The sequence below is a fragment of the Diadema setosum genome, chromosome 13, assembly GCF_964275005.1.
Source record: "Diadema setosum chromosome 13, eeDiaSeto1, whole genome shotgun sequence".
Taxonomy (NCBI): Eukaryota; Metazoa; Echinodermata; class Echinoidea; order Diadematoida; family Diadematidae; genus Diadema; species Diadema setosum.
The window spans coordinates 23,104,211-23,392,568 of NC_092697.1; the positions used below are offsets into that span (position 1 = coordinate 23,104,211).

The window sequence follows — 288,358 nt, forward strand, 5'->3', positions numbered from 1 at the left end:
TTATTGATTATTGTTTATAATGATGTTGTTTAACGAAATGTTACGTTTTGATTAATGCACTTATTGCAGGCCTTAAATTGCTTTTTAGTGGATCACTCTTTTTTAATCCTTTTGTGTCAGCCTTACAAAGTAGGCCTATACATTCATGCTCTTAGTTATTCTTTTCACTAAGTATTGTATATTACATCTTATCGCATACTTTTTAATGTGTATTCACAATGTGTTATGTATTTCTTTTCAAAGTGACCAAGCAATGTGATGGTGTAGAATGCATACTTTCTATTTTGTTGTACTCTTTGTGGGATGTTGGATGCAAAATAAATGAAACTGAACTGAACTGAACTGAAAAAAAAAAAAACGGAAAAAAGACTCCCCAATCAAAGAGACACGACAAGGCATCTCTCTATATAAACGCATTATAAAACAATGCATTGCCACGCACCTCTTCAACAAACATATTTCACTTCTTGAGTAAAGGAAGTGATAGGCATATTTCCAGCGCTTTACTGTGAAGTGGTTCATCCGGTTTCATGCCTTTTGCAGAAGAACAAATATCTAGATTAGCAGATGTCTCCTTGATAACCCGCATACAAAAATTCTTCGACTTCCTTTGAAATGATTCTCTAGATGAGAAGACGGGAAAGGGAGAGCCCCACCCTAAAACCTGAAAGACCTCTGTAAATGGGTGCACGTCACGAGTATACGACACTAGGGAGTCATACAGCCCAGGAGCTTGACACTGAAAATAAAGCCATGAGTCTATTAACTAATACTGGGCAAACAATTAGCCCAATGAGTCCGACACTATATGCAAATAGGCAAAAAAGGGCCCATGAGTCCGACACAATAGGAAAACAAGGCCTAGCCTGGCATCCAGACAATCTGCTCATACTACTTTGCATCCCAGAATATCAGGGTCAAAAGAAGTACGACAAAACAGAAGTAGTGCAGGTTAAGATAAATGGTTGTTCCCACTACTTCGTCGCCGCAGAGGACGCATTTCGTGGAAGGAACTACACAGTTGGAAAAAGTCTCATTCACGGTATCATAGGCCTTTTTGCCTATAGTATGGGACTCGTACTGCGTGGACCTTTCTTTGCCTTCTGTCAGACTCGTGGCCTTATTTGAATATGAGTATATCGAGCTCAATGGAATGTATGACTCTTTGGCTGTTCAATGTGTCACTAATTTCATTTCATTTCATTTCAATTTATTTTCATATTTCTCACATATATCACAATATAAAGTAAATTGATACGAAATTTATACAGAACATGATTCAAAATAGAACTTCACCGGAATGTTCAAAAGTTTGTCTTGGTAAACACAAGGTCTGTATGCATGCGAGTTAAACTGAGATCATAATGGGAAAAATGGGATGGGGCCTGCGTAAAAGCAAGCTTGTATAGAGCCGCAGGTCCCGTGATAAAATCAGACAATCTCGAGCTCGCGGACCGTACACTGTAAAAACATCGGTGTTAGATTTAACACCACGGGTGTTAAATCTAACACCGATCAAACTTCAATAAAGGACCACACCCACAGGTGTTAAAAATGCACTGTGATGGTGTTGAAAAGTGTTCACCTGACACTTCGTGGTGTTAATTTGACACTGTACCTGGTGTTATTTTGACACTGTACTGGTGTTAATTCAAAAATGACACCACATGGTGTTGATTTGATATTTGCTGGTGTTAATATCAATGGTTTAACACCCGTCCAGCTTCAATAAGGGACCACACCAGCTGGTGTTACTTTGGTGTAAATTTATTTTCACATTTTTTCAAAAATCTAGTATTTTAATGTAAAATTCTTGATCGTCTTGTTTAAATTAAAAATCAACAAGAAGTGCAGTTACTAAGAAACTCTTCAAAAAAACAGTTTAAAATTTGGAAATGACACCCGTAGGTGTTAATTTAACACCATAAATGAGCACCGAAAATTTAACACCAGCTCGGTGTTCACTATTTAACACCGGACTTTTTGCAGTGTATGATTCGTGGGATGACCCATATAAAAAGTGCATGTTCTTATGGTGGTATATGACTTCGCGAAAGTGAATTGCTCTTTAGTTACTCTGGTAGTCTCAATATAAATGTGTATAATGGTATATTGACCCCCCGTTTGGCTACTATATGCAATTACCATTGCCATGCCATCGCCATCACTGTTGTTATTATTGGCAGTTTGACTCTAAAATATGATATAAAAAGAGTAACAATAATATTTCAACATACATTATGCTAATTCCTTTATACATCAAGACAGCACGCAGGAATCCCACCCACTCTTGGGAAGAAGGAAGTGCCTGTATTTAGTATAATGAGCCTCATGAAATATTTCCTTTATATTCGGCTCTATAGTTTTCAAAGAATTCCTACAGTGGGCACTGCTGATCTTTCAGTCACTATTGTAAATCTACATAATAATCGAGACACGCAACATTTCAGGTGCGATGCAATTTAAGACATAACTTGTATCTATGGAATAAAACATACAAAAAAACCAAACCAAAACAAAACAAAACAAAACAAAACAAAGCAAAACAAAGCACAACCGTGCATTGTTTTATCGCGCGCTTGTGAATTTGAAGTGTGTTCAATGACTCTTTTTTTTTTATGTGTGTACTATGTTCATTATTTATGTTTGGTAACCCAAATCACCCCTTTGCGGATTATCAACAAATCATATAATGTTGCCGTGGTAAACTTGAGTTTATTTTATTTCAATATCCCAATTTAAAATTGCATTTGTATATCCAATATCATCCATGCAGACTTCATGTTACCGACGCTTTTGCAAATCTTTTTTAAATGATAATATTTAACAACAGCATGTATAGAAAGTGGTAGAGTCGCAATTAGGCCTATGCCATTTTCTCTGATTGCAGTACACGTTTAATGACCTACTGTTCGTCGAAGGGGAAGAAGGCACCAAGAAAGAAAGAAAAGAGAAAGAAAGAAAGAAAGAAGACAAACAACAGAAGTTGAAGGAAATTAGAAAATGTTTAAAACCTAACTTGCATGGCACATGGTTCTTTCGATGTCTGGTCATCGAAACGAATAATGATGACATGTTAACCCGACAATGGGATTCTCACAGATAACTGATAAGCCTCGTACAAGGAAGTATTTACCTTCCATGATTACCCTAAAACATGATGTCTTTTGATCTTGGATCAAATTTCACATACACGACCTCTGTAAACGGGGGACGGTCGTAGACTCCTACTTTTCAATCTCTGCGTTCTCTTTTGGCAAGAAGTATAGTAGTTTTAGGACTTTTTTGGAGCTTTTTGTCACACGAATGTGCTTTTGTCTCACTCGGACCTATTTACCTGGTCACAAAGATGGATCTGACAAGAGAGTGGCGGTGTGTGTGGACTCTCGTCCTTCTTGTCACACTTTTTACCTGTGTCCTGTCACGTAAGTTGGTTGTATATTATTTTATCATACTACAATGTAAAGATTGTATAGTTTTATCGTATACAACAGTAGAAATCAGTTTAACCTTATCTAAATTTCTCAAGCAATAGGACTATAAAGGTTGTGAGTGAACATCACTTCGCATTTTCAGATTTTGCAGATACAGTAAATGCAATTATATCACATTTTGATAAATAAAAAAAAAACACGATTTCGATGTCACTTGCATATGTTTTGATGGCAATCAATGTAGAAGACTATTCTTGTATTCACGTCAATTGTGTATTTCATGTTTCATATAATTAAAAACCAATGTTGATTCAAATGATGTGAATCGTAACAAAAAGAAAGTCTACGGAAAGTTATGACACAATAATGTTCACACATTTTGAAAATATCTTGAGTAGTATCCCCTTTAGTGTCTCTTTGAAAGTATCTCTTCTAATCTCAAGACTGAAAAAAAAGCACAACATGAATTCAATTCAATTCAATTCAATTCAATTCAATTCAATTCAATTCATTTATTTTCATGCTTCTCATTTATGAATATTACAACAGAAATGATAATACAAGTTCTTTTACCTTGCAAAAAATGTGCAGAAAACATGGTAATAACACAGCAGTTGTAATGATAACTGGTAAAAATCGAAATGGGGTTGAACAAAGAGAAGTATGACGGGATGTACATGAAAGCTAGCTTGTTTGGCTGTAAGACCCGAGTAGTCAGTGTTTGTGAAAAAAAGAAAGAATGGAAAGAAGATAAGACCAGGCCATTTAATGGTACCAAAAAGAAAAACGGGGTATGCCTATGTGATAAAAAAGGACAAAAAAATATATACTAAATGTGAACCATTACTGTGACCGAGCTATCATTCGTTTCTGGAGTAGAACATGATTTGCATGTAAAACATACTTTGGTATACACTATAAACTGTTGTTGCATTAAAAATATCACAAGGTTATGTTCAGTAAGACACAAAAAAATAACATGTAAAGCTATTAAGTCATTTGGTGCCTGCCGTTAAACTCTTGGTAGAAAGTGAGAGAGAGGTAGACTTTGGTAGAGGGAAGGAGGAAGAGAGGGAAACGAAAGTAGAGTGTATAATTGCTAATGATGAATTCTGAGAACCTAACGGCAAAGCCCAAAATGCAATCTGCAGCGTGTTGACAAGAATGTTTGATCGGACAATAACATACCACAATATTACATGATATATTACAAATTATTCATTGTCTGCAAGAGATGCACTCAATAAGGACTCTTTTAATTTGAGTTTGAAGGAATATAAAGAGAAGCCGCTTGTTATTTCGAGGGAGAGGTCATCCCAGTATCTGGGGCCTTTACATTATCGTTTTTTAGCGAAAATTGTACGTGGAAGTACGTGGAAGGTGAATGCGTTACTTTGGCGGGGATACAGTGGCGTATCTAGGGAAAACGGCACCCGGGGCAAGCGCGAAAATTGCGCCCCTAATTTCTGCAAAAGTGTTCAACTCCAACCCCATCCCGGTAGGGACTTTAAACAAAGTCCACATGATATGCTTTTTCAAGCACTTAAAAGTGGTCTTTTTGAGGCTGATTTAAATGTAATGAATTTTGATAAATTTTGGCGAGCGAGCGCAGCGAGCGAGCCGAAAATTTTTGTATTTCAGCTTACAAAACATAGAATTCTTGTCATGTTTTTGCTTATCAAATCTTACAATTCTAATCAAGATATAGTGACGGCCTTATAGATAACGATTTATACCAACAAACTGAGGACTTTAAAAAAATACTCTAAATTAGTGCGCGCGAGTGAGCCGAAATTTGTATATCTCCGCGGCATCGTCACGTTTTCTTCTTATGTCTTTTCAGCTTACAAAACATGGAATTCTTGTCATTTTTTTGCTTGTTAAATCTTACAATTCTAATCAAGATACAGTGACGACCTTATAGATAACCATTTATACCAACAAACTGAGTACTGGAAAAAAGTACTATAAATTAGTACGAGCGAGTGAGCCGAAATTTGTCATCATTACGTTTTGTTCTTATCTTTTTTGATTTTTTTGAACCCCCCCCCCCCCCGTATGTTCGAAACCGTTGGCGTCCTCTTTTGATCCAATCGGCGATCGCTCCAGAACGAATGAAATTGCAGTCGCTGCTCCGTGTAACATTTTTCCTGCTAAATATAAAATGACATGTGTGAACACAATAGACTTTGTCATTTTGTCCGCGTCATCATCACGTTTTGTTTTTACTTTCTTTTATCTATAAATTTTGGCGAGCGAGCGCAGCAAGCGAGCCGAAAATGTTTGTATTTCAGCTTACAGAACATGGAATTCTTGTGTGAACACAATAAACATTGTCATTTTGTCCGCGTCATCATCATGTTTTGTTTTTATGTTGTTTGATTTGGTTTTCTGCCCCCCCCCCCACCATTCTCCCCCCCCCCCCTCCTCCCCCCCCCCCTCCTTCCGGGCGATTTTTTTTTTCTTCTTCTTCTTTTCATTGTTCTTTTCTTCTTCTTCTTCTTCATTTTTTTTCTTCTTCTTCCTCTTTTTTTTTTTCGTTTTTTTGCGCCCCCAAGGAGTGGCGCCCGGGGCACGTGCCCCCCTTGCCCCCCCCCCCCAGATACGCCACTGCGGGGATAGGATAATTATGAATCAAATAGTTTTTCCTGAACATGAGAGTAGAAACATGCGAGCTAATCCACTCCATGTCTACTTGTTTTAAAAGAGTAACGTCAAATAAACTGTGGTAAAAGTTTCTTTAACGTTTTACAATCAGAAAGACTGCTAGGGAATCTTTAATATTTAATTCTATGTTTGAACAAATAGTGACATCAATAAAGATTTAAGGCCCAAGTGCATAAAGCCTTGCAATGATAGATGATTGCGACTTACAGTCGGCGGTGAAATTTTCGTCACCATTGTCTGACATGCTCTATTCGGTTGTGCGTTGTCCGGCTGCCACCATGGTAAATACAATTTCAGTAAATTGCAATTACTTTGAAGTGCTTTTGACAACAGATTTAAGGAAGAGATTAAAAATGTTTCTGCCTCACAGCCCCCTATTGATATACATAAAATGTTCACATATTTAGACCTATATGTAGTGATGAGTTGAACAGGATAAAATAGTATTCTTCGGGTCAAATGTTTGTTTTAAAGCTCTCATACATTGCAATTATGACTTTCTAAAATGCAATGATCGATAAAAACTCCCAAAACAATCTTCTATAGCTTGAAAAAAAGTGAGGAAGTCTTCTTTACGCAAATTGCCAGTGATATTCGCCGTAATAAAACACTCAAGATGAGTTGCCACGTCATATTCAAAATGGTATTGACTAATCATTCAAACAGAGTATTATCGTTTGAGAAATATCACATATAAACGTTGTGGAATTGTGAATTTTCATCTCTTTTCACCTCAACTGTGACGTTGGTCGAAGATGCTAGTCAAATATTGCGAATTACTTGCGATAAAGCTACTGATGTCAAACTCTGCCATTGGTTTGTTCAAAGGAGTATTGCAAAATTATTGTCCTTAGTCGATAGTTTAAAGTATTCAAAATTCTCCCTCAATATGGTCGAGTCAGTTGAAAACAAGGAACAGGCCATGGCTTAATGATATAATATCATAAGAATACTAATCATACCAATCCACCACATTATTACTCACATAATGTTATACTTATAGACGGGGCATACTTGATATTCAATTCATTTCAGTTCAATTCAATCTGATTCAATTCAATTCAATTCAATTCAATTCAATACAAATTTATTAATCTATTTCATTCTCATTTTTCTTCCAACAAAACATAACACAAAGTAAATATTGTTACCTAATGCGTTCCAAAATCATGGTCTGTCTGTATAAACTTATTTTGTGCTAACATAGACCTCAACGTAGGTAAATGATGTTCTCGAGATATCTCTGCTGGGGTGTTCATGAATGCACAAGAACTTATGAAACATTTAAATGTAATATAAGGCAAATAAAGTCCCGTTTTCTTTCTTTGAAATTAAACATAAACTGATCTGTTAGAAAATGATAAAAATCGTTTGCTCTTAAAAATTTATTCTCGAAAATATAACCGATCTGCGTGAGATTGTACAGAAGAATTAAATATAACACGGACTGTTTTACTTTTCCAGAAGATGTAATCTGCCTGGCAGACTTTGATTGTCGTTCCCCTAAACCCAGAATTTGTAGAATGAATTTAGGGGGGAATAAAGCATAAGTAACGGCGTAATTGGGAGGTGAAACTTAACTGTATTGATAACATCATTACCTGAGATATAATTTTCCAGATTTTGTTAGCAACAGGACATTACCAGGAGAGTTTGTCATTAAAAATCATTCCTATATTGATATGTTGAACATTTTCCACAGGAAACTCAAAGAAAACATTATTTTTTCTTATTTTTTTATTTTATTCAACTTCCATATTCCACATTCCATATTCAGGTTTCATATTCCATTTGATTTCGGAGTAAAATATATATAACATAACATTCAATTTTAGACATAATTTCACAAATGTATAAGGACATGTAATAAAATGATGTGTAAATATGAGGAACCTATTAAACAGCAATGCTTGTAGGATGTAGGTTCCAAAGAAATAATATAAGCGTTTAGTACTAATTTAGTGCTAATTACGAAAGATGACGAAACACAAGCGAAAATCGATATGTCGAGATTATAATAAACTCTACGGAATGTACAAAATAGTTTATGATGTTCAAGGTAAAACTCAGGGATTCAATGCTCCATGAAATTGCACTATTAGTCAAAGAAATGTGGTCAAATGAAGTCACCCGAGCGAGGCATCATTGCGAATAAGAACAGATATATCAAAATGGTCACAGCAAGTAACTATACATAAGATTTAAAAAAAATTTGGCATTTAGATTTTGCTTAAAGCAACTTAGAGAACTTGATTGCAGCCGAACAGAATCTAACTCATTCCAGAAAGAAGGACCGGTAGAAGCAATTGTCTTAAGGGCTAAAACTGTACGAACGGGGGAAAAGTGATATGATCCACTTTGTCTTGTAGGGTAATTATGAATTTTACTGTTTTTAACAAACATTGAGGAAAATAAACTAGGAAGATCGCCAATGCTCAACTTATACATAAAAATTCCAACGTGGTACAAATACAAATCAGAAACTTTTAGTAATTTACTGGAAACAAACAGTTTCATTTGTATGATCCAAAAAATGTGCACGATTTATAATCCGCAAGGCCTTTTTCTGAATCAAAAATAACGAATCGATTTTAGTCTTAGAGCAATTCCCCCAGGCCAATATTCCGTAATTTAAGTAAGGTAATAATAGAGTTGAATAGAGGGAATGCAATATTGGCTTGGTGAAGAGGTACTTCAATTTGTGAATAACTCCAACGTTTTTACACAACTTACATAAATAGTCAACATGAACCTTCCAAGAAAGATTACTATCAATATAAATACCTAAACATTTTGTTGAATCTATTTGATTTAACTGCAAACCATTCACTAATACTGGACCTGGAAGAAACTTTATTGTATTACTAAAGACCATATAATTAGTCTTGTTTATATTGAGCGATAATTTATTCGCCTGTATCCATTCAAATACCAGTTGCAGTTCGTTATTCACAGAATCAAGCCACACATAAGGATCTGAGTGAGAATAAAAAAGACTTGTGTAATCTGCAAACAGAAGAAAAGACAGCAGAGAGGATGAGTTGCGAAAGTCATTAATATAAAGAATAAATAAAAGAGGACCTAAGAGGCAGCCCTGTGGGACGCCACAGCAAATCGAACTTATTTCTGAGTCATGGTTATTCACAGTAACAAACTGAGTTCTTTGCTTCTGAACCACTCCAAGGCCTTTCCACGAATGCCGTATTGATTTGATTTGTACAAAAGTATTTCGTGGTCTATTGTGTCATAGGCCTTGGAGTAGTCCAGAAATAGGCCGACTGTATGCGACTTTGAATCTATAGCTTTCGCAACTTTCTCTACAAGTAATAATACTGCATGAGTGGTTGCATGTTTTTTCTGGAATCCGAATTGATTATCAGCTAAAATATCACATTCATATAAGAATTTAAGTAAACGGTTATAAACCACCTTCTCGAGTATTTTAGAAAAAGAAGACAGTAATGATATTGGTCGATAATTTCCCAACTCATCCTCTCTACCCTTCTTATAGATTTGTAGAACTTTGGCAATTTTCATTTGACTGGGCACAGTGCCAGTAAGTAAAGACAAATTCAAAATGTGGACTAATGGTGAGAGAATTTAATTTTTAATACATTTTATGAGATGATTAGAAACTCAACCGTGACCTGCACTCTTCTTGGGGGAAAGGGAATTAACAGTATCTAAGACCCCTGCTTCAAGTACAGGGAGAAAAAAAAATAAAGGCTGAGGATTGGAATTTAGTAGATATGAGTGGAAAGGTCTGTGTGCAGATGAAATGTTGCGTGACAAGTTTGGACCAATATACACAAAAAAAAAGAAAGAAAAAGAAAGAAGAATTAAATATGCTTCCGCAATTTCTCCATCATCTGTTATATTCTTGCCTTCACAGACAATCTTATCAATTACACTTTTATTTTCATGTTTATGAATTACATTATTAATTATACACCAACTAGATTTTACATCTGACTTATGCTGTTCAAACGAGGAACAAAAATAATCCTTTTTCGCTTTACGTAACAGGGATGTAAGGGTATTCCGATACTTGATGTACTTTGATTTATTCAAAGCTGTATTATGTGATTTGTATCTGTAACAAAATTATTTTTCTTGTTTATGGATCTGAGTAAGGCTTTAGTTATCCAAGGTGAACGTGGAACTGTTTCATAATTTTCTCTTTGATTTCTCAGTGGAAAATGTGAGTGAAATAAGGGTAACAAAGTGTTCATAAATCTCTTATACGCATCGTTCGGGTCAATGGAATCAAAGACTTCATTCCATTCCATTGTGGATAAACTGTGTTTAAACAGCTGAATATTATAATCAATAGAGGTGTAACATATTTAATGGTAAAAATGGTATGGTATTAGTCCCACTAAACAAATTATATGAATTTTCTGAAAATCAAGTGATAATTTGTTAGCTCTTATGTATTGCAATCCACCAATTCCATATTTGTGACCATGCACCTCAAAAGATACAAAAAGTCGCCAGACATGAGTTTTTAGTTAAGACCATATTCTGAAAGAGCAGACCTTATGCTTTAAAATGATGTATAACTCAAATCAAATGGACTCTCCTAACCTATCTAAATATTGGAAATAAAGCACAAACTCAGGAAAAGTGTGAACTGAGAAAAGAGGCTCTGAAGTACAGTGTCTATTCAAGCGCTCAATCTTTACCAAACCGTGCTGGCTGTGCGATGAAAAAAAAAAAAAAAAAAACAGGAAGTAAATCACCAGAGTAGCAACAATGAAGGGGTTATTAGATTAAACTGAAATCAAGCATGCCTTATTAACACATTCTGTCCATAATTGATGCTAGTGCAGTAGCACTATCCTTTCAAAAGTTATTAGAGTTGAAAGTGAAGAGTGTGGACAAGGTTTTTTTTTTATCAACGAAAAAGGGATTCCAAAGACACACCTGATCACACTATTCTACCAAAAATGTTCGAGATAAACTGCTAAAAAAACACACTTTCCTGCCCGTTTTATGATACCAAATTTTAGCTTAATGTAAAAGAAAACCCGCTCTTTCAGAAAATATGAAAAAGTCAAGTTCAGCTAGGTTGACCCATTTCACTTATTTTCAGTCCTCACGCAAAATCAGTATGTGCGACTTTATGTTCGTTTTGAGGTGCACGGTCACATTTATTCTTTCGCAAGCCTGGGATGCTTAAATTGTGTGAACAAATTCTAGTATAATCATCAAAATGTATGAAGGACATCATGTCGTAAGATATGATGTATGATTCTGAACATTTAAGCATTTAAGCATTTAAGCATTCTGAACATTTAAGCATGGGTTATTGCATATTTCTCTATCTCTTTCTTTTCATGAGCATATAATGAAGTATTTGATAATTGATATGTCCACCACCCGCAATGACCAGCCGCCATCTCCTCCTCATACTGTTAACTAAAGTTTGTACTTGGCGCTGCTCAATGTTGGCCCATGCTCTCTGCAAGATGCGCTGAAATTCTTGCAGTGAAGTGTCATCTTTCAACTTCTTGCTCGCTTTCCACTTAATGATATCCCAAAGATTCTCTACTGGATTACAGTCAGGGGATCTTGCAGGCCACTCCATACGTTCGATGTCATTTCCCTCAGCAAACTGATCTACAACTTTAGGGCATGATGCAAAATGCCCACAGGCACATTAATGTGATCAACCTAAATTGGAATTACAAATCACATGGCTTCTGCCAATATTTTCATATTGAGAAGGCCTATTGTTCAAAAAGTATGCATAACATCTGTTTAACAGGGAAACACATTGTACCTGAAGAAATTCCTGAGAATTACACAATTTAAAAAGATCATTTGATAACTTACATAGGAAATGTATACAATATGCTTCCTATGGCCTAAAGTGCAACTTTTTTCCCCATGCATTTAAACATAAAATGCAATTTTTTTACACCAATAATGATATCTGGTGGCAATGATATGCCATTCATGTTATGAGTAATGAAATTCCCTATCCATTCCCGTTAGAATTATGAAAATCGGTTGAATACTTTTTGAGATATATCCAAAAATGTTAGGGGGGAACTTACTTTTTTTGCTGAGTGTATATATATATATATATATATATATATATATATATATATATATGAATATACAACGTATTGTTTACGATTGGACCTTCTAGGCCCTGAACAACTCCAATGCCTTTCCATATATTCCATAATGATACAGTTTGTGATGTCCAGGAAGATGCCTACCGTGTGCAAGGTGTATACAGATCTATCGAGAGCAAGTACACTTTTTGAGGGGTTTTAATGAGGGGAATATAAAAGACAACAGAGCATCGTTACTACTATGTTGTTCTCTAATAATAAGTTGGAAATCTGAAATTATTTTTTTTTTTCGTGAAAGAGGTTGTCCTAATGATCTCCTTAAAAATGATTTTTGTTAAAAGTTCCGAGGTTGAAGAAAATAAGGAAATTGGTTGGTAATTCCTGACGTTTGTATCTGTTACCTTTCCTAAACAGAGAAATAATCTTTGTAATTTTCATCGCATCAAGGACATCGCCTTTTCACAAAGATTATCTAAAATTATGAACTAACGGATCAGCTATGTTCTTAGTAACGTCTTTTAAGAATGCCATGATCAATGCATTTTATCCACAACATTTCTTATTTGGGATATCAAACATATCACATAAAATATGATTTCTCTAGAAAATCAGGTGATAGTTTCGCCGAATATTAAGTTTTTATAATCACTGATGTCCACATCAATGCTAAAAATGACCCTGAACTGAGTACTGATTATTGTTGAAGACAATAGACTGACACTTTTTTTTTTCTGTTGGCTTGAATTACTGTTCGGTCCTGACAGTCTATATAGTGGAGGTGTAACATGACCTGTATGGTCAGGCACATCGCAAAGCTTGGGAGGAGCTTTGATTGAAATGTTTCTTCTACGCCAGTATTGGTTGTGTTATATACAGTGTATGCAGTAATCTACGTTTGTGCACAATTGGCCTGCCGTAGTTGTCTCGGCCACGGCAATAAACCAGATCCAAACCTCATCCGAATCGTCTACGGTTCCCCCTTTTATTTACTGGCGTGGTGGCAGCTGGATGCGAATTTAACGCCACTAATTTGCTCTACCCTAGTCCAAGAGAAAGGAGAATCTCGCCTGATATACGCAGGAGTAGGCGTTCTGTTGTAATTTACAGTGATAATTCGGGTGACGTATTGTAGTATTTGGGCGATTTATAGTGTGTAGTCCCATGTGGTGATATGCACGTTGCATCAACAAAGCGATGCGCCGCCGTGGCCGGGTCCACCGGCTCCCCGTCGATGCAGCGACGCGCAGCCCCGGCCGCTGAGGCACCCAAGCGGGGGTGTCCCGCGGGCCAGCAGGTTGGCCTTGGCCAGCAATCCGCGTTGTCAGACGCGACAAAACGTGAACCTCCACACTTCCCTGCTACAGGGCAAGGGAATGATAATCAGGTCATACAGGTTGAAGTTCGAAGTGGCTCTGTCTGTAGTCTGATCAGTGAAACTGCAGCTGATATGCTTGGTTTAGAAATCCTTGTCGATGGGTCTGGATATGAGGATTACATTGATGTACCCCTTGGTCACTCAGGTGATCTTCCAGAGCTTGATATTGTTGGTATTGTTTCGTGTACATTATACCACTATGAGTGTGACTTGATGTTTAACGGTTTCGTTGTGGATGATCATGTGATGAATGACGGTGTCGATGTGCTCGCAGGTGCAGATTTCATGGAGCAAAATGATATTGCTGTTCGTCCCTCGAAAGGTCAGATTATGTTTGGAGATGATACTATGTACACTTACAGTATCAGCGATCGATCCGCTGGCTATGATTCACATAACACTCATCACACACAAGCCGTTCATGTCAGTGTAATGGAGAAAGAGATACATGCGCATGATCACAATGAGTTTGAGTGTGAGATGGAAAATATAGAGGATGCTGAAGCAGAGTGTAATTCACACAACATGCAGCCAGAAGGTGTTGGTGTGGGATTAATGGTGAAAGAGGCAAAAGTGCAAGATCCAGGGTTTGAATGTGAGATGGGGAATACGGAAGATGAAGTAATAGAGTGTGTGTTACTGAATTATGATGATGGACAGAGTGAGATCATTGCTGTGGACAAAGGTAATTGGTTTGAGTGTGAACAGAAATATGGGACAAATTTTGACAGTGATTCATGGACTTTTGTTCCTGCAGGTGTGGTTGGCATTGAAGTCTGTGGTGTTGAGAGTCCCAATATGGCTATTCCTTCCACTGAGCCAAGCTCTGTTACTCCCTCCACTGAGCCCAGCTCTGTTCCTCCCGCCACTGAGCCTAGCTCTGTTCCTCCCTCCACTGAGCCCAGCTCTGGTCCTCCCTCCACTGAGCCCAGCTCTGTTCCTCCCTCCACTGAGCCCAGCTCTGGTCCTCCCTCCACTGAGCCCAGCTCTGATCCTCCCTCCGCTGAGCCCAGCTCTGTTTTTCCCTTCACTGAGCCTAGCTCTGTTACTCTCTTCACTGAGTATAGCACAAACATTTTCATGGGCAATACAAACCCTCACGCTGACATTGACAATACATTCACAGACACTTCACAGCAACCACGAGTGCATTCACACATACACTCACAGTCTAACAACCACGGTCAATACACTCCCATTGACAATTGGTATTGTCAGGATGAAACATGTATTTCCTTAGGTTTCCAAGCATGTATCGACAGATCACGATAGTTGTTGTTTTTTTATTACAGAGAACAGTGTAAGCTTAGATCAATGGAAGTATGATAGCCAAGATATGGTGGGTTTGAAAATTTGCGTAGTTGTTTGTTTATCGTATGCAAATCAGTAGACCATATGTAAACAGCTGACACGCGACCACATTCCGTGCGCCGTGGTCTGTATAGGACGTACTGTAGTGTCGTACATTCGGTATGGGAGGTTATGCATTGTATAGTGGAGAGATTGGTAAGGTAGACGTGCGGGGAATTAGATAGAGCCGAGGGGAGAGGAGAAGCAGATAGGCAAGTCAGCTCTCATCATGGACAATGACTGTGACGCTCGTTGTGCTAACGGTTTACCAGTGGAGGTCGGTGAGCTCTCATCGAAGACAATGATCGTGACGCTCGTCGTGCTGTGCTGAGGGTTTAGCAGTGGAGGTCGACGATCTGGATCCGGCTGGGGAAGGACGGACGATGTCGAGACGTTTTGTGGGGACATCCTGCGAACACAGACAGTGCTGTATTGGACGTGTGGTGTATTAGAGGCTGCGTGTATTGGTATAGCCAATGCAGACGTCGACTACAGTATCTAAGTTGAGTGCTCACACTAACGATAATTTTTATGTGATTGCATAGACTTAATGCCAAGCTCCTTCACAAGGCATTACCCTGTTGTAGAATTTACACATGAGTAAATAAACAAAGTGGTGTCAAACGGTCAGTCAAACATTGATTTGTGTGCACGTGAATTCATAATCGTGTTTACATCATGGGCCTATTAAAGTTTTAGTGTGGCTGTGTAGCTATAACGGTAGTTATTATTGCCATTAGTAGATGAACTAGCAGGTATAAAAAAAAAATATAACTACAGAGTGACAAGGTGCAAGGTCACTATGTGACAATTTTGGAGGTCCCACCGAGACCTGCTAACGTTAGATCTATGTTAGGTGGTGTAAGACACAGCCATAGGCTGGTAAAGAAAATTAAAGGCTTCCGTATCATGTGGTTGATTTAAGGTGCTATGTAGTTGAGCATGGTATTGTATGCAGTGTATGCATGTATTAAGGTGTGTACTGGTTAAGAGTAGACCTGGTTGAGGTTGTGTCGAATTCGCAGTTAAAAGTCTGAGCGGAGTATTCAGTGAATTGTTGTGAATTGGGAGTGGATTTTTCTCCTGGTTGATGTTCTTTTGGTTGGCTGTTGTTGGATGATACGATGGCAACTCCAGAACAAATTAGAGACTTTGCCACCCTTGGTAGGGAACTTGGTTACTCCGGTGGAGAGTTGAATAGTTTCGTGAATGCTCGTTGTGATGAGGCTGCAGAGAAAATGCGGGCTGAGGAAAGAGCCAAGGTCCGGGAACATGAAATGAAAATGGCTGAAATGAGATCGACAAATTCCAGTAGTAGTACGCATGTGGATTTGAGTGGTTTGCACTTGAAAATAGGCAAGTTTGACGAGAATCGGGATAGGTTCGATGCCTATATCAACAAGTTTGAGTTGTTTGCTGACAGTCAGAAGATCCCTACTGAATTCAAGGCCTTATATCTGATTTCAAATCTGAGTGGCAAAGCCCTTGAAGTGGTGAACAGAATGGAGCCTGCTGATAGAGATGATTATGCAAGAGTCAAACAGGAGTTGATGGTGCATTTTCAGTTGACTGAAGAAGGGTATCGCAGGAAGTTTAGGACTGCACGGCCAGAGAAAGGAGAAAGGCCACATCATTTTGCGACGAGGCTCAGAGGGTATCTGGTGCAGTGGATTGAGTTGTCAGGGATCGATGAAGAGTATGATAAGTTGTTTGATCTAGTCCTACGGGAACAATTTTTGAATAATTGTTCAAAGGAAGTGGTGGCATTTTTGAAAGAAAGGGATTGTGATTCAATGGAGGTGGTCAGTAAGAATGCTGATGTGTATGTAAATGCACATGGTGTGCACACATTTGGACAGCAATCAAAGACATCTGATCAGAATCAGAAATGGGGAGGTTCAAAGCCCTCACAAGGTGGTGTGAAAAACACACCAGGCAGTCCGAAACCCCCACAGCGCCCATTTGAAGTGAGGGGAAGGAATCAGCCATCACAGGGTAAGAAAACCCAGTACGGGGCTGGGCGCGGAGATGGCCCGAGGGGTTGTTATCAGTGTGGGAGTCCTACACATTTGAAGAGGGATTGTCCCATGGTGCGTGTGAAATCAGCTCAAGCAATGGTTGGTACAGAGGTGCTAACTGAAGGATCAGAAATGACACGGTCAAACATGGATGCTAGCACGCCGTCAGCTGGCAGTCCAGGAAACTCAATAGGTAGTTTGAGGTCAAATGACGGGGGTGGCAAACAGCCACAGGCAACAGGGCAATCAGCTGCGTGCATGCCTGTTGGAAATCATGTGCCCATGGACGGGTATCAGAAAGTTGAAAAGCTGGGAATGGCTTACGGACAAGTAAGTGCGATGATGAATCGTATGCCAGTTGTTTCAGGCAGGTTATATCCTGGTGAAGTTCCAATTTCAGTACTCCGTGACACAGGATGCAGTACATGTGTTGTTAAGTCCAGACTGGTTGAGAGACATCAGCTGACTGGGAAGTGTCAAACAGTGAGGTTGATTGATGGAATAGTCAAGCAATTTCCAGTCGCCAAGGTAGAGTTAGACTCTCCATATTTTTCAGGTGAGATTGAAGCATTGTGTATGCCGGATTGCTTGTGTGAAGTGATTGTTGGGAATGTCACTGGTGCACGTGAGCCCAATGATCCAGATTTGAAGTGGGTGCCCAGAGGGGGCAAAGCATTGAGTGACGATGCTGATCAGGAGGATGATGGTGGTAGATACGTCATTGGAGATGGTGAGCAAACTGTAGATACCAGGGTTGATGGCGTTAATAAGGAAGAGGTTGACAATCTTTCTGAGGTGAAAGAAGATGATCCACAGGTGATGGCAGTCGAAACCCAATCTCAGAAGGAAGACCAGGTGTTGGGCGAGACAGAGTGTTCAGTCAGGAATGATGACAGTGGAGTGCCAGCTGTCATGGCTGTGGAGACACGGGCCCAAAAAGCACGCAGTACAAAACCCAAGAAGGGGTTAGTTGTGGTCGATTCGGTCAAAGTCGCAGATCCGCCAGAGTTTCGTCAGAAACAGAAAGATGACCCCACTCTTCGAGCATCGTGGGATAAGGTTGGTGTGACTGATAATTCCAGGTATCTGTTCCGGGTAGATCAAGGTTGCCTATTGAGGCAGGAAAGAGATCCGCAAAACCCGACAGAGGGGATTGGCCCAAAACTTGTTGTGGTGCCAAAGGAATATCGTGCTGATATCATGCATTTGGCACATGAGTCATTGTTTGGTGGTCACTTAGGGATCAACAACACATTGTCAAAGGTAAAGACACAGTTCTTTTGGCCGGGCATGTATGAAGACATTGCCAATTTCTGCCGATCATGTGATGTATGTCAGAAGACCATCAGCAAAGGCAAAGTACCCAAGGTGGAGTTAGGTAGACTACCAACAATCGAGGTACCATTTCAGCGTATCGCCATCGATTTGATGGGGCCGTTCACTCCCTCTGAACGTGGTCACACCTACATATTGACAATTGTAGATTATGCCACGAGGTATACGGAAGCGATTCCGTTGAAGTCAATAACGACAGTCGATGTCGCAGAAGCACTGGTGACAGTGTACAGTCGAGTGGGTATACCGCAAGAGGTTATGTCTGACCTAGGACCCCAATTTGTCTCTGACTTGATGAAAGAAGTCTGCCGGTTATTGTCAATCAAGCAGTTGACGAGTTCCCGATACCATCCCATGTGCAACGGGCTAGTGGAACGGTATAATGCTGTGGTGAAATCGTCTTTGAAGCGGTTGTGCACAGAGGAGCCACGCCAATGGGATAGGTATCTTCCTGCCCTTTTGTTTGCTTTGCGAGAGGCACCAAGCTCAAGCCTGGGTTTTTCTCCATTTGAATTACTATACGGTCGGCATGTGAGAGGACCCATGGAGGTTTTGAGAGAGCTGTTGACAAACGATGCTGTCGAGCCAGAAAGAAAGAGTGAGTATGAGTATGTCATCGAGTTGAGAAAGAGACTTGTTGAGTCATGGCAGATGGCACAGGAAAATTTGAAGCAGTCGGCAAAGCGGTACAAGACCTACTATGATCGAGGTGCGAAGAAACGGAAGTTGAAGATCGGAGACAAAGTCTTGGTGTTACTGCCGACGGAGCAAAACAAGCTCTTGGTTAAATGGAAAGGGCCATATGAGGTGGTCGGTGCCAAGTATGACTATGACTACGTAGTGGATGTAGATGGCGTGAAAAAGACATTCCACATAAACATGCTCAAGCGATACTTCAGCAGGGTAGCAGAGGAAGAAACTGCTGGAAGTTGTTTCGAGGTGTGCCATGATGGTGGTGTAGATGAGTTGTGGAGTGACGAAGGCATGGAAAACAACGATGATGTGTTCACTGAGATACCAGAAATGCCTTGTCCGATTCAGAGAGAGTTCGTTGAGGATGTACAGCTGGATGTTTCCCTAGACGAGGTGAAACAAGAGCAGATCAGACGATTACTGTGCGAGTATCAGGATGTGTTCACAGATGTACCAAAGAAGTCAAGTATTGCAGAGTGCAAGATACACTTGACCACAGACGAACCGGTGCGGTCACCACCATACCGCGTACCCCAAGCGTTGCAAGGTGAAATCCAGAAGGAGGTTGAGATGATGGTGAAATTGGGTGTTATTGAACCATCTGACTCTCCCTATGGTCATCCGATTGTGATGGTAAAGAAACCGGATGGAACCAACCGTTTCTGTATCGATTTTCGGCGCCTTAATAAGGTTACGGTTTTCGATCCTGAGCCGATGCCGGTGCAGCAAGACTTGTTTGCGTCACTTGCAAAGAGCAAGTATTTCAGTAAATTGGACTTATCAAAGGGATACTGGCAGCTCCCTTTGAGAGACTCAGACAAGGCCAAGACAGCATTTCTGACACCGATAGGACAATTCCAATTCAGATACATGCCATTTGGACTTGTCACAGCAGGGGCCCAATTCACGAAGATGATGAGAAAGCTGCTATTGGGTGTTCCCAATGTGGTGACCTATATTGACGATGTGTTGGTGCACACAAACTCGTGGGAGGAACATGTGACCACACTCTCAGCCGTGTTGAGTAGACTGCGGGAGGCCAACTTGGCAGCTCGACCAACCAAGTGTGCGCTGGGATTTCAGTCCATAGAGTTCCTTGGCCATGAGGTGAGTGAGGGGATCCTACAGACGAGCGAACGTCTCACAAAGAAGATTGCCGAGGCCCCAAGACCGGTGACCAAGAAGCAGGTCAGATCCTTCCTAGGCCTTACCGGCTATTACCGGGATTTTATACCCAACTATGCCGATGTGGCATTGCCCCTCACAAATCTCACGAAGAAGGGAAGTCCCGAGAAGGTGAAGTGGGGAGAAGGCGAAGAACAAGCATTCCTCGGAATGAAGAAGAGCTTGATCAAGCCACCCATTCTGCACCTACCCGATGAGACCAAGGTATTCAAGCTGAAGGTCGATGCCTCAGACACTGGCCTAGGTGCTGTTCTAATGCAAGAACGGAATGGCGAAGACTTCCCAGTGGCTTACGCAAGTCGGAAACTCCTTCCGAGGGAATGTCGTTATGCCACTATCGAGAAGGAGTGTCTTGCGATTGTTTGGGCCATTCGCAAGTTCGAGTTCTATCTGTGTGGCCGGTCTTTCGAAGTACACACAGATCACAAGCCGTTAACGTACATACAGGCGAAGAAAATGCACAACAAAAGAATCATGCGATGGTGCATGAGCCTACAGGAGCACAGGTTCAGGCTCGTCTCTGTAAAGGGCAAAGACAATGTGGCTGCAGATGCCATGAGCCGCCTAGTGTGAACCTACAACACAGAGTAGACGGTCAAATTCAAATGGAACATAGTAAAGCCAAGATAACCAATTCTGACAAAACATTTTTTTTTTTTTATATACAGTGTTTATTGCATATATCTTACGTCAGTACAGTATTATAAGATTTTTCTTCATGTTACAAAGATGCATTATCATGGAAGTCTACTTTAAATGTACAGGCAACATGGTTGGCTGTAGACAGGTGTTAATATGGACATATACATGAAAAAAAAATCAATAAGTTCAGTAACTCCTTTGTACATGTTTTGTTTGCTAAGAACAAAATGCGCAAAGCAAAGAATATGATACTTGTTTTTATTTCTGTTATTTCTTTCAGCGTTGCGACAAGACTACACCCGCACTACATCAACGTCGCTATTGATTAGGTGTAGGGCAATCGCGTTGTAGTGTATAATTATGTACATGTACAGATTGTAGTTTGAGTTGTTATCGCATATGTAATGTTTAATTACATAGCTTGAGTTATTATCTAACTATTACTGGATACTATTATACAGGATCGTACAGGTGATAATTCAGAGTTGAGGAGTGAGATAGGTTTAATGTCTCTCCTTAGACACCAGATTTTCAGACAGTCAAGAGGTTGCAAGGTTAGCATTGATACTCTGTAATTCTATGAGGCATCATTGACACACATACATGTATTATCCAAATCTGAAACTTATGTATGCATAGTCACGCAAAGCATGATGTGCAGTGTGAGAAAAAAGATCATGCTGTTCGTAGAATTGTTCTATGATTATTATGTAAGTTTAATAAGTCCGTTTGAACTTGGAATGTGTCACTTTTTTATTACAAAAAAAAAAGGGAAATTGGTTTTGTTTGTTTTGGAAAGTTTTATTGTAGTTTTAATAATTTTGGCATTAATTAAAGATAAGTTGTGATATTTGAGAGTTTCTGGTGGTTTATTAAACATTTACACAAGTGCATATAATGTGACTGATTCGAAACGATAGGCACAGTGATGATCAGTGTATGTTGCAAGTGTTTATCAATTACATTAGTTTTAGGTGAAACCGATTAGAATTATGTGCTACACATGCGAAGTACATAGCACATTTTATGCAAGCTTATTGTTTGCTTAGTAGTAGTGAAATGATTGTTTGTCATTTGGTAATGTTTCAGAAAGGAATTAGAACTGGTATGTACAAGGTGTAATTGCTTGATGCACCGGGTTGTATATAATTGTAGGATATATGATTGTTTTTTTTTTATAGTTTAACAAAGGTGATTTTCAGTTGCTAGGTTTTTCTTTGTATAGAACATAACTGTTATACTGTATATGCCAGTGTTTTACAAGGAAAATACATTTTTTTGTTGTTGTTGATATAATTAAGATTTCCCCTTGAATTATATCTTAAGGTGGGGGATATTGTCAGGATGAAACATGTATTTCCTTAGGTTTCCAAGCATGTATCGACAGATCACGATAGTTGTTGTTTTTTTATTACAGAGAACAGTGTAAGCTTAGATCAATGGAAGTATGATAGCCAAGATATGGTGGGTTTGAAAATTTGCGTAGTTGTTTGTTTATCGTATGCAAATCAGTAGACCATATGTAAACAGCTGACACGCGACCACATTCCGTGCGCCGTGGTCTGTATAGGACGTACTGTAGTGTCGTACATTCGGTATGGGAGGTTATGCATTGTATAGTGGAGAGATTGGTAAGGTAGACGTGCGGGGAATTAGATAGAGCCGAGGGGAGAGGAGAAGCAGATAGGCAAGTCAGCTCTCATCATGGACAATGACTGTGACGCTCGTTGTGCTAACGGTTTACCAGTGGAGGTCGGTGAGCTCTCATCGAAGACAATGATCGTGACGCTCGTCGTGCTGTGCTGAGGGTTTAGCAGTGGAGGTCGACGATCTGGATCCGGCTGGGGAAGGACGGACGATGTCGAGACGTTTTGTGGGGACATCCTGCGAACACAGACAGTGCTGTATTGGACGTGTGGTGTATTAGAGGCTGCGTGTATTGGTATAGCCAATGCAGTAGACCATATGTAAACAGCTGACACGCGACCACAAAAGATGGGAAACTCCTACATGACAGCAAGGATAAAGCCCAGATTCTTGTGAAGCAGTTTGAGTCAGTCTTCAAGAAAGCAAGTAGGGACCTACCCACTACCAAGAGCTGCAAACACCAAATCGAACCCCTAACTGTTACTGTGGAAGGAGTTGAAAAGCTTTTAGCTGATATCAACATCTCTAAAGCAGTCGGCCCAGATAACATCCCAAACATCATCCTAAAAGAATGCTCCAAAGACCTAGCTCCGGGATTGACCGAGATATTCCAACTGTCTGTATTAAAAGGCACCTTACCCCCTGACTGGGTAAAGGCAAATATCACACCTGTCTACAAAAATGGAGACATACACTTGGCAGAAAACTACAGACCAGTCTCACTCACGTCAGTAATCTGCAAACTCCTCGAGCACATCATTTGCAAGCATATGATGGACCATTTGGAGACACACAATATCTTAACATCTCTAAATCATGGGTTCAGATCAGGTCACTCTACCGAAACTCAACTGTTAACTACTGTCCATGATTTTATGACAGCCTACAACAAAAGGAAGCAAGTAGATGTTGCCATACTTGATTTTTCGAAGGCCTTCGATACAGTCCCACACAACAAGCTACTACACAAACTTACTGAATATGGGATCAAAGGCCCCCTACATACTTGGCTGCAAACATTCCTCACTACCAGGGAAATGTCTGTAGTAGTGGATGGACACCAGTCCGCGGCAGTGCCTGTTACATCTGGCGTCCCACAAGGCACAGTCCTCGGCCCATTGCTTTTTCTCTGTCACGTAAATGACCTTCCATCCTGCGTCAAATCACAAGTACGCTTATTTGCTGATGACTGCCTACTATATAGGAAGATCGGATCGCAAAGAGATCACCAGATACTCCAAAACGACCTCATCAACCTGGGGAAGTGGGCTTAAACATGGGGCATGACATTCAACACCAGTAAATGTAAGATACTGAGCATCAACTCAAAGTCCACCCACTTTTACAGGCTACAGGATCAGATCCTAAAGCAGGTATCTGAACACCCTTACCTCGGAGTTACTCTAAATGAGAAGCTGAGTTGGAGCCCACATGTTGCCAAGACAGCTCGCAAAGCAAATGCAGTACTTGCACTTCTGAGGCGTAACCTGGGGTTCTGTCCAAAGAACTGCAAGAGAACAGCTTACACAGCACTCGTCAGATCCATCATGGAATACGGCGCCATAGTATGGGATCCATACTTAATGAAGGATATAGACTCCCTCGAAAAAATCCAACGAAGAGGAGCCCGTTTCATCACTGGAGACTACCAGTCGAGAGACCCGGGAAGTATGACGCAGATGCTGACCAATCTTGACCTTCACACATTAGCATCGAGGCGGAGATGTGCAAGGCTATCTTCCTACTTCAAAGTGGTCGGGGGGTTGGTACCAGCCCTCCCTGTAAATGATTTTCTCAGACCTATTCGACCAAAAAGACAAATCAAAGCAAAGAAATTTACTGGGTTTGAGGCAGACAATCTAGTAGAAAGGCAAGTCACAAATCATAGTAAGTGTTTTGTTGTTGAAAGTTCAAATACAGATCAGTATAAGAACTCTTTTTTTGTTAAGACAACGGTGGACTGGAATCATCTCCCAGACACCATAGCAACTTCCCAAACAGTAGCAATCTTCAAGGCTGCAGTCGGGGACCAGTTTCTTCAGTACCAGTAATCTTCATCAGCCCTCTCTCTCTCCGGTGCACTATACCACAACGGTCCTGCACTGTACACATCCAGACGTCGACTACAGTATCTAAGTTGAGTGCTCACACTAACGATAATTTTTATGTGATTGCATAGACTTAATGCCAAGCTCCTTCACAAGGCATTACCCTGTTGTAGAATTTACACATGAGTAAATAAACAAAGTGGTGTCAAACGGTCAGTCAAACATTGATTTGTGTGCACGTGAATTCATAATCGTGTTTACATCATGGGCCTATTAAAGTTTTAGTGTGGCTGTGTAGCTATAACGGTAGTTATTATTGCCATTAGTAGATGAACTAGCAGGTATAAAAAAAAAAATATAACCACAGAGTGACAAGGTGCAAGGTCACTATGTGACAGGTATAATACCTACAATGATCCTCAAAGTCTCAATGAACAGTACCAGTTTGTGGAAGCTACCTTACCTCAAGGTTTCTCCAAGCTTCTTCCCTGTCAGACAGGTGAGGACGCTCTTCCTGTCACGGATCATGTCCCTCTACCCAAGGTGTCAACCCACATGGACATGCGTGTATTTGGCATTGATCGACATCGTGCTAGTCATGGTTCTGCCTGTGTGGAGAAGACCACCGCGACATTCACCCATCAGCCAGTCGATGTCCTCAGTACTCGTTTGCAGGGTGAAGTACCATCTTCTACAGGTTCTCCGCCTGGCTACTACCGCACTCCTGATGATGCCTCTCCCTCCTACACGCCGCCAGACAGTGAACACCAGTTCATGGTGGTCTTCAGCGTGGTCACCGAAATCCAACCAGAGGGTTTTCCTGCCTACAACAATGCTGTTCGCCTCCGCCTCCCTATGGATGACGTTGGCCTCGCCGATCGTGACACACACCCAACCTGGAAGGCTCCACCATGGCACAACGGCCTGTGCCTGTCCTGTTTGTGGTCCGAAGAAGATCCCTCCCCCTCTCCCGATGATGGAGTCTCGCGTGCATTCTACTAGATGATCCTCACTGAACACTCATCTGATGATCCCCGAGCTCCTACCCATGGCTTCGCTGATGTGGGTATCATGGATGTCCTACTCCCCTGCGTGCTCCGGATCCCCCATCCCTCAGCACCCCCTGACTCCTCCCGCCCATCAGCGATAACCCGTGGTCCTCCCATGCCCCTATCTCCTCCAGGTTAATTGGTCATTTCAGTTGTATTCTGTACCCATGTTTGTAGTGTGTATAAAGGTGCACAGTGTTAGGTGTGTGTTTTTGTAATTCACATATTTCCACATGCATCAACTGTATGTATCGTACGTTTTTATACCCACCTTTTTGTCATTGCGATAGGTAAACTTACATTTGTAAAATTCTTTGGGTATCATTTGATGTTTTGATCATTTTGTGAACCCCTTTTTTTTTTCGTACAGTTTTCTGTTTTGATTTTTCGAGATCTTCATCTTTTTCAAGTAAAGGTTTTTTGCCCTTTGGACTAAGGATGCAATGTGTGTTTTTGTAATTATTACCACTTTGGCTATCAGGCAGGAATATGGTGCCCTTTTGTTTTTAGTGTTCCTAGTATGGCAGCTATGTACTACACTGTATTTCATTTTATACCAGCATTTAACCAGACATGTAGATAGACTGGACATGTACGATTTTTGTCAGGGTTGATGTCAACATATCGTTGACTGTGTCTGGCAATGCACAAGCCGTCTAGTTATTTTAATGTTCATTATTTCACCAGTTTCATTTTGACTCACAATAAGTTTGTTTTTGCAGCCTGTGCAAGTACATACATACAAATATCTCATGTTGATGTCGTTAGCTAGCCTAAGATTATATTATTTGTCATTTGTTTTTATTGATGGTCATAGATTGTTTACTGACCTAATGTATAGGACACATGAGTGGAATCTACTGGTATGTATGATTTTTTAAAGACAGTACACTTTTGTATTTGTCTGTTTGCTTTTTCGGATACATATGCGGTATACTCATTTATTATTACAGGTATTGTATGTTGTTTTGTAAACATGGAGGATCAAAATTATGATAATCTTTTTAATACTAATGTTGATAAATGGTGGCAAACTTCCCTGCTGCCTGATTACTGTCCATGGTAAATTAGACTTGTATGACCGTATACATTGTATGTTTCCAGTCCAGTGCTACACATTTGCAGTGTTATCATGCCCATGACCCTTATTAACACGGTTTTGTTAATTTTTCCCATAAGATTGGCACATATATGTACAGCTTAAACATACTTACCGGTATGTATTTTTACATAGTGTGGTTGTCTGGATTGTTTATTCACTATTATTGAGCAGGATTGATTCATGAAAACAAAACAGTGTTTTCCAGGTCTGCCCTGGTTATGTTATACTCCACATCCAGTTATGTTTTTATAAGTACCATGTACATTACACGTGCTCAACTTAGTGAGGAATTTCATGTTTTATTCAGATGACCATGTATACTTAATGTATCTGATTATGATTATATATACATGTATAGGGCTTTTTCAATTTTGTTATGCTTCACTAGTGTCATGTTAGCGTAGTTAGTTAATTAATGGGGGAAGAGAAGATATTGGGATACAGTACACAATAGTGAGTTTGTTGTGAAATGTGATTTGTGTTCAGTTGTTGTCAGAAATCTAGGAACAATATGATGTTGGTAATTGAGTGGAATTTGGTGCAAATACAGTGTACCGGTAGTTTACATGAATATGATGATTTTTTGTTTTTTGTGAAAATCGTAAAGCAAGTCAAGTTACATTTGTGTGTCGATATGCTTGTATGCAGAGGTTAAATGGGCAAGAGTTTTGTTAGACATTGATAGTCTGTATGATCAATAAGTTTATGCATAAGGTTATCAATTGTTTGTTGACAGCGATAGAGTTTTGTTATTAACTACAGTATAGTGATTGTTATCACAGTGATGGGTGATATGCTAACTGTTCAGTTGTGGTTTTACTTAGTGATTAGTTTCAGTTTTTTCAGAGTGTTTGTAACAGAGGCAAGTTTTGAGGTTGTATAAACGTATGATTGATTGCTAATGGAAAGTAATGATTAAGCTGTCAGAGAACAGAGGAAGAAAGAAGAAGTCACGCCAGTATTGGTTGTGTTATATACAGTGTATGCAGTAATCTACGTTTGTGCACAATTGGCCTGCCGTAGTTGTCTCGGCCACGGCAATAAACCAGATCCAAACCTCATCCGAATCGTCTACGGTTCCCCCTTTTATTTACTGGCGCTATATTTATTTATTTTTTAAGCGAGTACATAAACAAAGTATCAGATAACTTGTTCAAAACGAATATCAATACCTAAACACTCTCGTTAAACACTAAACTCTATTCATATTCAAGCTAATGACATTTCCGTAATGGCGGTAAGGAGGTAACTCGTCATATTTTGCAGACGTGAATATGATTCGACCTATATCATAAAGGTGGGAACTCATGAAGAGACATGTAAAAGCTCTATTACAATTTGTTATTCTCGGCGAGTGATTCAGTGACTCCTCCAATATTCAACCTACCGTGAGAATGCATACCGAATGAGCATGACAAAGCCCCATGCCAAAACAGACATGAAACCATACGTCAGCTACACCACTGGAAAAAGTCATTTTGTTCTTGCTCGTTTGTGTATGAGGTATATGTGCCCACAGGCGAGATACCTTTGTTGATAACGAGCGATAAAGTACTCGTAGCTATAACCATCTCGTGGTTAATTGTACAAACGCATGGTTGTTTCGCATTTGCCCTACTTCATACCAGTTACAAACTTCTTCTCGTTTAGTTTTGACACTTAAGAGGCATTTTCTTTTTCCCCGATAAACCCCATATACTGATATATATATATATATATTATATATATATATATATATATGTATATATATATTATATATATACATATATATATACACTCAACCAATGGCATGTCCTGTCATGTCATAATGATAAGTTGGAAATCTGAAATGATATTTTTTTTTCCTGAAAGAGGTTGTCCTAATGATCTCTTTAATAAATAATTTTTTGTTAAAAGTTCAGAGGTTGAAGAAAATAAGGAAATTGGTTGGTAATACCTGACGTCTGTATCTGTTACCTTTCCTAAACAGAGAAATAATCTTTGCAATTTTCATTGCATCAAGGACATCGCCTTTTAACAAAGATTATCTAAAATTATGAACTAACGGATCAGCTATGTTCTTAGTAACATCTTTTAAGAATGCCATGGTCAATGCATTTTATCCACATCATTTCTTATTTGGGATATCAAACATATCACATGAAATATGATTTCTCTAGAAAATCAGGTGATAGTTTCGCCGAATATTAAGTTTTTATAATCACTGATGTCCACATCGATGCTAAAAATGAACCTGAACTGAGTACTGATTATTGTTGAAGACAATAGACTGACACTTTTTTTTTCTGTTGGCTTGAATTACTGTTCGGTACTGACAGTCTATATAGTGGAGGTGTAACATGACCTGTATGGTCAGGCACATTGCAAAGCTTGGGAGGAGCTTTGATTGTAATGCTTCTTTTTTGTTTATTTATTTTTAAGCGAGTACATTTACAAAGTATCAGATAACTTGTTCAAAACGAATATCAATACCTAAACACTCTCGTTAAACACTAAACTCTATTCATATTCAAGCTAATGACATTTCCGTAACGGCGGTAAGGAGGTAACTCGTCATATTTTGCAGACGTGAATATGATTCGACCTATATCATAAAGGTGGGAACTCATGAAGAGACATGTAAAAGCTCTATCACAATTTGTTATTCTCGGCGAGTGATTCAGTGACTCCTCCAATATTCAACCTACCGTGAGAATGCATACCGAATGAGCATGACAAAGCCCCATGCCAAAACAGACACGAAACCATACGTCAGCTACACCACTGGAAAAAGTCATTTTGTTCTTGCTCTTTTGTGTATGAGGTATATGTGGCCACAGGCAAGATACCTTTGTTGATAACGAGCGATAAAGTACTCGTAGCTATAACCATCTCGTGGTTAATTGTACAAACGCATGGTTGTTTCGCATTTGCCCTACTTCATACCAGTTACAAACTTCTTCTCGTTTAGTTTTGACACTTAAGAGGCATTTTCTTTTTCCCCGATAAACCCCACATACTGATATATATATATATATATATATATATATATATATATTATATATATACATAGTGATATATACACTCAACCAATGGCATGTCCTGTCATGTCATAATGATAAGTTGGAAATCTGAAATGATTTTTTTTTTTCCTGAAAGAGGTTGTCCTAATGATCTCTTTTATATGCTCTTGATGCTACAAAGTCTCATGGTTATGATAATTTGTCAATAAGATTGATCAAGGACGCAGCACCATATATTGTTTCCCCATTGACTTATATCTTTAATTTGTCATTGGAAATGGGCCAATTCCCAGATGCACTTAAGATTGCAAAAGTGACGCCTTTGTTCAAGAAAGGTTCGAAGGATGACCCAGGTAATTACAGACCTATTTCGGTTCTGCCAGTAATTGCAAAAATTTTTGAGAAATTAGTGAATGGTCGTCTAATGGACTTTTTAGAGTCCACTAAAATTTTGTACAGACACCAGTATGGATTTCGTAAGAAATACAGTACAAAATTATCATTAATCAAGTTGGTTAATACATTAATACATTCAAATGATAAAGGTGAAATAACCCTTGGTATATATATAGATTTTGTTACGACCAAAAATCACTCTGAGAATGATCGCACAAAAGAAACAACTAATGTTCAGGCGGTTTATTAACAGTGATATTGTGGGTACAGACTCGTAATCGGTTTTCACATCAGTACAATAATGATCAATAGAAACTGTAAATCGGTAATGGAATCACTTACACGTATTAAGTAATCCTTTGAAAATGTCCAGATATGATGTTCGACGCACAGATGAATGATTCTTGACGCACCAATGAATGATTCCTCCGACGTAATTCCAGAGGCACAGGTTGCATTAATCCACAGTATAAATCCGGGGTAAAATCCGCGATGTAGGTCCACGGTATAATGTTCACAGCGAAACGTGTAAAATCCAAACGTTATGACGACCCAACGGCGTAGCCAGGATTTCATCTTAGGGGGGGCGGTTAGTCTGCGAGGGAGCGAAGCGACCGAGCCCGAGCGAGCGGAGCGAGCGAGGGGGGGAGGGTGTGGGAGGGGGGTGTCCCCCCTCCCACGGTAAGAACTTTTTTGCATTTAGATGTTGTAAATGGTGCAATTTGATGCATGTTTTTGCGCGTTTTATCTACGTGAAGCAGTCCCACTTGTTTATGGTAGCAGTTTATTTTGATGTAGATTATTATTGAACAATTTGCTTATAAAAGGGTATAATTTAGATACACTTCTTGTATTAATTCTTTTCACTGAATATCATGAACGCGACTGGACCCGGGCTAGCGGAGCGAGCGAGGGGATAGGGGAGGGTGTGGGAGGGGGGTGTCCCCCTCCCACAGTAAGAACTTTTTGCATTTTGATGTTGCAAATGGTGCAATTTGATGCATGTTTTTGCGCGTTTTATCGACGTGAAACAGTCCCACTTGTTTAAGGTAGCAGTACATTTTAGTGTAGATTATTATTGAACAATTTGCCTATAACATGGTATAATTTAAATACACCTCTTGTATTAATTCTGTTCACTGAATATCATGAACGCGACTGAACCCGAGCGAGCGGAGCGAGCGAGGGGGGAGGGGAGTGTTTGGGAGGGGGTGTCCCCCCTCCCACGGTAAGAACTTTTTGCATTTTGATGTTGCAAATGGTGCAATTTGATGCATGTTTTTGCGCTTTTTATCGACGTGAAACAGTCCCACTTGTTTATTGTAGCAGTATATTTTAGTGTAGATTATTGTTGAACAATTTGCCTATAAAATGGTATAATTTAGATACACTTCTTGTATTAATTTTTTTCACTGAATATCATGAACGTGACTGAACCTGAGCGAGCGGAGCGAGCGAGGGGGGAGGGGAGGGTGTGGGAGGGGGGTTTCCCCCCTCCCACGGTGAGAACTTTTTACATTTTGATTTTGCAAATGGTGCAGTTTTGATGCATGTTTTTGCGTGTTTAACGACGTGAAACAGTCCCACTTGTTTAAGATTGCAGTATATTTTAGTGTAGATTATTATTGAACAATTTGCCTATAAAATGGTATAATTCCAATACACTTATTGTATTGATTCTTTTCACTGAATAACATGAACGCGACTGAACCCGAGCGAGCGGAGCGAGCGAGGGGGGAGGGGAGGGTGTGGGAGGGGGGGGGGGGTGTCCCCCCTCCCACGATAAGAACTTTTTGCATTTTGATGTTGCAAAATGGTGCAATTTGATGCATGTTTTTGCGCGTTTTATCGACGTGAAACAGTCCCACTTGTTTAAGGTAGCAGTATATGTATATATAAATTTAGTGTAGATTATTATTGCTACCACTTGTTTAAGGTAGCAGTATATATAAATTTAGTGTAGATTATTATTGAACAATTTGCCTATAAAATGGTATAATTCAAATACACTTCTTGTATTAATTCTCTTCACTGAATATCATGAACGCGACTGAACCCGAGCGAGCGGAGCGAGCGGAGCGAGCGAGGGGGTAGGGGAGGGTGAGGGGGAAACCCCCTCCCACCGTGATAACTTTTTACATTTTGATTTTGCAAATGGTGCAATTTGATGCATGTATTTGCGTGTTTTAACGACGTGAAACAGTCCCACTTGTTTAAGATTGCAGTATATTTTAGTGTAGATTATTATTGAACAATCTGCCTATAAAATGGTATAATTCCAGTACACTTCTTGTATTAATTCTTTTCACTGAATATCATGAACGCGAGTGAACCCGAGCGAGCGGAGCGAGCGAGGGGGTAGCGGAGGGTGTGGGAGGGGGGTGTCCCCCCCCCCCTCCTACGGTGAGAACTGTTTGCATTTTGATGTTGCAAATGGTGCAATTTGATGCATGTTTTTGCGTGTTTTAACGAGTTGAAACAGTCCCACTTGTTTAAGGTTGCCGTATATTTTAGTGTAGATTATTATTGAACAATTTGCCTATAAAACAGTATAATTCAAACACGCTAATCTTCTTGTATTAATTCTTACACTGAATATCATGAACGCTGTCTGTTCAGCAATCAAACAGAAAAAGCATGCACACAAGGGTGTAGATAGGGGCATATCCCCTCCCACACGAAGGTGATTTTGCGTTTTCAGACCTGAAATTCAGCGATCTGGTGCAAATTTTTGGTGCAACACTTTTTCATCGAAGTGTTAAAATTACGGAATTTAGCTCTTATTCCGAATGTGCACCATCTGTGCGTATGTATAAAGTCTAGTGAGGTAGAACTTAGGGGAAGGGGGATTCCCCCTCCCGCTCGCGGAGCTTTTGCGTTTTTAGAATTGAAATAAAGCGATCTTGGTATAGCCACAGTCTACTTCTTTGCATGGCGGGGGGGGGGGGGGGGGCGAGCAGGAAGAAGGCGTTGGCGAGTGTTATCTCCACTCTTCCCTTCCGATGGAGCTTTTATCTTTTTAAGGTTGAAATTGAGATATCTCGTATACGCATAAATACGCATAATACGCATATTTGATGGAATCAACATTTGGGTAATCAAAAAAAAAACAAAAAAAAAACAAAAAAACTGATGGGGGGGGGCTGAGGGAGGAAAGGGTCGATTAAAGGGGGAAATTCCCCTTATACATGAGGGAACCTTCAGTTTTCGGAATATTAGTGAAAAGTCTTGTGCACTCAGAATTATTCAGAATTTTTTGTAAATCTAAAAAGTGTACTTAGCTAGGGAAAGAGGTATAGAGGGGGAGGGTTTGGGAGGGGGATACCCCCTCCCAAGCACGAGAGATTTTGCATATTTTGAATTGAAATTCAACGATCTGGTGCACACTTTGAGTGAAATATTAAAAAAGAAATATCTTATTTGATGAAAGGTTGCAAAGGAGACCCGCTTCATGTGCATGCATACAGTATACACGCATTTTTTTTTTCCGCCTCCCAACTCCTCGGTCCAAATCTTAGGGGGGGCGACCGCCCCCATCGCCCCCCCCTGGCTACGCCAGTGTGACGACCACGTCCAGTTGATGCGTTGAATGATGATTCACTTTATAATGTCCAGCAAGGAATCCAGCCCATCACAGCTTTGCCGTAATAATGTCCGTTGACACTAAAATATGGAGTCTATCTCCAACGTAGGCAAATTAATTCTCTGCAGGCAAAATGTCTCCCAGGCCTTATCTCCACAAACACAGTTTGTATAGCAGGTCAGCAGGTAACACAGGACTGACTATAACAAGTCGCTTCAGAGCCAGAAGTGACGTAACTCTCAGAGCAGAGGTGTTGGGTACTCTGCCTACCTCAGAATTTCTCCGGCTTATATACTATCCATTCACCCCTTTCTAGTACATTCTGTAATTTTCTCCAACCTGGGGCCACATACCTGAACATACTAGCAAGTCCAAATGCCAGGAATCCTGGATGACTCACTGTCTAACTATGTGCATAACATCAATGCCAAAATTAACTACCAATCACATTGGGCTACAAGGGCAGTGCCTCACTCAGCCAGCACTTCCTAGAATATTCTGGAATGGGCAAAATCATTCTAGATTGAGTGAGCTATAATGTATTTCCTGTCACATGCATACATGTACTGTAGCTACATTATATACCACATAGAAATTCTCCACTGATCTGGTCAGCCTGTATGTACTATATCTATATCATATAGAATGTTCTCCATTATTCTGGTCCACCTGTGTACATACACATTAAAACAACCATGCATACAGCCTTGATACATGTACATAACTACTTGTGTGTACATTTGTGACACCATCCCCCATGGGAAAAAGAAAGCCTTGCCGTAGCAAGGGTTTCTTTCACCTTCACAACTTCTCATTGTTATTTACAACGAATGTGAGGTATAATCCAAGTCAAGCAACAATAATCACATACAGCTGTACTATCACATGCCTTTTGAATAGCTGCATTAATTCCATGTTCTCTTTTCATGGATACCATTTACAATGATATTGCTTGGATTCTCGAAGCTTAAACAATCATGTCAAACTGTTTTGCATACATTAATAGATATGCTATGTAAAACACATACACTGTAAGTGATATGCGGTGAAAACTTTTCACCTTTGATACTCTCTTCATGTTACACTCTTGACAAAGCGTCAGCAATTACATTATTTTTGCCTGCCACATGTTTGATTTTGAGTGCATATGGCTGCGTCATCATGCTCCATCTGAACAATCTGTTGTTCTTCATTTTGAACCGGTCTAAAAAGACAAAGGGGTTGTGGTCAGTATTGACCGTGATCTCCCCTTTGCTATTTGTCAAGTACACTTCATATTGCTGGAGGGCAAGGATGAGACTGAGAGCCTCCTTCTCGCTTGTGGAGTATTTTTTCTGGTATGCGTTCAGTTTTCTGGAAAAGAAGCTAACCGGTCGTTCAGTGCCTTCTTCATCTTCTTGGAGCAAAACCGCTCCCACTCCTACATCGCTAGCATCTATTGCCACCTTGAATGGCTTTTGGAAGTCAGGAGCTGCCAGAACAGGCTCATTAGCAAGGACTGCTTTTAGTTTCTCGAAGGCTCTTTGACACTCATCAGTCCAGGTGTACTTTGCCTTGCCCTTCAGCAGGTTTGTTAGGGGGTGACTACAGTGCTGAAATTCGGTACAAATTTCCTGTAGAAACCAGCCATGCCCAGAAATCTGAGCAACTCCTTCTTGGATTGGGGAATGGGAAAGCCTAGTATAGCTTCTACCTTGGCTTCTCTTGGCAATACCTGTCCCTGACCGACTACATGCCCGAGATACACTACTTTGGCCTTTGCAAATTCACTCTTTGCCAGATTAATCACCAATCCACCCTCCTTGAGTCGATCAAAAAGTTGCCGCAAGTGTGTAATGTGCTCTTCCCACGTGTCACTATACACTAGGATGTCATCAATGTATACTACACAGTTGTCAAGTCCGGCAATGATTTGGTTTGTCAGCCGTTGGAAGGTGGCCGGAGCATTTTTCATGCCAAATGACATTACTTTGCGTTGGAACAAGCCATCTGGTGTAGCAAAGGCAGAAATCTCCCTGGCTTTATCGGTCAAGGGCACTTGCCAGTATCCCTTTAGAAGGTCTATCTTACTGACATATGCAGAATTTCCGACCCTGTCAATGCAGTCTTCTAGTCTGGGAATGGGGAAAGAATCTGTTTTCGTCACGGCGTTTACCTTTCGGTAATCTATACAGAATCTTTGAGACCCATCCGGTTTGGGCACCATGACGATTGGGGAGCTCCAACTGCTTTTACTTGGTTCTATTATGTCATTGTTTAGCATGTACTGAACCTCTTCCCGTACTTTTTGCAGTTTGCTCGGGTTCAGTCTGTAAGGGTTTTGCTTGATAGGGTCAGCATCTCCTACATCAACATCATGTACAGCCAGAGGGGTACAGCCTGGTTTGTCTTTACACAATTCTTTGTACTCATGTAACAGACTAGTCACATCTTTCCTCTGATTTTCAGGTATGTAGTTCAGTGCCTCATCTACTTTCCCTAACATCTCTGAGTTAGACAACCTGGCACTAGAGGGCTCACTTCCATTCTCATCTTGAGCTTCTCCCTCTTCATCTACTTCCTCTTCTACCACCTGAGCTATGCCTACAGGGTGACTAGCCTTTCTCTCATAGTACTCTTTCAGCATGTTTACATGACACACCCTCTGATCTTTTCGTCTGTCTGGCGTACTGATCACATAGTTCACATCATTGAGTTTCTTTTTGACACAGTATGGGCCACTGAACTTGGCTTTCAGTGGTTCACCTTGTATGGGCAGCAGTACAAGAACTTTGTCACCTGGTTTGAAGGTTCGGACTTTGGCATTTTTGTCTCCCTTTCTCTTCATAGAGTCTTGTGACACTTTCAAGTGTTCCCTAGCTACCTCACAAGCCTTTGAAAGCCTTTCACGAAACTTTGAAACATAGTCAAGTAGGTGGACCTCATCATCCTCAGTCATGAATTTCTCTTTGATGAGCTTCAGTGGGCCCCTAACTTCATGACCGTACACCAACGCAAATGGGCTGAAACCTGTCGACTCATTTGGGGAGTCCCTCGTTGCGAACAGCAGGGAAGGGATGCCCCTATCCCAATCCTCGGGATACTCCTCACAAAATGCCCTAATCATCGTCTTTAGGGTCTGGTGGTAGCGCTCCAACGCACCTTGGGATTGGGGATGATAAGCTGACGACTTCAGCTGCTTCACACCCAAACGATACATCACCTCTTGAAATATGCCTGACATGAAATTTGACCCTTGGTCAGACTGCACTTCCTTGGGCAACCCATACCTAGTGAAAAACTGCACTAGAGCATCTACCACAGTCTTAGCAGTGATATTTCGCAATGGGATAGCCTCTGGAAACCGTGTAGACATATCCATGATTGTCAAGAGGTACTTATGACCCGACCTAGTCCTAGGCAAAGGTCCAACACAGTCAACTAGAACCCGACTGAATGGTTCTTCAAACGCAGGGATCGGAATCAATGGCGCCGGCTTCACTGAATGCTGTGGTTTACCAGCCACCTGACATGTGTGACAAGTCTTGCAAAACTCAGCCACATCCACATTCAACCCTGGCCAATAGAAATGCCTCATGATCCGATCCTTTGTCTTTCTGACGCCTAAATGGCCGCCAACTGGTAACTCGTGAGCAATCCTCAAGATCTCACCGCGGTAACAGGGAGGGACAACAACTTGACGGACCACCGTCCAATCCTCATCAGCTGGCCTATGGGGAGGTCTCCACTTCCTCATCAAAATGCCATCTTTGACATAATAGCACTCAGGGACCTTTTCAGCCTCAGCCTCAGAACACGCCGTCTGAGACAAGCCTTTCAACTCAGAGTCTGCCTGCTGTGCTTCAACCAAGGAAGACTTGCTAAACAGCCCATCACTGTTAGCCTCGAAGCCTAATACAGCAACCCCATCATTCAAATCCTTGAAAAAGGTTTCTGCCAACCAAACACCGGAATTCTCCTCCACATCAACAGAATCCGCATCATCTTGAACAGCTCTACGAGCCTGAGACCTAGTCACAACACAATCTGGGAAAATCCCAGGAAACTCCTCCTGCAACTGCTCAGTTTCAGCAACCACCACTGGTTTATCCGAAACAACTGGAGACACAACCACCTTGTCCCCAGCCAAGTCATTCCCCAACAGGAAGTCAATGCCTGCCATGGGCAACTCAGGAACAACTCCAACAGTGACAGGACCAGAAACTAGGTCACACTTCAAATCCACTCTATACAGTGGTACTGACATATAACTGCCATCAACAGTTTGAATCAAGACTTTTGCATTCACTGCACTATCTGGAGGAAAAGTCATACCACCATCCACCATCAACGACTGAGAGGCCCCCGTATCCCGCAGGATGACTACTGGTTTACCTGCCTCACCAGAAGTACATGGGGTCACCTCACCATCAAACAAAAAGCTACGATAGCTCTCATCCACCTGCTTAGTTCTATCTCTGAATTTGGGAGATCGACTTTCAATGGCCTGTGTTTCACTGAAAGGGACACTATTTTCGGGTAGGACACTTTTTGACATGACAAATCCCATGTCCTTCTTTGTTTTGTTTTGCAACTTCCAACACTGTGACTTTACATGCCCTGTCTTGTTACAGTGAAAACATTTGACGACATTTGCACTTGTACTGGACCCTTTGTCAGATTGAGGCTTTGGTGCCGATGAAGTTTCAGAACTCGTGCCTTTTTCAGAACCAGCATTCTTTGGATTGCTCGACTGATTTTTGTCTCTCTTATTTCCAGAGAAATTCCTGAAAGGTGGTCTGTTGTCATTTCTGTGGGTCAGCTCATACTCATCAGCCATCAAGGCTGCTTGTCACTTTGTGATCATCCAAATGCGACCTCACACTGAAAGCAACACTCTTTTTGAATTCTTCCAAGAGAACAACCTCACGTAGGTTATCAAAATCCTGATCCACTTTCAGGGACCTGTACCACCTATCAAACATCATTTCTTTTTCACGAGCAAACTCAACATGTGTCTGGCCTGGTTTGCGGTACGAATTTCTGAACTTGTGTCTGTATGCCTCTGGCACCAACTCATAAGCATTCAACACTGCCTTCTTGACTGTAGCATAGTCACGTGATTGCTCTTCAGAGAGAGATGAGTACACATCGGCTGCTTTGCCGACAAACACACTTTGAAGGAGCATGGGCCAAAATTCCTGTGGCCAGTTCAAACTGTTAGCCACTTTTCAAATGACACAAAATATGCATCAACTCTGTTTTCTTCAAACTTTGGCACCAATCGAATGTTCTTGGCCAAATCAAATTCAGAGGGAGCCCTTTCACGATTTCCGACAGTTTGTGCATGAGTCAATTCGATCTCACGCAATTTCAGTTGTTGCTCCACTTCAAGTTTCTTCATTTCAATTTCTCTTTCAATTTCTAATCTCATCTTCTCTTTCTCCATTTCCATTTCTTTCTCCTTCATTTGCAATTTAGCAAGCTCAAGCCGTGTTTGATCCGAAATTTGAGCTTGATCTGAAGTGTCAATTTCATATAGAATGTTCTCCATTATTCTGGTCCACCTGTGTACATACACATTAAAACAAACCATGCATACAGCCTTGATACATGTACATAACTACTTGTGTGTACATTTGTGACAATTTCAAAAAGGCGTTTGACACAATCAATCATCGCATTCTTTCAGCGAAATTAGAATATTATGGCATGAGAGGCATTGTGTTGCAGTGGTTCCAAAATTACTTCTCAAACCGATCGCAGGTATTGTGCTACAAGAATGAAGTATCCAGTAGTAGAACGATCACATGTGGAGTACCACAAGGATCAGTGCTAGGACCCACACTGTTTCTATTATACATCAATGACTTACCTAGCTCATGTAACTATTTTCAGTTCAGACTATTCGCTGACGATTCAAATATTTTTCATACATTTCCTAAAGGTACAAAAGAAATTGATATGAATGATGTAAATGGAAAATTGAATGAGGTACAGAAATGGTGTATTGTGAATAAATTAACTATTAACTTGAAGAAAACAAATTATATGATTATTAAAGGACCAAGACAACCAATTGCAGTTAAAGGTGTGTTAACAGTCTCTGAAACGGTTATAGAAAGAGTAAATGTAGCATCTTTTGTAGGTATCCAAATTGATGAGACCTTGATGTGGAAGGATCAGATTAAATGTATCAACAAATGCATTAGGCGCAAAATTGGCTTAATCTTCAAGTTAAGATACTTTGTTCCAAGGCATGTTCTCATGCTTTTATATAAATTCTTTATACAATCACATATACTTTATGGAATTGAAGTATGGGGAAGTACCTATAGAAGCCACTTAAATTGCATATTTTTAGCGCAAAAAATGGCCGTGAGAGCAATTACATTTTCCCCCTTAAGAACAGGTTCTAGGCCATTATTCACCAGTCTAGGATTGTTAGATGTTTTTGACCTGCAGAAGCTTGCATTGTCAACCTTTGTATATGATCTACACAAGGGACATTTACCACATTCTGTAACGCAATATTATGAGCCAATGAATCATGCATACAGGACTAGAGGCAAAGATCATTCCATGCTTAGACTCCCGAAATGTAAAACGACACATGGTACATTTTCTATATCTTTTGTCGGATCAAAGTTTTGGAATAGTTTGCCTAAAAATGTTCAAGAGGAAAGAACAAGATCTTCATTTAGAAGAAACCTAAAAAATCACCTGTTAAAAGAAGTTTAGTGATGAAAAGAAATTTCAGTGTTCAGTTTAATGTACTTCTATAGTACAGTTACTTAAAAAGAGTAGACCTTGCAATAAGCAGCTTAAATATACATGTAGCTATGATGGGAGAACCATTCTCGACTAGCACTTGTGCTAACTTTTGGTTCCCCCTTTAACAACATTATCTTCTGTTTTTCTTTTTTTTTCGATTATTTTTTTCAGAACCTCTGTCTATGCATATAATGTCTACATTACATACTTATTCATTCTCTTTGCCTTTTCAGTGATAAATGTATCACAACGAAACTAAATGTATTATAACACATGTATTCTTATGTAAGGTAGATATAAGTATGTAAAATATATGCTTGTAAAGCTGTAAGAACCTTGTACAAAATCACTGTATTCTCATAAAAATTTCATGTTATTGTATCTTACACTGTGGAATTTCATGTTATCATGTTATCATATTCATATGTATGTTGTTAATAAACTCAACTCAACTCAAAATAAATAATTTTTTGTTAAAAATTCCGAGGTTGAAGAAAATAAGGAAATTGGTTGGTAATACCTGACGTCTGTATCTGTTACCTTTCCTAAACAGAGAAATAATCTTTGCAATTTTCATTGCATCAAGGACATCGCCTTTTAACAAAGATTATCTAAAATTATGAACTAACGGATCAGCTATGTTCTTAGTAACATCTTTTAAGAATGCCATGATCAATGCATTTTATCCACAACATTTCTTATTTGGGATATCAAACATATCACATGAAATATGATTTCTCTAGAAAATCAGGTGATAGTTTCGCCGAATATTAAGTTTTTATAATCACGATGCTAAAAATGAACCTGAACTGAGTACTGATTATTGTTGAAGACAATAGACTGACACTTTTTTTTTCTGTTGGCTTGAAGGCGGGAAGGCCTTGGAGTGGTTCAAGACTTATTTAGCTGACAGAAAACAGTTTGTTTCAATCAAAGATAATAATTCAGTTACAAGAGATGTGAAGTGTGGCGTTCCACAGGGAAGTCTTTTAGGGCCGCTGTTATTCATAATTTATATCAATGATTTCTCCTCTGTTTCAGAGCTACTTTCTTTTATACATTTTGCTGATGATACCAGTGTTTTTCTTGCCCATAACGATATCGATGTTCTTGTTCAACAAGTAAATACGGAATTGAAAAAAGTAACCAACTGGGTCAGAGCTAACAAGTTATCTTTGAATGTTCAAAAAACAAAATATATGCTTTTCAGCAATACTGTTGATTCTTTGAATTCAGAAATAGTTCTGAATGATTGTAATTTAGAAAGTGTGTCATGTTTTAAATTTCTTGGTATTTTTGTAGATAATAAACTTTCTTGGAAAATACATATTGATCATATCTGCAAAATTATTTCTCGCAATATAGGTGTTATGAATAGACTGAAATTCTATATTCCTGAAAAGACCCTATTAGTGTTATACTCCTCTTTGATACTCCCTTACCTTAATTACGGAATTTTAGCTTGGGGCAATACTCATCAGACACTGCTGAATAGAGTGTTATTATTGCAAAAGAAAGCCCTCCGTATTATTTCTAATTCTCCTACACGTTCACATACAAATGCATTGTTTGACTGTTATAAGCTATTAAAAATCAACGAATTATTCTTATTTAACTTAGGTCAATTCATGTATATGTATGATAACAATTTACTCCAACCTATCTTTGGTTCTATGTTTCAAAAAAATCAATCATTCCATAATTACCCCACCCGGCGTTCTAACGAGTTTCATTTACCACTTCTTCGAACGATTTTAGCAAAGAATACACTTATTTACACTGGACCAAATTATTGGAATTCCCTGAATCATGACTTAAAATCTGCTCCATCTATATACTCCTTTAAAAGGAGATTAAAGTCTTTTCTTTTACAATCTTATAATGACGACTCGCAGAATCAGATTAGTTAATAGGCTTACTTTGTTACTCATCCGCAATATCGGCATTACCGTTCTCTTTATTATTCTAGCTATTGCTCAAGCCTTGATTATAAGATTTTCTTTAACCTATACTTCGCAGTTGAAGGGTTTGTTCTATATTCTTTTTTCTTCTTCTCTTTCTTCCTCAAACCTCCGAGGATCGTTGTCTGTGTTGCATATTCCTTTCTATTCTGTTACCTCTTTATCACGCTATAGTCTTGTTTCCTCTTGTGTCGTCAAGTCTGTTTGTTTCTTGTTTTTCCTCCTACAAGTAGTCTTGTTGCTGTCCCAGTCCTGTTGCATGTTCATAACTCTGTTTGTTGTTGTTTTATGTATAACTGTTTGTTCGTCTGTCTCTTAGTGGGCTCCCAAACTTTTTTGTGACGAACTTCTTGTACGGATATTTTGCTGTTTTCAATTCAATTTTTACATCGGGCTCCTAATACAAGAGGGGCCCACACTCTACAAGCCTCCGTTTTTTTCACACAATGCATATATTGAAAACCATTTCACTTTCGTTATCTTAGCACCTATTGCAATGTATCGCTACTGTTAGTTTTTTTTTTCCTATTATTGTTGCCTTCTCTGTACAAATGTATGCATTGTTTTTGTCACTTAAGAAAGTGAGATTTATGTTTGTATATTGTGGAAAAAACGAATAAATATGAACTTGAACTTGAACTTGAATTACTGTTCGGTACTGACAGTCTATATAGTGGAGGTGTAACATGACCTGTATGGTCAGGCACATTGCAAAGCTTGGGAGGAGCTTTGATTGTAATGTTTCTTTTTTGTTTATTTATTCTTTAAGCGAGTACATTCACAAAGTATCAGCTAACTTGTTCAAAACGAATATCAATACCTAAACACTCTCGTTAAACACTAAACTCTATTCATATTAAAGCTAATGACATTTCCGTAACGGCGGTAAGGAGGTAACTCGTCATATTTTGCAGACGTGAATATGATTCGACCTATATCATAAAGGTGGGAACTCATGAAGAGACATGTAAAAGCTCTATTACAATTTGTTATTCTCGGCGAGTGATTCAGTGACTCCTCCAATATTCAACCTACCGTGAGAATGCATACCGAATGAGCATGACAAAGCCCCATGCCAAAACAGACACGAAACCATACGTCAGCTACACCACTGGAAAAAGTCATTTTGTTCTTGCTCTTTTGTGTATGAGGTATATGTGGCCACAGGCGAGATACCTTTGTTGATAACGAGCGATAAAGTATATATATATATATATATAGTATAAATATATATATATATATTATATAAAGTATAAATAAATAAATATATATATATATATATATATATATATATATATATATATATATATAATATATATATATACATACACTCAACCAATGGCATGTCATGTCATGTCGTAATAATAAGTTGGAAATCTGAAATGATATTTTTTTTTTCCTGAAAGAGGTTGTCCTAATGATCTCTTTAATAAATAATTTTTGTTAAAAGTTCCGAGGTTGAAGAAAATAAGGAAATTGGTTGGTAATACCTGACGTTTGTATCTGTTACCTTTCCTAAACAGAGAAATAATCTTTGTAATTTTTATTGCATCAAGGACATCACCTTTTAACAAAGATTATCTAAAATTATGAACTAACGGATCAGTTATGTTCTTAGTAACATCTTTTAAGAATGCCATGATCAATGCATTTTATCCACAACATTTTTTATTTGGGGTATCAAACATATCAAATGAAATATGATTTCTCTAGAAAATCAGGTGATAGTTTCGCCGAATATTAAGTTTTTATAATCACTGATGTCCACATCGATGCTAAAAATGAACCTGAACTAAGTACTGATTATTGTTGAAGACAATAGACTGACATTTCTTTTTCCTGTTGGCTTGAATTACTGTTCGGTACTGACAGTCTATATAGTGGAGGTGTAACATGACCTGTATGGTCAGGCACATTGCAAACTTGGGAGGAGCTTTGATTGTAATGTTTCTTTTTTGTTTATTTATTTTTTAAGCGAGTACATTCACAAAATGGCAGATAACTTGCTCAAAACGAATATCAATACCTAAACACTCTCGTTAAACATTAAACTCTATTCATATTCAAGCTAATGACATTTCCGTAATGGCGGTAAGGAGGTAACTCGTCATATTTTGCAGACGTGAATATGATTCGACCTATATCATAAAGGTGGGAACTCATGAAGAGACATGTAAAAGCTCTATCACAATTTGTTATTCTCGGCGAGTGATTCAGTGACTCCTCCAATATTCAACCTACCGTGAGAATGCATACCGAATGAGCATGACAAAGCCCCATGCCAAAACAGACATGAAACCATACGTCAGCTACACCACTGGAAAAAGTCATTTTGTTCTTGCTCTTTTGTGTATGAGGTATATATGTGGCCATACGCGAGATGCCTTTGTTGATAACGAGCGACAAAGTACTAGTAGCTATAACCATCTCGTGATTAATTGTACAAACGCATGGCTGTCTCGCATTTGCCCTACTTCATACCAGTTACAAACCTCTTTTAGTTTAGTTTTAAGAGGCATAATCTCCCTCCCCCCATAAACCCCAAAATGCTGATATATATACGGAAAGAAAGAGTACTTTGAGACAACAGTTTAAGAGGCAGGTAATCTATTATCAATGATGCTACTCACTAAGAGACGTATATGTCATGAATAAGTGTGGACACATGAAGTAGATTTTTGGTGGAGAATCCATGCCCTCCTAAAAATTGTGAAAGCCTGGCCAACTTCTTCTAGGAACTGTCGAACTAAATAAATATCTTTTCTCATTAAACTCGTGTGAAACGTCACAAAACAATACTGCAGTGAGATCAAGGAAGTGGTTGCAGAAGTTTTTATCAAATGAAACATTTCCAGAAACGTCTTACGTTATACTGTCGTAATATTTTCTAAAATTATGAGATAGTTGTACTTGGAGGGCTGTTGTTTACTATAAAGTCTCACCGAAAAGGCTGACTGAAAAACAAACGGGCACACATTAGATTGCTTGACTTATCCTATTCATCATTTTTTGATGGCAAACAGTTGCCAGAAGGTTTTAATCAGTTGAAATTATTACAAGATCAATGTCAATTACAATGAAATCATCACATTTAAAGATAAGGCTTATAAATACATCCTGTATAGTTTGATATGACGAACATGACGAACACAACCATAGTCAACACATTGAAATCAAGTTATATCTGAATGTATCCTGATACCAGTTCATCGCTCTTAATTGTGCATTTTTATAGGAGACTCTGCAAACCATACTCGCAAGCGACGACAAACATCATGGTGCAACGTACTACGAAGTAAGTGTTAACAATGGGTGTTTCCCATTTCTCTCCTCTCCCTTCCCTTAGTTGCATAAGAAAAGAAGCATCCCTTGTCAATAAAGCAATCAGCTTTTCGGGGGAGGGGGGATCAAAAAAAAAAAATGAATGAAGATGTTCCATTTCTTCTGCAGTGACATTGAAGTCAAATCTCTTTAAACAGTATGAAAAACCATGTTCACCAACATAGGGTTCTAATATGTTCACCCTTCCAAGTTTTATGATACAGAAAAAAAATATACTACAAATAGATAGTACAGATGCCATGGCAACTTGAAATGTCAGATAAAATAAAACAAGATAAACGTTTTCCATGTCAATTTCATATTAGAAGTATTCATCTTCGTCAAATTTGCTCAGACATGGAAATACCGAAATTCGTTTTTTTTTTTTTTTTTTGTGGGGGGGGGGGTGGTCTTCTTCCTTCAAATTGACTCTGCAACCGAATTCTCATTTGCGGATTTTAAATCGTTGAATGCGCATATATTTTCGGCAATGTTTATTCAAACTTAGTCTCCACCAGTTCTTTCCATCTATTCAAATGCGCCTATGGCCAAACAAGTTCAGAAAAGGAGCATTTATACTGAACCAGTTCGTTGTCCATTAAAAAGTACCTACATAAATTGTGCTGCGTTGTGAATTGAAGGTTAGTAACGTCTACATGTAGGTCACACATGATGATGTAAATAAGAATGTAAATTCTAATAAAGATCACGAATCACTATGATGATCATAATCAAAACAGTGATTACAAATGAAGGTTATAAATATAATGTGATGATCTTGATAAAAAAAAAGAAATATATTTATTAGATATTAAGAAAATCGTGTGATGAGATGACGAAACTAAGATTTTATAGTGAAGTTTCCATAGCATGTTTAGCAAAAAAAAAAAAATGAATGTTCAAACAGTAACAAATACTGATCATGATGAAATTTAAGATATGAGATGAAAATTTAGTTTCACATTTAAAGGCATAATGTACCATTTGCACACGAAACGAAACCTCCAGCATTAGTACTTTCAGATGATTCTGAAACGTGACTTACGGATATAAACAACCACTGTATATAATTTATGTCAATCCATATAATTGATGTTAATTATTGTCAAATACACACATTTAAACAAAAGTTATAATACAAATGCTTTAATACAGTCTACAGTTATAGTTTATTGAGAAAAGTACTAATATCTTCTAATATCTTAGGCTTTATTGCGAAAATTTTGTGGGGTAGGATGTTTTGTGATAGAACGGACTTACACATATGTATCACATGTGATATCGTGATCATCATTTAAATCACTGCTCTCAAAGATAAACAGGACCTTCAACATTGCTCAATGATTGAATGGACATAATCACTAAATTTGAATGCACACTGTGACTTGGAATTCCATGCCCAAACACGAAGTTGAAGGCTTACATCCTAATCTGAAGTTGTGACCACTTCTTTAGGTGCCTAAAAACGATCTTGAAAACCTATGATGGGACTGAAAAAACCCAAAACAAAACATATTCTCAGGCTGAAAGTTTCCTGAATTCAGCGAGATCCTAGAGAATGTTTAGAGACGTTACAGTTTGCCCAGAAAAACTCCGCGGGTAATTTCGCACCTTTGTAATTTATTTAATATCACCTTACCTTTGGAGTATGGAAATGTATTCATCTTTTTCTCTTAGCCTACAAAATTGTCATGAATATGTATTTATGCAAATGAGTGTAGCATGCTAAGCCCACGTGGGGTAAAAGAATTTTCGGGGAGAGACATGGCGCTCGAGGGTGAGAAATAAGTTTGTAAGTTGCTGGTTCTTAACTTCTGGTGGTGATGCAGTTTTCAGTTTGGTGCCACTGATGATAATGCTCGTATTGTACCTGCATGTCGATTACCACCATTTCTTCTCAAGCCCATGAAAATATTACAGGAACCGTGTGTAATTTGTCTTAATTGAACTTTACTGTTTTCTGTCCAAGATGTACATTTCAAAATTTAGTGATTGTTTGATATCTCGCCAAAAATCAATGAAAATGGGGAAAAAATATGCTGAATTCGAAAGACCTTTATGAACATCGATGACAATATGTGATAACTGAATAGAAATGAACATGAAAAAGTACATTTTCTTTAATGGTATCATTTCTACTAAACATAGAATTACTGTACTGCAGTAAAAAGAAAATAGTGTTATGCTTGCTATTACTAAACATATAGGAAGACATTGGACAGTATCATTGAGATACCTGATATTGAAAATTTTACAGGGAACGCAGAATTTGTCTTTTTTCATACCAGTTATATATATATAGAAGTATTCGAACAAGTTCACTCGGTTGACAGCAGGTTCATCCGCATTTTATTGCTACTCGGAGTGTCATGCCACCTTCATTTAGGGGCAATCATCAGGGAATGATTATACATCCCAGAAATGCATTTGGATTGAATTAACGCATTTTGAGCGCGTGATACCAAAACAAAAACAAAACAAAACAAACTATACGCGCCTGGACCATAGTGACCAGTTCGCACTTAATCATATCCATTATTACGTATATCAGGCAATATATATATATATATATATATATATATATATATATATATATATACATATTTGTAACTTTTTTTATCTTTCTATTCAGTTAATAATCCACCAGCACCTCTGTCGTCAGAAGCAGCAACAGTCTCCTGGACGGTTAGCAGTAATCCGTCACGGTGGTGTCGCCCCAATTACAATACTTTGAGAGTGTCTTATAGAATAGATTTGGCAGATCTTTGTCCACGTGAACGTCATTCCGCATCTGGATGGACTGAGCTCACTCCATACTATCAAAGGAGCATAAACTTGAGAGACTTGAAGCCGTTAACCACATACGAAGTCAAGGTGACGCTGTCATTCTACCGTGGTTATTGGACAGAATCAAGAAACATCTCGTTTTCTACAAAGGCAAAAACATATGGTAAGCTAAACAGCAATTAAACCATCCTGTAGCACTGTTGAAGTGCAGCAGGGATTGTCGACAAAGCACAGGTAATTGTCTGCGGAGACAATATACAAAGGAGGTGCAAAACTCGATCCGCATCACAAAGAATCTGCAAGTATGTCTCATAATTTTTGTAGAGTTATATACCATTTATTCCATTGTATCATTTGTGTGTGCACTGAAGTGAGACAAAGTATAATTCCCAAGCATAATAGACAGCGGAGAATAAAATTATCCGTTTAAAGCATATTGATGTTCTACAACTCTACCAGACTCCTAGAAACGCGCAAATAAGTATTTCTGTGAACTTTAGTCTAGTCTGTAGACGACGTGTAATTTGATATTTCGCACTTGAGGAATAGTTTGTCAATTATCATTAATTTTGGTATATACATGTATATATAAAGGGGCGCACAAAAGAAATAAATCCTGATTGTTATGACCCCACATAATTATGTCTTCTAATAATGCATTCCTTACTTGTAAACAACTTCAGAATATCACGTCATAAAGATTGAGCAAGAACATGGAGGACACCTAGTTTGTTAATATGCATTAATTGTTTTGATATTGTGCTCTGGAATGCCTTGCCGTCACGCAGCATATAACGTTGAGCAGAGCACTGGATTACAGCGTGCATCTTGGGTGCGGAATTGCACGAAAGATCCTCCAGTTGACAAACTGATGTCTATGTAGGCCTATGTGCTACGAAGATGCTCAAGAACGCTGGAGCATCTGCTTGTCGTTGCGGCCTTGGCAGTTCGTTAAGTAGCTGCTGACCGGATGATCCTACATGCCCAGTTTGTTTCTCTTTTATTCACTATGGAGGGTTTGTGTGATTTAATTGTGATTTGAGTGTGATAACAATAACTCGAATAGGTTAATATCTCAACTAGAACCTAACGTGAAGTTCCTTCTTGGTATGAAAGTGGTTGTTCTGGGACTGCAAAAAAGAAAAAGAAAATCTTGATTTTTACCCTCACTCCAACCTGTTTGCTTGTCCCGATTTTTTCTTCCGTGTAAAAACCTGTGAAATTCAGTGTGTGTTTGTGCATGGTAATCCTGTGCCTGCTATTCTTTTTTTTCTTCTTTTCGTTGGAATGATAAAAGCGCCCGGTCCTATAGCTCTCAACTCCATCACAAACATGGAAGGGAAACAAGTCCGGTGGGATCCCGTGTCGAATGCTAACCATTTTGAGGCATATGAAGTTCAGCTTGTGCGGGACAATCTTCCTGAGACGTGCATCAACATCACCAATGCTAGCAACACCACCGTCACCTTTCACGACGCTACACCGTGTATCCGCTATGTGTTCAGAGTTCGTGTTCGACAAAGATGGCAGAACGTTGGGCCTTGGCAAAAAAAGGAGTTTACATTTTATGACTTGGAAGGTAATCAAAAGTCTCCTATTAGGAAATTCAATGCAGGAATTAAACATTTAGGCCCGAATTCACGAAGGTGGTACAAAATGAAACCATGGTTTAAACCATGGACAAAAACCATGGAGCGCCAAGTGTCGCATGAAATATTTCGTTACGAAATCAGTCATTTCGTCGATGAAATGATTATTTTGTAACGAAATGACAACATTTTGTAACTAAATGAACATTTCGTCCACGAAATGATAATTTTGTTAACGAAACGGTCATTTTGTCGACGAAATGACCAATTTCGTAACGAAATATTCCGTGAGACACTCGGCGCTCCATGGTTTTTGTCCATGGTTTAAACCATGGTTTCATTTGTACCACCTTCGTGAATTCGGGCCTAAGGGTTTAATCTCTTTCAAATAGAAAGTGACGAGCTTCTGTTAAGATTATAATACACTTCCCTATAATATGAATGTATAGTATTAATAAAAGTATCAATTCCAGCAGAAATAAGGATATTTTCATGAAGTACTTGGTGTTAGGAATCCACGTTGATTTACCTAATTGCAAGGTAGTATAGGGCAGCATCTTTCGAATTAAAAAAAAAAAGTGTTTTATAACCTGATGAGAGTGCAACATAGAAATCAAATTTTGCCTTTGGATACGTTTAAACAGCTATATTTTGTTATTTTGTTTTCTTTCTGTTTAGTGAATACTCGACCTGTACATCGGCCGGCGTTTGAAACATCAACCGCAGTCTCCTGGACAGTTCATGGGCGGTGTCACCTCACCTCTGGTGCTTTTCGTGTGTATTACAAAGTAGCTGCGACAGACCTTTGCCCTCGTGAACGTCTTTCCGCATCTGGATGGACGGAGCTCTCTCCAAGCTATTACCAAGGGAGTGTGTACTTAACGCCTTTGCAGCCACTCACTAAATACAAAGTCAAGGCGATGCTCTTTTACCAAGGAAAAGAATCAAGTATAACCTCGTTTACCACAGAGGCAAAATCATATGGTAAGCTGAACAGTGATATAACCATTCTATAGTACTGTTTAGTGCAAAAGAGGTTGTCGCCAAAGTATTGTCTGCTCACCATTGGCAAAACTCTGTCTGTTGTAGGTCGATTAAGCATGATATATAGTGATTATATATATATATAACTTATTACCCACGTCTTGCAAAAAAGCCAATTCGATTTACTTCAGTGGTCAAAGAGAAACGATGATTTTTGTAGAGCATGTTCGGAATCCCTTCCCTCCAAGTTCTGTCCATAGTGTTCATACATTAATATGCAGTTCCAAGAGAATCCACGTGCTAAACTTGCAAGAATCACATCCACGACATGCTTCACAACGATTCACATTTTTCTGTCACCACTTAACCAAAGTGAATGGGGTTTGCTGCAAAATATATGTAAGATGTTATTCAAGTCGTGTATTTTTAGACCCTGAAATAGTATTCAGATAGTTCAGTCATATTAAATGCAAATTTACTCAATTTATCAATGCAAAAATCCAATTGAATTCTTTTTTGGACATAATGTTTCTGTATATTAGACAATACAGGTAACAGAGAAGATGAAGGGGAAAAATAAAATTATTAATCATTATTATTGATTAAGACAATTATTCCACCAGACTATGAGAAAGTAATTTGCAGCTTGATTTGAAGCAAAGTTATGAATGTACAAGGAATTTCCTGTGGATTTTCAGTTGGTGTTTATAACACGAAGCAAAAATTTTTTTAACGTATAATACCTGAGAGTATTATCTTGTTAATTTGGGGCACGAATATCAAAAGCATATCCATTATGCAAGACTTCAATTAATGTATAACTACAAAGGAAATTGACCAAGGAGTTATTTTCTTTGTATGTTTTCCATGTGAGAGAAGATAGCTGGATAAACCATAGGTCATATTCAGCAGCAATAGTTGATGGTTTTCCATGCTTGGATCTAGTTGGATGTTATGCGGGACCATGCACTTCACCGTGTTAAACACCCTGCTCTTTGCGAAATATAAAGGAAGCGGGATCTTTTACGTGCATGAGTTCCGTTGTGATTCTCTTACACACGGGACCTCCATTTTATGTCCTATCCGAGGGACAGAGTGTTTTGCCTCTAGTATGACTGGAGGGGACGATATGATTACGGAAATCGAACCCGGGTCCTTTTTATCGTGAGGTAGACGCGCTACCGACTGAGCTGATTCACCACTCGTATACCCTAGAATGTAGTGCCCGGTGGACGTCTGTTCTGTTAATCGTTTAGATGTATATAGTGCGTCGAGCATTTAATCACGACTAGATAGATGAAAATTCACATTGTTTTGTCTTTTTTTTTTAAAGCAAAGTTAGTCTTTTCATGAGACATGTCCCGTAGTAGAACTGTTTGTTTTTCTGTGTCAGTGGTTTGTAAAGATTGAGGACAAGGCCCTTGCATGACAAATAATCATGTTAATATCAAACCGAGTTTGTTTGTTTGTTTTTTATTTAAACACGGGTAAAAATACTTGCACTCAGCCGTTAGGCTGTTTTTCAGCAAGTCCGTATGATATACACTGTACAAAAAACATAATGTGGTACAATCAACGTATAGAATAATACATAGACAATAATCGGTATAACCAAACAAAAAGATGGAAAAAAAAATACATATATACACAGCATTCTTAACAAAACAGTCAGACAGTAGAATGCAGTAAGAAGAACAAAAAAAAAAAATCTCGGAAAGGAAGTGATTAAAAAAAAATATTACTCAGAAATAGAAAAACTCATAAATCAAGGAAGAAAACAGAATCGATATCCTTCAGAAATTGTGCTAACCTTGTACATGTTCTCGTGGCTTCCGGTAATTGATTGAATAATTGAGCTGCTATGTAAATAGTACTACTTTTGCAGAAATTGGTCTTTGGTTTTGGTAACAATACTTTAAACGCCGAGTTCCTCAGATTGTAATTAGATACTTTTACGTTCACTTGATAAGTCAGAAAATCAGGCAAGAGGTTATTTAAAACTTTGTAAATAAAAACAACAAGATCTTTTTTCACTTTGGCACTGAGGCAGTCAACAGGCAGCCTCCCATACAAAATTCGTCTATTGTGACGATGATCCACTTTCAGAACAGTTCGCAAGGCTCTGTTCTGAAGTATTTGCAGTCTTTTTATATTACCAGAATTTGGTTTCATCCAGATGGTGTTACAGTACTCAAAGTGAGTACGAATCATTGTATTATACAGGGTTAATGCGGTGTCTTGGTCAATGTATGATCTTGCCCTTCTTAAAGGGGAAGGCTAGTAACTGATCAGTGGGAATCAGTGGAAATGCTGGAAGATGATTGTTCCAATCCTTATGGGATTCATTCAAGAGTTCATTGTATATCTATTGTTGTGTGAAAATGATTTGCTTCAGAATGGTCTCATATTCAAGTAATGTGCAGTTTAATGCTTCCAGGTTAGCGTCCCTGGTCAGTGACGGTGCATTAATCTGCACATTATTTGAATATGAGACCGTTCTGAAGCAAATCATTTTCACACAGCAATAGATATACAATGAACTCTTGAATGAATCCCATAAGGATTGGAACAATCATCTCCCAGCATTTCCATTGATTCCCACTGATCAGTTACTAGCTTTCCCCTTTAAAGCGTACAAATTACGTAACACTTTACTTTTTACGCTGTCAACCTGTGGTTTCCACAGTGCATGGGGAGAATGAATAGCAGGCATATATAGTTGATAATTACGTGAGCCTCAACATCTCTGAAGATGGTTGTACCACTTATCAAGTTGCATGTCTTATTCAAGCGTCTTCAAGAATGCCAGGATTACTAGCCTTTCTCACCAAAAAAAAAAAAAAAAAAAAAAAAATGGCCGTGAAGGTTAGATTGCTTTTTCACTGATTGAAGGATTCATTTTCCAGTGAACCAGAGCCCTTTTTCTTAACATGACGCATGTCATATATACATAATTACATATCATTTCGTCAGAGAGAACATACATCACAATATTAACTTTTTATTCTACAAATAAATGGGCAGCTAGGGTCTATACAATGATCATTTGAATTGCTCAACATTATTGAACGGAGTATTGAAGCACTTAATTATAAAAGTAGATACAGGAATTATACTATATCTTCTTTTGCATATTCAATAATGTAGTACAAATCTAACGCTGTTAAATTGATTCGTCGATTGATGTTTCTCTATGTTTCTCTTGATCTCAAAACCAAAATCCATAGCAGACAAATAAAATGCTCCTGATAAAGCCAACAATAATTTCCGCGCAAGAACCGAAAATTAGAGTTGGAACGCTCATCCATATTTTCATTCAAATAATGGTCAAATCAAAGCAGTTTAGGTGGATCAAGATTACAACTTGAGCGTAGGCTTAATATGATGTGGAAATAAAAACCCTCAAATGTCAGAAAATTTGTTGCGGTTTTAAACAGGTAAATCGGAAATGCGAAGATTTAGACAATATGCATTACACACATACACACACAGGCACGCACGCACACACACACACACACACAATGTAGGGATAGACGTATTGCACATAACGAGTGTTCTAAACAGGAAAAGACTACTAGTAGTCCTTTTTGCACATACTAGGAAAGGCAACGCTGTTGAAATATCAACTTTATAATGAAAACGTGGAGTACATTACACATTGATTTAATAAAGAAGTGAGAAATTTGAGTAATACACATAAAAAAGAGACAAAAGATGCGTGGTCACCAAACTAGGTATGGGCTGTGACTCGTGGGATGTATGACTCATGGACTTTTTTTCAATGTCAAGCTCGTGAACTGTATAACTCATGGGTGTCGGTCTCGTGGGATGACCCCTCCAACAGGATCACGATGACACTTTGGGCCTACTGGCACCCATGTTTTTAGCAACAGTGAGAGTTTCAACACTCTGTTTTCATTTAAAAAAAAAAATGTTTTTCATGCTTATCCTAGTCAGAATAGAAGCGAAAAAAAAGTGCGATCAAAGTATGCAAAATGAACACAGCTGGCTTGGCACGCACGGAGTTTGTGGGTGACGCATCGCGGAATAGTTTGTATTTTACATGCCTTATTGAAATGAAAGAATTTAAAAAAAGTCAAGAGAAGGCTCACGTTCCCGTGTAGGGCCTACTTGTTAGACCGTTTCTGTAATGCATTACAGCTTTTGGACGTTTCTTTCCTTACAGCCTAGTATTTCATTCACCTGCTCCCTCCCAGTACAGTGGCGGATCCAGAGGGGGCGCAGCCGGAGCACGCCCTCTTATTTTTCGTTAAAAACAAGAGAAATACACAACAGAAAAATAATGAAATGAAACCTGAAGTGACACCAGAAATATTAGTTTCGCCCCCACCCCTTATTCCAGGATCCGCCCCTGCAGTAAGTTGCACAGGCTGGAATTCACCTATAATTCTTGCTAGGCAGGGCGAGTCTTCGACAAGCTTTGTGGTTATAAAGGGCAACTTTTTTTTCAGCAAAGCATAATGTCTGAAAACATTACAGAACCGGTCTATTGGCAACACATTCACCGTCAGTAAAGATATGAATGATACCTCATAACAATAAACGAGATTTGATCTACTCGTCACTGAGACGTGTAATATAAGGTGATAAGCAGGAGGTGATCAGAAATCTTGATCGGCACCTTTTAAAGGGGGACAGCTAGAAATCAAAGCAGTAGGCCTACAAGATACAAGACGAAGGGAAGTCGCTTACTACCTTTAGTATTACGTACGTATGGGTGAGGGAGTAAGTCGTAAGTCGGTAATTGTGTAAGGGGTCTTCGACACGACGCATGACACTTAAGTGTTTTAGGGCTAATCCTGACCTTGGAATAGGTCTTTTCAAATTTGAACTTTGACCCAACTTTGCACAATCAAGATGGCTGTATTATATCATCATGCTGTTTATTGTATGATCACTTGGGCAACCTCTTTATGACGAGCCTGCAAAATGCCTCAGCAATGCAACATGCAATACAAAACGAAGGGAAATTACATGTGTGCGGGTAAGTGAATAGGCCTACACTTGACAACATGACTTCAATGTGAACAAAACCAGAGTTTAGCTCAATTAAAACAAAAAAAAAAAAGCACACGAAACAAGCAAACTACAACAAAAATAGATCAGAAATTTGTCAAAAGTGAAAAACAAGGTGATCCTAAATCTGTAATTGAGGCCATTAGCCATGCAATTTTTGAGATGTTCATCAAAGAACAGGAATTTGAACATGGTATCTTGCGTACGATAAGCTGCAGATTATGTCCGTGTAAAAGATACGCATTACCAATAATCTTCAGATATTCAATGAACAAATGAAAGATACATTTCGATAGCCCAAAATGTCAGCAGGAACATATCTAAATCTTAGATAAATTTAGGCATTGTTTACCATTGGGAGCAGTGATTTAATGAATGTTAGAGCTATCACATTTTCTGCATAATAGTGTATGTCAGTTGTATCACAAAACATCTTACCATGATAATCACAACATTTCGCTATAGAGCCTAAAGTGTAAGAAGATACGATGTATCACTAATTTTTCCAATAAGCCATAACTGTAGACTGATTTTCTAGAAGCAATTTCATAACAGCTATTGTTCATATTTTGTATACTAGCAATACTTTATTGATTGTATTCATTATTTGTTTTTTACATTAGTTGTTTCTATCCCTAAGTGGCATTTTAGAACTACTTAGAAACACTGAAGGTGGGTTTTTGTTTCATCTGCAAATGGTAAATGATACCTTTCAAGATAGTGACGTATTTCTACCTGGACACATTTAATGTTTATAACATTTGCATTTCAGAGAATAAAGAAACGGCGTTAGAGATATAACACGCAAAATCGTCAAATTTTATAAACTTCACTTTATTCGATATTTTCGCAGAAAAGACATCATCAAATTGAGAAACTGAGTTACAGTCCCAAAAGGGAAGATACTGATCTCTGCGTAAAAATTGATCGAGGATAATTTTGAGATTTCATTTGTATACTTTTTGTTTATATAAGAATATCTTAGTTTTAATAAGAACAAAATATGTAACAGAATGGGGGGCGGGGGCGGTATTGCCAATCCTGACGAGCTTCAATGAATTTAAGATGAACATTTTTTTTTTTTTTGGGGGGGGGGCATACGCAAGTGAAGAGCGCAAAGTTTCGAAATGCCCAAAATGGTCTGAAACGTTGCAAAATTTCTTTTAGCGTTAATTGTAGCATTTTGACATTTTTACTAATGTAATTATACTGTCAACTGACTGTGTTTGTGGAGGTAATCTATTCTGATGTAACTTTAATCCCCCCTTGTTTCATTGGCATGATAAAAGCACCCGGTCCTATAGCTCTCAACTCCATCACAAACACGGAAGGGAAACAAGTCCGTTGGGGTCGCGTGTCGAATGCTAACCGTTTTGAGGCATATGAAGTTCAGCTTGTGCGGAACAATCTTCCTGAGACGTGCATCAACATCACCAATGCTAGTAACACCACCGTCACCTTTCACGACGCTATACCGTGTGTCCGCTATGTGTTCAGAGTTCGTGTTCGACAAAGAAGGCAGAACGTTGGGCCTTGGCAAAAACTAAATATTACATTCCACGGCTTGAAAGGTAATGAAAAGACTTGTAACATGAAATTCAACATTTTTATAAAATGAAATATCATCATATGTTCTATATCTAAGAAAGCAACACCAACGAATATAGTTACTATACACACTTTGCAATAATAATCATTGTTGCGCAATGCATTACGCATCTGAATTCTTTCTCTCCATAATGAAATGTTTGGTCTATCATGTATAATAGGAGTGATTACGTACTCTTATAAAAACATGTTAAAAACTATATAATTTGTAATCAAATACTCGATTTTTTTTATTAGAAATTATGATTTATTGCCCTCTTACATAGGAAACTATCGCCTAATCTGATATTTAATAATATTTCAACCAAGCTAAAGCCTACTAGACTTTTCTGACAAACAATATGAAAAGCAGGAATTGCTATGCCATAGCATATGACTTTTGTCTTCACGCCTTTCTTTCATTTATATCATCGTGTATTGGTATCTTTTCTAATCAATCACCAAATTACACTGGCATTGAACATAATCGTATGTGGCTGAAGTTAGGCTGGAGTATAGTATTTTCCAATCCTAAATCCAGAAATCTTTATCTTCATTATTGGATATTTCTTTAACTTACAAATAAAGTCATTTCAACACGGGACACTACTTGGTAAAACTTACTTTTGAAGCTTGCATCACCCTTTTGGAGTAGGCTATACAGAGCTCTATAGTAATGGATGCTTTGAATGAACTCGTCAGAAGACCGTAAATGACATTGACAGATGACAAATACATTGTGACAGAGTTACTAAGTTCCTCGGCCAGGGCACATAATTATTATTATCTTTTCCTCAAGGGACAATGAGAAAACCAATTTGTGTTTATGTGGACAAATTACATGCAATATGAAGAAATTTGAGCACCCAGACTGAGTAATAAAGGGCATATATCCCCTACTATTATTACTATTATTGCACAGGAAATGTGAATGTTTTCTTTTCATCACTGTGTAATATTCCAATATCTTTTGAGGTGTGATGGTGTCACTTTGATATTCCGTGCCTGTCAGCTACAATCCATTCTGGTTCCCTGACATTTTAGGATTTATAACATGTATAATATACACATACCCAGAATGATTTTGAATTTGAACTCCGCCTGGTCCAATTAATGGGAACTGTTATAGGATTCAAAATCTGCTGCTTGAGATATTTTCAGTAAGTGTCATGCCTTGCTCAAGTTTTTAAGAAATCTTTGTAAGTGTGTGCGTGTGTGTGTGTGTGTGTGTAAGTGTGTAGTGTTTCTATACTCTAAAGCCCTAATTAGTAACTTCACTTTAAGCAATGGATGTACGAGCTGCAAAATGCTAAAGATTCACGATGTTTGTGGTGCTTATTTGTTGATCATATATATCATATATATCACACATCACTGAGTGGTGCTTTACGCTTAAAGATTTAAATTCAAGATTCAAAATTATTTCCATCAAATAAGCAGAGAAATTATGTACAATGCATGCATACGCAGAGGATATTTGTAATAATTGCAAAATGTGATTGAACAAAGTATACATGTGAAATGAGTAACATAAGGATGGGAATGGAAATGGAGGGTTCCACTAAGAACCAAAGCTTGCACGATAATATGGGACCTTTTACGCTGTTATGGCTGTGTATTATCATTTTTTACGTGATATAACGTTACAGTTCGTCATTAGTATTATAATTATATTATTTCTCTTAGTGTGGGCGAACACGACATCTTCGACAACAGCGGAAGTTTCATGGTCACTCTTTGATCAGTGCAGCGATACCACAGGATTATTTCTGCGCGTTCACCGTAGGGTTGTGCGGAGAGACACATGCTCTGAGGAACGCTTAACCGAAACTCGATGGGTACAGATCAAAGAAATAGCGCTTTATCATGGAGAAACGTCAAACTCTACGATATTACGAGACTTTGAGCCTTCCACAACATACGATATTAAAGTCCAGCTTTTGCAGCGAGATGAAAGCGGCGTGGGGTTCAACATAGCCGTTTCCAATGCCGTTACAGTCACAACATTTGCTTCAGATATCGGTACGTCTTTCACAGGAAAATGTATTAGTATAGAAGAAATCTACCGCCTTACTTTATAACCATAAACAGCCCTGCCCCTATACCCATACATCCATAGACACTGGATGGCTTGAATTGGTTTGAGACTTCAAATTGCACTTCGCTGTGATTCTTTTAGATTTTTAGGACAATCAGTGAAAATAATCGCTAAATTGCAAATCCTGTTTTGTGCAGTTGTACGCATAATTATTTTTATTGTTCTCTGAGTACGTACAGAACATTGTATTCATAAATTGTTGATCTTTCCATTGCGTACCATAGGTGAAAGAAATATGTGATTGTAAAACTCATATTTATACGATCTTTAAGGAACTATCTAATGCAACCTCATCATGACATTCAAGGTATATACATAGGATTAATACTAGCTGGTGCAACCATCACTTTCTTAAGTTGTTTTTCCCCATAAGAGAATCATCTTTACTGCAACCGTATGCACCGTATGAGCTGCTCTCGAGCCATTACACAGATGCATATTGAGCCAGGAATGATAATGACGTTTTCTGCACACACACAAGCACACACTCACGTATCTGGGTCAACTCCGAACGTGCATGATCTGTCATTAGATTTTTACGAACTTTTCTATTTTAGACATGCTGAGATAAAAAAAAAGTACTAGTGTTTTTCCCACAAAATTGTTGATGCCTCTTCATAACAGAGTAATTACTCAAAGAAAGCCATAACTGCGCAATATCCTAACACAACTATTGTGATACATTATGGGGAATGGATTAGGCTGGGGGAAGTTGGAAAGAATGGCATAATGTGGATCAGTATAGCAAAGGCGCATCCCTGATTTTGTTGTCTAATCTCAAGTTTTGTTGTAATTGCATCTATTGTTGCAAAATTTTCTTGTCATAAGAGTGTATGGAAATAAGCATTGACTTGAGAGCTGCAAAGACAGTCATAAACTTTACTATGTTTTCATGATAACCTCTGACAGCACCGCATCCAAAAGTGTTTCTGCGATCTGAGTATGATCATGTATTTATTTAATAGTAACTGTAAAACACAATCTATCGTCACTAACGAGATTTCTATCACAATGTCACGCATGTTTCCATTTGGATCTGTAGGTACACTTTAAGTGGGAATTAAGAATCTGTGCTAAATACAGCCTTAGCCTGTTGTTTTCTTCATTTTCATTCTTTGTCATGCCCTTGTTTTTCACTATTAGCGCCATAGGTGATGGAGAAAAAAAAATAGACATAGAAAAAACGATGATCAAGGTATAATCATATAACTTTCGCTTCCTGTATAACTAATGCATACGTTATGTTTGCACTTTTGATTATATCTTTTCGTATTATATTCCTTTTTTTTTGCGAATATAGGATCATTATCAGCGGAGTGGGTACAAGGGACGACAATACGTTTGTCATGGGTTTACCAAGTCACTGAGGGATGCATGTACTCCTGGCAAGACTTGCAATGGCGTGGCTATTACAAAGTTATCGACAGAGACTTATGCGAGACATTATTGCCAAATGAGTCATTTAACACAATTTTTCCTAATCGAAGCATGGAATTCACAGGACTCTCTCCCCTGAACTCCTATAATGTATCTCTCGAGCTTGTGCGAAGGGATTATGGAGAGACCGAGATCACCTTGTTACGGTCAGCAAACGTCACAATCGACAGCCTTGAATCAGATCGTGGTAGGACTTTCCCAGCTTGATGCAACTTGATACAAGCCCATCAATAATTTTCCCCTTCACACACATTTGGGATATTTACAAATTAATCAGCAACTAGATTATTGGAACTGAGTTATATCATATTTAACTTTCCATGACTATACAGAAAGAACATAATAGACTTTGAATAAGATTCTGAAAATGGCTGCGAGGTAGGTCTGTTCCATATTTTCGTCCGTACAGTTTGTTTGTCATGCGCATAGACAAAGAGTAAAGTATAGAATACCCAAAATAAAATGAGATCTGTTATGATTTTTCTAGATTCAATTCGTGACTGTTGCGATCATTGGTGTTGACAAAATCAAATAGTCCTAATTTCGAATGTCAAAAGTAATATGGAGAAAGTAAGGGCCGTTTGAAACTGAGCGTATCCAACAACGTTTGGCATATTAGTGAGGAAGGGTTGGTCATGATTATTAGGACACTTGAATAGCTGGACAGAAAATGTCACAAGATCTTATTGCTCACATTTTCAATTTCATCGTTGATATACGAGTCAGGGGGCTCACACATAGGCCTACCAACGTACGTTTAACATGTATCTATACATGCGTGTGTATGTGTGAACACATTTCATATCATGACGAGCATATTATAGAGCGCGTATATGGGTGGTTGTGGAAGCAGGGACATTCATTGTAGGATTATAGTCGGTAGCCGAACAGTAATATAATAACCATAATCGCCAGTTAAATACAATTATAGCATATTGTAAGAATTGATTTGTACCAAATGGTACCTCCTTCCCTACAGTGACCGTCGAACCATCTGCAGATAAGAAGAACAGTTTACTTGTCCAGTGGTCGCTAGCACCCACGTGCTTGGGTACCTACCGAGTGATTTATCAACCCCTCCAATACCTGGCTTGTCCCTATCATCCAGTCAGTGAGACACGACAGATCGCCACTGAGGGACTTCAAGACCAATCTTTTCGATCTTATAGAAATATTCTGATTATTCGAAATCTCACTAACTTTGCGACGTTTCACGTAACCGTAGAAAAGATAGCTGGAAGTGGAAAAGTGATAGCATCCGTGTCGGGGCAAAATACCACCGGAAGGGACAGTAAGTTTAACTTTCTCTTTGAACGTACATTGTGTTGAATAACAAGTACAGTAAAATATCTGACAAGTGACGACTCTAACATAATCAAAGACCTCACTGATCTCGAACAGAGAGACATATTTAGAATGAGAGCTGACACGCTATCAAATCGTGCTTCAATATCTCATATGTGTTTTATTGAATGGGAATTCGGAAGGGAACTGGGGTTTCGATCGTGGCAGAATCTTCGTCAGAGGTTAAGTCTTAAATAGATTGTATCATCTAAAATCTGAAGTACTCTCGAGATCACAAAGTGCTCCAAGTGGGTTACAATGTATGAGATCATTTAAATCACATTCCTTCTAATATTTTGATCCCATAGTATATTTCTGCAATGATGACAATCATCCTATCTCTGTACCTTGTTAATTCCATCTAATCCTGATTGAATCCCATTTTCTTTGCTCATTTTCCACTAATAAATCATATTCACTTCTGGTCAATTTTCTTCTTTCTGCATTTATTAGTCTATTAAGTTTTACATCTTCTTCCTGTATACTGTCCATACACCCCTTAATAGGGGCCAACCGGACATCATTACGAGCTAATAAATTGTGAGAGAATATGATCGTCAGTTCCCAGAACGTGAAACGTCATATTGCTGTTTGCTCTCAAACAATTTCAGCCAAAGTCTTGTAAAAATTACTTTAATGACGTGGTAAAAACAACAAAATACTGTCACTAAAGACAATATTCCCCCAGCAAAGATACCCACAATATCAATTCTTAGAAAGAAAGAAAGAAAGAAAGAAAGAAAGAAAGAAAGAAAGAAAGAAACAAACAATATCTCTTTTACCCACAGTCTCGAAGTGCATTTTCCTATTAATTTCTCTTTGAAATTAGCACCTTCTGCGATCGTCAGCAGGTTCAACGTTACCGGAACGACTGTATCCTGGTATCCGATCACATGTGAGAACGTAAGAGCGATATTCAAATATTACGAAGTTGTATTGCGACGCCAACATCTGGAAAATAGCACGCAACGTTATGAAGTCCATGAGCGAGAAAACACGACAGTGTTTCTTCACGCGGCATTACCTTTTACAGACTACAAGCTTGGAGTCAGAGTTTGGAATACTGTTGGACCAAGTGCTTGGACAGAGGCTGATTTCCGATGGGGCACTGAGTTAGGTGAGATATGAAAAAGATCTGTTACACGTTATTTTACCTGTATTTTCAGAAACACGTGTGTTTGAACTTTATACATGTAAATATATATATGTATACATGGGCAGTAATGTAGTATAGAGTACTGTGAGAACATTTTCCTCTTTATTTCTAAGGGGCTAAAGAGGGAGGGGTGTCAAAAGATATGCTCCACCCCTAATTCTCCATTCGGCAACTCATGGAAAAATGCTTTTTTGTATTGTGTTGGTAAAGTCTTATTTCTTTGAGATTAAGAAATGTATCTTCCTTCGTGTTTTTTTTTTTAAGGCAAATGTACATTCTTTTTTGGTGGGGGAGGGGATGGGGGATAGCCAACATAACAGTAGCTTGCTTGCGCTTCATGTTATCTATCAACCCACCTTTTTTTAGCACACACAGATTTATGTACTTACACATACGTAATACTTATGAAATCGTGTTGAATACGTCGTTGTTAAGAATTTGACACAACTGTCAGTTACAGTGCTTGATACACTGTAGGCCTATATAGTTACGTATAGCATTGTATATCTGTGTTTGTGTTTAAATGTGTGTTAATAAGGAGAAGACAGTCAAAGATTTTAAAGTTTTTCATCACATCTTTCGTCATTCATTCAGCAGTGATTTGGAATTTTGTAATGTTTATAAAACACACACACACACATACATATATATATATAAATATGGATAGGGCCTTTATACAAAAATATATACATATACATATACATATATATATATATATACATATAATTATATATGTACACAGGGCATATATATATATATATATATATATTTACATAATATATGCATTATGCGTCTACACAAGTACTCATACATAGTATTCAAAGTACATCGCGATCATTGTAGTTGGAAAGAACATAACCTGTGTACTTTTCCAATTCTGTATCATTTTCGCAAGAGTAGTGAACTCTATGTCAAATTCAAACGGAACCACCATGGGATGCTTAATCGCCTTTGCGCTGATTCTCGGAGTAGCGTGTTTCATGTAAGTGCCAGAATACATCAAGTAAAATTTGTGTCGTTTTGTAATTGTGACATCAGATCACAACGTACGTAGAGCAGCAGTTATCTGTTGCCACATTCTCAGAAATAGTAAACGACAAAGAAGCAGAACAGAATAGAACAGAACAGAACAGAATAAGCATCTTGAGAGATATAATCCGGGAGTCAACCGCTAGGTCTTAAACTAGATAATGAAAGCACACCACTGTAAATTATCAAAAGGAAATTGTTAAACAATTTGTATGGTGTATCCCTTAAATAAAAACGGTTTTGATTTTCGTTTGAAGGAGAATATAGAGAATAAGTAATTTATAGGGGCAAGGTTATTTCAGTATCTCTGTTCAGTAAAATTATTGTTTACTTCACCAAGATGGTAGGAGTACGTGGAAGGTGATAAATGCGTTACTACGAGTTGGGTAACAATCTCGTAGCTGTCAATAGAGCTGACCGTGCAACATAATGGTAATCCCCGTGCGTTACCATGAGATAGCATGTCCAGCATTCGGAAGAAACTACGACAGAATACGGAAGTAAAGTGCACCCTAGACAATGCAAAAAAAAAAAAGAGAAGAAGATAATGATAATTTCGACATACACTCGGTCGATCTCGTGAGTAATTACTTTTTCCTCTCGTCACAATACTTATTTCATACCTATTATGATTCCACAGTATCTACTGGAAGAGACGGAAGCGAAAGTTGTCTACTAGTGTTGCCGCTACGGTAGCCACTTCAGCTAGAATCGGTGGGTCTCAAGAATATGGAGTAAATTACAGGTAAGCAGCTATCGTGCCTTTGGCAAGTGCGCTTTGCGTCTTCAAAGAAGCGTCATGTGTTTCCTTGTTTGTTTGTTCCATTGCTCATGAATATTCCTTTTCTTACTTTATTCTTCAGATGATACTGATTTTGTTTTTTATTTTCAGTCACAGGAACCTGGCTGGAGGCGAAGAAATCACAATGCGTTGTGTTCAGCCCAGCGAACGTAAGTAGAGTTCTCCTGTGCAAATGATGATTACGTTTTGTAGGTTGCAACGTTATATTTTGCAACTCCAGCATCAAATTCATTCCATCAGTCTGTTCCATTTCTGGGCTTGAATGTCTGTGCAGTATACATACGGGCATGATATCACTTTATTTTACATATTCTGTAAGCAAGGGCTCAGTTATACTTTTCTTCTTACCGTGAATACCAAAAATGGTACAAAACAACAAACACACAAGATTAAACCTTTACCATTAAAGCCACGTTTGCCAACGTGTGTTGCCAGTTCATACATCTATTCATTCAGAGAAACTTGACAGATATAGAATACGAAGAATCGTATTCACTCCTCGATATGTGCACTTACTAATTGAGAATCTAGCCCATTATGGGAGGACCGTGTCTAGTGAAGTCTCTATAAATTGTTGCTAAAAATTATCCTTTCATGTTTTTCTTGGTTTGTCGACAATGACAAGATGGCGAACTTTAATGCTAGCATCTACAACCAATTGAATAGAAAATCCAAAAGAAAAAAAAACCACATAACTGTAAGCTTACTTTTACACTCTCAAAACATCCGAGTCAGACTGACCCGGAACTGGGTCCGTTGGGGTCATACACCGTTCCGGGTCAATAATGACTTGGAATTTGGTCATGAAGACCCCGAATGGGGTCACTCTGACCCAATTCATGACTCTGAATTGATCATATCTGACCCCATTCCTTGTCATTTCTGACCCGGAACGGTGTGTGACCCCAACGGTCCCAGTTCCGGGTCAGTTCTGACTCGGATGTTTTAAGAGTGTAGAGGTTAAATTCGTATTCACCCCAGTGAATGACTACGGAGATGACGACGATGGTGATGTCGACAATCGATTCAACTGTGACAAAAACAAGCAGGAAGCATCGATCTACGAGAATGTCCAGCCGGATGACCTGCGACAGCCAGCTATTGCCATAGACCGGCTGGCCGATTACATGGCTGAGATTAACTCACGGGGATTCATGGGCTTCATTGAGGAATTTGAGGTAGACGGGTTCATCCACTCTTGCGATTACAGTAATTTACTAAATAGTCATCCTTACAGTGATTGACAATGTAGTATAGTTGCCTACGTAAAATCCATATGAGTTATACAAATGTCTGTAATGTTTTCTTTTCCATTCTAGTGTTTGGTATGTCACGTGTAATTTACGTTTTACCATTGCTTATAGCCTTGCCCATTATTTCTCGTCGGTATATGCGCCAAACTGCTTACCGACAAACTGCTTACCGTTTTGGTTGGTCTTTATTTACTGATGACAATGATACTTTAAAAAGTTGACTTACATAGATTGTATTTTATCGATTGAGCCGTGAAAAGAATGTTTTATGTAATGGACATTTCATTATGATTTTTTAGTACTTCTTTATAAGACTTCATTTCTAACAACGATTGCTCTCTCCTTTAACATACACCAATCAGATGCTTCAATTAGATCAGACTTATCTGAGCGACGAAGCCAAGAAGAAGGAACACCAGAAAAAGAACCGCTTCCTCAACATCTTACCATGTATGTTAGACACAATTCTATGTTCCTCCTCTTTATTTTATCTTCGGTAAATATCATCTGTTCAATTTTAAAACGTATTTCAAAACGAAATATAAGCATCTGAAATTTGTCACGTATTGAGCAATTCACTTGCAAACATTTTCCTATTAATGTTGCTTTCTGTTTCATATTTTTTGTCAATTATTGAATTTAAACCTGATCCACCACCTATAATTCAGCGATTTAATTTCATTTCAGATGACCATTCTCGGGTGAAGCTGAACTTACGTGGGAGAGACCCATATTCTGACTACATCAATGCATCGTTCATAAACGTTAGTATGACCAATAAACCCCATTACATGTACATGAATGTAAATTTGAAAGTCTGGAGAAGGTATTTCAAGAGCATCCATACTTGTTTGTTATGTTAAATACTGCATTACATGTAAAAATGAATGTATGTATGCATGAACGATTATCTGATAATGTGCACAATAGCGATCAGATAATCGTTCCCTCTTTTTTCTTTCTTTCTTTTTTTTTTTTGCACAAGCCAATGCTGCCATGTTATCTATATTATGGAGATTTACTTTTCTATCTATCCAGGGTTATGATGCACCGAGCAAGTACATAGCTGCACAGGGTATGTTGCATTCATTCTTTGATAATTGTGAGCAAAAACATATTCATTTAGAGGAATAATGTTCCATTATAGCACACTTGATTGTTAAACATTTTCCTGCTCCTTTTTATTTAAGAAAATTATGTTGGTAAACAGAAGTTTAAAAATAATCGAAACCACAATGCGGAATCCTATATAGACACTCATCGAAGTGCAGTCTTGAATTTGGATGAAAATAAAAAAAAAAGAGTACATAGGAATGAACCTTTGTCATATGCTTTCTTCTGTAGGGACGTTCATTATCACTGAGCTAAATCAATGTTGACAATTAAAAAATATTAAATTAATATTGATTTTCTTCGGATATTTATTCAAATGTCTCCCATATCTTTATACTTTGTATTTTTTTTTTTACATGCAGGTCCGACGACTGCGTCTATGCACCACTTCTGATATTGATTTTCCTCGGATATTTATTCAAGTGTCTCGTATGACTTTATACTGTGTTACTTTTTATATGCAGGCCCGACGACTGCGTCTATAAATGACTTCTAATATTGATTTTCCTCTGATATGTATTCAAATATCTCCTATAACTTTATACTGTTTTTTTGTTTTGTTTGTTTGTTTGTTTTTTTACATGCAGGCCCGACGACTGCGTCTATAAATGATTTCTGGCGCATGATCTGGCAGTATGACTGCAAAAAGGTCATCATGCTCACTAACATCGTGGAAGGCAAGAAGGTTTGGCAGAAAAAAAAAAAAAAACATAAACACACAGTTTTACAACTATGGCAGTCAGTATAGAACCAGACGTGGCTTTTTGCACTATTCTAAGCATATGCATACATCATGTTTTGTGGTTGTCTGGTATTTCACATCATGAATATAAGAAGTGGTAATATACACATGTATTGTGATCTTTCTAATTTTTATGTCTTCGCACGTGTTTCGAGTTAAATCAAAGTGTGTACTTCCACTCTCCGAACTGTAAGCATCATCTGCCAACATCATATCAATAACAGTTTAGTTGTAAATTAACAGTTTGTAGTTTACTCTGAATAACGAACTCAATCGGAAAATAAGTTGTAGGACTAATAGATATTGTGGCAGAGCAACGACGACTTTGTTTTGGCTGAGCAATGTTTCCTTCTAATTGATCCTACCCTCAGAAAAAATGTGAACAGTACTGGCCAGGCATGACACCCTGCTCCTTTGGAGAATTTCGCATCGTTCTGCAAGACAATCAAGTGACCAAGAATTACACCATTCGGCGATTCGATGTTGAGGTAATAAACGTGCAGTATTACATAAAATACTGATATAATTGTGTCACATAAGCAACTTTTTTTAAAAAATACAAAACAAAGTATAAATAAACACGTAACTTTTGGCTATACTGCTCTGGGTTCCGGGTTCGAGTTCCCCCTCCCCCTTTGGTAGTTGGTACTGCCCCAGCGTCGTGCCCGGTAGACCGCAGGTCGTCAGCGCGTGTGGCTCAGTATAGGTGTTGCTCAGCAGGTGTGGCTCAGCAGGTGTGGCTCAGGTAGCGACGCTCGTCCCTCGTACCGGTAGTCGCCCCAGCATGACAGTCCTGCTCGCCGACGCTGATTCAAGCCCCGTACCAATGTGTCTTATGTGTTAACCAAAGTGTTTCTTTGCCTGATATTTCCTAACGTCCGTACTTATACACAAACTGCTAAAATCAATTAACATATGGCTCAGACAGAAGTAAGCATTAAAAATCCTCTTCACAAAGCAAATTATCTCTACTTACTAAATTAAGACTTCCCTAGCACCTAATCATATTCCTGAATATCATTAACCCAACTTCATAGCCGGATGAGCTCGCCTGAACCTAACACAATGATGTAATACGGCATAACTGAATCCAATTAACTAATTTTCTTATATATATATATATATATATATATATATATATATATATATATATATATTGTCTGGGGTGTCCTAACCAACAGAGACGTCATTGACCTAACAAAATTTTGTACATAATCAATGGATATATACGTATAAACACTCGAGGCAAATAATCCTTTCCTGACAAAGTGGTCATTTACATCACCACTAGAGATAATCAGTTTTTTTTTTTTTTTTGTAGTCCGAGTTGAAAAAACAAATAAGTTGCAAAATATTAATATCTCCCGTAGGTATAGCTATCATAACAATTCCGAAGTATTTATATCATTGCAATATATTTTATATTCTATGTATATACTGTATAATAGCTTACTAATTGTATACATACACGTGCGCTTTAATTTACATATAAAATTAATCATTCATTCCTAAGGGATAATGGGGTTGATGAAAGACTTTCCGTACAATTCAATAACCATTTCCAGAGTAGGTGCAACCATTGTCTTTGAAGAGCTGCGCTGCATATTAAAGTGTAAAACATTGTACTATTTCAATTTAAACTTAACAGTCGCTTGTCTCTTGGTAGTAGAAGTAATGCTTTTCGATTTAAAAGGCTCTTCCCTCATCCTTCAGACTTCTGTCGGCTGGCAAGCATTAATCTTTTCTTAGATACCAGAATGACAGTCCTGAAAATGACACTGCCTTGTCTACATCACACAGATGGCTGGTGTACACCGAGAGGTGGTGCAGTATCATTACACAACGTGGCCGGACATGGGGGTACCGGAACAACCTTCTCAACTTATGAACTTCATCGAGGTCACAAGAGAAATGGAGGAAGGAGCAAGCAAGTCGCCTATTGTCGTACATTGCAGGTACTTTTAAAATTCAAGCAGCTATTGTAAAGTCCATTGTACACAAGAGTGTTTTTGTCTTTGTATTAATTCCTAAATAGATCACTGAAGATATTGTCATTGAGACCGCTCTCTGTATGATCTCTATTAGTAATGTACATTTTTTTTTGTGTGTACTTGGCATAAATTTTGCCAGACATTGCGGTAGATAACTAACAGGAGATTTATTTCATGGACTATAGTTTCCACTGTTTTTCCCCCTCCGTAACAGTCTCCATGCGATGGGGTAATATCAGATATTCCGTTTTTGTCATGACAAAAAACAAACAAAAACAAAGAAACAAACAAACAAACAAACAACAAAGACATCATGGCCTCCGTAATTTATGAATATTACATTTGAGAATTGAGATGCATTTCTACCTAAATTTTACCTTTATTTTCCTTTAAAACCTTCGTGAAAGTCAAAAGCCCTGCAATATGATCTTAGATATCGAGGGTATCCAAGAGAAACATATCATGCTATACACCCAAAGGCATCAAGCACGCTTTAAAGCTTATAGGATCAATTACAGGATCAAAGTTGTAGAATCTCAGGCATGCATTGCATTGAAGCTCTCCTACCTACAAGGTTACATCTAATTAATACTATAAATCTAACTGCTTTTAGTAGAACCATACCTGTCAGAATAGATTCGTAATGTTAGGTGTGTCGTATTATTACAGAAACTTTACGCTCTCTTGCCGACAAGAATAATGAAGCTGGTACATTAAAATTTCCCAAATCTAGAAATGTATTCTTGCCATCTTATTATCATATCATACTACTGTTATTATTACTATTATCATTATTATTTTTTATCATTACAATTACCATATACCCCACCCCCTAATATACTCTTCGCGCTCCGTGCTTTGTTCTGATGCCACGCTCTATTAAATCGTAACTTTTCATTGCTATACACTTATCCCCCAGTGACAGATTTATCACCCAAGTCATTCATTTCACCAACCTAACCACAAGTAACCCAATGCAAATAAACCAGAGATTAATTGGAGGAAATGTTGAGCCAAGCAAAGTAGAAAGTGTTTCAGTATAAAAATTAATTGCGTGCTCATATCAATGGATGTCACATTGTTATGATATTGTGTGATTCCATTCTGCAGCGCCGGCGTCGGGAGGACTGGCACGTTCATCACACTGGACGCTATGCTAGACCAGATGAACGCTGAGGGAGCTGTTGGTATCTTCAACTTCATCGCGAGTATGAGAAAGCACAGGGCAAAGATGGTGCAAGTTGTGGTACGGATAACACCGAACCAAAACATTACGGAAGTCTCAGGTTTAACAAAGATGATATCATTTTTCTTTCGTAATGATTCAAAATTTAGTCAAGACTGTTTGAAGTCACCATGAATGAAGCCAACACACACACGATAGTTAATTTCCTCTTAATATTAACAACTAATATTATTTTTACTTTTTATGAGTCTAACAAAATCTAGGCATATCAAGTCTTGCCTAATCTGCTCGCTTAGTGGAAGAAGTTACTTTTATTTTGGCTACACAAGCATTTGTATTTGTATTTTTGTTTGCTAGTTTATAGATTCTAATGAAATGTATAGAACATTAAACTAGATTTTAAGATTTTATTGAGATGTTCATCGGTCAAAGAAAATGTCTTTGTGTAACGTGTCTCCATTTCTTGTATAATCTCATCATTGTCCACTTCACTCAGGAGCAATACCAGTTCATCTATGCCACTCTCCTAGAAGCCCTTACCTGTGGTGAAACGACAATTCCAAAGACTGACTTCGTAACTCGTTACCGAGCCATGAAATCACCGAGCCCCGATACAGGAATGACGGCTCTTCAGGAGGAGTTCGAAGTGAGGAAAGGAGAAGCGAGAGACAGCCACACTAGAAAGATAAAGATACCCCTAAATGGATAAGATAAATAGATAGATAAATAGATAGATAGGTAGATAGATAGGTAGGTAGATAGATAGATAGATAGAAAGTGAGCTTGAGAAGAAAAACCAACAAACAAGCATACAAACCGACAAACGTGCTGAAGCTGCGTTATGAAGCTCTGCATCACTTCAATATTATTTTCTTGTCAATATTTAAAACTTTGAAAAATTCATTGTTTCCGAGCAAGCGGTTTCGCCCTTAATTCGATCGAAAAACACACACAAAACAAATTAGTCTGAAAATTCGTTTTAGACATGTGAAACCATACATTACAAGGCATTTTTACACGCTTTTTCCAATTTTCATCAAAGTTTCACAAAGTGTCTCCCTTTAATATCTTTTAAATTTACTGTTTTGTAATTAGATTTTCCTTGTACAATGCAAATAACCTATTTCCAAACCTCTCCCACTGGGCTGTATAATAATTTTCCTTTCGAATCCCTCGTACATGAATGTGTAATCACAGCAGTGTACCCTGCCAAGCTATAGTAGGCCTACATAGCAGTGGTAGAACCCTCAAGAAGAGCGTGCAATCCCCGACGGAGCCATACTGCATAATAGGTAAGGTAATATGATAGGTATTATGATTGTTCCTATTTTCAAAAAGAATGTAATGTGATTACGTTAATTATGACGTATGTTCATTGTAGTTTTTTTTTTTTGTTATATCTTGAACCTTCCATTCTATCTCTTTTCAATAAACTAGTTGCTAAGAGCGTATACTGTTATACCAGGAAAAAATGAAGTCACCGCTGCTACACGTGAGGAGAATTTGGAGAAGAACCGCTATCCAGACGTAGTTCCACGTGAGTTCATTGTTTGTTCATTAATTTTGTGTTCTTTTTTCGATCTCTATGACCGAGTCCTCTTCAAATATAATATGTATAAACGTAAAGATAATGGTAAAGAAATGCATCCACAAACATAGATACAGATTAGCAGCGTGGGATGACAAACTCATAATTGTACTCATAAATTGTAGATCTAGTATGATATAAAGATATCCTTTTCCTCCATAATGTAAAATCAATACTTAGTAACTTGTTACTCTTGTTATTCCTTAGAACGACGACGCTAGTCTCGGTTGATGGCCTTCATAATTATCTACAATACGCCACTTATAATGCGGCACTTCATCCGAAATGGATCACCCCCTCCCCCGCCCCCAACACACACACATGCACACACATTAACAAGACTGAAGAAGGAAATGCAATATCAAGTAGGTCCCATACACAATTTCAGATCTGCGGACCTGCCCAAATACCCACTGGACACGAACAAACAGACAAGCATACAGTGATGCAACTCTCGCACACACACACACACACACACACACACATATATATATATATATATATTATCATATCATATCATATCATATCATATCATATCATCATATCTATCTATCTATCTATCTATCTATCTTTATAGCTATCTGTCTATGCATGTATAGATGTACTCGAGGATATTATTCTGTATTAATGTTCGTTAAAAACATGCCATTCATTCCAATTATCATTCTTAATTTTCATGATTATCATAATACCTTCAATCATTCGTTTCCTATCTCAATTGTCATCATCATTGTCATCATAATGTGTTGGTAACACTTACAAAGATAGTATTACTGCAACATGTCAAACGCTTATGTATGATTTTTTATTCGTTCATTTTGTCACCATTTTTTCTATTCCCATTTCCATTCTTTTCATTCTGTCATTGCAATTTCGTCTCTACCCCAACCAGCCGACAGGGTGCGCCCTTACCTCATGACTGAAGTCGAAGGCAGCACAAATTACATCAACGCAACTTACTTCCCGGTTTGTTTCTGAGTGATATAATGAAAATTAGCTCCAATTGCTAAAAAGGATATATCATTCATAATCACAAGGTTGATCACAAATTTCCCAGATATAAAGAGAAAACATAATGATCAAGTATACAATGATCACATTTTGGTTCACGTGCGATCTTAGGAAAATTTTATTTGCAATAGCAGCAACTACAAAACGAAAATAATCGTTTTTTCTGGGTGTGCCAGGATCCGTTAAAATTCAGACGAGTCCAAGAATTAGTCTGTTATATTTTTGACGCAGACTCGGCTATGTTGGATTTGTCGTTGGATGACATTCTACTTCAGAACTGCCAGTAAAGCCTTTGTTATTGGGGTTGGATCATGTTGAGTGTGTGATGTAATAATTAGCTTAAAGATTGTGAAGTTCCATTAGTATTACCATTTCTTTTTAGCAAACTATGAAACTATAAGCAATGGATGCTCTGGGCTATCTGTCTTTGTGTAATTCTTTAACAACGAAACAATTATCTAATGAACAGGATGAGTATGTACGTATTTACATAGTAACAGAACACCAGCCATCTTTTTTTTTTTTTTTTTTTTTTTTTTTTTTTTTTTTTTTTTTTTTTTTACTCTCAAAAGGCAAGACTGTGAGTTTGATGACTTTCACAAATTGTATTTAAAGTACTAAATTATAAACTCGCTGAAATTGTGAGTATATTATATTTTGGCGCAGGGCAAGAAGAGCAAGAATCAGTTCATGACCACACAAAGCCCTCTATCAAACACAGTGGTGGATTTCTGGCGCCTCGTGGTAGACTATAAGGTCACCAGGATCATGATGCTACATGGGGACACACCTGATGAGGTGAGTAGCTAGATCATAGTAACACAACTTTAATTGGGACAGCATCGTTGGTACAGTATGTCTCAATATACCTTAATACAATAATACTCGCTTGTTCAGAAAATCTCAGAACTTGCACTTCCATTCCTTCAGCCTTTAAAATTCTGAGGCCCCGGCATGAAAAAGGAGAACATCTATTATTAGGCTCACATTCCTCTACAATGTTCCTCTTTCAGTACATGTATACTTTCTTGGCAGATTATAATGTTTGTATTAGAGGAATACATAATACTCAAGATTAGAATATACATCTTGCACGAACAGGGGACTTAATATACCTATTGCATCATTATAAACGCCTTAAAGGGATGATATAGTATTGGTGGAGATGAGGATTTGGCTTTTAACTTTCTGCGAGATAGCAAGAAACCAATTTTGAAATAATACAGAACATATCGTTCTAAGAGAAATTCAACATTTATCAGATGAAAATCGGTTTTGGAATGGCTGAGACATCCAAAAACTAAGTAAAACAAAACGATCGTAATAAAAGATGGGTCCAACATTTTATTAGAATCGCTCTGTTTTGGTCTCAGCCATTTCAAAACCAATTTTCATCAAATAAACATTGAATTCCTCGTGGAATTACATGTACTCTCATATTTCATTAGAGATTTCTCATTATCTCACCAAAAATGTTAGAAACCTGAAATTAGGTCTCAACAAAACTATACGATCCCTTTAAACTGTAATTGCCACTTGTTGTGCTTCTTTCAGAATATGTATACTTTCTGGGCAGATTATGTTTGTATTAGGGGAATCATCTCAACATCAGAATACACATTTTGCACGAACAGGAGACGTATCTATATTGCATCAATAACATATAACCCCTTAAAAGCTGTGTAAAATGTCCATGCAGCTTGCATTGTTGCACATTGAGTAGGAAATTCAGTCGCATTTCTGTGCAATTGCCATTTCCATATGCATAAGACCTTCGCAAAGTACTGGCCCGAGGATGGTGAGCTTATCTGTGGTCCTTTCGTTGTGACCAGCACCAAAGAAGTTGTCATGCCGGGAATTGTGGAGAGAACATTGACTGTACGCAAACAGACGTCGAAGGTAATAACTGTGTCAGCACGTACATGTATATCCTCAAATAGAGTGCAGTTTGCGAGTATATTATAAAATTAACCACAGCCTTGAGCATTGCCTAGATTGTTTTCTGTTTCGCCTCCCGGCTCTTCACTGTTCGTACCTACTCAGGGCTGTATTAAAAAAAAAAAAAAATCAATGCCCATCATGAATATTGGACTCTTACGTGAGGGTACTTATGTTTTTCTCGTGAAACATCCTTTAGATTATGTGATCCTGCATCACAAAACAAACAGAAAGTCGCCAGACAAGAAATTTTAGTTAAGAGCATATTCTGAAAGAGCAGACTTTAAGCTTTAAAGTGATGTATAACTCAAATCAAGTGGACTCTACTAACCTATCTGAATATTGGAAAGAAAGCACACACTCAGGAAAAGTGTGAACTGAGAAAAGAGCCTCTGACGTACAGTGTCTATTCAAGCGCTTAATCTTTACCAAGCCGTGCTGGCTGTGGGATGAATGGGACAAAAACAGGATGTAAACCACCGGAGTAACAACAATGAAGGGATTATCAGATTAAAGTGAAATTGAGCCTGCCTTGTAAACACATTCTGTCCATAATCAATGCCAACTTTCAAAGCAGTAGCATCATCCTTTCAAAAGTTATTACAGTTGAAAGTGAAGAGTGTGTACACGGTTTTTAAGAAATGAAGACACACCTAATCACACTATTCAACAACAACAAAAAAAATGTTCGAAATAAACTGCTAAAAAACACACTTTTCTAAATTTATGATCCCAAATTTTAGCATAATGTAGAAGAAGACTTGCTCTTTCGGAAAATATGAAAAAGGTCAAGATCGGCTAAGTCGACCCATTTCACCTTTTTTCAGTCCTCACACAAAATCAGTGTGTATGACTTTTTGTTCGTTTTGTGGTGTGCGGTCACTTATAGTAACCTGTACCGGAAGGACTTATTGAAGGCGATATAGTTGTACTCCACCAACTGTGAATTCGTGCTCAGTTTTATTAACAGTTATATATTCAGAAAGGAGTATAATCTACAAAGATGTCCGAATTAATGAATTTAAATCAATGAAGTCTTGCATCGTGTCGTTTTTATTGCAACTGGTTGAAAATATTGATTTTCCTACATCGACGTTTAACGTCAATTTTGGACAATTTGCCAATCAGTTGCAATAAATGCAATTAAAGAGGTATTGTAAAATTTGTGTGTTTATGTGTGTGTGCGTGTGTGCGTGTGTGTATGTGTGTGTGTGTGTGGTTTTTTTTGCATGCATACCTAATACAGATAGGTGTAGAAACAAAGCTGAATTGAAATGAGCTGAAATAAATAAAATGATGATGGAAGAGAATAAAGAGAACTGAAGTTCAAGCACCCCTACATTTCAGTGAAATTCAATTCAAATAATATTATTTCCATTTAAAGTAATTCAAAGCAACATACACAACGCTTACATGAGTACATAATATTGTAAGGAACTTTGAATCACATAAGTTTCAACAAAACATGAATACAATATCATGTTAATATCAATTTGGGTTTCTACAGAAAAGTAAGGAAACAAGCAAGCAAGTAACCCGTATGTTTATCATGATTTGCCATGCAATACCTACAACTAACATGTTCCACTTTTGTGTTTTCCCTTATAACTTCACATCACCGTAGAAACAGTTGCAAACTGTCTACCAGCTACAGCTGGAGTGTAGCCACGTGGAGGATGACGGACCGCCCTCTGCGTCGGACATGATCTTCATGCGGACTCGTTTGAAGAGCTGGCCGACACAGGGACATGACAGCAGTCCTATCCTTGTTCATTGCAGGTTAAAGAATATTATTGGTTACAAATGGAAGATTACGAGACGGGAGAGAAAATATTCAGAATGTTTCATATTTAAAGGAAAGCTTGAAATGTAACTGATGACAATTACTATTAGCATGACGAAATGTAGGGACATATGGCTAAATGAAAGAAAGATATTATTCAGAGGGGTGAATGTTCAGGTGCAAGTTTTGTCACTTTGTCTCCCTCTACAAATTAAATTTGTTAAGATCGCAACTGCTGATCTGTAAATTAACAAACATGTCGGGACATATGGCTAGTTATTCAATCCTAGATTCACAACGCTCTGTACACATACCAGGCAAAATCTGTCACATGATAATATAGGTTGTTGTTGTTGTTGTTCTTCTTCTTCTTCTTCTTCTTTTTCTTTCTAGCTCTTCTTGCAATACTTTAAACTGAACTTTTTTTGAGTATTTGCGCTCAAATCAAAATAGGAATACTTTGAGAACATTAAGCGGCAATTTAAATTTCTTTGGTGATGGCCAGCTTTTCCATATGTGAGGATCATGAGAGGAAAAAAAAAATGAATTGTGATTCACTCGTAACACCGAATCAACGACCCAAATGCAGTGCAGTTCAATTGTGCAAACCTGAGTAACAACGTACAAATAAATATATAAAATGTATCTTTGATACTAATGCCGAGATCACTATCGCTCTCTCTATTGGTTTGGTTGTGTCTTCGTCATCCATGCCACCTCAAAAGCATGCATATGTGTTTTTGTTTATAGGGATGGCGTCGGAACGTCTGCCACTTTCTGTGCGTTGTTATGCATCCTTGATCGCGCAGATTGTTCAAATGACGTGGAAGTTTTCCAGGTGTGCAAGAAAATGAGAGCCATCCGTCACGAGGCAATTTCGCATCTAGTATGTAGTATTGTTCTTCCTATTTCCAGAAATATACAAACAAACAGAAAACCCTTGAACGACTTTGATTGAAAAATGTAATGCAAAGCAAAACATTGTCAACGTTTTTCGTGTTATCGGGTTGCATCGATGAAAGTTAACACACAATCATTGCTATAGTGCCTCCGTTTATCAATGACAAATTCTAATCAACAAAAAGTGCATTGCCAAACAGCGTCAACAACAAGAATTCTGACAATAAGGCCCCAGCCACATATAAATACGGATCCTCAAGGATCTACACGGTGATCCGGAGAGATCCGGGATAGTTTCGACCTCGATGAGTGTGGAAGAGCGTTGATATGACTGTACACACGATATCAACACAGCAGCTACACGAATAATGCCCCAGTCACACAGTGCTTTACATTGGGTTACGTCCGTCGCGGATAGATACGAATGAGTGGACGCAGGGTGACGCAGCGTGGACGCGGGCATCCGCAGGGACGTATGTAGACGTAACTGTCCGTAACTCATCCGTAAAGAAACGCAAAATGACGGCGGCAAGCCTGCGAAATTTTGAAATGTTCAAAATTTCGCAGAGGGACTCCACGGATGCAAACTTACGCAAGTAACCGTAACCAAACGTAACTATCCGTAACTATCCGTAACTGAACGTAACTACCCGTAGCTTGGACGCAGACCATCCGCAAAAAGTTTTACCTCCCGTCCGTTTGCATTCGTTTACGTCCACCGTAAGTATCCGAAAATAACCGCAAGTTAACGTATCACAACACTTTCGACGGCTTACGGATATTTGCGGACAGTTACGGATGCTGCGGACGATTACGTCCTTCGACGTTTTCCGTTTTCCACTCGCATGGGAACACAGAGACTCGTGGGAAGCCACACAACTCATGTTGCCAAGCTGCAGCGCATTTACCTGAAGGAATGCTACAACACAGTCGGAGCGGTGGAGAGGCAGAACCGCATGGTCAAATTATGAAATGATCATTTCAGGTGGCACCCATGCCTAGGCCTACTCATGACATCGGCTGTCCCTTGTGCTGAACTTTTTTTGTTGCACTCTTTGAATATGTATTTTTTTTCGAAAAAGGCAATATTTTGGGTAGGGGATGGGGTGACAGCATTTTATTCACTTTTCTGGCCGGGGAAGGTGTGGGACAACGATAACTATATAAAATGAGAACGAATCTAATATAGGTTTTCCCGGCCAATTTCGCATTTTAGCGTAGATGACATGATCGGTAGTTCAATTTTATGATCTCTTCATTCAAATTCATTTTGGAGCATTTAAATTACCTTTCTCCTCATTCTGATTAACACTTTTTCAATTGAAATTCGTAAAACAAGCACCATTTCGTTATTCTTTCATTCAATTTAGAATGATATAGTCACGTGATCATGCTGCACTCGTTCATTCAAATTCATTTTTGGGCATCCAATTTAACATCTTTTGCAGTCAATTTAACACGCATGTTTATGCTTTGGTTCTTTCTTCAGTTTTTTTTTTCAACAAAGTTATTGTTTTGAAAGCGTCATTACATTTCATATTTTCGTACTCATTTTAGAGATTTTGGCAAAAGTTTTTTTTTTTTTCTTCAATGTGTTTAGTGAGTCTTTTAGTTTGAAGATAGTGCATCATGTGGCCACAACTTATCTGGTCGTTGAGCGCTTTATTCTGAGTGTGTCGGCCAGTTCTAGGAAGTCAAGGTTATGATCATCAAATGTTCCTATAATTCTTTTTCTTTCTTCTTGAGAAATACGTCTGTATCTAACTTGTGCTGTCATAACTGTATACTTATAAGAAGATGAAGTTAATCTGTAGTATTGGTACATGTAGGCCTAAAATGACATGTATGAAAGAAAGGGGGCGTTACAGAACAACAAACTCGAGTTATATAGGGTCAAAAATATGATACCTTTACTGCTTAACAGTGCGTGGATGAAACAAAAACGTCACATAGAAATACGCGTTTAAATGCTATTACCTTTCCAAAAAAGAAATAACATGACGTTAATTTGAATGAACATGTTTGGAATTCGACTGTCCATACGCGAAATTGAATGACTGAAATACCCATTTTGAATGCCCGTTTTACAAATTCGAAAGGCACATGTGCAAATTTCATTGATCGAAATGCTAAATTGAACGACCAACTTGCAATTTTGAATGACAGAATGTTCAGTGACGAGGATTTTCGATAAATTGAATGAACCTTTTATCAAATGGACTGACAAAGTGCGAAATTGGCCGGGAAAACCGATTTTCTCTGTAGTCTTACCCACTTTATGCTCCACACACACATACATGTATGTATATATATATATATATATATATATATATATATATATATATTGTAGTTGTTCCGCGTATTGGCAGTACTAGAAATAGCAATAATAAAGTCACAACATAGGAATGCAGGGAATGCATTAATAGCCAATCTTGATTTAATGAATAATCCGAATTTTCGAGGAACCTTCCTCTTCCTCTTCCTCTTCTTCAGGGATGACAGTGCGAATATTCACAATGATTATTCACAATGATTATTCACAATGATTATTAAGAGTGAGGTGTTATAACACCTCAATCTTAATAATCATTGTGAATATTCGCACTGTCATCCCTGAAGAAGAGGAAGGTTCCTCGAAAATTCGGATTATTCATTAAATCAAGATTGGCTATTAATGCATGCCGTGCATTCCTATGTTGTGACTTTATTATTGCTATGTATATATATATATATATATATATATATATATATATATATATATATATTGTACTTGTGTGTCGGAGGGGTGTTTAAAAGTCCCAATGTCTTTTTTTCTGGAAATTTGATAAGCACTGATTTATTATAAAACTCTCCTTAACATAACCCAGTATAAAAGTCATGAATATCGCTGCACAATGACAGCGTAACCACAGTTTGTCTATTCTATGACTGCTTCTCTAATGTTTAACTTATCGATCTATATTGTATTTTATTTGTGGTATAATTATGTTATGTATTCTTTACATTTATGACGCCTAGTCATATATTATTTGAGTTGCACAAATGAAATTACAACTTCAAGTTCAAAATTTCATATACCTTTTATTACTGTAAAGCAAATTATAGGATTACGATTTTTTCACAACTTGTATTATACGCCATTCAATTTCAGTTTCCCCCAGTGTACAATGCAAGGCAGTCCAGTATGCGATAGCCTTGCTGTCATAATACACTGACTTAGCAGGGATCGTCAGAGAAAACCATATTGTCCACAATATAACAATCTGTAGCTATCAGTAACTATCCGAAAATATCCGCAACTCTCCGCAAGTGTTTAAAACTATTATGTGCCAATCCGTAAGAATATCCGCAAGTGGACGCAAGTATTCGCATCTGGTCGTATCTGATCGTATCGCCCGCATTTTTCCCCCGTATGTTTTATACAAATTTTCTGGTGACGGCAAAGGATCCGCGGGAGTCCGCAGAAAAAATGACTTTTTTGGACGTAACGCCGGACGCAGAGTATTATGTGACTGGGGCTTAAAGCCCCAGTCACATAATGCTCTGCGTCCGGCGTTACGTCCAAAAAAGTCATTTCTGTTGCGGACTCCCGCGGATCCTTTGCCGTCAATAGAAAATTTATTCAAAACATACCGAGAAAAAGTGCGGGTGATACGGACAAATACGATCAGATGCGAATACTTGCGTCCACTTGCGGATATTCTTACGAATTGGCACATAATAGTTCTGAACACTTGCGGAGAGTTGCGGATATTTTCGGATAGTTAGGGATAGTTGCAGATTGTTATAGATAATTATGGACAGTATTGTTTTCTGTGACGATCCCGGCTAAGTCAGTGTGTTATGACAGCAAGGTTATCACATAGTGGACTGTCTAACATTGTGCACTGGCATGACTGGGGAAAACTGAAATTCAATTACGTACAATTTGTGAAAAAAAAATGTAATCCTTTAATTTGCTTTGCAATGATAAAAGATATATGAAATTTTGAACTTGAGACTTAAATTTTATTTGTGCAACTCAAATATGAATAAACTTCATAAATGTAAAGAATACATAACATAATTATACCACAAATGTAATACAATATAGATCGATAAGTTAAACATTAGAGTAAGAAAATTATTACTTACAGTAATAGACAAACTGTGGTTACGCTGTCGTTGTGCAGCGATATTCATGACTTATTGGGTTTTGTTAAGGAGATTTTTATAATAAAGTAATGCTTATTAAATTTCCAGAAAAAAAAAAGACATCAAGACATTCAAACACCCCTCCCACACCCAAGCACAATATATATACAAAAATGTAATACACAGTCCATGTAGCGTAAAGTGGGTAAGACTATAGAGAAATACCAAATTCGTTCTCACTTTTTCAAGTTGATTTATTTTCTTTCCATCAAACAAAATAATTAGAAATACAATGAAACACTCGAATACACAGATGTCATGAAATCAGTACCACAATGCGATGAACAGAATAACATTGTAAAAGAGACACAGGTAAATCATCAACAGAGATACAAATAACTGTTACGTCACTGTGGTGAATGCATAAACAATATTGCTGGAAATGGAGGGGACTGCTAAAAAACAGGGCTTGTAGAATGCAGTCCCCTCATACAGAAAAAAATATAGCAAAAAACAACAACAACAACAATTTCCCTTAACGGTAGTAAAAAAAAGACAGAGTAATACACACATACATGCACACATACCAACTCACATTAACAAACACAAAGAGGCTCTCTTGTAAGGAAAGATTGATGAGAGAATAGAAAGATAGTAAGGGAGGTAGGAAGTCCGAGGTGGACCGGGGGGGGGGGGGGGGAGGAGAGGGAAATGGTGGGTCATAACCAGGGCACTGTAGGCAAAGGCTCGCTGATAAACAAAGAGTAGTGAGGTTACCGACGCACAGACGATTTTGAAAATCAAAAGTAAAAAAAGAAATAATTCATTTTGGTGCATACGAAGTTTTTGAATAATTCTTTAACTTTAAAGAAAATGTATTAAGAATTAAAGCTTCTTTTACATTGTTATCAAAAGAATTCCAGAATTTTGGTCCAGAAAAGGAGAATAAAGATTTTGCAAAAACCGTCCTAGTCAAAGGCAAATGATATTCATGGGATTGACGGGTTGGATATGCATGAACAGTTTCATTCTTTAGAACATGGAATCAAACACAAGGGGGAGAGAATGGTTGGTGAGTTTATACATGAATTGTCCTAATTGCAACGATAAAGGTCAAATTTTCAAAATATTATTTTCGTGAAATAAATTATAAGTATGACTTCTCCACGAGTCGTGACAAATGATACGAAGAGCTTTTTTCTGTAATAATAGTATTCTTTCTGTATATTTAGAAAAAGTGTTTCCCCATGCGAGTATACCATAGTTTAAGTAAGGTAGTATCAAAGCAGAATATAACATAAAATGTAAATTTTTGGGAAGATAGAATTTAACTTTGTTTATAATACCTATATTCCCTGAAATAACACGACAAACAGAATCAATATGCAAACCCCAGGTATAGTTTATTGTCCAGAATCAAACCTAGAAATTTCATTGAAGAGACTTCGTCTATGACCGTGTCTTCCAGGAAAACGTTTCTCGGTAGATTTTCTAGCGAATTACTGAACAGCATGCATTTTTTCTTGCAGTTTTTTTTTTTTGCAAATTTATTGACAGTTTGTTCGCTCTTATCCAATGGAGTAACTTCGTTAATTCACAGTTTAAAGTATCATGTGTTAATCGATCAGAATCAGAATCAGATAAAACACATTAGTATCATCCGCAAATAATAAGAAAGAGAGGATGTTTGAAGAATTTGACATATCATTGACATAGAGAATTTTGACATGGACATAGAGAATTTTATATAGTTATCGCTGTCACTCACCTTTCCCGGCCAGAAAAGTGAATGAAATGCTCTCACCCCATCCCCTACATAGAGAATTTTGACATACCATTGACATAGAGAATTTTATATAGTTATCGCTGTCACTCACCTTTCCCGGCCAGAAAAGTGAATAAAATGCTCTCACCCCATCCCCTACATAGAGAATTTTGACATACCATTGACATAGAGAATTTTATATAGTTATCGCTGTCACACACCTTTCCCGACCAGAAAAGTGAATGAAATGCTGTCACCCCTTCCCGTAATCAAAATATTGCCTTTTTGAAAAATATACATTCAAAGAGTGCATGAAAAAAAAAAAAGTTCAGCACCAAGGGTCAACCGATGTCATGAGTATATGGGTGCCACCTAAAATGACCATTTGTGGTAGAAATGTCATAATTTGACCATGCGGTTCTGCCTCTCCACTGCTCCGACTGTATTGTAGCATTCCTTCAGGTAAATGCGCTGCAGCTTGGCAACACGAGTTGTGTGGCTTCCCACGAGTCTCTGTGTTCCAATGCGAGTGGAAAACGGAAAATGTCGAAGGACGTAATCTTCCGCAGCATCCGTAACTGTCCGCAAATATACGTAAGCGGACGAAAGTGTTGATATACGTTAACTTGCGATTACTTTCGGATACTTACGGTGGACGTAAACGAACGCAAACGGACGGGAGGTAAAATTTTTTGCGGATGTTCTGCGTCCAGGCTACGGATAGTTACGTTCAGTTACGGATAATTACGTTTGGTTACGGTTACTTGCGAAAGTCTACATCCGTAGAATCCCTCTGCGAAATTTTGAACATTTCAAAATTTCGCAGGCTTGGCGCCGTCATTTTGCGTTTCTTTACGGATGAGTTACGGACAGTTACGTCTACATACGTCCCTGCGGATGCCTGCGTCCACGCTGCGTCCCCCTGCGTTCACTCATTCGTATCTATCCGCGGCGGACGTAACCCATCGCAAAGCACTGTGTGACTGGGGCATTAGGCCGGAAGAGCGTGGCGTCCACACGGATCAACACGGCAGCTACACGGCAGCCACACGGATCATCCCGGATTGCTCTGCCAACACGGTAATCCCCGGATGACGCCAGATGTTTTTGAACTCCAAAAGTTGCCGTGTTGGTCTCCCGGATGTCCCCGGATCTACACGGACATACACGGATGTCCAAGGATGTCCAAGGCGTCAACACTGATCTCTCCCCGGATCACGCTGGATCAGATCCGGGGTGACCCGGGGTGATCCGGGATGTCTATGTGACTGGGACTTAAAAGCCCAAGTCACATAGATATCCCGGATCACCCAATACGGCAAATTTTCGAGGTCAAAAACATCCGGCGTCATCCGAGGATTGCGTGTAGCTGCCGTGTTGATCCGTGTAGATGCCGTGTTTGTCCGTGTAGACGCCGTGCTCTTCCCGCCTTATCCGTGTAGCTGCCGTGTTTATACCGTGTGTACACTCATACCAACGCTCGTCGAAACTATTCTGGATCTCCCCAGATCTCCCCTGATCTCCCCGCAGTGGCGTTACTACGGGGGGGGGGGGGGGGGGGGCATGGGGGGGGGGGGGGCACGTGCCCCCCCCAATCCGCTGGTAAAAAAAAAAGAAAAAAAAAACCTACCAAAATGGTAATTCAAGGGTTAGTAAACTGCTTTTGAAATCGACATGAAAGGATGATCAAGAAAAAATATATTTTTCTAAGATTTCTTTTCACCATATAATTAAAGAGGTATTATAGTGAAACATTGTTCAAAAAGCCCGGAGACGACAAAAGATTGTGATTCAGTGTGATTCCTGGTTGGCATTTTGAATACAAGCAGGATGTGCGCAGTGTACTCAGAACATCGGAATGGCAAAAAGAGTTGCTGCAATGTTGCGCAATGTGATGTTTGATAGGTTGTACACATTTTGCTATCAAAGCTTGATCATTGATTTTGCAGTGTTGCTTTACATACTAGTCTATATTAAAATGCCTTGCATTGCCAATAATAAGACTTGACCTTGGCTATTTCCTAACTTTTCCATCTAGGCCTATATGAAACACACACACTCACAAACACAAACAAATTAGGGGATGCTCTATAAAGATTAACGTGCAGATTTTGGACATCCTTCTCCCGCTTGGTCACTTCGACGCCCCCTCGCTGGTCATACCTCCCCCAATCATGAACATAAACCGACACCCTTGACTACCAGTGGCGGATCCAGGGGGCGCACCGGGCGCCCCCTCCCTCCAAAGCGAAAAAATATATATGTAGCTACAAACGACAGTTTTTGGACTGTAAAATGTCAAAATTTTCAAGCTCGCTCGCTTCGCTCGCTCGCATTTAATCGTTATGCAATTCTCCTGATGCTGCTGTCAGTAATTGCCAGCAGTTGCGCCCGGTGCGTCCCCTCCCCTTAATTTCCAAAGCGAAAAAATATAGCTACAAACGGCAGTTTTGGGACTGTAAAATGTCAAAATTTTCAAGCTCGCTCGCTTCGCTCGCTCGCACTTAATCGTTATGAAATTCTCCTGATGTTGCTGTCAGTAATTGCCAGCAGTTGTGCCCGGTGCGCCCAGGCCCTCTCCTTAATTTCCAAAGCGAAAAATATAGCTAAAAACGGCAGTTTTGGGACTGTAAAATGTCAAAATTTTCAAGCTCACTCGCTTCGCTCGCTCACATTTAATCGCTATGCAATTCTCCTGATGTCGCTGTCAGTAATTGCCAGCAGCTGCGCCCGGTGCGCCCCCTCCCCTTAATTTCCAAAGCGAAAAAATATATCTAAAAACGGCAGTTTTGGGACTATAAAATGTCAAAATTTTCAAGCTCGCTCGCATTTAATCGTTATGCAATTCTCCTGATGTTGCTGTCAGTAATTGCCAGCAGTTGCGCCCGATGCGCCCCTCCCCTTAATTTCCAAAGCGAAAAAATATACCTAAAAACGGCAGTTTTGGGAACATAAAATGTCAAAATGTTCAAGCTCGCTCGCTTCGCTCGCTCGCATTTAACCGTTATATGCCATTCTCCTGATATTACTGCCAGTAATTGCCAGCAGTTGCACCCGGTGCGCCCCCCCCCCCGCCTGAATTTCCACAGCGAAAAACTATAGCTACAAACGGCAGTTTGGGGACGGTAAAATGTCAACATTTTCAAGCTCGCTCGCTTCGCTCGCTCGCATTTAATCGTTATGCCATTCTCCTGATGTTACTGCCAGCAACTGCCAGCAGTATTAGGTTGCGCCCGGTGCAACCCCCTTAATTTCCAAAGCAAATATATATATATATATATATATATGCATATATATATATACATATATATGTATATACATTATATATATATATATATATATATATATATATACATACATATATTATTATATATAGCTACAAACGGCAGTTTGGGGACTGTAAAATGTCAACATTTTCAAGCTCGCTCGCTCCGCTCGCTCGCATTTAATTGTTACGTTATGCAATTCTGATGTTGCTGCCATGAGGTGCCCCCCCCCCCAATGTCTTGACCCACGGTACGCCACTGTCTCCCCGGATCACCGAGTGGATCCTTGAGCATCCGTGTTTATATGTGACTGGGGGGGGGGGCATAAAGAACCCTTGTTATTCTGGTTGTACTTCTTTTAGATATTTATTGAATTTTGTTTAAATTGCAAAAAGAAAAAAATGTTACGGTGACACATATCAAGTATAAGAATATGTGGCCTGGAAGTTACATAATTGACCACAATCAACTTTACATTCACGAATATGTTTGGCAATCACTAGACCTACTGCATAAAATATTTGAATATCTGAAGCATTAAAGAAAGAATGAATCAAATTTCGGAAGTTTAAGATTAAAGTAAAGAACTGATGCAATCAGTCTATAAGTACTCTTACATTAAAGGAGAAGTATGGGCTACTAAAGAATGAAGTATGAAAAGAACGAGTAATTATTTATGAGAACAGTAAAGTAAAGATTCATGACAAATTAGGGGACTTATACAATTGTATCTTCACAAGACAATTCTTGAACAGTCGATATGAAATATGCAAATGATTGAGATGATGATGTTGCTGCTTTCCAACTTGCTTTGTAGTTGTTATAGAAAACCTTGAGATTTCCAGATTGATTTGTATTTTTTTTTTTCAAATGCCATCATTTCCCAGTCTCAAATCATGGTATATCTGAGTTATCATCATTTTTAAGTTGTTTTACGATGTTATGACTTGTTATTGTCTGCTTTGTGTACACGAACAAGGGAAAATTGTCAGGTAATTGGCATCATGAGCTCACTCATTTGTTTTATAATTTCCATCAAGGGTTTGAGAACTGATTTGTAAAAATTAGCAAGTCTCTATGTTCTAAAAACTTCCTAAATGCTTTTGAGACTTAAATCAAAGTTTCACTTATGTGCTTATATACAGCTTTACTCTTTCTTTTCAGACTAAATTGTAACTTTATCAGAATTATCCTTTATTCTGCCTCTTCATTGTTGAATATACGTGTATTATTATTATTATTATTATTATTATCATTATTAGTGTTATTATTATTATCATTATTATTATTATTATTATTATTATTATTATTATTATTATCTTTATTGTGTTTGTATTCGATTTTTCCCGACTAATCAGTGCCAGTATCAACTGCTGTACGACGTTCTTCAGGAGTATCTAAATTCCTTCGAGATCTACGAGAATTGCAGGGGCTGAAATGACGCAACAACGACAACAACCATCCATCGAAGTTGTCTGGGACGTTGCTCCTTTAGAGGGGCTTGCAGAGTTCAAGGAACTACACGGTGATCCTGAGAGATCCGGGGAGATCCGGGATAGTTTCGACCTCGATGGAGTGTGGACGAGCGTTGATATGACTGTACACACGATATTAGTTATTCATATCCACGAGAATGGGGAAAAGGATGATGTCAATAACTACAGAACCGTGTCGTTGTTCACTTCGATTTCTTAAAAGAAAATAAAATACAGAATGTAAATATCGGAACTCTGAAATTCTTTTTTAAACGATATTTTCAAATTTCTAATTTGGATTTAGAAAAGAAGTTACAAAAGCCACAAGAACCTTGTTGAGAAATTTACACATGACCTATATTGTGTACTCGAAACATTTTCACATACAATGGACATCTTCCCCTGGACTTCTCCAAGGCTTTTAACCATGATATCCTTTTCTCAAAATAATATCCAGTTTCGGTTCCCTTGGAAACGCCTTGCAGCGGTTCGCGAATTACCAATTACCAATACCAATCCAACAGATCCCACCATATAATGTACCACTTGTCAATGGCTTCGATTCCAAATGAATACAGTTTAATGTGGTATTCCACAAGGAAGCTTTCTTGGTCCATTGTTATTCATAATTTACATCAATGATTTTCATATCCTCAGACAAACTCTCATTTAAGTTTACATTATTCGCGGATGACCCCAACCTTGTTTCTTTCACCCTGACCCATATTTTGATAACAACAATATCCATATAATAATGAGTAAAAATGTTAAACAATGGCATCACGCAAAATAACTCGTCACTAGATATCGAAAAGACTTTTTTTTTGGTTTTGTTTAGCAACTCTGTTCATTGACTTCGAGGCAATATTTGTTGCTCATGCTACTCCCTAAGGTGCGATCACACATCGCCGGTTTAGATGGCGATTCATGGCGGTTCGGCAATTCTCCGTGCTCCGCCAAAGACCGTGTTCACACCGTACATAAACCCTGGTCATCCGTCACTCATCCGCCATAAACCCCAAGAACCGCGGAGAACCGCCAGAAAAATTAAACATGTTTAATTTTTCGTGGCGGTCTTATACACGATTTGAAATGGACCGTGTTCAAAACGCCGTTCACCGTGTAAGGAACGGCATCCTCCGTGTTTGCACCGCAAGATCCGTGATAATTACGTGTTAACAACGCCATAACTTTTCCTACAAATCAAATGTTGAACATAAAAGAGCAAGAAAAAATGAAAAAAAAAAAGCAAAGGTGAACCCTTAATACAAGCTCGGGTAAATATATTGATTTTTAAAGTTTCAACATATATATATATATATATATATTTATATATATATATATATAATATTTTTACACATAGAGTAACAAAGAAAGTTTAAGTTGGTAGGTATGTTGAATAGTACAGTTACTGTACATTAAAATGTGTGTTCATTTTGTTAAAGCTTAACAGCTTAAAAAGATGGCCAGCTACGTGATCCTGTAAGATATACACAGAAGACTTATGTAAATATTTTGAGTTCTGCTTTCATAATTATTAGTATGTGCGCCTTTTTGTAAAACTACATGTTGATACAGATATGTTGAAACTTAAGAGAGTAGAGGGAAAAGACATGTTGAAACTTGAAAAAAAAATTACACCATTATTATACTGTATTATGTTACGTGAACCTGTAAATAAACAGGACACTATGTATATACATGGCATTCTTCTTTGATGTATATGTCTTTTTATTGACTATAATTCCTAGAGATATGTGAAAACTTAGTTTAGAAAGAGAAATAGAAGAGATGTTGAAACAAGCAAGTACTAGAAAATTACTTGATATATAAACCTGCAAATGAGCAGGAAACTTTGTAAACTATGTTGGAGTCTGCTTTAAGATGTATCTCTTTTTAATGATTGTTCGTACAGATATTTTAAAAGTTAAAAGAGAGAGAGAAAAAACCATGTTGAAAATTAAAGACAGTTGCTTTTGCATCACTTATGTCAAACTGTAAATACACAACGTTTTGCAATTTTTTTTGTAAAATTTTGTTTGCCTAACAAAGCAAAACGATCCATGTTGTAACCCATTCAAGACGGGTGAAAGGGCTCTGATTGCATCCAACTACAGTGGCTTGCTATGGACTCCTCCACCTTTCCGGGAGATCCGTGTTACCACCGCGCAAATCCGCTTTAGCGACGTGCTCAAAACGTGTTGAGAACGTAGTCACAACGCGCTTAAGTGCTTTCCGCCATCGTTGGGACGCGGTTCACGGCGGTTTGAGAACCGCCATGAACCGCCATCTAAACCGGCGATGTGTGATCGCCCTGTAGAAAACGTTTCTTTTATGTTCATGCGTTTGTGGTTCTTGAAAACAGACTTTCAAGAAATTGCCATATCTATGATATGTGCAGAATCATTAGGTGCAAATACAGGTTAAAATAATATCCTCCTTCATCTGCATCAATGACACTTTACTCAAGCTGTTATTATTACCGTAATACAATTATGGAATCCTTGCCTTTGGCAATGTTTATCAGATATTGGTAAAAAAATCTTTTATTGCAAAATATGGGGCTAAGAACTTTTTCATGATTGCATCCAACTACAGTGGCTTGGTATGGACTCCTCCACCTTTCCGGGAGATCCGTGTTACCACCGCGCAAATCCGCGTTAGCGACGTGCTCAAAACGTGTTGAGAACGTAGTCACAACGCGTTTAAGTGCTTTCGGCCATCGTTGGGACGCGGTTCACGTCGGTTTGAGAGCCGCTATGAACCGTCATCTAAACCGGTGATGTGTGATCGCCCTGTAGAAAACGTTTCTTTTATGTTCATACGTTTGTGTTTCTTGAAAACAGACTTTCAAGAAATTGCCATGTCTATGATATGTGCAGAATCATTAGGTGCAAATACAGGTTAAAATGATATCCTCCTTCATCTGCATCAATGACACTTTACTCAAGCTGTTATTATTACCGTAATACAATTATAGAATCCTTGCCTTGGGCAATGTTTATCAGATATTGGTAAAAAAATCTTTTATTGCAAAATATGGAGCTCAGATCTGTTTCATGACCTCATTGTCCGTACACAGTGATGCTTTGTTTATGGGGTTCGATGGATGGACGTGTTCACAGACCTCTCTCCCTTGCTTCTCTGCCTCTTCTCCTTTTTCTTTGCCTTCGTTCTGTTCCATTGTGTAGCTGTGTTATTTCTTTCTGCTATACATCTGGATATTGCGTCATTTGATCACGTGCGAATTATTTTTTTCTTTTATGTTTGTGTTGCGTGTGTGTGATCACTTGTGTGTGTTTGTATATTAGTATCGTTGCCATTGTCACTAAATTATCCTATAATACACGGCTGCTCAACGAATAGTGCTTGTACATGTGCCGTAGAGATGAATATTTATTTGTATGGGTTCTACATTTTACAGGGATGGTAAAGTTTTGCGAGAAAATCAGAAACCTCATATGAAAAATAAAAGAACATTCTAAGAGGAATTCAAAGTTTTATGAGAATCGGTTTTGAAATGGCTGAGATATCCAAAAACAAAGTAAAACAAAGTGGTCCTAATAAAAGGTGGGTTTCTCCTTTTATTATGACTTTTTTGTTTTTGGATATCTCAGCCATTTCAAAATCAATTTTCATCCAATAAACTTTGAAATTCTGTCAGAAATTGATGCCCTTTCATATTTCATAAGAGGTTTCTATTATTTCACACCATAATTGGAAACCAGCAGCTCCATTTCTACCAAAACCATCTCTCTAAAACAAACACTAGCAATATAGTATCTTTTCCTTTTAATTTCACCCGCGACAAGTACATCAGTTATGAAATGCTCTACATATAAATAGACAATGATATTCATGACATTTGCTTAACGTTTTCGAGTGATCCGCATTTTATGATATCCGCTTTTCAGTTATAGATCACTTTGTTCCATAGATATATCTTTTTGCCTCAATTATTACAATGTATGCAATGTTTCTATTTGTTTATTATTTTTTATTGAACTCGTGATAATGTCTTTCTTACAAATTGTTAACAATATGATTTATCAAGTGTGCACTCCGTATATATATTACTATTATGTTGGATGAAAATAAAGCACAATTGAATTGAATTTTTATACTTTGATTTAAAAACACAGTGAGTGGATAGCTTATGATGAATTATTACACAAACTGTATGCAGATGTCGATTAGTTTACTTAAAGCAAATGATAACAGCCTTGAGTCCTGGTCCTTTCGAGCAATCAGTGAGTAACTCACATTTACAGTCAGTCAGACCAGGAGAGAAATAAGCAACGGAGACGGGTTCATTAGAGATCGAGCTGGTTTTCATTCTCACCAGAGATGGCGACATGCAAATGGACAACAATGACTGGGGCAAATAATAATAATGATAATAATAATGAACGATGTTGATGATAATAATGATAATGATAATGACAGTAATAATAATAATAATAATAATGATAATAATAATAATAATAATAATAATAATAATAATAATAATAATAATAATAATAATAATACGAAGAAGAAGAAGGAGAAGAAGAAGAAAAATTCCCGTACAAATGTGTGAACAAAAGACGCATTTATTTTCACATTATGCAAAACTAAGTTTACATTCAGCAAGAGCTCTGCAAACGTGAGCTCGGAAAGGATAGCTTGCATATATACGGATATACGAAGACATAATTTGCAGAATTACGATCCGATGAAACTTGTGTAAAATAGAACCAGACATGAGAAGCAATGGTTGTTTGAATCTTTAGTCAACTCTGTAGACACCATAATCGTTCTGGTTTTGAAGAAATCACTTTCGTTGTTGTTTGTGTACGACATTGTGATGGGGGGGGGGGGACTCTTCATTTCAAAGCATCAGTTTTAGCTGGGAAAGTCCTTTACATCGTAACACTCAGCTATGAAGTTCAAGTACGTTTTCTCAATTCTTCCTCAATCTATATATAGCACGCATAACTTCAAGTGTGGAAGTTGTTTGGACAATTTTCTTTGAAGAGGTTTCATCATCTATGAGAACTTTCGTAGCCATTCAAACGGTTATACTGCTTTGAATAGTGTCATCCATGCTTGAAAAAGAGAAATAGCTCTGGTTTGGTCTTGTTTCTACTTCCATATTGTTGCAGTAAATCACAGTTTCGGTTACTTGTTCACAGTAAGGGACTTTCAGAACACACATTCGCCATTTACTTTTCAACAATAATCGCATTGTAGTTGCATGTAATGATACATTGTAGATTGCGAACGATAGGGCCTAATTATGATACTACATCAGAAAAAAAGGCCCGGTTAGTTCTGTAATTGTGTTGCAGGATTTGTTTATGATAATCAGAATGTTACACATTATTTGAGGGCATTATACAACGTTTTGATCAACAATGATTATTGACTCACCTTATTGTGGAACAGAAGAATGCATAGTGCATCTTACTGTCTTAGTTGTACAAAATTAAGATCTGTAGGGGAAAGTGGTATAATATACAGCCTATTTACGTGCCCGAGAATGTCTTCAATGAATGCTTTATCAAAGAATATGAATCATGACGTTTACAATAAAACGGCAGGAAGAGGTTGAGAAAAAAAAAAAAGAGCTCTGGTAATTGTCTTGACACGGTCTGTGTATACAGACACACAACTATAACAAGTATTCAAAAACACTTGTTATTTAACACCAAAAAATAGAGAACGAAACTGACTCATTAACTAAACAACGCTCAAAAATATCCATGTCATTATTGGCAATCATTTTCAGGCTGTTAGATGGCGTGATTATTCTGGATGTTATTCAGGAATTGTTCGTGAAGATGGGTTTATGAAAGCAAGGAAATGTCCTGTGTGACTTACTTAAAATATCAAAGGAATCTCAAATGGACCAGTGAACTGTCAATGAGTTATAACTGAGGTTCTTGCTCATCCCCATATATAGTTCTTCATCTGATGAGAGCGGTTTGTGCAGTGTTTCCAAATCAGAAAGCAGACAAGCATGTGCAAATTGGCGTGTAATTATAGTGGAAAGCTGATGATCTTGTATTACTTTTAAGATCTCATCATACTAAAGAAGATTCGCTCTGAGTGGGCATCAGATTTATAAAAAATTGCTTTTAATAACTACAAGATAAGACACTTCCACTCCTGCTGCATCAAAGAGACATACTGGGCTACTCCAGTGAGATTTGTATAGTCATACAGATAAGGCATCTCTACGAACAAATGGTATCATTAGTGCGTTGCGATGCGCCTCTTCAACAAACGTACTTCACTTCTTGATTATAACTGATTCTATACAGGAAGTGATAGGCATATTTCAAGCGCTTTACTGTGAAGTGGTTCATCCGGCTTCATGTCTTTTGCAGAAGAGCAAATATCTGGATAAGCAGATGTCTCTTCGATAACTCGCAAACAAAAATCCTTCGACTTCCTTTGAAATGATTCTCTAGATGAGAAGGAGGGAAAAAGGAGAGCACCACCCTGAAACCTGACAGACCCATGTAATTAGGTGCATGTCACGAGTACGACACGAACGAGTATACAGCCCACGAGCTTGACACTAGGCAAATAAGGCCATGAGTCCAATACTGGGCAAACAAGCCCCACGAGTCGGACACTATATTATGCAAATAGGCAAAAAGGGCCCATGAGTCCGACACTATAGGAAAACAAGGAATAGTCTGGCATCCAGATCATCTACTCATACTACTTTGCTTCCCAGAATATCAACGTCAAAAGAAGTACGACAGAACAGAAGTTGCAGGTTCAGCTAAATGGTCGTGCCGCGACTTCGTCGCCGCAGGGGAAGCATTTCGTTGAAGGGACTACGCAGTTGGCAAAGGTCTCATATAGGCCTCGTTGGCCTTTTTTGCCTAGTGTCTGACTAGTGGACCTTTCTTTGCCTACTTTCAGGCTCGTGGCCTTATTTGCCTATGAGTGTCGAGCTCTAGAGAATGTATGACTCTTTGGTTAATTGTATCACTAATCTGGAGCTCGTGGATCGTATGATTCGTGGGATGACCCCTATAAAAAGTGCATTTTCTTATGGTGATATTATGACTTTGCGAAAGTGAATTGCTCTTTAGTTACTCTGGTAGTCTCAATATCAATGTATGCTATTATAATGGTATAACTTTGGCCCCCGGTTCGAACATTATATGCAATTACCATTGTCATACCATTGTCATCACTGTTATTGTTATTGGCAGTTCGACTCTAAAAATATATGATATAAAAAGAATAACAAAAATATTTCAATATACATTATGCTAATTCCTTTATACATCAAGAGAGTACGCAGGAATCCTCTCCCCCTCTGAAGAAGGAAGTGCCCGTGGTAGTATAATGAGCCTCATGAAATATTTCCTTTATATTTGGCTCTATTTTTACAAGATTTTCTACAGTGCGCACTGCTAATCTTCCAGTCAATATTGTAAATCTACATATCGAGACACGCAACATTTCAGGTGCGGTGCAATTAAGAAGTAACTTATGGAATAAAACAAACCAAAAAAAAAAAAACAAACAAACAAAAACAAAACAAAACCTGGTATTGTCTTATTGGGGCTCTTGTGAATTTAAACTGTGTTCAATGATTTTTTTTAAAATGTACATTGATATATCCCATATTATTCATGCAGACTTCCTTATCAACGCTTTTGCAAGTCTTGTTTAAGCCAAATTTGTATAAAATTTTAAGTTCTTCCTCATGCCTTGGTGACCTTTCCAGATAACTGAATGTAGACATTGCCTTGTTTTGTTTCCCTCCCTTTCTTTGTCATGCCTATCTTTAGTTTTATTTTCTGCCTGTTCCGTCCCTGCCTTTGTTCTTGTCCTTGCCATAATGCTTTTTTATTTGCTGATTATTTCGCCTGATATCAGGATATCAAAATTGAATACCAGGAGTCCTTGACGGATCTTGCGATGCCCTCACCTTCTAGAGTAATTCACAAATTTTACAAGCTATGCTTTTATTGTGATTCCTCTTTCCCATGTAGAGTTATAAAGAAAGATTGTTTTGCTTATTTGTTTATTTATCCAAACCAGAGTTGATATCATTATAATAATTATATTCATGTTTTGTTGAAACTTACGTGATTCAAAGTTCCTTTAATTGAATATTATGTACTCACGTAAGCGTTATGTATATTACTTTGTATTACTTTATATGGAAATAAAATCATTTGAATTGATTTGAACTGAATAATGTTAACAGCAGTTTAGATAGTATGGTAAAGTCCAACGGCGTACTTATGTTCTTTTATCTGATTGCAGTACACGTTTAATGATCTACTTCGATCTACTTCAAAGGCGAAGACACCCAAAAAGAAAGAAAGAAAAAACAAACAAACAAACATACAACAGAAGGAGAAGGAAGTAAGAAAATGTACCAAACCTACATGGCATATGTGTTCTTTCAATGTCTGGGTCATCGAAACGAACAATGATGACATGTTAGAGGGTGTGTACAGTTCTGGTCGAGGTGAGGATTTAGCTTTTAACGTCTTGCGAGATATTCAGAAGCCACTCTATGAGATGTCAAAGAGCATGCAGTTCTAAGGGGCATCAAAAGTTTATTCGATGAAAATCGGTTTTGAAATGGCCGAGATATCCAAAAACAAGGTGAAACAAAGAGATCCTAATAAAGTTGTGGCGTGTCGCCTTTTATCATTAACACTTTTTTGGATATCTCAGCCATTTGAAAACCAATTATCATCAAATAAACGTTGAATCCTTCTTAAAATTACATGCTCTTTCATATTTCATAAGATTTTTTTCATTATCTCACTTAGGAATGTTCAAAACATGAATCCCCACCTCAACCAGTACTGTACAGTCCCTTTAAGCCCTCCAAAGGCATTCTCACAGATAAAGCCTCGCACAAGGAAGTATTTATTCACTATGCCATGACTACTCGAAACATGATGTCTTTTATCTCTGATCAAATTACACTTACACGACCTCTGTAAACGGGGGACGGGCATAGACTCAAAAGTTTTGATCTCTGCGTTCTCTTTCTGCAAGAAGTATAGTAGCTTTAGGACTTTCTTGGGGCTTATTGTCCCACGAATGTGATCTTCTTTCACTGGGGCCTATATCACCTGGCCACAAAGATGGATCTGACGAAAGATTGGCGTTGTGTCTGGACTCTCGTCTTTCTTGTCACACTCTTCGCCTGTGTGTTATCGGGTGAGCTGGCTTTATCATATACATACTGCAATGTAAAAAAGTTGTGTAGCTTTATCGTATACATTAGTAGAAATCTACAGACCTTTTTGAAATGTCTTAAGCCGAAGAAAAATAAAAGCTGTGAGCGAACATCACTTCGTCATGTGCAAATTAGGAAACAGTAAAAGCAGCAACGAGCTAAGCAAGCAATCATCACGTTTCGATCAATTCAGAAAACCAGTTAGAATATACTGTTCATGTGAGCATAACAATTTCGATGTTACTTGCATATGTTTTGATGTCAAACAATTCCTGTATTCACGTCAACAGTGTATATCATGTTTTGATTAAAACAATAACATTGAATCAAATGTTGAGAATCTCAGCAGAAAGAAAATCTACTTAAAATTATGATTTAATTGTTGAGAAACTTCAGAAATATCCCAAGCAGTATCTTTTGAATAGTATCCTGTGAAAGTATCTCTTATAATCTAAAGATTGAAAAAAAAAATATATACACGTATCATACAACATTGTCATAACAAGCGAGAAAAGAAACTACTCTATGATTACTTGGTTTTAAAAAAGCAACATCGAACAAACTTTGGCAGAAGTTTCTTTAACGCCTGACAATCTGAAAGACTGTCAGGGAATTTACAATTTTATGTTTTAACTAAATATATCAATCAAAATTAAGGCCCAAGTTCACCTTGCGATGATTGCAACTCATAGTCGGTGGCGCAATTTCCACCAATTTCCATCTGACACTATTCGGTTAACTTGGGAGCTGTCCGGCTACCACCATGGTAAATTCAATAACTATAAGTTGCAATTATTATGACGTGCGAGATGATGTACAAATTGGATGATGAGATAAGGAATTTCACCGCCTATAATGGCTCACAGGTCTCTGCTGATCTACATGCAATTCCTCACCTACTTCTCACCTGATGGTGATATTCAATTTGAAAAGGATAGAACTGCATTGTTCTTGTCGCATTGTTTTAAAGCTCTCGTATTATTTTGTAGGCAGTGAGTACTTTCTAAAGCGAAATAGATAATGTAAACCAAGAAAAAACAGATTGTTTTTTAATAATGAATCAATCATACAACAGGTTATCATTCGAATGACAGCAGACTTAAGATGCAATAAATAATTGTAGAATCATGATTTTTTTTTACCCTTTTACCCCAGCTGTGATATCAATTACAGATCTACACATTAGGCGTACTTGCCGGAAAGACAACCACAAACTCTGCAATAGCTTTGTTCAAAGCAGTGTTCCAGAATTCTTGTCTTCGGTCGATACTTAAGTAACCACAGTCCTCCCTAGTAGAGCTCATTGGTATTCAGAAAAGCACAATCTATTTCTTTTTTTTTTCTTCGAGTGTCATTTTGCATGAAGACGATTCCTCATCTTTTATGTATATGTAATTCTTGCCAGCATCACATGATGTCATAAGTGATGCTCGTATTTTTTTTTCTGTTTTTTTTTTCTGAACTCTCGTCTGCAGATCAAATAAATATTCTTCTCCAATATATCATTCCTCACTTTATTTTGTCATTCCCAAGTTTTTGTATATGTCACATCAATCATTGTTAAGTTCGTTGAAAGCAAACTCTCCTATTAGCAAAAAATCCCATACAATGCAGAATTATTCAAAATGTCCATTTGGGAGGGCAAGGAACCTGCGGACAGAACATCAACGAGGCCTAAACACGAATGAATTCAGCCGTTAATAGTGCAAACATCTCATGAGATTATACTCATATATATATATAGCATACTTTATTTCAATTGCAAATTAAAGCATGTGATGAATATTCCTAGGATACTACCTGCCCACAGGCAGGTAAGTACAAGGAAAGAAATACAGTGGACCCGGTCCATCACACCACAATTGACAGTTACACAAATATATACATGTATACAAGTACACTTACACACAAATATGATACATGAACAGCTGTTTCAGGACGAAAAGAAAAAAAAACCGCTAAAATGAACTTATATCAGCATAAATTTAACCTAAGAAACACACACACACACACACACACAAATAACTCTAATCATTCGTTCAATTATACTAATCTACCGAAATTCACTACCGATGAATTGCATTAAATCCACCCAACATAATCGTAATTATTTCACATCCAATATTATAGAAAAAACGGGAAAATATACATAATGATAAATACATAATGCAAAATATAGATAATATGAATATACATAATTAACAATACAAAGGGGGAAGATCAAAATGGACATAGCCGACCCACAAATAATTACTTTATATAAACATATGATATACATATAGTATTCCTCTCACCTCTGTGGTATAATTCATAGTGATGACGATGATGATAACGATGGTAATGATGATGGTGATTATGATGATGATGACAATATTGATGAAAATGATGATGACAATGTTGATGTTGATGATGATTATGATAGTGGCGATGAGGAAGAGGATGAGTCTAAGATGCCAGCAAACCACCAAATCTTAACCTTTGCAATCTTTAGGTTCATCTCATTTCAACCCTCTTAAACTTTTGCCTCTGTTTTATTGTTTCTATTTGGCATATTTAACAAAAGAATATCATTATGAATAAATATGTTCAATTTTACAGGAAAAAAACATGTAATTCTTTAAGCCTTCTGAAGGAGTTGGGTCATGTACTGTAAAGATGCCTGAGGAAAAAAAAAATGTACTGCAAATTCTTAATACAAAATACAAAAAATCAAAGAAAAAATCCAGGTATGAAAACTTCCCCAAATACAATACATAAAGCAAAACAACACTTAACTAATTATCTCTGACAATTTATGCCAAAACAATTCATCAGAATTTAAGATATGTAATCTTTTCACAGTACCTATACAATACAAAATCCATTCGTCGTCATTGCAGATATAAGACACATTTATAACAGAATAATATCTAATTATCCTGTTTTCTCAAGAATTGAATAACAAATCATTTACCACTTTCATTTCACCTATAGTGTCATTAAGATGTTGCTGTCGTATTATTAATCGTGAGTATCAATTGGTGACACTGTAGATACTTGGTGCATTTTACTCCAGTTGGATAAGGCACAAGGGCACGTGGAGAAAGTTTATGGAGGCAAAAATAATATCTCTATGCAGAGTTAGAGAAAGGACTTAAGTGCATATATATTTTCATGAACATGTTTTTAAATATTTCAATAAGTATGCTTTCAGGGATTTTTTTTTAATGGATGTAGATTGTCTAATGGTCGGAATTGATGCAGCAACTGTGAAGGTCCATCCAATCACCAGCTAGATTTCGGGTCATTGGGTATGAGCTGAGTTAAAGGTTGTAATTTAAGGATTTAAACTTTCTACAAGAGGTGTATCCAGTTAACATGGTTTGACATTCAGATATATGTTTCTTGAAGTCTTGTTATTGTGAGATTTATACACACATCTTAAAAAATTTAAAGATCATCAGCTGTTGGAAAGGTAGCCAAGCAGTGAAAGAAATAAAAGAAAAAGGTGAGGGGGATAACTTTGCCCAGCTATAAACACAAAACGAGCAGCCAAATTTTGCAGGCTCTGATTTACGTGAGATTAGGTCTTTCGATTTATGTAGGTATTGACTATACTGTTTCAGACAATGGACAGGCTCTGTTCTCTCTTGGTTGGGATTTAGCATTGTGTCGAATTGCCTTTTTTTTTTATACCGTAACATATGGTCGAGTACATTACAAAGTTTACTAGGAGCTATGATTCATGTGCTTTGGTAATGATTAAAGTGAATATATTCACAAAGTATTGGGTCACTTACCAAACGAATATCGATGCATCAACTCTGTCGTCAACCATGAATGTTAAAATCTAAGCTAATGACACTTTGAGATAATGATCCGGAGAAGGTTACAAAATAGCTTGTCATATTTTGCAGACGGGAATACATTTCGACCTATATGGTATAAAAGGTTGGAATCTTAAAAGAAATGTGAGTAAAACTTCTACCATAATTATTTGATCTTGGCGAATGATTCGGTGACCTCTCCACCATTCAATCCACTGTCAGAATACATAAGCCCTATCTCCAAACAAACACGAAACTAAGCCAGCCACACTACTGGTAGTTATAATGATCTTGCCCTTTTAGTATAACCATTGGCGAGACGTTTGTGTTTTCAGCAAGCGATAACGCGAAATGTAGCTACATGATCAAATACCATCACGTGATTACTGTAGTATGTGCGATTATATTGTATGTTTGCAGTCCTTCGAACCGGCTACAAACACTTTCCCTTAGTTTCGTTGGAAGACTAAGCATCTGACTACAATTGAAGGCTCGATAACTTTTTCCAATTAACCCTATGTGTATAATGATAGCGAAAGGAAGAACACTTTGGGACAGCAGTATTGAGAACGTTAGCGAGTTATCACCTTTGAGGGTATAAAAGAAGTCAGGGACCCATCTCATGAAAGGTGAACGCGTGAGGTACATCACTGGTAGATAAAGCATGCAGTTCTAAAAACTGGTCCAATCCTGGCAAAACTGTTCCAGGGAATATACATGTAGTTTAATTCTGAAACTGAATAAATACATTTCCTCATTAAATCTGAAGATGTATGAAACGTCACTTAACAAAACTATCGTGAAAACAAGCAACTGGCAAGACGAGGTTTCATCTAAGCAAACGTTCACAGAATCTTCTTACGGTACTGCTTGTAATGCGTTCTGAAAACTATGATGATTATACAAGAGAGGTTTTTCTTCACAACCAATTAAAAAAAAAAAAACTTACTGAAAAGGCCAACTGCGTGGGATCATGTATATCATACATAATGCTTTGCTTGACTTCTGGCTTCTTTTTGTCATATTCGATTGCAACAGATTGGATTCAACCCATCTGCTATATACATATAAGCAGGAGCGTCGATCCGTTTTCACAACGGGGGGGGGGGGGGGGGGGACTTGGAAGATGTGATAGGAAGCGTTTTAACTACTTTCTTGACCATCGAATTTCAGATTGGTTTCATATTTTCATTTCCATGAAAAATGAGAAAATTTACACCAAATCTGACAAATGTCTGATCCTCATGTTTGTTGCTATACTTCCTCAGAAACATAAATACAGTGTTATACCATTTCGCGGAATGACGCTTTCGCGAATGCGAGCCGACAACTCTTTTCAGGGCAAGAAACTCCAGCGAATTGCCACTGACATTTAATGCTTTGTGTAGAATCGGGCGCATTTTGCTTTCGCGAATCTCGGCTCCTCGCGAATTTCACAAAAGTTTCATGCATGCGAAAATTCTCGGAATATGAAATACAGCATTTATAACATAAAAATAAATAAAATCCAGAGGGCTCCTTCTCTAATATCAATGAGCTGATCCTGAGGGATCATCTACCAAAATTTGGTGCTTTTATCAGCCGTGTAACGGTAATTTCACCAAGCGACCTCATTATTAGTGTTTATTGCGTACGCCGAAGCTTTTGCGTCTTTATCATTATGTTCATTATTATTATTATTATAATAATTATTATCATTATCATTATAATAATTATCATTACTACTACTACTACTACTACTACTACTATGTTATTATTATTATTATTAAAGACCTTAAATTTAGTAAGTCTTCGGGTTATGATGGTTTAAGTGTTTATCTCCTTAAACAGATTATTCATTTTATCGCACCCCCACTAGTACACATATTCAACATATCTCTCAGTTCTGGCCGCTGCCCAAACTCACTGAAAATCGCAAAAGTGATTCCCATCCATGAAAAAGACGATCACACACAACTAAGAAACTACCGCCCAATATCCCTTCTCCCAAGCATATAAAAAATTATAGAGAAAATTGTTTATAAAAGACTATTTTCTTTTTTAAATAAAAATGAAATTCTTATTCCGAATCAATTCGGATTTAGGAAAAATCATTCTACATATTACGCTATTACTCACCTTTGTGATAAGATAATTAAAGCTTTTATCAATAAGGAACATATTGTTGGAGTTTTTATGGACCTGAGTAAGGCATTTGATACTATTGATCACAAAATTCTTATTCGCAAATTGAAACATTATGGAGTTCGAGTAATACCTCTTCTGTGGTTCACCGATTATTTATCTACCCGTGAGCAATATGTTGAATTTGATTCATGTTCCTCCAGGAGGTTAAAAATCAATTGTGGAGTACCACAAGGGTCTATCTTAGGCCCTCTGTTATTTCTTATTTATGTTAATGATATAATTAATGTTTCACCAATATTAACTTACATTTTGTTTGCAGATGATACAAATATATTCTATTCACATAAAGATCCACAGATACTTATCCACACACTTAATTTTGAATTAGGTAAAGTTTCTTCCTCGTTCAAATGCAATAAATTATCTTTAAATATTGATAAAACTAGTTTTGTACATTTCAAAAACCTTCATTCTTCTGATAGTGAATGTAATTTATATATATTGATGGGTTACCCCTTGTAGAAAAAAGTCTACTAAATTTCTTGGTGTAATTATTGACGCTAATCTTACCTGGAATGAACATGTAAATAGTATAAGGAATATTGTATCAAGAAACATAGGTATATTGTTCAAACTGAAAGATTTTTTGATAGAAAAGTCTCTTTTTATTTTATATAATGCACTGATTTTACCATACATCACATACTGCAATATGATATGGCCAAATTCTAACAAGACAAAAATTCAATCAGTTCATCTTCTCCAAAAAAAGAGCACTCCGCATTTGTACCAACTCACATTATCTTGCAAATTCTGAACCATTATTTTTTAAATTGAAAACTTTGAAAATCCACGATATTCATACATTACAAAGGGCAATATTCATGTACAAATACAAATCCAATACCCTCCCTTCCTCGTTCCACAACCTATTCACTGTGAACGTCCACGCTTACCCAACTCGACATTCTAAAGATTATCACCTCCACAATCCCAAGTTAATGATAGCTCACAAGTCAATTAGACATCATGGACCTGACGTTTGGAATAATCTCCCTGAGCAAATTAAGACAACCACCAAATTATATTCTTTTAAGGCACTTATGAAAAAATATCTTTTATCGAAATATAATGATGTATGAGTGATAAGAAGTTTTGGGGTTTTTACGTTCACTCACAAACAGTTTATATTGATATAGTATTAGTTTTAGTACTTTGCTGCTCATCAAAATTGTTGATATTGTATACAGAAGTATGTAGAAGACATACATGTGACACAAAGAATAAACCAGAATCAACTTAATCAGGTGTATATACCCAAACATTAAATTAACAAAATTGTATTTCATCGCATGCACAGCTCAGCACAGCACAGCACAGCACAGCACAGCACAGCACAGCACAGCACTCACCTCAGCACAGTATTATGGTAAAAAATGCCTATTGATAACAAATAAACGAAAACTATTTTGAATTCCCCCTTTACTTTTGATTTCATAAATTATTACAATATTTTGGATTTGACTATTGATTCTATTTTTGTAGACACGTCCGTTATACAGATATATGTAAATCGATTTTAAGTCTCGTATATTACCCCGAGGCCTCGATCCATGTCAAGCTGCTGTTTATGATCGCGGTCTCCTGCTTTTCTGTTATTATAATAACCAAAAATGTTTAATTTTAAAAATCAATTTATTCAAATCCCCTCTGTTATATTCTTTTTACTAAAAGCTTGGTGAAAGATTAAGCACATAGACCCTGTATTTCAGATCCTCTTTTCTCAGTTCACACTTTCCAGAGTGTGTGCTTTCTTTCCAACATTACTTATGTAGGTTTGGAGAATCCATTTGAATTGAGTTATACATCATTTTAAAGCTTAGAGTCTACTCTTGCAGAATCTGCCCTTAACTAAACATCCATGCCTGCCGACTTTTTGTTTATTTTGTGGTGCATGGTCACATATATATATATATATATATATATATATGTATATAGGAACATTAGGATGAATATTCAATAACTCTAGCTATATTCCAGCTCCGGTTACATGATGACATGTGGTCAATATTCTATATAGAGACAAGACAACCATTACATCGAATCGATCTACTAATTCCAGTTTGATGTAACTTTAGCAACGTTCCTAAAAAAGATGCCCGTAATCTATTTCATTTTCCTATGATCAAAGCCCTATGATTACACGAATTTGTGTGTTAGCAAACCTACAGAATTACCTTCAGAATTAACTGATTTACCTATGGTGTTGAAGTCTTGGAAAGTGCAATGTTTATTATAACTTTGCTTGATTCTACAAAGATCGCCAATGTCAATCACAATGACAATCATAACATGTACACATAATGGTTACTGATGCCCTAGTTTTAGGATATTTGACATCACAAACACAATCATAGTCAACACAATGGAAAATAACTTATGCGAATGAATCTAGATACAAGTACCTTGTTGTTGTGTTTTTTTAATTGATAGGAAATTCCACACACTATACTCGTAGACGACGACAAGCAGGATGCATTCAAAGTAAGTAATTAGCAGTGGGAATTTTCATTTCTTTCCTTACCCCTTCATTTAACTGCTCAAGGAAAACAGGAACCCTCATAAATATAGCAATCAGCACTTCGGTGTCAATCAACGAACGTCTTTCTTTTCTGCCTCAGGGTATCGAGAATCACGTCATATTGAACTGAATATAACAACTCAAAACAGACACCCAACTAGGCCGATGAAGAAAGATTACATGCAGGGCCCAATGATGGTAAATCATCTATTTCTAAATTCTGAATTGTTAATTTCCTAACGTTCTAAGACACATGCACAATATTAGTTTCAAGAATCTCTATTCCTTTTGAAGTATGATGTTTTGCTTGCTTATTTTTGGTAGCTGGAGCCAAAACACTTACCATGTATAGGAAAATGCATATCTCTCTAAAAAAAAATCGAGTGGAAATATTCACTCTTAAAGGAGTGAATACAAAAAAGAACGAATTTAGAGTGAATTTCGAGTGAATTTTGAGTGAAAAATGTTCATTTTCACTCGTTTTGGATCACTCAAAAATCTTCGAGTGATCCCTAAGGTCACTCCAAAATGAGTGAAAATGAAAATTTTCACTCAAAATTCACTCCAATTTCACTCTAAATTCACCTTTTTTTTTTGTATTCACTCCTTTAAGAGTGAATATTTCCACTCGATTTTTTTTTCTAGAGAGAACATTTTATAGGGTGAAGAAAATATTCATACGAAAAGAGAAAAACTGAGTAACCTATCTTACATGGAAATCTGCATTTCTTCCATGCATACATTGTCTTTTTGTTCAGCGAGTGTTCCACCTCAACAACTGTGGGCATCTCAAGCAAAAATCACCTGGACGATTACTTCATCGGAGTGTAACCCTAACACAGATGGGATATGGCGTGTGCATTATGGAGTCGCTTTGACAGATCGTTGCCCAGGTGAACATCGGTGGGCATTTGAAAAGACTCTACGTAGTTCACGTAATAGGAATGTATATTTGCACAACTTGGAGCCAGTTACTACATACGAAGCCAAATTAACGCTCTCAAACCCGGCGATTGAATCCAATGTCATCTCATTCACCACAAGGGAGTATAGATATTATTATGGTAAGTTCACAGTCAATACGACCATACTTTATTCAAGTGCAGCAGAGATAGTCACCGACGCATCTTTTCTTTCGTTATTTATTTGGAAGTCTAGGGAAATTTGCACAATAAGATTCACACATTGTCTGTACGTTAGTATATCAGCCATTGTGCCCTTGAAGGCCTTGGGAAATGCAGACATACTCAGGTTACGAAATTGACGTAGGATTTCACAGGCTTTCTCGGCGACGCGTTACAGCCATGCCAGTGCTGAGTAATTCGGGAAAAAGAAAGAAAGAGAGAAGGCCTTACATATGACAAGGTTTGGGTCATATTTGTTAGTAAAACATGCCAGTTTTTATGGTTTCAGCTACCTGAGGACATTGTGTTAGTTAGCCAAGAAAAAAAAAAAATATAGGCCTATGCTGCGGTTTAGACAAACCAAACTCATGACCCTTTCCAACCAAATTGCAGAACATAAGTCTTAGGGAGCTTTAGATTTTGACGCGCGGACGTTCAGAGGGGAAAAAAATGTTCTAAGCATGCGCAGAAGTGACGTCAAGTCGATCTATTTCTAGCTTGCCTCGCCTGAGTTTTTCACTACGCGCATAACTGGGCTATTTTTACGTCCGCACAGTTTGCAACGTAGAGAACTACTTCATGCACCGATCATATGGGGGCGCGATTTTATTTTTTATACGTTGCGTCCCAGCGTAATCTAAAGCTACTTTTCAACGCAACGCAGGGGAGAGGAGAACGTCCAGCGCACTCGTCGTCTCAAACGTCCGCGCGTCAAAATCTAAAGCTGCCTATTAGTTGTTGATACATCCCCACAAGTCATGAGGTAAATACACCAACTTGCGAATATCACGTCCAAAAAGAGTGAACAAAGAATACAGAGCACAGCTGCTGATTCTGTTCTACAAATTTCGTTAGGTGCCATGTCTATCAGTCATGAGAGTCTTGTAATAAAGTTTTCGTTTGATCATTGGCTATGGCATGGAACCACGACGTAGTTCGATAATGTAGAAGATTGCCATTATACAACAATACTAGTCCATTTAAACTTCATTTAGTTGCTTAAGTTTTTTTTTTTCGATCTCTGTCTAAGTTTCTGAAGTGCGGAACTTCAGCCAACTCCTTGCATGACGAGGACATAGTTATCACGTTGACATGAAATCGTGTAAATGAGAAGCAGAAACGTAGACATGACCTCTAAAATCCCTAATGCTATCTTTGCGTAAACAAAATTGATAATGATAATTATGATATGCATAAGTTAAGTGTTTTCACGAAGGCTTTTGCAGAAAAGAATAATAGTTTTGATGCCTGGCTGGTGTACACATCGAGGGGCTCATTTCCTATAGTAGGTTCGCATACATTGTACAATACGGTACAAGATGGATTCAATACCCCTCAGTCTAAACTTCTTAATTTAAAGAGTTAAAGAATGGTCAATTGGGGCAATATGATATGAAACTAGAGGTGTCCAACAGGGGCTATAGGTATCAGAACACTATAACAGTCGATGGAAACACTATTGATGTATCTCTCTTCTTTGACACATTTGTGTCTGCATGACATAACACATCAGTTATCGTTTTATATATATATATATATATATATATATATATATATATATATATATATATATACAGTCGTTGTTATAAAAGTCTTGTTAGATTTCTTTTACTTTCACCTACAAGAGAATAAAACAAAAGCAAAACAAATCAAAGAAAATATTGTACATGCTTGATGTTAGGAATAAAATTGGACATTCTCCCGCGAAATAATTCTTAACCAATGTAAAGTTCTTTATAATCATAACTTATCTATTTCCTCACAAAGATGAATACCTGATTTGGAAGTCTCATTCAAATCATGTTAATAAGTTCATATCAAGGATTTTTTCTCTTAAAAACCAAACTTTTTCCTTTTCTCTTCAAGTATATATCAATTATACAGCACCATAAAATAACACATCACTCCTCGATTAAGAATTGCACTCACTAGATGAACCAGGCAATATTTGGTTCTGTTGGGTAAAGGAGAAACAACAAAGAGTATTCCATCTGTCTCCCGTTGCATTTGGGACAAAAAACACATGACGACATTAAGAACACAAACTACACATAATTAGTGTAATGCTGTCTCATCAGACCTCCCAATCTTTCTCTCCATTTAATTGGAAGCACGTATAGGAGAACGAGTATCAGTTGATACATATGAAGAGTTTTTTTTTTTTTTTGGGGGGGGGGGGCAAAAACCGATAAGTCCATATCTGCAAAGTGGAGATATTTGCGATTAAGGGTCAAGAAAAATAAAGAAAATAATACGGGAATTTTTGCTTCTTTGGACCATAACTTCAAAAATTTACCTTTATATGTAGTGACCAATATATCATTCAAAAGATATTATTTTGTACTTTATGACAGAGACCGTACTTCAAAATCTTCAAAAATGGACTTATCGGTTTTTGCAAACAAACTCTTCATATAGTAGTACGAGTATGTACCAATAACTGAGATTGTAAGAAGCGTGCCAAACCAGAAGTCCAGTCGAGATAGGAGAAAAAAAAAAAAGGTCAACCAAACTCAAATTTCAACAGAAACCGTTCCACGTGCACTTAACATGAAATATCTTTCAAACACTATATAGGTTTTACCGTCCGTATTCGTCACCTCTTCATTTAATTTTATGAATAAATTATTCTTAATTCAATTTCTTTTTTGAAAAAAAAAACAGGTTTTAAGCGTTTGTCAAATTATCTCTCTTAATCGCAGAATGTGCTTTTCAAATTCTAAATTAAGCATTCAAATCTGTCAACCAGCACTGAAATCCTTCTCTGCCGCTTAGCGAGTTAGCAATGGTAGGTCACATTCGTATTGTTTCAAGCAAGTTAGATATTTCGTAATTCAAATTCGTCGTGTGTGAAGTAGGGGGCCATTATGGAGGGATTAAACTGCAATGAACTTTTAACTATAAATAAAGAATGTTCAGAAGTCCGTGAGTTTATATATACACTGTACATTGTGTCTATCTTATTTGAGAATGCATAATCTTCAACTGCATCTTTGTCTTTTTCAATAGTGTCATCACTGTTCAGGTCTGTGCGAGAACATTTTTGTGTGTCTGTCTGACTGATAGAAGTAAGCGAGTAAGATTGTCAGTAAGATTGAGTAAGAGAGTTAGAGCTGTGATAAGGAAGATTTTTTTTTTTCATATGAATTATTAAATCGCCGTAAATGTTATGAGTGAATAGTTAGTTTAAGGCAAATAATTACAGGGTTATCTTTAGCTTTGAAAAAAAAAATAATGCTAATGAATGAAATTGATTTTGCTTCCTCGTACTCAGTTACTACGACCAATGTATATAAGTTTGCAATTGACAAAAATGGAGGAGAAAGTACGGAACTGAGTGACGATAATATTCTAAAAATTGATCGAAAAAAACCCCCCTGAAACAAGCATTCCTACATTCTCAGGTGTGTTGAAAGCAATTAAAAACAGATTAAAAAATAGTCAGGCTGCACTGGCTGAACTATGTATTTTAAGACCTGTCCACTCTTTGCTTGCACCATTCCCTGTGAGGTTTTCGTGTAATTATAATTGGGATTTCATGGTGTTCTCAATGTCTGGAAAAATCATTTCCACATATAACGCAAGCGCCTATGTGATTCATATACGTGGTTGTAGTAGAAGTGCAACCAAGACATCCCACCAAACCCACCAAATCTGTATTACATGTCATGAGGGAACTTGCTTCCTTGACATTAAGCCAGTTCCAACTTGGAACTGATATATATATATATATATATATATATATATATATATATATATATATATGTACATATATATATATATATATATATATATATATATATATATATATGTACATATATAAATGCGGTACAAACAAATTATTGTAAATAGTTAACAAAGCTGTGTGTGTGTATGTGTGTGTGCGTGTGCGTGTGCGTGTGCAAGTGTGTGTTTGTGGAGGTAGAATGTTGTACGCGTGCTGGTAACTACATCTTTTTGTTACATTTTTGACTTGATAAAAGCACCCGAAACCATACCTTTCAACTCCATCACAAACACGGAAGGGAAACAAGTTCGATGGCGCCCCGTGTCATCTGATTACCGTTTCGAGGCGTATGAAATTCAGCTCAGAGGGAGCAATAGCACTGTAAATTGCATCGATATCAACAACCGACAGGACACCAGCGTCACCTTTCACGAAGCCATACCGTGTGTCAACTATCTGTTCAGAGTTCGCGTCCGAGAGAAATGGCAAAGGACTGGGCTTTGGCAAGCAAGGAATATAACATTCCATGGCTTGAAAGGTAATCAAAAGTCTTTGTATTAGGAAATTTTATGGAAGATGATTTATTTCCAATTAAATGTTTTATCAATTACGAAATTAATTTCATCCCTTAGAAAGGAAGAAAATCTTGGAACCATATTGCAATAATTCCAATATATTTTCTAATGTGTGACTACGCAATTTATTTTGAATCCTTGTCAATCAAAATTAGTAAAATAGCCAATAAAATAAAAAGGATACCAGTCGTATTGTGTTTATTCACATTTACATTTATACAAACACTAAACAATTTCATTTTGGGGAACGCAGTTTCGTTTTTAGTGTTCGAAAGTTTAATTTCATTTCATTTCAAAGAACGAGATTATTATTTTTTTTTTGGCAAAATCAAAATTGTGATAGTAAAACCTATTCGTTTATGTGCGGTAAAATTTGAAATTTCTGCACGGCTGGTGAATTCGTGTGGAGCATGAAAGTTCACTTGTCTGAAGTCGTTTTTCTACTTCATTCATTAAAAGTAGAAACACTATGTACGATGTATTGCCATGGACACATTACGTGTTTGGATGTAATATGGATTCAAACACATATATACATTCAATTTACTTTCTTATTTCTTGTTTTCTTTTTATTTTCGTGCTTTCTTCAGTTTTCTTTATTTCTATTGTTTCATTCACTAATTGCTTATAATAACATACATTTTTTTTTCTTTTCAAATCCTGTGAGCCACAAGCTCAAGTGAGCTATTGCGGTTTGCTATTATCCGGCGTCTGCCATGGGTCATCTGTCGTCCGTCGTGTGGCACCGTACATACGTAGCAGGGATCTTGCACATTGTATTAAGAAATTTTATAACATCATTAATTTCTTCTTGAAAACCCTGTATGATTTTCACCAAAATTAGCAGTTAGAATCTCTAGATTGATAGGATCTCAGTTTATTGAAATGGCTCCAATACGCCTCTTCCCTCCTGAAAATAAGGAATCTTTTTAAATCTCCTTCTCTGGAACCAAAAGTGATACAGCTAAGTTAGTGCTTTGAGTCAGTACATTGATGACTGAAGTGCCTATTTTGTTCGTGGCGGATCTGGGGCCACCCCCCCCCCCCCTTGGGTTCTGTTGTGGTCCACACACACACACAAACAAACAAAAGTCGGCTTTTCACACGGTCCTCACATGATACTTTGCAGTTCCTTATCATCCAAGTTGTGTCGCAACAAGATTATGCTGGACATTAACAACTGAGAATAGTACGGCTGGGAAAATGAAACCCGTAGCAAGTATTCATTGACCATTGACGTAGATTTTTATCTATATTATTGATTTATTATAGTATACTACGATTTTCAGCATTTAGGTGTATTGGATAACATAGCAGAGCAGAATGAGTATAATTCTGAATCTAAAATGGGCTGTCCATCTATTTTGTAACCTCTCATGTGATTCATGTAAGAAGAATATATTGTTCTGTGTATTTTCAATGTGAAACGGAAAATGAATAAACAAAACAAAACAATTTGAAGACCGTTATTTTGAGGAAAATCCTCTGAGCGTATTTATGCTACCCCCTGTAGCATACCTGGATCAACATCCATAAGTTTTTTTGTTTTTTTTTTTAAATTCATTTCTAACAATACTATCTATAGGACAGATGGACATACCTAACAGTTGAAGCTGCCTGCCCCCTTCTCAACTGGACCTGTTGAAATAAACACTTTAATGAACAGTTATGTTTAGAGTACTAGAAGTAGCCTTTAGAAGAGTCCATGAATGTATATTGATGTACTAAGATTCTGTGTTTCATAAATTGGTAGATTGAGAAGGCGAGTGAACAATGATCAAATTTGAAAGCTGAATGTCAGTTTGTGTTATTTATCTTACGTGAAGGAATGACACGTATACATTCCGAGTGTTGCTATGATTTCTTTTAATGGAAAAAAAAGTGTTTATAAAGATATATTGCTTACAGTATGAAAAATTAACCTTTCCAAAACACGATGACACAAATTGATTCGTGCACAGGCAGTATGAACGTAATAAGTAACCGATTCCATATTTCCTAATCTGTGCTATACATGGCTCTGACGTATAATCCAAGCAGCTTCGTTCTGGTGTAACGAAACTTTAGCTGCTTGAGATATGAGTTGGTGTCCTGCCTTGTTAAAGGCCTTTTTCCCTATTTTTGTTTTGTTTTGAAGTAAGTGTTTTGGCGCTAAATCCCTAAAATGAATAGCATCTGTGATAGATATACAAGTGTATACATCAAGAGACGCAAGATAAATGTTTGAAGCTACCTGCTCAAACCAATGACAGAAGTTGTGTAGATCTAGAAAAAAAAAAACACCCAACGGCAACAAAAAGAGCATTCCTGGGAACTTTACATATTGATGCTTATGAAAATATAGACGCTTGATTTTATTCACCTATTTTTGTGCTTGTGAATTAATATCGTCTTTTCCGTCCTTTCAATGTATGTTTCTCTTAGTGAGCGCAAACGCGACATCATCGACAACAGCTGAAGTTTGGTGGTCACTGTTTGAGCAGTGCAGCAATACGACGGGATTATTTTTGCGTGTTCAATACAGGCTTGTGCAAAGAGACGCCTGCCCCTATGAACACCCTACTGACACTGAATGGAGACAGACCGAGGAAATAACACTCTTTCATGAACAAGTACCAAACTTTCATGAATTACGAGAACTTGAGCCTTCCACAACATACGACATTGAAGTCCATCTTGGGCGGCGAATTGAAAATGGTGTGTGGTACAACATAAATATTTCAGATGTCCACCGTGTCATGACCTTTGCTTCAGAAATCGGTACGTCTTTCACGAGAGAATGTATTATTACTGACAAAATCTAGAACCTAAACATACTTCATACTGAAGTAAACACAAACAAATATACCCATACACACAAAAGGACATCCTATCGCAATTTGATATACTTTTTTTTATAGGTTTTTTGAAAATTTTCAGTAAAAATGATTGCTTAATTTGCACCTTTGACACAAATCCTTTTTTTTTGTTCATGCTGGAAGTCATCAAATATTTACCTTTCATGCATGTAGGCCTACATGGAGAACATCGTTACTTTTGGGTTGCATATATCATTGGTGAAAATTGGTGAAATGCCATGTGATGCTTGTCAAACTGATTGGTATGTGTTCATATTATTGTCCATGAAAATGGAAAATCTTCCTGGGAAGTGACATACACAATTACGCATACATATAAGAGCACACATTTCAAAATTGAACAAAAACATAGTGCAACATTACATAATTCATTAATTTCATTCTGAAATAAAGGATTGGATTTTTATAATATTTTCCAGAATTCAGTTCTCTATGTCAGGACTTCACGGGTATACAACATTGTTCACCGGCCTGGATATCGCTAATGCGGGTTCGGGGATAGACCAAATGTGACCCTGCACCATAAAACAAACCAAAAAGTCGCCAGACATGTATTTTTAGTTAAGGGCAGATTCTGAAAGGGGAGACTCTAAGCTTTAAAATGATACATAAATCAATTCAAATGGACTCCCCTAACCTACCTAGATACTGGAAAGAATGCACACACTCTGGAAAAGTGTGAATTGAGAAAAGAGGCTCTGAAGTACAGGGTCTATTCAAGCGCTTAATCTTTCACCAAGCCGCTCTTGCTGTGCGATGAAAGGGACAAAACACAGGCTGCCAACCACTCGAGCAACAACAATGAAGGAATTCTTAAATTAAGGTGAAATTTAGCATGTTCTATTAGCACACTCTGTTCATGATTAATACCAACTTACAAAACAGTAGCCTTATCCTTTCAAAAGTTATTACACTTGAAAGTGAAGAGTGTACAAAGGATTTCAAGAAATGAAAAGGGGTCTCTAATACATACCTGACACTCTCCCCCAAAAAGGGGTTGTAGAAAAACTGCTGAAAACACACTTTCCCATTCATGTTCTGATTCAAAACTTCAAAATAATGTAGTGGAAAGATAGATCTTTCAGAAAATGTAAAAACTCAAAACTGACATATTTGACACAGTTCACCTTTTTTTGAGTCCTCACGTGAAACCAAGTGGTGCGACTTTTTGTTTGTTTTGTGGTGCACGGTCACAAATTGTAAACTGAATTAATAATGGATCTGTACAAAATGCAAAATTGCAAAGATTCACGATAATTTGATATTATGTGGTTAGCTGCTTCGTCATTGATCTTGTATAGATCTGAACATATGGAAATCATTCATGGGTGCCTTACATGTTGATGACAATCACATCGTAACTGCTGACTTCTTGTTTGTCATAAGTAAGGTCATGATTCGTCACATCATTGTATGTTTTTCTCAGTGTGGGTGAACGCTATATCAACGGCAACAGTGGAAGTTTCGTGGACATTGTTCGAGCAGTGTAGCGATACTGCGGAATTATTTTGGCGTGTTCTCTACAGGCCTGTGCAGAGAGCTGCATGCCCCGATGAACGTCCTACCGACACTGAATGGAGGGAAACCGATGAGATAACACTCAATTATGAACAAATACCAAATTTCGAGGAACTACGAGATCTTGAGCCTTCCACAACGTACAACATCAAAGTCCAACTTTGGCGCCGACATGGATACCCCATGTGGAACACCATACTAGTATCTGATTCAGCTGTTGTTAATGCTACAACATTTGCTTCAGAAATCGGTAAATTTTTTTCCAAGAGGAATGCATGATTACAAACGAAATCTACATACGTATACACAAACATTAGTGTACCGATACACATATCAGAAAGATTTGGATTTTTTCGTGACTTTCAATAGCAATCAAATTTACGTCTTTCGAAGGTAACAATAGTTTCAGTGTGATTGCTGAATTTTCATCTACATGACATAAATCCTGATTCGTGAACGTCATAATTTATTGTTCATTCTCACTCTATTCTGAGTGCTTGAGAACGTGACATTCTTAAGTTCTTGATCCTGTCATTGCATATGTGAAAGAAATAAGTGCTTGTCCAACTCATTTTCATATAATCTTCCCAAAATATTTATTGCAGCCTCAATTCACGCCCATCGTGTTCATGACATCAAGGATGAATACTATTGTATAATGCATCCATTACGAAGTTTGTTTGTATGTTTTTTTTTTTAAATCTGTGTCCCTTATAACCTTTCATCACAATCATTAGCACATTGATGAGTGGGCTACATTTGAGACATTGTACAGATAATATTGAGCCAGGTATGAAATTTGCATTTTCTGCACACACACGCACACATGCACACACACACCCGCTTCAAAGCTCAACACCTGCGTCAAATCCGAACGTACATGATTTTCCGATAGATTTCATCGAAATGTCCTATTACGTCGATATGACATGAAAAGTGAGTAGTGTTTTTCCCCCATCAAACTGTTGATGTCTCGCTGTAGCATTTCAACAATAACTCACAGAGAGCAATAATGTGCAAGAGCCTGACAAAACTATGACTGTACATTTTATAGGAATGGACTATGGAAGAAATGGCATAATGTGGATAGCAAAGGCGCATCTCTGATACAAGTTTTGTTGTAACTGTATTTGTTACAAAGTTGTTTTTTTTTTGTCATAAGAGCGTGTGGAAATAAGCATTGACATGAGAGCTGTAAAGCCTTTTATAAACATATATTACCATTTACGACCTCTGACCCTCTGACAGAACTGGCGCATTTACCGCACCGTAGTGCTTCTATGACCTGAGTATGGTCATGTATTTATTTGGGGTAAGAGTTGCACAATCTAGCTTCACAAACGAGACTTTCATCACAATGTCACGTTTGTTACAAACGTAGGACTGATTCCATTTGGATCATACTGTAGGTACACTTTGCAAGGGAGAGACCTGTGCTAGATACAGCTTTAGCCTTTTATTTTCTTTGTTTTCATTTTTGTCATGCCCTTGTTTTCCGCTAACGCCATAGGTGATGGAAAAAAAGGGGATTGGACATAGAAAACGATGATCAAGGTATAAAGGTTGCTGTCGCTTCCCATATGACTTTATTGCATACATTATGTTTCCACTCTTATTATGTTTTTTTTTTCTGATTACATTTCATTTTTGCGAATACAGGGTCATTATCGGCGGAGTGGGTACAAGGGACGACAATACGTTTGTCTTGGGTTTACCAAGTCACTGAGGGATGCACGTATGACTCCTTGCAAGATTTGAAATGGCGTGGTTATTACAAAGTCATCGATAGAGACTTATGCGAGACATTATTGCCAAATGAGTCATTTCACACAATTTTTCCTAATCGAAGCATGGAATTTACAGGACTCTCTCCGCTGAACTCGTATAATGTATCTCTCGAGCTTGTGCAAAGGGATAATGGAGGGACCGAGATCACCTTATTGCAGTCAGCACACGTCACAATCGGCAACCTGGAATCAGATCGTGGTAGGATTATCCCAGCTTGATGCAACTTGATACAAGTCCATCAATAATTCTTCCCCTTCACATGTTTTGCATATTTACAAATTCATCAGCAACTAGATTATTGGAACTGAGCTATGTAATGCAAGTAACTGTCGCTGACTAAAGAAATAACATTATAAATGGCTGCGAGGTAGGCCTGTTCAATATTTTCGTCCCTACATGCGAAGAAGTTCGTGCTTGTCATGCACATATATTAGGATTCCAAAAAACATCACTAGATCTGTTCTAGATTTTGTTTAGATTCATTGCTGCGATCATTGGTGTTGACAAATAGTCATAATCACGAATACCAAAAATAATATGGAGAAAGTAAAGGCCGTTTGAAACTGAGTGTATCCAATAACGTTTGGCATATTGGGGGAGGGGAGGTCATGATTATTGGGATACTTGAATAAGTGGACAGAAAATGTCACAAAATCTTATTGCTCACATCTTAAAGGACAAGTTCACCTTCATAAACATAAGGATTGAGAGAATGCAGCAATATTAGTAGAACACATCAGTGAAAGTTTGAGGAAAATTGGGCAATCGATGCAAAAGTTATGAATTTTTAAATTTTTTGTGTTGGAACTGCTGGATGAGGAGACTACTAAGGCTCGTGATGTCATATGAGTACAACAGTATAAAGAAAATGTAAAGAAAATTAAACATATTTTCATTTTTTTTTTCGCATAATAAAAGAGCACTTGACTTGCCTCTTTCTAAAGGCAATGGGAATAATATTACCCATAACATATGTCAGCAACGAGTCAAGGGAATGTGTACTTTTTTTTCAAAAGATAAAATTTTGTGAAATTCTCTTTATATTTTCCTTATATTGTTGTACGCATGTGACATCATACACTGCAGTAGTCTTCTCATCCAGCGGTGACTGCACAAAAACTTCAAAAATTCATAACTTTTGAACAGATTGTCCGATTTTACTCAAACTTTCAATGATGTGTTCTACAAATATTGCTACATTCTCTCAATCCTTATGTTAATGAAGGTGAACTTGTCCTTTAAGTTTCATCGTTGATATACAAGTCAGGGGGCTCACACATACCGACATGCGTTTAACGTGTATGCGCATGCGTTGTATGTGTGAACAGATTTCATATCATGACGCGCATATGAAGAATACGGATATGGGTGGGTATGGGAGAACGGAGATTCATGTTAGGATGAAAGTCGGTAGCCGACAGTAATATGATAATCATAATCGCCGATTGAATAACAATTATAGCATATTCTTAGAATTGATTTATACCAAATGGTATCTCCTAACCTGCAGTGACCGTCGAACCGTCTGCATATGAGACGAACAGCTTACTTGTCAAGTGGTTGCTGGCACCCACGTGCTTGGGTACCTACCGAGTGATTTATCGACCCCTCCAATACTTAGCTTGTCCCCTTCATCCAGTCAGTGAGGCACCACATATCACCACGGACGGACATCAAGACCAATCTTCTCGGCCTCGTAGAAATTTCCTGATCATTCAGAATCTCGCTAACTTTGCAACGTTTCACGTAACCGTGAAATTGATATCTGGAAGTGGGGGAGTGATAGCATCCGTGTCGGGGCAAAATACCACCGGAAGTGACAGTAAGTTAAACTTTCCATTTGAACGTAATAATTTGTATTGAACAACAAGTACAGCAAAATATCTGACATGTGACGATTCTACAATCACAGACCTCACTGATCTCGAACAGAGAGACATACAGTATTTAGGAGAGAAGACAAGCCATCAAATCGTGCTTCTATATCTCATGTGTGTTTTCTTGCGTGGGGTTATAAGGGAACTGGGGGTTCGATCGTAGCAGAATCTTCGTCAGAGGTTATAAAGTATTAAATAGATTGTATCATCTAAAATCTGAAGTACTCTCGAGATCATAAAGTGCTCCAAGTGGGTTACACATGTATGGGATCATTTAAATCACATTCCTTTTAATGTTTTGATCTCGTAGTATATTTCTGAAATGATGACAATCATCCTATCTCTGTACCTTATTAATTCTATCTAATCCCGATGGAATCCCATTTTCTTTGCTTATTTTCCACTAATAAATTATATTGATTTCTGGGTAGTTTTCTCCTGTCTGCATTTGTTACTCTTTTAAATGTTATATTATCATGAGCTAATAAATTGTGAGAGAATATGATCGTCAATGCCCAGAACATGAAACATCACATTACTGTTTGCTCTCACACAATTTCAGCCAAAGTCATGTAGAAAACGGGTTCGAATCCCAAATTTTGCTCGCAAATTTTTCCACGCATAAAAAATATTTTAATGACGTGGTAAAAACAGCAAAATACTTAAACAATATTTCCCCGGCAAAGATAAACACCATATCAATTCTTAGAAAAAAACAAACAAACAAACTCTCTTTTACCCACAGTCTCGAAATGCATTTTCCTATTAATTTTCTTTGAAATTAGGACCTTCTGCGATCGCCAACAGTTTCAACGTTACCGGAACGACTGTATCCTGGTATCCGATCACATGTGAGAACGTAAGAGGGATATTCAAATATTACGAAGTTGTACTGCGACGCCAACATCAGGAAAATAGCACGCAACGCTGTGAAGTATATGAGCGAGAAAATACAACAGTTTCTTTTCACGCGGCATTACCGTTTACAGACTACAAGCTTGGAGTCAGAGTTTGGAATACTGATGGACCAAGTGCTTGGACAGAGGCTGATTTCCGATGGGGCACTGAGTTAGGTGAGATATGAAAAAGCTCTGTTACACGTTATTTTACCTGTATTTTCAGAAACACGTGTGTTTGAACTTTTATTATGTAAATATATATGAATACATGGGCAGTAATGTAGTATAGAGTACTGTGAGAACATTTTCCTCTTTATTTCTAAGGGGCTAAAGAGGGAGGGGTGTCAAGGGATATGCTCCACCCCTAATTCTCCATTCGGAAACTCATGGAAAAATGCTTTATTGTATTGTGTTGGTCAAGTCTTACTTCTTTGAGATTAAGAAATGTATCTTCTTTCGTGTTTCTTTAAGGCAAATGTACATTTTTTTTTATGTGGGGGGAAGGGGATGGGGGACACACAACTGTCAGTTACAGTGCTTGATACACTGTAGGCCTATATAGTCACGTATGCATTGTATATCTGTGTTTGTGTTTAAATGTATGTGTGTATAAGGAGAAGACAGTCAAATATTTTGAAGTTTTTCATCACATCTTTCGTCATTCATTCTGCAGTGATTTGGAATGTTGTAATGTTTATAACACACACACACATACATATATGTATATAAATAACAGCAATTAGTTTCTGCTCGGAGTCCTAAGAAAGTATAGATTCACAACGATAGGTCAATATAAAAACTCCGTTAGAGACGTGAATTTGACGAATTTTCGCCCATGGGGCTTTGTCAAGTCAATACATTTGACATTTTATTTTGAAATGTATTTTATTTTTCATTTGACATTTTATTTTTATTTTATTTTGACATTTTATTTTGACTTAAAAATAAAATGTCAAATGTATTGACTTGACAAAGCCCTATGGGCGAAAATTCGTCAAATTTACGTCCCTAACGGAGTTTTTATATTGACCTATTGTTGTGAATATATATGTATATATATATATATATATATATATATATATACATATAAACATGGGTAGGGATTTATACATAATTACATATACATATATATATGTACACAGGGCATATATATATATATATATATATATATTTATTCATAATATATACAATATGCATTATGCGTATACACATGTACTCACACATAGTATTCAAAGTACATCGCGATCATTGTAGTTGGAAAGAACATAACCTGTGTACTTTTCCAATTCTGTTTCATTTTCGCGAGAGTAGTGAACTCTATGTCAAATTCAAACGGAACCACCATGGGATGCTTAATCGCCTTTGCGCTGATTCTCGGAGTAGCGTGTTTCATGTAAGTGCCAGAATACATCAAGTTAAATTTGTGTCGTTTTGTAATTGTGACATCAGATCACAACGTACGTAGAGCGGCAGTTATCTGTTGCCACATTCTCAGAAATATAGTAAACGACAAAGAAGCAGAACAGAATAGAACAGAACATAGAACAGAATAAGCATCTTGAGAGATATAATCCGGGAGTCAACCGCTAGGTCTTAACGCACTAGATAATGAAAGCACACCACTATAAAGTATCAAAAGGAAATTGTTAAACAATTTGTATGGTGTATCCCAATAAAAACGGTTTTGATTTTCGTTTGAAGGAGAATATAGAGAATAAGTAATTTATAGGGGCAAGGTTATTTCAGTATCTCTGTCCAGTAAAATTATTGCTTACTTCACCAAGATGGTAGGAGTACGTGGAAGGTGATAAATGCGTTACTACGAGTTGGATAACAATCAATAAGTGTAGCTGTCAATAGAGCTGACCGTGCAACGTAATGGTAATCCCCGTGCGTTACCATGAGATAGCATGTCCAGCATTCGGAAGAAACTACGACAGAATACGGAAGTAAAGTGCACCCTAGACAATGGAAAAAAAAAGAAAAGAAAAGAGAAGATAATGATAATTTCGACATACACTCGGTCGATCTCGTGAGTAATTACTTTTTCCTCTCGTCACAATACTTATTTCATACCTATTATGATTCCACAGTATCTACTGGAAGAGACGGAAGCAAAAGTTGTATACTAGTGTTGTCGCTACGGTAGCCACTTCATCTAGAATCGATGGGTCTCAAGAATATGGAGTAAATTACAGGTAAGCAGCTATCGTGCCTTTGGCAAGTGCGTTTTGCGTCTTCAAAGAAACGTCATGTGTTTACTTGTTTGTTTGTTCCATTGCTCATGAATGTTCCTTTTCTTACTTTATTCTTCAGATGTTACTGATTTTGTCTTTTATTTTCGTGTCAGTCACAGGAACCTGGCTGGAGGCGAAGAAATCACAATGCGTTGTGTTCAGCCCAGCGAACGTAAGTAGAGTTCTCCTGTGTAAATGGCAGCATCAAATTCATTCCATCAGTCTGTTCCATTTCTGTTCTTGAATGTCTGTGCAGTATACATACGGGCATGATATCACTTTATTTTACATATTCTGTAAGCAAGGGCTACCTCAGTTATACCTTTCTTCTTACCGTGAATACCAATAATGGTACAAAACAACAAACACACAAGATTAAACCTTTACCTTTAAAGCCACGTTTGCAGACGTGTGTTGCCAGTTCATACATCTATTCATTCAGAGACACTTGACAGATATAGAATACGAAGAATCGTATTCACTCCTCGATACGTGGACTTACTAATGGAGAATCTAGCCCATTATGGGAGGACCGTGTGTAGTGAAGTCTCTATAGATTGTTGCTAAAATTATCATTTCATGTTTTTCTTGCTTTGTCGACAATGACAAGACAGCGAACTTTAATGCTACGAATGTAGTACCTACAACCAATTGAATAGAAAATCCGAAAGAAAAAACAACATAACTGTAAGCTTACTTTTATAAAACCTCTTTTTTTTTTTTTTTTTTTACTTTTATAAAACCTCTTGCAAGAGGTTGAATTCGTATTCACTCCAGTAAATGACTACGGAGATGACGACGATGGTGATGTCGACAATCAATTCAATTGTGACAAAAACAAGCAGGAAGCATCGATCTACGAGAATGTCCAGCCAGATGACCTGCGACAGCCAGCTATTGCCATAGACCGGCTAGCCGATTATATGGCAGAGATTAACTCACGGGGATTCATGGGCTTCACTGAGGAATTTGAGGTAGACGGGTTCATCCACTCTTGCGATTACAGTTATTTACTAAATAGTCATCCTTACAGTGATTGACAGTGTAGTATAGGGGCCTACGTAAAATCCATATGAGTTATACAAATGTCTGTAATGTTTTCTTTTCCATTCTAGTATTTGGTATGTCACGTGTAATTTACGTTTTACTATTGCTTATAGCCTTGCACATTATTTCTCGTCGGTGTATGCGCCAAACTGCTTACCGACAAACTGCTTACCGTTTTGGTTGGTCTTTATTTACTGATGACAATGATGCAATAAAAAGTTGACTTACATAGATTGTATTTTATCGATTGAGCCGTGTAAAGAATGTTTTATGTGATGGACATTTCATTATGATTTTTTTAGTACTTCTTTATAAGACTTCATTTCTAACAACGATTGGTCTCTCCTTTAACATATACCAATCAGATGCTCCAATTAGATCAGACTTATCTGAGCGACGAAGCCAAGAAGAAGGAACACCAGAAAAAGAACCGCTTCCTCAACATCTTGCCATGTATGTTAGACACAATTCTATGTTCCTCCTCTTTATCTTATCTTCGGTAAATATCATCTGTTCAATTTTAAAACATATTTCAAAACGAAATATAAGCATCTGAAATTTGTCACGTATTGAGCAATTCACTTGCAAACAGTTTCCTATTAATGTTGCTTTCTGTTTCATATTTTTTTTGTCAATTATTGAATTTAAACCTGATCCACCACCTATAATTCAGCGATTTAATTTCATTTCAGATGACCATTCTCGGGTGAAGCTGAACTTACGTGGGAGAGACCCATATTCTGACTACATCAATGCATCGTTTATAAACGTTAGTATGACCTGTAAACCCCATTACATGTACATTAAATCAATGTAAATTTGAAAGTCTGGAGAAGGTATTTCAAGAGCATCCATACTTGTTTGTTATGTTAAATACTGCATTATATGTAAAAATGAATGTATGTATGCATGAACGATTATCTGATAATGTGCACAATAGCGATCAGATAATCGTTCCCTCTTTTTTCTTTCTTTTTTTTTTTTTTTGCACAAGCCAATGCTGCCATGTTATCTATATTATGGAGATTTATTTTTCTATCTATCCAGGGTTATGATGCACCGAGCAAGTACATAGCTGCACAGGGTATGTTGCATTCATTCTTTGATAATTGTGAACAAAAACATATTCATTTAGAGGAATAATGTTCCATTATAGCACACTTGATTGTTAAACATTTTCCTGCTCCTTTTTATTTAAGAAAAATTATGTTGGTAAACAGAAGTTTAAAAATAATCGAAACCACAATGCGGAATCCTATATAGACACTCATCGAAGTGCAGTCTTGAATTTGGATGAAAATAACAAAAAAAAAGAGTACATAGGAATGAACCTTTGTCATATGCTTTCTTCTGTAGGGACATTCATTATCACTGAGCTAAATCAATGTTGACAATTAAAAAATGTTAAATTAATATTGATTTTCTTCGGATATTTATTCAAATGTCTCCCATATCTTTATACTGTGTATTTTTTTTTTTACATGCAGGCCCGACGACTGCGTCTATGCACCACTTCTGATATTGATTTTCCTCGGATATTTATTCAAGTGTCTCGTATGACTTTATACTGTGTTACTTTTTTATATGCAGGACCGACGACTGCGTCTATAAATGACTTCTAATATTGATTTTCCTCTGATATGTATTCAAATATCTCCTATAACTTTACACTGTTTTTTTTTTTTTGATTGTTTTTTTTTTTTTTTTTACATGCAGGCCCGACGACTGCGTCTATAAATGATTTCTGGCGCATGATCTGGCAGTATGACTGCAAAAAGGTCATCATGCTCACTAACATCGTGGAAGGCAAGAAGGTTTGGCAGAAAAAAAAAAAACCCATAAACACGCAGTTTTACAACTATGGCAGTCAGTGTAGAACCAGACGTGGCTTTTTGCACTATTCTAAGCATACATCATGTTTTGTGGTTGTCTGGTATTTCACATCATGAATATAAGAAGTGGTAATATACACATGTATTGTGATCTTTCCAATTTTTGTGTCTTCACACGTGCTTCGAGTTAAATCAAAGTGTGTACTTCCACTCTCCGAACTGTAAGCATCATCTGCCAACATCATATCAATAACAGCTTACTTGTAAATTAACAGTTTGTAGTTTACTCTGAATAACGAACTCAATCGGAAAATAAGGGTTCATCGTCAATCATTGATTTCATCATTGTGTATTTTTTACATTATCTTATTTGTATAAACTTTGTTCGGCTGATCGAGCTGAAACACCTCAATTCCCTCTTCTGATCCAGATGTACAGCACCTCAATTCCATCTTCTGATCCCGATGTTCAGCGTGTTGGCTTTTCCTTTCACTTCCTTTTTCTTTCTCCCCTTTCTTTCCATTGTTCTTTTATGTTTTATTACTGTCATGGTATACCCTACTGTAAAGTCATGTAAAGTCGTTGTGTTTCTACTGTCTTGTTCTGTCCTGTCTTGTTCTCTCCTGTCTTTGTAAAAAAAAAAAAAAAAGGTTCAATGTATTCACAAGAATTCTTGAGTGGTTCACAATTTACAAGCATGCTTTTCAGTGAACCTCTCAGTTCTTTCTTTCTTTTTTTCCCTCCAAACATAACTTTGTATTTTGCCGATATGCATGTATAATTTCGTATTTGTTAAACATTATCTACCATGTAAAGTCGAATACATGCCTATATCTTCTGATTCATTTCGTGTTATGTTTGACGAAAAAGAAAGAAGGAATGAAATAAATGAAATGAAATGAAATAAGTTGTGGGACTAATAGATATTGTGGCAGAGCGACGACGACTTTGTTTTGGCTGAGCAATGTTTCCTTCTTATTGATCCTACCCTCAGAAAAAATGTGAACAGTACTGGCCAGGCATGACACCCTGCTCCTTTGGAGAATTTCGCATCGTTCTGCAAGACAATCAAGTGACCAAGAATTACACCATTCGGCGATTCGATGTTGAGGTAATAAACATGCAGTATTACATAAAACACTGATATAATTGTGTCACATAAGCAACTTTTTTTAAAAAAATACAAAACAAAGTATAAATAAACACGTAACTTTTGGCTATACTGCTCTGGGTTCCGGGTTCGAGTTCCCCCTCCCCCTTTGGTAGTTGGTACTGCCCCAGCGTCGTGCCCGGTAGACCGCAGGTCGTCAGCGCGTGTGGCTCAGTAGGTGTTGCTCAGCAGGTGTGGCTCAGCAGGTGTGGCTCAGGTAGCGACGCTCTTCCCTCGTACCGGTAGTCGCCCCAGCATGACAGTCCTGCTCGCCGACGCTGATTCAAGCCCCGTACCAATGTGTCTTATGTGTTAACCAAAGTGTTTCTCTGCCTGATATTTCCTAACGTCCGTACTTATACACAAACTGCTAAAATCAATGAACATATGGCTCAGACAGAAGTATGCATTAAAAATCCTCTTCACAAAGCAAATTATTACTTTTTATTACTCTACTTACTAAATTAAGACTTCCCTAGCACCTAATCATATTCCTGAATATCATTAACCTAACTTCATAGCCGGATGAGCTCGCCTGAACCTAACACAATGATGTAATACGGCATAACTGAATCCAATTAACTAATTTTCTTATATATATATATATTATATATATATTGTCTGGAGTGTCCTAACCAACAGAGACGTCATTGACCTAACAAACTTTTGTACATAATCAATGGATATATACGTATAAACACTCGAGGCAAATAATCCTTTCCTGACAAAGTGGTCATTTACATCACCACTAGAGATAATCAGTTTGTTTTTTTGTAGTCCGAGTTGAAAAAAAAAAATAAGTTGCAAAATATTAATATCTCCCATAGGTATAGCTATCATAACAATTCCGAAGTATTTATACCATTGCAATATTCTATGTATATACTGTATAATAGCTTATTAATTGTATACATACATGTGCGCTTTAATTTACATATAAAGTTAATCATTCATTCCTAAGGGATAATGGGGTTGATGAAAGACTTTCCGTACAATTCAATAACCATTTCCAGAGTAGGTGCAACCATTGTCTTTGAAGAGCTGCGCTGCGTATCAAAGTGTAAAACATTGTACTATTTCAATTTAAACTTAACAGTCGCTTGTCTCTTGGTAGTAGAAGTAATGCTTTTCGATTTAAAAGGCTCTACCCTCATCCTTCAGACTTCTGTCGGCTGGCAAGCATTAATCTTTTCTTAGATACCAGAATGACAGTCCTGAAAATGACACAGCCTTGTCTACATCACACAGATGGCTGGTGTACACCGAGAGGTGGTGCAGTATCATTACACAACGTGGCCGGACATGGGGGTACCGGAACAGCCTTCTCAACTTATGAACTTCATCGAGGTCACAAGAGAAATGGAGGAAGGGGCAAGCAGGTCGCCTATTGTCGTACATTGCAGGTACTTTTAAAATTCAAGCAGCTATTGTAAAGTCCATTGTACACAAGAGTGTTTTTGTCTTTGTATTAATTCCTAAATAGATCACTGAAGATATTGTCATTGAGACCGCTCTCTTTATGATCTCCATTAGTAATGTACATTTTTTTTTTTTTTTTTGTACTGGGCATACATTTTGCCAGACTTTGAGGTAGACAACTAACAGGAGATTTATTTCATGGACTATAGTTTCCACTGTTTTTTCCCCCTCCGTAACAGTCTCCATGCGATGGTGTAATATCAGATATTCCGTTTTTGTCATGACAAAAAACAAACAAACAAACAAACAAACAAACAAACAAAAAAAGACGTCATAGCCTCCGTAATATGAATATTACATTTGAGAATTGAGATGCATTTCTACCTAAATTTTACCTTTATTGTCCTTTAAAACCTTTGTGAAAGTCAAAAGCCCTGCAATATGATCTTAGATATCGAGGGTATCCAAGAGAAACATATCATGCTATACACCCAAAGGCATCAAGCACGCTTTAAAGCTTATAGGATCAATTACAGGATCAAAGTTGTATAATCTCAAGCATTCATTGCATTTAAGCTCCCCTACCTACAAGATTACATCTAATTAATACTATAAATCTAACTGCTTTTAGTAGAACCATACATGTCAGAATAGATTCGTAATGTTAGGTGTGTCGTATTATAACAGAAGCTTCACGCTCTCTTGCCGACAAGAATAATGAAGCTGGTACATTAAAATTTCCCAAATCTAGAAATGTATTCTTGCCATCTTATTATTATATCATACTATTGTTAATATTATTATTATTATTATCATTATTATTTTTTATCATCATTATTATTTTTTATCATTACAATTACCATATACCCCACCCCCTATACTCTTCGCGCTCTGTGCTTTGTTCTGATGCCACGCTCTATTAAATCGTAACTTTTCATTGCTATACACTAATCCCCCAGTGACAGATTTATCACCCAAGTCATTCATTTCACCAACCTAACCACAAGTAACCCAATGCAAATAAACCAGAGATTAATGGGAGGAAATGTTGAGCCAAGCAAAGTAGAAAGTGTTTCAGTATAAAAATTAATTGTGTGCTCATATCAATGGATGTCACATTGCTATGATATTGTGTGATTCCATTCTGCAGCGCCGGCGTCGGGAGGACTGGCACGTTCATCACACTGGACGCCATGCTAGACCAGATGAACGCTGAGGGAGCTGTTGGTATCTTCAACTTCATCGCGAGTATGAGAAAGCACAGGGCAAAGATGGTGCAAGTTGTGGTACGGATAACACCGAACCAAAACATTACGGAAGTCTCAGATTTAACAAAGATAATATCTTTTTTCTTTCGTAATGATTCGAAATTTAGTCAAGACTGTTTGAAGTCACCGTGAATGAAGCCAACACACACACGATAGTTAATTTCCTCTTGATATTAACAACTAATATTATTTTTACTTTTTATGAGTCTAACAAAATCTAGGCATATCAAGTCTTGCCTAATCTGCTCGCTTAGTGGAAGAAGTTACTTTTATTTTGGCTACACAAGCATTTGTATTTGTATTTTTGTTTGCTAGTTTATAGATTCTAATGAAATGTATAGAACATTAAACTAGATTTTAAGATTTTATTGAGATGTTCATCGGTCAAAGAAAATGTCTTTGTCTTTGTGTATCGTGTCTCCATTTCTTGTATGATCTCATCATTGTCCACTTCACTCAGGAGCAATACCAGTTCATCTATGCCACTCTCCTAGAAGCCCTTACCTGTGGTGAAACGACAATTCCAAAGACTGACTTCGTAACTCGTTACCGAGCCATGAAATCACCAAGCCCCGATACAGGAATGACGGCTCTTCAGGAGGAGTTCGAAGTGAGGAAAGGAGAAGCGAGAGACAGCCACACTAGGAAGATAAAGATACCCCTAAATGGATAAGATAAATAGATAGATAAATAGGTAGATAGATAGGTAGATAGATAGGTAGATAGATAGATAGATAGATAGATAGATAGATAGAAAGTGAGCTTGAGAAGAAAAACCAACAAATTACAAGCATACAAACCGACAAACGTGCTGAAGATGCGTTATGAAGCTCTGCATCAATTCAATATGATTTTCTTCTCAATATTTAAAACTTTTAAAAATTCATTGTTTCGAGCAAGCAGTTTCGCCCTTTACTCGATCGAAAAAAAAACCCCCACACAAAACAAATCAGTCTGAAAATTCGTTTTAGACATGTGAAACCATACATTACAAAGCATTTTTACACGCTTTTTCCAATTTTCATCAAAGTTTCACAAAGTGTCTCCCTTTAATATCTTGTAAATTTACTGTTTTGTAATTAGATTTTCCTTGTACAATGCAAATAACCTATTTCCAAACCTCTCCCACTGGGCAGTGTAATAATTTTCCTTTCGAATCCCTCGTACATGAATGTGTAATCACAGCAGTGTACCCTGCCAAGCTAAGTAGGCCTACATAGCAGTGGTAGAACCCTCAAGAAGAGCGTGCAATCCCCGACGGAGCCATACTGCCTAATAGGTAAGGTAATATGATAGGTATTATGATTGTTCCTATTTTCAAAAAGAATGTAATGTGATTACGTTAATTATGACATATGTTCATTGTAGTTTTTTTATTTCTTGTTATATCTTGAACCTTCCATTCTATCCCTTTTCAATAAACTAGTTGCTAAGGGCGTATACTGTTATACCAGGAAAAAATGAAGTCACCGCTGCTACACGTGAGGAGAATTTGGAGAAGAACCGCTATCCAGACGTAGTTCCACGTGAGTTCATTCTTTGTTCATTAATTTTGTGTTCTTTTTTCGATCTCTATGACCGAGTCCTCTTCAAATATAATATGTATAAACGTATAAACGTGGGGGCGCTGTGGCATAGTGGATAAGACTCCCGACTCCCGATAGGAGGACCCGAGTTCGAATCCCGCCCAGTGCTTACGTCCTTGGACAAGATGATTTTACCCACTGTGTCCCTCTCGACCCAGGTGTATAAATGGGTACCTGGCAACGCTAGGGTAATAATAATAGCAGGGCCCTCTTGTAGAGCAATGGCAACACTGAAGAGGCTACCCTTGGTAAATGAGACCTTATTATTATTATTATTATTATTAAAGATAATGGTAAAGAAATGCATCCACAAACATAGATACAGATTAGCAGCGTGGGATGACAAACTCATAATTGTACTCATAAATTGTAGATCTGGTATGATATAAAGATCCTTTTCCTCTATAATTTAAAATCAATACTTAGTAACTTGTTACTCTTGTTATGCTTTAGAACGACGACGCCAGTCTCGGTTGATGGTCTTCATAATTATCTACAATACGCCACTTATAATGCGGCACTTCATCCGAAATGGATCACCCCCCCCCCCCCACACACACACACATGCACACACATTAACAAGATTGAAGGAAATGCAACATCAAGTAGGTCCCATACACAATTTCAGATATGCGGACCTGCCCAAATACCCATTGGACACGAACAAACAGACAAGCATACAGTGATGCAACTCTCGCACACACGTACACACAAACACACACACATATATATATATGTATATATTATATTATATCATATAACATAATATCATATCATATCATATCATATATCATATCATATGTCATATCATATCATATCATCATATCTATCTATCTATATATCTAGCTATCTTTATGTCTATCTGTCTGTCTATGCATGTATAGATGTACTGGAGGATATTATTCTGTAAAGATGTTCGTTAAAAACATGCCATTCATTCCAATTATCATGCATAATTTTCATGATTATCATAATACCTTCAATCATTCGTTTCCTATCTCAATTGTCATCATCATTGTCATCATAATGTGTTGGTAACACTTACAAAGATAGCATTACTGCAATATGTCAAACGCTAATGTATGATTTTTTTATTCGTTCATTTTGTCACCATTTTTTCTATTCCCATTTCCATTCTTTTCATTCTGTCATTGCAATTCCGTCTCTACCCCAACCAGCCGACAGGGTGCGCCCTTACCTCATGACTGAAGTCGAAGGCAGCACAAATTACATCAACGCAACTTACTTCCCGGTTTGTTTCTGAGTGATATAATGAAAATTAGCTCCAATTACTAAAAAGGATATATCATTCATAAGCACAAGGTTGATCACCAATTTCCCATATTATGTAAAGAGAAAACATAATGATCAAGTATAAAATGATCACATTTTGGTTCACGTGCGATCTTAGAAAAATTTTATTTGCAATAGCAGCAACTACAAAATGAAAATAATCGTTTTTTCTTGGTGTGCCAGGACCCGTTAAAATTCAGACGAGTCCAAGAATTAGTATACAAATAATGACTGCTTATGAGGGCACAGTTAAAATTATGGGCCCAAGGTGATGTGAAAACCGTAACTATGCCCGAAGCGAAGCTGAGGGCATGGTTACGGTTTTCACATTGCCGAGGGCCCATAATTTTAACTGTGACCCGAATGTCAAGCAGTTATTATTTGTTTTATATACCGAAAATATAGATTCCGAAAAATAGATACCGAAAATATAGATTCTAGTCTCTTTCACAGCACTCGTAATCAATGCTGATCGACAGCGCTTCGGTCGTATCACTGGTGCGTACAGTGATGTGTACAGTGTACGTTACGTGCACTACGGGGTTGCGATTGTCTCCAAACCAGTCCGCTAGTCTCTTTTACAGCACGCTGATTGAATGCGCGGCGGTCGTATCATTGGTGCGTACATATGAGCGATCTACGTGTACGGGGTCGCGACTGTCTGTAAAACCTATTTATTAACTGTGCCCGGGCCCCGGTCACAGTAACTCAAAAATAGTGCACAGTTATTTTCATGACTCCCCTTTTAACCAATCAGATGAGAGGATTCTAGAAATGAGGTATATAATCTGTTATATTTTTGACGCAGACTCGGCTATGTTGGATTTGTCGTTGGATGACATTCTACTTCAGAACTGCCAGTAAAGCCTTTGTTATTGGGGTTGGATCATGTTGAGTGTGTGATGTAATAATTAGCTTTAAGATTGTGATGTTCCATTAGTATTACCATTTCTTTTTAGCAAACTATGAAACTATAAACAATGGATGCTCTAGGCTATCTGTCTTTGTGTAATTCTTTAACAACGAAACAATTATCTGATGAACAGGATGAGTATGTACGTATTTACATAGTAACAGAACACCAGCCATCTCTTTTTTTTATTCTCAAAAGGCAAGACTGTGAGTTTGATGACTTTCACAAATTGTATTTAAAGTACTAAATTATAAACTCGCTGAAATTGTGAGTATATTATATTTTGGAGCAGGGCAAGAAGAGCAAGAATCAGTACATGACCACACAAAGCCCTCTATCAAACACAGTGGTGGATTTCTGGCGCCTCGTGGTAGACTATAAGGTCACCAGGATCGTGATGCTACATGGGGACACACCTGATGAGGTGAGTAGCTAGATCATAGTAACGCGACTTTAATTGGTACAGCATCGTGGCTACAGCATGTCTCAATATACATTGTACTTTAATACAATATTACTCGCGTGTTCAGAAAATCTCAGAACTTACGCTTCCATTACTTCAGCCTTTAAAATTCTGAGGCCCCGGCATGAAAAAGGAGAACATCTATTATTAGATTCACATTCCTCTACAATGTTCCTCTTTCAGTACATGTATACTTTCTTGGCAGATTATGATGTTTGTATTAGAGGAATGCATAATACTCAAGATTAGAATACACATTTTGCACGAAGAGGAGACTTGATATTCCTATTTCATCATTATAAACGCCTTAAGCTGTGTAATTGCCACTTGTTGAGTTTTTTTTTCAGTATATGTATACTTTCTGGGTAGATAATAATGCTTGTATTAGAGGAATAATCCTGAACAACAGAATACACATTTTTGCACGAAAAGGAGACGTATATCGCATCAATATCATAACCCTTTAAAAGCTGTGTAATAATATGTCCGTTGTTGTGCAGCTCGCATTGTTGCACATTGAGTAGGAAATTCAGTCGCATTTCCGTGCAATTGTCATTTCCATATGCATAAGACCTTCGCAAAGTACTGGCCGGAGAATGGTGAGCTTATCTGTGGTCCCTTCGTTGTCACCAGCACCAAAGAAGTTGTCATGCCGGGAATTGTGGAGAGAACATTGACTGTACGCAAACAGACATCGAAGGTATGTCAGTACGTTTATCCTAACGATGTGAATTAATTAAAGAAAGATGGAAAATAAAGAGTGCAGTTTGCGAGGACATCATAAGCTCAATCATAGCCTTGGACATTGCCTGGACTGTTTTCTGTTTTCTGGTAAGACCTACCTACTCAGGGCTGTACTAAAAAAAGATAATTCATCATGACTATTGGACTCTTTGCGTAGGGCCTAAATGTATTGAAGGCGATGTAGCTGGTCTCAACTAATTGTGAATTGGTGCTCAGTTATATTAACAGTAATGAATTCAGAAAGGTGTATAACCTGGAAAAGAGGTTCAATTTAATAAATTCAAATCAATGTATTCTTGCAACTAATTGACAATTAATGATGTCCCTACATCGACGTATAACGTCAATGTGAGGCAATTTGTCAGTTGCAATAAACGCAAAAAAAATAACGTAAAACTTGTATGTGTGTGTGTGTGCGTTTGTGCATGTGTATGTCTGTGTGTATGTTTTTGTGTATGTGCGTGTGTATGTGTGTGTGTGTTTGTGTATGTGTATGTGTATGTGTGTGTGTGTTTGTTCGTACTTACAATACATAATACAGATAGTTGGAGGAACAAGGATACATTGAAATGAGTTGACATGAATAAACTTAGGATGGAAGAGAATAAAGAGAACTGAAGTTCAAGTACCCATATGTGTTTATCGTGATTTGTCATGCAATAACTGCTACTAACATGTTCTACTTTCGTGTTTCCCTTGTAACTTCACATCATCGTGTAGAAGCAGTTGCAAACTGTCTATCAGCTACAGCTGGAGTGTAACCCCCTGGAGGAAGACGGACCGCCATCTGCATCGAACATGATCTTCATGCGGAATCGTTTGAAGAGCTGGCCGACACAGGGACATGACAGTAGTCCTATCCTTGTTCATTGCAGGTTAAAGAATATTCAGCTACACGTAGACGATTATGAGACAATAAAGGGAATATTCAGAAAGTTTCATGTTTAAAGGAAGCTTGAAATGTAACTGATGGCAATTACTATTAGCATGACGAAATGTAGGGACATAATTATGGCTAGTTGTTCAATCCTAGATTCACAACGCTCTGTACACATTCCAGGCAAAATCTGTCACATGACATCGGTGGTTCTTCCTCTTCTTCTTCTTCTTCTTCTTCTTCTTGCAATACTGTAAACTGAACTTTCTTGGAGTATTCGCGCTCAAGTAGGCCTACTTTGAGAACGTTAAGCGACAATTTAAATTTCTTTTGTGATGGCCAGCTTTTCTTTGGCGGATATAGAAAGTAGTAGTGTTAAATCCACCCATGTGTGAGGAACATGAAAGGAAAAAAAAAAGAATTGTGATTGACTCATAACACCGAATCAATGACCCATGTTAATGCAGTTCAGTTCAAAGTGTGGAAGCCTGAGTAGCCATAACAACGTACAAATAAATATATGTTCATATCAACCCACCTATAGTGTTTATAATATGTTTGTGACAGTTTGTGACAGGTTATATTGAAAGCTGTTCAACATTGGAAAGTTGGCTTAGAGATAATTATGCAGATACCGCTCAAGGTTAAAATTTACTATTTAAAGAGAACATTATTTTATAGAACATTTTTTCTTTCCCTATTGAAAGTTTTCTGTAATGTTTCCAGTATTCGCTTTATATATTTTTTTTTCTGTGTAGAAGAATGTAATACCATATAATGAAGGAGAGATGTTAGAGACAGTGTATAGTTCTACATCTTACCTTGTTCAGATTTTTTTTTTTTTTGTTGTTGCTGATGTATAGTTTCACATGTTCACTCAGGAACTTTGATACCAATGCCGAGATCACTATCGCTCTCTCTATTAGTTTGGTTGTGTCTTCGTCATCCATGCTATGCATATGTGTTTACTTTGTTCGTATAGGGATGGCGTCGGAACGTCTGCCACTTTCTGTGCGTTGTTATCCATTCTGGATCGAGCAGATTGTTCAGACGACGTGGAAGTTTTCCAGGTGTGCAAGAAACTGAGAGGCGTCCGTCACGAGGCCATTTCACATCTGGTGAGTAGTGTTGTTTCTCGTACTTCCAGAATTATACAAACAAGCAGAAAACCCCGTAAACAACTTTGATTGAAGAATGTAATGCAAAGCAAAACATTGTCAACGTTTTTCGTGTTATCGGGTTGGATCGATGGAAGCAAGCACACAATCATTGATATGTTGCCTCCGTTCATCAATGACAAATTCTAATCAACAGAAGTGACTTGCAGAACAGCGTCAACTACAAGAATTCTAACAATAAGGAACCCTTGCTGGTCTCTCCGTCTTTTAGGATTTTATTTAATTTTGTCTAAATTACTAGAAGAAAAATGTTAAGGTGACACATAGCAAGTATAAAAATATATTTGTACCATACATTAAAGGAGACTTTGGGCAACTAAAAATCTAGTACAAAAAGAAAGAGGAAACATTTATGAATACTGTAAAAAAAAAGATTCACGACAAATTAGGGGAGTTATACAATAATATTGTATCTTCACAAGACAGTTCTTGAACAGTCAAAATGAAATGTGCACATGAGTGAGATGATGATGTTGTTGCTCTCCAACTTGTTTTGTAATTATTAGACAAAATCTGGAGATTTTCAGATTTATTTTTTTTTTCAAATGCAATTATTTCCCAGTCTCAAATCATGGTATGTCTGAGTGAACATAATTTTGAAATTGTTTTACGATTAATAACAATTAATTAACAATTAATTGTTTTTAACTAACAATTTTGAAATTAACAAATTAACAAATTTGAAATTGTTTTTACGATCAATAACGATAAAGACAATAACATCTACGATGTTATTTTCTTCTTTTTTTTTACGCAAGCAAGGGAAAATTGTCAGGTAATTGGCATCATGAGCTTGAATATACATATATATTTTTATTATTATGATTATTATTATCTTTATTGTGTTTGTATGTGTATTCGATTTTTTCCCGACCAATTAGTGCCAGTATCAATTGCTGTACGACGTTCTTCAGGAGTATCTCAATTCCTTCGAGATCTACGAGAATTGCAGGGGCTGAAATGACGCAACAACGACAACCAACCATCGAAGTTGTCTGGGACGTTGCTCCTTAAAGGGGCTTGCAAAGTTCAAGGATCTACACGGAGAGGTCCGGGGAGTTCCGGGAAGATCCGGGGAGATCCGGATAGTTTCGACCTCGATGTAGTGTCGACGAGCGTTGATATGACTGTACACACGGTATCCAATAGAGCATAATATTATAGTATACATTATTAATCTATCGCTTATGGCAACTGGCCTTGTGTCAAATAACATGATTGCAAATGTTATTCATATCCACGAGAACGGGGAGAAGGGTGAGGTCAATAACTACAGACCAGTGTCTTTGTTAACTTCGATTTCTTAAAAGAAAATTAAATACAGAACATAATTATCAGAACTCTGAAATTCCTTTTAAAACAATATTTTCAAATTTCAAATTTGGATTTAGAAAAGAAGTTACAAAAGTCACATGAACCTTTGTTGAGAAATTTACACATGATATTGTACTTGATCCATTTTCCCATACAATGGACAACTTCCCCTGGACTTCTCCAAGGCTTTTAACCATGATACTTTGTTCTCCAAGTAATATTCGGTTTCAGTTCCCTTGGAAACGCCTTGCAGCGGTTCACGAAATACTCATTCAACAGATATCACCATTTAATGCATATGTTCACCTCAACGGCTTCAATTCCAAATGAATACAGTTAAATGTGGTATTTCACAAGGAAACTTGCTTGGTTCATGCTATTCATCCTTTACATCAATGATTTTCATATCCTCAGATAAACTCTCATTTAAGTCCATATTAATCGCGGATGACTCCAACATTTTTTTCTCTCACCCTGATCCATATTTTGATAAAAACAGCACATAATGAGTTAAAAATGTTATAAAGTGAAATCACGCAAAACGACTTGTCATTATATATCGAAAAGACTATTAGCAACTCTGTTTATAGACTTTGAGGCAATATTGCTGCTGAAGCTACTCCCTTAGAAAACGTTTCTTAATGTTCATTACGTTTGTGTTTCTTGATAACAGGCTTTCATGAAATTGGCATATCTATGATATGTGCAGAATTAATTGAAATATAAGTTAAAATATTATCCACCTTCATCTGCATCAAGACACTTTATTCAAGCTCTTAGTATTACCGTAATGCAATTATGGAATCCCCGCCTTGGGCAATGTTTATCAGTTATTGTTAGAAAAATCTTTTAAGGCAAAATATGGGGCTCAGAATTGTTTCATAACCTCCATATCCGAACACAGTGATGCGTTGTTTGGAACACTAAATTTTGAATATATATATATATATATATATATATATATATATACAATTTTCAACTTGGTCAGTATACATTCAATTGCAGCTGCAATTTTACCAAGGAATTTTCATGATTTATCCGATAAATTCCATCTCCCGTTGATGATGACTGTACAAACCCAAACACATTTGTTTATGCCGGACCCAAATTTTGGAATGACTATAATGCTAGAGTCACACACGTCCAGGGCCCCGTTGCTAGAAACTTTGCGTTTAAACGCAACTTGCAACTGATTGTCACTGGCCAATGAAAATCATTGTTGCATGCGTATCTTTTTAATAGGGCAGACCCTGAGCCAATCAGAATGGTTGTTTCAAAATTAGCAATTATTTGCAATTGATTGCAACTTTCTTGCAACGGGGCCCTGATTACGTACTGAGTCCATAAGGAATTAAACCGTATCTACCCGGTTCGAGCCGTAGAAACCCGCACTGACCCGCATCGTAACCCGTGTCAATTTTTGGTTATGTTCAAAATTTTCTCACGGATTTCAATTCCGTATTGATATCCGAATTGACCCGTTTCGAACCACATTGACTCTCGTCGACCCGCTGCAACAAGCAGCGTAAAACCGTATGGACTCTTGCCGTATGCTGCATTGCGAATGACGACAAGGTTTACATCGGGGTCGGTACTGGTCGAAGCGGGTTGACACGGGTTGATATGGGTCGAAAAGGATTCAGTTAAGATTTAAAAAGCGGACTTTTATACGGTACGATACGGTTCGATATGGGTCTCTGCGGCTTGAACCGGGTCGATACGGTTATAATTCCTTATGGACCTGGTTCGAGATCCGGCCGTGTGTGATTGTAGCATAAATTACTCTCCATTCCGGGACTATTCCTGCTCATTTTCACCCGAATCAAATCCGTTTTGTGACCCGGCCGTGTGTGACTCTAGCATTAGATAACATTTCAAAGTAATCTTCTAAGCACATCTCATTTACAAACAGAAAAAAATATATGTCTAGCTACATACGATACTAGATATTAACTGAAATGCTCTTGAAATAACTTTCGTACTTCCAACATGTCCTTGTTACGGCCGGAATTTTTACTTCGTTGTACCCGGAATTTCGTAATAAACGTGTTCGTTATAACGGGAGTGCACTGTATTGTCACTAAATTATCCTATAATACACGGCTGCTCAACGAATAGTGCTTGTACATGTGCCGTAAGATTTCATTGTATGGGTTCTACATGTTAAAGGGATGGTATAGTTTTGCGAGAAAATCAGAAACCTCATATAATATGAAACATTCTAAGAAGAATTCAAAGCTTTACGAGAATCGGTTTTGAAATGGCTGAGATGTCCAAAAACAAAGTAAAACAAAGTGGCCCTAATAAAAGGTCGGTTCCTCTTTTATCATGACTTCTTTGTTTTTGGATAACTCAGCCATTTCAAAATTAATTTTCATCCAATCAACTTTGAAATCCTTTTAGAAATGGATGCCCTTTCATATTTCATAAGAGGTTTCTCATTATCTCACACCAAAATTGGAAACCAGCAGCCCCGTCTCTACCGAAACTATATATATCATCTCTTTAAAACAAGTACTAGCTTTATAGTATCTTTTCTTTTTCATTTAACTTGCGACATGTACATCAGTTTTGAAATGCTCTACATGTAAATAGACAAAGATATTCATGATATTTACTTAATGTTGTCGAGTGATCCGCATTTTACGATATCCGCTTTTCAGTAGATCACTTTGTTCCATAGATATAACCTTTTGCCTAAATTATTACAACGTATGCAATATTTCTACTTGTTTGTTCATTTTTCATTAAACTCGTGATATGTCGTTCTTACAAATTGTTAACAATGATGATTTATCAAATGTGCACTCTTTATTGTATTATTATTATGCTGGATGAAAATAAAGCACAGCTGAATTGAATTACTTTGATGTAAAAACACAGTGAGTGGATAGCGCACGATAAATTGTTACACGAACTGTATGCAGATGTTGCTTTGCTTAAAGCAAATGATGATGATACTAATGATGCTACTACTACTACTTCTACTACTACTACTACTACTACTACTACTACCACTACTACTACTACTAATAATAATAACAATAATGTTGATAACAACAACAACACTATCGCTTTACAATGATAATGATAATAATGATAATAAGAAAAAAAAATCCTCGTACAACTATGTAATCAAAAGACTCATTTATTGTTCACATGATTATGCAAACCTAAGTTTACATTCAACAAGAGCTCTGCAAAGGTAAGCTCAGAAAGACCAGGGAGGTGGGAAGAGACTAGCTTGCATGTATACGGATATACGATGACATAAGTTGCAGAATTACGATCCGATGAAACTTGTGTAAAATAGAACCAGACATGAGGGCAATGGTTGTTTGAATCTTTAGTCAACTCTGTATGTAGGCACCATAATCGTTCTGGTTGCCTTTAATACTGCAACATTTTGTAAGAGATCATTTTTGTTGTTTGTGTACACTGAAACGGAAACCCGTATACACATAGATATGTAAGTGTTACTATATCAGGTACCTAATAGAAAAAGAGTGTTTGAATGTTTGTTTTCTTATTGAAAAGACGAGAAAGAGGTCATATTAGAAGACATCAAAAGCACTGAAATATTATGATAACATGAAGTTGGAATCACCATTATACCCTTTCAATACATCTATTTCAATTCATTCATTGTGATTTTTTTTTTTTTTTTTGGGGGGGGCTCTTCATTTCAAGACATCAATTTTGGCAGGGAAAGTCCTTTACATCGTAACACTATAACTTATGAAGTATACAAGTACGTTTTCTTCCTTCCTTAATTACATAACATGCATTACTTCAAGTGTGGAAGTTGTTGGACAACTTTTCTGTGAAGAGGTTTTTATCTTTATCCACGAGAGCTTTCGTAACTATTCAAACGGTTATACTGCATTGAATAGTGTTATCCACGCATGAAAAAGAGGAATAGTTTTGGTTTGGTCTTGTTTCTATATCCATATCGTTGCAATAAATTACAGTTTCGGTTACGTGTTCATGTTAAGGGACTTTCAGAACACACATTCGCCATTTACTTTTCAACAACAAACGCATTGTAGTTATGTGTTGCTTGAAGGTTTGTAGTTGCATGTAATGATGCATTGTAGATTGAAAACGATAGGGCCTAATTATAATATTTTATCAGTAAAAAGCCCGGTAAGTTCTGTATTTGTGTTGTAGGATTTGTTTTGAATAACCAGAATGTTACACATAATTTTAGGGCATTATACAACGTTTTGTATCAACAATGATTATTGACTCATCTTATTGTGGAACAGAAGAATGCATAGTGCATCTTAGTTTTGCAAAATAAAAATCTGTAGGGGAAGTAGGATATTATACAACCTAAGTTCCCGAGAATGTCTTTATATAAGTTATAATAAATGCTTTGTAAAATGAATATGAATCATGACGTTTACAATAAAACGGCAGGGAGAGGTTGAGAAAAAAAAAAGAGCTCTGCTAATTGCCTTGACACGGTCTGTGCATACAGACACTCAACTATGAAAAGTATCAAAGGACAAGTTCACCTTCATTAACATAAGGATTGAGAGAATGTAGCAATATTAGTAGAACACATCATTGAAAGTTTGAGGAAAATCGGACAATCCGTTCAAAAGTTATGAATTTTTGAAGTTTTTGTGCAGTCACCACTGGATGAGAAGACTACTGCAGTGTATAATGTCATATACGTACAACAATATAAGGAAAATATGAAGAGAATTTCACAAAATTTCATCTTTTGAAAAAAGTACACATTCCCTTGACTCGTTACTGACATATGTTATGGGTAATATTATTCCCATTGCTTTTAGAAAGAGGCAAGTCAAGTGCTCTTTTATTATGCGAAAAAAAAGTGAAAATATGTTAAATTTTCTTTACATTTTCTTTATACTGTTGTAGTCATATGACATCACGAGCCTTAGTAGTCTCCTCATCCAGCGGTTCCATCACAAAAGTTTTAAAAATTCATAACTTTTGCATCGATTGTCAATTTCCCTCAAACTTTCACTGATGTGTTCTGCTAATATTGCTGCATTCTCTCAATCCTTATGTTAATGAAGGTGAACTTGTCCTTTAAAGAACATTTGTTATTCAACACCAGAAATGGAGAACGAAACTGACTCATTTACTAAACAAGACTCAAAAATATCCTTGTTATTATTGGCAATCATTTTCATGCTGTTAGATGTGTATTTATTCTGGATGTTATTAAGGAATTGTTCATGAAGATGGGCTTAAAGCAAGGATATTATCTGACCGACTTTAAATATCAAAGTAGTCTCAGGTGGACTAGCGAACTGTGAATGAATCATTACAGAGGATCTGGTTTATCCCTATAATATAGTTTTATAGTGTTTCCAAATCAGAAAGGACACAAACATGTGCAAATTGCATTCATGTAAATATAGTGGGATGCTGATTATTTATATATGTATATATATATATATATATATATATATATATATATATATATGAAGAGTTTGTTTGCAAAAACCGATAAGTCCATATTTGCCAAATGGAGATATTTACGATTGAAGGTCAAGAAAAATAAAGAGAATAAAAAGAAAATTTTTGCTTCTTTTGACCATAACTTCAATTTGATACGTTTATAAGTAGTGACCAATGTATCATTTAAAAGGTATTATTTTGTACATTATGACAGAAATTGTACTTCAAAATCTTCAAAAATGGACTTATCGGTTTTTGCAAACAAACCCTTCATATATATATATATATATCTATATCTTTATGTGCCACTTTGGAAACCCCCTGTGTGGCATATTATTTTGAGACACAGTCGTAGTCATGCTTTCAGAAAACATTCTTTTTTTTTCAAAACTATGTTACTTCTATAGATTTCGGTTAAAGCTGGGCATACACTAATCAAAGCTTTGCTTTGATGAAAATTGTATGACAAATCGATAATTGTTTTTCTTTGAAATGACAATTACTGTAAATGCATTACTTTTGCACACAAAGCAGTGACAGAAACTTAGAATTTACACCCAAATCTATTAGGGAACACCACTTGATAGTCAATCACCACATAAAATGCAAGCTGTGATGTGAGATGAACTGAAGCGCCAGAAAAGCTTTCATTAAACTGTGGCATTTGGCGATTTATCGATCGGTTTGGGTGGGTTTGTGGGTTTGAGCAGAATATGCGAAGTTGGCACGCCGTCGACTGAGTCGGACGTGCGAACGTGGCATATATATATATATGTATGTATATATATATATATATATATATATATATATATATATATATATATAATATGTATATATATATATATATATATATATATATATATATATATATGTATATATATATACATATATATATATATATATACATACATACATACATACATATATATTTCGATATCATCATACTCAAGAAGATTCGCTCTGAGTGGGCATCATAGGTTTATCAAAAATTGTTTTTAATAAGAAAAATAAGACACCCCCACCCCTGCTGCATCAAAGAGATATACTGGGCTACTCCAATGAGATTTGCATAGTCATACAGATAAGGCATCTCTACGAGCAAATGGTAACATAATAGTGCCATGTACCTCTTCAGCAAACGTACTTCACTTCTTGATTGTAACTGATTCCATACAGGAAGTTATAAGCATATTTCAAGCGCTTTACTGTGAAGTGGTTCATCCGGCTTCATGCCTTTTGCAGAAGAGCAAATATCTGGATTAGCAGATGTTTCTTCGATAACTCGCATACAAAACTCCTTCGACTTCCTCTGAAATGATTCTCTAGATGAGAAGGAGGGAAAAGGAGAGCACCACCCTGAAGCCTGACAGACCCATGTAATTGGATGCATGTCACGAGTACGACACCAGCTAGTATACAGCCTACGAGCTTGACACTAGGTGAATAAGGCCAAGAGTCTCACAATGGCCAAACATGCCCCACGAGTTCGACACTATAGAAAGAGATACTCAGTAGTCAAAAAGGATCCATGGGTCCGACACTATAGGAAAACAAGGCCTAGTCTGGCTTCCTGACTATTTCCTCATACTATGTTGTTTCCCAGAATATTAACGTCAAAAGAAGTACGACAAAAACAGAAGTAGCAGGTTCGGCTAGATGGTCGCGCTTTCGGCAAAGGCCACAACTTCGTCGCCACAGGCGGCGCATTTGTAGAAGGGACTACAGTTGGCAAAGGTTTCATAGGTCTCATAGGCTTTTTTTTTTTTGTGGCCTACTGTCAGACTCGTATTCTTATTTGCTTATGAGTGTCGAACTCTATAGAATGTATGACTCTTTTGCTGTATCACTAATCTCGAGCTTGTGGATCGTATGATTTATGGGTTCAGGCTCGTGGGATAAACCCTATAAAAAGTGCATTTTTTCATGGTGATATGAATAAGAGAAAGTAAACTGCCCTTTAGTTACTCGGTGGTCTCAATATTAATGTATACAATGGTATATATTAAGCCCCCGATTTGGCCATTAATGCAGTTACCATTGCCATACCATTGCCATCACTGTTGTTATTATTGGCAGTTTGACTATAAACTGCCAATATGCTATAAAAAGAATAACAAAAATATGTCAATATAGGCCCTACATTCTATTATGCTAATTCCTTTATACTTCAAGACAGTACGCAGGAAGTGCCTGTGGTAGTACAATGAGCCTCATGAAATATTTGTTTTATATTTGGCTCTAGTTTTACGACATTTTCTACAGTAGGCACTGCTCATGTCAGTCAACATTGTACATCTACATATCGAGACACGCAACATTTCAGATGCGGTGCAATCTAAGACATAACTTATACACTATTAAACAAACCAAAAGCAAAACAAAACAAAACAAAACCTGGTATTGTTTTGTTGCGCTCTGGTGAATTTAAACTGTGTTCCATGATTTTTTTTTTATGTTTGTATGTGTGTTCATTATTATTGTTTGTTGACCCAAGTCACGCCTTTGCGGATCATCAACAAATCCTAACATGCTGCCGTGGTCAACCTGGGTTTATTCTATATCAACATCCAAATTCTTAATGCGTTGATATATCCAATATCATCTATGCAGACTTCATTATCGACGCTTTTGCAAATCTTGTTTAAATGATAATGTTAACAACAGCAGTTTAGAAAGTGGTATAGAGTCCCACGGCGCAATTAGGCCTATGTCATTTTCTCTGACTGCAGTACACGTTTAATGATCTACTGTTCGTCGAAGGCGAAGAAGGCACCCAGAAAGAAAGAAAAAGACAAAAAGACAAAAAGACAAACAACAGAAGTTGAAGGAAATAAGAAAATGATCCAAACCTAACTTGCATGGCACATGGTTCTTCGATATGTGGTCATCGAAACGAAAGATGATGACATGTTAACCCGACAATGGCATTCTCACAGATAACTGATAAGCCTTGTACAAGGAAGTAGTTACCTTTCATGACTACCCGAAAACATTATGTCTGGATCAAATTTCACATACACGACCTCTGTAAACGCGGGACGGTCATAGACTCCTAACTTTCAATCTCTGCGTTCTTTTTTGTCAAGAAGTATAGCAGCTTAAGGACTTTCTTGGAGCTCATGGTCACACGAATGTGCTTTTGTCTCACTCGGACCTATTTATCTGGTCACAAAGATGGATCTGACAAGAGAGTGGCAGTGTGTGTGGACTCTCGTCCTTCTTGTCACACTTTTCACCTGTGTCCTGTCACGTGAGTTGGCTGTATATCATACTGCAATGTAAAGATTGCATTATTGCTTCATACATCAGCAGAAATCAATCGTACCTTTTAAAAGTCTCAAGCAATAGGAAAAAAAAAAAGAGCTGTGATGAAACATCACTTCGTGATGCATCACTATAATGCAAAGACAGTTAAAGCAGCAACGAACGAAGCAAGCAATTATATCACGTTTCGATCAACTCAAAATCCCAGATAGGATGCTGTTCATGGGAGCATGGACCTATAACAATATCGAGGTCAATTACACATGTTCTGATGACAAATAATTGAAGAATAATATTTTTGCACTCACATCAATAATATATTTCATGTTTCTTTCGATTAAAACACAAAATTGAACTAAATGCTTTGAATCTTAACCGAAAGAAACTCTTCCGAAAATTGTGAGGTAGCTGTTGAGAGACTTTGAAGATATAACTAGTATAGTATCTTTTTAATAGTATCTCTCTTAATCTCGAGATAGAAAAAAAAAAGAATAACGAGCGATATTATAGAAAATATTCCTTCCTATTATACTTGGTTGAAAAAAGCATCAACCAAACTCTGGTGACAGTTTCTTTATCGTCGCACGATCAGACAGATTAATATGGGAATTTGCAGTCTTTTACTATCCGAATAATGATACCAATCAAAATTAAGACCCAAGTACATATTATGACACCTTTGCGACGATTGCAATTTACAGTCGGTGGTCAAGCGCGCCGGAACACTTCTGGTTTTGGGGGGGGGGGCAAAATCTCAACGGGGGCACACTATGTGACGATGTGAGATCCTCGGCGCGGGAGCGAAGCGAGCGAGCGGGGGGGGGGGGAGGGGGTGTGGAAAGGGGGATTCCCCCCCCCCCCCCCACTGTAGGGAGCTTTTGTAAAACAGGGTACAAAAGTCGCGTTTATAGACCATTTAAAATCAAATTTCTAAGGAATTAAACATAGTGAAAAATAATCAGTGCGAAGGACTATGATTATTACATGCGGGAGTACATAATAATGTGATGGTGTGAGATCCTCGGCGAGGGAGCGAAACGACCGAGCGGGGGAGGGTTTGGGAGGGGAGATACCCCCTCCCACGGTAGGGACTTTTTGTAAAAACAGAGTATAAAAATCGCTTTTATAGAGCATTTTAAATTAAATTTCTGAGGAATTAAACATAGTAAAAGAAATCACTGCAAAGTACTATGATAATAACTTATATGAAAACCTTTCATTTTACTATAAGTACGGGCAGAACGAGCGAGCCACTTTCACTTTGCAATTTATCTGAAATGCACTCATTAAAAGCTTAAACGTGATCGCATCGTTCGAACAATTAAAAATATTCTTATACTGCTAGAAAGCAAAAAAGAAAATGAAAAATGTAAGGTTTACTAAAGGTATGTTTCAGCGGGCACACTTGAGGACACGAGGCTACCATCTCTACACTAAATTTACTCTTAAGTTACTATTAGTGTATAGATACAATAATGTATGTTGTTAGTGTATTATAATTTTCGCCCCGTTTGGGGCGAAAATGTTTGCATTGTCAGTTATGAAATTACAACATTTAGACAAGAAATATGCCTTTATTGGTCATTTTGGTCTTTAAATCAGTGATTAATTATTTGTTACAGGGGGCACTTTGGGGGGGGGGGGGCAAAAACTCGTTTTGCCCCCCCCCCCAACATTTTGTTGGGGGGGGGGGGGGGGCAAGTGCCACCCCTGCCCCCCCCCCCCCCCCCGCTTCCGGCGCCCTTGTCGGTGGTGTCATTTCCGACATGCTCTATTCAGTTGTGTGTTGACCGGCTATCACCATGGTTAGTACAATAACAGTAAATTGCAATAGTTATCATCATGCAGTACTTTTGACAAACAAACAAATTTAAGGAAGAGATAAAGAATATCATCGCCTGAGGTTTGTATTGACCCACATACCATTGTTCACCTATTTATGCTTCGGTGATGAGATGAAAGGATGAAATAGTTTTCTTTGTGTCAAATTACAGTTTTAAAGCTCTCATGCATCAGCAATTATGACTTTCTAAGCGGAATGACTGATACAAAACCCCCAAAACAATCTCATACAATACAAAACAAAACAAAACACGAAGTCTTGTTCATGCAAACTCTAGGCGGTATTCAACACACATGATCAAACATTCAAGATAAAATATGACACTTCATTTTCATAACGATTCTGATAAACCAATCAAACAGAGCATTACCGTTTGAGTAATATCAGAAAATGAAGATATAAAACGTTGTGGATCACGAATTTCCATGTGTTTTCACGTCAACTGTGATGTTGGTTCAAGATTGACAATAATGTTGCAAATTACTTGCGGTATAAAGCTAATGACATCAAAACTCTATCATTGGTTTGTTCAAAGGGGCATTACAAAAATCTTGTCTTTGGTCGACGTGTAGTTTATAGCAATCACAGTCCTCCTTCTTGAAACTCATCATTCAGAAATACCGGGTATACAATTATTGTTATTATTTTTTATTTGTATGTCACCGCCAGGTGAATTCCTTATCACCTAATGTCAAGTACACATTGCATGTAAATCTGCCTAGGCATCACTTTTTTTATGGTTTAACGTAAAAAAACAAACAAACAAACAAAACAATGCCGGATTGTAATGATGCTCGTATCTTTCATCCTTATTTTTTTTTCTGTACTCTGCTCTTGAAAACCATATACATGTTCTTCTCTCTCTAATAGTTTGCTTTAGCCTTCCCAAAGTTTGGTAGATGTCCCATCAATCATTGCTAAATTATATTAGTCGAAAACACTTATTAAAAATCGAAAAAAAATAAATGAATAAAAAAACAAACAAACATGATGCAGTATTTTCCACGTGACAGTAAGGGCAAGAAACCTCAGAGACGCCTAACGCGAATAACTCGAGTGAATAGTGCAAACCTCTTGCTTTGTGTATAATTGCCCTTTCAGGCTTGTAATATCAAATTACACCAGTATCAACCCCTTTCTTTATACATTCTCCTGCGCAGAATTACTGTTGTATTGTTAATGGTGAATATAGTGACAATGTAAATACTCAACTCAAGGGGCTTTATTTTGGTAGGATTAGCCATGAGTGCTTCTGGAGTATTTTGTCTTCTTCAAGGAGTTTATGGAGATGGATCGTTTATGTAATCAAGAGGTAATTATTCTACAATTTTGGTACATCAACTGTGATCCTATCACCATATATGAATTTCTGCTTATTAGGTATTACAGCTGAGTTGAAGGTTGTGATTGGAAGATCTAAATTTTCTACTAAGGGTGTATAATAGATATGATATGCCGTGGAGACTACTTTTAGGTAAATATACTCAGAAAAGTATTTTAAAGATCATACGCTGTGCAGCTAGTGAGAGTAATAAAGAAGAGAGGGCATTTGTTCGTGTTCGTTCGGTTATAATTAGCTCCCTCTTGTTTTCCGATGAGCTGTCCTGTGCAGGCATTTTTCTTCCGAGCTTCCTCGTGGGTACATTTAATTAGCATAGGTTTAAATACTAACGCTTGATCTGTTTACAATGACAATATCGCTTGATTTCATAACAGAACTGCCTGGGGCAAATTATTTGCTAATAGGGCCCCATTTATATCTCCTTTTTTCCCTGTTCTTCCCCATTAACAACAACAACAACAACAATAATAATAATAATAATAATAATAATAAATTCATTTATTTATCTATTTATTTATTTATTCAGTCTTCTTTAAAAACAGGGTAGTCTCATCAGAGCCAGAAGGCCTGCTTTCAAAAAGAACCCTGTTAACATAGATATAGTATATACCATCACACATCGGAACATATACACTGTATTTGCATGCATAAGTGTAAACAAAAAGTAATTACGACAAAACCAAAATATACCAAGTCAAACACAATAACAACTAAATAGGACAAAACAAACAAACAAACAGAAACAATTAAACTAAGCTCATAACAGAAAAAGATAGTACATAACAAGACAGGGTAACCTGACCAACGTGCCATATAACAGTTGTGTCTTCAGTTGGTGCGTAAAACTATGTGAAGAATAAATCAGAATTTGCGTTCAGTCTGCACTTAGAAGTTAATTGATTGTATTTGGGTCTTAAAAGAGATGAGTGTTGTTGCCGTTCGAATATGGGTTGGGAGTTTGTTGTAAATACTGGGTGCTATGAAAGAAAAGAATCGTTTTTTAAATTCGATGTTGGGCTCTGGAATGAACAGTGGATTCAGAGTAGAATGACGGGTGACATAATATATAGGACGTTTTGTGGCAAGATCACTCAGGTAATACGGTGCTAAGTCATTAAGTATCTTGAAAACAAAAAATACAATACTGATAGTTGATTCTACTGTCGAAACTAACTTTGCCACCCACGTCTATTCAAAAGAGTTTCTTTGGTAGTTGAGTAATCCGCATTTAGAACCAGTCTTGCATAGCTGTTCTGAGTTCGTTGTAATTTGACAAGGTCTGTTTTGTTACACTTTCCCCAAACCACCGAGCAATAATCTATGTGAGGTAGGATAAATGAGTAATATAGCTGTACCAGAATTATTTCTATTAGAAAAGACTTTATCCTCCTGATACATGTTACTGCTCGATTAACTTTTCTAATATCATATTAGATACATGTGATGACCAGTTTAAACTCTGATCAAGATTTACACCAAGATACTTCATATTTGTAACATTTTCAAGGTGATCTTCTTCGTGAGTAATTCTAATGATCTGATTTCAAATCTTACGATTGGTTCCAAAAACCATAACTTTTGTATTTGTGGCATTGATTTTCATTTGATTGATTCTGAACCATTCACGCAATAAATTGTATTCCTTTTGCAGAGTCATTTGAATACTTAGAATATTTTTTTCCTTGCAAAATAATGCCGTGTCGTCTGTGTAAAGAGTGATTTTAGTTTGGTTTTCAAAAGATAAATTACACATATCATTGATAAATAGACAGAAAAGTAAGGGCCCCAGAATGGAGTCTTCGGGGACACCAGAATAAACCTTCTCAAAAGCACTCTGGGCACCTTGAAAAGAAACACACTGCTGTCTGTTACAAAGATAAGATGAAAACCATTGTAGTTCGGTTGTTTATTCCATAGTAAGGCATTTTTGATAAAAGGATTTCGTGCGATATGATATTAAAGGCCTTTTCTAGGTCAAAAAAAAAAACCCAACAACAATCGCATCTGATATAAGGCCAAAATCAAGGTTATTCAACAAAAAATCAGTAATTTCAATTAAACATGTGGCCGTTGAATGCTTTGGACAAAAACCTGATTGCCTCTGCGGTAGCAATTTATTTTCTTGCAAGTATTCGTAAAGTTGTATCTGGACCGCCCTTTTCAGAATCTTTGACACACAAGATAATAGAGATATCGGGCGAAAGTTGCCCAGTTCACTTGTATCACCACCTTTTGGTACAGAAACAATCTTGGCATTTTTAAAATCAACCGGGAATTGCCCAGAGTTTAGAGATTTGTTTAAGATATTTGTAAGAGGTTCCGCGATGTACGTAGCTGCGGATTTCAATAGCCTTGGATGTAAGCCATCTAAGCCGGCAGCTTTTTTTACGTCTATTTTTTTTTGTAATTTTTTTTTTTGGACAAACTCCATTTCAATTTCTTTGAATTTGAAAGTTGATTTCTCTTGTGACAATGTATTCATGGAGTTAAAACACTTTTCGGATCGAGTGAAACCATTTCCGACATTAACGAACACCTGATTAAACGCTTCAGCGATTGAACACTACTTCATCTGAAATAATGTCATTGCCTATTCTGATATTCGAATCGATTGTAGCTTTTTTCTTCGGCAATAAATCTTTCAGCACTTTCAAAGAGTTCTGCATATTGCTGTCGCATTGTCGAAACCTGGTATAAAAAATATTCCTTCTTAAGTATGTTATTCAAATTATTAGCTTTGTTTCTAAGATGTTTGTATTTGTCCCAGATTACGTTCAGATGACTTACATTCTCGTGACATGGTGTTTGACCTTTCTCAGACGATTTTCTTTTCAGTTCAGTGAACTTTCTCTTATGGTAATCACAGTCTCTGGCTATTGCTAGATAGTCATTAGTGATCCATGGGGCACCTCTTAACGTCTTTCGAACAGAGACAAGGGGAGAATGTTTACGTGATATAGCAGAAAAGGTTTCTTTAAATTTTGCAAAGCTCCTTTCTACATCGTCACTCACAGTAACAAGACGATCTCATTGAACATGTGAAAGGTCATTAAGAAAATCTTCTTCGACAAAGTATCTGAACGATCTGTATGAAAAACATTCAGGCTGGGATTTTGATGGTCTACACCTGAGAATTGTATACACAAGGGAGTGGTCACTAAATCCAACAGAATCTGCCCCAGATTTCTTTGTAATCTCCACCATTGAGTCTGACACACAAATACTATCGTTCAATGTGGAGCTATAAGGGAGTTGTTCGAGTTGGCTCCTTGATAAGCTGCGTAAGGTTGAACACTGAACACAATTCGTTGACCTTGTTTGACAAAGAACTTTTTGCAAACATGTTGCAATTTAAGTCTCCAAGGATAAGAACGTTATCAGAGAAAGAAAAAACTTGCTCAAGATTCGATTCCAAACTACTGAAAAAAGTCGAACAAGGGAATCCGGTTTTCGATATATCACACCAAGGGAAAATGACATATAATTTTTAACTTTGATTTCTAACCTCATTATTTCCAAATAATTATTTTTACGATCTTTACGTCTAACGTTTGACATGTTTTCTCTTAAATAACACGCTACTCCACCGCTATGGTTATCCCGATCTCTCCTTTCCAGAATATAACCAGAAATCTCTAAAACACTTGAATATTAATGGAATCATCAATCCATGTTTCGGAAAGTGTAAACAAATCAACTGATTCTTTCTCAGTCCTCCTTTTTATTCCGTATACTTCGAACATTAAGATGGACCATTATTATTCATACTGTTAAGTTGAAAATCATTTCCAGGCAACTTAACATCATTTTCGGGCTCTGTTACTTTGTCTAATTTTGGGGAATCCGTTTCAGGAGATTTCAGATCTTGCTGGAAAAATGGCAACTCTTCGAAAATACATATAGAACCTGTCCAGTTTTCAAAACATTAATTTTTGTTATCGTACTGAGCTTGAGTTATACCGGAACGGTTACAGCTCGTTATTCCGGAGGTTCGTTATTCTGAAGGTTTTTAGTCCAAATGTTTTTCAGTTCGAAGTTTCGTTATTCCGAAGGTTCGTTAATCCGAAAATGTGATGAGGTATATTATTCCGAAGATTCATAAATCCGAAAATGAAATAAGGTTCGTTATTCAGAAGGTTCGTTAATCCGAAAATGAAACAAAGCTCGTTATTCCGAAGGTTTGTTACGGACCCTATGTCATTTCGGATCAACAGCCTTCGGAATAACGAACCCTATTTCATTTTCGGATTAACGAACCTTTGGAATAATGAACCCTATTTCATTTTCGGATTAACGAACCTTCGGATTAACGGACCTTCGGAATAACGCCACAAATGTTCGGATTAACGAAACCTTTTTCATTTTCGGATTAACGAACCTCTAGGTATAGGAAATTTGTGTGTTTCGGATTAACGAACCTTCGGAATAAGGAACCTTCGGAATAACGAACAGCACCCGAACCGGCACATACAATATGAACCCACTTGTTATGCACACTTTATGTACAGAGCAATGCTTTCTTATTACATTTTACTGGTGTTTTACAACATACACATGGGAACTACTGGCATAAATTGATGTATCATAGGTCATCAAACACCTCAAACATTAAAAGAATGAAACAAACATATAATCAAGTAGATAACAAAAATGTATGATTCAAAGGTATTGCACAAAATTTACTCACGTAAGTTTGATGATGATGATAATGATAATAATAATAATAATAATAATAATAATAATAATAATAATAATAATAATAATAATAAATGATCATGATAACAATAACAATAATAACAATAACACTAATGATCATCATCATTATCATAACAACAACAAAGGGTAAGTGATAATTTCTCAAACACAAACCCGTAGCATAGTTTTGCAGTTTTGCACTTTGGACGATTTGTATGAGAATTAAAAAGACATTTAATATATAAGTCCAGCGCCGTGTTTAGCAAAAAAAAAAAAAAAAATGAAATAAATAAAAAATAAAAATAAGGCTTACTCATACCCCTTTCATCAGTTCACAAGCAAACAAGCAAAAAAACAAAAAACACACACGAGCAAACAAAAAACAAAACAAAAACAAAAACAAACAAAAACAAAAACAAACAGACAAATAAACAAAACGGTAGCGCCGACCGGCCAGCCGGCCGCCCTGTAACAGGGATGAAAAGTCAATTATTGCATAGTTAAGTCTGGAGAGAATGTGTGGCATGGTGACAGAAGAATAGTTTAAACCATAAATCTACAGATTCTAGATGATTTATCTTCATATATGAAATGTCACAGACGTTTAATAATGTACTAATGTGTTCTGACTTAGCTACGTTATACCTTAAAAAAAGAATTCAAAATCCCTTTGATTCTACAATGGACTGCTTATCAACTGACAGTGTCAAATACTACAGGTCTTTTTTGTCGTCATATTTTAGCGATGCCAACAATAGAAGAATTGAATATCGAACATTCTGATTATAGATTATATTATAATAGAAAGCTTCGCCCCAATCTAAGTTTTGATAATCATGGATATAGGCATGTCGATGTTAAGAAATGAATGCGAAGTACGTATTGACTATTTTTGAAGGCAATTAAATCTATTGGCGTGGATTATACTGTACGGAATTATAGACTATTATTATAGTAATCTGTACCAAACGAATGTCAATACATTACTTTCTGTTCATTTTGTTATTTTGTGATCGGGAGGAGGTAATGAAATAACTTGACATATTTTCCGTACGCGAATATGTTTGGAACTATAATATATATGGTGCAAATCTATAAAAAGACATGTAACAATTCTACCATAATTAGTTACTCTTAGCGAATGATTGAGTGACTTTTCCAATATTCAATCCATGGTAAGAGCATGACAAAGTCTGTGGCCCGTTGCATAAAACTTACCATTGAATTTCAATGGTAACTACCGTCAAAATTAGGCGTCACAGCCAATCAGCATCAAGGATTATAAAATTTACCGCTAATTTGAAGACTTACCGCTAGAAAGGAGCGGTAAGTCCAGAGGTTGGGGTTTTATGCAACAGGGCCCTGATCTCCGAAGAGACATGAAACTACGCTATAGCCAAACCACTGGGAGTCATTATGCTCCTGTCCTTCTGTGTATGAGGTGTACATTGGCGAGACCATTGGCGAGACATTTTTGTTAAACACAAGTGATAGAAAGACTCTCATACAAGTATCATGCGAAATGTAACTATAGATAACCATCTCGTGATTAATTGCATGGACGCATGGTATGTTTCTTATTTGCCCTGTACTTCATACCGGTTACAAACTTTTTGCTGTGTAGTTTTGACACTTAAGAGGCATAATCACATTTCTGTTTTTAACGACTAACCTTATACTAACATTATACCGAAAGGAAGATTACTTTGTCACAGCGGTTTTGAAATGAAAAGCAATATATCATCCGTGAGGGTAATGATTAAGGGACGTTCATGTCATAAATGGGGACACATGAAGTAGATTATTGGTGGATAATCCACGCCATTCTCAACGTCATCAAAGCCTGGCAAAGTTCTTCCGGGAAACTGTCGAACTGAGTAATATCTTTTCTCATTAAACTCGCGTGAAACCTCACGAACTGTAGTGAGATCAAGCAAGTAGTTGGAACGTTTTTACCAAATCAAATATTTCCAAAATCCACTAATAGTATTGCTTGTAATGTATTCTGAAATGTGATATTTTACAGAGAGGGTTTTTCCTTGTAATCAACACTCTCTTACAGTGTAATGAAAAGCTGACTGAAAAAAAAAAAAAAAAACGAAGGCTACTTGACATCAGTATACTTTCTATAATTTTCGATGGCAAGAGTTTGGATGAATTCCATTTGTTATAAGGGTTTAATCAGTTGAATTCATGACAAAATTGTAAGTATTCTATGGTAGACAATCTATGCAATAAATCAGTTAACTAATTCCAGCTCCATATAAACTTACTTTGGCAATATTATCAGAAGGATAATGATAATGATAATAATAATAATGGTGATAACAACAATGATTACAATAACTATGATAGTAGTATTAACAATAATGATAATAACAGTGGTAATAATAACAATGATAACAATGATGAAAATAATGATAATTAATAAAGTGCTTATATATAGCGCATATCACTACCGTCTCTATGCGCTTTAAAGGAGAGGGTTGAAAAATGGACAAAGGAAATGTACTCTATGTACCGTAGATGTTGCAGTTTGCAAAAACTCATACATAATACTTTTAAAACATAAATGTCTTGAGAAGAAATTTGAACTTTAACACTCCTTCCTTTACATAACTTCCTTTACATAACAAGGATCAGTGTCCCACAGTGAAGGAGCAGCATGAGCAAAGGATAATGTGTGAGAATGCAAAATTAAATTTTAGATTCAAGCGGGTAGGGAAATTATTTAGGCTATTAAGCTATTAGCAAGACTACAATATGATATTTAGGCACTTTAATATAACCCGGTTCCTTGGCTGATCTAGGTTAATTGGAGGTCACAAACGCCAGTCTATTTTTCAGATCTGAGAGGGAAGGATAAATGTCATGGTTGTCAATGTGCTGGTTGCCGCTTGTGTTTCCGAATGTTCGCCATGTTCTGATGAACGAAATCTATTTCATTTTCGGATGAATAAATTCCGCCCGAAGTACCCGACTTTTTATATGTGGAATAGCAATCGGAATAACAATCATTAACTGATTTATTCATGTAGTCAATTTTGTTTTGGAAAGTCAGTGATTATTGTCACTTTCATTTTAGACCAAGGTCATCGATATCTATCGGCACAATGACAATTATATCAATTGCAGACACGGGTTAAAATAGTCTAGTTTAGCATGATTAATTAAATAACAATCACAATCATACTATTAGTCACTACTTTAAGTTACCTGAATAAATCTCGATTCCAGTGTCTTACTCTTTATTTTGCATTAATAGGAAATTCCGCACACAGGCGACGTCAAGGAGGATGCATTCAAAGTAAGTAATTAGAATGGCAATTGGTGTTCCCGTTTCTTTCCCCTTTCTTTCAACTAGTTTAAGAAAAGCAACAATCCTTTTGAATAAAGTAACTAACAATTACTATTCGGGCGCCCACTCCCAGCGAAGTTTTTTTTTTTTTTTTTTTTTTTTTTCCTGCAGTGGTATGAAAATCACATCATTATACAGAACAAAAACCCCAAAGTGTATATTTGAGCAAATTGGTAATGAATCTATTCATATCATTCATTCAGTCAATTGTTCTTTTTTTTTTTCATTTTCAGCGGAATATATCTTAAAGGAGTTGAATGCATCAATTACAGCACAATGTATGATAAAGGAAAAATATTCAAAGCATAAGGGAATGCTGGAAATGAGGAGGAGTGCTAAAAAGCAATTCTTATAAGGTGCATTTCCCTCGCATCGTAATACAACAAATTACATGATTGATGTACTGTCGTAAATAAAAAGTGGACTTACCAAACAAACTTTGACACAGAAACCTAACCAACCCGAAACAAACACCCTAAAACAAAATTCCTATCCACTAAGTCGCCGACATGCAGTACAGAAAGACAAGAGAAACACACAGAGAGAAAGAGAGAGAGAGAGAGAGAGAGAGAAATAATTACGCCGGATATGAAGACTTAAGATTAGAGGACTATAACAAGAGTAAACTTAATGCATGGTCAGAGGCACTACTCAGTAATAAGTGCTTGATTTTAAGAGAAAATGACATTTGATAATCCGGTTTATGTGCAACTAATACAGGATCAGCATGATTTTACAATTTCATAATGGTGATATACAAGACTTTGATATGGTGATGAGACTCATTTATGTGAATAATTAAAAATTTTCTGCAAATTTATTTTGAAGCACTTAAACTTGGGGACGGTTTTAGATTATTACAGAGATTGTTTCAGTATTTAGGTTAGCAAACGTAAATATAAATTGTATGAAAGCACTCCTACAAAGTATATAGTTAAAGGCAAATGAAATTCATTAAATTGACCAATTTTAGATTTGGGGAAGGAGCGGATTTACCAAAGGATGCTATACGGTTAGGGCAAGGCGGTAATGAATCTGCACATGCTAGTATATCATGAGTTTACATTAGCAAATTTTTATTACAAGTGAAATGAGTATGATGTTTTTCTTGCTTATAGTACTGTATGGGAGCCATCGTTGATACACGAAACAATTAACAGTATCACTCAGTTTTAAAAATTATGGTTTGTTAGCTGATAATTAGAATCTTACATGAAACGCCACGTTTGACTTGGAATACAGCTAAATAGAGATATTTCATATTCTGTTTAGTAAATGATCCACCTGACCATCTGACGTCAGATGCAGCAACAGTCTCCTGGACGGTTAACGATCACTGGTGGTGTCCCTACTATTATACTAGTACTCTAAGTGTGTATTACAAAGTCGCTTCGACAGATCTTTGCCCACGTGAACGTCTTTCGTTATTTGGATGGACTGAGCTCACTGCAAACTATAATCAAAGGAGCGTAAACTTGAGCGACTTGAAGCCACTTACTACATACGATGTCAAGGTGACGATCTCCTCCCACAGTCGGAGTATAGAATCACGCATCTCTTTCACCACAGAGGCATATGCACATGGTAAGCTAAACAGTAGTCCGTCTCGTGACTTGCATCTGATCAACTGTAGCATTTAGAGTTACTATTCATTTGAATGCACCATTTCGTCTGTAGGTTGGACCTGGTCTATGGTTGTTACACGGATAAGTTGTTATAGCAGATATGATAATTTTCTCAAAATCTGTAGCTTCATTTCACATCAAAACATCATAATCCAACAATTTCTGTGTGCGAAATTTGGTCATGCCTGAACATCACATGTAGAAGTTAGGTTGAAAAAACAAAAACAAAACGCTTTTTGACCCCTCTGAGCAAATATCTTAAATGTTCGATGTTGATTTACTTCATTAAAATGGCGGGTAGTGCGTGAAAGAAATGTGTGTTTTGGGTGTATTATGGTGGTATAGTAGCGCCGTCTGATGTTTGAGTATTTATTGAGCACACTTGTTTATTAGAGTCATTGAAATATGTAACGGGTCGAGCTGTTACACTGTCTTTACTTGCCCCATCTGTTAACTTGCTGATATCAAAGATTGAGCAAGCACAGCGTTGTTCACGGCAGACGCTTTTTTGTGTGGATTGCGTTTCGCTTTGATGTTGTGCTCAAGCTCAAGAGTGTTTTGCTAAATTGTAGCATAAATATTATAGTGTGAGCATCATTAGCTAGAACTCTCGATGGCGTGCATAATTAAGATGGTACAGAAATGCACTGTTTTGTGGTTTAGCAAGATTACTTCATTGATATGTCATATGGCTATTAAATGAAGATTTTTCTCTTCTATTCTTTTCATGGTTCAGGACAAGGTCTTTGCTTGACAAAGATCGGAAATTAGCTTTTATATCAAACCGAGTATAGCACTTACAGAATGCCGGAATGACTTGCCTATCATGGCAAAGAACGTTGTTTTAAGTGATATACATATGGACTTGTCTTTGATTGAAGGGTTATTTGGATGGTGTTCTTTTTTCCGAAGGTTCGTTATTCCGAAACACCCATATTCCTTTTATACCTAGGTGTTTGTTTTAAGTCCGGAAATAAAAAAGGATTAATTTGTTAATCCGAACGTTTGCGGTGTTATTTCAAGAAGGTTCGAAAGTCAGAAATGAAATAGGATTCGTTTAAAAGAAAATAAAGTTCGTTAATCAGAAAACGAAATGAGATTAGATAGTCTAAAAATAAAAAAGGTTGATAATCTAAAATGGGAAAAAAGAAGGTTTGTCAGTACGAAAATGGGAAAAAAAATGATGAAAGAAAGAAAGGGAGTACACCTTCTATCTTCGGTATAAAGAACCTTTGTTCTTTTCTCTTTCTTTTTTTTTTCAATTTCGGACCATCGAACCTTCGGAATAACAAACAGATATTTGTAATGTTTTTGTACGAAGAAGCGAAAATGCGCTCACGGATGCTGCCAGTTGAAAACGCATTGTACTTGGCGTTGCGGCATTACGTGATGGTGCAATGGCCTGGCAGTTATAGCTTTACTGAAGACCCGACGATCATGCCCAGTTTGTTTCTTTGACTTTGGAGGGTTTGTGCGTGCGTGTATGTGTGCGTGTGTGTGTGTGTGTGTGTTTGTGATTTGGTTTCGATTTCAGGAAGAATCTAACAATTAACGTTGGTACAGGCTGATTATAGTATCTGACCTTTAATAATGGTCAATATGTGCTAGTATTTTGTACTCTCAAATTCAGTTATTGCTTCTGTAGCCAATATTGTCTAGCCTTTCAATAATGCCAAACTTGCGCTGTCTTCGGAATATCCTATATCCTAATTCAACATTCTCGTCTTCCTTTCGCTCCTGTTCCATCTTGGTGTCTCATTCAGCCATTCCTTATTTTACATATCCCGTTCACTACTCTGCATTATGAAGAGCTTGCTTCCAAAAGGCGCTAAATCCATTGAAAATAGTGGATTTAGCGCCCTTTGGAAGTAAGCTCTCCATTTAGTATTCTGTATTTTGGGGGACCTTGTTCAATAGGCTATGCTTTATATAGGTCCGTCAAAACATTCTATGTAGGGCCTTCAGATAAACCTGTGTATATTATTTTGTGACTGAAATACATTGTATGTACGTGTTCCCATGACGTGTAGGCCTACTTGTGAATGCTTAAACTATGTGACGGTTTGTAAAAATAAACTGAACTGAACTGAACTGAATTGAATAAGATTTAGTCAACATCTCAAATAGGACCTCATGCGAAGTTCCCTTTATGTGGTTGTACTGGACGTGAAAAAAAAAATACCAGGACTTTTTCCCTCATCCCAAACTACCTGTCCTGAACAATTTTCTACCCTGTATGTGTGTGTGTGGAGGCAATCATTAGCATGTAATTCTGTTTTTGTTTTTGTTTTGTATTTTTGTTTCGTTGGCATGACATAAGCACCCGGTTCTATAGCTTTCAACTCCATCACAAACACAGAAGGGAAACAAGTCCAGTGGGATCCCATGTCGAATGCTAACCATTTTGAGGCATATGAAGTTCAGCTTGTGCGGGACAATCTTCCTGAGACGTGCATCAACATCACCAATGCTAGCAACACCACCGTCACCTTTCACGACGCTACACCGTGTATCCGCTATGTGTTCAGAGTTCGTGTTCGAAAATCCGGGCAGAATGTTGGACCTTGGCAGAAAAAGAATATTACATTCTATGACTTGAAAGGTAATCAAAAGTCTCTTATTAGGAAACTTGAAGTTAAAATACATTTTATCCTTAAGGGTGTACATCTCCTAGAGAGGGACACACCTCTGTTATAATTGCAATATATTATATATATACATAAATATCAATTCCAGTAGAAGAAAATTACAATTTTAGTACTTCTTAGCACAGTTGTAGGAGGAGTCATTTAATTCGCTTGAATATTTAAAATGCGAGACAATATTATACAAATGATGCACAGGATAGAGTGTGTTAGTGAAGGTGCGGCGCGCTCGAGAGTATTGACAATGGTGCGACATGCACGAGGCGCAGCCGAGTGCATGTTTGCAACCGTGGTCAATACTCGAGAGTGCGCCGCACCTTCACTAACGCCACGAAATAATCCTGTGCATCATTTGTTTTATAAAATGGGTCGAAAACTAACAACATTATTCACGTACCTTTGTGGGTCAATACCAGTCAGCTACATGTAGCACCTGCTCAAAAGTCAAGATGTCTGAAGATGTTCGTCCCAAACATTTACGCACGTCGCACTCGGAAATCCTGCACATAAGTACTGTACGTACGTATAAAGAGTATAATACGTACGCCACATGTTATGCACAAGAAAGGCCGCCGGCTGTTGTGTGGCAGCCCGCGGCCCGAACTAGAAGTTGTTTACAGGATTGACAGCGCGTATAGTAGCGCGTGACGCACTTGTAACAACTGATTGAGTGCGCACTGCTAGTGTAAACATTGTGACGTACGTCAGGCCAGGGAGGTGGAAGAGAGACTCTTCTTAGTGCATTTACTAAGAAATTAATGCACGCACACGTGACTCATTTCAGCGCTTCCAATTGGCTACATTCTTGAACCCATTTTATAAAGGGTAATATCGTTCTAACTGGAAACAAAATGCTTGTTCCCTGACAATGAGAATCTTGCATTAAAAACAAAGTTTGTCTTTGCATTCAGCTAAAATGTCGCTATCTTGTTTTCTTTCCGTTCAGTGAATGCTCGACATGAATATTTGTGGTCAGAAACAGCCATAGTCTCCTGGACTCTCAACTGGTCGTGTCACTACACCTATACTTGGCTTGTGCACTACAAAGTTGCTTCAACAAATCTTTGCCCACGAGATAGTCGTGAATGGACTAACATCACTCAAAATTATTACGGGAGAAATCAAGAGAGCGCTTATTTGAACGGATTGAGGCCACTTACTGCATATGAAGCCAAGGTGACACTCTCTTACCAACATGGACGACGGATAGAATCAAACACCATCTCATTTACCACAAAGACAAAAACAAATGGTAAGCTCAACAGCATTTCAATCATGTTTCAGTTCAACAGAGATTTTCGCCAAAGCACTGATTCTCACGAAGTGATTTGCTGAGTAATTTGAAACAAGGCTTTCGAGTTACATGGTAACACCTGTCACTCGCTAAAAATAAACAATAAAACAACAACAACAACAACAACAACAACAACAACAACAACAACAACAACAACAACAGCTAATAGTGACCCCTAATACAAATCGCAAAAATATCTTAATCTGAATACAGGGGCATGTAGATGTATTTCTTTGCTACCTTTAATGTGATATTTAGTAAAATCAAATATTCCGTCATGCTTCAGTGAACATACGCTGAAGGCAAAATGACCACTTTCCGAAGTTCACAGCTCCACATTTTAACTTCAATTTACTGATAACAAATTTCACACTTTGAGCATAAAAAGGCAGGCAACCTACAACTTACGTGCTTCCTATCATACCCTATGACTTGTGGGCAAAATGTCACGATTGAGATACCACGGGGTGAAAATAGCCAATACTATAGTTTTGACACGTTACCCATGGCAAATTCTCTCTTACGATATTGAATTCATGTTTTGGAAAGCGAATTACGATGTTTGCACACAATGTCAAAATTTACGGTTGAACGAGCACATTATAAAACAAAGAATTTCCATATTGAAATTGTGTAGTATGTATTGCTTTATCAAATTCTGTACGCTGAATTACCTGAATATCAACTGAATAACATATTTATCACTGTTTTTATAGCAGCTGTAAGTGTACCGGTATTCCTATGTTATTTCTTACAAAATTCTATGCCTCAATGAGCACGTGGGTCTGGAAAACCCCTTTCATGCCAATGGATTAAAATTCAAGGGCTACCTTTTGTTAAGTATTGAAGCATTTTTTTAATTCTTATTATACTTGAATAGATATCCCACTTAGCAATTATGCCAATTAGATTCTTGAGAACTTGCTCACGGATATTGATTCGGCATTAAGCTCTTCATTCTTGGTTCCTCCTGACGTCACGTATGGGCGGTGAGTTGGCTCAGTCGGTAGCGCGACTATGGCGCGCCGTTTGCCCAATGATATTTTTGCTTAAAGATAATAAAAAGTTTTGGTACCTCAAAAGTGTCCTTGAATTTCCTTGTCTTAGTTTGTGTTTCAGGTTAAAGTACCTTTCATATAACTAACACAGTGAGACTTACTCGCCCCAAAGTGCTCTCATGTCTTAGTAATCATGCAATTAACTGCGATCAGCAGCCCCATACGCATAGCGACCAGCAGTCCCATACGCATAGCGTAATCGGGCTTCGCATTGTAGCATTCAGGATCATGACAGATTTAGTATCGCAGGGTAAATGTCAACTTAAAATCCCATAAATTCTTCAATTTGAAGACTTACCAATTAAGTTGAAGTATTGAAAACAGGCTTCGGGCAACGTTTGGTTCTGCCTATAGTCCCTTTCTGTTTGAATTGATGACTGAATGTGACTCGGTCGACAGGACCTTAGGAGAGCTACATACAGTACACTGAATACTACAGCCAGTGCATGCGAACACATCACATGCACACAAATTTCAAATCCATGAACGGATAAGATGTTTGTGTGCGCATGCGCTGGCCATGGTATCCAGTGTACGTAGCTCTCCCAAGGTCCTCTCGACCGAGTCACATTCAGTCATCAATTCGAACAGAAAGGGACTACTGGCAGAACCAAACGTTGATCGAAGCCTGTTTTCAATACTTCAACTTAATTGGTGAGTCTTCAAATCGAAGAAATTTGTTGATTTTAAGTTGACATTTACCCGCGATACTAATTCTGTCATGATCCTGAATGCTACAATGCGAAGCCCCATTACGCTATGCGTATGGGGCTGCTGGTCGCAGTTAGCTATGCGTACAATGGGCTGCACGCTGCTGGTCGCAGTCAGTGGTTTCGTACAATATTTATCGACGCTGTACAGCGTCGGCTCTGGTACGAAACCATTATTGCATGATTACTAAGACATGAGAGCACTTTGGGGCGAGTAATTCTCACAGACAACGTACTTTAACCTGAAACACAAACCAAGACAAGGAAATTCAGGGAAGCTTTTGAGGTACCAAAACTTTTTATTATCTTTAATTTAATAAAATAAAACTTAATTTATCGCAGAAAAACTCAGTTTATCAGTTTTTCGTCGACAAACTAGCGATAAACTCAGTTTACCGATAATCAGAGTTATTCAAGCTTTGTCAGTAGTGGGCGCGCTGAGCTTAGCTTTGCCAGAGCCGTACGGCGCTGTGAGCGTCGCTACTGCTCGTGTGCCGTATCACCAGCTCCAGGCGTACGTTAACAATGATAGTTGCGTTGCGGCAGTCATCAACTTATACCCACGTGTGTCGAATACGGGTCATTCTTCGCTAAGTGTATATTCTTGGCCTTACAAATTATTGAAAGAAAAAGTGTCTCAGAAATGAAAAATATTTCATATAAAGTTGGAAAATCACGATGAATATTACTTCACTTAATACGGGTGCAATCTTTATGGGGTATTTCTTCATTCAAAAAAACTTTAAGTTTTTATCACTGCAGTAATAAATATAATTATGCAAAATGTGACGTGATGGAAATGTTGTGACGAAGATTTTGTAATGTAATATATCATAAACAAAAGTAAGGTTAGATACCTAAAGCAACTGAACATGAAATAAATAGCAGTGGTTAAAAGACTTCCGATATGATTAAAACCATGCATTTTTAATATCATTTTATTGTTACTTTATGATAAAGAATGAATTCCGTCAACGTCATCTCCGTCACTTTTCGTGACGAAGATGACGTGACGGAGACGACGGGCCCAGCAATTAATGGCCTCATATCATTTTTCTAATCCATTCACCTGCGGTAAGAACCATGTGTGCTGATAGAGGGTATGATCTTCTCTTCCGTTATGCCACCAAAACTATAAATTGATCTGATTTGATATGTTGTTTTGAGCGTTCGGATATGACGCTGAATAAAGGTACGACCTGTCTCTTGTCACAAATCCCTAAAAAAACTATAACTTTCTTGATTAAAATAGGGGAAAAACCAGGTGAGTTCTTCAACTTCAACATGTAACCGTCATGTAGAACTTGTAGAAGTAAAATCAATACCTAGGATACCCGACATTTTTCGTTAGTGGCGCCCTAAATGTTCGTGACGGAGATGACACAAAACGGCGGAACACACGATTTTAAATTTTGATTGTTTTTTTCTTACATGTAAATCGTTTGGGATACTGGTATATCTTATGCTAATAATCTCATAGTACGCTCTGAAATGAATTCAAAAAGCATTTAAAAACGTTGTAACCTGCTTCCATCTTGAAATACGACATTAGAATATCTATTTGTGGTATCATCGGGACATGGGGTTTCCAGTGGTACGGACACGGGAGAATTTGAATAACAGGTCGGGATAAACAATTTATCCCCTTTTTTGCTTGTTATCCTAATTACCTGAATGTAAGTTATCGTAAACAGAACAGAAATTAATGAAATGACCTTTCATTTTCGCACATATCACCTTAAAACTGGAGAGAGTTTATCAATAAACTCTGTTTTTCAAGTGAAAAACGTAGTTTATCAAGCGAAAAACTAGGATTATTGAGAAACTAGGTTTATCGAGCGAAAAAACAAAATGCATAGAGAGACGAATACAACGCTATTGGCGATGATTGATTGCAAGTGATGAAAATCAGAGCTGGAATGTCCATGATCCAAACTTCATCCAACCTGTTCAAATAAAGCCAAAATGGTTAATGAAGATTACAACTAAAACTTAGGTTAATGATATGGAAATAAAACTTATATTCAAGAAATTTTGTTGCAGTTTTGAGCAGGTAAAGAATGAAAAAAAATACTGAGCTAATTTAGACAATATGCCTCTTGTATGTATACGCAAAACAAATACTATGTTTCGATATTGCAGAAATGAAGAGACTGGTATTTCTAGATACCACTGGAAAGACATTGTTGTTAAAAGTAATGAGTTTTATGGGATTCAGTTTATAATACTAAATAGAAGAGTTTATACAGAAGAGCCCGTCTTCAAATCAACATGTGTGTGTGTGTTTGTATGTGTTTGTATGCGCGCACGCAAGCTCATGTGAGTGTGTAAAGACGACCCAAATGTAATTCACTATATCAGTACGTGCCAGTCATCGTACAGAATGTATATTTACACATTATATAAAATATGCACCATTCTTTTTTCTGTTTGAAATGGAGTCAATATAGATTACTGACAACAATTAGCTGTGTTTGTGGAATATGCATGTGTTTATGTCTACTTATGGAATATCATACACTTCTTTATTTCCCCTCATCTTTCACTTCTTCAACACCAACAATGCTCGAGAAATGTTTTTGATATAGTCGCATCATCAGGTGCAGTGTTCATTCGCTATCAACAACATTGTCAATCTGGGATAACGTAATTATAGAGAAATAGTTATGTTCCTAAAACTAAGGCTATTTGTACTTTGATAGGCCCTGCATGGAAAGCTATACAAGCTGGTTATCTAGGCTGCTGGCAGGACGAACAATCTTGCCCAGAGTTTGCTTCTATTCACTTGGGAGGATTCTTTGTCAGTGAATGATGTCAGTGAATATGATTTCAAGGTAAATTGATAAACTGGATTAAGTCAACATGTGAAAGAGCACCTAATGAGAAGCTCTTGTGTGATATGCGGTTGCACTCGAACTGCAATAAAAGACCCCACCCCCATCTCAAATTTTCCTTCCTGTCCTGAAGGATTTGTGTTCCATTATAATAACCCTTTGCGTGCGTGTGTGTGTGTGTGTGTATGTGTGTGTGTGTTTATGTTTGTATAGGTCATCCTGTGCTGCTTATTTTCTTCTTTTTTTTTTCACTCGTTTCGCTGGTATGCTAAAAGCACCGGGCCCCATAGCTCTTAACTCCATTACACAACCGGAAGGAAAACAAGTCCATTGGGGTCGCGTATGGCTTGGATACTTGGATACTTTTGAAGCGTATGAAATTCAGCTCCTGCTGAATGATCGCCCTGTGACGTGCATCGAAATCAACGAGGCAAGTAACACCACCGTCACCTTCCACAACGCTCTACCGTGTGTCCGCTATGTGTTCAGAGTTCGTGTTCGAAAACGCTGGAAGAATGTTGGACGGTGGCAAGAGAAGAATATTACATTCCACGGCTTGAAAGGTAATCATCACTCTCTTAATAGAAAATTTAATGAAAGAATCGAATATTCCTATGAAGTATTTCATCACAGGTGGCATCTCTTAAATAGTCATACGTCGTTGTGATTGTATTAAACTCCTGTAGACACTTTGTAATATACTTAGTCGCAAGATGATCTCCAGCTTAAAAAGCAAACAGTTTTATCTTCAAGCACGAATATGTCATTGTTGCGTGAATGCGATACTGATTTCTTTCTCCCCATAATCAAAATGTTTGGTCTATACAATCGTATCGTGTGCTATTGTGTAGAAAGAAAAACAGTGCAATTCTTTTACAAATATTGTTTCTCTAGAAATACTAAGTGACTGCGGTCCTCTGACATGAAGACATTATCTCCCAATCTGATTGTGTGTGTTTGTTTGGTTTTTTTTTTTTTGATGACCCACAGCATTTGTAGATATCTGTCATAGAAACATTGAAGACTCCTTCAAGAGAGTTAGCAATTGAGTGCCTGGTAAAAATGTGAGTCTTGAGTGAGGCTTTGAAGTGATCCGGTTTGTCAGTTTCACCTAGAAAAGATGGGAGGTAGCTCCATAGTCGATGAGCGATAGAGGAAAATGCCCGGTCTCCGTATCCCTTGAGATGTGTAATGGGCATCTGAAGAGTTGTGCCCGAGCGAGGCTACCGTCGCTTGATTAAATAAGGAAGGTATCCTGGGCCCAGACCATGAATGGCCAAGTGAGCAGCATGATTTCGAAATCAACATTTCTCCATGGAGACAATATTATTTTTCATTTCTGGGGGAGAAATGATGAGGCATTCAAGTTTGTCGTCATTTAGTTTTATGAAGTTCTTCACCTTCCATTGTCGGATATCAGACAGGCACAAAGTCATCCTCGTAGCTGCTGCTGTTTCTCCAGTTGTCACACTTGGATCAAATGCCACATAAAGCTGAGTAACATCTGCATAGAAGTGGGGTTCCAAACCATGTTGAAGTGCTATGTTCCCAAGGCGGACGTGTACAGTGTAACGAGTAAAAGTCCGAGAACGGAACCTTGTGGAATCCCACAGGTCAGGAAGGCCTCCTTTGACACAGTTCCATCGATGTTCACAGACTGTCTTCGGCAATGGAGATACGGTCTGAACCATCAAGGGCAGTGGCGTCCAGTTTGAAATCCTGCTGTAGCCTGTGGATGAGGACTTCATGATTAATCGTGTCAATAAATGCAGCTGATAGATCCAAGAGCAGTACCACGGCTGCCTTCTTGTTGTCAACTGCTTGCAAGATGTCATCAGCTATTTTCAGAAGAGCGGTCTCTATGCTGTGATGTCTCCTATAAGTAGACTGCATGGTCTCATAGAGGTTGCAGTCCTGAAGATGTGACATCAGTCTTCTGAAAATTGCTTTTTCAAAGACTTTGGCAAGGAACGGCAAGTTAGATATAGGTCACTGCTCTTCCAATCCGGCTCTAAGGGTGTCTTCAAAGTGCAGGAATAACATGAGCCAGCTTCAGTTCTTCTGGAAACGTTCCTTCCTGTAAGGAAGCATTGACTATCGTAGGGATAGGAACGACCATTAGTTCATAACTCCCTTTATCCATTGAGGTTGGGATTGGATCCAGGGAACATGACTTAGCAGGAAAACTGCGGATAACTCTCTTTACCTCTACCGGAGTTTTGGGCATGAGTGTTGTAAGACTCATCACATGAGGAGGTTATCTCTCCGTCTAACACTGGCCAAACAGCAGAAGACATGTCTGACCATAATTTGCATCTTCTAGGCTCAATCTTACCGATAGAGCACCTTGAGAATTCAGAGGCTATACGACCAGGAGAAGAATGATGAATTATAGTGCCATAGCTGATTCCATCTTCTGGCACAAAAGCTTGTTGATAACATATAGGCAGCTTTGGCACACACGATCAACTGCTTAACTCGATTTCTCTGCTCTTTGCAGAGTTGCTTACCAGATTGGGCATGAATCCGCCTCCATCGCCGTTCGAGCTGTCGCCGCTTGCGTTTTGAATTTATAGCGATAGCCCCATTTACCAGGGGACAGCGCCGGCTGTTCCACAACATGTCTTTTCAGGAGCACGTTTGTCCAACAATTCCCCCAGAATCACATTATAATGATGAACTGAGTCATTAACAGCGCCACAGGTGTTAGAAAGAAGATTTGAATGGTTCAGTTCCAACCTAAGCTGAGTCAAATCAATAGTCTTCAACTTATGGTAGGTGACTTTCCTTTACACAGGCTTAGGTTTCTCAAGCTGAAGGAGACAGTGGATAGAGCTGTGATCTGATATCAAGTCCTGGATACTCACAGAATTTATGCCTTCAGCATCAATATATGGGTGATGATCAGGTGTCCCTACTCGAGAGTAGGTTCATCCACAATCTGCTGCATATTATGATCTAAGAGAAATCTCTTGAAAGCTTTCGTGTCACTGGATTGTTGGTTTTCCCAGTGGACATTAATGTCATCAAGAATGAACAATTTCCCAGTGAACAAGGAATGCCTATGTAACAATACTGAAAGCTCTTGGATGAACACAGTAAACGTACAACTGTTGTTATGTGATGGTGGTGAACGGAAGACCACTATTACCTTAATCTTTGCAGTAGCATGTGACAAATAAGTTTCCCTAAACTCAAATGATTTAGGTTGAACGTTGGTTCTTACTGCTGTTGAACACAGACTTGATTTGTACAAGAGATCTACACCTCCACCCCTGCGATACTTCCGAGGGACATGTAGCAGTCTGTATCCAGAAGGAGTTACTCTGGCTGCACTCTGAGGCTTGCCTGACTTGAACCAAGTTTCAGTCAATGCCAAAACATCAATATTATGGTCTGTCATGATCAGATGATCCTTAATCAAATCAGATTTATTGCATGCTGATTAACCGTTAATCGGATCAAGAGTAAAGAGAGCATGCACAACCACAGGAAGATTTGAACTCTTTATACCTTTTGTTTCACTCTCAATAATCTTCTTCTTACCACCACGACAGCCACTGTGTCCAATAAATAATACGTAACTAAATTAAGTATCTAAGTAGACAAAGTGCGATGCCCTTTGAACATGACTGTTGACCTTTACCCCTCTCTTTCATTTATATCATCATGTACTTAAATATTTTCTGATCAGTCACCCATTTACACTGCCATTGAACATCCCTGGCTGAAGTTAAGGAATGAATATCTTACTCTAAACTAAATGCAAATATATTTACTTTTTTTTTAATTGGATAATATCTGTGCCATGCAAATAAGTAATTTCACTACGGGACAGTCCTTGACAAACTTTACCTTTGAAGCATCAAGAACCCTTTTGTTGCATTACTGTAGGAATGATGATTTAAATGAACACGTCAGAAAACCATAAATAACAATGACAGAGGAACTCGCTCACCTAAATATATTTATGTATAAGTGACGTGTCCGCCTTTGGAAGTTGTTGGCAGAGAAAAGAATGAGAGGAAGAATAGATACGAAAAAAAAAATAATGAAAATAAATGTCCGGTTATGGTATTAGGTGAAGATATTTATGTGAGAAAATGATACAACTTCCAAGCATTGTTACATTATGTTTACATTGATTTTCCTATCAAAAGATATCACGTACATATTCTCGAGAATGCGAGTATGACTTCTTACTTCGTTCAATCGGGCTATCGCGCCCGTGTAGGTAGGTCGCGTGTCCCGACCTTATACGTCAATAAAAACATGCCCTAATATACGAAGGGTCGGCGTGTATCTACTGTATAGCTGTACATGTCTTTTCTTATTTTAGGCTTATTCGTGTGTCCTATTCAGACATACGAATAAGCCTACAATAAAATCGAGATATTGTATATCTACCTTGATTGTTTTGATTATTTGATTAGTCTTTGTTTTGATAAGAAGAAAATCACATCGACTTTACTAACGTATTGGCGAAGTACTAATCTTGGGAAAAAAAAAAACACCGAAGAATTATTGTTGTTAAAGGGAGAACCAAAACTTAGCACAATGTATTAGTTGAGAATGGTTGTCCCATCATTTTCTAGATAAAAAGAAAGATCACAACAAATTATACAATTGCAAATGTAGTCCATGATACTTTTATAGGCCTAATTCATCAGCAACCTTTAACAAATGAAATTTTAGATTTTTACGAAATGGAAACTTTGTTCTTTGCTCTTGAATACTTTTGGGTAAATGATTTCAAAACTTCGCCCCTGCAAAAATTAACAAAACAAAATAAGTAACGAAACAGAATACGCACCACAGGTTGATTTACATTTATGGAGTCTTAGCATGTGACGTTATTACCTCTGAATTTACAGGTATGATTCGTCATATCAAATTACATTGAGAAACGTGGTAAATGCCTTTTGTCTAAATGGTAAACAATAATGTTTATACTTCAAGCTCATTAAGTCTGTAAACATCCAATACTCATAGACTGGTGAAGAGTGCCTTAAAAGTTGTTCGTCATTATGATATTTCTCTTAGTGTGGGCAAATACTACATCTTCGACAAAAGCGGAAGTTTCGTGGTTACTGGTAGAGCAATGCAACGATTCTACAGGGTTATTTTGGCGTGTTCTCTACAGGCCTGTGCGGAGAGCTGCCTGCCCCGATGAACGCCCTACCGACACTGAATGGAGACAAACCGAAGATACCGCACTTAATTATGGACAAATATCGAACTTCAAGGAACTACGAGACCTTGAGCCTTCCACAACTTACAATATCAAAGTCCAGCTTGTGCGCAGAGATGAAAATATCGTTTCAGTAGTCGTTCCTGTCACCACTTTTGCTTCAGAAATCGGTATGTCTTACACGAGAGAATGACTGCATTGTTGCTGACAAAATCTAGAACCTATACATACTTCATAAACACAAACAAATATACCCATACACACAGAAGACCATCCTATCGCAATTTGATATACCTTTTTAATAACTTTTTTTTTTTTTCAGTTCTGTTTGGTTCATGTTGTAAGCCATATATTTCATTCTATTTTACACCTTTCATGCATGTAGGCCTACATGAAGAACGTGGTATGTAGGCCCTATAAATCGTTACTTTTAGGTTGCAAACCATTGGTGAAAATTGGTGAAATGTTCTGCTTGCCAAACTCATTTGTATGTGTTCATGTTATTGCCTTTGCAGTTTTGTCCCCTTTTCTTTATCTCTCCAATAACACTTCTGTGCACACGGTTATCATCTTGTTGCGTATTTTACTCTCAAAGATATCTATAATGCAGATGAATATTGAACCAGGTTAGATTAAATCAATCTAAGTAATCAAATTGGACTACTAGTATTTCATTTCAGTTTCATTTCGTTTACATATTGTCCATAAAATGGAAAATTTTCGTGAATGAAGTGGCATACACAATTACATGAACATAGAGCACACATTTCAAGATGAAACAAAAAGGTAATAAAACAGCACATACCTGCCTAGAGTACACATTTCAAGATGAAACAAAATGGTAATAAAACAGCACATATCTCATTAATTCATTAATTTCATCCTGAAATAAAGGAGTGGATTTTTATAACATTTTTTAGACTTCCGTACTCTGTTTCAGGATTCAATGGGTGCACAAAATCGTTCATCCGGACTGGATATCCCCAATGCGGGTTCAGGGATAATGCGCAAGAGAAAATTCTGTATTTATCTCAAACATCAATTTTGTTTTGATACAGAAGTATTAATAGCAATGAATTTCTTCAAGTGTGTGAGGTGGTAGGGAGACCTTAGTTTTTTTTTTTCTCTCTCTCTCTGCAGCCCTAGACCAAAATTGTAAGCCTTATTAATCATGGATCTGCACAAGTTGCAAAATCGCTAAAATTCACCATAAACCAATGTTATGTGGTTAGCTGCTCCGTCATTGATCTTGGGTAGATTTGAAAATATGTAAATCATTCATGGGCGCCTTACATGTTGATGACATCATAACTGCTGATTTCTTGTTTGTCATAATTTGTAGTCATGATTCGTCACATCATTGTGTGTTTCTCTCAGTGTGGGCGAACGCTGCATCTACGGCAACAGTGGAAGTCTCGTGGATATTGTTCGAGCAATGCAGCGATACTACGGGATTATTTTGGCGCATTCTCTACAGGCCTGTGCAGAGAGCTGCCTGCCCCGATGAACGCCCTACTGACACTGAATGGAGGCAAACTGAAGAGACCGCACTTAATTATGAACAAATACCAAACTTTAAGGAACTACGAGACCTTGAGCCTTCCACAACGTACAACATCAAAGTTCAACTTTGGCGCCGAAATGGATATCACATGTGGAACAGTCTACCAGTATCTGATTCAGCTGTTGTTAATGCCACGACATTTGCTTCAGAAATCGGTACGTTATGCCAAGAGGAATGCATGATCACAAACGAAATCTACATACGTATAGACAAACATAATGTACCGATACACTATATACACAGAAAGATTTTTGGTTTTTTTCGAGACTTTCAATACCAAATTTTACGTCTTTCGAAGGTAACAATATTTTTAGAGTGATTGCTGAATTTTCATCTATATGACACAAATCCTGATTCGTGAAAGTTATACGTCATAATTTATTATTCATTTTCAGTCTATTCCGAGTGCTTGAGAACGTGACATTAGTTTATTGATCCTTTCATTGCATATGTGAAAGAAATATGTGCTTATCCAACTCATTTTCATACAATCTTCCCAAAATATTTATTGCAGCCTCACTTCACGTCCATCGTGTTTATGACATCAAGGATAAGTACTATTGTATAATGCATCCATCACGTAGTTTGTATGTTTTCTTTTCTTCCTTACAACCTTTCATTAAAATCATTAGCACCTTGATGAGTGGGCTAGTCTTGAGTCATTGTACAGATAGATATTGAGCCAGGTATGAAATTTGCATTTTCTGCACACACACTCACACGTGGATACAAAGCCGCTTCGAAGCTCATTACCTGCGTCAATTTCAAACGTACATTATTTGCCGATAGATTTCGTCGAAATGTCCTATTTCGATATGGCGTGAAAAGTGAGTAGTATTTTTCCCCATCAAACTGTTGATGCATCGCTGTAGAATGTTAACAATAACTCACAGAAAGTCAAAACTGCAAGAACCTGACAAAACTGTAAGTGTACATTTCATAGGAATGGGTTAGGTTAGAGGAAGTTGGAAGAAATGGCATGATGTGGATAGCAAACACGCATCTCTGATTCAAGTTTTGTTGTAACTAAGTTTATGGAAGTAAGCATTGACATGGGAGCTATAAAGCCTTTTAGAAACATGACCACTTACTACCTCTGACAGAACTGTGGCATTTACTGCACCGCAGTGTTTCTGTGACCTGAGTATGTTTATGCATTTATCTCGGGTAAGAGTTGCACAATCCAGCTTCTCAAGAGACTTTCATTACAATTGTTACAAACGTAGAACTGATTCTATTTGCATCTGTAGGTACACTTTAAGTGGGAATTAAGGACCTCTGCTAAATACAGCTTAAGCCTGTCATTTTCTCTATTTTCAATTTTGTCATGCTCTTGTTTTCCACTGTTAGCGCCATAGATGATTGAGAAAATAAAAGAATAGACATAGAAAAAAACGATGATCAAGGTATAATCGTATAACTGTCGCTTCCTATATGACTAATGCAAATATACGTTATGTTTGCAGTCTTAATTATATCTTTTCGTATTAAATTCACTTTTTTTTTCGAATATAGGATCATTATCAGCGGAGTGGGTACACGGGACGACAATACATTTGTCTTGGGTTTACCAAGTCACTGAGGTATGCACGTATGACTCCTTGCAAGACTTGGAATGGCGTGGTTATTACAAAGTCATCGACAGAGACTTATGCGAGACATTATCGCCAAATGAGTCATTTCACACAATTTTTCCTAATCGAAGCATGGAATTTACAGGAATCTCTCCCCTGAACTCTTATAATGTATCTCTCGAGCTTGTGAAAACGGATTATGGAGGGACCGAGATCACCTTGTTGCAGTCAGCACACGTCACAATCGACAGCCGGGAATCAGATCGTGGTAGGACTTTCCAAGACTGATGCAACTTGATACAAGCCCATCAATAATTTTCCCCTTCACACACATTTGGGATATTTACAAAGCAATCAGCAACTAGATTATTTGAATTGAGCTATATACGATACCATATGTAATGTAAAGCAACTGTCGCTGACTACAGAAATAACATAATAGACTCTAACTAAGACTCTGAAAATGGCTGCGAGGTAGGCCTGTTCAATATTTTCGTCCGTACCCGCGAAAAGGTTCGTTTTTGTCATACACATAATATTAGAATCCCCAAAACACAACTAGATCTGTTTTAGATTTTAAGATTCAGCTCGTGACCACTGCGATCATTGGTGTCGACAAAATCAAATAGTCCCTATTATGAATGTGAAAAATAATATGGAGAAGTAAGGGCCGTTTGAAACTGAGCGTATCCAATAACGTTTGCCATATTGGGAGGGGGGGGGGGTCGTGATCATGAGGATACTTGAATAACTGGACAGAAAACAGAATAACAATTATAGCATATTCTAAGAATTTATTCATACCAAATGGTATTTCCTTCCCTGCAGTGACCGTGGAACCATCTGCAAATGAAACGAACAGCTTACTGGTCCAGTGGTTGCTAGCACCCACGTGCTTGGGTACCTACCGAGTGCTATATCAACCCTTCCAATACTTAGCTTGTCTCCATCATCCAGTCAGTGAGACACGACAGATCGCCATGGAGGGACCTCAATACCAATCTTCTCGGCCCCATAGAAATGTCCTGATCATTCAAAATCTCACTAACTTTGCGACGTTTCAAGTTACCGTAGAAAAGATAGCTGGAGATGGGGAAGTGATAGCATCCGTTTCAGGGAAAAGTACCACCAGATGTGACAGTAAGTTCATCTTTCTCGTTGAACATAATATCCTGCATGAGTACATCAACCTATCTCACAAGTGATGATTCTATAATCATAGGCCTCACTGATCGAACAGAGAGACACATCTAGAAGGAGAGACGACACTCTTTCAAATCGTGTTTCATTTATCTCGTTTGTGTTTAACCAAAGGAGTCAAAAGGGAACTGAGAAATCGTAGCAGAAGATTCATTTCAGGCAAAATATTCAATCTATTGCTTCCATCAGAAATTTGAAGTATTCTCATGATAATAAAGTGTACAAGTAGCCTATTAGCCTCAAGTGGTTGACACATGCTTGAGAGTTAGCAGGGCATCATTTAAATCACATTCCTTTTTTGTAGAGTTTGATCCCATAGTATATTTCTGAATGATGACAATCATCCTATCTCTGTACTCTATTAATTGTTGAATTATTATGAGCTAATGAATTGTGAGAGTATGATCGTCAATTCCCACAACAGTGAAACGTCACATTATAGTTTTCCCTCACACAATTCTAGCCAAAGTATTGCAAAAAAAAAACTTTAATTGCGTGGTAAAAACAACAAAATAATTAGATAATATTCCCCTGGCAAAGAGACCCAACAAAGAAAAAAAAAAACCCTCTCTTTTACCCACAGTCTCAAAATGAATTTTGCTATTATTTTTTATTATTATTATTTTTTTTTAAATTAGGACCTTCTGCGATCGCCAGCAGGTTCAACGTTACCGGAACGACTGTATCCTGGTATCCGATCACATGTGAGAACGTAAGAGGGATGTTTGAATATTACGAAGTTGTATTGCGACGCCAACATCAGGAAAATAGCACGCAACGTTATGAAGTCTACGAGAGAGAAAACACGACAGTGTCTTTTCACGCGGCATTACCGTTTACAGACTACAAGTTTGCAGTCAGAGTTTGGAATACTGTTGGACCAAGTGCTTGGACAGAGACTGATTTCCGATGGGGCAGTGAGTTAGGTGAGATAACAAAAATAAAGTTATGTATATATGTTTTTGTTTATACTCGTATTTTCAGAAACACTTGTATTCAAACTTTCAAATATACAAATTTAATTATATATATATATATTACATATATATATCATATATATATACATACGTATATGACAGAAATATAGTGTAGAGTACGATATGAGAACATTTCCCCTTTACTTCTGAGGGGGGCTGGGGGGGGGGGTTGTCAAGAGGAAATCTTCCATCCCTAATTATCCATCCGGCAACTTGTAGAAATCCTTTTTGTGTTGTGCTTGTCGAGTTTTATTTGTTTGATATTGGAAATGTTTTTTTTTTTCCCGTTTTTCACGCAAATGTACTTTTTTTTTTTTGGGGGGGGGGGAGGGATGGGGAGGGGGTGAGAGATTGCCACTGTAACAGTAGCTTACTTGCGCCTCATGTTATCCATCAAACAATTTCCTTTTCGCACACAGATTTATGTATACATACACATATATTTGATACATATGTATTGTTAATACCTTATTGTCAAGATTTCGATAGAACTGTCAGTACATACAGTGCGTGAAATACTGTATTCACGTATGCATTGTATATCTCCGTATTTTAAAATGTGTGTGTCTATAAGGAGAAGTCGGTCAACACATTGACAGCACATTATTTTCCGTCATTAATTCAGCAGTGATTTGAAATGTTTATAAAACGTTTTGTGTGTGTGTGTGTTTGTATATATATATATATATGCATTAATGCATATAGATAAAAATATTACTTGAGTACGCACACATATTATTCAAAGTACATCGTGCTCACTGTTAAAGACTAGTTTTAGTTGGAAAGTCTAGAGCATATCGTCCCTATGTACTTTTCCAATTCTGTATCATTCTTTCGCAATGGTAGTGAACTCTCTGTCTAATTCAAACGGAACCACCATGGGATGCTTAGTTGCCTTTGCGCTGATTCTCGGAGTAGCATGTTTCATGTAAGTGCCAGAATACATCAAGTTAATTTTGTGTCGTTTTGTAACTGTGACATAAGATCACAACTTATGTAGAGCAGCAATAATCAGTTCCCACATTCTCAGAAATAGTAAGCTACAAAGAAGCTGAACGATAAGTACCTTGACAGCTATAATCTGAGAGTCAACCGCTAGATCTTAATGCACTGAGTAATGAAAGCACAAGACCGTAAATTTATCATCCATGGACAACTTGCACGGTGTATCCATTTTAATAAGAACGGTTTTAATTGTTCGAAGGAAAATAGAGATAAAGAATAAGTAATTTATACCTGAAGGTTATTTCAGTATCTGGGCCCATTAAAATTATTGTTTACTTCACAATGATGGTAGGAGTACGTGGAAGCTGATATGATATGTGTTACTACGAGTTGGATAACAATTAATAAGTGGAGCTGTCAATAGAGCTGTCCGTACAACGTGATGGTAATTCCCGTGCGTTACCATGAGATAGCATGTCCAGCATTCGGAAGAAACTACGACAGAATACGGAAGTAAAGTGCACCGTAGACAATGCAAAAAAAAAAAAGAAAAAAAAAGAAAGAGAAGATAATGATCATTTCGACATGCGCTCGGTCGATCTCGCGAGTAATTTTTCCTCTCGTCACAATACTTATTTCATGCCTATTATGATTCCACAGTATCTACTGGAAGAGACGGAAGCAAAAGTTGTCTACTAGTGTTACCGCTACTGTAGCCACTTCATCTAGAATCGGTGGGTCTCAAGAATATGGAGTAAATTACAGGTAAGCAGCTATCGTGCCTTTGGCAAGTGCGTTTTGCGTCTTCAAAGAAGCGTCATGTGTTTCCTTGTTTGTTTGTTCCATTGCTCATGAATGTTCCTTTTCTTACTTTATTCTTCAAATGTTACTGATTTTGTCTTTTATTTTCGTGTCAGTCACAGGAACGTGGCTGGACGCGAAGAAATCACAATGCGTTGTGTTCAGCAGAGCGAACGTAAGTTGAGTTCTCCTATGCAAATGATATGACGTTTTGTAAGTTGCAAGGTTATATTTTGCAACAGCACCATGTACGTGGTTATTCATTCCATCAGTCTGTTCCATTTCTGCGCTTGATTGTCTGTGCAGTACAGCGTCGCTGGGGTGACAAGACCTTGTATCTGCAATTTTGGTGAAAATGACTTTTTTGGATTAATGGTCAAATAATGGGTTAAGTGATGTCCTGTCCAAATCCCAACTGTCTTACTCCAAAAATGAAGCCACCACGGCATATCAAAGGAAAGGCTTTCCCATTCGCTCTAGTGCTTTGGCCGCCATGTTTTTTGGCTCTCCTGAACATTTGGCATTTTATAGATACGAGGTCTTGTCGCCCCAGCGACGAATCACTTTATAATACATATTCTGTAAGCTAGGGCTCAGTTATACTTTCCTTATTACCGTGAATACCAATAATGGAACAAAACAACAATCACAAAAAGATTAAACCTTTACCTTTAAAGCGACGTTTGCAGACCTGTGTTTGCCAGCTCATGCATCTATTCATTCGGAGAAACTTTACTGATATAGAATACCAAGAATCGTATTCACTCCTCGATACGTGGACTTACTAATTGAGAATCTAGCCCATTATGGGAGGACCGTGTCTAGTGAAGTCTCTACAAATTGTTGCTAAAAAATTATTATCCTTTCATGTTTTTCTTGGTTTGTCGACAATGACAAGATGACGATCTTTAATGCTAGTACCTAAACCAATCGAATAGAAAATCCAAAAGAAAAAAAAAAACACATAACTGTAAGCTTACATTTATAGAGGTTAATTTCGTATTCATCCCAGTAAATGACTATGGAGATGACGACGATGGTGATGTCGACAATCGATTCAATTGTGACAAAAACAAGCAGGAATCATCGATCTACGAGAATGTCCAGCCGGATGACTTGCGACAGCCAGCTATTGCCATAGACCGGCTAGCCGATTACATGGCAGAGATTAACTCACGGGGATTCATGGGCTTTACTGAGGAATTTGAGGTAGACAGGTTCATCCACTCTTGCGATTACAGTTATTTACTAAATAGTCATCCTTACAGTGATTGACAATGTAGTATAGGGGCCTACGTAAAATCCATCTGAGTTATACAAATGTCTGTAATGTTTTCTTTTCCATTCTAGTGTTTGATGATAATTATGTCACGTGTAATTTGCGTTTTACTATTGCTTATAGCCTTGCCCATTATATCTCGTCGGTATATGCGCCAAACTGCTTACCGACAAACTGCTTACCGTTTTAGTTGGTCTTAATTTACTGATGACAATGATACTACAAAAAGTTGACTTACATAGATTGTATTTTATCGATTGAGCCGTGTAAAGAATGTTTTATGTAATGGACATTTCATTATGATGATTTTTTAGTACTTCTTTATAAGACTTCATTTCTAACAACGATTGCTCTCTCCTTTATCATACACCAATCAGATGCTCCAATTAGATCAGACTTATCTGAGCGATGAAGCCAAGAAGAAGGAACACCAGAAAAAGAACCGCTTCCTCAACATCTTGCCATGTATGTTAGACACAAAACATGTTCCTTCTCTTTATCTCAACTTCGGTAAATATCATCTGTTCAATTTTAAAACATATTTCAAAACGAAATATAAGCATCTGAAATTTGTCACGTATTGAGCAATTCACTTGCAAACAGTTTCCTATTAACGTTGCTTTCTGTTTCATATGTTTTGTCAATTATTGAATTTAAATCTGATCCACCACCTATTTCAGCGATTTAATTTCATTTCAGATGACCATTCTCGGGTGAAGCTGAACTTACGTGGGAGAGACCCATATTCTGACTACATCAATGCATCGTTTATAAACGTTAGTATGACCAATAAACCCCAGTACATGTATATTAAATCAATGTAAATTTGAAAGTCAGAAGGTATTTCAATTGCATCCATACTTGTTTGTTATGTAAAATACTGCACTATATGTAAAATTGTATGTATGCATGCATGAACGATTATCTGATAATGTGTACAATAGTGATCAGATAATCGTTCCTTCTTCTTCTTGTTTTGTTGTTGTTTTTTTTTTTTGCACAAGCCAATAGGCGTTTTCACATCAGCCCGATGTTTCGAAATAGCTCTCTATTTTGCTGACTATTTTCTGCGAAAAATATCTCGAGCTTGGATTTTTATCGGGCTGATGTGAAAACGTCTCATGCTGCCATTTCATCTATATGGAGGTTTATTTTTCTTTCTATCCAGGGTTATGATGCACCGAGCAAGTACATCGCTGCACAGGGTATGTTGCATTCATTCTTTGATAATCGTGGACAATAACATATTCATTCAGAGGAATAAAGTGTCATTACAGCACACTTGATTCTTAAACATTTCCCTTCTCCTTTTTATTTAAGAAAAATTTTGTAAACAAAAGTTTAAAAATAATCGAAACTACAATGCCGGTATCCATGACGTGCCTTTATAGACACTCATTGAAGCGCAGTCTTAAATTTTGATTAAAAAAAAGAGTACATAAGAATAAACCTTTATCACATGCTTTCTTTTCTCTTCATTATCTCTGAGCTAAATTAATGTTGATAATTAAAGAGCATTAAATCAATGTTGATATGCTTCGGATATTTATTCAAATGTCTCCTTTAACTTTACACTGTGTTATTTTTACATGCAGGCCCGACGACTTCGTCCATAAATGACTTCTGGCGCATGATCTGGCAGTATGAGTGCAAAAAGGTCATCATGCTCACTAACATCGTGGAAGGCAAGAAGGTTTGACACACAAAAAAAGGAAAAAAAATACATAAAGAGTTCTACAACTATGCCAGTCAGTATAGAACCAGACGTGACTTCCAGTACTATTATAAGCATATGCGCACATCGTGTTTATGTGGTTGTCTGATATTTCAGTGTAAGCAAAACGGTACATCCTAAATACAAGAAGTGGTTATATATCGTGATCCTCTCTATTTTTGTGTCTGTGCACGTGTTTTGTGTAAAGTCAGAGTGTGTACTTGCACTCTCTGAATTGTAAGCACCATTTGCCAGTATCAAAAGCGATTGTAGCTTAATAGTTGAAAATTAGAGGTCCTGCTTACCTTTGGGAACAGTGATTTCAAGCATTTTCAAGATATGACATTAAATGCATATGTGTACATCTGTTGTACCAGAAAATATCTTATCATATACAATTTTTGCGATACAGCCTGAAGTACAAGGAGAAATCTGTCTTTTGCTCAATAAACCGTAACTGCAGACCGTTTAGTCTGGAAATATTCTTATTATAACTATTGTTCTCGTTTGGTATATTTCAGAATTATTAACATCGGTTTTACGTATTCGAATTTTTACAGTGGTTGTTTCTATCCCTAACTCACATTTTAGAACTATTTTAAAGCACTAATGCTGGGTTTTGTTTCATATGCAAATGGTAAATTATGCCTTTAACAGTTTGTAGTTTACTCTGAATATCGTACTCCATCGGAGAATGAAACAAAGAATACATAGGACTAAAAGTGGCAGAGCGACGACTTTGTTTTGGCTGAGCAATATTTCCTCCTCTTACCCTAAGAAAAAATGTGAACAGTACTGGCCAGGCATGACACCCTGCTCCTTTGGAGAATTTCGCATCGTTCTGCAAGAAAACCAAGTGACAGAGAATTACACCATTCGGCGATTCAATGTTGAGGTAATTAACTTGTATTACATAAAACACACGTATCATTGACCATTATATCACTCCTAGAAATAATCAGTTTTTGTTCAATCTGAGTTGAAAAAACCCACAAATGTTCATAAAATATTCATATCCTCCATAGGTGAAGCTAGAGTAACAATTCAAAAGTATCCGTATCTTTGAAATATATGTATATATATATATATATATATATCATATATACATATTAAATGTAATATAAACATACATAAACATAATACATTGTTTTTTAGGTATGTACATACATACATATTCATAACTAAAACATTGTACACATACAAGTGCTCTTACATGTATGTGTTTGAAGTTGTGTGCTTGTTATTACCTGATTGTTTTTTCATTTATCGTCCATTTAATTCATATTATTTAATAACTTATTCCTGAGGGATAATGGGGGTGATGAAAGACTTTCCATGCAATCATCTTACCTTTTCCAGAGCAGGCGCAACCATTCTCAATTTGAAGAGTCCCGTCGCTTGTCTCTTGGTAGCAGAGGTCATGCTTTATTCTCATCCTTCAGGCTTTCAGAGGGGTTCTAACGCTGTCGGCTAGCAAGCATTTACTTTATTCCTAGATACCAGAATGACACTAGTTTTTCGATATGACATAATATTGTAGATGGCTGGCGTACACCGAGGCGTGGTGCAGTATCATTACACAACATGGCCGGACATGGGGGTACCGGAACAACCTTCTCAACTTATGAACTTCATCGAGGTCACAAGAGAAATGGAGGAAGGAGCAAGCAAGTCGCCTATTGTCGTACATTGCAGGTGTTTTTAAAATTCAAGCAATTAGCTATTTTAACTTTTGTAGTCCATTGTACACACGAGTACCTTTGTCTTCGTATTGATTCCTAACAAGAGCTCTGAGGATAACATCATTAAGACTGTTCTCGTTTATGACCTATCTCTATTAGAAAGGAACGTCTCTTCTGCTGCGCATAAATTTTGTCAGCCTTGGAGGTAGATAAATAAAAGAAGATTTGTATCTTGGGCTAAAGTAGTTTGCACTGCCCTCCTTTTTTTTTTTAGCAAGATCTCCATGTAGTATCAAATATTCATTCTGTCTCTCGACAGGAAAACATAACAGCCTCTGTAATATAAAAATTACCTTTGCCAGTTGAGGTGCTTAAGTGTTTGATTGTCCTTTAGAATCTTCGTGAAAGTCAAAATTCCTGCAATAGTATGATTTCAGATGTCAAGGGCATTCAAGAAAAAGCTGCCATGCTATACATCCACAGGCATCAAGCACGAGTCAAAGCTTACATGATCTAATTATTGGATCAAAATTCTAGAATCTCAGATATTATATTGAAGCTCTCCTATACCTACAAGGTGTCTAATTCATAAGATATATATACATGTAATTGATTTGGGTTTTAATCTGCATGTCAGAAATACATGTAGATTCGTGAATTTATATGTGTCGCATTATTACAGAAACTTTACGCTATCTTGCCGACAAAAATAATAAAGCTGCTACAATGAAACTTCCCAAATATAGATATTTATGATGACCAATGTATAGCCTATTCCTTCCCCTTCCCGAATTTATACCATTTTTATGTGCTCCGTACTCTGTTCCGGCCCCGCCCTTTTTCGTGACTTTTCTATGATGCTCTAATCCTCCAGTGACTGATTAATCACTCGGGACATTCATTTGATCCGTCCATCCACAAACAACCTTATCTAAATACGAACAGAAATTGACTGGGGAAATATCAAATATAGCAAAGTACGATGTGTTTCAGCATAAAATTAAATGTGCGCTCATAATTGGATATCAGACTCATGTTACGATACTGTACGATTCGATTTTGCAGCGCCGGCGTCGGGAGGACTGGTACGTTTATCACGCTGGACGCCATGCTAGACCAGATGAACGCTGAGGGAGCTGTTGGTATCTTCAACTTCATCGCGAGTATGAGACGGCACAGGGCAAAGATGGTGCAAGTTGTGGTACGGATAACACCGAGCCAAAACATTACGGAAGTCTTAGCTTTAACAAAGATGACAGCATTTTTCTTTCGTAATGATTCAAAGTTTAGTCAAGACTGTTTTAAGTCACAATGAATGCAGCCAAAACACACACAATAGATAATTTCTTCTCAGTATTAACAACTAAGTAATATTATTTCTACTTTTCAGGATTCTAACAAAATCTAAGCATATCAAGTCTTGTTTGATCCGCTTGCTTAGTGGAAGAAGTTACTTTCATTTTGGATACACAAACATTTGTATTTGTATTTTTGTTTGCTTGATAGATTCTAATTAAATGTATACTACATGAAATCGCCGAAAATAGTTTTATTGAGCTATCCATCGGTCAAAGAAAATGTCTTTGTGTAAAGTGTCTCCATTCTTTTTATGATCTCATTGTGTCCACCGCACTCAGGAGCAATACCAGTTCATCTATGCCACTCTCCTGGAAGCCCTTACCTGTGGTGACACGACGATTCCAAAGACTGACTTCGTAACTCGGTACCGAGCCATGAAATCACCAAGCCCCGATACAGGAATGACGGCTCTTCAGGAAGAGTTCGAAGTGAGGAAAGGAGAAGCGAGAGACAGCCAGACTAGCAAGATAAAAATTTTTATATATCTATCTATATATATATATATATATATAGAGAGAGAGAGAGAGAGAGAGAGAGAGAGAGAGAGGAGGGAGGGAGAAACAAAGGGATAGAGAGAAAGTGAGCTGGAGGAGAAAAACCTATAATGACAAGCATACAAACCAACAAACGCGCTGAAGCTTCGTTATGATGCTCTGTATTAATTCAATATCATTTTATTGTCAATATTTAAATTTTTTTCATTAAATTCATTGTTTCGAGCAAGTATTTCCGTCCTTGGTTCGATCGCAGAAAAAAAGAAACAAATCAGACTGAAATTCGCCTTAGACATTTCAAACCATACATTACAATACATTTTTACATGTTTTTTCCAATTTTCTTCAAATTTTCACAAAGCGTCTCCCTTATCTTTTCAATTCACTGTTTTGCAATTAGACATTCCTTGTACACTGCAAATAACCTATTTCCAAACATCTCTGACTGGGCAGTATAAAAATTTTCCTTCCGAATCCCTCATATACATGAATGTGTAATCTCAGCAGTGTACCCTGCCAAGCTAAGTACATAGCAGTGACAGAACTCAAGAAGAGCGCAATAGTTCCGACGGAGCCGTACTGCCTAATAGGTAATTAGGTGATTGTATCTATTTTCAAAAGGAGTTGCACTGTAATTATATCAATTATCATCATATCTTGTTATGTCTTCAACCTTCCATTCCATCTTTTTTCAATAAACTAGTTGCTAAGGGCGTATACTGTGATACCAGGAAAAAATGAAGTCACTGCTGCTACACGTGAAGAGAATTGGGAGAAGAACCGCTACCCAGACGTAGTTCCACGTGAGTTAATTCTTGTTCATTAACTTTGTGTGCTTTTTTTTTCGATCTCTTTGACCGTGTCCTTTTCAGATATAATATGAATTAATATGGACATAATGTACATGAAATATTTATCCACAAACATAGATATAGATGAGCAAAAGCCTCCCAAAAGGGGGTTGTACTTATAAACACTACATCTGTATAAGACATAGCTTTCCTATTTCTCCCATGATGTAAAACCGACACTTGTTACTCTTGTTACTATTTACAATGGTGCCATTCTCTGTTGATAGTTTTTGTCTAAAGTACTCTAGATATGCAGGACCACATCCGAAATGGACCCCCCTCCCCACACACATTAACAAGAATGAAGTATATCAAGTATACACAATATCAGATCTGCGTACCTATGAAAATACCCATTGGACACGAACAAACATCCTCAAACATACAGTGATGCAACTCTCGCTCACACGTACACAAAAACACACATATTATACTGGTATATTATCTATCTATCTATCTATCTATCTATCTATGCATGCATAAATATATTAGAAGATATTCTGTATCAATGTTCGTTAAAAATCATGTCATTTATTACAATTATCATTCATATTCATGATTATCATCATACCTTTAATCATTCGTTTCCTATCTAAATTGTCATCATCATTGTCATCATAATGTGTTGGTAACACTTACAAAGATAGCATTACTGCCACATGTCAAGCGCTTAAAGGTATTATACTTTTTTTATTCGTCCGTTTTGTCACCATTACTTTTTTCCCATTTCCATTCTTTTCATTCTGTCAATCGCGATTCCATCTCTTTCCCCAACCAGCCGACAGAGTGCGCCCTTACCTCATGACTGAAGTCGAAGGCAGCACGAACTACATCAATGCAACTTATTTCCCGGTTTGTTTCTGAGCGATATAATAAAATAATCTCCACTTACTAAAAGGATAGATTATTCATTATCATGATGTTAATCATAATTTCCAAAACGTAAAGAATAAACATAATGATAATGATAAAATGTACGTGATCACATTGTTGTGATGTTGCTCCATCACATTCAGCGGGAACTATTAGGAGTTGGATTAAAATCATAATCATTGTTACAAATTTCGGGAAAATTTCACTTGCAATAGCAAAAATTACAAGAAGAAAAAAGGTCATTGAATTTTTGTCGGTGTGCCTGAATCGTCTGAATCGGTTGAAATTCACACGAGCCCAAGAAATGTCTGATATATTACGAAAGCAGACTCGGCTGTGTTGTATTTGTCGTTGGATGACATTCTACTACATTAACTATTACATTATGCCTTTGTTCTTGCAGTTAAATCTTGTCGAATGAGTATAGTAATATCTAACTGAAAGATTGTGTGGTTCTATTGTTTTAGCATTTTTTTAATCTAAAAACGATAAACAAATGGATTCTCTGATCCATCTGTTTTGTGTAATTCTATAACAACGAAACAATTCTGTGACGAACAGGATGAGTATTTACGTATACATACTAACAGAACACCCGCCATTTTTGTTTGATTTTCTTACTCTCAATGTGCAAGACTATGAGTGTGATGACCTTCACAGCTTGTATTTAAAGTGCTAAATTATAAACTTGTTGAAATTGTGAGTACATTATGATATTTTGGCGCAGGGCAAGAAGAGCAAGAATCAGTACATCACCACTCAGAGCCCTCTCCCAAACACAGTGGTGGATTTCTGGCGCCTCGTTGTAGACTACAGGGTCACAAGGATTGTGATGTTACATGGGGACACGCCTGATAAGGTGGGTAGCTGCATCATGGTAACACGACTTTCATTGATATACGGGTACAGCATCGTGGATACAGATATGTATTCATTATGCCTTACAATATGATTCATTAAATTCTATCAAAAAAATCTCACAACGTAACCATCTTATAAGACAATAAAAAAACAACACCAAAACACATGCAAGAGCTTCCATTCCTTCAGCCTATGAAATTCTGAGGCCATGGCACGCATAAGGAGAAGCATCTGATTTTTATAGGCTCACAGTACATGTATACCGTCTTTGCAGATTACATGTATAATGCTTGTATTAGAGGAATACATAATACTCTACATTAGAATACACATCTTGCACGAACAAAAGAAGTTTCTATACCATAACACCTAATTATACGCTGTGTTATATGACAGTTGTTGTGCTTCTATCAGCACATGTTACTTTCTGGGCAGATAATGTTTGTACATGTATTAGAGGAATACATAACCATCAACATTAGAATACACAACTTGCACGAACATCAGACGTATCTTTATAGCATCATTATATATGTCCGTTGTTGTGCTCGCATTGTTACACATCGAGTAGGAAATCCAGTCGCATTTCCTTGAAATTGTCATTTCCATATGCATAAGACCTTCGCAAAGTACTGGCCCGAGGATGGTGATGAGCTTATCTGTGGTCCCTTCGTTGTGACCAGCACCAAAGAAGTTGTCATGCCGGGAATTGCGGAGAGAACATTGACTGTACGCAAACAGACGTCGAAGGTATATAACTATGTCAGCACGTATAAGTATATCCTCAAATAGAGTGCAGTTCGCGAGTATATTATAAGCTTAACCATAGCTTGAACATTGCCTGGATTGTTTTCTGTTTCGCCTCCCGGCTCTTCACTGTTCGTACCTACTCAGGGCTGTATTAAAAAGAAAATCATTGCTCATCATGACTATTGGACTCTTACGTGAGGGTACTTCTAATTTTCTCGTGAAACATCTTTTTTATATATTGTAAAATTTATATAGTAACCTATACCAGAAGGACTTATTAAAGGCGATATAGCTGGTCTCTACCAACTGTGAATTCGTGTTCAGTTTTATTAACAGTAAACACATTCAGAGAGGCGTATAATCTGCAAAGGGGTCCGAATTGATGAATTTAAAATCAATGAATTCTTGCGTCGTGTCTTTGATTTTCCTACATCAACGTTTAACGTCAATGTTGGACAATCAGTTGGACAATCAGTTGCAATAAATGCAATTTAAGAGGTATTGTAAAATCTGTATGGATATGTGTGTGTGTGCGTGTGTGTGTGTGTGTGTTTTTTTTTTTTTTTTGCATACTTAAATAATACAGATAAGTGTAGAACAAAGATGAATTGAATTGAGCCGAAATAAATGAATGAATGATGGAAGAGAATAAAGAGAACTGAAGTTCAAGCACCCGTACGTTCCAATTCAATTCAATTGAAATTATTTTATTTCCATGTAAAGTAATTCAAAGCAACATATAACGCTTACATGAGTACATAATGTAAGGATTTTTTAATGACATAAGTTTCAACAAAACATGGATACAATATTATGCTAATATCAGCTTTGGTTTCTAGATAAATTAAAAAGTAAGCAAACAAGTAAACAAGTAACCCGTATGTGTATCGTGATTTGCCATGCAATACCTGCAACTAACATGTTCCACTTTCGTGTTTTCCCTTATAACTTCACATCACCGCGAAGAAACAGTTGCAAACAGTCTACCAGCTACAGCTGGAGTGTAACCCCATGGAGGAAGACGGACCGCCCTCTGCGTCGGACATGATCTTCATGCGGAATCGCCTGAAAAGCTGGCCGACACAGGGCCATGACAGCAGTCCCATCCTTGTTCATTGCAGGTTAAAGAATAGTCAGTTACACATAGAAGATTATGAGACGGGAGAAAGAATATCCAGAATGTTTGAAATCATTACTTATAGAACATTTTTTTTTCCGTTTTCCTAAGTGAAAGTGAAGTTTCCTGTATTTGCTTTATTTTTTTCTGTGTTGATGCATGTAATGCCAAATAATGAATGGGTGATGTTGGAGTCAGTGAATGGTTCTACATCTCACCTTGTTCAGATTTTTTTTTTTTTCTGCTGATGTATAGTTCCACATGTTCACTCAGGAACTTTGATACTAACGCCGAGACCACACTCGCTCTCTCCATTGGTCTTGATGTGTCTTCGTCCTCTATGCCACCTCAAAAATATGCATATGTTTTTTTGTTTTGTTTTTTTGTTCATATAGGGATGGCGTCGGAATGTCTGCCACTTTCTGTGCTTTGTTATCTATCCTGGATCGTGTAGATTGTTCAGACGACGTGGAAGTTTACCAGGTGTGCAAGAAACTGAGAGCCGTCCGTTACGAGGCCATTTCACATCTGGTAAGAAATGTTGTTCCTCCTGCTTTCAGAAATGTACAAACAACAAGAGCAAGCATGAAATCCATGGACAACTTTGAATGAAGAATGTAATGCAAAGCAATACATTCTCAACGTTTTTCGTGTTATCGGGTTGGATCGATGAAAGATAGCACTCAATCATTGATATATTGTCTCCGTTTATCAATGACTAATTCTAATCAATAGAAAGTACATTGCAGAAAAGCGTCAACAACATGATTGCCAACAATAAGGAGCCCTTGTCGTTCTGGTAGTTCCTTCTTCCTTTGACTTTACACCTACCATGTTTGGCATTCACTAGAACTACACTGCATAAAATATTAGACAGACTTGTAGTCACTAGTGGACTACCAAAGAGAAAATTAACACAATTTCGGAAGTTTAAAATGAAAGGAAATAACTGATGAAATGAATTTATATATACCCATACATAAAAGGAGAAGTATTTGGGTCACTATGAATATAATCTGAAAAGAAAGAGTAGACATTTATAAGCACAACAATAAACAAAGTTGATGACCACTGTTAGAAAAGTGAAATTTCCCTAATCTTCAAATGACACATCTTGAACAATCGATATGAAATATACAAATGAGCGAGGTGATATCATTTCATTTCAACTTGATATATAATCATCAGACAAAATCTTCAGATTTTCATATTTAATTTGTTTTTCTTTAAATACAATTGTGCCCAAGTCTCAAATCCTGATATATCTGAGTGATCAGATCAGTGATTGAAATTACATGCATTTTACCCTGTTATCGCAGAAAAATCGAATTGTCTGCATGCCTTATGTACACGAGCAAAGGAAAATTGTCAGGTCATGACAATATCAGCTCACTTTCTATTCATTTTTGTAAACGGTTTCAGAACTGCTTTGAAAAAAAAAATAGAAAGTCGTAATATTCTGTAATTCTCTTATTCTCTTAACTTCTGTAATCATCAAAGTTTTACTCTTTCTCTTCAGACTAACTTTCAACTGGACTGGAATTGACCGTCTGTCTTGACATTACTGAAAATACTAAATACTAGTATGAGATATATAAACATACAGATATATTTCTACACATATATATTTATAGCATACATACGTATTATGTTCATCTAAGTATATAAATGTTTTTATTAGTATCATTATTTTCATTATCATTATTATTATTATTTTTACTATTATTACTACTACTACTACTACTACTACTACTACTACTACTACTATCATCGTCATCATTGTGTTTGTATGTGTATTCATATTTTTCCGACCAATCAGTGCCAGTATCAGTTGCTGTACGACGTTCTCCAGGAGTATCTCAATTCCTTCGAGATCTACGAGAATTGCAGGGGCTGAAATGACGCAACAGCAACAGCAACCAACCATCGAATTTTTCTGGGACGTTGCTCCTTAAAGAGGCTTGCAGAGTTTATGGAAAATAAATGTGTAATATGACTCAATATTCATCACAATACATGATGAAAGCTTTATGACGTTACACCTAAACAGTGTAACTTAATAAAGCTTTCATCAAGCACACGGTACAGTCATGGACTTTGCAAGCTCTAAAAGTTCTCCTGTTGGAACTTAATAATTTGTAACATAATGTTATTAGATTTTTATTTCTTTTATTCATAATTGTGTTTCATGTGTTCAGTAATGATGATGTATTACCATTCTATATAGCATTTATGTGTAAATGGCGTTGTATAAACAGCATGTATGCAAGAGATTTTTCAAATGTACATTGTATCATACTTGTTGGCTTTCTTAGTGTTTACTGTATAGATGTCAATATGTGATTGTTTCAGTATGAGTTTCTTCACCGGGTATTGTTATGAACGATTCAAAAGAAGATAACTGTTTCATGTTATTTGAAGACTGATGCAGAATAAACAATAATCCATTTATTTCGTAGATGTGAATTCATTTCAAGAATATTACCTCACTATGTAAGATGGATAAGGCAAAATTGGTAAGCATATTGTTATCGCTGATTGTTATGAATTTGGTGTCGAAGGTTTAATAAGAGTACCTTTAAAATGGAAGTTAACACATGTACAAGTTGATTGAGCGATGCAGCTATATGAGGAGAACACATGCAGTTTGAGGAAAATCGAACAATGCGTTCAAAGTTATTACTTTTCAAAGTCTTTGTGCCACCATAGCTGGATGAGAAGGTTGCAAGTGTCTACTAATCTTCTACTGATGCTGCTGCGTTCACTCAATTCACATTTGTATTTGGGGGATTTGCAGAAGCTTCTCCTTTAAATATATTTTGAAAGTAGATTTACTTCGCCAAACTAAGGAACCTTTTCACTAATTAAACTCTTTGTAAAAGATTACAATTAGAAAAAAACATTTTATTCCTTGCACCAACAATATTGTGAGCCGATATCCATTAAAAGAGTATTATCAACATTACACGTATTTTGCAGTAAGCCTCGGTAGAGGCTCGTCGCTTCTTAGGGATTATGCTCAGTCACTCGGGTCCATGCTACGAAGATTCGATACATTTGAACACAGATGCGGCTTTAACGTTCCTTGTTTGTTCGGAATAAATGTACGTAATTTGGGCCCAACCGTCATTCATGTTGATGTTGTGGGCTTCGATGAATGCCTTGATGTGATGATAGGATTTCTTTGACGCTCAACGTACATTTTCACATTTACGCAGGACACTTTAAGATACTATAAAGTTTAGTTGTTTGTTATGCAATCTTTTTTTTTTTTAATATCTGATGTGTTCATGAAGTATAATGTTTAGGGCGGTGAGTTGGCTCAGTCGGTAGCGCGTCTGCCTCACGATCACGCGGCCCGGGTTCGAACCCGAGTCTGGACTGAGCAATGTTGTGTGTAAGCATACCGTCCCTCTAGCAAGAGGCAAAACACTCTGTCCTTCGAATAGGACATAAAATGGAGGACCCGTGTATGAGAGAGTAACAACTCATGCACGTAAAAGATCCCGCTTCATTCATTCATCGCAAAGAGCAGGGTGTTTAACCCGGTGAAGTGGTCCCACCTCACACCCAACTGGACCTCATGGAAGACCAGCTTAACGTAGCTGAATATGGGCTATCCAGCCATCTTCTCAGATGGAAATGAACAAACAAACAAACAAACAAACAAACAAACAAACAAACAAACAATGTTCGTCATGTGAAAGGGAAAAATATATGGCATACCAACACTATAGACTTTCCTTCTGAATGCAAAAATAGTTAATGTTGGCACTTATATCACGGGACGCAGCAGTTTTATCAGAATTGTGTTTAAACACTTCAATATTGAATCGATATTACGCGTATTATTTAAATATTGAAATGATATCACAGCAGTCTTTCTATGATGTATACGTTATATCATTCAGCGCCTGTAAGGATCCAAAGAAAGATCACTGTTATATGTAAAGACGCCTTTACAGCAAATTGTGGGGGAAAAGGAAAAACTACTTTGAATATAAACTTAAGTACATAGGAAGCAGAAAAAAAAGTATGGCTAGCAATGCTCACGGGTATTTACCAACCCAGACAAAACAAAGCAAAATCTGCCAGGCGTGAAAACAACATAAAAAGGTTATGGAATGTGTAACAGTTACAAGCAGTCATCTCGGTTATGACGTGGTTGTGACGTTTGCATTATTGCCTTGCATCTTGTCAAATGTTTGTGCTTGCAAACAATGTTATGCAATACAAACAAGGCAAAATTAATTGCTAAAATGACTGTCATCTGCTTCAGTTCCTGCGGCAGCTCGGGTTTAGTGGCAAACGAGGAACTCCTATAGCTCTAGATGAATAAGATTGGTTCAATGTGGGTCTGTTCTACGAACATTTTTAAGAACATGTTTTGTGATCAAGACATCAGAAATTATATTGTTCACTTAGCCTCCCTGTTGTACAAAATGACAGACTCCCCAAGGAGAACATTGAATTGTTGTGGATTGAACTGTGTGTCAAATAGTCATCTTGTGTTAATAGACTTTTTCGCACAGATTTTGTTTGAATCATCCACCATCTTTCTTTGAAAAAAAGCATTTGCTGTCTCAAAAAGCAAGCGAGCAAACAAACAAAAACATAGGTAACAAACAGCTGTTTTTAATACCATGGCTGCAATCTCGTCCGTAATGTCACGACCGTGCTTTGTTGCACTTGGATGAACAGATGGAGACATCGATTTTTTTTTAAAGTCAACCGTCAGCACACAAGCCTTAATTGATAACAGTGTTCCTTCTCTTTATCCGACCCTTTCAAGAAAGGTACTACACATTTTTCTTACTGTCCATGTAGATCCTAATCTCGAGCACGTGACTTACAATCATGACCATCGGATACATAGAACCAATGTGTATGCAAGCCCTGATCAACGCGTAACCTTCCTTTATGAATTACCATTATGTAGCTTCTTTTAATGTCTTTGTGCTACAAATGAAATGTGTAATTCAATTGGTGATGTAGAAACCAATAAATCAAGTCAGGTAACATAGTGAGAGACAAGTATAAATTCGTATTCATTTCAGTGTGGCCAAAGACCTCGTGGAAGACAACATGACTTAGAGGAGAAGATAGTGAGAGAATGGGGCGGGGAAGCTAACAGACCGTGACAGAGTTAGGAAACAAAAACAACTAGAGTAACAGAAACAACTTCACACGAGACGTTAGTAAGAATGTTGTCAAAATGTCGCGACTTAATATGGACTCCAGGTAGGGTGACACAATGTCTGCATTTGCTTAAATTGCTATTTTGAATATTACACGAACATGGAAAAGTAAAACTTCGCGCAGTTTCTTTTTTTCATCTGGATGTGCAAATCGTGTCATCTTTTCAACAAATTATGCTGTGTACATCCATTATAATGAAGACGGATAGGCCTACAACGAAATTATCGTTACAACAAAGTCATTTTTTTGGTCCCAAAATCATCTTATACAATTATCTGAATATAGTTTTCTATTCAGCTATTGCGAAATTTCGATCTAAAGAAATCTGCCCGTGAGTGACGTGACGACTTAACATCAATAGTTATTTTTTTTTTTCTCTTCAGCTTTCTCATAACAGAATGAATAACAAAACTGACACAAAAAACATTAGTTAGTCACGTTGCATTTGTGACTCTGCATCACAACATCACCACATATATTTTAGTTACGGAAAAAATCCGAAAGAGCAGACTCCAAGCTTTGAAATGACGTGTAACTCATGAACTTTCGTAACCTAACTAAATAATGAACATAAAGTACACACTCTGGATTTTTTTTTTTTTTTGACAGAAAAAAGGGCTTTGACGGCGAGGATCTATTCAAGACAGGTGCTTAATATCACCAAGCTGCGCTCTTTGCAATAATAAAAAAGAAAACAAACCAGGATATAAAACGTTTGAGCAGCCACAACGAAGAGATTATCAGATTAAGCTGAAAATTTGCACTCTTTGTTAACACATTCTATTCATTACCAATTTCAAAGCAATAATTATTGTTTCAGAAGTTTTTAGAGATGAAAGTGAAGAGCTTGTAAGGTTTTTTTTAAAGAAATGAAACGAAGTCTCTGAGACATATCTAATCACACTTCTACAAAAAAAGCGTGATCTAGAATATCTGACCCCTCCCCCCCCCCAAAAAAAACAAACAAAACAAAACAAAACAAACAAACTTTCCATTCATTCATTGATCCCAAACTTATGATTTCTGCACAAGAAGCATTGGTTCTTCAGAAAATACCACAAACTAAAACTTGACTAGGATTATTTTTATCTGTATGGAGTCATCACGTGAAATCCTGGCACGCGACTTTTTGTGATGCACAGTCCCATTTCGAGCATCGCTGCTCAATAATCACCTTTTACATGTTTGTCTTTTTCTGTTCCCAACTTCAATTATTTTCCCCTATACTTATTAACTATACTTATTCCGCATGAAATAAAGCAGCAGAGACTGAATATATCTCGAGCGTTACATGCATTTGTAGAGCTAGGTAAGTATGTGTGTAGGCCTTCAGACCTACCGGTTGCAATGTTTAGGCCTATGATGTGGCCGTACCGTGCAGACTCCCTTTTTAAACTCTTATTTCATTGATGGTTGTTCCAGTCCTTGATTTGTACTTCGTGGCTACTATCAAGAAACGTGTTTATGGCAACTTAAAGTCGTTTTGCGAGTTGTGTGAATAAAGCCTTACCAAAAAGGGGAAGGTTCGTAATGCCTTTAATCTATCACTAATCAACTTTTAGTGGAACTAAAGCAAGTTGACCACATTGCACCTAAAATGAAATCTCTATTTCATTGGGATTGGCTACTGACATTAAATCTCAAAATTGTTCCTTTTTGCCAGAGGGAAATAATTTCATGTGTGCATTTACCCCTTAATTAAAAAAAAATACATCCTCATTAGACTATCCAATATCTGTAGTAATGGCAGAAAGATGCAAGATTTAATCTCTAGGCACTCAATTATCATCAATATGACCTTCTGCCTCTGCTGTCGGACGTTCCATTAAGTGACTAGTCAATAATATTCTATAGCCACATTTCATATTTTCATCTGACCTCCAGCTGATTGGAATCGCGCCATCTATTGACAGACAGCGAAAAAAATAATATACGGCTATAAAGAATATGCCACTTTTTTTTGACTCATCAGTGACTTCAGTCATGACCGAATTATCCCCCCACCTGCCTTATGGAAAAGTGACAAAATCAAACTCCTAAATAGACAATACGATATTATCACGAAACACATGAAGTATGTAAGATCACATGCACTGTGTAGCTAGCCTGCTTCATAAAGGCCGTGTCACACACCTTTCCGGGCAAGACTTGCGTGCGACTTGCAAAGAACATTTTTGACTACCCGGAGGTCCCCGTAGATGATCCGCACATGACAGTACCTAGCATGTATCTCAACGGTAGTCGCCCGGAGGTGTTTAGGCCCTGTCACACCTTTCCGGGCAAGCTACTCGGGCTTGTTACGTGTAGGGATTTTCTAGCATACCGGACATTCCTGAGGGCGGAAAAGGATTTGAGCGAGTCAGCGCATGTGTCTTACTTGCTGGACGCGTTCTACTTAAATTATACTTGCGAGTATACTGTGTGACCTTTGTACCAGTCGCGTGGGGGCTGACAACTCGGTGAAGGAATTCCTCTAATGGAATGGCTGAAATCCCACAGAATTTCATTATCCTGGCTGCACTCACGGGACTGCCGAAGTACCTGCGTGGGAGTTGCCTGGGAAGTGCTGCTGCTAAGGGCCTCCTACTGGCGTTCGGCGTGGACCTCTACGGGCATTCCCGCGACTCACCCGGAAAAAAAGTTTTGGTCAAGCTCAAAACTTGGCTGCGGTTAAATCGGACTTGCGTGAGCACCTCCGGGCAACTACACGCTAGATACTGTCAGGTGCGGACCAACTGAGGAGAGCTCCGGGGAGTAAATTTGTTTCCCCGCAAGTCAAGCCGCAAAACTTCCCCCGTACGGTATGACAAGGCATGAATGGAAATTGCAAACATTCTTATTCGCCCGCTGAAAATCTTCTATACGTGCTGGAAACTACCTCCTCGCCACAAGCCCGCGTAGCTTGCCCGGAATGGTGTGACACGGCCTTTAAGTTTAAAGGCAAATCACTCTGAGTCTCTCATCCGAAACGCGGAAGCATTTGCTCACTCACAGCAAACGTATTTTGTCATTACTCTTGTCATACTAAATGCTACAGGACGGGCGGTCTATACGAATATGCTGTCAAAAGACCGTATCAGTCGTCTCTCTGTAAATACCCTGACTTTCATCTGTAGATCATTATTTGACTGTGAACAGTCACTTTTGATGCCACTTATAAGAGAAGCGAAACTAATATTCACTGTCATTTCTCTTTTGATTATGATTTTGTTTAATGATAGATGCCATTTGTCGAAGGGATTAAGTGGCCATGTAAATCTGTGCAACTTACATCTCATCACATGCTCCCACTTTACAAACCACAATGTAACGGGAAGTGCAATTGTATACTAGTCATGTTTGGCATATATATTCTTCTTGTTCGTTTGTTGGTGGAAATATTACATGATCCATATCGCTAAATTTCCATATCAGGGACTGATAAGCTAAACAAATCATCCTTAATTTGAAAAACAAAAACACACAAATGTTGCGCATTTTCCAAACACAAGATTTTATTCTGTTCTTCAATATATGATTTAATATATGTATATATATATATATATATGTATATATATATATATATATGTATATATATATATATATATATATATATATATATATATATATCCGTTTTTGCCTCAGAATACTTGATTGAGAAGATCTTTAATATAGTGATTGTCCAAATGTGGTGAATAACTCAACATGCCTCATGGAAACAAAAACAAGGATAGAGAGTATATAAAGAGGGAGAGAGGGAGAAAAAAGAGAAAGATGTAATCAGGTTTCTGCATAGACTCCACGATCTACTAAAAACTACTATCACATTGACTCTGATCATCGAAAAAAAAAATCATGGAACAATATTTCATTGCACCACTCATCAAACAATATCAACACATATTAACACATGAATGATAAATGTTCAGCACCAACCATCACTTTATGAAATCCTGTTCACCATTCCCCTTTCATTTACATTACAGATGTATATATATATATATATTCAGTTACGTCTTGCTTCAGAGTCGACGGGTTAAGTATGTTTTACCGCATCTACACACTCAAGATATGAACACAATTTGGGCAATACATGACTTTTAGTGATAAAGCAAAAACAAAAATAAAATAGTAAGACTAGGTTTGCTGCACCTCAAATTCAAATCAGTTTTGGCCGCATTGTCATTTAGAGCCCTGACCTGCTGTAAATATCGAAATCATCTTTCAATGTTCAACGGTATGTTTTAACCATCTTCAGTTGAAACTTCACATGCTACGTATGTATCCATGGAGCTGTGCATACAAAATCTCACTCCACAAAGCATCAACAATCTTCGTTTGACATTGCGTCGGTCCCGTAGATCCATTATCATGCCTAATGATGATCACATCAATAATTTACATTATTATCCATACAAAGGATTTTTAGAGCCCAAATACAAGTGTTATTTTGTCGACACACCTCATAATCTCCGACCCACTTAGAAAGTTTGTTGAACTCGACCAATATTTTTTGCCGAGGCGACCAATATTTGAAATATTGGACGGCAAGAGGGGGATTCCCCAAAGTTTTTATAAACTGCACCGTGATTGGTTGAGATATACGAGATGACCCGAAATATGAAATAAAAACGTCTGTGATTGGTCAATCACGAATTAACTAAATTATCATTTTTTTCTAAAATTCTGTGTATATACAAACAAATTTCATATATAAGTTGAAATTGTACAATAAAATACATAGATCACTGTTTTATCTGGGAATGAAGTGGATTAACTTGCACTGAAGAATGTACTATACCCCATGTTAGGATCAAGTACAGTAGGAGACCATACCGCACTCAGAGACAGAAAGGGTAAGTGACAATATTCTTTGATAAAATCCTCTGTAGGATAATAATGATAATATTGGATGTCCTATTTTCGGTTAATACAAGGACATTTTGGATTCGCTAAGCAAAATATTGGACTCGTCTTCGACTCGTCCAATATTTGTGCATAGCTCCTTCAATATTTCCTTAACCTCAAGGCTATCCAATATTATATAAATATCATGTCATCTATTTACTAATGATGTCGAAACTGAGAATGTAATACAAATAGTTTTACTACACTGTTTCGACCTCCTGCTTGGGTGTGTATCGCTCCTTATTTCTCCTTATTTCTTCCTCTTTCGATTTCTCAACAAGTTGGATGCTTTTTGACCCAAAAAATCATTCTTATTACGCTTTTCTTCCTATCAAATCTTAATTTTCATTTGATTTCATTTCATTTATTGTCAGTAAAACGGAAAATATTCATAAATCAAGTGACACACATGGTTACATTTACATAAAACGTATATTTGAAATTGAAATACAAGAGTTAGTAAAAACAACACACATGAGATTATCACATTTTATTATCATTATTATTACATTATATAGATAGCACAGAAATAATTTCCAGGAGATTGATCTCATTCTGATAGCCATCCTGAGAATGCAAAGCAACAACGACGACGACAAGTACAAGCAACATGTTTATTAGATCTACAATTGTATGGTAATAATAATAATAATAATAATAATAATAATAATAATAATGATAATAATAATAATAATAATGATAATAATAATAATAATAATAATAATAATAATAATAATAATAATAATAATAATAATAATAATAAAGACTGGGATATCACGTTCATGAGGTCATTTACGTGATATCAATAACGATCTCCTTAAGCCTGCATTCCAGTGCACTGGTGTATGGTTCAGTGTTGTTCTTCACTCCTCTCATATTAGGTTTAAAGTGAAGAAGAAGAAGAAGAAAGAGAAGAACAACTAGTAGTAGGAATAGTTCTATTAGTAGTTATAGTAGCAATAGCAGAGTGTTACAAGTGCAAACTGTTTTGAATGCTCGATTTAGATCTTTACATATATATACATATAAGAAAAGGAGAGGTTTCGATGTGCTGTCTTGCGTGCGCATAACAGGAAGTATGCTGTCGCCAGATAGCCTGCCAATAGTTCCAGGAGTAATTATCATATTGCAATTACGGGACCTGTGAAAGAGGATATCATTACTTTGTAAGGCTTCAGTGCGAATAAATGATATCAGCACATCACAGCCATTGGGTTTTGGATTAGCACAAAACTTTTCTTCTCACTTTGTTCACCCCTCCTTACCCACAGAGATGGACCTCTCGGTGGGAAGGCGGCGACTGAGGACTACAGCCTTCCTTTTCACGTTCTTCTGCTGCGTTATAGACCGTAAGTCTACCTTTTCATCTACAATGCACTGTGTCCTTCTGTACAACTGAAATCTATAACTGATTATATAATATAACGTCCCTTTCTCTCTCTCAGTATCGGCATTTTACACTTTTTTTGTTACTCATTGGATCTTGATACAGGGTTAAACTTGTATAGTTAGTTTGTTGTCATCAGTGTGATTTTGCAATAGTTGTATGTACGCCCTACAATCAGAAACGTATGCTGCAAATAAAATTCGATATTCAATTGCTTGTGAAATATCCCATCCTTATCTTTCACATACATATATAACAAAATGTGATAACTAACTTGTAGGGAAAATCTACACATTGAAGAACATTCATTTTTATTGTGTATTATTGTACCACCACATTGGACAGACTACTAATCAAATCATGCCCAGATTTTAAGACGATAACAGACCTATAATGAGGTCTTCTACCAAGTGCATTACCATTGAGCTGTCAATTAGGTTTTTGGACAACAAACAAATTTGAAGGCAGCAACATATGATTTATCTTTTATTTCATTTTTTGAACGAAAACCTTAATTCAAAACTTGTTAATATCTGTTTCTCACCACGAAAGTATCCAATGTACATTGTTGATGACATCTTTTATAAGTCACCTTGAGCGAGCCAAAACAATACCATTTCACATAAAGATTACTTTGATGGAGTAAAATCAAGGAAACAGTTGATAGAATTATATCAAATACCGAAAAAAAAAATCATCCGGACAAAGAATATCATGGAAGCTCGATAATTGCATATTTTTGTGAAAGACAAATTAAAAAAAAATATTATTGCCAATATTTTGGCTACAATTCACAATATGGAACTGTAAAAAAGTACTAAAAAAAAAAAAAAGAAACGGGTGGCAAAACCTGGACAGGCAATCAGTCCAACCTAGTTTCATTCCCATCTTATCCGAAGTGGTGCGTTATATCCTCAGTACAAGAACAGTGGTGACTCCAGGTTTATACTGTTATAGCCGAAATCGCACAATCGAGTTACTATGTATACATATACCAGTGTATACGCTTATACATATTTTTGTTTTTGATGGGATATTGACACTGCATGTAATTTCCACAACTCGTACAGCTGCATTTCCAAAGGGCAGCTTCCAGTTACAAGACGTCTATGGAAGATATTATGCAAACTGCAGACATTGCAAACGCTGTGACATTTTTGATTGGTAGAAATTGCTAATAACAAATGCAAGTTTCTTAAATGCTATTTTTCACTCAGAGAGATGAATTCGTGACAATGGTCAAGCTTGAAATGACCACCCTAATTTTGAGCATTTATTGTGAAAATTCCTTCAGGAATACTAGTCATTAACTAAATTGAACCTTTCAAATGAAGTACAATGTAAAAAGGAAAGGTAGCAGAAAGAAACAAATAAAAAAAACAATAGGGGCAGATGAGTTTTGTTTATTTTGTGATTTTTTTTTTCTTTTCTCTTCAAGTATTCGTACGTAACAAAATAAATTGAACGTTGTTGCAGATCAAAACTCTGAAACAAAACTAAAAACGTTTGTCAATGTGGTCCATATCTGTGATTTAGGGACCACCTTCAGCTCTGTTCTCCACTTTGAAAATGTTTATCCTGTAACACTTGAACGAGTGTTTCGTAATCAAATTAATGAATTATACAGAATCATTGCCATTCTATCATTAATACAGTAATAGTGAAGTGTAAGTTCAGGATGGTCCCAACCCATTTGTTTCTATCTCAAATTCCCTCTCGTGAACTCTGAATTTCAATTACCTGCCTTAAGTTCATCAACGGGTGTTAGTATTTGTTTTGTGCTCGTGCATAAGCGGTATGAAGATTTGTGTCGTTGTGTCTTCCGCCCTGCCGAAAATAGTGAAATTCTAACAAGAACTGCTCGTCTCATGAGCACTTTGAAAGAAACGTGTACCATCTACACCTGTACTTACGGGTCTCCAAACATAGGAACTCATGACTATCTGAACAAATGTGAACTATGCTTACTCTCCTCAACGTGTACTTTCAATACTGATAGAATTCAATTGATAATGTCACGTTATTGAAATAATCTACCCGTGAAATAATACAGTTACTTGGATTTTTTTTCTTTTTTTTGCCAAAAGGACAAGCGGCAAGTGACCGGATGCAATGGGAATGCATGATACGTAAGTGATTACCAATAAATGCGAACATTTTGCCTGGTTAACAATGGGCTATTCAGTTAGCTATGTAGGTAGAAAATGGCCAATATAAACAGTGTGTATGGACTATATAAGCTAAATACGTCAATCAGATATAATCCTGGGGCGGCCGCACAGAAAAGTTGTATCCGCTAACCGCGCACTAACAGCACTGGTAGCGACGATTTGGCCGCACAGAAGCTAACAGCAGTGGTGTTGTTTTATCAACTCATTAACAGTGCCAGGGGCACCGATAGAGACAATGATTGTTAAGGCCGTGTCACACCTTTCCGGGCAAGCCTTGCGTGCCACTTTCAAAGAACAATTTTGACTACCGGAGGTTCCCGTAGATGAGCCGCACATGACAGTACCTAGCACGTATCTCACCCGTAGTCGCCCGGAGGTGCGCACGCAAATCTGTTTACCCGCAACCATGTTTAGGCCCTGTCACACCTTTCCGGGCATGCTACTCGGGCTTGTTGCGTGTAGGGATTTTTCAGCATCCGGAACAATTTCTGAGGGCGGGCAAGGATTTTGGCGAGTCAGTGCATGTGTCTTACTTGCTGGACGCGTTCTACTTAAATTCTACTTGCGGGTATACTGTGTGACCTGTGCAGCAGTCGCGTGGGGGCTGACAACTCAGTGGAGGAATTCCTCTGAAGGAATGGCAGAAGTCCCACGGAATGTCATTATCTTGGCTGCATACGGAGACTGCGAAGCACCTGAGTGGGAGTTGCCTGAGAAGTGCTGCCGTTAAGGGCCTCCTACTGGCGTTCTGCGTGGAACTCTCCGGGCATCCCCGTGACTCACCCGGAAATAGTTTTGGTCATGCTCATAACTTGGCTGCGGTTAAATGGGACTTGCGTGCGCACCTCCGGGCAACTACAGGCGAGATACGCGCTAGGTACTGTCAGGTGCGGACCAACTGCGGAGAGCTCCGGGTAGCAAATTTGTTTCCCCGCAAGTCCAGTCGCAAAATTTCCCCAGATACGGTATGACAAGGCCTTGAGCATGCTCAAAAACTTGTTCCGAGTGAGTCGTGGGGATACGCTCGCAGAGGTACACGCAGAACACCAGTAGGAGACCCTTATCGGCAGCACCTCTCAGGCAACTCCAACGCAGGTACTTCGCAGTAGCTGTAAGCCGCTCGTAACAGAAAACGGATCGGTTTCAAAGCTCTCAGGCAGGTCACCCGGAATACACGCAAGTAGAAGATAAGTAGCACGCGTCTAGTAGGTAAGAAACAAATGCGAAACTCGCAAACATTCTTGTCCGCCCGGAGAAATTCTCCTGCGTGCTGGAAAATCCCTCCTCGCAACAAGCCCGAGTAGCTTGCCCGGAAAGGTGTGACACGGCCTTCAGTGGCTGATTTGCTAGTGACTTGACGCTAACAAACCTCTCATTAACAGCGTTTCTGTGCGGCCGGTACTTGTGATAACGATTCTATATATACGATGTTCATTGTTAAGATAAATGTATATTTACCATTACCGATGGGCAAGATTTCATAAACTGCGTGTATTTGGTATGCTTCCAAAATGGGACTAATATGCATGTTTACATAATATTTATTCTTTAACTAAATGTGCATCAAAGTTCAAATCGACTTTTCCTCAAAATGCTTGTTTTACCACTAGTTTCTAGATTGTAATGAGATAATGCAAATGATTAATGGGGGAAAAGTACATTCCCTTTTGCCCGAATTCACGAAGGTGGTACAAATGAAACCATGGTTTAAACGATGGACAAAAACCATGGAGCGCCAAGTGTCGTACGAAATATTTCGTTACGAATTCAGATATTGGTCACGAAATGACAACATTCTGTAACTAAATGAACATTTTGTCCACGACATGATAATTTCGTTAACGATACGGTCATTTTGTAGACGAAATGACCAACTTCGTAACAAAATATTGCATACGACACTTGGCGCTCCATGGATTTTGTCCATGGTTTAAACCATGGTTTCATTTGTACCACCTTCCTGAATTCGGGCAAAAGGGAATGTACTTTTCCCCCATTAATCATTTGCATTATCCCATTACAATCTAGAAACTAGTGGTAAAACAAGCATTTTGAGGAAATGTCGATTTGAACTTTGATGCACATTTAGTAAAAGAATAAATAATTATATGTAAACATGCAAACCAAATGTAAAAACATGTTGTAGAAGGAATTCTGCACTGTAAGAGAAGAGTCCTCATGTTCTTTTTCAACACTCCCCCAAACTAGTATTAATTAGGCAGTTTTCTCGAGGCAAGAAATAACAATATGATTGGAATTCAGTTCCTCAGCTGTGTGAAATGATTACTACCATGGATGAAGGATAAATCGGGTATTTTTACACACACATACACACACACACACAAACAAACAAAACAAAACATGTCTGCCAACAAGGAAATGCGCACCTGTACTCGAAATGTATTATGTTGTTCTGGTACACTTTGCCTGCGTTTATCATTTTTTCCCTGTTTGAAACGGCTTTCAAAAGCCGTTTCCAAAGCCCTTTAGATACGGCTTCCAAAATAGTTGAGATTATCATTATCAACTCATCGCGACACGAAAACTGGCCTTGTCACTGCGCAGCTGCATTGCGCATTTTGACCCGCATGGTTCGTAACCGCAGCGTTTATCTCGCTTCAAAGGGCTTCTAGAAACAGGTTTCTGGAAACCTGTTTCGGAAAGCACAAATTTGCAGTTTTCAAAAAGGCTTTCCGAGCCCCATAATCAAAACAGCTTTGGGTTTATCATCTCGTTAAAATTCCCTTAAAGTCGTTTGGAAAACCTGTTTCTGCTGAGAAAAAGAGTTCATAAACGCACCCTTTGATGCATTAGATGTACAGAACTATGGGTGTAAAAAAAGAATGATAGCTTGCTCAGCCGCATCTGCCGTCAAAACTGGAGGATTTTATAGGAAGAAATAAAATCGAAATTGCTCAATTTGTGAAAGTTGTGTTGCCTGCTGTGAGAGGCACTTATAAAGTTGACTTTTCTATGCAGCAAGCTTCCATTAAGGTTCCTTTTTTTCAGATATTGTTCAACCTGTTTATCTGTCGTCTCGTCAAGTAACAATTAACTGGTCTGCCACCGGTCAGCAGTGCCCACCTGTCAATGAAAACGTGGAATGGCGTGTGTATCACAAAATTGCAGACGCAGATCTTTGCCAAGATGAACGTTCAATTTTATCTCAATGGACTTATACCCCTTCGTTTCATTCGACTGATTATGTCACTCATAGTTATTTTGGACATACCTATAGTCATCGTCATCTTCGTCATGATGGGTATAGAACTTTGGAACACTTGAATCCAGTCACCACTTATGACGTCAAAGTGACACTGTCGAACTCAGAGACGGAATCAGACACCATCTCGTTTATCACAACGGCAGAAGATGACGGTAAGCTCAACAGAAATCCAACAATGACTCTGTTTATATACTATTATCTAACGCTTGGACCAGGTGTCTTTTGATTCTGTGTTCGGCTTAGTTTTATGAAGTTTTATGAAATATTCACTTTGTTCCTCGCATACTTTCATTTCTATACTAGCTTTGATAATGGCGTTTGGTTGTATGGTCATGAATGCGGCAAGTACCATGCGATCAAGGTTCGTCGGAAGTCATGGAATAGCTGCAGAAGCATGAACGTCCATGTAGCCGCTTCCACGCCATTCTGTGTTGGTACATTGTATATTATTTCAGTGACCATTTTATTCGTTTTGTCAACGTCTGTAAGTGCTATCGAATTTAGCCCCGGTAGTGTAGAGGGCGCTGTTGATGATACTGCCGATCACCGTTAGCATTGATACGAAGATTGCCGTCATCAAGAGTACACTCTTCTTTCTGCCGAGTCAAAATTTCAACTCTGAATCCGAGTCAAACAATTTTCACTCAGATCCGTGTAAATTTAACACCAACCGTGTACTTCTGACTCAAATGCGAGTTATCATTTTAGTTATCGGATTTTTTAACCTGCGCAGAGTCACATCAGAAATACCCAGCGCGGTGTACATGACATACGCGCGCTACAATTGGATAAAACATGTCATGTGTCCTATATGTGACGTAGTACCCCCGCGAAAAAAAAGCGTCATTTCTCGACGATCCGCCGCTGCCGCGAGATGTCTTGCAACTTTTTGTCTTCAAGATGGACAATTTTGTGTGCACTTTTCTAGAGGAATGCGGAATGGAGGAATACATAGGAGTTTTCATCGGTGAGTACCCACCTCATTCACAACACTCATATAAATAATTGCCTGATACATGGTCTAAACAGTCAGTTTTATTTAGGGCAAAATGAAGTTTCGACACAGACACATTGACTGGTAATGGCGTAGCCGTAGGCGGCCGTACGGTAGCTCGTGCCTTTTGTACGTAGCCCTGGGCTATATGCTATACGTTAGAACCGATCTACAATAGATGTGAACTTATCTAGCTACACCTCCACTGTACATGCATAAAATACACATACGATCTTGATTGCTAATTCGAGCTACCGTACGGCCACCTACGGGTATGCCATTACCAGTCAATGTGTCCGTGTCGAAAGTTCATTTTGCCCTAAATAAAACTGACTGTTTAGACCATGTTTCAGGCAATTATTTATATGAGTGTTGTGAATGAGGTGGGTACTCACCGATGAAACTCCTATGTATTCCTCCATTCCGCATTCCTCTAGAAAAGTGCACACCAAATCCGAGTCATTACTACACTAAAATGGGTTACTTACAATGCGGGAAACGACACCGTATCAGAGTGAAATTGTGATTTTTTGATTCGGAAATCCGTGTCATTTTGCTGGAATAGATTGCACCTAACTGACCCCATTTCCCAGTCAAATTTGACACTTTCCGAGTTGATTTGACGCCACAGAAATGACTCGGAAAGTGACTCGGAATCCGAGTGAAATCATTTCACTCGGAAGTCCGAGTAGCTTTCACTCGGAAGGAGTTGACTCCCAGATGGCGCCATTTCCGAGTCACATTTCACACTTTCCGAGTTATTTTTGACGCCGCAGAAATAAGAGTGTAAAGCGCGTAGGTTTTGCTAAGTAACGTTGCGCCTTCGTTGTCTTCTCTGCGCATCGCGCAGTCTGTAGTAATGCCAGGGTGCGTGCATATGTGCTTCTTATTATGACATCACAAAAGAAGTTTGCTAAAGCTGTCATCCCCCCTCAGCCGAATCATAAGCCGAACTGTGATCGGACCACTGATTACAGTGGATCGAGGAAGTGGGCCACAGCGTATAAAGCGCTAAAGAGAAGTCGATAGCGTAGGTCTCTATAGGAAACTTGCGCCGTGCGGCCGCCTACGCATTAGACTAAACCATCGGGACCATGTGCATTTAACCCCACACATGCCGTAGTTGAAAACTTGTGTTTCTGGTCTGACCGGGCAGCGCCTTTTTTTTTTTTTTTTTTTTTTTCGTAACCAAGCGAACGAGAGATTACCTTATGAATTATGCATAACTCAGCGCACCTGCCACAACATGCTGTCCTACCGAGTGCACATAAAAACGTGTGTGCGGGTGTGTGTGTGTGTGTGTGTGTGCGTGTGTGCGCGTGTGTGTATGTTTAGGATACGTACGTGTCTGTATGTGTACGTATTTGTGGTGTCACGTGTACAAATTGTCTATGTATTTATGGAGCAAGCGTATTCTAGTAACCATAGACATAAATTTAAAGTAAGTTTTAAAACAATTTATCCTGGTATGGTATACTTAGACGTTTAGGCTCAAGATTATGGAGAGGATGATATACAAGAGATTGGAATGCAATGCAGAAAAACACAATCTCTTATGGGAATGAAAATCAGAATTTAAAGATGGCAGAGGAGTCCTTGACTCGATGGTCATGTTGGATATAGATGTTAAGAAATGTACGTTAGATAAAAGTTATTTGGGTGTGTTATGTATGGATTAAGATAAAGCGTACATGATTCTGTTGAGAAGAGTAGTATCATAAGGAAGTTGAAGATGTATGGGATAAACGGAAGCTTGTTATCATGCATATCATCCTTTTTATCTAACAGATCCTTTAAAGTAAGAGGTAAACCTCCGTAATATAGAGGTTTGCCTCAAGGAAGTATAATAATGTCCTTTGTTATTTCATATGTAATTGCTAGCGATATATCCAAAGGATTATCAGTTGCTACCACATTAATGCTGATGATATCGCTTTGTGAATTTGTTGTAAAAAACTGAAAGGATTTTGCAGTCCTGTGTGGATCTCTTAATATGAATGGAGTAAATCCTGGAAAATGAGTTGACAAGTCCAGGATCATAATCTCGGTACGGACAGTCAAGTTGCCCCCTCGATTTGGGCAGCAAAGCCTAGTTTTTGAATGTGTCACAGAGGTTTGAATTCTCATCTTCCTGAATATGTTGCTAGAATGATCTTAGATCCTGTACTCAGCCCTGTGTTTGCAATCCTCAGTTCTTCACGATGTCATGCTGACCACAGAACTCAGCTCCGAGTTGCGTACACGTGGAGAGACTACTGTTCCCAGACGATTTGTACACGCGTACACACAAAAACACACACAAACACACACATGTACAAGCATACATGCTAACACGCATATATCATATCATCATATACACAATACAATAACTCTTTACAGTTGCTTTGCGTCCTGCATATTCACAATGGCTCTCAATTTCTGGGTGGAGAATGGTGCATTGGAGGCCGCGCGTAATGAATAATCATGAGATAATCTCTCGCTTGGTTACGGAAGAAAAACAAAAGCGCGAAAGGGCTGCTACGGCATGTTATAAGCTGCCACCTAAGTATATAATAGCCTGCATTTTCTCCATTCTGAAATGACTTACGATATTGTCTGTGTGATGATATTTCCGACTTTGAAATAGATTTTTATCGATTGATCGCAAATTCTTGTTATACTCCAACATATTGAAAGTAATAAAATTGATCGCGGACGACGAAACCTCAATGTTACAGTCCTTTTCATCTCATTTAATCATTTTTAAACAATTTCTTGAATCTAATATTTATTCGAAGATAACGATTTTCTTTGAGAAAAACGTGTTGCTGACTTGTTACATGCCATTTTTGTTCTTTTGTGTAATGAACTTATTTGCGTCATCGGTGCATAGTGTGTCAATGTGACAGGTGACAGTTTAAATTCGTATCTGTCAACGTGGCTTCACATTCACCATATTGCCTTCATTTACGGACACTTTCGGCTGGTTACGCTTGCGATCACGCGTCTTTTCACATATTCCCCGTTCAATTTGCGTTCATATTACCATGTTATTGTCTTCTTTTTTCAACTGAGAATGATATTGATTCCATATTAATTATCTAAATGTCCATTACATTTTGACATGTTAACATAGACTCCAGCAATCTCCACTAATATAATGCATCTGGGTTTTTTTTTTCTCTCTCCCTTTTCCTTCTAGAAAATCTTCAAAGCATCTCATTTTTTTTTTAAATGAACGTAAGGCTTGCTTTTCTAAATTCACGTGTTTGTTCTTGTATCAGTTTTCTGTATAGGTACCCATTATATTATATGCACACATATACACACATTTATTTTTACTGGTCAAAACATTAGAATTTCTCGAGGCATTATATAAAAATTGCCTCTTCTTTACACTGATACAAATTTTGATGATAGAATTATGATTCACAAGTAGCTGCTCAAGGTCTTGTAAGTAGGCTCTCTCCACCAATGAGTCTGATCATGCTTATAATTTTTGGAATGCATCGGAAATGGCCTCGCTTTCCCTTCCGTCGTCTGTTTATTTCATTTACTCTGTTATCGACAAATCCCTCTTTTCTTTCCAAATCCCTACAACCTTCCCCGACTCTTTTAGTGCTTTTGTTACTTTTTCCTTTAAGACCACAAGCCTTACTTCAATGATGCTCTGTCCTTCCAGTAAGACTCTGTGTCCTCGGTGTGTCCTTAGCCAACTATATAGGTAGAGGACGAAGTAGTTATGTCCAACCTTGGGCCAGTTATCTTTACTCTCTATAGGTGATTGCATGGTCGCGTACCGCCCAAGCAAGGCCTAGGGATGCAGTAAATGTGTAAACAGGGGGACGCTGTACCCCCGCATGGCATAAATATCGGCTCCTTGTAGAAAGTTGGGGACCCTGAATTCGAGTTGTTCGAAATTCCGGTAAGACTGGACACACAGGAGGTTGTTCGAAACTCGAGAGGCTTGACAGACTACGGATAAACTTGCTGCCATGCCCAATAGATATTAGGACCTTTTAAATTTCGAGTGGATATGGACGTCATGACTTCATTTCATGATACTGCGCATGCTCCATGGTCCAGTCAAAATGTGGAAAAGGGGGGTCAACCAAAAACAAATTGCAACAGAAACCACCCCACTTCCTGTCAAAATAACATATTAAAAGTTCCCTAGAATTCGAGTGGTGGATCAATGCCTAATTTGCTTGAATTGAAAATGGCCGCCATAAAACCTACTATGCTCATATCTTGAGACATAAAACCCATAGGAAGTCAGTTCTTGCGTCTAAACCTATAGTTTTTAAGTCAAGGAATACAATTATGACATCAGTAGTGTCTTAAAAGTATTCGTTTGCACATAATTTGCATATATTTGCATATAAATGCATCCAAAATGGCCGCCATAATGGCCTTTTAATACCTCCGCACATAAAACCTGTAGAAAGTAAATTTTGGCGGCTAAATCTGTTGTTCATGTCAGTGAACAAAATTATAATGTCATTTGTAACTTGAAATCTTTCCTATATACATAATTTGCATATATATGCATATAACTATATGTAAAATTGCCGCCATAAGGCTTGTACATGCCCCTTTCTCCGATTATTTCATTTGTAAGTGGGTCCCTTTGTGTCTCTTATCTTCCCTGCCAGGAATAATTGCTGCAGTACCTATATTCAGGAGTAAGTCAATGAAAATCTGCATAAAATATGCATATAATTAATTCAAATCACGAATATGAATACACTTACTTTTATTATACATATACGTGTACATACAACCTGCACAATGTTGATTGTGATATCTTTATCTACTAATTCAAGGGCAAGGAACAATAATATTTCACAACCTTAATGATTATTTTTTACACCTAAGGTTGCATGAATTTGCAAGTACTGAAATTGAAATCTTTGAATAGTTTAAAACATTTCATATTTGCATACAATGTGAGAATTTGCCTTAATGTTTAATGCATACATGCAATTGATTTTTTTTTGAAGAGGGAGAGTACATCAATAATTCATTATGAGAATGTGTATCTATGAGTTGATAAACAAAAGTTACATGAGTTTGATGTGGAAATTGTTTTTGTCATATTTTGGTGCTTTGGTCACTCAATGACTTTCTGAACAAGAGACCCATGGTTTCAGAGCTCACCTGAGTATCTCAAGTTTACCTTCCATGCAGTCTTGCGGACTGTTACCAAGGCAGAACACATCAAAGTTGGAAGCCTTTAGAGATCTCCAGGGCCAAGGGAGACATGACATTCATTATGTTTTTATTCCATGACACTGGCGAAAACACCTGCCAAAGTAGTAAAAAATGTGATCGTCCGCGTTTCCAAAAAGAAGATCAAAACTTAAAACTGGTCCTTAAGGAATTATTCCTGGCCGCGGCCAAAAGGGGACACCTCTGAATCTGCAATGAAACACTTCGAAATAACCTCAACAGTGTAGACCTTTCTTTTTGGAAATGCATGATCACATTTTCTACAAACTTGGCAGGTGTTTTCGCCAGTGTCATGGAATAAAAACATATACATGATATATATGGATGTCATGTCTCTCTGGGCCCTGGAGATCTCTAAACGCTTCCAACTTTGATGTGTTCTACCGAGGTAACAGTGCGCATGACTGCATGGAAGGTAAACTTGAGAAACTCAGGTGAGCTCTGAAACCAAGGGTCTCTTGTTCAGAAAGTCATTGAGTGACCAAAGCACCAAAATATGACAAAAACAATTTCCGCACCAAACTCGTGTAACTTTTGTTTATCAACTCATAGATACACATTCTCATAATGAATTAATGATGTACTCTCCCTCTTAAAAAAAAAATCAATTGCAACATCAACTACAATGTTTACCAAAGTCATGTAACTTTTGTATTTCGACTCATAGATGAATATGCTCATAATGAATTGATGTACCCTCCTTCTTGCAAAAAAAAAGTATTGTGTTGTTACAAATATACAGTAAACATTTCAAAGATTTCATTTTTTCTGTACCTATTGGGCACACTTGGAAGCTAATTTGAAGTTAAAGTTAAGTGAAAATCGGTTCTGTTCAATGCTGTTTACATTGATTAATGTCAAGATACTTTATTTGAGGAAATCATCGGTGGTAACGTAGGCCTAAAAGTACTTGCAAATTCATGGAAATTCATGTAACTAGGTTTAAGGATGTTCGTTAAGATTGTGAAATGTAAGTGTTCTTTGCCCTTGAATTAATAGATACAGACATCACAATCAACATTGTGCAGGCTGCTTCCATATGCACATCCTAAAAGTAGAGAAGTATTCATATTAGTGATTTCGAAAAAATATATTTAATATACTGTGTGTATATTTATGCAGATTTTCAGTCACTTATTACTGAATGTAGGTATTGCAGCAATTATTCCTGACAGTGGAGATAAGAGACACAAAGGAACTCACTTACGGATGAAATAATCAGAGATTCAATTCAATTCATTTATTTTCATTCTTCTTCTTCCAACAAAACATAACACAAGATAAATCAGGTATTACATCATAAACACAAACATTTGCCTTTGCAATAGATAAATGATACCGATAAACATAAGAGCGCGTACTGGCAAAAAAAAAAAATAATACAAAGCCATGCTTCAGTTGAAAAAAAAAAAAGAATTGAGAGGTCCACTAAAAAGCAAAGCTTGTATATTATTGTGAACCACTCATAAAACTTATGAATTACTTATTTGCAAACATTTGTCACAAATATGATATACGACAGGACGGGACAAAACAGGAGAAACACAACAACATGACACAACTTGCCAGAATATATGAAAAGAATGGAAGGAAAGAAAGAAAAAAAGAGAATGAGAGAATGCCTACACGCTGAACAAGGGAAATGGAACAGGGGATGGCAGAGAATGTGCTTCTAGTCTGGGTGCCAAAGGCTGAACCTTGTTTTACCGTCCATCCAATGTTTTTTGATGGTTTTGCCCTATTTCGGGGGTGCTGAATCCGAATCTGGATGATGCAACTATTGCATCCTTGAGGGTTTTGAGATATTCAAGATGGCCGCCAAAATGGCCGCCCAAACCGGAAATTCCCATATATTTCCTTCTAAATGGTGAGAAATTGAAAACAATTGATGACTTTACCCTACTTCAAGAGTTTTGAGATAATAAAGATGGCCACCAAAATGACCGCCAGAAATGGATCATGTAGACCCCCTTTTTCCTTCTAAATGGTGTAAAGTTGAAAACAATTGATGGTCTTACCCTATTTTGAGTTTGCTGAATTTGAAGCTGCAGGATACAGCTCTTAATTGCATCCTTAATGGTTTTGAGCCCCTGATGTTAAAGATGGTGTAATGGTGTAAAATTGAAAACAATTGGTGGTTTTACCCTATTTTGTGGGTGCTGAATCTGAACCTGGTTGATGCAACTCTTGTGTTTTGGAGGGTTTTGAGAATTCCAAGATGACCGCCAAAATAACTGTTAATATTGGAATTTTTTAGACCCTATTCAGCACCCTCGACATTTTGTTGTTGCATTTTTTTTTGCATTCTTTAGGGTTTTGAGATGTCCAAGATGACCGCCAAAATAATTGGCAGAAATTGAAATTCTAATGTTAATATTTCTTTTTTCTAAATGGTGAAAATTTGAAAATAAATTGATGGTCTTACCCTATTTCGAGGGCGCTGAAGGTTTTGTGATATTTACAAATGTCCTGTTTAAACGGAAATTCCTTAATATTTTCTCATAAATTGTGAAATATTGCGCTATAACTTGATGCGAGGGATTAAATCCAAGGTGAAAAGCAATAATCCGTATTCGTATTCTTGAATTCTACTCGGTTGAGCAAATTTGTCAAATCAGCCAACAATTAATGGCATTCAAAATGATTATCACAATGGTATTGTAATATAATACTGTAATTCTAATACTGAGATATTCCGATATGTCTCAAACGGAACTTTAACACGTAATGGAAAAAAAAAGATTCTTTATGCACAATTGTTATAAAGTAATGCCTGTGGTAGCCAATAAGGGCTCCACAGACTGATGTGAAGTTAATATTTTTTGGCTATAAGAGTAATATTAAATCATGGCCTGCTGGCATTTGGTGTTGAAATTTGTCTTGTATTATTATGAGTCTCGCCGCGTACTCTTATGAAACTTGTGGCATAATCTGATTACGTCACTAAAAATGGTTGCATCCATGACCACTACAGTAGATATCAATATCAGGGTAAAGCACTGTGCGTGATTATGATATTCGTAAGTACTGGACTATCAACTATTACCTTTGTAATTGTTTGATTATTTTTTTTTTTTTACGGCGCGTTCCCTGTGATTTTTCCATCCCCTCGTCTGTATATATATGATATTGTCGCTTGGGCGACAAGACCCTGTATCTGAAATTTTGGTGAAAATGATTTTCTTGAATAAACAGTCAGGTAATCAGTTAATGATATCCTGTCCAAACCTTAGCTGTCTTACCCCCCAAAATGAAGCTACCATGGCATGTCAAAGGAAATGTTCTCTTTTTGTTATGGTGCTTTGGCTGCCATGTTTGTTTGCTTTTAGTTTTTGTTTTTGTTTTTCTCTCCTGAACAATTGTGACATTTTGTAGATGCGAGGTTTGTCGCCCCATATATATATATATATATATATATATATATATATGATATTACATCATATTGAAGAAAAATATGAAGCATAACTGTAAAAATGTCCAACTCGTGTCTTCAACAATGTCATCAAGACCACCAATATAAACCAATATCAACCAATGTGAGTGTTCATGGATGAAACGATTAAAACTGTTCATAGATTAAGACAGGTAATGTTGGGAATCTCAGTAAACTTCTCTACATCACTATCACAATATGATCGAGATGGGCACGTCTTGTCCTCTGATTGTTAGTGTTCAAAACATATCCATGATATGTAGATGAAAGTGTAATCTTTCAAAATATTCAACCGCATCTGTGGTCTTGCAGGATTCATTGCTGGCACACAGCTGTATCGTTCCAACTCCAAGATATCCGGTAGAGCTGGTTTCACTGTACAGCAAGTTCAAACTGGGATAAAAGAACCACAATATGCGTTCGTTTATCAGCAGCGTATAGTTGGGTTTATATTTTGCCATTGATGAAAACCTGAAATAGGGTAAAACCATCAATTGTTATCAATTTTTCATGGCGAGCATTTTGGCGGCTATCTTGAATATCTCCAAACTCTGAATGATGCAAGGGTTGCATCGTGCAGATTCGCATTCACTCAGTGATCAAAATAGGGTAGAATCATCAATAAAGTTGTTCTCAATTTCGAACTATCAAAATTGAAATACGTGGAAATTTCCGGTCTTGGCGGCCATTTTGAAATCGGAATAGGATAGAACCATCAATTGTTCTCAATTTTGAACCATTGAGAATGAAATACGTGGGAATTTCCGATTTTAGCGGCCATTTTGGCGGCCATCTTGAATATCTCAAAATCTTCAAGAATGCAGGAGTTGCATCATCAAGATTCGGATTCAGCACCCTCCAAACAGGGTAGAACCATCAATTGTTTTCAATTTCTCATCATTTAGAAGGAAATACATCGGAATTTCTAGCTTTAATTGGCGGCCATTTCGGCGGCCATTTTGGCGGCCATCTTGAATATCTCAGAACCCTCAAGGATGCAAGAGTTGCATTATCCAAAATCAAATTCAGTACCCTTAAAATAGGGTAGAAGAATCAACTGCTTTCACTTAGTCACCATTTAGAAGGAAATACATGGGAATTTCCGGTCTTGGCGGCCATTTTGGCGGCCATCTTGAATATCTCAAAATCCTCAAGGATGCAAGAGTTGCACCATCCAGATTTGGATTCAGCACCCTCGAAATAGGGTAAAACCATCAATTGTTTTCAATTTCTCACCATTTAGAAGGAAATACATGGGAATTTCCGGTCTTGATGGCGGCCATTTTGGCGGCCATCTTGAATATCTCAAAACCCTCAAGGATGCAAGAGTTGCATCATCCAGATTCGGATTCAGCACCCCTGAAATAGCGTAAAACCACAAAAAAAAAACACAAAACATTGGATGGACGTTAAAACAAGGTTAGGCCCAAAATGTGGCTTTGGCACCCAGACTATTCATAGAGTTGGCTCTACATGTAGCTGTGCAAGGATTGTGATTGCTACTTCATTACGTAATAATGAATTCAGTGATTGAATGATTGGTGGATGGATGATGAACCCTGAGGTTGACGAAACCTATACAGCTAATGAAAAAAAAAGCATATCAGAGAGGATTTAATAGAAAAAAAAATATCAACTTGCGCTTGAAAGAATACAAAGATGGTGATTTTTTTTTTATTTCACAGCTTAGCGAGTTCCAAAGTCTAGGACCGGTGTACATAAATGTATTCTGAGTCAATAAAGTTCTCATGAGGGGTAAATGAAACTCATTAGATTGTCTAGTGGGATAATTATGAAAAGACTGGTTCCGTGGGAACATTGAATTGAAAATTCTGGGAAGTGCATTTACATTGTAATTAAACATAAACTGACCAAGTTGAAAAAATACAAATCTTTGATTTTCAAAATCTTATATTTAGTAAATAATGGCTCTGTATGGGAACGTCGCGGGACGCCACAAACAAATACGGAGAGCTTTTTGTTTTGTAATAACAGTAGTTTATCTAGTAAAGTTTGATGGACACTACCCCATGCTAGGAGTCCGTAATTAAGAAAAGCAAAATTATAGAAAAATACAACGTTAGCAAAGAGGACAATGAAATATGAAACTTGAGTCTATTGATGATATCAATATTGCGTGAAATTATTGTACAAATGTTAGTAATGTGCGGCCTCCACGAAAGTTTATAGTCCGTTGTGATACCAAGGAATTTTATATGAGATACTCGTTCTAACAAAGTGTCATCAAAAATGATATTTGTGCTTAAATCTTCTATACAATTAATAAAAAGCATAATACTTCGTTTTCTGGAGATTAAGTGATAATTTATTAGCTCTTATCCACTGAAATACTTTTTTTTCAAGTCGGAATTAATGATGCGTACAAGAGTATCCGGATTTTGGTAAGAAAAGAAAATATTTGAATCATCAACAAAAAGTATAAATGAGAGTATGTCAGACGATCTGCAAAAGTCATTAATATAAATGATAAAAAGTAAAGGTGCCAATAAACTACCTTGTGGAATGCCACATTTAATGAATTCTATAACTTGAGCTGTTCTCGTTCAGATATACGTATTGTTTTCGGTTTTGTAGGTAACTCCTGAACCTACTCCAAGGCCTTCCCCCGTATTCCATAAGGAGACAGTTTATAAAGTAATGATATTTCATGATTGATTGTATCGAAGGCCTTGGAGAAGTCCAGGAAGATACCAATAAGATAAGAATGATTATCAATAGTATGCGCAGCGTGGTCAATAAACTTTAAAAGGGCATGAATGGTGCTATGCTTCTGACGAAACCCATTCCTTAATATTTTCTCATAAATTGTGAAATATTGCGCTATAACTTGATGCGAGGAATTAAATCCAAGGTGAAAAGCAATAATCCGTATTCTTGAATTCTACTCGGTTGAGCAAATTTGTCAAATCAGCCAACAATTAATGGCATTCAAAATGATTATCACAATGGTATTGTAATATAATACTGTAATTCTAATACTGAGATATTCCGATATGTCTCAAACGGAACTTTAACACGTAATGGAAAAAAAAGATTCTTTATGCACAATTGTTATAAAGTAATGCCTGTGGTAGCCAATAAGGGCTCCACAGACTGATGTGAAGTTAATATTTTTTGGCTATAAGAGTAATATTAAATCATGGCCTGCTGGCATTTGGTGTTGAAATTTGTCTTGTATTATTATGAGTCTCGCCGCGTACTCTTATGAAACTTGTGGCATAATCTGATTACGTCACTAAAAATGGTTGCATCCATGACCACTACAGTAGATATCAATATCAGGGTAAAGCACTGTGCGTGATTATGATATTCGTTAGTATTAGCTCTTATCCACTGAGATACTTTTTTTCAAGTCGGAATTAATGATGCGTACAAGAGTATCCCGATTTTGGTAAGAAAAGAAAATATTTTAATCATCAGCAAAAAGTATAAATGAGAGTATGTCATACGATCTGCAAAAGTCATTAATATAAATGATAAAAAGTAAAGGTGCCAATAAACTACCTTGTGGAACGCCACATTTAATGAATTCTATAACTTGAGCTGTTCTCGTTCAGATATACGTATTGTTTTCGGTTTTGTAGGTAACTCCTGAACCTACTCCAAGGCCTTCCCCCGTATTCCATAAGGAGACAGTTTATAAAGTAATTATATTTTATGATTGTTTGTATCGAAGGCCTTGGAGAAGTCCAGGAAGATACCAATAAGATAAGAATGATTATCAATAGTATGCGCAGCGTGGTCAATAAACTTTAAAAGGGCATGAATGGTGCTATGCTTCTGACGAAACCCATTCCTTAATATTTTCTCATAAATTGTGAAATATTGCGCTATAACTTGATGCGAGGGATTAATCCCAAATGGGACGAAAATGGGACGAAATGGGACGAAACCCAAATTGGGAATTTGTAAAAACATTATGAAAATTCAGAAAATTAATTGTTCTTGTAAATATTAATTTTCCAACATTTAAGATAAAGATGAAAGCAAAGAAATAGGTCCATAATTACATATATCAGAATCATCTCCTTTTATGCATAAAGGGAAAACCTCAGCTATTTTTAAAAAATCAGGAAAAACACGACTTAATATGGATTTATTGAAAATATATGAAAGTGGGTCAGCAATTGAAGATATAATTCCTTTTAAAACAAAATTACTGATATCGTCATAACCGACACTTCGCTTATTATTCATTGCAATGGCAATATCTATCATTTCATATTTTGTTTTTGGAACGAAAAAAAAAAATAGAACTGGAATTAGATTGACCTAAGAATTGAAAAATGTATATTTGACTGCGATATTTTTTTGCCAATTTCTCTCCAGTCATTGACAAATAAGAGTTAAGAATATTGACTATATCAATTGAGTCTTCAAAAATTTTATTATCATGTCTTATTTTTGTAATATTTGATTTCTTTTTTTATATATTCATAGCCTGCTTCAACACCTTCCATATGTTTTTTACATCATATTTATATTTTTCTAACTGAATCATATAATATTTTTTCTTTTCTTCGTTAGAATATTTTTATACGAAGTGTATTTATTTTTTGACTTCTCAGTCAGAGATGTACAAGTCATATGGCAGCCATTTTGCATATGATTATATGCATATATTTGCAAATTATGTATATAGGAATGCTTTTAAGTTACAACTGACATCATAATTGCGTTCCTTGAAAAATTTAAGTATAGACCCAGAATTTACTTTCTGCAGGTTTTATGTACGGATATATTAAAAAGCCATTATGGCGGCCATTTTGGATGCGCTTTTATGTAAATTTATGCAAATTATGTATAAATGAATACTTTTAAGTTACTACTGATGTCATAATTGTATTCCTTGACTCAAAAAACATAGGTTTGGACACAAGAACGGACTTTCTCTGGGTTTTTTGTTCCGAGATATAAGCAAAGATAGGTTAAGTGGCGGGCATTTTGAATTTATGCAAATTAGGCATTGATCCACCACTCGAATTTTAGGGAACTTTTGATATGTTGTTTTGATAGCTCTTCCAGGTTAAATGCAAGTGAAATGGTTTCTGTTGCAATTTGTTTTGGGTCATTCCATGTTTTGACTGGTACCAGGTTCTCAGGCACGTCTATGGCACGTCCACTGCCAGAATCGAGAACGCGTCCTCGAAGGTTTTCACGTCCTCCCAGATTGAGGACGGGCAACGTGCGCATCTTGTATTTTGCACGACGATTTTGACATTACAACGTCTATGGACTTGTAATCACCGTCTCCGTCACCGTCACCGCCTTTTATATGATGATGTTATGGCTGTCATCTCCGACACTGTCCATATATAATAATCTGTCCCTATTTTTTCTTTAATTATAAAGCACCCGGTATTATAGCCTTAGGCTCAATCAGGAAAGCAGAAGGGAAGCAAGTCCGATGGGATCCCGTGTTGAGTGTCAACGGTTTTGAGGCATATGAAGTTCGGCTAATGAAGAACGATCTCCCTGTGACGTGCATCGAAATCAACAACGTTTGGAATACCACTGTCACCTTTCATGACGTAACACCGTGTGTCAGCTATTTGTTCAGAGTTCGCATTCGAAAATCAGGGCAGAATGTCGGAGATTGGGGAGAAAAGGATATGGAATTCGAAAGGAATGAAAATATGCAAGGTGATCAAAAAAGACTGTGATGATAAAATTAATTTACATTTAAAACTGAATAAACATTGAAAGCATAATCAATGACAACCTTCTCTAGCAAAATTTTGTCTGGCCTACCGAGTAATACCTGCATTCATCACAATAGTAAGTCTAAAACTACAGACGTCAAAAACTTACAAGCATAATAAATGTTGTGAAAAAGTAGTCAGGCAAAAGTGTTAACTTGCACCAGCGAATTCTTTATACTTTGGATACACGGAGATAATTCCTTGCCAACAGAGATAATGTTAGTGTTAGTCTGTATTGACATTCGAATCCAATATTTAAGCAAAATTTCTACCACATATTTACATATTGGCTATCACGTAACAACAGTCAAGATTTGTTTGTGTGCGTGTATGTGTAAGTGCGCTTGTGCGTTTATCAATTTCACTGTACTTTTAATGTATTTTTTATACCTTCTAAACTTACGACATCTCAGTGAAACACATCCTGTGTTATTCACACAATAACACTAAATTGATGATGGAAGATGTGTGCTCACAAGTACTTTTGCCACTGTACTACTCTTGGTGAATAAGATTGTAATTTTACAAAATCTGTAAAAAGGGAGAAGAAATATATTTTCATTACCACAAAACTTGATACCAGTTATTAATAAGGTGGTGATGATAAATTGGGCATTAGACCTATTAGTAGGGTACCTATTAAGGGGGGGGGGGGGAGGTCACCATTCATCCCCCCAGGACTCCTCGAAACTTACATTTTCAGGTTCCCCATGACATACCAAAACATAATCAAGATGTTAACAGGAACAAAAAGTGGTTGTTCTAGGTGAAATTTTATGTTGCATCCAAAAAATTCAATTTTCTCATATTTTCATCTTTAAGGAGGTTGTATGGTGTGCTTTACTAAGTATTTACTCCATATCTTTCTTTTTAATGTACCGAAAGTCACTTAACTTTGTGGGTGCATTTGAAATACCGTGTCCTACATGTACATCGAAATTCATTTCATTCGGTGAAAGTATGTTGTCATGGGAACGCACAATATCTCGCTGTAAATCTTAATTTTTTAAAGGAAATGTTGTTTTTTGCACACAAAAAAATCAATATGTACTAACATAACTCTTTCCTGTACAAAAATTTGGCAACATCATTACGCATTAAACATACAGCAAATCTCATAGACCATAATAAGCTCAAATGTAAAAAGAAAAAAAAAAGATTTCTCTGTTTCCATGGCAACAGGGTGTGCCTATAATAACCCAGTTATACTGAAGTTCAGGTGTTTATTAGCTCTCTTAAGCCCCAAATTGTGTGCATTATCACTCTACTTGTTATGGTCATACCTTTGTCAATCATTATGAAGTTTAGAATATATTTTTGTCAAAGTATGTAAAATATTATGTAAAATAAGCTGACATTTGAAACATTGTTAGAATTTCATTAGGTCGTCATATGAGGGCGCTGTCAGCACAATTATGATAACATACACAGAAATTGTTTATGATTGTATTTTATGATGAAAATTTGAAGAAAATCTTACTTTCAAGCATCATATTACTGACTACTGTACTATTTATATATTTCTTACGTTAACGTAATAATTTCTATGCATTATCAACTATAATTTGATGTTAGAGTCCCTCTGAACTGATGAAAATCTTACACCAAACAAAAGAAGGCACTCTACATAAAATATCTCATATTTTTCAAGATATAATTAATATTTTTCTTTTCACACTTAGAAATGCTTATATTTCTTTTCTTCTTTTCTCATTTCTGGAAGTAATAGTGCCCCTGTGTCATTGTTGTGTCTAGGATTCAGAGAGGGGGTCTATTCTCAAGGTGCCAGCACATATTTCCCCTGTCCTTGAGAAGTCACCCTCTCCCCTCTTATCAGATTTTCTGTGGCCAATTGAGTTGATAAACAGAGTATACCACGGAATTTCAACAATTTTTGGATTCTATTCCAGGAAATGAATTTTTGCCATGTGGTAACATTGTGCTAATACACGTGCCTGAAAGCCCCATCAGTAATGAGTTTGCAGCATGAAGCCTCTCAAGATTTAGGTGTGACAATTGGACAATTGCTGCCTAATTAGGCTGATATGTCAGACTGTGTGAAAACCTTTATCAGATCAGCTTTTATTGCCATCATACGAGATAAGAGTCATCATTGTGAAGCGTTGTCCACTTTGAAAAGTGGTGTGATGACATCCCAGTTTATACCTTCACTCCGTATTTGTGGCTGAGGTACAGGTAAGATACACAATGATTCTAATTCATTTTCTCATTTGATATTAAAATGTTCTTGTTCCTTTAGCACCTATTTGATATGTCATTGTTCTGAACTGCTTACCGCAAGAGAACATGTGAGTACAGTAGAGAAAATATGGCAGGTTTATTTTCAACAAATTATTTCAATTAAAAGTTGAAAGTAAGATTTCTGGTTACTATTTCTGTGTTAAAAGGGAAGTCATAAGAAATTGGGCAGTATTCTTAAGGAACATTTAAAAATGAATTTCATATGAAAATTTTGAACACAATAATGAGATTTATAATTGATTACCTATAGCATTTTAATTTCAGGTCAAGACTACTGACTGTGAAAATATCCATGTCATTATCAATGACCTTTTGTTTCACGTCACAGGCATTGCACAGTCTTGCATTCCAAAAGATGCCGCCTAAACGCAAAGATCCACGACCCTCACTGCCCCCCCCCCAAGGAAAAACGCAGTATCTGACATTTTTGGCGATTTTCACTTTTTTGCATAAATATAGTCAGTGGGCAATCCTTCTTCATATGACATATTCAGATTTTTGAAAAAAATGTTTGGAAAGCTACTTTTCCGTAACTGCCAAACGCAGTATCTACACTTAACTTGCACTTTCCCCAAGGAAAAACGCAGTATCTACATGATGAATATTTCCCCAAGGAGAAACGCAGTATCTACAAAGCTAGTCTTAATTACCAGACACTGTTATTTATATATGTGAATACTTTGCCGGTTGTTGTGTAATTTGATCGTAAATTACTTTCTTTAGATATACTTGCTCAATAATAAGATATAATGTTCAAAATATCTAACCGAAACAATACTGATTAGTAAATATTTTGATGAGATCGTGATCCTAATATAAAACACAGTTTGTGATTAAGACTAACCGAGTGCACATTAAACAATACAGCACAGCACTGACAGCTTGCATATTAGCTGCACTGCGCATGCAGTCAGCACGTTAGACTTCTATTAAACGTTAAACACAAATGCATGTTTACCTCGCTTCGTGTGATTAACGATCAGCTTTTCTTTCATATTCTACCTCGATGATGAACATCTTTCGTACTATTTCAATATTAACTTGTTGTGAAGTAACTTTGATAGGCCTAGACCCTTGTCAAAATTCCTCAGGCTCCATATCTGAAAGTTTCGTCGAAAGGCAATAGACCTAGCCCTAACGTTAGATCTATTTGTGTTGTATCGGAGAAACGTCGCGTTATACTAACATGTTAGACCCTATATCTAGATCTAAGTCCAAGTTTAACTGTTAAGAGTTAAATAAGACTTGTCTAAGTTAGACAGTAACGTTTGAGTCTTGCGTCTCTTTTCTAGCGTTAGACTTAACGTTAATCAGAACTTTCAGGGTCCGTATTCCGAAAGTCTAAAGAAAGATGTAGTGTAGGACTAGAATAGGCCTACTCTAGGGTAGGCCTGTTTTAAACTAAGAAAGAAGTCTAAGACTAAAACATAACCACTCAGAATCCTATTCCTAAGTCTAACACCGCTAGTGAAGTGTCAATGTTCAATTATCTACTCCATACCATACTGTCTTAAAATTACATAGACAGCGATCTAGTTGAAAATAGATTATGTGAAAAATAGGTAGGGGCCAAAGGGCTTAGACTAAACCTTTCTGCAGTTCTAACGTTAGGCTATTTTTTTTCTGTGAGTATCGTGCATAGCCTGAGGCTGTAGATTCGTGTAGCCTGCTACGTAGCCAGCCTAGAATAAACGATATAAAAACTAGACCTAGTCTAGATCGATCTAGGTCCAGACATCCGATTTAGATTTATTTTGGTCTAGACAGACTCTAGCCTAGACTGTACAGATCTAGATCTAGTATTCTAGATGCTAGTTAGCGGCTAGGCCATAGATCTATCACATTACAGCCCTGGCAAGCTTCATATTTATAAACGCGTAACGTTACAGCAAGATCGGTCTGGGAATGTAAGCAAACGTTCCAAGAACGATCTGTTATTTGTTAATGCTATTGTTATGAAGCCAGCTCTGCAATCAGGGCATAAATGGGGGATGGAGGATGCATCCCCCAGGGCCAGAGGTTGAGGATGGTGCATCATGAATACTTGTACAATGATGTATACTGTACATGCATACATAATTATGGCAGAAGATTAATCCTAGTCATTCCGCTGTAGGTACTGCGTTTTTCCTTGGGGAAATTCGTTCCATTGTAGATACTGCGTTTTTCCTTTGGGAAATCAGTCAATTGCATGGGGTTTCCCCAAAGTATCTACATTTTCATTAATAACTTAAAAACAAAACAAAAACACAAAATGATATTTTCCAGGAAAATTGGTAGCTAGATAGACTAAAATTCCACAATGAAGGAATTTTTCAAAAGAGTATATTTTCCAGGGGCTTTGGCAAAAACATAAAATGGTGAATATCTCGGTTGTTGAGAAATGGAGCTGGATGTAGATACTGCGTTTTTCCTTGGGGGGCAGCTTATTCCCTTCTGAGACCTCCGTAAAACGCAAAAAACTCTGCATTGTCCATGTTGATGGGATAAAACATGGAACTTTCACTGATGTCTCGACTCTAAGTAACCAAGATGATCGGTTGCAAGAACTGAAAAATATTCGAGATCGCCGTCTCGCAGAACCTCTTACGTCCCCATACAGAATGACGGAAGTATGTCGAGAAATCCCAGATGACATTGTTGAAGGTCAAGGGTACCATCGTGGTTGCTACCAGCGATTTACAATGAATCTTCAACTCCACTCATGAACCATCAACCAGCCAAAGTCGAACAAAACGATGAGGGACATCGGAAGATATAATATTTGACACAGACTGCATCTTTTGCAACAAAGCAGGTAGAATTCATGTCACTGAATCTGGTGTCCGAACTACGCAAGCGACCCATCACGTTCCTTTGAACGTGATGGGTGGAAAAATGTGTTGGAAACCGCAGAAAAGAAAGGAGATGAACCACTTTTGCGTCGTATAAGAGGGTATGATTTGTTTGCCTGTGAGGCAAAGTACCATTCCAAGTGCAGAAAACAGTACATGGCGAAGCATGACTACTGGCGGAGTACGGACTCTAGTTCTGTTTCTGAACAATTAGAGATGCAAACTGTTCATAACCAATGTTTCAAACATGTTGCAAAGTATGTTGATGAACATGTAGTTGGTAAGCATAATGTCATACAATTGTCTTCACTTCGACTGCTATATGTAGAAAAGTTACAAGAAACCAAGTATTCCAATGCAGAGTATCGATCATCTAAAGTTAAGAAACGATTGGAGAATGACAAAGTACTTGGCCCAAAGATTAGATTTGTAAAGATAGATTCGCATGACAAAACTTGGCCTTTTTTTCCTTGTGTACAGTGCAGAAATGTCTACTGATGAAGCTGTGTCTCAAGCATACAATCTTGCCTCAAAGTATTCACTCAAAGATGTGGCATTGTTTCTGCGAGCAATAATTACGCATGCATTTGCTGAAAGCAAATCAACTCGGTGGCCCCCTCCAGCCTGTTCTCTTGAGGTGAGGGATGGGGTGATACCTCCTACTTTGCAACGATTCCTGAGCCTCATTATCTCTAGTGATGACAGCCATCCATCTGAACGAGAGCAAAGGCTGATATTCTCAATCGGACAGGATCTTTGCAGGGCAGTGTCGCATGGAGAGTGGAAGCTGCCAAAGCACATATTGTTGTGCATGACTCTAAGACATCTCTATCGGAGCAGACAGTTGGTCACCCTCCTCAACAGGCTTGGCCATAGTGAGAGCTATGCTTTTTCACTGGAACTAGAGGACGCAGTTGGAATTGCGCTTGAGCAATCATCCTCTCTCTTGACTTCACGTATTGTCAAGTCACCAGGAAATGTTGTTTTCCATTCCGAGTGGGACAATTTCAATCAGTTCCTAACAGGTGTCCATGGAAGCCCTGCATTCAATGCTGCTGCTGGCATCATGCTTCAAGAATCTGTTCAATCCGAAAGTGGTAGGCCTAGCAATCTTCCCACCATTCCACGAACCAAGCAACGAAGTCAAATACAGAGTGCCTCAGTCTCCCTTCCTTCTTGCAACATACGTCAGAAGAAAGGTCCATCCTTGGAAGTGAAGACAACAGAAGATTTACCATATTTGGGTCGCAAAGCATGCAGTTCATACAAACAGCAAGTTCCAGCATTATGTGGGTTCATTTCTGCTACGGAACAAGCCCCGAGTAAGCTAACGACGATAGACTTCTATCCGTCCATCACTGAGCCTATCACGGAGTACAAAGTTGTGAAAGAATTGCTTCACAGATGTGAGCAAGCCACGAGAGAAGTTGGTCAAAAGTACACGATCACAACTTTTGACCTTGGTGTGATTATGTAGGCCATGCCCATCGAGTGGGACAATCCTTCTCCATACAAGAACCATATCATTCTCATCGGTACCTTTCACGCTATCATGAACTACTTGAATATGCTTGGGCATAAAATGGCTGGCTCTGGTTACTCTGAGGTCATCATTGAGGCAAACCTGACCACGTCTGGATGTTTGAGGAGTGTTCTCAATGGGAGAAACTACAACAAATCTCTCTGGTGTCTAAGAGCAGTGAGTGAAGCCTTGGGGCGTCTCCTTATTGTATCTTTCATGACGCAACGAAGTCCAGCCCATGACAAATCTGGCGCAGATGTAATGGATGCTCTTATTGGGAAGTGTAGCAAAGATAATCTTCTTGCTGCTCCACAAGGTCCATCTGTTCTCTTGTACTTGAGGGACTATGTCATCTACCAAGAGAAAGTCCGGAATGGTGAGCTGGGCAAGACTGCCAAATTCTGGATGACCTTCCTAGACCATTCTCGTCTTGTTTTCATGCTGATCTATGCCGTGAAGACAAACAACTTCAAGGTGTACCACAAATGCATGGGAGACATGGCAGAGCTTTTCTTCAGCTTTGGAGGCATCAACTACCCAAGGTATCTGACTTGGTTTGACGTGTTCCTATCAAACATCGAGACAAGTCATCCAGGGGCTACACAACTACTTGAAAATGGAGCCATCTCTGTTGCTCGCTCTCATCTTCCTGGAAATCGATGTGCTGTGGATAAGACCATGGAAGAGACTTTCATGAAGTTTGCAAAGTCTCATTGTGGTGCTGGTGGCGCAGGACTTACAGGAATCCTGGAGAATTACGGTTTATACCAAAGGTGGATTCGCACCACTTCTGAACGCAGCAAGTACTGTCAAGCCACCCTGGAGATGTGTGGAATGACAGGTAGTCACGATGGTTCAAAACATGGCAATCATCATGAAGACTCAAAGTCAGAGGTCAAGAAGAGCGAGGCTGCAGTGAAGCGGGTTCTGAATGCATTTGAAGGGTTTCTGAATCCTTTCGAGGTAGCTGATAAGGACCACCTTTACAGCCTTTCATCTGGCAATCAAGCCGCTCCTGATGTCGAGAGAGATGTTCTTACCTGTGAAGAAGTTGGCAGAAGAGCAAAAGAACAGTTCATCCGTGAAAGACTGCAGAAAACGTCAGATGATGGAGGTAAAGACTTCTTTGACAAGCTAACAAAACCAAAGGTGAAAACTATGGAGAGAGCCAACAAGAAAGTCAAACTGTCATCTGACCAGGGCAAAGCTGTTCAATTTCAGGAGCAGGGAGACATTGCCTTCCAAATCCTTGTCAAGTCCCAGTTACTGCCTACGCCAATTGGCATTGCAGAACTTATGACATATTCTATCACCCCAGATGGTTACATGGCCAAAACCAACAAGGCAGCAGCAGTACGCTTTTTGACAAGAGATGTTGATGATGCCACACAACCTGAAAGGGAGTCTCAAGAGACATTGTTCATTGAAGACGGCAATGCTCACTTCCATACACTGAAAGACGTGCCATCGACCTTCAAGCAAATTTCTCTCAAGTTGCTCGATAGGCCACAAGCAAAATGTCATATTTTCTACTGACATGTATGTGGAAGACTCTGTCAAATCACAAGAACGGCTCCGACGAGGATGTAGTGACAGAATACTCCTTGAAGGCACCAACACACGGAAGCCAGTTGATTTCAAGGGTTTTTCTCCAAAATGACGAGAACAAGAAGCAACTTTGCAAGCTCATCCTCGACGTTTGGATATGTCCTGATGCAGCACAGCGATTGGTAGGGAGGAAGGTCATACTAATAGTTCAAGGGGCAGCATTCCAACTCACCTCTCTAGACGGGCTATCCGTGAACAAACAGGAGCTCAGTAAGTTAAGTAGTAGCCAGGAAGAAACCGACACACGGATCATCTTGTACCTATTGTATGCAAAGGAGCATGGCAACAAACATGCCACTGTTCGTAGCCCGGACAGTGACATATTTTTCATAACACTGTACTACGTCAAGGAGTTGGCTCCAATGGTCATCTACTTTGACACAGGAAGCGGAAACAAACGAAGACTTCTTAACATCACTGAGTTAGCTCATGATCTTGGCCCAACATACCCAGCATCTCTACTAGGTTTATACTGCTTTACCGGGGAAGACTGCAACTGCGCCTTCAAAGGCAAGGGCAAAGTAAATCCGCTGAAAAAATTGGAACAAAAGAAACGGTATCAAGCTTGCTTTGCAAAACTTGGAGATGACTGGGAGGTGACAGATGAACTTCTAGCTAAACTGGTGGAGTTTGTTCGCTTAATGTATGGCTTTCCGAGAGTAAAAAGGGTTGATGGTGTTCGTACCCTGATGCTGAAGAAGATGGTTGGCGAAGGAAAAACTATCAAAGCATCCTCAAAAGTGGACTTGTCTCGCATGCCGCCATGTAGGAGGTCCCTAGTTCCTCACATTAAACGCGCTAACTACAGGGCAGGTCAATGGAAACGTTCAAATGAGTCCTTTCCTGAAATCCCATCACCAACAGGGCACGGCTTGACTCACTCAAATGGCTTTTTAGGGCCAGAGTGGTCAGATGGGCCAATATTGTCCTCACAACTTGATGACTTGTTGGAAGAGGCCACAGAAACCCACCACTCAGATGATGAATCGTTGGTAGATGAGGATATACTGCTCACAGATGAATCTGATCCATCTGATCTTGATAGTAGTTCAGGTAGTGACTGAGTGTACATGGCTTCAGTCTGAAACTCATGCACAGCAGTTTGTTTAGGCTGATGGATCCAGATTATGATGTCACAACTCACTCTTAAGATAGTCCTGTTGTAGGCTTTTCACATTTTCAGATTTTTGAGAATCTCTTGTCTTTTAAACAGAAAATTATAATGGAAGTATGGTATTAGAGTTCCAATGCACGCTCCTTCCGTCATCATGTCATGAGTCAATTAATCATATCTTGAAGTGACCATAAAGTCATATCAAGTCATATCAAGTTAATCATATCACAAATGGGAACACGTGGTGGACAGTTAGTTAAAGTGACTGCACTTTAAAGCTTTTCCTTTGAAAGCATTGATAAGTGTCTACAGAGTATCCCAGTACAACTCACACAGAGCGCTCTGTATTTGTTATGTCATAGGGCCTATGTCATCTTCGTATTGCTCAGCATGTTCACTTTGTTCACAAATTGTAATCAAAGGGACTCCTACTGCATAAGTTACATAACACATTAGGCGTTTTCACATCAGCCCGATGTTTCCAAATAGTGCTCTATTTTCTGACTTGGGAAATTAACCCGAACACGAAATAGCGCGCTATTTGATAATGTGAACACAAATTAGCGCGCTAATTGTATCACTCTGATCGAGAAAATTCCTCGAGTCTAACTCTGGAAATTTCTGAAATAGCGGGATAGTAGCGAGCTATTTGATAATGTGAACAAGACTAGAGTAATTAGCGCGATGCATCAAATCATGCCTAGCGTATGTGACCCGATCGATCGAGGCAAACTGCACACAAATCATGAGGAATTTTTGAGAGGGCACACACATTACTGATGCTGTTTGCACATACTCAGCTGTCGAATTAGCACGAAAAAAATTCGGGCTAATTCTATTCGGGCTGATGTGAATAAAAAATGAAATAGCGCTATAATTCGCAATCGCGAAAAATATCTCGAGCTTGGATTTTTATCGGGCTGATGTGAAAACGCCTATTGCCTATGTAGTTAAGATAGCCTGTGTTTTATTGGCAAACGTGTAGGCCCTACATGTAAGCATGTTAACGTATAGTTAGCAATACATTTACAATATTATATATTGTAATGAAATGAGTTTAGAGCACTAGAAGTAGGTGTCTCTGGTACGTCTAGTACGACGTAGGTGGCGTGCAGTGACCCTGTGACCTTAAAAGAAAACTATACTGACATTTTCTAATTGTCTGATAATTCTAATCTACATTTTTTGATGCCTACTACTGGAAAGAGAGGATTGTAAAACCCAGGATAAGCCTGTAATGATTTTTTGAAAAAAATGAAAACGAGCAAGCCATGGAACGATCCACACAATTTGGCCTACGTCACAGGTGCTCTTGGTGAACAACTCCGACATTAGCAAGACGAACTACATAATGCCAATTTACTGATGAAATCTCACACGAAGTACTGCAAAAGCTGTTATTTAGTATAATTGCAATATGGAGCTATAATAAACGTGTTAAAGAATATCTATTAATCTTTAAAAGCAATCTCTTTAACAGCTTTTTATTTAGATAAAACTTGTGGGGAAATTCCAGATATGCAAAATGAAATTGGCATCGTTATCCGAACGTGCTGCCCATAGAAGACTGTGTGTAAGTACCGTTACGCATTGATGATCATGATGGAGCGATGGTTCGCTAGTTCAAACTATCTAACGTAGATGAGGGCTGAGTGAATCTAGATCCAAATGTAGATAGACTCTCTTCAACGGCACGCACGATTTACGCTTAGTAAGATGAAAACGGTACCCAGTACACATAGACTCTGAAATACATAGAACTAGGACCAGGACTACTGAGCAGTCAAGGAGTAGGTTCTACGTGGCAGTCCAAGTTTTGATGAGTAGGCCCTACACTCACTCACCGTCGACATTGCAGCTGTAGGCCCTATGTGCACAGCGCTAATAAGGCACAGCGTAACGTTACATACCCCTGCTGCCAGAACTTGAAGAAAGTCCAGACGAAAGTCCAGACTCAAGATCTAGATCTGGACCCATGTCCTGCAGGCACTGTTGATCCTGTGCTGGATTTTTCAGGTAAGGTATCTGCTTTATGGATTTCCGATGTTTTGTAGTCGAGATAAATCTCATAGTGGTGTTATTTACACCAAGGACTAATGTTAGATCTAACAGTTTGTTTCAGTAGGCCTACTAGGACCCATATCTCGGAAGAGTGGCCTGACCACGTAGATTCTAACACGTAACACAGTGTCGCCGCTTCGCGATCCCAGCGCTGGTGTAGGTATAGTGCTAGCGTACTTCCGTATCCATGTAGATATCTCAAAATTCACCTTGCCAAATGGCACCAAACTCACAGGAAATACTTTATGATTCATATCCAACTGCTCACGTCAATTGGAAACAAATCACATGTCGGGAAGCGTAAGTGTAGACGTAGACTTTCCTGTCGGCGTCGCTAAAAATAATCTGCTCTACGACTAACACGAGTGATTGCGGCCAGGCCCTACCTACCTGCTGCGCACGCACAGACTGAAGTTAGCCATTTAATATCATGAGACAAATCTTTCAAGTAATCTGGGGCAATAAATAAACTTATAAATTATTTGTGGTAAGTTGAATGAAAAATGTAGTTCCTATATCACATCACACAAGTCGCAAAAATCATTACACTTTTGAGTTTAGTTCTCGCGTAAATTCCCCGTTCGCACAGTACTAGTCGGCTAAATTCAGTTCTAGATTGTGCATCTTGCGTTTGCCAAGATCTCTCGCGAAGAGTGAGTTTTTTTTTTGAGTGACGACTTGAAAGTCGACGTCAATATTGATACTTCTCGATTACTGATTTCGTTCAAATATAAGAGAATACTTTGAAATATGCTATGAAGTATATCCTGTAATTTTGGTGCGATTTGGTTTAGTGAAATTTGAGATATCTACATGGATAGAACAGTACACAAGCGCCGCCTGCTAGCTAAATTAGGCCTAAGCGTCGTCTGCTACTCGATACGAATTAACGCACGCGTATGCGAGCACTTGTAATCAGTAATAGTGAGAGCACCTGTGACATCATAACATCCCGGCTCGTCAGCTCATTAGCATAATTCTCACCTAAAAAGTTCCATTTTCAACATTAAATTACGGACTTAATCGTTATGAAATTTTCATTCTGTTTGCATGGCTGGGTCTTTTAGAATTAAAGAACAACATATAAAAAAATAAAAAACCGGTAAAATGCCCTTTTAAGGGCTCACACCTGTAAATAAAATGGACTGTCCTAGACCCCTTCACAAATTCGTACCAAAGATACCAAAATAAATGAAGAAAAAAAATTAATTAAAAATCAATGATGTAGTTTGGCAAAAAACTGAATAGCTGTAGACATTGAGTATGAATTCCTCTACAAACTGCATTTTGGTTGGAAGATGAAAGCTTATCTGATGGAATTTGAGGGGACTATATGTCATTGGGTACGTGTACGGAAAATAGGTGATTTTTTCAGTGACAAGAACTCGTAGTCTGGCTTTGCGGACCCTTGGACAGAATTAGAGAAGAACAACTCACCCTGGAAATTTGATGGATGAAAGGGTATATCTCACTTATTCAGGTTAGTGAAGATGAAACACCTCATTTCTCCCAGCTATTTTACAGAATTTTTTGAAATTTGAATTTTAACACACGTCTCTATGGGGAATTATTTACCCGTGTGAGCCCTATAGAGAATGCGCGCAATACATACAAGTCTATGGGAAATATTCATCCCATACAAGCTCTGCTGGTGTATGTTGGTCTTGTATTGTGTCAGATCTCTTCCTCCCTCCCTCCCCCTTCTCCTCCATACCCCCACATCTCTCCTCTACCCCCCCCCCCCGCCCCCACTCTGCCTTACTACAATTTGTTTTCTTATTATGTTCTTGTGGTACCAGGTACTAGATCTTAGTACACAGCAGTCAGCAGTATCACACAACTTAGAATTACTGTGTTATTTTAATGTATTTCTTTGTTTTGGCTACCACTGAAACAGCTCAAAATGCCTAAAGTTAGTCTGTTTGACAAAACAAAGTCTCTTCAAGTACTTTGTAGGCAATAATGTGATGATGACACCCCAATAATCAAGGATAACTGCCTGCATCTATGTATTTATCTTATGAAGAACTGATCAACACTGCAAGAATTTATTCAAAAAAAAAAAAAAAAACCCAAAGGCCATGATTTTCAAAAGTGTCCCATTTGAGAAGCTTTATAACCCTTGAATGTGTAATTTCTCATATGATATAGGGGCAAATATCACCAAAAACACATTTATGATGTTAAAAGGTCAAATAAGAAATATGACCTCCACTATAGGGCTCACACCTGTAAATAAAATGGACTGTCCCAGACCCCTTCACAAATTCGTACCAAAGATACCAAAATAAATGAAGAAAAAAAATTAATTAAAAATCAGTGATGTTGTTTGGCAAAAAAAAAACTGAATAGCTGTAGACATTGAGTATGAATTCCTCTACAAACTGCATTTTGGTTGGAAGATGAAACCTCTGATGGAAATTGAGGGGACTATATTTCATTGGGTACGTGTACGGAAAATAGGTGATTTTCTGAGTGACAAGAACTCGTAGTCTGGCTTTGCGGACCCTTGGACAGAATTAGAGCACAACAACCCACCCTGGAAATTTGATGGATGAAAGGGTATATCTCACTTATTCAGGTTAGTGAAGATGAAACACCTCATTACTCCCAACTATTTTACAGAATTTTTTGAAATTTGAATTTTAACACACGTCTCTATGGGGAATTATTTACCCGTGTGAGCCCTTAAGAGTTGTAATGGGGGGGGGGGGGGCACGGGTCGCACGTGGGTAAAGTCTCGCTCGAGCAGTGTGTGAGCCAGCAGTTGTTAGCTGACTCTCCACAGAGGCGGACGTGGTCCATGGTGTGTCTCCCTGTGCTTTGTTGTATATTGTATACAAGACGCTGTGTATCGACTCTTCGTGAGGTGATCAGTTACGCATCGTGGCAGACGAACTCTCCGAATTAGCAAGTACGTTAATAAAGTTTCTTCTTTGCACGCACTTTTCTTGTTGCTTGTGAATTAATGATGTCGACTCGTCGTGATATGGAGATGTGGTCTGATCGCTGTGAGCGTGAGTGAAGTGTCCGCGAATATATACCCAATAAAGATCACACAGTAACTGGAGAAATCCGGTTACATTACATTGGTGGCAGCGTCGGGATGGGTTTCATGGACCAGGTGACTGCTAAATCATGTTAATGTAAAGTCGTTTTGCATTAGAGGAGATATGATTTATCCTGCAGTGCTATAGTAGTGCCCTCGTTACGAGTGCCTACTATATTTTTTCGTTGCCTGCAGGGTGAGGCTGGATCAGTAAATACATCTTGCGTATTTTTCGTCCTGGAGTGAAGGGCGCCTGCAGGTGAAGGGCGCCTGCAGGTGAAAGGCGCCTGAAGGCGAAAGGCGCCTACAGGTGAAGGGCGCCTGCAGGTGAAAGGCGCCTGCAGGTGAAGGCGCCTGCATTGTTTTAATAGACTCTGCGCCTGAAGAAAATGAAGAAATAGCGCCTGCCAAGAAGAAATAGTAGCGCCTGCAGTGCCAGTCGTGCCTTCATATTGAATGCCTACTATGCCTGCAGTGCCAGTGGTGCCTTCACATTGAATGCCTGCTATGCTTACAGTGCCAGTGGTGCTATCGAATTGAAAACCTGCTATTCCTGCACATGCATAATCTCACAGCAGACTGATAGATTGAACTACGCTGTTCCGGGTGAATTTTAATTCAATTCAACATTCTTACACATCATGGCCGGCAGAGAAATTACATCCCGATGTTGAATTAGATGTCTTAGTGGCGGAGGTCCAAAAAGGGAAGGAGGCATTGCTCAGTTCAAGGGCAGAAAATGAGACACTACTGGAGGAGAATCGTGCACTGAGAGAACAGTTGCAACAGCTTGGATTGGGCCAGAAATCGCCAGTGAGCTTTCCAAAAACAACAGCTGCAACTATGACACCAACAAAGTACACAGCCGACAGCAAGTACACAGTCCCAGTAGCGCCTAAGGATGTGCTGAATTCCCCTCTCAACTTCAACAGGCCAGGGACTTCGCTAAATGTGGAAGGACCTACACCCGGAATCCGAAGAGAAATCGGTACCACGGAAAATGGATGAGTGGCAGGAGTTACATGCACCAAGAGGAGTTCCTACTCAGCGTCGAAAGCAGGTGGAAATGCAACCCAGTGGTCGCCAGTTTCAAGAACACCAATTCGAATCAAGACAGCCCCAGTCGGTGTACACAATGTTACTGGCTCAAGGCCGAACATCATTCCAGACAGATTTGATGGAAAGATTCCATGGACTGAATATCGTAGTCACTTTGAAGCCTGCAGGATGGCTAATGGTTGGGATGATGAGCAAGCCAGGATCTTCCTAGCGGCAAGCCTGAGGGGGCCTGCCCAGAAGGCCTGTGGGGTTGAAGTCGGCGAATCTTCACGGTTGTCCTATAATGAACTCGTACAGCTCTTGGAGAAACGTTTTGGACCAGGGCAGATGGCAGAAAACTACCTCCTTGAATTACGCTATCGCCGGCAAGGCCTCAAGGAGAGTATCCCAGAGGTAGGTCAAGGAATTTGGGAACTCACCAGGCTAGCATATCCAGAACTTCCTGGGGAGTCACAAGACCGCTTGGCAAGGACACACTTTGTTGAGGCAATAGAAGACCAATCAGTGCGAGAGGGCATATTCCGCTCAAAGCCCACTACTCTAGATGAGGCTATACAGGCAGCACTTACAACAGACAATTTCTACCGGCTCGAGGAACAACGAACGGGAAGAAGATACAATCAAGCACGGGTCTTGGATGACGATGTCATTCACAGCAAAAGGTTGTGGGAAGAGATAAAGAAGATCAATGAAAGGCTGGACAAGGCAGATCGAGGCATCCAGGAGCGACGTGGTCAGTGGAAACGGAGGTTTGCTTCAGCAACAGATGAATGCTACTTCTGTTCACGAGAAAGGACATTTCCAAAGGGAATGTCCTAAGAGAAAGAAGAAGACAGGTGACCAGCAATCCCGGGGAAACGACAACCAGCCACCCACACGGCCCGAGGGAAGGATGGACACACAGGAGGGCCAGGCGGGAGTGCCAAAACAGTAGATGAGAGCCCATCGGAACCACAAGTGGAAATCAGACCCAACCTCCATCAAGCTCGCAGTGGCTTGTTTGTAGAAGTAGAGATCAGAGGCATTGATGCAAGGTTGCTAGTAGACACTGGAGCAATAGACACGATTTAGTCAGCAACCTTGTATTACCGTATCTCACCAGAAAACAGGCCCCGTTTGCAGACCAGTGGTCTAGGAGTACGGACTGCAGATGGTAGCCCCTTGAAGACACTTGGGAGGACAGTCATCGAGTTGAAAATTGGGAGAAGGATAACTTCATTGCAAGTAGTGTTCGGAGACACAAACCAGCTGATGGAATCCTTGGAATGGATTTCCTACTACAAAATGGGGCAAGCCTTGACCTCAAGAAGATGGAAATGAAGCTAGATGGGGAGAGAATCGGGTGTAGTGATAGACAAGGAACACCGCTCTGTTCGAGAGTAATGGTCGGTGAGACAGCAGGAATCCCAGCCGGACATGAAGTACTGGTGCCTGGTACTGTAAGGCAGAAGGGAGCTGTTCATGGTGTTGGAATCATTGAGCCAGTAAACAATGGTGAACTGGCCACGAAGGGAATATCAGTTGCCCGGGTGCTGGTGGATGCCTCGGAGGATTTCCCGATCAGGATTTTCAATCCAGGACAAGCAGACTGTGTTGTCAAGCGAGGAACTGCAGGCTACATTTCACCAGTATGTGAGACGGTTCTGATGGAAGAACAAGACAGCTCAGCAGAGAACAAGGTAGACAAAGCTAACCATGCCAAAATTGCTCAACTACTCTGCGATTATCAAGATGTGTTTTCTACCTCAGACACAGACATTGGCCGCACTGACAAAGTTCGCCACAGAATCAATACAGGAGACCATGCACCAATCAAGGAGAGACCTAGGCGTTTCCCCCCTGGAGAACAGGCAGAGATAGACCGTCAGATCAAGCAGCTGCTCGATACAGGCATGATTGAACCGTCAGACAGCCCTTGGGCTTCCAATGTTGTTCTCGTCAAGAAAAAAAAAATGGGTCAAAAAGGTTCTGTGTTGACTACAGATGACTTAACCATCTTACCACCAAGGACGCCTACCCAATCCCCCGGATTGATGATTCCCTGGATGCCCTTGGAGGCTCAAAGTGGTTTTCCACTTTGGATCTCGCGTCAGGGTATTGACAGGTAGAACTGGATGAAGACGCCCAGAAGAAAAGCGCTTTTGTGGTTAGGGGAGGCTTGTACAGCTGGAAAGTCATGCCCTTCGGACTCTGTGGTGCACCATCTACCTTTGAAAGACTCATGGAGCGGGTGTTGGCAGGACTTCACTGGGAGACCCTCCTAGTATATCTAGACGATGTCATTGTGTATACCAAGTCTGTAGAGGAAGAGTTGAGCCGCCTTGCAACTGTCTTCCAGCGCTTGCGAGAGGCAGGATTGAAAATCAAGGCAAAGAACTGCCACCTCTTCAAAGAGAGCGTGCTGTACCTATGCCATGTCGTGTCAAGCCAAGGGATCACCACTGACCCGGAAAAGATTACAGTAGTGAAGGAATGGTCCACTCCCACCAACGTGAAATAAGTCCAAAGTTTCCTTGGTTTAGCCTCGTATTACCGAAGGTTCATCGCCGGATTCTCTAACATTGCCAGACCTCTCCATCGCCTGACAGAAAAGGGTCATCAATTCGCTTGGACAGGTGAATGTGAGGAAGCTTTCCAGGAGCTTCGGAAGCGACTTGTCGAAGCACCCATACTGGCCTACCCCGATCCTGAGCAGGGATATATCCTAGACACCGACGCTAGCAACGAGGGGGTGGGAGCTGTTTTGTCACAGGTGCAGGGTGGCGAGGAAAGGGTAATTTGCTATGCTAGCAAATCCCTCAGCAAAGCAGAGAGAAATTATTGCACCACACGAAAGGAGCTTCTAGCTGTCGTCCTGTTTTTGAAGCAGTTTCGGCAGTATCTCTACGGACAAAAGGTGACAGTCAGGACTAATCATGGGGCCCTTCGCTGGCTTTTGAATTTCTGTGATGCTCAAGGCCAAATGGCAAGGTGGATGCAGGTCATTGCCGAATATGACCTCACAATCATACATCGTGCTGGGAGGTCCCATGCAAATGCAGACAGCCTGTCAAGGAGACCATGCGTGGACTGCAAACAATGTAGTGACACCAGCGATAGATCACCTATGCAGGAGGCAAGGCCAAATCAAGTTGACCAAGACACTCAACCTCGCATGGAGGTGAAGGTGGTGACATTGCAGCCCTTGGATAACACTACCCTAGGCCAAGACCAAGCCGAAGACAATTCATTGAAATGGATCCTGGACAGGATGAAGGAAGGAAGAGACAGGCTAAGCAAGTCTGAAATGGCATCCAAATCCAGTGTGGAAAAGGCCTACTGGCGAATGTGGGAGCAACTTGAAGTCAAGGAAGATATCCTGTACCGGCGATGGGAGTCGGATGAAGGGGATGAGACTACCTGGCACATTGTCCTGCCGGAAAAACGCCGGAAGGAGGTCATTGAGGAATTGCATGATGGAAAGTCCAGGGGTCACTTTGGGATGAAGAAGAGTCGAGCCAAGGTTAGAAGGAGGTTCTACTGGGTTGGAATGGATGCAGATATCCGATCAGTTGTTAGAGGGTGCAGCACTTGTGCCCAAAAGAAAAACCCTCTGAACAAGAAAAAGGCTCCTTTGATTCAAGAAGTAGTAGGTGCTCCCATGGAGAGAGTGGCCATGGACATCGTGGGTCCTCTGCCCGAAACCGATAGAGGAAACAAGTACATCTTGGTTGTAGGGGATTATTTCAGCAAATGGATGGAAGCTTACCCCATACCGGACCAGACTGCTGAAACAGTCGCACACAAGTTTGTCAGTGAGTTTGTAGCACGGTTTGGAGTTCCTAAGGTGTTACATTCCAACCAAGGGCGCAACTTCGAATCCCAGGTCTTCAAGGAGATGTGTGACATTCTCGGAATTGACAAGACAAGAACTACCCCATACAACCCTAAGTCCGACGGAATGATCGAGAAGTTCAATCACACGCTGATCACCACTGTGTCAATGCTGATAGATCCCTACAATCGACAGAGGGACTGGGACATCAAGGTGCCAATGGCCCTCTTCGCATACCGCATATCTCCGCAAGAGTCTATTGGGGAGACCCCCAGTATGATGATGTTAGGGAAAGAGCTTTCATTGCCGATCGACCTCACTATGGAAACAGCCAGGCAGGAAGAAGAAGTTACCCCGTCCCCGGTAACAGATTATGCCTACCAGTTGAGGAGGCGCATGCGAGGAGCGCACCAGAGGGCCCGGAAGAAGTTAGCAGCAAGTGCCCGACGGCAAAAGGAAGCCTATGACCGGAAGGCAGAGGGAAACAACTTCAAGGTTGGAGACTTCATATGGCTCCACAACACAGCAAAGACTAAGGGCTTATCTCCAAAACTTCAACGAATATGGCAAGGTCCGTTTCTTGTTGTGGGAAAGTTGTCGGACGTTACGTGCCGAATACAGGAGAAACACAACGGAAAGAAACAGGTGGTCCACGTGGACAGAATGAAACCCTACCTTGGAGAGCCGTTGGAGTCATGGATCGAGGTTGGTGGAGGAAGTGATGCTCCTTTGCAGGAGCCGGATCCTCATGTCCTCCAAGCACCACAGAGGCGGACGTGGTCCGTGGTGTGTCTCCCTGTGCTTTGTTGTATATTGTATACAAGACGCTGTGTATCGACTCTTCGTGCGGTGATCAGTTACGCACCGTGCGGGCAGACGAACTCTCCGAATTGGCGAGTACGGTAATAAAGTTTCTTCTTTGCACGCACTTTTCTTGTTGCTTGTGAATTAATGATGTCGACTCGTCGTGATATGGAGATGTGGTCTGATCGCTGTGAGCGTGAGTGAAGTGTCCGCGAATATATACCCAATAAAGATCCCACAGTAACTGGAGAAATCCGGTTACATTACAATATGTATAATAGTATAATACATTATGGAAGCACCCTGCAAATGTCTATGGGGTGGTATAATCCCAAACCAGATGAAGTAGACAGGGAAAAAATATGCTCCCTGACGGTCGCACCTGGGACACAAGCACCCCCTGCCCTTATGACAACCTAAGGAAATTGAACATTGATGGTTCAATGTCACTAGCTTGTGTTACCTAATAGTATAAGACTGTGACAAAAAATATTTTCTAAATTTCACAATGATTGGCATAGATATGACCGTAACAAGTAGAGTGATAATACACACAATTTCGGGGCTTAATAAAGCTTGTAACCAGCTGAAGTTTCAATGTATATAGGTTATTATAGACACACCCTGTTGCCATGGAAACAGAAGAAATACATTTTTTCTTTTTACATTTGAGCTTAGTATGGCTTATTGAGATTTTTCTGTATGTTTAATGCGTAATGATGTTACCAAATGTTTGTACAGGAAAGAGCTAGGTTAGTACATATCGATTTTTTGTGCAAAAATCAACACTTCCTTTAAAAACATTAAGATTTACAGCGAGATATTGTGCGTTGCCATGACAACATACTTTCACCGAATGAAATGAATTTCAATGTACATGTAGGACACGGTATGTCATATGCGCCCACGAAGTTACGTGACTTTCGGTTCATCAGAAAGAAAGATATGGAGTAAATACTTAGTAAAGCACACCATACAACCTCCTTAAAAATGAAAATATGTGAAAATTGATTTTTTTTTTTGGATGCAACATTAAATTTCATCTAGAACATCCACTTTTTGTTCCTGTTAACGTCTTGATTATGTTTTGGTATGTCATGGGGATCCTGAAAATGTAAGTTTCGAGGAGTCCTGGGGGATGCATGGTGACCCCCCCCCCCCCCATAGGTACCCAACTATATACCTACGTTCTATAGTCTGAGGCGCTTTATCATACAATTCTGTAAGTCAGGGATGGGAGAAGGAGGTGATAAGCTATGATATGTGCAAAAGTGACAGACATTGATAGCAGACAAATACTTTTCTTTGATATTTTATAGGACCCAATGTGGTTAAACTTACAAAATTTGTGAGCGAGTGATGCACATGTCCAAAAGTGAATAATTACTATTTTTACAATATAATCAATTTCAGTTTACCGCATATAATATTTGGTGATCCCGCTCTAAGGAAATTTAATATCCCGACATTGCCCAATATCATATTAACTGAACATTTGAAGTTAAAACACTCTAGATCAAGCGCCCCCCTCTTCAAAAGGCGGATACCGGCGCTAAACAAGAAGACATCACCATCATCATCACCACCATCTACAAAGGAAAGTCTGTTATACAATTTTATTTTGGCAAACATTAACTTTGTATTTTGAAGGCCACTTCATGTTCAATAAGGACAGACTACTTACAAACCGCACAGCATGAAAGCATAAATCGATTTTCGCACATGAAAGTATGAAAGACTTCTTTTCGTTAGTATACACTTCCAGAGGCCCTATAAATCGGGTGCACGTCACGAGACCGACACCCACGAGTCATACAGCCCACAAGTCATACAGCTCACAAGTCATACAGCCCACGAGTCATACAGTTCACAAGTCATACAGCCCATGAGTTCGACACTGACAGGGCCCACGAGACCGACACATTACGCGCCGTGTTGTATCTGTCGAACTCGTGGGCTGTTTTTACCTAGTGTCGAACTCATGGGCTTTATTTGCCTAGTGTCGAACTCATGGGCTGTATGATTCATGACCTGTTTTCAATGTCGAACTCGTGGACTGTATGACTCGTGGCTGTCGGTCTAGTGGGATGACCCCTATAAATCCCACAGTATTGTCGGTTACAGCTCGTTATTCCGAAGGTTCGTTATTCCGAAGGCTCTTTACTCCGAAGATTCGTTATTCCGAAGGTTCATTGTTCCGAATTTCATTTTCGGATTAACGAATCTTCGGAATTACAAACCTTCGGAATAACGCCACAAATGTTCGGATTAACGAACCCTTTTTTTTCGGATTAACGAACCTCTAGGTAAAGGGAATTTGCATGTTTCGGATCAACGAACCTTCGGAATAACAAACCTTCGGAATAGCGACCCTTCGGAATAACGAACAGCACCCATATTGTCATGGGTGTGCATTTTGATATCTTATGCCATGGCTAAAGCAGGCATTAAGGTATAAAGTCTGAATGGTATAATTGTGATTGCTAGTGTAATTTAGGCGGACATATATATGCAATTCCGATGTTCCATCAGACAAATAAGGTATTAAGTGACGTTTAGTTGATTTGATGACAAATAAAGGGTAATTGCAAGCATTGTTTGGTGTTGTAATTATTTGATATTGACGAATCAAAAAAGCCACTTAATTCATTTTTCATGCTGCATGTCCCTTCCAGCAAAGACATGCTGTCCAATAGTTGTTCAAACTATAAGAACACTTGAATTTAACATCTTGATACAATAATTTCATGACCAATACAGTACATAATAAAGATTTTTATATTATATTGTTTGGACTACTATCTGAGCTGTAAATGTAACAAAGCAATTTTAAGTATAACTGTCATATGTATATTTAATCTTTTTTCAGTGCTGGCTAACGCAACATCATCGACAACAGCGACAGTTTCATGGACATTCGCCGAGCCATGCAAGGGCAACACCGGACTATTTTGGCGTCTCCACTATCGGGTCGTCTGCCCCGAGGAACGAGGAACTGACGTTAATTGGCAACAGACCACGGAGACTGCCATTACTATTGAAACATCGTACAACGAGGAATTACAAGATCTTGAGCCTTTTACAAAGTATGACATCGCAGTCATATTAGTGAGACAAATTGGTAGCCAATTGTGGTCCAACGTATCTGCTTCTCCCATTGTCTCCGTTACGACGTTTCTTCCGAAATTTGGTAAGTCTTTACGGCGAATAATAATACGGCCTGTGTAACGAAATAAAGAAACGTACACAAATACTGTACATACAGATGTTAGTGTTCTCTTTCCTCACAAAAGATTAAGGTTTCTCGAAACCTCTTGAAATCTCTTGAAGTGGAGGGTCTAGCTCCGCCGGTGTAGCAGTGGCAAATGCCCCCAGAGTTGCTGCCCGTAGACGATATGGCTAGCTAGGCCACCCCAGTCGCCTGTCGCCGACCCAGGTCGCTAACACCCGACGAGCTAGATGCCCACAAGCCATTATGGCCTATAAGCTAAACATAGCTCATGATATCATCACAGTATATGAGTAAAACACCTAGGAGTAATACCAAACAATCTAGACACCAAGTAAAACCCGTCCACGGGTAGATACTATATAGTAAAACGTGCCCAGAACTAGACGATAAGCAAATGCGTCCACAGCCCCTAGCTCGTGGTCGTCCTCGTTCACGAAGTGTCGAGCTCGCGGGCTGTATGACCAGGGAGGTATGACTCATGAGTTTACTAGTGGACTGTATGAATTGTTCGTATATAGCTCGAGACGTGCACCCATCTTACTTCACCCTCCTCCCTGTTTGCAATAATTTAAGGTACTAAAATTACAATCCATTGCTAAAAACCTCTTAGCATCCTCCCGTTAATGACTAGTGTTCAGGGTAGAGATAAAGATGATAATAACAATAACAATAACAATAATAATGATAATAATAATAATAGTGAGACTCTTATAAAGCGCTCATTTCTACCTAAAAAAAGATAATCAAGGCGCTATAGAACAGAGTACATATTGTGTCACGTTACAACAGTATCACAGAAAATAATAAGAACAATAAACAAACAAACAAACAATATACACGTACACATATACATAGAGGTATACAATTGTCAATTTAAATTGAAAAGGTAGGTCTTCAGATTCTTTTTGAAAAAAAAAAATCTTCTCTAAGAGATTTTGGTAGGCCATTCCTAAGTTTTGGGCCCATATATAAAAAAAGCCCGATCCCCCAATTATGCTTGATTCGAGGTACCTGTAATTTTAGCGAGTTTGATGAACGGAGATTACGTGGTGGTTGGCGAAGATGAAGAGTATTTTGAAAGTAGACAGGGGCAGATTTGTGCAATGTACGGTAAACAAGAAGAAGAATCTTGAAGTTAATACGTTTTTCTACAGGGAGCCAGTGTAGGGACCGAAATATTGAGGTAGTATGCACCAATACTTCGGTCCCTACACTGGCTCCCTGTAGAAAAACGTATTAATGTAATGAGAAAACAGTTTTACATTACCTATTCATAATCAAACAATCCCAGAAAATGCAGTGTTTTGATAGCCTTTATGGAACCTTGCATTCAAAGAGTAGAAAACAATCTTGAATTAACAGCAAGTCTGGCAATACACTCTAGATATGAAAAAATGGGTTAAACTTTGCACCTTTATGCTATAGTGTCACCCTGAGGACACCAGTAGAGGTTTACGGGTGCAACTTTACACCTTTGAGAACAGGACGGTGCAAAGTTGCATCCGTAAAAGTAAACTCACGAAGGTGCAAAGTTACATCCGTAAAGTCAACACTGATGAAGGTGCAAAGTGTAACAACTCTTCTTAGAGCTCCTTTTTCTTTTCTCATTTATTTTTTTTTCTAATTCTATTTGTCTTACTACTACTGGTTGTTAGGATTAGTTTAAAGTGACCATTCTAAGAAAATCACCAATTGGCACACATTTATGTGTTGTGTGTTGCGACAAAGATTGTCGCCCCGTCAAAAATTGCCACCCTCCGCTCGGGGCGACAATTTTTGACGGAGTTAATGTCATAAATTGCCGCCCCGTCACAAATTGTCGTCTGGCGATAATTTTTGACGCTTGTGCAGTTCCCAACTTTTGACCTCGATGGCGACAATTTATGATGGCAAAAAAAAAAAAATTGTTGCGACATAAATTGTCGCCTTGTCAAAGATTGTCGCCCCCGGGTCGGGGTGGTTGCTCCGGTGTTATGCTTTGATGGGGTGGGTATGACTGGTAAGTTATGCGTATGTGTGTGTGTGTGTGTGTGTTTGTGTGTGTGTGTTGGGGGCTGCATGGTATGTGCTGTGTATGATATGTAGGTGCGGATAATATGTTTATGCGTTTGCGTATAGCTGTGTGTGTGTGTTTGGAGCAAAGATAGTTGAGATAATAAGATACGAAGGCGCGCGATAAAAATGGACACAAAATGGCTACCCTGCATGACGATACAAAAGAGAGCTAAGTACAAACTCAGTACACCTAGAAACATCATTCATTTCCAAAGGTAGTGGTATTTTCATTATCTTAAAAAGATTTTAAAATTATAGTCGTAGCTTTTTTTTTTCGATTAAAGGGATTATTTTGAAGAACGAGATTTTAAAGTATTAAGAATTATTTCGTGGAGGTTAAAAAAATTGGCAACAACATGATCTAAAAACAATCAACGACTCTTGATAAACAGCAACAACAACTTCACAAACAGCGCGTCTCAGGTGACGTGCGTAATACGCTTGAGGATCGCGCGCTGTCCATTTGTTTTGTACAGGATTTACTAGCGCGCACTTTCCCGTCTTATTAGTTAAAGGGAAGCAGTCCTGAGATTTTCACTGTAATGATAATTAAGAAGAGTAAAAAACATAACATTTCACCAGTTTATACGCGTGGAAATGAAAAACTGTCTCCGTACGCGATTTTTGAAAAATAATTCCTGCAAGCGATCGTGTAAGAGCCGGCAAAAAGATGGTACGTCATGCATGCCCTACTCACCAAGTTGACAGCCGTGCCTCTAAAAACCAATTTAAGTGTTGAAATGATTAGTTGCAATTTTATCATATAATATAAACGTTTGTGGTTTTATTATTTCAAACAAAATATTTCAAGCTTAGATATATGTGACCCTGCATCTCAAAACAAACAAAAAGTCGCCAGACATGAATTTTTAGATAAGGCCATATTCTGAAAGAGCAGACTTTAAGCTTTAAAACGATGTATAACTCAAATCAAATGGACTCTCCTAACCTATCTAAATATTGGAAAGAAAGCGCAAACTCAGGAAAAGTGTGAACTGAGAAAAGAGGCTCTGAAGTACAGTGTCTATTCAAGCGCTTAATCTTTACCAAACCGTGCTGGCTGTGCGATGAATGGGACAAAAAACAGGAAGTAAACCACCAGAGTAACAACAATGAAGGGATTATCAGATTAGACTGAAATTAAGCATGCCTCATTAACACATTCTGTCCATAATTAATGCCAACTTTCAAAGCAGTAGCACTATCTTTTCAAAAGTTATTAGAGTTGAAAGTGAAGAGTGTGGACAAGGTTTTTCAGAAATGAAAAAGGGATTCTAAAGACACACCTAATCACACTATTCTACCAAAAATGTTTGAGATAAACTGCTAAAAAAAAACACACTTTCCTGCCCGTTTTATGATACCAAATTTTAGCCTAATGTAAAAGAAGACCCGCTCTTTCAGAAAATATGAAAAAGTCAAGTTCGGGTAGGTTGACCCATTTCACTTATTTTCAGTCCTCACGCAAAATAAGTGTGTGCGACTTTATGTTCGTTTTGAGGTGCACTGTCACATATATAATTCATGAAAAATTGATATTGTTAACATAAATTTATATGTATTTTTAAACCAAATATACAATGAACTTGACATCAAATAGGCACGGTCCTTTTCTAGCTTCCGTCCGTGTTGCATACTTCTTAGCGTAGAAACTACTCTCGCGCGCGAATTCTTACCATACTAATGTACACAGTACTCCGTCTAGCTGATTTTGCCGAAGATAACCTGTGCATGAGAGAGTCGAATTCTTCAAAGAAAATATTGTTTGTGTCTCAATATTTCTGTAAGTAGTCAGATATCGCCTTTCCTCGAAAAAAACTACCAACGTGAGCCGGGAAGGGTAAACACAGGGGGTCGTAGGGATATGATTTCGCTTCACTTTGCCGTGCATGTCCAGTCAGCACTGGCAGCAGCTAGCTCAGTGGCAATGTACTGCAGTCCAACCCCGGCTGCAGCCCCACGGTAAATGAAACATAGCTTGCCACTTTCCTTACCTCTCTACGCTTTTTTTCCCTCGGTTTTCTTCGAAGTCGATGCTCGAGGTGTTTCTGTTTTATAACTCATGTGAGCAAATAATGGTCGGGATTGCATTTGGCTTCAGGAGTTTTCTCGGTTTATAACCAAGGGCCACAGCCTGCCGGTCCACGTAAAAAAACATCGCTTCCCAAATGGTCCACGCACAGGTAGGTCACAACACGATATCGAGATTTTGTAGGCCCTAAGTTTCTTATGTTCGGCATCGTTGTACCGAGATTTCCCAGCTATAGACCGATTCAATTTCGATGACCTATTTACCTACCGCCGCTAGCGGCGCTATAACGGTCGTCATAACTGGGGGCCAACGGGGGCTTCCAACGAGCTAGCTACCCAGCGAGTTTGTTGCACTTGCAGCTCAGCAGCCTAGCGTACCCATCGCGCATAGTTAGCCGGGCGCGGCCGCTGCGCCGCGGCCGGCGACCGCCGGCGCCGCGCTAATATTGTGATTGTTTACTCACTGTGGAAAAGTAATTCAGCGGCTTTTAATGCCTTTCTTTTGGACAAATTGAGTGATTCAGACATATTGATCTACTTTGAAAGCTTCAAAGGAAGGATCAGGAAAACACATTGTGCGGTTGTTGGGTGCACAAATAACGAAAAAAATGGAAATGGAAGCTGCACGGCAGTGTGTGAAATTCAGACACCGCTGACGCATGATAAATTAAGGCAAAATTAAAGACAATTAAGTGAAATACAACGGTATAAAAATTCACAGATTTCGAAACAAACTATGTCTACTAGATTCTCTATTATTGATTAGGTTATCACTGCATCATCGTAAAATAGATAAGAGAAGTTTAGTTCAAAGAATTTGATAATTCACTGATTTTTTTTTTTTTTTTTTGATTTTTTTTTAATCCTTGGTGTCCTACTTGCCAAAGTTAGAATACACTTCCCGGCTAGACTTTATTATTATGACAAACATTTTACAGCCTACACTACAGCTAAATAAATGTTTCAAAATGCTTTACATTCTTATATTGTTCTCACTTCTTCAATGTTCAGCACTGAATTGACCATAGGCCTATTCAATTTTGGCCTGGAACTCTGACTTTTGATAAAGTGATACTTATTAAACATTAAACCACGGATGGTGGCAAACATCCGTTTCATAATCATAATTAACAAAGTGTGATTTGAAAATCACTTTTGTAGATCATAATAGGCGTTAGCGTATAACGTTAGTACAGAGTAGTTTTGGTTGTTGACATCAGGCAATGTAAATTAAGTTTATACGGCTTAGAAACGCCTAGATTTGTATTCCTTTTGGTTTACTTAGTTAAACTTGCCTGGTGCGACAACCGAAAATGATATAGGATGTAGCGTTATAGAAGTTAATAAGTCTAGATCTAGTCTGGACTCTTGCCTGGATTTCTAGACAAGATCTAACGTTAGACAGATTCTACCCTGCTGGCCTGACACTCCCGAGTAAAGGCAAAAGCCTGCCTTAAAAAGGTTAAGTTAACTGATAGCTTGCAATTTATTGCGCCATATCTAGCTCAAGATTCTTATTCATTATTTGTATTTAATTATATCAGTTAACTTGTCAACAGCCTAGGCTTATTAGCAAGACGTCTGCCTGCGCCTAGCAATAATTCTCCCCAGCGGTTTTTATTCTCTTACACAAATGTGAATATACGGGGCTTACACGCGAGTACCCAAGTCATCGCCAAAATGCAAAGAAATAGAGTCTACAAACATTCACGGATCGTACCGATATTTACCTTGAAATTCAAGTTTTTGCTACAGCCGTATGTCATCTACCCATTCGCTCATAGTCGGTATAAGTTGTCTAATTTTATTTATTTTTAATTAGCTAGCGAAAAAAAAAATTGTAGACTCTAGTTGTCACAAAGCCAGATGCGTCGGTCGCTGCCAGCGCCAGAGATAGCTAGCTGGCCGGCTGGCGCCGGGTGGTAAAAGCACTGGCTGCCGCTGGCACCCTTGCCACGCACGCAGGGTGCTTTTGGCACTGTCGGCTAGCGCCAGCCGTGTTGCCATCCGTTCATTGGTCCGTTAAGGACGTGCGCGGTAGACTGAACGGAGATCATCAGCGTAGAGCCGTAGCAATCACTTCGTCTATCTAACGCAACGTCATTGGGGTCAACTTGATATGAAAACGATTATAAAATTCTAAATATCACTGTATCATACCCAAGGAATCGATTTTCATCAATCTCTTCTTTCAACCACGGTCGCAATCACATGCTAACAGAATAATTCGCAGCATGAAACCATCAGTCAGTCTCCGTACTTCGCCACACACACACCGCACCCGCACGCACACACGTACATAACACACACGAAGCTTAGATCTGTGAACCAGTCGTTTTCTTTAAATACTCACAGTGCATTTTTCTTTTTTTATGTCAGGCATACTGGGGTGGCAACGCGGTGGTCTCGTTATGTTCTATCTGTCAACGAGATGGCAACTCGGCTGTCTCTTAATCTTACGATCAGTAGAGTGCATTTCTGTCTGTCATTGTATAGTACGTTTTGATATGTCATTTTAGTACATTTTCATGGCTGTCTCTTATGAAGTACATTTCTATCTGACATTGTAGATGGCAACACGGCTGTCTCTTGAAGTAAAGTGTATTTCTATCTGACATTGCAGATGGCAACACGGCTGTCTCTTATGAAGTAAAGTGCATTTCTATCTGACATGTAGATGGCAACACGGCTGTCTCTTATGAAGTAAAGTAAATTTCTATCTGTCATATTGTAGATGGCAACACGGCTGTCTCTTATTGAGAACATTTCTATCTGACATTGTAGATGGCCACACGGCTGTATCTTATGGAATAAAGTGCATTTCTATGTGTCATTGAGATGGCAACATGGCTGTCTCTTATGGAATAAAGTGCATTTCTATATGTGTTATTGAGATGGCAACACGGCTGTCTCTTATTGAGAACATTTCTATCTGACATTGTAGATGGCAACATGGCTGTCTCTTATGAAGTACATTTCTATCAGATAGAAATGCACTGTACTTCATAAGAGACGGCCGTGTTGCCATCTACAATGTCAGATAGAAATACACTTTACTTCAAGAGACAGCCGTGTTGCCATCTACAATGTCAGATAGAAATGTACTTCATAAGAGACAGCCATGTTGCCATCTACAATGTCAGATAGAAATGTTGTCAATAAGAGACAGCCGTGTTGCCATCTCAATAACACATATATACTGATGTAAGATAGCCTGACCAGACCACGCTGAATGCGGTCGCCCCTATAGTGTACTACAATGCAGGCCTGTAGCTATGTAGAACCGTGTCTACCTACAATCTGTACGTACTAGAACATGCATGAGCTTTCGAGCGGCGACAGGGCTGCAGCTGCGCTTGTGATAGACTGGAAAAGTTTGAAGGGCAAACCGCGTACGGGGTATCTACCGTAGATCTAGTTGTACCGTCCACACGTGTACTGTGCGAATATAATACACAATACATACACACACACACACACACACACACACACACACACACAACGTAGAAACAATGTCAAATAGTACTAGTAGTAGCCACCGACGTCTTCATGCATCCGGGTAACTAGGGAGCACGGATAACGAGCAGAACACGGCTGGGAAGAGTTGTGCCTCGGTGACGTCAGACTCTCCGCCAAGACTTGCTCATTAGCATATTCACCATGCAGATTCACACTTTTTCAACCAAAATTTACGAGCTTTTTGGTGATTTGAAAGTTTGTTTTCGGTGAAAGTAGTTCACTGGAGGTACCAACAACAACATTTTTTTTTTTTATTTCGTGAGGACTGCTTCCTTTTAAGCGTCTTTGGTTTGGAGTATAATACTAGTAATACAATATGTGGAAACTGCATGTGTGGTGGTTGTATAGTGGTAGTCAGTGGCGTATCTAGGGGGGGGGGGGCAAGGGGGGCACGTGCCCCGGGCGCCACTCCTTGGGGGCGCAAAAAAAACGAAAAAAAAACGAAGAAGAAGAAGAAAAGGAAAAAAAAAAACGAAGAAGAAGAAGAAGAAGAAGGAAAAAAAAAAAAAGAAAAGGAGAAGAATAAGGAAAAAAAAAAAAAACTCGCCCGGAAGGGGGGAGGGAGAATGGGGAGGGGTGGGGGACAGAAAACCAAATCAAATAAGATAAAAACAAAACATGATGATGACGCGGACAAAATGACAATGTTTATTGTGTTCACACAAAAATTCCATGTTCTGTGAGCTGAAATACAAAAATTTTCGGCTCGCTCGCTGCGCTCGCTCGCCAAAATCTATATAAAAAAGAAGGTAAGAACAAAACGTGATGATGACAAAATGACAGTGTCTATTGTGTTCACACATGTCATTTTACATCTAGCAGGCAAAATGTTTCACGGAGCAGCGGCTGCAATTTCGTTCTGAAGCGATTGCCAATTGGATCAAAAGAAGGCGCCAACGGTTTCGAACATACGGGGGGGGGGGGGCGCAAAAAACCCCGAATCAAACAAGATAACAACAAAACGTAATGATGACGCGGAAATATACAAATTTCGGCTCACTCGCTCGTACTAATTTAGAGTATTTTTTTCAAGTCCTCATTTTGTTGGTATAAATCGTTATCTATAAGGCCGTCAATATATCTTGATTAGAATTGTAAGATTTAATAAGCAAAAAATGACAAGAGTTTCATGATTTGTAAGCTGATATACAAAAATTTTCGGCTCGCTCGCTGCGCTCGCTCGCCAAAATGTGTATAAAAAAAGAGAAAAGAAGATAAGAACAAAACAAGACGATGACGCGGACAAAATGATAATGTCTATTGTGTTCACTCATGTCATTTTATATTTAGCAGGAAAAATGTTACACGGAGCAGCGACTGCAATTTCATTCGTTCTGAAGCGATCGCCGATTGGATCAAAAGAGGACGCCAACGGTTTCGAACATACGGGGGAGGGGGCGCAAAAAAAATCAAAAAAGATAAGAAAAAAAAAACGTAATGATGACGCAGAAATATACAAATTTCGGCTCACTCGCTCGTACTAATTTAGAGTATTTTTTTTTCAAGTCCTCATTTTGTTGGTATAAATCGTTATCTATAAGGCCGTCACTATATCTTGATTAGAATTGTAAGATTTAATAAGCCAAAAATGACAAGAGTTTCATGATTTGTAAGCTGATATACAAAAAATTTCGGCTCGCTCGCTGCGCTCGCTCGCCAAAATTTGTATAAAAAAAGAGAGAAGAAGATAACAAAACGTGACGATGACGCGGACAAAATGATAATGTCTATTGTGTCCACTCATGACGTCATTTTATATTTAGCAGGAAAAATGTTACACGGAGCAGCGACTGCAATTTCATTCGTTCTGAACCGATCGCCGATTGAATCAAAAGAGGACGCCAACGGTTTCGAACATACGGGGGAGGGGGGCGCAAAAAAAAATCAAAAAAGATAAGAAAAATAAAGTAATGATGACGCAGAAATATACAAATTTCGGCTCACTCGCTCGTACTAATTTAGAGTATTTTTTCAAGTCCTTAGTTTGTTGGTATAAATCGTTATTTATAAGGTCGACACTATAATTGTGAGATTTAATAAGCAAAGAATGACAAGAATTCCATGTTTTGCAAGCTGAAATACAAAAATTTTCGGCTCGCTCGCTGCGCTCGCTCGCCAGAATTTATATAAAAAAGATAAGAACAATACGTGATGATGACGAAGACATATACAAATTTCAGCTCACTCGCGCGCACTAATTTAGAGTATTTTTTAAAGTCCTCAGTTTTTTTGGTATAAATCGTTATCTATAAGTCCGTCACTATATCTTGATTAGAATTGTAAGATTTGGTAAGAAAAAAATGACAAGAATTCCATGTTTTGTAAGCTGAAATACAAAAGTTTTCGGCTCGCTCGCTGCGCTCTCTCGCCAAAATCTATCAAAGTTCATTACATTTAAATCACCCTCAAAAGATCCCTTTTAAGTGCTTGAAAAAGCATAATGTGGACTTTGTTTAAAGTCCCTACCGGGATGGTGGTGGGGTTGAACACTTTTTCAGAAATTAGGGGCGCAATTTTCGTGCTTGCCCCGGGCGCCGTTTTTCCTAGATACGCCACTGGTGGTAGTGGTTTGTTTGTCTGTGTGTATACGTGTGCCTGTATGCGTACGTGTGTGTGTTTGTGTTTGTGTTTTGATGTTTGTGCGAACGAACTTTTTTGAGCAGCAGGCACTATTATACTGTGGGAATGAAAATGCCTTCAACGTGTATGAACACGTGTTTATAGAGTTCACAGCAGCGTTGATTTCAAAATAGTATGGGTGTGTCAATTTCTAGCGGAGAGGCGGGCTAGGAGAGAGAGACCGAGAGAAAAGGCATACGAGGGACGTATACCATTCCTAAATGTTAATTGTCTTTGTTCGTTTTTTCACTGCAGTCATATTCTTCCATGAGTCTTACCTACAACTTCCATTATTATCACTATTCTTTGTCGTATACACACCGCCAATACATACGTATTGTAAACAAACACCAACAAACACTCAAACTAATCCTCTTAATGCAAATAAACCGCCTCAACACTTTTTTTTGTCAGTTTATACTACAAATAATCTCACTTCAACATAGATAACTCGATTATAAATCAACCCTGCTCACAAGATTTATTTCTTCACGAGAAAATTTTCACATGTACCAAACCTATATCCCTTGAATATATTGGTTTGGATCATGTAGGTCCTAAATCTTACTTAAAAGGTCATACATAAAAACATAAATTTTACAAATCTAGAATGAAATCATTCGTAAAAAACCCAACAATCCCCCCATACGAAACAAATCTACATTTATCCTAAATATTAAATCCCGCCAAAATCTGTCATATCATTTATAAATATCCTTCTTCAAATCAAATCCCCATCCCACCAACCCCCGATTAACCAAAACCTAAATCATCCCACACCCATATTCACCAACCGGGTGCTGTTCGTTATTCCGAAGGTTCGTTATTCCGAAGGTTCGTTTTTCCGAAGGTTCATTTATCCGAAACAAACAAATTCCCTATACCTAGAGGTTCGTTAATCCGAAAATGAAAAAGGGTTCATTAATCCGAACATTTGTGGCGTTATTCCGAAGGTTCGTTATTCCGAAGCCGAAGGTTCGTTGATCCGAAAATGAAATTCGGAATAACGAAATGTAACCTCCCCCCACCCCCCCCCCCCACACACACACACCCGAACCGATACCACCTTTCTTCCTGATGAAAGGACTTCCCAATGTTGATGCATAGGTTCCCACTATCGTACGATCTATCACGAACGCCACGATTGGACATTTCGTAACTGATCGTGGAAGTTTCGTTGAACTCGTCTGAAATATCACGTTTGGACACGAGGTTATGCGATGCAATACGTGTTGGTTCGCTTGGATCCGTTATGGTCACGATTGGTCTATTTCAAGCAATCTGTCACGACCTAGTCTCCCGTTTAGATACGATCCGATAGGATTGTTCCGATTGAGTCCATGATTGGTTCCGATCTACCACGATCATTACAAACGGGATTCGCGATCTGGTGGGTGCAGCTATATTCTGATACGTTTCAATACGAATACCGCGAACCAATGCGGGCTGTTGACATGGTTGAGATAAGATACGATATCTTTCATGATCGGGATCAAAAGCGACCCCCATTTAAGGTGCGATTGGACCCGAATGGGAATATTATAGTCCGACTGGCGATGGATTTCATTGTTTCCTTAACTTCTGCAGAGTGATTAGGCCTACTATCCACAACCACTGATGGTGGCAAGGGTTGACAGATTGAGGATGATGACAACGTGACCTTTGCAGTATTGCGAATGACGATTACATTGTCATCAGAGAGAAAGTCCATCACCTAGGCAAGTCACAACCTCAGATAGTCCCCCCCCCCCAAAAAAAAAAAAATATCAAGACAAAATAAATATTGTCACCTTCCTTTCAAATACATGAAGAAAATATGAAATTGAAGCTAAAAAAAGATGGGACCTTTTTGAATGCTAACATAATAATTTATGTGTTACATAAATACGCTCAATATAAGAAAGTTGGCCAAACTGAAAACGTTGCTTGTGTGTTTGATTCCATATTCGCTTAGTATATCATATGCATTCTTATTTCAAAATGTCGTTATCTCATGGGTTATTGAAAGTTTGGTTGGCTTGGCTTGATTTATTGTTATTTCACAGTGTTAGACAAAACCGACATAAACACAAAACAGAAGGGTAACTTCCCTAAAATAATGTCACTTTGTAAAAAAAAAAAAAGTCTTAAGCAAAATTATTTCGCAGGGGTATTGCTACACTTCTTGACTAACTTCTATGTGAAAAATAATGACAGTGATATTTATGTTGTTGTTGTAAAGAAAGAAGAGAAAGAAAGAAAAATGATCTTTATAGTCATGTACGAGTGACCTTACATCCACGACAATGGTCACTTTTCAAAAGTCACAAAAGTTTATTTGTGGGGTATGTGAAACATTCTGCTTCTGGTGGATGTTTCAGTGGTGTTGTTTTTTTAGAGTTCATTATGCCACCCCTTCCTTATTCAACCTCCCGGAATACAAAACATATACGATTTCAGAATAAAATAAGGGCAAATGTGCCCCCCCCCAAAAAAAAAAAAAAAAAAAAAAAAAACAACAACAACAAACAAACCAACAACAACAAAACAAAACAATAAGCAGAAGGAAAGTGAAAAAGTCGATCCCGATCAACACGATTACGGAGCAAGATTAGATAAGATTTGCTGCTTTTTGATCCAAGAAAATCTGATGCGATGATCACGATCAAAAAATATTAATCGTGTTAATCGTATAAAATCTTTGAACCATCCAAAAATTTTCTACGATTAATGCGATTGCAACGATTGTCCTCAAGATCTGATACAATCTGATACGATCTCATAAGATCACCACGATTGCTTCACGATTAAGACCACGATTTCAATCGTGGCGCCAATCGTGATAGTGGGAACCCCGTTTTTAGACATAATGGACCGTATGCATAAAAGCAGCATCCGCCCGCACGCAAGCACACTCCGAATTCAAATCCGTCAAACAAACTCATCAAACTCAAAGCTGCTGATAAAATCAATATAACGTTTATGTCAGCAACAGCTTATCCCTCCCCACGAGCAGCCAAAACACATACGCTGACATAATAAACACATTCTTCCATCATATACTAAGTACACTAACACACCCACACGCACAAACGGACACTAAACTATCATGTGCGCGCGCACATACAGACTTCCTTGAAACCTCACCATGACTTTCTACATGGCATGTTTGCATGGACATGATGGATGTAGCCATGTAAGTTATGTGTTGGTATTTCAATGACTATATCAAGAACGATATTACCCACAAAATGTGCTTCGAGGGCGGGCGACAATTTTTGCCGCCAGCCCTCATCATAAATTGTCGCCAGGCGACAATTTAGGACGGGGCGGCAATTTAAGACGCCAACTCCGTCAAAAATTGTCGCCTGTTTCAGGGGGCGACAATCTTTGTCGCAACAGTTGTGTTTACGCTAGAATCTTGTAAAGGGCAAAATGTAAGACTTTTGCTCATTCCACAAAGGGGGAAGCAACAAGAGAAAAGAGAAAATTCAAACGATGTCTGTGGTAATGCAAGCACTTCGGGTGAATTCGGGAACAATCTACCAGCAGCAGACGACGTGTCACAGCTAAAACGCAATCATAAGTGCATTCATTGCTACTAAAGAAGAGGTTGAATTACTTCGAATTACAGTAATGGTGATATTCTTCGAAAAAAAAAAATAAGTGGCACAGAACGCTACTTTACCAGTGGCCAGCTTAGAAAGCATTAATGGAAAGGCATATTTAAGATTTTAGAATGAAAGGACCATTGCATTTTTTAGTTTGAAAAGCTCGGCGCGGCAGTGCGGCTGAATGCATAACTCAAACAGTAGCAAAGGCCAAGCAAGTAATGCTGGCAATGACTTTTACCGAAGTGTTCGGGGCGGGCAAGTGCATGGGAATTTTACTTTCTATTTGAAAGATTTTCGTTACTGTTGATGTTTTTAAAGCAGATCATTCATATGACGCGGAAAAGAGTTAGATTCACTTTGCATTGCTACGGCATTTATCCCGGCTAAATATCAATACCAAGGAAAACAGATACGCCTTTGAAACTGTGCATTGTCTACAGGACGTAGTCTGATTTTGCTTCCTAATTACATTCAAGGACGTCACAGGTATCAGACGTGTTCACCGAACTTTCGCATAGGTTTCGATATAGAAAGGAGAATGTTATTTTCCACGCTTAATGTTACACAAATCTTTTTCGACAGGTCGGGAATTGTAATAGCTGAGGCTGGCTTAAACTCGACCTAAATTCATAGAATATTATTCATAGAGGGAGAGAACTGAAGAAACTCAAACCTGAGCCTTCACCCATCTGAATAATATCTTTCTTTTAATATTATTCATGTTGAATGACCTTTAAATGGGCAGTTTAAGGGAATGATATTTCTTGTTTCCGAGTATATCTATAGTAGCAACAATACCATGTTTAAGTATTAGACTCTCTGTCAGAGCTAAGTCTCATTATGAAAATGAAAAACACTACCCTGATTTTTAGAGAAGAGTATCAGTGATTAGTAGATATATATATAAAAGGCAAACATGGAATAATGGATTCATTAACTAATCAGTATGAATCATGAACCTTTTTAGTTTCTGTCCCATTTTATTGTATCCAAAGCATAACTTTTTTCCTCTCTTTTTTTTTTCTTGCGTTGGTTTCTGCGTGCTTATTCCCGTTTTTGCCTATTTAGGATGCAATTCCAGCGATCTTTTTAAAGATTTGTTTCAGTGTATCAAATGCTCTTTTTTTAGAGAATAAAATATTTTCACCAGGTAACATGTATGAAAAACATTGCAAAGAAAACCATTCTGGGATGCAAAATAACGAACAAAACGAATATCGGGACGGCAATGAAAAAACAAACTATTTAATTCAAGCATGAAAGGGACTATGATTTCCTCACTCATGTTTTAACCTCTTCGAAGGAGCTTTGGTCTCTTTTTTTCTATTCCTCTCCGCTCTTGCTCTGTTTTTAGCAAATGTTTGTCAAATATGATCTTTGAATATCTTAACATTGAACCTCCACCCTTTTAAACAGAATCCTCTCCAGAGTATCGTTTTGAACGGCAGACTGTTTATCTGGATTGGTTCTACATTAGCTCAACGATCAGATGCACGTCCTATTCATCGAACTTGAGGTGGAACGCAAGCGTCAACATTACGGGCAGTCGAGGGTCTTGCGAAGCAACTCAAAGAACTCATTCAGATACAATAGCTTTTCCCAATCGAAATACACATTTCTCCGGGCTCTCTCCTCTAACATCATATCGTGCATCAGTGCAACTTGAGAAGTGGAATGGAAGAAACTGGATCCAAACATCAGAATCACCTCCTGTCACATTCATCACTCCTGCTGCAGATCAAAGTAAGTTTAGTCTTAATAGCTAAAAGAAAAATCCTATAAAAAACACAGCAAATAGCGAGATAGAGTTTAGAGTGTCTGGGCAGAAGCTTTACTTCTGATGTGCCAGGTAGAGGGGGTTAAGATATTGGCGCGGTTAAGTTTTTTTAATTCATTTTTATTTTCACCCCCAATTTTTGGTATATCTTATCAACACTTTTTAATTGTACATTCTGTCCCGATTTTTGCTTTATTTTTTATTTCTGTATTCTTTTTTTTTGCAATAGTTCATAACAAACCCTCTAGATACAAGGCCATCATGCCTACATTTTCACAGATTTAGACCTTGCAGCATGCATTATTTCATTAAAAAAAAAAAAAACTTCTTCATCAGACGCCATTTTGACTGTGTAAGTAAGGCTGAAAAGTCAAAATACTTAATTCTGCATCTTGGTAAAAAGACGCATTATCACCCCTTATGTTGCACACGTATAGACTACTTCACGAGGATCACTTCATGAAATAACAACTTCTGGAACAGATGATCTTGGCTCTGGCTATCTAAATTATAGCGTAACAGGTCAAAAATATTCATTTCTTTACCTCAGAATATTCACTCCTGTTCTTTGGGAGTACATGCCATATGTAACCGTCACTTATTGTTTTATTTTTATATTCCTCTGCCGCAATTTTGCAAAAGCTCATACCGAAATGCCTAAATGCATCATTTTCTCCCTCATAATTAGACCATAACACATGAACAGTTTCATGATGCGTTACAGCTTCTTGAACGCCATCCTGGCTTTGCAAGTTATTATTGAGTTAAAGATAAAAAAAGTCTCTATTTCTGTATCTTTGGAAAAATGCCCTGTCATCTAATAATATTCTTCTTTAGATCTGTCTTTGATAGTGTATATAGATACCGTTATTAATATGCAAATTAGTGGATATTCTTTTATGCTATGTCGTAAACTACATGACCTATTATTCTCATTTTTGCACCCATTATGCTGGATGCTTATACGCGGAGAAGACAGAAGAAGCAAATTTAGTTTCTGCATAATGAGGACATGCTTCATATTATTTCACGAAATGAAGGAATAAAGGAACGAGTTAAACAACCCCCCCCCCCAAAAAAAAAAAAGGAGAGAGAAAAAAAAAAGCAATTGGAGGATATCGGGCACAGACGCTCCATTGAACAACGCCCACGAAGTACTAATTGCTAGAACTATTCGGTGAAATAGAACATGGGCGTCATCAACTATTATCTTAATGCAGTCATCCAACCAACGTGCAAAGAAACTTCGTGCTCACTAAAGCAGCCTATCGAGGAGCCTTCCGGGAATCTTCGTGCTTAACGGCGTGACAGCCAAAAAAAAAAAAACAAAAAAAAAACAAAAACATGCCTCTAGAGTTGGACTTACTTAAAATAAAATTCATGCCCCCCCCCCCCCGAAAGAGACAAGTCTGAGAGACTATCGAAGGATGAAACCTCAGTAGTAGCGTTAACCACTATGACGAATTACACTAGTTATCAGCCAATCTTACTACAAGAAAAATCACATTCATCAGCGCAGCGACCAGACAGGCAAACGTAACGGAGTGATATGTTATTGATGTTTTTTTAAACAGATATGACCTAAACTTTTGCAAGATTATGTTTATAGTTAAAAAAAAAAAACAACCTACATTAAAGTTACTGCAACAGGGTCCTTGTTGCCACATTTCATTTGAAAATGATTCCCTATAGTTGTCCTCCCCCCCCCCATGGAAGTTCATACCATTTTGACCTGTCCAGTGCAATTACTTTTGACTTGTGCAAATCCGAAGGATTCACTCTTTCAATGTGGATATGGGGAGAGAAAGTCTGACCACTGTAAAAAAAAAAAAAAAAAAAAAAAAAAAAAAAAAAAAAAAAAAAAAAAAAAAAAAATTTTATTGTTCCATATTCCACATTTCAAGAAATACATAAAACACAAACATCACAATACAAAAGCCTGGATGAATTGTCAAGTACAGCTTATAAGACAATAAAACATGTGAAATATGAGGAATCTACATAGAAGCATTGCTTGTAGGGTGTAGATTCCCAGATGCGGATGTGAGATTATTTCTTATTGGTATATGTAATTAAAGGAATGACAATTTGTGAATTGGAGAAATATAAACGCCAAAAAGTAAAAAGAAAAAGAAAAAACAAAGAAAACAATGTCCGCGGCACAAGACTTCTTGAGAGTTGCGTGATCACCCGAGCGAGGTACAAGTCAGATGCAGTGTACAATAGCAGAGATACCAAATGTGTACAAAGGAAGTTCAGGAGATAATACAGAAATCACGAGCGAGGCACATGTTACATAATCGATAATGTCAGTAATGTGAAGCATTCGTGATTTCCCCAGGTTTGAGGCACTTCTCTCATTTTCCCTGATTTTTAAATAACTTGAAAAAGAAAGGGAAAGTCATTTTCCAGGCTTTCCCCTGACTTCTAGGTGGGCTGGGAATCGTATTGATATGGTTAACTTAGCCATGGTTATATTGGGGTTTTTTTTTCCACATGATTCATGTACATTTGATTAATAAAAAAAAAGAGTTAAGTGATAAATTACACTGTCATTAAAGTAGTATCTTATGTGGCTAAGTACTGTTTAAAATGCGTACCTTAAGTCCTTGCTGAATGTCCTTTTTTAAGGGGAGGAGAGACGTTCAGTAGGGGAGGGATTGATTTCGAATGTTAAGTCCACATTTAATGTGTGCATTCATATGAGAATTCCAGCAATTATTTCAAGATAATTTTTGAAATCAGAATTACCAACTAACAGTTTTTTTTTAAATCAATAAAATTGCAACATTTAAACAATTTACATTTTCCACTATTTATGGAAAAAGAGTAGAAATATCTTCTCAAATTTCAAACACTATGAAATGTAACTTTTAAGAGAAATTACATGTTTATTATTAGAAAAATATGCTTTCAATGAATTCAATATGAAAACATTTTCACTCCTTTAAGAGTTTCCCTATGTACAACTGTATGTTACTTCAAAGACATATGGCACAAAATTAGCTCGGCAGATTAGACAGGGTACGTTCAATGATGTGAGTATACACATGAACCCGGATACAATGTATTGTTATTGTCAAGACACGCTGTGATCTCAACTTTTTATTTCTTTCCTTGGCAGCTACCTCTATACTATGTCTCAAACTTTTGCTCTCATGTTTACTGTTGTAACGAACATCTGTTTTATAGAAATAACACACACAAAAAAAATGACTTCGAAAATGCTGTTCAAGTAAACTCATTCCACACATTTCCTATGACAAATGACGCCAGACATAGAGTTCAAACAGATTTATGGTAATATTTTTTTCTTTTGACATCGATTAAATTTCTGTACACTATATAACAAGTTAAATCCTTGTAATATACATCTACGATTCAACACGTATGCACATTAAAAAAAAGGAAAGAAAATAAGTATCACCTCTTTTTCAATTTCAACAACCAAAATTGAAACATGTGTAGTTCAATATAGATGTACAGATTTAATGTGACTTTTTAAAATCTTAAACAGCCGAAATCCGAGCTTTGCATAGTCATTTTGACAACGCAATTAACATCCTTTTTAAAGGTAAAACTCTACGTGTCATGTATTTAAATTTCAATGGGGTTTAGCAAACTTTGAAAATCTGACATCACATATAATGCACATGAATATTGGAACAATATGGTTGCCATTTTATTAGGGCAAGAACATTAGTTCCTACACTAACTGATAAAGTTGAGACTCATGAGCATATAATACTTCATCTTTATTACCTAGTGGTTTTAAACGGGTTTGGAGTTAATAAGGGAAAGACACTCTGTAATGTAATTGATTAAAAAGTCTGAGATGGTGAAGTGATATAAATTGCCTGTCATGCCCCTGCAGAATTATGTCGCGTATGTGTTACAGACGCTCAATCGTCGCAGGCGATTTGCAGCTCGGTAGAAAAGCACGACACGCTGCTCCTCCCGTTACCGTACCCCCCGTAAGTACCGAATGCCGAACACGACGCTACGCAACGCACCAGCGAACACCCAGCTAGACTACAAGAGCCGTGCGAGCCGTCCACCCTAATTTCAACATGGACGCCCGAATACCTACCGAATGGGGCCGAATGGGTGCACGCACAAAACCGCACAACAGTCATGCGTATGAAAATCTCTCCTACGGGCTCCGGTCATGACATAACTGAGAGAGCTGTGTGTGTACGTACGTACCTGGCTCCAGTCTCTGTTTATTTGCACTGTGGTGCCAATTTCAGCAATCTGAGCACACATGTATCTATTTGATTAGCAGTACTTAGACCGGGGACCCAGAACATTTAGTCAGCTGAAAAGGGTCACACTTTTTGATGGTCTCATCATTATTAGGATGTGGCCAAGGGTCAATAAAATGAATTGCTGACAAGTCACATCCTGTACCGTAAGCCTAGGGGCCACAAAAAGGGACCCCAAAATGCATTTATTCAGCCGAAGGGGGTCACGGACAAAAGGTGGATATTGTTCCTTTGGGTTTCCCTGTCATGAAAACAGCAATGCCAGCTATTTTATCCTGTACGGGGCCCCAGACAATAGCCTCAAAGTGTCCCCCCCCCCCCCCCACTCACACACTCATTGATTTTATTCAGCTGAAAAAAGTCACGGCTAATTTCTTTTGCAATGGAAGAAGTACCCATCAGTGATATCCAAAACACCAATGCCAGCTATTTTATCCTGTACGGGGCCCCAGACAGTAGCCCCAAAGTGCCCACCCCCTACACACACACACCTACACACACACACATTGATTTTGTTCAGCTGAAAAGGGTCACGGCTAATTTCTTTTGCAATGGAAGTAGTACCCATCAGAGATATCCAAAACACCAAAGCCAGTTATTTCATCCTGTACGGGGCCCCAGACAATAGCCCCAAAGTGCCCCCCCCCCCCCACACACACACAAACACATTGATTTTATTCAGCTGAAAAGGGTCACGGCTAATTTCTTTTGCAATGGAAGTAGTACCCATCAGAGATATCCAAAACACCAAAGGCAGTTATTTTATTCTGTACGGGGCCCCAGAGTGTAGCCCCAAATTGCCCCACCTGTATACTGTTAATCAGCTAAAATTCTTTTGCAATGGAAATATTACTGCCTACTGAACAGAGATATCCCAAACACCAAAGCAAATCATCTTATCCTGTACGGGGCCCTATATAGGATACAGTAGCCCAGAAATACCACCTCATACGATTTTTTTTAAAGAGCTGAAAAGAGTCATGACTAATTTCTTTTGCAATGGAATTAGAACACAACAGCGGAGATACTCAAAACAATAAACCCAGTTATTTTATCCTGTAATGGGGCCTTAGTATTGTGGTCAAGATTTGCCCCCCCCCCCCCCGCACATAATACGATCTTATCTATAGCTGAACACACTATGGAAGTAGGCCCTGTATAGTACACACCAGATATATACAAAACACCAATGCATTTGTGTGTGTGTGTGTGTGTGTGTGCGTGTGTGTGTGTGTGTGTGCGGGGTCTCAGCCAGTAGCCAAGAAGTGCCCCCTGAATGATTTTAAAAGGAGTCGTGGCTAACTTATTTTGCAATGAAACAAGTACACAACAAGATACCCAAAACACCAAAGCTAGTTATTATCCTCATAATCATACGGCTAATTTCTTTTGCAATGGACGTAGTACGCAAAAGTGATAACCACAGCACCAAAGCGAGTTGTATTATGCTGCACGGGGCCCCAGACAGTATAGCCCCAATGTGCTTCACCCATAAGCTGTTTTTTTTATTTTTTTTTTCAGCTGAAGAGGATCATGGCTACTTTCTTTGTTTGCAAAGGAAGGAGTACTCAACAAAGATACCCAAATCACAAATGATAATTATTTTGTCCTTCACGGAGACCACAGTAGCCCAGAAATGCCATCTCATATGATTTTGTTTAGCTGAAAAGGGTCATGACTATTTCTTTTTTGGCAATTGAATTAGTACAGCTGAGATACACCAAACATCAGGGCCAGTTATTTCATCCTGTGCAAGGCCCTTTATACAGTAGCCCACGATTAAGCCCCCCCCCCATGCCATATGATTTTTTTGAAGAGTCATTACTATTTTTTTTTCAAATATATTAAGCTCACAACAGAAATGTCCATAACACCAAAGTCAGCAATTTTATCCTGTACATGCTGAATACGGGGCCCCAGACAGTAGACAAGAAGTACCCTCATATGATTTTAAAGAGAATCATGGCTAGTTTCTTTTGCAATGGAAGTTATAGACAATGGTGATACCCTACACACTAAAGCCAGTATTTTTAGGTTCTACAGGGCCAAAGACAGTTGCCCAAATATGCTCAACCCATATATGGTTTACTAGTATTCATCTTTACATATAGTAATGGCTAATTTTATTGCAATGGATATAGTACTCAACAGGGATACCCGAAACACCAAAGCCAGTTACGTAATCCTACATAGTAGCACTGAAGTGTTCCCCTCCTTCTGGTTTTATTTACCTATAATAATCATCATCATCATCATCATTATCATCATCATCTTCATCGTCATCATCATCATCGTCGTCATCATCATGGCTAATTTCTTTTGCAATGAAGTAGTACACAACAGCTGAGATACGCCAAACACCAAAGCCAGTTATTTCATCCTGTCCTGGTCTCGATACAGTAGCCCAGAAGTGCCCCAAATGGCTTTAGCAAAATGTCATGACTATTTTCTTTTGTGATGGAAGTGGCACACAACTGAGATATGCAGAACATGAAAGCCAATTATTTCTTCCTTTTTGGCTACAGACAGTAGCCCAGAATTGCCCTACATGAGTTGTAAAAAGAGTCATGGCCAATTTCTCTTGCAATTGAAGTAGAACACAACGGAGATACTCAAAACACCAAAGCCAGTTATTTCATCCTGTACGGGGTCCCAATCAGTAGCCCAGAAGTGTCCCCTATGATTTTTGAAATGGAGTCATGATTAATTTCTTGATTTTCTTGATAGATTTTGTAGATTGAATTACTTTCATGCTCGCGATGTTTCTTTCCTATGTTCTTTCCAGGGCATAAGAACTCCATTTCCCTATTTACCTTCAAGGTTATTGAAATGATATAAAAACAATCTAGTCCAATTCAGACCTGTCACTTCTACAATGATCATTTTAAAGTTCACATTTCTTCATGTGCTTACAGGCTCTCATTTGTAAAATTCTAGATCATAGGTCGTCTTACTGAGCAACTATTTCTGACAAAGTTTGTGAATCTCATATCTACAATTAAAAATAATGTATCATAATGTTTTATTAAGAATGTCAACCTTTACAGAAAGTATTAAATCACCAGTTTTGTTGAAGGAGCTAATAACTATCATCAGGATTACAATTGGATGAGGGTGTCGGTCACATTAAGTGATGGCTCAGTTTCATTTGTATTTATTTATATTGGATTTAGAATAGAATAGAAAGCTAAAAAGTACTCGATGTGCCCCGATGTACCCCTATTCAGCTGCCGACTCAGTCAGTCAACTTGTTAGCACGCAGAACCAAAGAGATTATGCTGTGGACATCGAAGAGGCTCATCAACTCGCGGTTCGTCTGCTGCAATTCATTATTATACCCCGTTCCCACTGCCGATCAGATCAACTCGATCAATCCCGATCAAGCTTTTTTATACCCCGTTCCCACTGCCGATCAGATCAACTCGATCAATCCCGATCAAGCTTTTTTAGCCTGGTCGGGCTCGCTCGGCATTGGTATTCGGGGTCGATCTACCTTGATCGGCATCACTCCTGCTTCCTTCACGATAATTTTGGACATGTCCAAAATATTCGAGTAGGAAGCCCGAACACCAACAGCTCGGGTAGTGATCGAGAAGAGATCGAGCTGATCGGGAATCGGTCGTATAGAAATCTAGTGTGGTCGGGACGGATTTTTCCCCGAGCTCAGTTCCCGATCATCTCGAGTTATACTCGAATGCTACACGATTGATTTCAGATCATCTCGATCCAGGATTCATCAGTTTCATGAATAACTCGACCGCTACACGACCGATACAGGACTGCTATCGATTGATACTCGACTAAACTCGATCATGCTTCGACCGGCACTCGATCAAATACCGAGCACTTTTTGACAGTGGTTGCAGCAGGTGCAGACGTACTTTCTTAGCACTCATTTATTTATGCAGTCCTTGGTCACGTTAAAAAGTTAAATGTCGTCAGTATCTTCAGCCACTCCTGGCCCACTGAAGAAAAGAAAAGGGCCACGAAGAGAGAAAAGACAACAAACCCTAGACAGCAGACATGGCAGAATTAGACTCTCCAGACAAATATACCAGAAGAAAGAAAGGAAACACAACTGAAACTGAGAAAAATTCGGTATTCTGGCAATATGACTGTAACGTGAAAGGAAATTTTCTAGATTATCTACTTTACTTATAAACTGAGAAATGTTTCTTGAATTCTTTTGCTAGCTTGTCTGTTTCAAAGTTGAAGTTGGTTACGTTGATATAAAATCTATTTCTTACGTGACGTGTTAAAACAGTAGTTGTAACATAGATTCATAAATGCTCAGTGACTTACTTTACTTTTATTTACGTAGATGTTACACTTTTGCTTCGCTTAATAAGGTTTTTTTTTTTTTTTAATTGAGAGTTGTATGTATCGATTGGCTGAGTTGACAAAAAAATAAACAACCAAGATTTTCATCTTGCTAGTGTAAAATGTTATATTGTTTTATTTTCATAATAATGTACTCTGTTCCACATATCAGCACGCTTCATGAATTTAGAAATTAATGATACATATATTTTCTTTTACACGCTCTTGGGCCTATACTTTATCAATGACTACATACATATTTTTCATTCACTTTTTCATTCTTTAGTAATGAGAACAATAATGACAAAGATAACACGACTCATTAGGGTTGTACAATAGTCAAATTTTTTTCAACTCTATATAATGGTGCATTTATGGGCATATAGGCCTATGTTTCATTTTAAACCAAATTAATTTCAGCCCACCTATATGTAATGCACTTACAAAGCGTGGCGGTGTAACATTTTTTTTTATTTTTTTTTTATTTTTTTTTTTATGAGACATCAAACTTAGATTTGTTATTCTTCACATCCACTGCAAATATCGAATCCATATGAACGAACCTATTATATTATACATGGTGTCTCGGCAGACAGAGTGCTATACAAAACTGTCTCTTATTTAAAAAGATATGAGGGACTGAATGAAATCGTTACATTATTCAATAGAAAGAACACCTCAAATTTTATTTGACACAATGATAATCAATCTTTGTGCAGGCGCTTTGATCTCCATGAAAATTTGTGATTTACAAAATCTGTAACTTTGGGCACTGATATCCTACTTGACTGAGCGATAGTGAAGCCGTAAAAACTGATAACGAATGCGTCAAAAATAGCTACTGAAAACGGATAAAATGAATGAATACAACTGAATGCATTTTTTGTACCTTTTTGGGCTCACAAACAGTAGTGATCAGTCTTTGTCATCTTTTTTTTTTCAGGAAAAATGAATCGAATCGAAACGCCTGCACGAGAATTGATGATTGTGGTTTCAAAATAGGAAGTGTTCTTCTATCAACTATAGGTTTTCCCGGCCAATTTCGCACTTTTGTCAGTCCAATTCCTAATTGCTGCATTCAATTTAGCAAAATATACCATAGATGACATGTTCGGTAGTTCAATTTTATGATCTCTTCATTCAAATTAATTTTGGAGCATTCAAATTACCTTTAGCCTCATTCTAATTAACACTTTTTCAATTGAAATTCGTAAAACAAGCACCATTTGGTTATTCGCTCATTCATTTTAGAATGATATAGTCACGTGATCACGGACATGCTGCTCTCGTTCATTCCAATTCATACTTTGGCAATCAATTTAACATCTTTTGCAGACAATTTAGCACGCATGCTTATGGTTTGCTTCTTTCTTTATTTTCTTAACATAGTTATTGTTTTCCAAGCGTCATTACATTTCATATTTTCGTACTCATTTCAGAGATTTTGGCAACATTTTTTTTTCTTTAATGTGCTTAGTGTCTCTTCAAGTCCGAAGATAGTGCAACCTGTGCATGGCCACAACTTATCTCGCCGTTGAGCGCTTTATTCCGTGTGTCGGCCAGTTGTAGGAAGTCAAGGTTATGATCATCAAATATTCCTATAATTCTTTTTCTGTCCCCTTGAGAAATACGTCTGTATCTAACTTGTGCCGTCATGACTGTAAGAAGATGAAGTTAAACTAGAGTATTGGTACATGTAGGCCTAAAATGTCATGTATGAAAGAAAAGGGGCGTTACAGAACAGCAAACTCGAGTTATATGATATGGTCAAAAATACGACACTTTTACTGCTTAACAGTGCGTGGATGAAACAATAAGTCACATAGAAATACGCGTTTAAATGTTATCACCTTTTCAAAAAAGAAATAACATGACGTTAATTTCAATGATTATGTTATATATATATATAGGAATTTGATTGCTGATACGCGAAATTGAATGACAGAAATACCCCTTTCGCCAGTGCTGGCGAATTTGAATGACTGAAGAGCACGTGCCAATTTGAATGCCCGTTTTACGAATTCGAAAGGCACACGTTATGTGCAAATCTCATTGATCGGAATGCTAAATTGAACGAACAACTTGCAATTTTGAATGACAGAATGTGCAGTGATGAGGATTTTCGCTAAATTGAATGAACCTTTTATCAAATGGACTGACAAAAGTGCGAAATTGGCCGGTAAAACCTATACTAAAGATAATCTTTCGTTCATTCATGCTTTTGCAATTAATAGTCAGTTTTATAGCACTCTTTTGGGCCACGCCGTATTCAAGCATAAATACTGAGTTGTCTCATATAACCAAACGAATACTGTAACCAATTCGTCGCTGTCACCACGAACTGGCATTTTAGCGCTCTAGCGCACGAAAGTTGATTTCGAGTAAATCGCGTTTAAAGTTTTCATGTTTTTAAACTTTATGTTTGAATGCGTTAATGGAATAAGATTACACTGAATTTGATATGTAGTCAATCTACATGACTCAGGCTTTCTATTGGTGTATTCTTTTATGATCAATCATTAAGAATTTCGTCAGAATTAGCTTCCATACAAAAATGTCAGTTCGTGGTGACGAAAGAAATCGTTTTCCCGCTGTGCGCAGTCACCACGAAGTGACATATTCAGTGTTGTGTACGCATTGTCAATGGAGTATCCAGCACAAATCATAAGAAATCGGGCAATCGTTTGTTTGTTCATATTTCTATACTTGAACTTATTGAAAATATTTCACTATTAATGAATGAGAATAAACAGCACACAAACTTTCTATAGATGTGAATCGTGATGAAATATCAGTTCTCAGTACGCCAATATGGGCTCCCAAACAAAAATGTCATTTTGTGAAAACTTCACTACACAGTCCCAAGTTTTGACAAAGAGACATACACAATGCGCATTCTCACATTATAACACAGGGTGTACACAGACATTATGGGTACACACAGACAAACACACACACTCACAACCCCCCCCCCCCCCACACACACACACTCACAACACACATACACACCCACAGAAGCTCACACAGCTAATATGCAGAATGACATATTCAGCCATCTCGACTAAAACACACACAAAAAAAGACGTGATTTTTCGGTGATCTTCGGGCGCTCACCATCTCCCTCCCCCCCCCCCCACGCGTCTTACTATGAAAAAAAAAAGCAAAACAAAACAAAAACAAACAAACCAAAAAGGTTTGGGGGAGGAGTCGAGGCACCAAAAATGGTCAAAAATGGTCTGAAAAATAAAAACAAATTTGGGTCTGGCCTGGACACAATAAAGAAATGTGTAACACATTTACATGTGAGCGAAACACTCTTCTGGTACAATACAACCATATGAGAATGCTGATCATCATTCCAAAGGTAAACAAGTATGCAAATTATTGAAAAAAAAATTATGACATTTTCATCAACATCCAAATTGGTTTTATTTCATAACACTGGCTCTAATATTTCATTAAAAGAATTCAACAGCATATGTTCGCTTTATTGTTGAATATTTCTAAGATTTGATTAAAGAGATGAATGTGATTGGTTAGCTGTACCAAGTTGTTAAAAAGGAAAAAAAGATCAGTTTCTGAAACCGAAGTATTAAACGGATGCTATCACTATATCAAATGGAATTTACGAATAACTATCTCCATATCTACAAACCATACCCATGAGGTTTCATCAAACTCCAACAAGTATGATGAAATTCGTTGCTTTCACTTCTTGAAGCACCTAACAAACTTTTTGAAGTGAAAGTTTCGGGGCTCCATATTTACACAGCACCAGGGACAGTGAAAGCATACTAGAGCTACACATCTAACAAATTTGAGAAACTACAAAAATATAGTAAACAATGTTCTTACGACTATAAACAGCATATCACCTGTTACACACTCCCTAGACTCCGGCACATAGAATTGGGAAATGTTTCATGCTGAGCTCACATCACGATTATTATGGAATAAATTGAATATATTAATACATAATTGTTCAGCTTTTTGAATGGAAGAGTGAGTCGTTGTCAGGAGCATTGCTACTTCCATCAGGAGAAAAGTCTGTCTCACCCCACACGACTGTTAGAAGCGCCTAGTTACTCCCACTGAAACAGATTTGACCTCATAAGTAGGCACCTATTTTCACTCAAAATGCACAAAACAACATCAGGTAAATTTAATTTTGTGCTTGCCACTGTAAAATTGACACATTTTTGTGTCTGGAGATGAGTACTTTGCTCACACCTTTCCTTTTGTGATGAATTCTGAAATCATGGAATAGAACCAATGTTAATACAATGCAGGTGATTCATGATGGCTATGCAATGGGATAAGTCCATTTTAGTCAAGGGGCTTGTTTTACTCTTGTTTGCCTCCACCTCTATAGGGTGGTCTGCTGCTGCCCATCCCTTGGTTCCGCAACCCCTGCAATCATGCAATTGCCTTACAAGGTACTTAGGGGTCACTGGGTGATCTTGCCATAGAGACAGGGTGAAGACATGGGGACTTGCTTGAGCACTCCTAATACAGAAGATCCAAAGCCCAACCTTACCAGCAACCATCCACAGAGCTATCTGACAATAGGCATGCTGACGTTGTTGCCTAAATGCAGCCATAATTTGATTTGATTTGATTTGATTTATTCACAAAATGCATATACATACATCATTCACAAATATGTACATAGTTTGTACATGAAACATGTTATTATACATTTTGTGTGGATCGTCATAAAGCTTGACTGGGACGTCCAGTATGGATAACGTGCACATAATGTACATAAACATCATACAATAAAAATGTATTATGGGCATTCAATTGATTCATAGATAGGGAAATGAGAGAGGGAGAGAGAAAGAAAGAAAAAAAAAAGAGAGGAAGAAAGAAGGAGAGGGATACTCTACATCATGGTGGTTAAAGGTATACAAGATTTACAGTTCTGGTAACAACTAACATAGGTGAAAGGCTTCACTGTTCTCGAGGTATATGGATTTTACCGCCAGTTTTCTCGGAGTGAATGCATCTGCATGATGTCAAGGGAGCCTTTGAGATCTGTAAGGTGCTGCCTCATTCTCATCAATGCCTCTGAAATCCCACAAGCCAACCTTGATTTCCCTCCCATCACTTGAAAGCTTTGACCCCCAAACTGGTGGTGCAGATGCTGGTCTGATGCCATCTCTGATACCACCCAAGTTACCTACAATACTGTCTCTGGCCTGGCAACAAAGCCAAAGGGCTTCAACGGGTGGTAAAGCAAATTTTCATGTCTTCATCCTGTTTCTATGGCAAATGAATACCCTCTGACCCCTGAGGAAGTGCTGAACATCATCAGGATGTGGTTGCAATTAAGGCAATTGCAGGACTGATATGCATCTTTTGCCTGAGAATCCTGCAAATTTGGGGCTGATGTCGCCTGCTGCCAAACATCAAATTAAAGAGATCTTTGAAGACAATAAAAAGGACAGTTTTAGTTTTAAGACAAGAATGAATGACCTCATGATGTCAAAGTATATAAATCAACACCTGAGAACTGAGAGAGGATTGAAAAAGGTACCTCACATTGCTCGGTGGTTGATTTGATTTTATTGTTCCACATCTCAAAACATCAAACATGATACGATCGATTGAACATAAGATTGAACATAGCTTCGTGATTACAAAGAATACAAGAGAAGACAATTTAACAAACATGAAATGTGGGGACCTACTAAAAAGCAAAGCTTGTAATGTATAGGTCCCTGTATAGATGAAAGTGTTGGTCTTCTTAAACAACCTAGTAACGAAAACTATGAAAGGAAGGAAAGGGACGTAAAAGATAAGAGAGCAAAAAGAGCAAGAGAAAGGAATAAAATATACGAAAGCATAGCGAAATACAAAGTAGCCACCTGTGTTGCGCTAACAAGACTCCTTGTCACCCGAGCAACACAGTTACGTAAATGTAAGAATGCGCAAAAATGCACATCACTGTCATGATACATAATGATTCATTAATTCCGGAATAGCCTTGACATAAATGACTCAGTAAAAAGAACGAAAAGCAAACCTGGAATACATGATAAACAACGAATCTGATAAAGAAGAGGGAGTTCAAATAAAATTGCATGTTTTATTATTAGATATAAGCCTACACAAGGGATTTTTTTTTAGCATACGTTTAAAACAATTCAGTGACAACAATTCAGTAATGTCGGAGTCAAGGCTATTCCAGAATGTCGGACCTGTATTAGTTTTAAGAGCAAATGCAGTTCTCACGGGAGAACTGCATTTGAATGTTGAATGTAGGAATGTATAACTTTATTTTTTACAAACATGAGAGTTTGAAATCAAGTTTGCTCGATAATATCAAGGCGGTACTCCTAAATTATATCATATCGCAGTGATGGAGGTTATGATCCATTTCAAACTCGCCTCAGGACCCCCCCCCCCCCATACTCCTTGCTGAAAAAAGCTACATCGTAAAGGGTTTTTAGTTTTGTCATTTAATGTCCGATGTGTTTTTGTCAGCAGCCATGTATCTCTGCATTACTGTATAGGATTTTCTGTACCTTATTAATAATGGTTTTAGGGGAATGCATATTAGAAGCTTTGCTTTCTAGCTTCCCCTCCATTTTTAACATTATTTGATAAATACCATGCATCTCAGCATCTTAATAATTATATTGTATAAGTATGACATCTTTATATTCAACCTGCATGTAGAACATGATGGTATTGATTTTTTTTTTGCGTGATGTTAAGTGCACTTTTATTCTTTCAATGTCTTTGTTGAAACAAAATAAAAGATATGAAATTGTGTTAAACATCGTAAGGCTTATGAATATTAGATGCTCAAAACTCCATTCATAATTGAGTATCTGAATATAAGAAAGACCCAAGTCCATGGAAGACCATTTCGAGTAAACTTCAAAAAACTTCATATCTTTTTTATTTGTCCAATAATATTCTATTCAACTGTGATGGGAAGGTAGCATTGTATATACAAATTAGAACATATTATACTATTATGACAATTAACATTTACATTATTGTGGAGAGGCCATTTTGTGTGATGGACTTGGGTCGTTATTTGAATCATATAGGGCTCACACCCATAAATATTTCCCCATAGGGATGTGTGTTAAAAATCAAATTCCAAAAAATTCTGTAAAATAGCTGGGAGAAATGAGATGTTTCAGCTTCACTAACCTGGATAAGTGAGATATACCCTTTCATCCATCAAATTTTCAGGGTGGATTCTTCAGCCCAAAATCTGTCCAGGGGTCCACAAAGCCAGACTACGAGTTCTTGTCACTCAAAAAAATCACCCATTTTCCGTACACGTACCCAATGAAATATAGTCCCCTCAAATTCCATCAGAAAAGCTTTCATCTTCCAACCAAAATGCAGTTTGTAGAGGAATTCATACTCAATATCTACAGCTATTCATTTTTTTTTTTGCCAAACTACATAATTGATTTTTAATAAATTTTTTTCTTCATTTATTTTGGTATCTTTGGTACGAATTTGTGAACGGGTCTGGGATATTCCATTGTATTTACGGGTGTGAGCCCTATACATGATATTCTGCTATAGAGATGAGAGAAGGATGAGAGAGTGCGCTATGATATGAATGTAAGAATGACCCAAGTCCTTCATTCTTACATTCATATAAGATTTAACTCATTCATTTCTGGTACTTCCGGGGGGTGATTAGGATTTATCAAATATACACAAGATGAGTCCATGCATAAGCTACAATTTGCTATGTCAAACTGAATTTGGCCAAAAATTGGACTTGGGTCGTTCTTATATTCAGGTCTTCAATTCCTAGCAAGAATCGTAATCTATTTGCTAAATTAGGACTTTTGCATTACAAAAGAATAATTTTTGGTTCAGAACATTCTTCAGATATATGATCAGCACTAAATGTTAATAAACGATGTAGCTGCATGTCAGAAAAAAAACCAAACAAACAGCAAATTGGTTTTCTATTTCTACATATATTTTTGCTATACATCTTATACAGGAGAATAAGAGTGGCGACCATTTTGAATTTTAGAATTTAAAAGAATAAAAGTACATGTAGTCCGTCTATATTGTAAGTGGCACCCAATATATTTCTATTACACACGCAACACATTATAACAGCGTAGGTACGGGACTGGAAATACAGTAAATTTGTTTTATACTTCCATGCATATTTTTTGCCATTCATATTGTACATGAGCATAGGAATGGCGGCCATTTTGAATTGAAAATGAGCTTTAAATACTAAATGAACCCTATGCAATGGAAATTCTCTTGCAAATGCAGATGGAGTAACTCTAGGGACATAGAGTGTAACTGTACAAAGTTTAGTGGAATAATTGGTCATAGAATGCATATTATTGTGATTATCACGGCCAAATTAGCATATTTGGCGGCCATTTTGGATTTCGCATTTTGCCGAAAATGCTCAAGGTTTCGCCAGTGGCATCAATCAGATTTGGAATCAGCACCCGAATTGACAAAAAACCATTAAAAAACATTGTATACATAAAAAAGAAACAATTTTAGGTGCCGTCTAGCCTGGACTAAAGAGGCGTTTTAGTGCGCGTTGCAAAGTGTCTCTTTTGTGATATCTTGATCAGTGGATTTATTTACAAAGTTAATTTTCACAAAGAGACATTTCAGCGCGCGTTGCAAAGTGTCTCTTTTGTGATATCTGAATCCGCGGATTTAGCTAAATGTCGTTTCATGTGTACGTCATAATTACGTAACCATTGAAATATGAGTCTCCAAATTTAGCAGGAATGTAAAGGGTCTAGATTAGTATCGAAAAATGTGAAAATTTCGAAAACGTGAAATCCACCCATTTTTCACTAAAATGCCAGTTCGTGGTGACAGCGACGAATTCTTCTTTCACTCGATCACTGTACGAACCTGCCGACCCGTTCGATGCAAGATCTTACACAGATCGAGTCATGTCGAGCTGGTCTAAGAAGTCTAGTAGAAATCGAGTATTGACCGTGTAGCGATCGTGTATTGATTGTGTGTAGATCGGGATGTTCGAGTAGAGATCTGTGTGGTTGTCGAGGAGAGATTCTGGAGATGTCGGGAATGGTCGGATGTGGATCGTAAAAGATCGAATAGCGGTCGGCAAGGGATGGTGTTGAAGGACGATCGAGCATTTGGTCGGGATTGGTCTGGTAAAAATAGGTGATCGGGATTGATCTCGCTTGATCGAGTTGATCTGATCGGCAGTGGGAACGGGGTATTAATCAAAGACGTAGTGATCTTTCCAAAAAGGCTTTTTCTTGATGTCCTTGCTTTTATAGCTATTATGTCCTAGCTATTATGTTAGCTTTGCCTCATTTTGTATCGTCTCATAGTCAACTCTCCGTTGCACTGTTACTCCTACTCTAGTCTAGTTCCATGTTTATTTGTATGTATATCTGTCTGTTTATGTTGATCTCTCTGTCTGGTGGGCTTCCATACCTTTACTTTGTTCTCAACTGATTTTTTTTTTCTCTGAGGGGCCCACATTCTGCAAGCTTTGTCTTTTTAGTGGGTCCCTCCATTTTTCGATTTTGCATACTGTTTATTTACTTGTAATCACTTGAGTTCTACGATAGTGTATAATTATTGTAAGATGGTACAATCATTGTACATTCTTTTCATATTACATAGTTTACGCACCTTATTTTCTGTTACCAAAAAAGTGATGTTTATATTTTTGTCGAAAAATGAAATAAGAAACATTGAATTGAATTGAATTGAATAGTCCCTCTTCTTCCCGTTGTAGAGGATTTCATATTCTTCAAAATTCTTTCATGTCCTCTTCTTCTTCCTCATGTTACCATCTATCACGCAGCAGTCCCTCTTTCTCCGCCTTGTGGGTGGCTGCTTTCCTGCTTTCTTCTCCTCTTTGTCTTCATCTCTTCTTCTTCTTCTTCTTCTTCTTCTTAAATATGCGCTCATTCGTTTTTATTTTCGCGACAACGACAACGTCCTCCTCCTCATCATCACTTTTACTTCTCGATATTTTCTTCTGGCAGACATTTTTCCAGCGTATCGGCTACGTTCGATTTTAGAGCGGCGAGAGCGGAAGACGTGCATTATTGAGTCTGGGAAAGCGTAGGAACAGCGTAGCTGAAGCGGCCAACAGCGTAATCAAAGCGGGAATTAAGCGTACCACGAGCGTCGTAGGAACACGCCTTGAGTTTATACGAGAGTAGAGAACTTAGTGAGAGCGTCGTTAAAGCGGGAAGGTCGTGCTTTGATCAAGAAAGTGGCGCAGCAGCGGGACCACGTCGGTGTCTAGTTTACTTCCCGTTCTTGTGCCGCTGTTACTACGCTCAGAAAAACCTGGAATTGTTACACTCATCCCGCGGTATTTACACTGTCACTATACGCTCTCCCCGTTTGAACTACATGTACGATTCAAAATAGGTCAGTCTTGATGAGGAGATGGGGAAGAAATTTTGAGCAGGTTCAAAATATCTCCAGACCTGTAAAATTACCAGATCCATCCCCGTCACCCAAACGCTGCTGCTACGATGCTCCCGGTCCCCGTACACTTTTGCCGCTCTCTCCCGATCTGACAGATTGAATAGATCGGAGTGCAGATCATGATAGTGGAACGGGAGCTTAATAGCCAATCACATGTGGGGGCACTTTAGGAATACTGTGTGGGGCCCCGTACAGCTATAACTGGTTTAAGTGTTTTTGATACCTCGTTGTGTATTACTTCCATTGCAAAAGAAATTATAGCGATGATTCTTTTCACTTGAAATAAAATAATACGGGAGCACTTTTCAGCTACTGGCTTGGGCCCCCTTAAAGAACAAAAATAATTGCATGGGTTTGGTGTTTTATCTCATCTGTTACTTCCACTGCCAAGGAAATTAGGCATACATGACTCTTTTCACCTAAAAACTCTTAATTTATATGGGGTGGTGGAATACCTTGGGCCTATACCTGTAAAGGGCCCTGCACAGCATAATATAGGTTTTCCGGGCCAATTTCGCACCTCTTTCAATCCAATTCTTTATTTCTGCATTCAATTTAGCAAAATTTAGCCTATATAGATGACATGGTGAAGTGTATTTCAATTTCATGATCTCTTCATTCAAATTCATTTTGGAACATACACATTACATCTAAACTTATTCTAAATAACACTTTTCAACTGAAATTCATAAGACAAGCACCGTTTCACTATCCGTTCATTTATAAATTCAAAATGATATAGTCACGTGATCACGTATATGCTGCGCTCCTTCATTCAAATTGATTTCTGGGCATCCAATTTGCAATGTTCTGCAGTCAATTTATTTATAGCAGATATGTTCATGCGTTACGTCTTTCCTTATTTTCTTTTATCGTAGTTACTGTTGTATAAGCATCATACCATTTCATGTTTTCGTATTCGTTTAAGAGACTTTGACAGCCTTTTTTTTTAATGTACTTATTGAGCCCGACGAAGCACGTAGCCACAAGTTATCTGGCCGTTACGAGTGCTTTATTCCGAGTGGTCGGCCAGTTCCAGGAAGTCAAGGTTATGATCCTCCTAATGTTGTTGTTTTTTTTTTTTCAATTCTTTCTGTGTCTTCTAGAGATATACGTCTGTATCTATTGTGCTGTCATGACTATAAAAAGATGAAGTTAATCTGCAGTACTGGTACACGTAGGCCTATAATGACATGTGTGAAAGAGAAGGGGCGTTACAGAACAACCAAATCGAGTTATACAATGTAAAAAATAATCATATGACACTTTTACTGCTTAACAGTATATTGATGAAACAAAAAGTCACATAGAAAGACACGTTAAAATGTTCTCACCTTCAAAAAAAGAAATAGCATGATGTAAATTTAAATGAACACGTTTTGAATTTGACTGTCTTTCGCGAAATTGAATGACTGAAATACCATTTTCGCCAAGTCAAGGCGAATTTGAACGAACGTATATAGGGTACCAGCCAATTTGAATACCCATTTTACGAATTCGAAAGCCACATGTGCAAATTTCATTGATCGAAATGCTAAATTGAACGCACAAGTTACAATTTTGAAAGACAGACTGTGCGATAACGAGGGTTGTTCTAAAAATTGCATGAATTTTCTATCAAATGAAGTACGAAATTGGCTGGGAAAACCTAACTGGCTTTGGTGTTTTGGGTATCTATGATGTATACTAAGGCCTACTTCTATTGTAAAAGAAAAACAACCATGACTATTTTCAGCTAAATGATGTCATTATATGTTGGGGAAGGGCACTTTATGGTTACGTTACCGGGCCCAGTACAGGATGAAATGACTGGTTTTCGTGATTTATTCATCTCGGTTGTGCACTATAGGACCCCGTATACAGGATAAGATGATTTGCTTTGGTGTTTGGGATATCTCTGTTCAGTAAGTAGTAATACTACTTTGGGGCTATTGTCTGGGGCCCTGTACAGGATAAAATATCTGGCTTTGGTGTTTTTGATATCTGTGATGGGTACTACTTCCATTGCAAAAGAAATTAGCCGTGACCCTTTTCAGCAGAGTAAAATCAATGTGTGTGTGTGTGTGTGTGTGTGTGTAGGGGGACACTTTGAGGCTACTGTCTGGGGCCCCGTACAGGATAAAATAGCTGGCATTGGTGTTTTGGATATATCTGATGGGTACTACTTCCATTGCAAAAGAAATTAGCCGTGACCCTTTTCAGCTGAATAAAATCAGTGTGTGTGTGTGTGTGTGTGAGTAGGGGGGGGGGGGGCACTTTGGGGCTACTGTCTGGGGCCCCGTACAGGATAAAACAGCTGGCATTGATGTTTTGGATATCTCTGATGGGTACTACTTCCATTGCAAAAGAAATTGGCCTTGACCCTTTTCAGCTGAATAACACCATAGGTCCTATGTGTGGGGCCCTTTGGGGCTACTGTCTGGGGCCCCGTACAGGATAAATTAGCTGGCATTGCTGTTTTCATGATAAGTACACCCAAAGGAACAATATCCACCAACTTTTGTCCGTGACCCCATTCGGCTGAATAAATGCATTTTTCGGGGGCCCTTTTTGTAGCCCCTAGGCTTACGGTACAGGATGTGGCTTGCCAGCAATTAATTTTATTGACCCTTGGCCACAACCTAATATGATGAGACCATCAAAAAGTATGACCCTTTTCCGCTGAATAAATCTTCTGGGCCCCCGGTCTAGACCGGGGGCCCAGAGCATTTATTCAGCTGAAAAGGGTCACACTTTTTAATGGTCTCATCATACTAAGGATGTGTCCAAGGGTCAATAAAATGAATTGCTGGCAAGTCACATCCTGTACCGTGAGCCTAGGGACCACAAAAAGGGACCCCGAAATATGGATTTATTCAGCCGAAGGGGGTCACGGACAAAAGTTGGTGGATATTGTTCCTTTGGGTGTACTTATCATGACAACAGCAATGCCAGCTATTTTATCCTGTACGGGGACCCAGACAGTAGCCCCAAAGGGCCCTTAAAATATGGTGTTATTCAGCTGAAAAGGGTCACAGCTAATTTCTTTTGCAATGGAAGTAGTTCCCATCAGAGATATCCAAAACACCAATGCCAGCTATTTTATCCTGTACGGGGCCCTAGACAGTAGCCCCAAAGGGCCCCACCCCCCATAGGCCTACGTACAAACACACACAAACATTGATTTTATTCAGTTGAAAAGAGTCACGGCTAATTTCTTTTGCAATTGAAGTAGTTCCCATCAGAGATATTCAAAACACCAATACCAGTTACTTTATCCTGTACGGGGCCCCAGACAGTAGCCCCAAAGTGCCCCCCCCCCCATAGGCCATACGTACAAACACACACAAACATTGATTTCATTCGTGCAGCTGAGAAGAGTCACGGCTAATTTCATTTGCAATGGAAGGAGTACCCATCAGAGATATCAAAAACACCAAAGTCAGTTATGTTATCCAGTACGGGGCCCCGGACAGTAGCCCCAAAGGAGCTCCCCCCCCCCCCCCAACACACACACACACATTAGTTTCATTCAGCTGAAAAGAGTCACAGCTAATTTCTTTTGCAATGGAAGTAGTACCCATTAGAGATATCCAAAATACCAAAGCCAGCTATTTTATCCTGCACGGGGCCCCAGTCAGTAGCCCCAAATTGCTCCCTCCCCCACCCCCCCCCCCACACACACACATCGATTTATTCAGCTGAAAAGGGTCATGGCTACTTTCTTTTGCAATTGGAAGTAGTAGGCATACTCATCAGAGATATCCAAAACACTAAAGCCAGTTATTTTATCCTGTACGGGGTCCCAGACAGTAGCCCCGAAGTGCACCCCCCCCCCAGCACACACACTCACACACACACACATTAGTTTCACTCAGCCAAAATGGGTCACGGCTAATTTCTTTTGCAATGGAAGTATACCCATCAGAGATATCCAAAGCACCAAAGCCAGTTATTTTATCCTGAATGGGGCCCCAGACAGTAGCCCCAAAGTGCCCCCTACACACACACACACACACACACACACACACACGCACACACACATATATATATATATATATATATATATATATATATATATATATATTGGTTTCATTCAGCCGAAAAGGGTCACGGCTAATTTCTTTTGCAATGGAAGTAGTATCCATCGGATATCAAAATACCAAAGTCAGATATTTTATCCTGCACGGGGCCCCAGACAGTAGCTCCAATGTGTTTTGCTTTATTTTCTTTATTGTTTGCATGTCTTCTTTTTAAATATGCGCTCCTTCGTCTTCATTTTCGCGACAACGACAACGCGTCCTCCTCCTCCTCATCATCAGTAGCTCCAAAGTGCCCCCCCTCCACATACACACACACGCACACACACACACACACACACACACACACATTAGTTTCATTCAGCTGAAAAGGGTCACGGCTAATTTCTTTTGCAATGGAAGTAGTACCCATCAGAGATATCCAAAATACCAAAGCCAGTTATTTTATCCTATATGGGGCCCCGCACAGTATAGCCCCAAACACGGGTAATTTCTTTTGCACTGGAAGAAGTACGTATCAGAGATATTCAACACACCAAGGCTAGTTATTTTATCCTGCAGAGAGCCCCAGACAGTAGCTCCACAGTGTCCCATCCATTATACATGTACTGTGAATCAGCTGAAAATGGTCTTAAAAATTCTTTTGTAACGTTAATATCAGGGCCTACTGAACAGAGATATCACAAACACTAAAGCAAGTCATCTTATCCTGTATACGGGGTCCCATAGGTTACAGTAGCAAAACACTAAAAAAATTTGCAAAGGAAGCATACTTCTGTATAGTGCACAACCAAGATGACCATATTACTAAAACCAGTCATTTCATCTTGTACTGGGCCCAGGTTACAGTAGCCATAAAATGCCCCTCCCCCACATAATTATAGGTTTTCCCGGCCAATTTCGCACTTTTTTCAGTCCAATTCCTAATTTGTGCATTCAATCTAGCCTGGATGGCATGTTTGGTATTTCAATTTTATAATCTTTTCATTCAAATTCATTTTGGAGCATTCAAATTACATTTAACATCATTCGAATCAGCACTTTTTCAGTTCAAATTCGTAAGACAAGGACCATTTTGCAAATCGTTCATTCAATTTAGCATGATATAGTCACGTGATCACGTATACGCTGCGCTCGTTCATTCGAATTCATTCTTGGGCATCCAATTTCGCATTTACTGCAGTCAATTTAGCAGACACGTTAATGCATTTATTCCTTTTTTTTTCCATTTTCATTCATCATAGGTAGTGTGTGCAAGCATCTTAGCATTTCATATTTTCGTATTCATTCTTTATGCTGACATCACTTTGCAACAGTACTTTCAAAATATGTGTGTGTGTTTAAAATGTTCGATAGCATTCGATTTCATTCACAGATACATTAATCTTGTTTGTTTTGACATTAATTGAGAGGAGGTTTCAATTTACACCGTGATTATATATTTCTTTCATCTGCATGTTTCATTATTTTCATTTGATGGGTGCTATCTATATTTCGTAAATTATCATTATGAATAAAGTTCTTGGATCAGCTCTAGCCATCAATTATTTGTCAAGGTTATTACCCTCAAATGCTTCTATAATTCTTTCCCTGTCTTCTTGAGAGATACGCCTGTATGCTAACTCGTACTGCCATTACTGGACATAAGAAGGTAAAGTGAATCTATGGTACTGGTGCATATATAGTTCTGATAACATGTATAAAAGAAGAGGGGCG

At 38.0% G+C, this 288,358-nt stretch overlaps 4 protein-coding genes across 4 annotated transcripts; all 4 read left to right on the forward strand.

Annotated features, from left to right (window-relative positions):
* The first annotated feature begins 16,036 nt into the window (after positions 1 to 16,036).
* Positions 16,037 to 20,716, forward strand: LOC140236486 (uncharacterized). Its single transcript, XM_072316409.1, has one exon. The coding sequence runs from the start codon at positions 16,037 to 16,039 to the stop codon at positions 20,714 to 20,716; it is 4,680 nt and encodes a 1,559-aa protein (XP_072172510.1).
* A 26,695-nt stretch (positions 20,717 to 47,411) lies between these two features.
* LOC140236487 (uncharacterized) lies at positions 47,412 to 89,603 on the forward strand. Its single transcript, XM_072316410.1, has 28 exons — positions 47,412 to 47,424; positions 48,295 to 48,597; positions 49,732 to 50,013; positions 50,702 to 51,007; positions 57,334 to 57,615; positions 59,318 to 59,653; positions 61,030 to 61,353; positions 62,146 to 62,457; positions 63,340 to 63,627; positions 64,567 to 64,648; positions 65,336 to 65,440; positions 65,588 to 65,646; positions 66,479 to 66,675; positions 67,113 to 67,200; positions 67,438 to 67,514; positions 67,789 to 67,825; positions 68,451 to 68,548; positions 68,977 to 69,093; positions 70,406 to 70,560; positions 71,707 to 71,842; positions 72,279 to 72,428; positions 73,220 to 73,319; positions 74,263 to 74,336; positions 75,048 to 75,179; positions 76,152 to 76,280; positions 77,944 to 78,098; positions 78,853 to 78,988; positions 89,526 to 89,603. Exons 1-28 carry the CDS (start codon positions 47,412 to 47,414, stop codon positions 89,601 to 89,603), a joined length of 4,551 nt encoding a protein of 1,516 aa, XP_072172511.1.
* Position 89,604: 1 nt separating this feature from the next.
* LOC140236488 (uncharacterized) lies at positions 89,605 to 138,732 on the forward strand. Its single transcript, XM_072316411.1, has 26 exons — positions 89,605 to 89,742; positions 92,241 to 92,301; positions 112,478 to 112,759; positions 115,221 to 115,556; positions 118,832 to 119,158; positions 120,471 to 120,782; positions 121,623 to 121,910; positions 123,048 to 123,129; positions 123,830 to 123,934; positions 124,087 to 124,145; positions 124,751 to 124,947; positions 125,386 to 125,473; positions 125,713 to 125,789; positions 126,068 to 126,104; positions 126,737 to 126,834; positions 127,847 to 127,963; positions 129,251 to 129,405; positions 130,572 to 130,707; positions 131,150 to 131,299; positions 132,116 to 132,215; positions 133,454 to 133,527; positions 134,774 to 134,905; positions 135,516 to 135,644; positions 136,409 to 136,563; positions 137,548 to 137,683; positions 138,625 to 138,732. Exons 1-26 carry the CDS (start codon positions 89,605 to 89,607, stop codon positions 138,700 to 138,702), a joined length of 3,849 nt encoding a protein of 1,282 aa, XP_072172512.1. The 3' UTR covers positions 138,703 to 138,732.
* An 8,941-nt stretch (positions 138,733 to 147,673) lies between these two features.
* On the forward strand, positions 147,674 to 194,296 carry LOC140236489 (uncharacterized). Its single transcript, XM_072316412.1, has 29 exons — positions 147,674 to 147,749; positions 158,909 to 158,950; positions 160,274 to 160,585; positions 162,947 to 163,228; positions 164,218 to 164,523; positions 169,443 to 169,730; positions 174,211 to 174,528; positions 177,438 to 177,764; positions 178,325 to 178,636; positions 179,335 to 179,622; positions 180,520 to 180,601; positions 181,279 to 181,383; positions 181,536 to 181,594; positions 182,432 to 182,628; positions 183,076 to 183,163; positions 183,398 to 183,474; positions 183,867 to 183,903; positions 184,294 to 184,391; positions 185,191 to 185,307; positions 185,953 to 186,107; positions 187,160 to 187,295; positions 187,732 to 187,881; positions 188,651 to 188,750; positions 189,577 to 189,650; positions 190,399 to 190,530; positions 191,151 to 191,282; positions 192,249 to 192,403; positions 192,795 to 192,930; positions 194,219 to 194,296. Exons 1-29 carry the CDS (start codon positions 147,674 to 147,676, stop codon positions 194,294 to 194,296), a joined length of 4,659 nt encoding a protein of 1,552 aa, XP_072172513.1.
* The last annotated feature ends 94,062 nt before the right edge of the window (positions 194,297 to 288,358 follow it).

Excerpts from the sequence above, each read along its gene's own strand:
- LOC140236486 (XM_072316409.1), top strand. The coding sequence starts at position 16,037 with ATGGCAACTCCAGAACAAATTAGAGACTTTGCCACCCTTGGTAGGGAA.
- LOC140236487 (XM_072316410.1), top strand. Across the intron at positions 59,654-61,029 it reads AACATTTGCTTCAGATATCG|GATCATTATCAGCGGAGTGG; the intron begins GTACGTCTTTCA and ends TTGCGAATATAG. Across the intron at positions 66,676-67,112 it reads GCTTCATTGAGGAATTTGAG|ATGCTTCAATTAGATCAGAC; the intron begins GTAGACGGGTTC and ends TACACCAATCAG.
- LOC140236488 (XM_072316411.1), top strand. The coding sequence starts at position 89,605 with ATGACGCAACAACGACAACAACCATCCATCGAAGTTGTCTGGGACGTT. Across the intron at positions 126,835-127,846 it reads ACATCGTGGAAGGCAAGAAG|AAAAAATGTGAACAGTACTG; the intron begins GTTTGGCAGAAA and ends TCCTACCCTCAG. Across the intron at positions 133,528-134,773 it reads TCAACGCAACTTACTTCCCG|GGCAAGAAGAGCAAGAATCA; the intron begins GTTTGTTTCTGA and ends ATTTTGGAGCAG.
- LOC140236489 (XM_072316412.1), top strand. The coding sequence starts at position 147,674 with ATGGATCTGACAAGAGAGTGGCAGTGTGTGTGGACTCTCGTCCTTCTT. Across the intron at positions 158,951-160,273 it reads TCAAGGAGGATGCATTCAAA|TAAATGATCCACCTGACCAT; the intron begins GTAAGTAATTAG and ends TATTCTGTTTAG. Across the intron at positions 183,164-183,397 it reads CTTCCTCAACATCTTGCCAT|ATGACCATTCTCGGGTGAAG; the intron begins GTATGTTAGACA and ends ATTTCATTTCAG.